Source organism: Brachyistius frenatus, unplaced genomic scaffold, assembly GCF_029030835.1.
Source record: "Brachyistius frenatus isolate BFR_SWC_R1_liver_20210118 unplaced genomic scaffold, ASM2903083v1 Contig_17, whole genome shotgun sequence".
In the NCBI taxonomy this organism is placed as follows: Eukaryota; Metazoa; Chordata; class Actinopteri; family Embiotocidae; genus Brachyistius; species Brachyistius frenatus.
In genome coordinates, this window is record NW_027210616.1 from 3,375,888 (window position 1) to 3,647,871 (window position 271,984).

At 40.9% G+C, this 271,984-nt stretch overlaps 13 protein-coding genes across 33 annotated transcripts; 8 read left to right on the forward strand and 5 right to left on the reverse strand.

Annotated features, from left to right (window-relative positions):
* Positions 1-5,476: 5,476 nt before the first annotated feature.
* Positions 5,477-9,275, reverse strand: LOC138618551 (P2Y purinoceptor 4-like). Its single transcript, XM_069694357.1, has 2 exons — positions 8,987-9,275; positions 5,477-8,104 (listed from the first exon to the last, which is right to left on the reverse strand). The coding sequence occupies exon 2, from the start codon at positions 8,054-8,056 to the stop codon at positions 6,962-6,964; it is 1,095 nt and encodes a 364-aa protein (XP_069550458.1). The 5' UTR covers positions 8,057-8,104; positions 8,987-9,275; the 3' UTR covers positions 5,477-6,961.
* Positions 9,276-11,913: 2,638 nt separating this feature from the next.
* inppl1b (inositol polyphosphate phosphatase-like 1b) lies at positions 11,914-43,867 on the reverse strand. 4 transcript variants are annotated; one of them, XM_069694336.1, is made up of 31 exons: positions 43,508-43,867; positions 41,649-41,742; positions 38,091-38,212; positions 34,140-34,171; positions 29,294-30,458; positions 27,964-28,027; positions 25,764-25,902; positions 24,247-24,367; positions 23,632-23,772; positions 23,324-23,411; positions 23,091-23,168; positions 22,566-22,703; positions 22,320-22,434; positions 22,118-22,218; positions 21,937-22,039; positions 21,615-21,811; positions 20,408-20,525; positions 20,147-20,243; positions 19,905-20,043; positions 19,675-19,774; positions 19,401-19,489; positions 18,668-18,749; positions 18,138-18,227; positions 17,928-18,041; positions 17,757-17,845; positions 17,574-17,661; positions 16,912-17,064; positions 16,431-16,512; positions 14,256-15,039; positions 14,056-14,171; positions 11,914-12,688 (listed from the first exon to the last, which is right to left on the reverse strand). In XM_069694336.1, exons 5-31 carry the CDS (start codon positions 29,428-29,430, stop codon positions 12,595-12,597), a joined length of 3,657 nt encoding a protein of 1,218 aa, XP_069550437.1. In that variant the 5' UTR covers positions 29,431-30,458; positions 34,140-34,171; positions 38,091-38,212; positions 41,649-41,742; positions 43,508-43,867; the 3' UTR covers positions 11,914-12,594. The 4 variants fall into 4 exon arrangements, with proteins under 4 accessions (XP_069550437.1, XP_069550436.1, XP_069550438.1 ...); XM_069694335.1 differs by lacking the exon at positions 34,140-34,171; XM_069694337.1 differs by lacking the exons at positions 34,140-34,171; positions 38,091-38,212.
* Positions 30,377-40,951, forward strand: arr3b (arrestin 3b, retinal (X-arrestin)). Its single transcript, XM_069694600.1, has 13 exons — positions 30,377-30,577; positions 38,620-38,680; positions 38,776-38,820; positions 38,912-39,105; positions 39,251-39,310; positions 39,386-39,459; positions 39,581-39,716; positions 39,808-39,892; positions 39,993-40,065; positions 40,306-40,443; positions 40,602-40,679; positions 40,777-40,800; positions 40,897-40,951. The coding sequence occupies exons 1-13, from the start codon at positions 30,377-30,379 to the stop codon at positions 40,949-40,951; spliced, it is 1,224 nt and encodes a 407-aa protein (XP_069550701.1).
* rab41 (RAB41, member RAS oncogene family) lies at positions 43,050-51,782 on the forward strand. 7 transcript variants are annotated; one of them, XM_069694370.1, is made up of 8 exons: positions 43,050-43,237; positions 44,694-44,752; positions 45,282-45,335; positions 45,639-45,744; positions 46,679-46,790; positions 47,248-47,341; positions 48,603-48,669; positions 49,855-51,782. In XM_069694370.1, exons 1-8 carry the CDS (start codon positions 43,159-43,161, stop codon positions 49,917-49,919), a joined length of 636 nt encoding a protein of 211 aa, XP_069550471.1. In that variant the 5' UTR covers positions 43,050-43,158; the 3' UTR covers positions 49,920-51,782. The 7 variants fall into 7 exon arrangements, with proteins under 7 accessions (XP_069550471.1, XP_069550467.1, XP_069550465.1 ...); XM_069694366.1 differs by lacking the exon at positions 45,639-45,744 and adding an exon at positions 46,254-46,359 and having other exon boundaries at positions 43,055-43,237; positions 45,282-45,344; XM_069694364.1 differs by lacking the exon at positions 47,248-47,341 and adding an exon at positions 47,756-47,849 and having other exon boundaries at positions 43,056-43,237; positions 45,282-45,344.
* A 744-nt stretch (positions 51,783-52,526) lies between these two features.
* Positions 52,527-57,091, forward strand: stard14 (START domain containing 14). Its single transcript, XM_069694371.1, has 6 exons — positions 52,527-52,926; positions 53,040-53,187; positions 53,915-54,018; positions 54,280-54,397; positions 54,499-54,551; positions 55,805-57,091. The coding sequence occupies exons 1-6, from the start codon at positions 52,753-52,755 to the stop codon at positions 56,009-56,011; spliced, it is 804 nt and encodes a 267-aa protein (XP_069550472.1). The 5' UTR covers positions 52,527-52,752; the 3' UTR covers positions 56,012-57,091.
* Positions 57,092-57,670: 579 nt separating this feature from the next.
* On the reverse strand, positions 57,671-62,443 carry pdzd11 (PDZ domain containing 11). Of its 3 annotated transcripts, none has more exons than XM_069694373.1 (6): positions 62,392-62,443; positions 61,791-61,885; positions 60,987-61,127; positions 60,764-60,862; positions 59,221-59,281; positions 57,671-58,910 (listed from the first exon to the last, which is right to left on the reverse strand). In XM_069694373.1, the coding sequence occupies exons 2-6, from the start codon at positions 61,881-61,883 to the stop codon at positions 58,876-58,878; spliced, it is 429 nt and encodes a 142-aa protein (XP_069550474.1). In that variant the 5' UTR covers positions 61,884-61,885; positions 62,392-62,443; the 3' UTR covers positions 57,671-58,875. The 3 variants fall into 3 exon arrangements, with proteins under 3 accessions (XP_069550474.1, XP_069550475.1, XP_069550473.1); XM_069694374.1 differs by having other exon boundaries at positions 61,791-61,888; positions 62,392-62,438; XM_069694372.1 differs by lacking the exon at positions 62,392-62,443 and having other exon boundaries at positions 61,791-62,371.
* Positions 62,444-64,377: 1,934 nt separating this feature from the next.
* On the forward strand, positions 64,378-74,104 carry gdpd2 (glycerophosphodiester phosphodiesterase domain containing 2). 4 transcript variants are annotated; one of them, XM_069694377.1, is made up of 17 exons: positions 64,378-64,505; positions 65,430-65,578; positions 67,002-67,244; positions 68,044-68,147; positions 68,294-68,387; positions 68,629-68,688; positions 68,789-68,887; positions 69,005-69,095; positions 69,642-69,787; positions 70,490-70,572; positions 71,045-71,204; positions 71,300-71,506; positions 71,593-71,741; positions 72,539-72,686; positions 72,870-72,952; positions 73,053-73,081; positions 73,581-74,104. In XM_069694377.1, exons 3-17 carry the CDS (start codon positions 67,158-67,160, stop codon positions 73,646-73,648), a joined length of 1,608 nt encoding a protein of 535 aa, XP_069550478.1. In that variant the 5' UTR covers positions 64,378-64,505; positions 65,430-65,578; positions 67,002-67,157; the 3' UTR covers positions 73,649-74,104. The 4 variants fall into 4 exon arrangements, with proteins under 4 accessions (XP_069550478.1, XP_069550476.1, XP_069550479.1 ...); XM_069694375.1 differs by having other exon boundaries at positions 65,448-65,578; XM_069694378.1 differs by lacking the exon at positions 64,378-64,505 and adding an exon at positions 64,529-64,728.
* Positions 74,105-75,398: 1,294 nt separating this feature from the next.
* On the forward strand, positions 75,399-157,712 carry dlg3 (discs, large homolog 3 (Drosophila)). Of its 6 annotated transcripts, XM_069694382.1 has the most exons (24): positions 75,399-75,429; positions 76,739-76,870; positions 84,825-84,910; positions 90,176-90,286; positions 127,316-127,369; positions 127,985-128,035; positions 129,343-129,467; positions 129,900-130,069; positions 130,225-130,361; positions 131,793-131,937; positions 133,579-133,723; positions 140,551-140,707; positions 141,497-141,599; positions 149,702-149,816; positions 151,645-151,821; positions 151,958-152,033; positions 153,509-153,554; positions 154,446-154,487; positions 154,710-154,760; positions 154,887-154,988; positions 155,084-155,256; positions 155,936-156,045; positions 156,145-156,236; positions 157,555-157,712. In XM_069694382.1, exons 1-24 carry the CDS (start codon positions 75,414-75,416, stop codon positions 157,659-157,661), a joined length of 2,523 nt encoding a protein of 840 aa, XP_069550483.1. In that variant the 5' UTR covers positions 75,399-75,413; the 3' UTR covers positions 157,662-157,712. The 6 variants fall into 6 exon arrangements, with proteins under 6 accessions (XP_069550483.1, XP_069550481.1, XP_069550484.1 ...); XM_069694380.1 differs by lacking the exons at positions 75,399-75,429; positions 76,739-76,870; positions 84,825-84,910; positions 90,176-90,286; positions 153,509-153,554 and adding exons at positions 96,696-97,839; positions 152,740-152,839; XM_069694383.1 differs by lacking the exons at positions 75,399-75,429; positions 76,739-76,870; positions 84,825-84,910; positions 90,176-90,286 and adding an exon at positions 96,696-97,839.
* A 3,131-nt stretch (positions 157,713-160,843) lies between these two features.
* Positions 160,844-171,678, reverse strand: tex11 (testis expressed 11). The gene is made up of 29 exons (XM_069694387.1): positions 171,651-171,678; positions 170,244-170,356; positions 169,948-170,032; positions 169,710-169,789; positions 169,551-169,626; positions 169,314-169,438; positions 169,015-169,095; positions 168,810-168,895; positions 168,681-168,738; positions 168,493-168,588; positions 168,331-168,412; positions 167,938-168,016; positions 167,640-167,791; positions 167,462-167,547; positions 166,973-167,110; positions 166,685-166,787; positions 166,439-166,563; positions 165,825-165,910; positions 165,288-165,341; positions 165,161-165,201; positions 164,996-165,073; positions 164,737-164,807; positions 164,132-164,245; positions 163,824-163,896; positions 163,111-163,260; positions 162,872-162,980; positions 162,609-162,729; positions 161,823-161,990; positions 160,844-161,479 (listed from the first exon to the last, which is right to left on the reverse strand). The coding sequence occupies exons 1-29, from the start codon at positions 171,676-171,678 to the stop codon at positions 161,408-161,410; spliced, it is 2,730 nt and encodes a 909-aa protein (XP_069550488.1). The 3' UTR covers positions 160,844-161,407.
* Positions 171,679-175,371: 3,693 nt separating this feature from the next.
* Positions 175,372-220,012, forward strand: kdrl (kinase insert domain receptor like). Its single transcript, XM_069694388.1, has 30 exons — positions 175,372-175,881; positions 182,313-182,403; positions 183,457-183,662; positions 185,351-185,478; positions 186,497-186,656; positions 186,770-186,906; positions 187,000-187,174; positions 187,369-187,495; positions 187,650-187,819; positions 189,276-189,432; positions 191,514-191,628; positions 194,261-194,369; positions 195,533-195,817; positions 196,107-196,253; positions 196,754-196,882; positions 197,843-197,949; positions 198,601-198,730; positions 199,450-199,554; positions 201,421-201,534; positions 201,748-201,836; positions 202,152-202,305; positions 203,081-203,178; positions 203,807-203,929; positions 204,252-204,363; positions 207,734-207,833; positions 210,324-210,429; positions 212,151-212,275; positions 213,571-213,649; positions 214,180-214,280; positions 218,345-220,012. The coding sequence occupies exons 1-30, from the start codon at positions 175,818-175,820 to the stop codon at positions 218,526-218,528; spliced, it is 3,927 nt and encodes a 1,308-aa protein (XP_069550489.1). The 5' UTR covers positions 175,372-175,817; the 3' UTR covers positions 218,529-220,012.
* An 11,691-nt stretch (positions 220,013-231,703) lies between these two features.
* Positions 231,704-234,895, forward strand: cdx4 (caudal type homeobox 4). The gene is made up of 3 exons (XM_069694163.1): positions 231,704-232,139; positions 233,463-233,608; positions 234,660-234,895. The coding sequence occupies exons 1-3, from the start codon at positions 231,704-231,706 to the stop codon at positions 234,891-234,893; spliced, it is 816 nt and encodes a 271-aa protein (XP_069550264.1). The 3' UTR covers positions 234,894-234,895.
* Positions 234,896-236,388: 1,493 nt separating this feature from the next.
* On the forward strand, positions 236,389-242,221 carry chic1 (cysteine-rich hydrophobic domain 1). Its single transcript, XM_069694389.1, has 6 exons — positions 236,389-236,534; positions 238,174-238,228; positions 239,200-239,355; positions 239,711-239,767; positions 240,297-240,356; positions 240,771-242,221. Exons 1-6 carry the CDS (start codon positions 236,389-236,391, stop codon positions 240,819-240,821), a joined length of 525 nt encoding a protein of 174 aa, XP_069550490.1. The 3' UTR covers positions 240,822-242,221.
* Positions 242,222-244,093: 1,872 nt separating this feature from the next.
* On the reverse strand, positions 244,094-262,926 carry lnx2b (ligand of numb-protein X 2b). 2 transcript variants are annotated; one of them, XM_069694391.1, is made up of 10 exons: positions 262,790-262,926; positions 254,774-255,347; positions 253,047-253,240; positions 251,200-251,399; positions 249,493-249,918; positions 248,354-248,500; positions 247,214-247,388; positions 246,300-246,543; positions 246,040-246,198; positions 244,094-245,948 (listed from the first exon to the last, which is right to left on the reverse strand). In XM_069694391.1, the coding sequence occupies exons 2-10, from the start codon at positions 255,175-255,177 to the stop codon at positions 245,813-245,815; spliced, it is 2,085 nt and encodes a 694-aa protein (XP_069550492.1). In that variant the 5' UTR covers positions 255,178-255,347; positions 262,790-262,926; the 3' UTR covers positions 244,094-245,812. The 2 variants fall into 2 exon arrangements, with proteins under 2 accessions (XP_069550492.1, XP_069550493.1); XM_069694392.1 differs by lacking the exon at positions 262,790-262,926 and adding an exon at positions 256,209-256,386.
* Positions 262,927-271,984: the final 9,058 nt, after the last annotated feature.

A 271,984-nucleotide genomic window follows, 5' to 3' on the forward strand; every position in this document is an offset into this window, starting at 1 on the left:
TAATGGTGGTGCATTAGATTAACTTTCAGTCCTTAAATGCAACACATTTAGGCAATCTTGTCCCCCAAAAACATGTCAGTGTCTGAAAGGCCTCCCTCTCGCTATCAGGAGCCTCTGGTCCCCCACACTGATGCAGCTGGCAAGGCGCTACCGTCGACTGTCAAAACGCAGCGCCAGATCTAGTTATAAAATAATTGAATTTTCATATCAGAGGGGACCAGAGTCCCAGCAGACAATAGGACTGCTGAGTCCTCTCTGATATTGGCTCAGGCCCTTTGCCATGCGCATGAAATCAGTATGTTAATGTTCCGGGGTTTTCTTTTTTTAAGGGCACTTGTGCTCTCGCAATGTACTACCGATGCGGTTTCAAAAAAATTGCAACTATTGATAAGTAGGCAGCCAGCTACCCCCTCGACCCCTCCTCCCACCCATGATGCCCACCCCCGCCTCCCCCCAACCCACCGAGGCTCTAGACGTTCTCGCACCCCCATCCTCCCCCATTATTAAAATTGTAATTTATTTTTCTAAATCAGAATGACAGCTTGCTTTCTTTTCTCTGCAGCAGGCAGTGAATCACCAAGCTTTAATTACTTTCGTAACTTCGCTGACCCTGTGAGCGTGCTGCTCTGCCAGAGAAAATGGGACCTCCAACAAAGGCCCTCCACAGCCTCAACCGCCTTCGGTTCATTCAAAACGCGAAAATTTATCAAACTACGGATTTTATAAGATTTTGTTAACATTTTGTTAACATTTCACCTCCTATCTTTTTCACACTCCCTCAAAACACCTCCGCTTGGAAGAGTTCTGCACTTCCAATCTCATGGCCCACCTCCTGAAGAAACTCGGTGCACTCAATAACTAAACAATCTAATTCCAACTCTCCCTCTTCACTTCTCTCTCTCTCTTCTGTGTGTGTGTGTGTGTGTGTGTGTGTGTGTGTGTGTGTGTGTGTGTGTGTGTGTGTGTGTGTGTGTGTGTGCGCCTGTGTTGACTCAACAAGGTCTCTCCAGGTCAAAAAAAGCCAGAGGTCACACTGTTATCAGTAACCCCCCTCATATCCTTGCCGTGGCCTCGGCAGCACACAGACAGAAAGCTCAAGGTCCCGAGGCCACAAAGCACAGATCAACAGGGATGAACACTAATTTTGATCACTTCACAGATCTTTGGCCTGCAGACTTCAGGGTCAAGCTTTATTTGGCAGAGCTGTCAGAGTCTATCAAACAGCTATTAAAGGCGGGTCATTGCCACGAAAGAGTAGCTTCTGTGTTTAAAAGCACGAAACGCTCTCTGAAACCATCATGATCGTGGCCATGACACTGATGATTGAGTGTGACTTTTAAGTTGAGCAGGAAGAAGGTTTAAGATACGGCCCTCATCTGCTTTGCTGCCACAAAGTTCAGGCATGTTTCTTGTTCGCCAGCAAGATCCCCATTCGCTTCACATTCTTCCTGCTGACTGACTTCTTAAAGTAGCTAATACGTTGTAATCCCTGCTATCGCTCTCACCTTCTCTCTAGCACACCTCTGTTTTGGGCTGTGCCACTGTGTGAACCAGGGGTGTACAGGCACGGTTGGTCTTTTGCTGACTGCCTGATAATTGAATGAGCGATTATCCCTCCCATTAATAGACAATGATACAGAAAGCACTGCCATATGTACAGAATATTAATGAGTGGCTGCAGCGGCCTAGATAAGAGAAGCGCCGTGCAGTTGCCGTAATAGGGGTTAAAACAATTTGCCCCCCACCACCCTATCCCTCCTCGCACACGAGCTCCCATGCTATCCACTATGCTAATCCTCCATCCTCTCACCAACTGAGCAGGCAGCCACCGACAAACCACCCCCGTGGCCTGGTCTTATGCTTGGTGCTGACCTCACTGCTGCAAAGGCCAACCCGTCATTGTGTTAGAAAGCGAGCAGGGTCACTTGACAACAGAATGACATGCTAATGATGCGAAGCAGCGGGTGTTTAGTGTTTATGTTATGAGACATTTTGCAGTACGAGAGCTGGAAAAAAAAAACATGCAGGCTTTCAGAGTTTTTCCTGACCGAAAAAATAATAATCAGAATTGCCTTTTTTCTCTCAATTTTCTCACTTTATCTCACTGTTTTAAAGTTAATCTGTCTTCATCCTCTGGCTGCCATGAGCAAAGTGTTTTTTTTTTTTTCTTATGTTCTCTTCAAGTAAGGATGCAGCTGAAGCCCACCGAGCCACAAAGGCCTGCAGCCTCAGCTCCATCAAATTTCATCAAAGGTTGCAGAGAGTCAGGCAGGTGAAACAGTTGGGGCACACTTCTATATGAATCGCCACGCCAATCAATATCTAACATCTATTAGCATTGGAAAGCAATATTTCCCCTTTTACCTTGCAATAATTGTGCTTAATGCTGTGAAGTACCTTATCATAGGTCTGGCGGCAAAAGAAAGGCCAGTTACCATGGCGACTATGAAAGCCATTGGTTTCCTTTTCATCGGAATAATGAACTTCTCTCCTCTGTGTGTCACTCTTCCACTCCACTCGCAGCCTCTTCGCTTAAATTGAAGTCCACGCGTCCTTGAAATCCCTCGTCTCTGCCTTATAATTTGACAAACAAGAGGAAATACACACAAAAAAAAATGTTCAAGGCTCAACAAATGCATCACTTTAGGCCGAGGCGTAGGTGTAGGCTATCTCACAATCAATACACAGTGCATTTAAAAAAAAAATTTTACTAACAGGACCAAATCCTCTTAATTAAAAGATGTTCTATACTTACTGCTTTATTGTATTTTTTTATTTTTTTTATGTAGGAATGGTCTAAGAATTTTCCTTGACTTTGCTTCAGCAGAAATATACAGTATCAAATGATTGAGATGCCAATCATTAAATCTGTCTTCGAAAACTTGTATTCATGCTCTCAGATTATGAAATGGAGGTTATCAACAGGCCAAAATGGGTGTCAAGTCCATTATAACTACATTATGGTTATTTTTGGCATTTTTGGTGGCATTTTAAATTTAAAAATATCTCAGCTCTGCACTCCTAAATCACAAATATCAACAGCCGTTTGCGCTTATCAGCTTGAAATCATTTTTGCTGCAGGAAGGGGACTTTTTAAGATAATTGAAAGCTTGTAAAAAGTATTTAAAGCCAAAGGGAAAACTTGGACTCAAAGCAGTCGTGAAGGTGATCAACTTTCAGCTTATTTTTCTTATACACTTTAAAAAATTAAAAAAATTGAATTAAAAAATAAAATAGTTACTCTTTTCTAAATGTCTTGAATCCAATCATTGATTGCACTCAGTGTCCTTGAGCACAGACATCCTCACTGCCTATAGTGTTTTATTCAGTGGTGTTGTCTGCATGATGGTCGATTAAAGGAAAAAAGACCTGAAACCAATTCAAACAAACCTTGAGAATCGAGGCACACACAGATCCAAACAAACCCACCGAACAATGAGGTCAATTAAACAGCACAGGAGGCCAATTAAATTTTCCTGGGTCATTCAGTTGAAGTTAAATTCAAGAATTTTTGTCTGTAAAAGTCTTCAAATGTTTTAGTTTTTTTTACTTGGCATAAACATTTGTTATTCTTAGGCTTATTTGTGAATAATGACGCCACGAGTAAAAAAAAAAAAAGGCTTCTTAAAATTGTTTTTTTTTTCTTTTTCTTTTACAACACAAGATCTAACATGTGATGTACATGTTGGTTTACATTTGTGTCGTTTTTGATCGACTTTTTGTAACTCTTTGTTACAATGGAAGTGACAATCACAAAAGATCTAATATAACGTGGTATAATTGGTCACTTCTGCTTTTTTCATAAAGGCTCAGTCTCCATGCAAATGGCAGACTTGGTCACTGCTTCATATGCGTTTTTCGTACATCAAAATAATTTCTATTGGGGTTTGAAAGTACCCGCGTTTGTGTATTGCAGGCGTGGGGTGGCGCCCTGCAAACATTAAACCAAAAGAAAAAAAAAAACATCAGGCAGCTAATTATCCATTTATCTTTAAATTTCTAGAGGACAACCCCAAATCATAGCCAATAAGTTATTTACTTTGAATTGCATCGCTACTCAAATAAACAAAATGTACTTTAGTTGAATTTTTTTTAAGTCATTGTGTGCTATAATAATTCCAAGGCAACAACGTCTTCAGATCCAAAAAGGAGTATCTAAACAGACCATATCTTGCATTACTCCGCGCACAAATGTGCCTGCACACACAGAGGTTGAAAGTCACCAACAGCCTTTCAACATGACGGCAGAACTGAAATTATTAAGAAAAATATCTGGGTCGACTTTATTTCAATGTGTGAGCCTGTAGCATGGGATGGAGATGCCAAACAATGCTGGTATGGCTGCCGGGGACAACTGTCAAATACAGTCATTAAAGGCTATAATAAGCTACACATCAGTCAGGCGAAAAAAAATAACTCCGAAATATCGGATCAACTTAATGCAAATTAATTAAATCTGCATTTTGTGCTCGATGGTCAATATCGTCAGCAGTTCGGCACTCAGAAAGTGGATCGTTATTCAGTGAGACAAAACATGAAAATCATAAATAGACGTAGTTAAACTGCTGTTATTTTTAATCCATATATCAAGATAAAAAAAAGGAGAATTGAGGAAAGAAATTTTACAAAGTTTTCAAAGTTTAAAAGCATATTATATGGGGTATGAGGTGGGTGGGCAATGTATCAATGCATGCAGGGGGGGGGGGGGATTCATTCAGTGACAGTCATCTGCTGTGCAATTGGCGCTGGGAAGATCACAGGACCTGTACTGTAATCAATTTAAAATTGACTCGGTTACTGTGGCATTGAAATTTCACCTAGCCTACTTTTATAGAGTCTTTGTTCGGTTTTTCTTACTCCACAGTGTGACACCTGCTCTACAAGTGGCATCCTGTGGAAACGCAGCCGTGAAGACTCAGAACCGCCTTCAAATATGATCAATACTCACTTGACTAACTAAAACATATTTCCTGAATAACACCGAGGTGAAATACACGTCTTTAGTTTGAAGGTTTGCTTCTGCTGGAGAGGTTCCTAATCCAATTCAGGTTCTGCAACGCTGTCTTTTAGGTTCAAGGTTCACGTGTGAAATACTTTATACCATCTTACCGAGTTTCTGGGGCTGCCTTCCTCTCATCTCGTCCTTTGTCTTTTAGACAGCGCCAAGGGACAACTTGGGCAGACAGTATGCTGCAGTGAGACAATTTCACAACAAGAAAAAAACTAAATGTAGATTACCATTTTTTTGTGCATTAAGCTATCTGGGTTATCTATTGAAAACACACAACTTAGTAGATCAGCCCTCCTGACCTGCGCCTGAGCACAGCTTGGTAGACGAATTTATACCACGGGGAGGCGCTAGTAAGCTGACATGACAGGAGTTATCAAGATTCAAGGGGTTCATCAATGTGCATTCCTCCTTAGCTTAATCACATAAAACTGTTCAATCATGTATAAAACGCTTATTTATTCAGGGTCTTTCTTCAAACAAGAGATGAATAAGTTTCTTTTAAATAAATGCGATACAGAGATGAAAACATGAAAGAGCCGAACTTCTATTTCTCTTTAATTCTACATGGTTGGTGGTAGATTTCCAACGAAAACAATTTTGTCATTGTTTTGAGTAACATTTTGTGCTTTCACTTCCCCAAACATCGCATTTGTTGTATTCAGGTAATTAAGAGGGTTAGTTTCAGTTTGGCTAAACAAAAGTATCATGTAGGTTTAATTTGGTAGGTCCTTCAACATTACTCTGCTGACCCGACAAAGACGTGAGACCTCAATTTTCCACTGAACAGACAGGAATGATTCACTGCATAATCATGATGCGTGGCATACAGTTTATGACACCACTGCGGTAACTCATGCAGTTATGACACATGTCAAACTGTTATTACAAAAACATCTTCAAAGGCAGTGACAATACTTCAGATCACGAGAGCACCATGTGACACAGTGGCGTGTGAATACATCTGCTCCAGCATACATTCAGGAGGTCTGGAGCCTTTTTGTGTGGAGTTTGCATGTTCTCCCTGTGTCTGTGTGGCTTCTTCCCACCATCCAAAGACATGTGTGTGTCAGGTTAATTGGTGATTCTGGACAAAATTGCCCTTAGGTGTGAATGAAGAGCGTGAATGGTCTTTGTTTCTGTCCGTCTATATGTGTCGGCCCTGTGATGGACTGGCGATCTGTCCAGGGTGTACCCTGCCTTCACCCAAAGTGAGCTGGAATAGGCCCCTCCGTGACCCTGTTCAAGATAAGCGGGTATATAATGGCTGGATGGAAATCTATCAAGGAGTTAAATCTAGATTACTGAAAGAAAAAGACCTTTAAATTCCATGTATCAATCACCAAGGTAAGAAAGAAAATCCCTTCTCCCTCTACGGAGGTGTGGGTGTTTTAAAGCAGAGAGACTATCCGGAGCCGTCTCTGTTTTTCACCAGAAGTTGAGAAAAAGACATCTGTGAAAGCTGAAGGACAAAAACAGCTGGTATCCGGAGCTGCACTGGGCCCAGCTGCAGTTCCTGGGTAACACAAACACTGGTGACAAAACAGAAAGGATTGTCTCACAACTCCCTCATTTCGAAGATAACATCCAGGCTATCCGCCACATTTCAGTCAGATATAAAAAGTGTGTTCAATTAAACTTAGTTTTCTATACCCACGGTGATAAGAACTCACAGACTGAATCCTCTATCTGTTTACTTTAAGACATCTACGACCACTTGTGGCAGACGTTCTCACCCAAGTGCTTCCGTTTCCTATAAAACCACCATTTTCTTCAAAAGAAGAACTAGTATGTGCAACAGCTTGTTCACATGTTAAGTTTTGCATAATAATCGCTTTGTAATGGTACATTGTACACAAAGAAAAAAGAACAGACTCTTTCATAAAAAACAACATTAACTTGTAAAATCTCACAAAAACAGTGATCACATGTTTAAATACTTTGTTCTTCCCACTATCTCTCAAACTCTCTGCTGGCTTTAAGAGCTGAGTCCTTGTAAACAAGAGCCAGACCGCAGTTGTTGTTTGGCTGTGTTTGTAGCTGTTCAGGTGTTTGGCTGCTTGTCATCTGTCTTTTTCCTGTCAGAACAGACATCATTTTGGAACGGTAGTGGTCTCCTGCCAGGAAATACAGAATGGGATCAATGCAGCTGTTGATGCTCGCCAGCGGCCGGGTGATCTTGTAAGTGAAGTTTACAATGTTGAGGAATTCACAGTTGAGATCCAGCACCCGGGAGGTGTAGTAGAGTGTCCGTGTGATGTGAAATGGGACGAAGCTCACCGCAAACACCACCAGCACCACGATGATGAGCTTGATGGACTTCTGACGTGCCGCAGCACCCTGTCGGTTGGCAGGTAATCCCTGTCTGGGCCGGCACAGTGCCCGCGCCATCAGGCAGTAACACACCACAATGACCATGAACGGGATGACAAAGAGCAGCACCATGACAACAGAGCTGTAGTCCACATACTCATGGAAGGCCTCCTGGCTGGTTGTGTCGTGGCACAGGGTGTCGTTGTCCCTCCTGGAGGTGGTGACAAATATGAGGTTGGGCACCAGGCACACGGTCACCACACCCCACACCATGCCACACACAAAGTGGGCATGCCGAGACTTCACCAGGGTCAGCGCCTTGATGGGGTGGCAGATGCCGAGATAACGGTGCACGCTGATGCAGGTGAGGAACAGGATGCTGCAGTAGAGGTTGGCATAGAAGAGGAAGCGCACGATTTTGCACACAGCCACACCAAAGGGCCAGTGGCTGCGGTTGGCATAGTAATAGATGAGGGTGGGCAGGGAGAGTACGTACAGGAAGTCAGAGAGGCCGAGGTGGAACATGTACACTGTACTGGGTTTCCACGGACGCATCTTGAGGAACAACCATAAAGCTGTAGCATTGAGCACAAAGCCAAAAACAAACACCAGACTGTAAGACACCGGCAACAGGATGTATTTGAACTCCTCGTTAAAGCGACAGCTGGAGTTGAAGATCGAGGTGAACACTGTTGACTGGTTGTGTGTGTCTGGGTTACTGATAACCGTTTCCATAACGATGGGATTTCTGAGTGTAGCTTCAGAGCCAGCAGATGCCAAAACCTGCAAAGGAATATAAGGAATTTTATATTGTGCAAAAAAAAAAAAAAAAAAAAAAAAGCACAGGCATATATGATGATTTTCAACTAGAAAGGTTAATTAATTGATTAGTTGATTGACAGCAAAAATAACCTTCCCAGTTGTTAAAATGTGCTGCTTTTCTCAGTCTGTACACTGAATCTCAAGTGTTGGTTGGATATTTAAATAAAATGAAAAGAAAATATTTTTTTGTTTCATTAGTAATGACAATTAACAGTTGGTTGCACACAGTTAGTTGTTTTAATCTCACTCGGGGATGGTACAAGCTCTCATATCCTTCATTTAATAAAACATGTAAAATAGTCAAATAGTCCAAAAATACTATTAACATTTTTACTTAAGCAAAGTATTATCACTTGGTAGCAGAAAGTCTCTTTTCAAAGTGATATATATACTATATTATATTGTACATTACACTACTGAATTCCTATTATAGGTGCATGCAAGACGCAATTAAAGTTGACAGTGATCGCAGCGTTGCTACCTTAACTGTTTAAGGTAAAAAAAAATTAAAAAAAACTCCTAACTATAGCAAATAGCGGAGAAAATAGTTGAGTACATTGTTAAGTATGAAATGTCGTGAAAAAGAAGTGTAAAAATGGCACTAGCAGAGACCAAAAATTGAGTGATCGGTGTGAACCTGAACTTTCGATCTCAGCAGGTTAATAGTTTAAATGTTATTTAATGAAAACGAACGAGCAATGTATTAAGATCCATTTGGTTCACCAAAGTTCTCAACTTGAAGTTCTGCACACGCAGAACAGCATCGGCTCTTATCGTTGGTCGATATTTCTCTGCAACGCAAATACTTAAACTACCGAGTTATGGCAGCTCTCCTGTACTCACCCCAGCAGGACACTGGAAGGGTCGGTGTCGGGCTGGTCGGGATCCCGGTCGTCAGGTTTCAATTTTCAGCTGAGATCCAGTAGCTGCTCCTTCTCACTCCTTTCGTCTAGTTTGCTGCCTTTGTTGTCCAGCCGGCGCACATTAGACACGCACCTCAAGTTTTTTTCCCGTTGAAAGTCATGTTGGAGATCCGTGGCAGTCAACACGGAGTTGGAGGATGCATGAGCGAGTGGTCCTACACGCTGTACGGCTGAAATGGGAAGTCACGCTGCTGAGTCGATAAAACTGCCGCCCATGAAAGTATTCAGACCAAGACACTTTCTGTTTAGTGAACCACATGAAACCAGAACGTATTTACATAAGAATAAGAATGTATACTTCAGATTCATGTTTTTAATTTTGTTTTTACAGCAGCAGACTGTTTGACTGGCTGGAAATACAACCCTATAAAAATATATATATATATAGATGGAGAGGTGAACAGTAACTATATTTACTCTGATGCACTTATTTTAGTGGGCTATTTTCAATGTGTGCTACTATTTCTATGGAAAATCTGAGTAGGAAACATTACATCTATTCCTATTATTTATGGTCTAGTAAGTGAGAAGCTCATTCCATTGATTTTAAATTACATTAATGAACAGCACATCCTGTAAAGTAGTTGTCACTTATGGAGCCACAACAATAAAGTAACCTACAGCTAATTTAAAAATGGCATGACAATGATCAAGCACTTTAAACACTGATTACTTTTATACCGTATTTGATAGTTGTGTTCATTTTGCCACTGATTTTCGAGACTGCATCTTGCAGAACTTTTATCTGTACTGATGTCTTCCGCTGTGATGCCACCACTTTTACTTACGTAAAAGAGTTTAATAATTCCTCCACCATTGGTATTATTTGTCTTTGTGATGAAAATCATTCCCATGACAACACTTAATAGTGCTGAAATGTTATAGAAGTTCATATTTGCACAGCTGTACAGTGACCTGTATAGCAGTTATATAAAGGCAACATTTGTTCTCAGGAGTTATGAGGGATTAACTGGTTCATCTCCTCAGTGATCTTCGTCATCTGGGGCTCTTCCAAAGATTCACATGACAAGGTGTGGAATTATAAAGTCTGATCGTAAAGAAATAAAAACAAGTGGGATGTGCAGCGCTGTTGTTGGAGACAGACAATAAACCCGAGATGAGGCTTTACTTAATAAGTTACTAAGAAAATAAGTTTGAGTGACTCACAGTCGCAAACATCATCATAACCAGTCCAATAAACTAAAGTCAATGAGCACCTTTGGTTTGAATCACCCCTCTGTGATCTACGATGAGATGAACAAAATATGACTCTGTCGGTATGCAAAGAGTACATGTCCTTGTGAAGTTCAGTGTGAAACTGCTGCCAACTGTCCTGCTTTGGTAAAAGACAACCAAGCAGAGCCAAGAAGGCTTCACTGCAGATAAATCTTTGTTGTCAAGTTAATTGAAGATATATTTTTAGAACCCATAACATAAAATGGTCCTGAAACGGTTAATACAAGTCCCTTACATATGAAACTGACCCCTTCACCTCATTTAAAGATGCAGTCATGATTTTTTTTGTGCTGTGCTTGTGGTAATGTGTGTTTCTGTGTGAATGGGCCAGGTTGTTGTTAGCAGTGTGAGGTTTTGTGTTTGTGTACTGTTTGGGTTTCTGTCGGTTAGATGTCTGGAATGTGAGTGGGACACTGACAAAGCATGTTCTTCTTCCTCTCTCAATGTGGAGGGTGGAGGGATTTACAGTAACACTGACAGACTGCACGTTCACATACACACGAACCTTTATCAGATTATTAACAAATTTGTGGATTTTTAAAAGCACATTCTGACATTTTAAGAAGTACACGTAGTCACTTTCTAAAATTGATGTGTTTACCTAGTCCTTTGATATATTTTTGTTCCTGAAACATGCTGCTGCATGAGGGACCGTCTATTATGTCAAAATATACACCTGTTCAATGAAACATGTCGCTTTTAAAATAAAACTCAATACTTTCCTTCAATTTGTATGTAGCTGAAACTTCCTAGCACCCCGACAGCTGATGACATCACTACAGTCAGTAAGGCCTTGACTCAGCGGTCAGTGACACATACCTGCTCTCAATCGATGTGTTTGGCCGTGTCCTAAAACTAACTACCTCAACTGAATGCTATAAGCAGAAAAACAGACAGACACTCACACAGGAGTTGTTTAGGATCAGACTCACAGTTGTTTCATCTCTTTCTTCTGCATTCTATTATTATAATATATAGGTGAGCTGACACATACAACTCACAGGATTTAGACCCGACGATCTATTTCAGGTGTCCTGTATGGACAAAAGTAACTGATGCAGTTATATGTATTTTGTAGGGCATCTAGACTAAATAAATATTTTTCTTGAAAGTTTTTAAGAATAACTTCAGTATTCTACAGTAGCTTCACCAAAAATGTAAAATACAAACAGTTAAAAAAAAAAAAAAAAAACTAGTGCAAAAATAGAAAAGAGACATCAACTTTCTGTAACTTGTTAGAAATGAAGACCACAATGCTTGGCTTATCCTAGCCGGTAATTTTCAGTATGTGCTTCCACATATAGAGAAGCATCATCTATCCAGCATGGATTGCTTTAAAGTTCTGTATTAAGACAATACATGTAAAGACAAAGTGGAAGATCTGACAACCGATTAAAAAAAAGAATTGTCTCAAAATGTAATATTTTCCTCTGATAAAGATAAAAATTCTGTACTCATAGTAGAGACTTGCATTGCCTCTCACAACAAATCCCCCTTGTATGTACAGGACCGTGTGAATATGTGAACTATGCTCCAAAATGGAAGCAAGAGACGAGACTTCTCTTTTTTGCCATAGTTTGACAGCATGAAACGACACTTGCGATTGCTCGGTGACAGTCAAGAGTTGCTTTATGCACCTTATAAACGTTGCATAAAACATGCACAGTGGACACAGGTGCTGATTAAGTGACATGATAGTAACCGTTATGAGAAAGTAAACAAGATGACATATGGCGGGTATTTGTATACCAGCTTTGCAGACAATCTTCCAGTAGATATGGATGGATTTATGCTCTGTGGGTTTAATAGAGGGCTTTTAGGTCCAGGTTCAACAATAGCCGTGTAATGGAGGCACACAGTAGAAAGGATGAAGGTGGATGGTAAATAGTAGCCTGGAGTGAACACTTGAAATTGAAGGACTATATTTTTATAGTTATTTAAAAATCACTGAAAACAATAGCAATAAGAGCTCAAAATCATTAACAGTATTTGTGTGTGTCATTAACTGGAGATGCACATCAAGGCTTTTCATTCATGTCACCTTTTGATTATCTATCAATATATATAGATGAATAAGGCAGACTACTGTGCAATGTGTACTTCCTGCATTATGTTCTCTGTGCTGCGGTTGACACAGACAAACCTATTGTGACAGTACTGATCATATAAAAGTCCAAGTGATGTGACTGAAAATCCAATCAGCCTCTCCTTCATACAGTTCTAATAGTTCTTCCAGTTCTAATTGAGAAGATGACAAGGATTTGTACCATCAATGTTTCTCATCTCTCCATGTCAGTTCCAATTCCTGGGTAGGTTCTCGAGGATCCTGCGTCGGTGTGAAGGGTTTGTTATTCCCGCAGCACATAGATCCTCCTCAGTGATGCCACTGTGGAGGACAAATAGTGTTGAATCTCACGTGATTGGAAATCCACAGTTATGAGTCAGTTTGATTTACTGTAACTGTGCATTCTATAATCTGGTACGTTTTTGTAAATGCATGTGGAGTCAGCATCCCTATACACATACCAGAAGTTACATATATCAGGGAGAAATATAGTATTTTTCATTTATACTTTGACTTTAAAAAAATGTGAAATATTTTTTTAAGGTAGCCATAAAACAATATTCACATACCCATATGTACATTGACGTAGTTTTTTCCTTGCTGGAAACATTCTTTCTTTTCAAGTGGCCATGAAAAGATTTGTTTCTAAATGTGCCTCCACGGGAAGATTACATTCCATCAATTCTGAAACTTTATTCCAAAGTTCATATCAAACTGTTGAGTCAGGGTTATCAAAAGTATCTCTCTTTTTGTGATGTTATCCTTCCATTGCAGCTCAAAAAGGAAGGAAACATTCTGGGGTAACACTGAGTGGATTTATTTTAGCCCTTTTGTAGGAGGTTCGAGCTGCTAACCTGACAGCAATGCTCATCTCACACTGATGACTATCGCATGCACGGTTGTAATTTGATTTGACCCTCAGCTGGTTACTGCAACTGTCTTGTGAACACCAAGTTTATCTCTACCAGCAACTATACACTAAGAATCATGTGAGACTGTGACCCATCTTACAGAGGTGGGGTTATTCATCCATATTTCTGAGGAACCTGTATCATGTTTTCATATTTTTAACTCGGAAAGCAAGTTGTGTTTTGAAAAAACAAACAAAACAAAAACAAGTAGGGAAGTCAGTGATGGACAAATAACACTTTTGGTGGTAACATCTTTCATGTTACATTTATCACTGCAAATTATAGTGTTTGCATTAAGTGGGTAAATCATGTCTTTTCAGCAGCCTCAATGTCGCAATGATTATATTTATGCATACTGTAAATGCTCCCAGTTCCTCTTACTGATTGCTTCTTGTTGGCTCTCAGAAAATTCAAAATGTATTGAAATTTTCATCTTTTCACTTGTATTAGCTTTTTCCCACTTCATCTAATTTCTATTTTGGTTTAGATTTTGTTTTATATATATATTTAAATGCTGGAAGAGCAGCATGTTTGGGGGCATTTTGAGAGACTGGTGTTTGCATTAGCACTGCAAAAGCTGTCACACTCAGCTGTGGGATGTTTAAAACCAGGTCCACACCAGCTCCTTTTCCTTTGTTCAAATTTGGATACTGGTTATTTTTGGCCGTTAGTATAGCCAGAAAATCTGTGTCGTAACTGTAATCACATTATTTCTGTGTGTCTATGAAATGACAGGCACTATAATAATGAGCCTATGTATGTCTCAATTCATTCTACCTGAAATAATCCAGATCATCCCAGCCATTGAGGCTGAGTCCCAGGGTGTATTTTTGGAGACCAAGGGTGCTGAGAAGCTCCCGCACCGTCTCTGGTGCACCTTGGAGGACAGACACCTGGATCGAGAGAAGTAGACATAATATTTACAAAGAACCTGGAGTAACAACCTTTAACATGTGTTGCTGAGAGCAAGGTCATACCTCTTTCTCCCAGCAGCAGCCCCTCTCTCCATGCACGGAGGGGCCATTTCTAAAATTTGGCCTCTTGTTGGGTTGGAATGGGCCTCTCTGATCTGAGGGGAAGAAGTCAACTTCGCTGAGGGACTTGGCGATTTGCAATGCAGTGAGTGAGTTGTCTCCTGTCGGCCCAGGTGGCTGCTGATCCACCATCCAAGAAGCGGTGGCCTTACAGCGAGCAATGTGAGTGGTGGTGTAAGGTAAAGCTGACGGTGCTTTGGCTGCTTGGATAGGATTGGTCCTTTCTGGAAGAAGCTGGTGTTTATTCCCTCTGCCTTTTTCCCTGATGATTGCCGAGTGATTCATATACAAGTTCCTTACGTTGCTTTCGGGCTGGATGGAGTCCTGAACAATGTTTTTACCTCGGTATTTCTCTCTGGGTTGTGCAGTCTGTGAGATGACAGTACTTGAGGGTGGAGGGATGGGAGAGGGGTTTTGGGCTGGGAAAAGCTGATAAGACGAGTTGGTTTGGGACGTCTGCAGGTCACTGCCTGGAATGTATTGGGGGAGGATGGCTGGAATTTCAATCTCTGTAAAATCTGATCTGCGACAGGGTCTCCTGTCAAAACCCTGACGCCCTGAGACTTTTGGGAGCTGCAAGGCCTCATTACCAGACCAGATCACCTGAGGGTCCCTTCGCTGGGGGAGAGCCTCCTCCACCCGGCGTGCCACTGACACACCCTCAAAGATGAAGTAGGCAGGGTTGGTGTAGCTGCTCGGAGTCAGTTTGAGAGGGACCGCAGAGGACCTGCAATAAATAAAAAAAATCTTGAATTTTGCCAACTAAAAACATACAAATTTTAATACATCCTGAAATCTCACTCACTTTCTTCACAATACTCTGAAATGTGTTCCCTTGCACTAGCTGATAACTATACAAGCATTCAGACCAACGTGGCCTTGAGCTAAAGTACATGTCTGCACTGATTCGGGCATGCGGCTACAAGTGCTAATGATCAAATAAAATGTAATCTAACAGACTAGTTTGACTAATACATCCAGTTTGACGCCTTATAAGACACCAAAACACGGCGTAGCACTTTGTTATAGTTTGACACAGAACTTTAAAGGTTCAGTGGGCAAGATTGAGGAGAGTCTATTAGCAGAAATTTAATATATTATTCCTAATTATGTCTTCATTAGTGTATAATCACCTTTCAGTAAGAATCATTGTGTTGTAATTATCTTAAAATGAGCCCTTAATATCAACATATGGAGCGGGTCATCTTCCACAGAGGGTGCAATGTTTCTACAGTAGTCCAGAAGGGACCAAACCAAACGCAGACTTTACAGAGGGCCTTTCACGCCAGTTTCACGACCACCACAGATTGTCTGACACGCTTGAAAGAGGAAGGTGAGGGCTAGTCAGTTGCAATCTGGAACCTCACCACTAGATGCCACTAAATCCTACTAATTTCTCCTTCAAAGCTCTTAGATTATCTTGGTGGCAAAGCATTTAATATCTGTTTCAATCCCACTCAACAATCCCAAGGAAAACTGCAGATATATCACATTCATCTCACATTGCATTCCACGAGGAAAGCGTACCTGCACATATTAGATTGACCAGTGTAGTTGCCTAATGATGTAGCATTGCAGTGTCCCAACATTTTTGCCAGACTGAGGAAATTTGAGCCATGTTTGTTGCCTACTGGCCAAAAAATATCAGTGATTGTGAAAAATTCTATTTATAAAATATTTACTTCACATTCTCAGTGGTTTAACCTTAAAAATAAAAAAACAAAGTAATTGCATAAAAAGGTATTTTTTCAAAAATAATTTAGATCTCGATATTTCCCCTGCTCTTGAGCGAAACAATTGAGAACAAATTTCTGAAGAAAGTGTAATTTCTTGCAAAATAATCGTACGCAGTGGTACATGAATCTATGAATCTAATGATATGCTTGATAAAATGGAGAAATATATATATATATATATATATATATATATATATATATAAAAATATAGGAAAAATGTGCTCACAACCACAAAACAATTCATGAACCTCAAAAACTAAATGTTGCTCTTGGAAAAGAGGGTATGTGACACTGCTGAGAACTGGAAGAATTTTTCATTGAACCCCAACCTTTCCTTTCTGCTGCTTTACACTGACGCTCTCAAACATGAAGAGGTCCTCACCTGGTTATTGGGGTCTGTGTCAATGCAAGAGACATGTTTCCCCTCCCAGGACCTTTATCATCTTTCTCAAAACAGAACCACTCTGAAAAAGTCAAATCACAGGAAAGAAACAACTCATTTTGTGATACTTCTTCAAAGTGTGTGTGGTGCATGTAAGCCAAAGGCTAGTGCCAGTTTGCAACCACACAGCATAGAGCTGATTGTGTGTGTCGTGCCTGACCTGGTGGCATAATACCCATCTGTCCTGTTTCAGGAAGCATCTGGTCAGGGTCAGGGTCAGGAGCCAAAAGAGGAAGCGGTCGGTAGATACCAGCAAGTGTAAAGCCAAGCCAGGGATCATTGAGGAACCAAATAGAGGAAGCAATGTAAGACTCACAGGAGAGTCAAAGAACACAAGTGACAGTGGAGATGAAAGTTTAGTAGGAAGTGATAGTGCAAAGCAAAGCAGAGATTTGGAAAAGACTATTTGTTGCTGACCCACCATAGATCTTTTCACGCGTCTCTCGCCTATCTTTGGGCACATGGACTCGGACCCGTCCTCGTATGGAGCCCATCTCCTCACCTCGGTGACTCAAGAATGTCTCAAACTGCTCTGATGCACCAGTAAGTGAGCGTAGAGCCACACAGCATTCACCTAAAACAAATTGTTTTAAATTATTGATTACTTGAATGGGACAGGTACAGCTGATGTAGGCAACTTACAATTACATTTACCACAATTGATCAAAATACAGTGATCTTTGCTTATTTTCTTTAATATGTTGTTCTTTCTGTAAAAAGAGTTGAAAAGTTGAAAAAACTTTCGCAATAACTTTCTCATTAAACTTTCTCAATAAAACTATTCAAAAGCACATAATACCCTAAATTAGTTTTTCAAATTTAAAATTTCAGCATTATGAGCTCCATAAATTGAATACTGTTTTGTACATTGCTCTATGCTGCAGAAAAGTAAAACTGAAATCTGCCAATCTTACAAAAGAAACATAATGGAGTTATCTGTACTGACAGATATTAATAGGGAAAATTCAATAAACAACTACATTGCATTTTCTTTAAGGGCACTCATAAGCAGCATTATCAAAATGGAGGGAAATTCTAAATGTAATATTTAATTAGAGAAAATACATTTTCCCTGAGACCAACCGTATGACTCAAACCCATCACATGACTTCACAGACAACAGCAGGTGTTGTTCCCGAAGATACTCCATGTCAGACATAATTGGAAGTAGCTACGAAAAAAATATAAAGAAACCGCAAGTTAACAAAAAGACTTCAATAACAAACAGTATGTTCAGTCATTTCCAAATGGGCTTGAGCCTCTGACCTTTGGCAGTTGTTTGAAGGACCAGGCCAGTTTGAGGAACCTGGGAACATCACAGCTCTGTGAGTCATTCTCGCTGGAGCGTCGTGTGTCTGCCAAGAAACACATGAATTAATTTCCTCTTCGGTGGTGCAGAATACTTTCTAAAAATGTCTTTATGACATGTCACCATACCTTCGAGGCACGAGGAGTGAAATTCAATAAAGAACTTTGCTTTGCTCGCTGTTTTCACGATGGCCTCAATGCCTTCCAGCTCAATCCAGGCCCTCTCCACGCTGGAATTTGAATCTGTTTTAAATTGAAGGGACAATAATGCTCACTTAATGATAGGATCCAATCATATTCCATCTGTTTGTGTCCAAAGTGCCACAACAATGACAGCACCTGTTTTGGAGCTGGACTGTGATGTCACTCCCACTTGGAAGGTGGCAAAAACAGGTGAGTGATCACTTGTGAAGATGTCATCTGTACAACCTGGTAAGAGACCAACAATTATATTGCTTCATTATTATAATTGCAAAAACAACACTGTAGCTAAAATTATGCAACAACAGGGACAAGAGCTGTCAGCAAAAGGTCATTTACAAAACATAAAAATGTTACAACACATGTGCTACAACACAGTGATTGCTATGTTTTGCTGGGGTTAGATAGAAACAGCATTTCAGGCTGACAGAGGAAATGACTCTGTTTCTTTGAGGACCACAGAAATGGATGCATGGTTTGATAGTTATCTGCTCTCAGAGTTGCTCTCATTTTACAGTGCTATGCATTCGACTGAAATCCTTTATCTTTGTCAAGCCCTAACCACTGCTCAGTCTTCACTTTTACACATTATGCGTATGCTTTATTGAATAATTTCCTTTTCCGGTTAAAGCTTTATGAAATTTTATTTTCTAGTCTCCATATCTTACCATATGCAGTGCAGATGATGTGCATCTCTGGGTAGGACTTCCACAGAATCCTATCACACCATGATGGAACGTTGACTCGCACCTACAGAGACAAAATTAGCTAAAATATAATCTGCAATAAATTGCATGTTTGTCAGGTCTACAAGTGAAATGACCACATATATAAACAGTGCGTGCAGTGGAGGGTGCCTTCATTCCTGTTATGCCAGACATTCCTGTTTTAGACAGGAGGTTAATTCTTCCCCTACTATTTTTAGTGGTCAGAGCAGGTGCTGTCACAGTCACCTATCCCAACAGACCCCTTAAATAGGATTAAGTTACAAATAAATCTTAAGTTGTGTATAATTAGAATGCTTCTAAGGTCGTTTCTTTGTAGGTGTACTCAGTTGAACTGCATGTATTATAGTGAACAGTCACAAAGACAATAAACCTACAGGCTTAAAGTATGACAGCTACAGACCAGAAAAATGTTACTTAGAAAATAAACAAACAAAAATGTATGTAAAGGATATTAGATTTCAGAGTCACCTTGTTAAACCTTGACATCCGTAGAGCCATGTAACCAGTGTGGATAAAAACCTCAATGTAGGTAAAGTTATTCTACAAGCCACTTGAATGTAGATATTGTTTTTATTGTAGGTATACAATGTCTGTCTTTTGGCTGACAGATTTTGTTTTTTTATATATTATTCTGTTTTTCTGACGTGCTTTTGCATTACAAGAAATGTCTCACCCCTGAGGTCTTGTACTTTTGCCATAGGTAGCAGTCTCTAGAGCCCCGTTCATACCGATAGGTGGGTGGAAATGCAATCTTGTCTTCCTCTTGACCATGATGAACAGAGGAAAAAAGCAGAGTAAGACACGCAAATGTAGAGCCCAGTAAAAAGAAAAAAGTACTGTTGGTATTTAGCATTTCATTCATGATTAGAAAATAGTATTTTAGTGCTTATATAATAACTGCCACATGTAGTATCTAGAGCCTCCAATATAGAACAACTGAAACCCACTGAAATTGAGAAAGGCCTTCCTCTTGTGTCTCTCTCGGGTCAGCTGGTCTGCACACATCAGCTCTTCAAACTCCCTCTTAGAGACATGTTTCAGGATGTCCTGGAGTTAGTGAGGTCCAGAAAGAAGCAGTGACATCAATGTCTGGGATTTCCCAATTAACTCTCCACACATACTATTAAGTCAAAAAGAGAAAAATGCATCACACAGAAATGAAAAGAGTCAGTCTGACCTGCACGTCCAGGTCAAGCCTGTAGTTGAGGTCTCCACACCAGAAGAGATGGGTGAAGCGCAGGCTGATGTCAAAGGCACCGAGCTGTTTGTCACCCAGAGAAAGCAGCCTGAGGATGTCCACAAAGTTCTGGTTCCTCCTGGACATTTGATACGTTGCAAGACAGAAATAACTTTTCATATACGACATAGAAATGACACAGGAGCACTCATATATTTCTTGTACTTAAACACAAAATGTACCTCAGGACTTTCTCACTTCCAGAGGTCAGGTGGCAGTTAACAAACCCAAATGATGTTCCATTGAAGAGGAAGGAGATCCCGACAGCTCCCTTGTTTCCTGAAACAACAGAAATAGTCAACCTTAAACCTCCAGGTTGAAAAAAACATACTTTGTTCTTGCTAATCAAACATGATTAATTTTACTGTCTTCCGTGATATTGTACATTTTCAATATTTGCTCCATGTATATTTGGGATGGTGTAACCAGGCAGGGCAGCCTACCCAGTGTGTTCCCCAAGCCAGTCTTCACACTGGCTGTGCTCACATGGCTGATGCGACTCTCATGTTCCGACTTTACAAACACAGCCAGCCTCATATTCCAGAGGGACTGCACTGCCACCTACAGGACATTGTTCCACATTACAATTAATTACAACAGCTTCCAACAAGTCAACACACAATTACAGTTTTCTCAGCAGATTTTGAATGGTTCTTAAAGTCAGACTAAAACGCATCCAGATCACATCTTTGTAAAAACATGATCCTGCTGGAAATTTTTCCAACCAACTGAAAAATATGAGTTTCCTCATACTTGACATACGGCCATTTGTAGGACAGCTTTACATAAATGTGGGTGTATACCACGAATGCAAATGCTGACCACAGTGAGTCCCTGATTGATTCTCAGCCGAACAAACTTTACTGCATATCATTCTCCTCTTTATTTTCCCTGAGCCAAAACATATTCAGTAGATATTCACCTAACTCGTCTAAAAAAAATTACACATATATTATAAATTGTTCCAAAATATAAGCCTAATGTTTTGTTTTCTGTCAGACCAGAGGCATTACTGTAGAAGTTTTGTATTTTATGTTACAATAAAGAACAGTCACATTAGATTACATAATATTAGACCATGAAAAGGTAATCTTTGTATTGTAGAGGTGCAACTCTGTTTCGAGAACTAAGTTACATTTCAGTGAGGCGCATTTGGGAGGTGAGATTTGTTTTGAAAACTCATATTTTTAAAAATCATAAGAGTTGATGGTTACAGGAATTCTTATGACAACACACATGTTGGTTAACATACATGTTATGTATGTTAATAGTTTTTGCAAGTTTTTAGTTTGTATATTTATGGTGTATAAAACAAAAAGTAATACATCAATAAGAACAATAAAAAATGTTCGTAAAACAGTTATTTAGTAATCAGTGTGCAAAACAAGTGCTGTTTGATACAAATGCAAAATTACTGATTTTGAAATACATTTCCTCAGACAGTACAATTTATCCTATCAGCAAACCTTTAATTATTCTAATAATTGATTGTTGCAGCTGTTTTAGCAGAGAAGCCCTTTATCTATTCTTGGCATGTAAATGAGGGAATCTTTTTTCTATTGAAAATGTTAGATTAATGGATAATACTCCACATTTAGGCATGAGGATCACTAAATTAAGTTGAAAAAAAGTTGGTAAAATGAGAATTACCTGTTTGAAGTCAATATGAGTGTAGCTGCGAAGTGTTGCTTTGATGTGCTCGGTCCACTCTCTTTCCCCCTGAGGGTTTTCCTGAGTCCCCAAAGCGTAGATATCATGTGGAAGAAAGGCGGTTGAATCATCAGGTGTGTGTCCCAAACCACAGCAGGTCACCCACGACTGCAGGCTTCGAGGAGGAGGGGAGCCACCTGCAGACACAAAACAACACAGTATATTAGTAAAATCAAAATACTCCCCCCTACTCTAACGCTGAGCATCAATGTGTTTTCTGTTGCCTGACAGTGAAAAATACTGTCATCACATTAATGGTTACCCATATTCCAGGTGCCAACAAACACAGAGAGCACGTCAGGTTCACTCCGCTGAGAGTGCCTGGATTTCATCAGCTGGAGCAGTTGGCAGAAGGAGTCACATTTCTGAAAGACATGACAGTGAATTACGTTAAGGGAAACAGGAAATACAGGAAATAATGAAACCTCATCATCTTGCCTTACCCGTGCACTCTCAAACGTCATCTCCCGCGGTGTGTTATGGTGACTGTCAACCACCATTCGTACCTTGGCTGGACTGCTCTGAAACTTGACAATCTGTAGGACTGAGAGACAGGGACCATGCCAAAAGGCAATTATAGATATTAAATACAGTATATAATTATAAAATATGTTTTCAAGTAAGACAATGTAAATATGTTCTTACTTCTGTCAAGCGAGACCCTCTCTATACCAAATGAACCAGCCTTCCTGTCAAAAAGCAGCACTCCTGTGTCCACATCCACAGACACAGTTTGTCTGCCATACCTCACCATCTTCACCTGCACAAACATTTACAGAGTCAGAGATCACATGATTTTTCTCGCTTTGTGTTTTCAAATGTAACCCAATAATGGACAATTTGACAATATTTTGGGTTGTATGATAAAGTGCCTTTTTCACACTGATTTACCTGGAAAGAGTGGACTGGCAGCTGTCTGACATTGTTCTTCACAGGTGTTACACTGGTTGGTGTCGGTTCAGGATGGGGCGGGCTAGGTTGCACTGCCAGGTTGTGATTGGTCACTGCATCTTGTAACGCTTTTAATACCTTTATAGCAGAGAATAATGCAGCGTTACACTCCAACTAGTATTCTCTATCACAAACAAGATTTGCGTTTTTCATTTTAATTATGAAAACCTCATCAGCACTCAATAACTAACTACTGTTTACCTTTGGTGATACAGGTAAAGATATGTAATAATAGAAATGTAGAAGCAGTGCTGTTGTAGATATGAAAACATGTTTCTGGCTAATAGAGCTTTCTGGAGTTCAGTTATTGGCTTAAATCTTGACAACAGCAGTTGTTTCTTTATGGCCCATGTACTGACCATACAAGCATTACCAAGAGAAGCCATCATTATATATCTTGTGTAATTTTTCTAGTGTTTGAGTTTCTCAGCTGCTCAGCAGCAGTTTTACTTAACATAAACAAACCTTTTTCTCCAACGAAGAAAGTAGGCTGACCAGAGCTGAAATCTTACACAACAGGCTGTCTATCTCCATCTCTGGACCCTTGTTCCCAAAACAGAAGACAGAATGCACAATGAGTTTCTGTAAATGAGTTTATACAAAAGTTTTATTCCATAAAGTTCTGGGTAACCATTTTAGAAATACTACAGCTCATTGTTGTTCAAGTAAAAGTATATGTCACAGTTTGTATATAGTACCTGTGCCTTGGTGGGTGTTAAAGAGCAGCTTGGATGGTCGAAGACCTTGGCCAGGGTTTCCAGACTTGAGAGAGTCAGATCAATCTCACTGCAGAACCGATCCATGGACAATTTTTGTTTAATCATCATAAATCAATAGACAAATTAAAACCATAGCCCAAATCACCTAACATATGCTATATACTGCAGGTAGTGAACAATGAAGATGTTCAGCAGTAGTTCATAACATTTACAGTCCATACTTTAGAAACTGCAACTACTGGTCACTTGAAGTTCATCATTAAAATAAAGTGCAGAATGCTGCTAACCTGTTCAGGCCTTGGCAGGCAGCACTCAGAGTCCGCTTGAGGTGACATAGTGTTGTTGCTCCTTTATGCACATTCTCAATGTCGAGAGGCAGCTCACTGAAGAGGTAGTCATTGAGCAGGCCAATCACCTCACCTGCAGTACTGTTAATGAACAAAACAGGCAGAATTCATACCATAATATGGGATATGAATAAAAGCTATTTCTGTTGTGAGTTTAAATTTGATTCGCGAGCAAAAAAACTCTTTAAAACTTGTGAGAAACAGAGCAGATGAAGAGCAGTAGTTCAGCACACTGCAGATATGACTGAAAATCAGTGTTGTTCATTAACAGGACAAAAAAGTCAAAAGTGGGAACAGTGCTTCAGAAGCAGTTGCTGTGCTTGATTGTAGTTGCATGTCAGTAAAAAATAATTTGCAGTGAATATTAATGTGACACTATAAATCAATTCACAATTCAGTTCAATAAAAAGTCCCAAGCTGACCAGCAATCACACGTATGAGTTTATCCATTACTATTATACAAAAATGCAGACCTCAATTGCTGATTGCATGCTGATAGGAACTATGGAGAGAACAACTAATTACTTTAAAAAAAAAATTGCTGAACAATAATACCTGGATGTGTTCAGCTCTTGCAGTTTATCCAGGAATGGGGTATGAGGAGCTGGTTTTGCTGGGGGTCCTGTAAGAGGGGCTGTGTTGACAGAGGCTGGAACAGGAGGTGGCTTCTCATCATCTGTGCGAACACCAAAAATAAGGAATGAATATTGCAGCTCTAAGACAAAGATCTTAGAGCATTCATTAAATTTAAAATTCATTGTATATTATTTTTTTTCCACTTTTTATTTGTATTGTTTTCTTTATGAGAAAAAAAGAATAAGCCATGCAACTAAAAGAAAACCACATCAAAACAACAGTGCGACACATCAACAGGGTTGCCAGACACTTATGTCAACCATAATTTTAGTCCAACAAACAGATATTAAGGAATATATACAAAGCAGTCTGTACACAGCATTATTTAAACTTGAATCTAAATATACACAAATGGTATAGCATCCTGCATGAGGAGAGTAATTGACATTTTAAGAGACACGAAAAAACAAAACAACATCAAAAAAGAAAAAACATGCATGAGGTTAGGGAGGTCAAGTCACCAGTCGATTTCCTTATTTTGATAAATATTTGATCCATTTTGTCCATCTTGCTAAGTATGTGTCTTTTCTTAATCTCAGAGGAAGAGTCAGCCTTTCCATATCATGAATTTCTTTGATGATTTCAGCCCAGTTTTCTACTGAAGGTGGGTCGGTTTGTAACCATTTACAAGTAATTGCTTTTTTTTTGCTGCAACAGTTAATATTTTCAGGAGGTATCTGTCATTTCCTGTTATTCCTTCAGGTAGATTGCCCAAATAAAGTGACTTACATGTTAACAAGATCTGCTGCCCAAGAATATGCTGCATAATTCTCCAAATGTTTTCCCAAAATATTTGTATCATGGGGCAGGTGCAAAAAAAATACGGTAGTGGTTTGCACTTCCATCCCCACAATTTCTCCAGCATGTATGGTTTGTTGTAGTTAAATATGTTTTCATTTTAGGAGTAACAAAGAAACAAACAAGATTCTTCCAACCAAATTCACGCCAATACATTGCGATGTCACAGCATCAAGATATAGAAAAAACGGTTTCACACATGTTCTCCCATTGCTGACTGGGTATTTTATCTTCTAATTTTTTTCTCCCATCTCTCCTTAATATAGGTTGTGGTAGTTCCCCTGTCCTTTGTAATTCCCTGGTAAAGTTTTGAGACTACTGATTTGGAGCAACCAGTGTATGCCCGTACTATTAATTGTATTATATAATTAGGTTCTTAATTAGAAAGCAGTAATAACTTGGCTTTTCCAATTCCTGAATCTGGAATCTATACAATTTGTAGCTGAATGGAAATATTTTAGTTTTTTGCATATTTTGTTTGTATCCTGAATATGTACCGAATATGTTAAGGAGATCTAAAAGGTTAGGAAGGCAGGCATCTGGGTCACGAATGTATAGTAATACATCATCGTCATTGTATATTTAATTGTAGGAACAAAACCTATTTAACATTTTGGTGGTAACAGCTGTTGGCCCACCTGAGCTCTCATCTCCTGTGTCTGTATCACGGGGAACAGCGTAGAGCAGAGGAGTGACCAGGCCTTTGTGGGGATGCTGGTACCCCAACACCAAGTCCTCCAGCGTCCGGAAACAATTCACCTGCACCCCCTGTGTTGTCTGTGAAACACACATGCATGACAGCAGCACATTCATTGTATGACCTCCACATATGAATGTTTATGCATGTTCATAATAAACGGGTAAGGCCACAGAAACAGTTAATAAATGTAATGTAGATCGTAAGAGACAAACACTGTAAAAAGCGGTGTAAAAAATATTTCACTTTTGAAAGAGGGTGCTTCAAGTACAGGCAGCAGTAATAACAAATACATAGCTAAAAGGTTATGTGTGTGTTCACACACGATATAGAGGTCTATAGTACTAACAACTTATTCAACTCTACAAAGACTGAAATAAAAACTACTGCTACTTCCTTATATTATCCTTATAATCCTCTTCCATCTTAAACCTTTTATGAAACAAAGGTGATAATAACTATAAAACATTAGACCTTTTAATTAATGCCTATAAATTGTCCTATATCGGACTTCAAATAATATAACTGACCAGTTTTAACGTATATACTTTATCTGCTTGTTAGTGGATGTTTCACACAGGACCCCCCCCTCTGAAATCTTGCTTGGTAGAACAAAGCAGAAGTATATGTATTTGCATGACAGAAAAAGTCACATAGGGCGTCCCAGAGGGATTCAGAAAGCTGTGCTCTGTGGCCCAAAGGAGAGGTGACAGCACTGACAGCTACTTCCTAGGTCTAGGAGCTCTTTTCTGTTATGTTTCACTGCACCCTAACATTCCCAGTTCATCTAAAAAGGCCCCACAAAAACAAATGTCTTTTGGCAAGGAAGTTTTATACATGCATATGTTCACACATTTAAGTAGAAGACAAGCTTCCTCTCAAACTTTCCACAAAACCATGCACGGCTACACTTCAGTGGAACTAAAAGCAGTACAGGCAAAACTGAAGATGAAATGAAGGTGCTGGTATACGCACTCATAGTGCTACCATTCACAAAATCAACATGGTGCACATTAGACCACAATACTGAGCGAGCTCTTTTCCTGTGCCCTCTTTTTAGAAGATTTTTGTTTTCATTTCGCGGTGAAAGAAACCGATTTTTGGCTTGAGCTACCTGGTCTGCTCTGCCAGGAACTCTTCAAATAGTATTTTTTTCTACCACAAGGATCTCTTGAAAAGCAATTAAAAAGAAATGAAAATGAATAAGAGACAGTGAAAGACAAAATTGGCCCCAAAATATCTCCATGGCCCTCTTGGAAAAACAAAAAGGCAAGCATGCAACTACTGAGTAAGTGGAGCAGATCCAGAAAGGGAAAATACGTACTGGAGGTTTATACTGATGGCAGTGGAAAAACAACTGAAATAGCAACAGAGTTTAAGGTCTTCATTGGACAGCAGAGGATTTTTCCAAGTCAAAGGCTTAAAAACGACTGCCAGACAATCGTTATTAAACGAGTTATTGGACTTTAGTATGCAGACACAGTTAAAAAAAAAAAAAGTCTGAGATGATTTGTGGTTTAGGCACCGAAAACGTTTATTTCTCTCACTTTTTTTCACCTACTGAATGTGTACATGTGTACTTTTGTGGTTGCAATCTTTTCTGTTGTGTGTTTTTTATGGTATAGTAACTAGGTCATCTGCTGACTACATGGTCCAGGTGCTCAAAGTATCAAAAACAGACGTATACCATCTCCGGCTCAGACTCTGCCACATCCAACACACTCATGATGTTTAATACAAACAGCCCCATATATACACATAACAAAATAAGCACACCCATTGGTCAATGACCCAGTGTGTGGGTTGAGTAGGAATCTCTGGGACATAAAAACAATTTTTCCTCTGTGCTGCTGAGCTCATGCAGCAAGCATGCAGCCACATGGCAGAGATGCCATTCAAACAACAAAGTCACTGCAGTTGTAATATACTCTGTGCAGAGAGAAAACACAAACATGTTCCTGTTTTCCTTACAGAAAGCAGTAACAAAACATTCTTTCATACTTCTGACTCCCTCTGACTGTCCGTTTTCTCCTTGTGTGTACAGTTTGTGCCAAAGTTTCATGCATCTATTGTGTTGTTCTTTACACTGGTTTTCCTTTTCCAGGCAGAGCATTCAGTGTCGTGTCGTGAAGAAGGCTCACCTGAACTGCTAGAAGACCATCTGTATCAGGAAGAATACGATAGGTGTGGACATGACGTTGAAACCTTTAGAAAACAAAAATAAGAGCCTTTATTGGCATTGGACATTTTTACAATGCAAACAATCAGAGGGAAAAATATATTTGAATTTATTGTTTAAATAGGGGCCATAAAGTTTCATGGTCCTTTAGCTGGAGTTCCAGCCGCTGTAACTTTCTTCACAAGGCACCAGTTGTTTTACAGATCATTAATGGTGCGTCTTGTTTTAGTTATACATGCGTAAACGACACTTAGATCATCATCAACATCAGTCACCTCAGAGGAATTTGTTTCAGGCAACACATAAAGATGAATGATCCTTTTAATCGATCAGCATGAACAAAGTGGATCCATGATAGAAGGATGACTAAATACAAATCAAAGCTGTAGAGAAAGTTAATGAAATAAGGAATGAGATACTGTAAAAAGAATGAAGAGAAAGAAGGAGCACTTGGAGGGGCCAGGCTCAGCTTTCAGGAATGTTTCTGGCTTGGGCTGATGAGCAGTCAGCGTAGTGCGGTTGCTGGAGCTCCCGCCCACTTTCAGAGGCCCCAGGGAAGAAAGAGGGGTAAGTGGGGAAACAGGGAGTCATAAGTTAAGGTCTGATAGGCTGAGATGGACTTTATTTGGACAGAACACTGACTAATCTGGAGAGAATGGATATGTGAAGTGGGGCCATGCTGTGCGCGCCACTTTCAGCTATAGTAGCACCTTTGCTGCCTGCTGGCAGATGATTGTGAAAGTGATGGATAAGACAGGGTGAGAGAAGCTGCTGAGTCAATTATCAAATGGGGACATTCTGTTGAAATTAATTTATGAACAGTCAACCAAATGTCAAAATCTAAATGTTTCACAAAAGTAGGTAGTTAGGTAGGCTGTACATACAGAAGTGGTTTATGTTTCTTCTCAGAAAGCGCAGTATTTACTACTTCAATGAATGACTGAAAAATTCACTTGATATTTTCAAAGGAGTGAAACACTAATAATTAGACATATCGAGTAATATTCAACAACTTCGCAAAAGTGACTTAATGTGAGGGCAGAGGGTCACATTTTCTAAACTTTTTCTTTGCTACCAAAGATTTACAATTATTGCAAACAAGAGATTCACATTTACAAATCCCCATAAGTACTCATGCAGAATATACTGTCTACAATATCATAATAGCTCGACAAAAAAAATTACATTTCATAGGCAAATGTGGTTGATTGTGAAAGCTAAGACAGCTGCCCATCCTCTAAGTAGGTGAATGTGTGTGTGTGTGTGTGTGCATGTGATGTGTGTGTACTCACAGCAGGCACAGTGCATAGGCTCCTGGCACAGATTCACTGTCTCTCACTAGGTAGCTGCCATCCCTCCCTGCCCGTGCCAACAAGTCCTCTGCGTGCACACGGCTGATGTCATGATGATACCATGCTGCCGTAGCCATGGCAATCAATACTGAGCGATATGTTCATAAAAATAATCCACATGAGGTGATGAACGTGAACTAACACAAGTTTTAATGAAAGTTTACTTAGATTTGCTAAATTGGCATCCCGCCGGAGGTCTGTCAATCAAGTCATCAGCAACAGAGAGTGTTGGTGTTTAAAACTTCTCCATGATCCTTTTCTTCATTAGCCAAGTGTCAAACAGGCAGCCCTATCAGCTAGCACTTCCTGGATCCCTGTGAGTTCCTTCTGGGTCACACATCCTGTTGCATTGAAGGAAGAAAGAAGAAACATCCAGCTGATTGTGAGGTTAGTCCACTCCAATAACGACCTGCTCTTCAGCAGAAGATGCAGTCCACTTTTGTGGTAATATCCTTGTGTAGAGAGAGACTCGGTTTCAGTTTTTGGTTGCAAGCTGTTGCATCCAGGTGGGTGTGTTGCTCCAACAAACACAGACCCTCACAGCAGTGCCAGGGAGGGAGGGCGGAGGTGGTAGAGGGAAAAAATAGTGAACGAGAGGTGCAGAGTCTGAATGAAGCAGCCACCCCTGAGGCAATGAAGGTGCCTCTAGCTTAACCACAAACACAAGTCCTCCTCTGGTCCCAAAACAAAAGCCCCACATGCAAACAACAGGGAAAGAAGAACCAAGAAAGGCAAAACAAACTCGAGCTGCACACAGGGCGCCCACACACTCATGCACGCACAGGGCAGAGACAGAAACATACCAGATGGAACTCAGTCAGCACTAAAACCAGACAGGCATGCAACAGAAACCAGACTAATTCAAATGATTTCCCAGCTCTGTTGCCATATAAGGGAAAAGCAACACCCTCCAAAAAGTTCAGCTGATGACTAGAGTTGTCTTTGCTTCTTCCGAGCCCAGATTCCATTTAGAGTATGTCTGGTTGGATGTAGGCTACTCCGGGGGTCTTACTTTCATGCTGGATGTTTTGTGTGCTGGCGTGGGTGTCTTGTCAGAAGCGTCCCCGTCAGCCCCTGGCGTGGTCTCCAGCGGTTCTTCAGAATGCTGTCAGAGCAGAGGGAGGGAGCGGAGAGGCAGAGGACAACCCCGTTAGAGAGCAGGGCAGACAGAGCAGAGGAAGTGACTCGACATTCCAGATGGCGGACATAGCCAGGAGAATTCTTGTGAGGGGCTCAACTTCACCACCCGTGTGTGAAACAGCAGACTACTTCCTTTTTTCTCTCTCTCTCTCTCTCTCTCTCTCTCTCTCTCCCTCCTCCTGTCTATTTTCTTCTTCCTATTTTCTCTCTGCCCCTGCACAGTGTCTTTCCTTAAATTCCAAACAGAAGACAGAGTTTTCCACTCACAGGTGACCTGTTTGGTTAATCCTTTCTTACTTATTTTTTTTTACACATCCTAAGACATTTCCTCTGCTGGCTTTTACTTTCACCCTTTCTTTCTCCCGTCCCAACCTTTTTCTCTCTGTCACCCTCCCTTTACTGTTCTTACTCTTATGCTCACTCCTTCCCTCTCAGCAAAACACAGTCTCCATATGGTTATGATCATTCCTAAATTTCTTATTTTGCCCTCCTAGAACATCATCCATTAGTCAGCCCTCCTACATCCCTCCCACTCCATTAGCTGGAGCGTAGAACTCTGTGGGAAGCTGTTTGGTCCCACATTTACTGTTCTGCCTCTCACTACTCAGCAGAAATGTGCCGACCACCAACCGCAGACCCCATAAAACAAATTGACGCAACTCCATCCCAATCTGATGATGCATCTCCTTAACCCTCAATCTGTAATCAATTCTTCTTAGTATTGCTACAGCACATAATTGAAAGACATTTAAATCATGCCACTGAAGCTGTCCGGCAGTACTTTGAGCTTAATGCCAACATTGACATACTAACATGCCCACAATGACACTGAAAACATGCTGAATTATTAGTTAATGCTTTTACATGTAAATGAGTTTACACAATCCAAAAAAAACATGCACCTCAGGTCAGGTTACCTGGCGCCGGCTAGTGGCAGCCTGTTGCAGCAGCTCCCCCCTGAGAGCCCCCCCTGCTGTAGCGAAGAAATTTCCCCTCGGGGATTAATAAAGAGAAATAAAAAAAAAAATTTAAAATCCTGATTAAACCCATTAGCCAGATAAATCTCTCTGTCTGCTGAATGCAAAGAGGTCATATTATATGGGCGCAGCATGTGCATCAGTAATTTCAGCCAGCTGAAGCGGCTAACTTTCCCTTTGGCTCTATGCTTACTTGAATGGGGATTTTTATTTATTTATTTTTTTAAAATATATATATATATATAATAAATGCCATCATGAGGCCCTTCTAGACTATCCAAGTGTTGTCATACCGATTTGATCACATTCCTAAAGTAAAACATTTCATATACAGTTTATTCACCGTTTTAAAGCCACAACAGTGGGAGCGGGCTGGCTATGGTAGAGCCTTTTACTTAAGCATATATCGGCAGTGTTTTTGTAATTACACTCACTGGCAGCAGGGGGTGACAAAAGTTACAAATGACCAAAATGTCAACCTCATGGTGATGCCAGAGAAAAACTGTGAGATCACCAATTTCAGAGGGATTCAGTGTCTTGGGACCATGAACATCTGTATAAAAATTTAAAAGGCAAGCAATCCAGCTACTGCTGAGATTTTAGTCTGAACTAAAGTGGTATACCAACCAGCCATCAGAGCCACGACACTAGTGTAGCAGAAGACTTGGAAGATAATTTTATACCGGCAACATGAGGATTTATGAACCCTGAAGAACACACAAACATAAAATGTCCTGTGTTTTTAACTATAGGTTTTGAAAAAGCGACTGGAGATGGATTCACTGACATCTCGTGAGAGAAGCTGAAAAATATATTTGACAAGCTCTTCATCAGAATATAAACTGTGATGAAGACACATCTCTGATGATAGCCGGATATACTTATAAAAATCACAGAATTTCACCGTCATTATGAGAATAATCCCCTGGTTCCCAGATAGCTGTCCATTTATCACAGTCATCATTCTCAGAAACAAAAGTTGTGTGATGTTGATTTGGTTCCTGTAGTGTCTGTTACTCAATCCAGCTCTATCAAAGGCTGTGCTTATGCAAGCAATAGCTTGGACAAGGTGTACTCCAAGAATCGCCCGCTCGCTTTTATTTTCCACACTGACGGTGAGATCAGCTTTTGAATTTAATTAACATCATTTCATTTAACTTGAGTCAAAGCCCCATATCTGGATGCCAGGGATGCTTTAAGAGCTGTGGCTCTGCTAATCATGGAAATCCATTACTCTATTATAAAATCAAGGCCAGGCAGTAAGGCAGGTCTCGACTTTATATAAGAGACAAAATCCAGAATATCCTAAAGAGAAATACAAATCCATTTCGTAAAGAATTTAACAAATTCAGTGTTACCAAAAGCAGCTCGATTAGAGGATAAACTGGCTTTACAAAAAATATATTTACTATAAAACATCAAGAACAGTTAATTAAAGTTGTCAGATTGTGTTTTTTAGAATAACAATACACTCTTCAAAGTAAACCTGAATTAGAAATCATTGGTAAGTAAGGGCTCAGGTTGTGGATGACCTGTCTTAATAACAGCTACCTTTCCCACTGATGGAAGTAACAACCATTTAAAATTTCAGCATGAGTTCAGTTGAGTTAGTGAGTAGCAGCTACTAAAAATACATCTGGTTTAAGGTAACATGGGAGCTGCAGAACATAAGCGAGAGACGGCTAGTGTCTGTACCTGCTTGACATTAAGGCTGAGGTCATAGTGCATGTTTCAAGTGCATGAATATCTTAAAGCAGTAATGTTGTCTAAACTACTGTACACCTACAAATCTTTGTTGAAGGTTTCGCTGACAGCCCTCGGCACTGCTCACCATTAGTTAGAGGTTGTACTAATTGCCTCTGCGTCTGCAGTAATGGTGTCCCAAATTCACAACACACTGAAGACCATGGCGTTAAGAAGTGGTAATACCATTGTGGAGTAATGCACTGGGACAAGTCAGTAGTCTATTCGAGGGACAATGTTGACTGTCTTTATAAACTCTTTGCCAAAAATGGCACCAGCTTAACTGTAAGGGGCTTATGTGACAGTATGTAGCCTCGCAAAGCCAAAACTGGAAGAAGAAAACTTAAGAGAGACAGTTCATCATGAAAAGGTCAGCTCAAGATTAATCAAGGTTTTTTTTAAAGTGAATTTATCCCAGACAGTATTAAATGGGATACAAAAATACAGGAAAAGTCACCAATTATTAGATAATGTATCTCTATTTCTAAGCCTTTAACATTACCTATTTAAGACAAGATACGACTAAAATCTCAGAAACATTACAAACCCGTACACAAACAACATTTACACATTTGCCATACAGATATTTCTAGTTATACCAGCAATGCGGGATTGTTGTTTATCCGTCTGCTAGTTAGAGTAATTAAAACCCTGTGGACAAGTGCGTACATCATGGGTTCCACGATAGCCTCCTCTGTCGCTGTTGTTGTGGTTGTAAAATTGTGGATAAATTGTTTTGAACATTATCACCTCCACGAAATGATTCACAATCAGAATTTGATCAATTCAGCCCGAAAACATTTGAAAAGTCTAAAGCTGCATGCTTGAATTATTTCATCCACATTAGACTTCGCATAGGGCTAAACCTGAAGTGTCTCATGCACATGCTTTGCCCACAGAGCATGCCCAATATGCATTTCTCTGACCAGTGTGGGAAAGTGAAACCGGATACCAGATTCTGTAAAACACAAAATTTACCAGGCATTGATAGGCTTAACCAGCAGTCTGGGATCTGGTTTGGGAAGTGTTGTTGAATGTAACAGATGTTCATGTTTGTAAAAGTTCTGCACTGCAGGTTTTAAAGGGCTTTTAAGACAGCAATTGTTTCTTTTAAAATTTCTTGTGAAAAGTGTGGTAAGAGGAGTGGAGAGATCTATTGGCATCGACAATTATCACGTGTTACATAAAATCCCCATGTTCCACATAAAGACGTCACTGTTCCCACACACCTCCATTCTTCCAGAAGTAATTGTTTGCTTCAACTTCTTACAATGACTTATTGTATAATGGAGCAGTCTCTGGCCTGTTTTACACAACTCCTTAGCTGTTCAGGATTTTGTTGCACTGACATTAACAATAGAGACATGCACTTAACAGTGAAGCTAGATGTTTGATGTAGAACACTAATGGGGAATGATTGGGAGAGCTTTAACCTATTAAAGAGTTGTAACTCCTAACTGATGATCCAGCAGTGTGATTCACAGCAGTGCTGTCCAATGTAGGCAGCTTTAAAGAGATCTCAAACATCGTCCCCAAATGATAGGTGAAGGGAGGCCAACACAGACATCTACAAATCTCATTTGTTATCCATGACTGCCAGGGTGTGACAATCCAGCCATAAAACCAATCATCCAGCTACCTCGCTGATCACTCAATTACTCGTGGTAAAGGAAGTGTGAAGATCCAATGCAAACCCCAGTGCATGCCAATTCACAAGATGGATCCTTCAGAGGTCACTGCCAATAAATGTGGTGCTCAGACGGACGTGAAAGCCAAGTCGAACCTGCGGCTCCCTCCCTAATGAAGGAGTTCAGCTTCAGAGACACACATTGAGGTCTATGTGTCTGATATAGTTGAATCTATACCAACTCATCAAATCAAATATACCACACTTTATATAGCCAATTAATCTGGAATGGGTGGAAATTAAGTTATATATTTCTCTCAAATACACAATAAATGACCACTAATTCACTTCCGCTTTTATATCCCCAATAGGACGATAAAATACATACTCTGATTAAATTACTAAACCAACCTTGTTCAAGACCATTAACAGTGGAACCAACTGCAGAATGATTTTCGAATCAGATTGATGCTTATTGTAAAGCCTTGTTGCTCGCACAGCAGCAGCAGGCCACTTAGCTTCCTGTAAAACCTTCCATGAGAACAGATTGTAGAAGGCTTGATAGAGGAGACATCTGCTGTCCTGGCTACCAAAACAACTACAATCCAACTAATACCTCTCTAGTCCAGTCTAAGCTATAAGAAAGGAAGTCCTTGAACATTCACACAGTTCAAGACGATCCTAACTGTAACTTTAGCAAGGTTGTAATTTTAAAACTCTGAAGCAGGATGTCATACAAATACTTTACAAAAGAATAGTTGAACCACTAAAATCAGTATTTTAAGCAGGTTATTATAGTCTAAGACTTATAAAAATCTAATATCAGTGGACAGGTTGCAATTTTTCTTGATGCTATATTTAAATTAGGCATTTGGGGGACATTTTTAACATTACTATTGATATTGATAATAATTTGTAGTGGTAGTATTTTTAGTAATATAGAAAACTATACCCAGTGTTTTGATCAGTCAGGATATTCAGTTTAAATAGGTGAAATTACACATGCATTTCTTGACTGCTGCTATTCATGATTATATTTGTGTTCCTGTACTATAAAAAAAATAAGGAGGCATGTATGTGAAAAGTGCACAATATTATTTATGTACACATTAACTGTCATTTTTTGATCAAAGTCAGATATTGTACAAAGTGGCCAACATAGTTTGACAACAAAGTCACATATGTAACATTATTTTTACCCGTGCTGTGGACCAAAAAAGTAGTGATATAATGAATTAATCAGATTTTCTCTGAAATAGGCCCTCCTTCGGGCTGGGTAAGCTGAAGGGAGGGCTCAAAGGTTGGGAGGTCAAGGTATAAAAGCAAGCGGGAAACGGTGATTGGCACACGCACACCATCAACAGTGACAGATTAGAGAGGACAGCGGAGAAGGACTCATTGACAGAACTGAGAGCACAGTAAGTAAGCTGCTTCTCTTATTGACCCACAGCATTGGAAACAAATTAAGATGTGTCCCGGTTTTTACTTTATAGGAATATAAAACACTTTTGTTATCATTTATCATTACTAACAAGAAGGACAAATTTAAGATTATGCCAAATTTGAGGAGTATTTTCGTGATTATTTTCCTTAAATTGTAAAATCAGAAAGATACTCTTAATACCAGGATGTTATTCAGTCATGAGTCACTGACTATAAATCTTTTGGATTGGACTGCCACAATTTTTTTTATTTCCAACTAACCAGTGCACCTAATAGTCATCGATTTTGTTAGTCACCTTTTGCATGTTTTGATAACGCAGTCATTTAATCTTTTTTCATTTGCAGACTGGATCTATAACTTTTCCATCAACATGTCAAAGTGAGTATTTTAGCTTTTCCACAAACTTCAGCAACAATGCTGACATAGTAGCTGGTTTAGATCAGAGATGTTAAAATCAATTGTTCTTGCTAGGTGAGGCGATATAATACCATAAAAGAAAAATTAAACACACCTACTTAAAACACTGTGTAACAGTAACAGTTTCTGCTGTCCCAAAATAAAAAAAAAAAGTTCCCTTATTTGTAAAAATACCTAATGCTAATGATATGGGATGATATGATCTTGCAACAGTACATTTAAAAATACTACTCTGACGTCGTCTTTCAATAAATTGTTGTTTCTTTGTTCATTTGATGGAAACAAGAGTAGCTCGTTCAGGGATAAAAGTGATAATTAACAAAAGTAAAAGTAACAATCTGACACCTTGGCAGAAGAACGTAGTGTCTATGTCAGGGGTGTCAAACTCATTTTAGTTAAGGGGCCACATACTGCCCACTTTGATCTCAAGTGGGCCAGACCAGTAAAATCATAGCATAATAACGCATACATAAAGACAATATTTCTCTTTGTTTAAATCATTGGTGAAGGTTTTTGGATGATAAACCCTGTTTTAAGGTCTTTCTACAATAAACTAGAAACATAAAGACCAAAAACTCAGACATCAGCCCACTGTTATCTGCCCCGGCTCTCCTCTGCAGATTCCCTCGCTTTGTGAGGCGTTTGACGTCAAACGCCTCACAAAGCGAGCAGCCAACGCGGCTGCCTGTGGCACCGAGCGCTTCTTTCTCCGGAGCAGACGTCGCATTTACGCTGTTTTTGAAGCAATTACTGGATCGATTAAAACAAAAATAACAAAACGTTTGTACTCATAAACCTCCATATTCTCATAGAAATGCAATTTATGTCTTTCTGTAATTTTCACACTTAGCAAAGTCATCCGGCGGGCTGAGCTGGACCCCCGCGGGCCGTATGCTTGACACCCCTGGTCTATGTTCCCCCAAAACCTGTAATTATTTTATACATATGTATATAATTTATCCAGGAAATGGATAAAATCTTATTAAGATGGATTGTGTGGCTCTTGGAGGAAAGATTTACAAGACAAAAAGAAAAGCTTTAACAAGATTATTTGGCAAACACCCAAAAGAGGCAAAAACCAGCCAGAATTACTTGTTTGTGTTTGGTATATGTACAGAGCAAAGGAATTGCACTCACAGGGGAGCCATCTCTGGGACGTTTTTCTATATTGATACAAAATTCATGCAAGAATACATATTTAACATGCAATGGATCTACTCGCTTCTGAGTTTTACAAGAATAGATCATTGCTGTTTGTCTTGTTGTCAGATAAGATCAGTTATTAATGACTAATACTGGACATGAAATAGCTTGGCTGAGCCAATATTGAGCAAAACAGGATATTTCAAAATATTATACAGTGTTGCTGATTAACATATATGGATTTACCAGGTCCCACTAATGTCCAGATTAGACACTTGTACCCGCAGGTTCTTTTCCATTCTCAGCACTAATCCAGCCTCACAGTAGAGGGGCGAGGTGGTGGGAGGAGAGTAGAGGAGGGGGAGATCCTGTAATTAGAAATGACAATCATGGTTGATTGTAGATGTACAAAAATAATGACATAGGACAACTTTGGAAATAGATTAAAAAATAAATGCTTGCTATGAAATTAAGGAGAAACAATGACATTACGGGGAAAGGCACATTTGGACGCATTCAAAAATGTTTAGTAAGTTTAAAATACGAAATCGTACTCTGGTTTATTTTTTCTCCTTTCTCAGGGTATTTAAGAAGACCAGCGGGAATGGAAATGTAAGTGGCCTCTACAATATAGTCATTACAGGGCAACCCTCGGGCAAAGGGAGGAGTGCAATTTGTATGTTGCTCTTCCAGCTCCCAGAAATAGCTTCCAAACTCTTGTAAACTCGGTGGAGGACTAATTGTTTTCCTCTTTGCTGTCCTCTGTGTTTCTCAGATTTCCCTGTACTTGGGAAAGAGAGACTTTGTGGACAATGTGGATTCAGTGGAAATAGTTGGTGCGTGACACAACTGCAGCCTAATAACCTTTATGTAAATATACATTTACATGTGTATATATTAGGCTGTGGATTGATTCTTGTCCTCTTTGCAGATGGAGTTGTTAAAGTGGACCCTTCTGGTCTGAACGGCAAACAAGGTACTTTTTATACACTGTCAGTGATTCAAGTTATGAGCCCTGAATTTAACCAACACAGACTAATATGCATCCATATCCTTTTCCATTGTAGTATATGTCTACCTCGCTTGTGCCTTCCGCTATGGAAGTGAGGACTTGGATGTCATTGGGCTGTCCTTCAGGAGAGACATCTGGATACAGCGTGTTCAGGTGTATCCACCCTCAGATGCAAACTTAAGTAAATCACCAATGCAGGAAGCCCTGCTGACGAAAGTTGGAGAGCAAGGATGTCCCTTTTTCTTCCAGGTGAGGAAGCACAATCTCACTCTTTACAAAACATCAAATTAGTCCTGTTCTTACTCAGTCCAATGTTATTTTCATCACCCACGGATCATAATTCCCCCTATACTTTCAATTTCTAAGTTTAATGATCATGAATTTATTGTTTCAGATGCCAACAAATCTCCCATGCTCAGTCGCCCTCCAGCCTGGCCCAAATGATGCTGGCAAGGTACAGTTGCAGTCCATTTGATCATACCCTTTCTTTCACTCTTCTACGTTAAGCTAAATGTGTGTTCTGTTACAGGCTTGTGGTGTGGACTTTGAGATTAAAGCATATGTCGCCGACAAACCAGACAGTGCAGATGAAATTGAAAAGAAGTACGTCTGCCCAAAGTGAAAACGTACAGTCAGTCCAGTCCTTGTAGTCTTATTTTGCACCCTTAATATATAAAGAATCAAGGAGATGCACTAATTATCCATGTCTTCTTTCTGGTCTTAGGGACACTTGCCGTCTGATGATTCGTAAAATACAGTTTGCACCATCCAGCAACAAGGCTGGAGCCAAAGCTGATATCTCCAAGCAGTTCATGATGACTGACAAACCAGTCCACTTGGAGGGCTCTCTTGAAAAAGAGGTACTTGGAAGTTTACAAACTGCATTCTTGGCTTTTAATAATATTATATACTGTTGCTAAATTATTCACAATAAATTATTCTTATTTTTAGATTTATTACCATGGAGATCCAATCACTGTCAAAGTAAACATCAACAATGAAACAACCAAGACTGTAAAGAAAATCAAAGTCTCAGGTAAGATGGAAGAAAAGGGTTAAAACAGATAAAGATATTCAAGAGTCACACATTTTCGCTGCTACTTGTGTGTCATTAACTTTTTTTTTTTTTTTTTTAGTTGAGCAGGTGACAAATGTGGCCCTCTACTCATCTGACACTTACACCAAGGATGTCTGCTCAGAGGAGTTTGCGTAAGGCTTTAATTGCATGAAATAAGGCTTATAAACAAGATTCCATTTCATTAATTTAAAAAGTGCATTTTCTGCCAATTTAAAAATCAGGTAATGCAAATATCATGGTATCTTTACCCAGCTACAAATGAGGAAAAAAGCTTTAATAATGCTCCATTTCATTTTAAATTTTAAGCATGGATTAAGATCGTGAAGTGAAACTCATTTTTTATCATTTCTGTATCTCACTACTGCACACAGAGAGACAGTGAACGCCAACACTACATTTGAGAAGTCCTTCCAGATAATCCCCCTGCTGTCCAACAACAAAGAGAAGCGAGGTCTTGCTGTGGACGGACGGCTAAAAGATGAGGACACCCACCTAGCATCCACAACACTGTAAGGCATTCATGGTCTCTCACCAAAGGGCTTACAGTGAGACCAAGACAGGGTTTCATCTTATTGAGTGGCAGTGATGCAGCTATACATTGTGTCATCCACTTATGGAGTCTTACACCAAATCCTCTGAAAAGTAAACTATTCCTGTCTCCTCACAGGAGTCAAGGTGAAAAGGAGATGCAAGGAATCCTGGTCTCTTACAAATTGAAGGTCACTCTATCTGTGTCCAGTGGAGGGTAAGACTGAACTGAATAGAAAATATAAATTACCTTTATATTTTGTGACTAACTCTGCAGACTAATGGTTCCTTTTATTGTTTCCCCATTACCAAAGCCTGCTGGGTGGCCTGACAGGAAGGTAAATATTGCATTTCCATCATTTGTTTGTCATGTGCGAAAAATTAAAAAAAATACTATTGAATACAATTTATATAATAAATCTTTTATTTTTCAGTGATGTCACTTTGGAGCTTCCTCTGATTCTGATGTCCCCAAAACCTGCCGGTTAGTGTAATGTTTTGCATATAATTGACATTCAAATACTTCCGAAGACAATTCACTTAAACAAGCAAGATAGCAGTAAAATTTTCTGTAACTGATCTGATCATCTTTCATGTCATGCCCTCCCCTTTTGTCCAATTATTTCATGTCATTGCTGTGGCCTGAGCAGAAGTGTAAGTATAAGTAACAGATAAAATAGTGTAAATAGTAGTAGTGGAAAATATGTATTCACTTGTGGCTGTGATGTTTGTGACATGATGCCAATATTTTTCTCATGTGCAATTGTGTTTTTTTTTAACCACAGTACACTGGAATAAATGCCCATTTAGTTCAGGTGAGGTCAACTTAGATTCAGTAAATTTGACAGTGTTCATTTCTTCAAGGGTTACCGTGCTTTCTATAACATCTCAATGCTAAAAACATTCGATCAAGTTCATAAAAAAAAATATATATATTCTAATTCAATGACTTTCATTTGTAAAACAAGCAGTTGGATAATTAAGGTTATAAGGTCTTCGGAAAGAAGCAGAGATGTAATGGCCCTTGAATGAGTGCACTCTTTCACCCTTTAACCCTGTTGCAGTTGTGTGTAATATTAAATTTGACCCATCCTGCTCCACTCCCCAGACAAAAATCACAATTGCACGTTACCCATTTTATTCGTGGCTGTATACAAAATTTGATAACATCCATTCCATAAATTACCTTGGTGTGATGTTGCCTGTCCATTTCACACACAGGGCAGACATAACAATTGAGTCCACGGAAGGATGAGACAACCAGCGAAGGAAAATCATCTCTGAAAGAGAACAGAACCACAAACGAACTCAATACCAAATAAGAACAGCTCAGCATGCAATGTTCTTATTTCCTCTGTACATACCCATTTCTATTATGAATTACTGCAACAGCTCTATCACTGTGTAACATTCATATGAATACCATCATTTTATTTTGTAGAATTAAACATGTACTGCAAATCTGTTGAAGAAAATGTCCTTTAGTAAAGAGAGTAGACCTTTTACATGTTATAATTCCTGAATATGTAGCGCTTAATTCATCCTTAATCTTTATGTCATTTGAGCAGGGAAAAATGATGAATGAATATGCAGCTGTGGGATGAATAAATCCTACTCTTACTTGTATCATTCTTTATAGACAAGAGAAATAAATAAACACAGTTCACCCCCCAAATACTCTTATCTTTGTTCATTTTGCTCAGTATTTTCATGTCAACAATTTCATTTTATATTTAATGCCGAGAGCTGAATTATCAACAAAGTGCTACACTACCAAAAATGCCACATTAAAAATGTGTATTAATCATTTTACAAACAAGTTTAAGCCAAATTTGAATTAATTTCTTACAAAGACTTTGATATACTTTTATATCTATATTAGAAGCAATTTAATAGTGAGCCCCATTTAACATAAAAAACTGTGCATTTCATTGTTGTTCCATCTTACAGCTGTCCGTCATAAAATTAGCTCTTTTAGGTTAGGTTAGGTAGTTACTTTATTAATCCACAAGGGGACATTTTTTTTCGCTACAGCAGCATACAGGAAGCAATAAGATAATAATAGAATAATAAAAAGCAATAAAATAGCAGTCAAAAAAAATTAAATATTAAATATAAAATGCACAGTATATACAGTATAGTATATATCTACATATATTATATACAAACAACCAAGAAACACATACAACAGTGTCAGTTTCTTCACTAACAAAGTGAATCGCTCTTCATCTGCCTCTTCCAGTTTTTTTTTAATGTTTTCTTAAATGAGCCTCAAAAACACCAGCCACGTTAAAAGGTCTGCAAATATATCAGAATAAATTGCATTATAACGTAATTTGAGCAACAATCCAGGAGGTCTTTGTGTAAATATTTATTCTTCTTATACCCAAAATCTCATTTTAAAAAAAAAAAAAAAAAAAAATTTTTTTTTAACCTTTTTGCACCAACATCAAATGGCGAAAGGTTTTTATAAAATAATGGAATATAATATGTCTTTTTTTGTTGTTTTTGTGTTAAATTGCACTTGTTACGGTCTGTCAGTGGTTTTTGCCTCTTGGTTGCGCTATTTCGCTGCAGCATGCAGAAGAAAACAACAACGCTGCCGAGTGCAGGATAAAGATCCACTGTTGGTCCTCTCCGGTCTAGACAGCACATCATTAGCCGAGTCAGCTAGTTAGCGGCTTATTTTGGACAAAATGTCAACCACGACCGGCGGCGGAGAGTTTGGCAATCCTCTACGAAAGTTCAAGCTCGTCTTTCTGGGTGAACAGAGCGGTAAGTCGGGCACTACGTGCTTAAATAAAAAATAAATAAACCGAGTGTTAATTTGGGTCGGACGAAAAGGAAATGTTTTAAGAAGTGGCGAGATTTTTTTTTTTTTTTTTTTAGCTCACTTAGCTTCTCGAGGTAGCTTTGCGACTGGAGGGTAAAGTTATCCAACGAGGAGTAATAATAATAATAACACGTGTCGGCGAGTTAAGTCTTTCCGTGTCGGTGAAGCGTTTAAAAGAAAGAAAGAAAGAAACGAAAGATAATGAAACCTACCGACTTTCGCACCGGTGATGATGTCATTGGGTAGCTGTCGTTAGCTCGACGGTAGCTCGCCGCGCTAACCGCTCGTCCCGGTGACCCACGCCGAGGACGTGCGACATAAACTCCCCTTTCTAGTTACGTGCTCGAGTTATCTCCGCATTTATATTTGCTGCCAAAATTACAGAAAACGGACGCTTGTCGTCGTTGTGTAGTCGTGGCCATTAGTCTTGTGAGGCTGCAGCATCATCTCGCTTAAGCGTAGCTTAACTTTGAGCTACCGGATAAAGACAGCTGCGCTTTTTTTTTTTTTTTTTTTTTACTGAAATGAACACTTGATGTTTACTGCTTACTAGAAAGAAAAAAAACAAAACAAAAACCCCGAGCTAGTTGTCAAAACTTTAACACGGACACCATCTTCATTTCTCAGTGCAGCGTTGCACTTTAACTCTTTTTTTTTTTTTTTTTTTTTAGCCGCTTAGCTTCCTGCGAGAGCCACGTCGGCTGAGTGAGTCCGGCCAGCTCGGCCTTTTCCACGCATTTTATCTTCCGCCGCAGGGACCGACCCTGAAGTTTAATTCACCCTGCCGTCATTTTTCTATTTATTTTTTTTTAATTTTTTTTAGGGGACGTTTATAGTTAAAGTGTTGCATCACGAAATTTATAAAAAAAAAAAAAAAAAAAAAACTCAGGAGCCTGGTAGTAGTAGTATTTTTTTTATTTTTTTCAATTATTGTACATTTCCATACGTCGTGGCTCCACCCAGACTGCCAGCTCAGCGTGTGGGTTCAGCAGTCCTCGCTGCATCACTGATAATAGCAGTTCACTCACCATGTGATGTCACTGACTCACATTGATTTATTTATTTTTTCTTCTTCTTCTTCGCATAATCCTAGAATTTATATAATCTTGTGTATTTAATTTTACCAGGATCACATCTTGCGTTGTTAATAACACTTGACTGTGTTTCTTGGTTGTTTGTATATAATATAGATATATACTGTACTGTATATACTGTGCATTTTATATTTTATATTTTTACTGCTATTTTATTGCTTTTCTATTATTATCTTATTGCTTCCTGTATGCTGCCGTAGCGGAAAAAAAATTCCCCTCGGGGATTAATAAAGTAACTACCTAACCTAACCTACCTAACCTACTAAACAAGTGCTGAGCTGTTCCTGTGTTTTTGTCTGTACAGTTGGGAAGACCTCACTCATCACCAGGTTTATGTATGACAGCTTCGACAACACTTACCAGGTAAAAAAAAAAAAAAAAAAGAGATCCCAGCGCTGAACTAGTGTGCCAAGAAACAGATTTTAGTGTACTCTAATCCTTATAAAGTGTATTGTGGACATTTTGACTTTTTCAGCACAGACGTAATCAATAACATGAATTAACTGTAGCTGTTTCATGATCTTCCAGTAGCTAAGGTAGTGTGCATGACGACTTGACGATTTGGCATGAGTGGACTTGTAAATGGAACAGAGCTATCAAGAGTGCCGGGATAACCAGGATAAGACCTCAACCAGGTTTATGAAACCAGAATAATATGTCCACATGCGCAACTCATAATCACAATATTACAAAAATGTGATCATAATCAGGATATTGGTGCACATGTAAACACAATCATCGATGATGAACCCCACGTGTGCCGGTCTTATCATGACATGTCAAAATGTTGGGGAAAAGATGAATAGAAGAGGTTGAACATGTTATCTGTTTTTAAAAATGTTGTCAGTTAATGTGCTGATAATAATGTTTAATTGCATTTATTGTCTTACAGGCAACAATTGGAATTGACTTTTTGTCAAAAACCATGTACCTAGAAGATCGCACGGTAAGCCCTGTATGTTTTACATCATTTTCATCATTACCATCGGTGAAGTTTTAAAACTGCTAGAAACGCATGCATCTGCTTTTTACGTAGTAGCCACCATGTGTTTCCCTCTCACTATTTCACAGTGTTTTTTTGTTTTTTTTTACATTATACTAGATTTTGCTATTCATTTTGTTTAACTTGTGATCATGTCTTTAGTTCCCATCATTTTTTCAAAATTTTGTTTCCCTTCCATCCCCTGGCTGGATCATGAAATGCTCCCCCCCTCACCCATTCCCACATTTGTTTCACGGCTGGCCACAGATTCGGCTGCAGCTTTGGGATACAGCCGGACAGGAACGTTTCCGCAGCCTCATCCCCAGTTACATCCGCGACTCAGCCGCCGCTGTGGTGGTTTATGACATAGCCAGTAGGTATCATGGCCTTGCCTCTCCTCCTTGTCCTTCACTTAGTGTGTGTTACGGACAAAAAAACAAGAGCATTTACTAGCCTAGCAAACCCAACATGGACAGCATGATCAGGGTATATTCCAGACTGTTTGCATCAGCTGTAGTGATACTGAAGCATTTCTCCAGCATTGTGCAAGGGGGTCTGCACTCCCTAAATGCTGTTACATATGAGGCTGATGAAAGGAATAACAGCAAATGTCTACCGATGTCGCCTCATGCGCTGAGAACTGCCTAAATAATGATTCAGCAGGGTTTCCTTTTAAATGCCTTATTTGCATAGCACTCTTCATCTCTGAGCCTTTTGCATTTGAATTATTCTTCCCATTCCTCCATCAAAAAAACATTTTCATCTTGCTGCTTGGCTTGCCATTCTTTTATGTCTGTCCTATTCTCCTCTCTCTTGTTCTTCCTTTGCCTCCCTTTATCTCGACCGTTTTGTCTGTGTCTTCTCCTACATTCCAATCCTCAGGTCCGACTGCAGCTTTGGGACACTGCTGGACAGGAGCGCTTTCGTAGCCTAATTCCCAGCTACATCCGTGACTCTACCATTGCTGTGGTTGTTTATGACATCACCAGTGAGTCAGGGCTGTACTCCAACCTTTTCTATAGGGGTCTAAAGCAACAGGAGGGAAACTGTCTCGGGCGTACTTCCTACTTTATTTCTTGTTTTTAACCCGAACTAATTAAGTATATTTGCCTTCTTCAATTTTCTGAATACTTCTGCTTACTAACGCATGACTATAAGCTTTTCTTACATAAGATGATCTACCTCTTTAATGCCGAGTAATACCCACCTTGGCACAATTTTAGCTGTAGCTAACATAACAAATGTTTTATATTTTTGGGGCTACACTTGGCTGATGTGAACAATATATATATTTTTTTAATTTGCAGATCTAAATTCATTCCAGCAAACCTCAAAGTGGATTGATGATGTCAGAACAGAGAGAGGAAGTGATGTCATTATCATGCTTGTTGGGAACAAAACAGACTTGGCGGATAAAAGGTACATGGTTGTGTGATACGTGTGGGCGATTAAGATAATGTTTTATTTTATCTTTACAAAGATTGATAAATAGATTGTCATTTTATTATAATACTACAATTAGAAATGAAAAATTGAGTAGTATCAAGTATGGTAGTATATAAACTCTGCCAAAGCCTGGAATCCCACTTTTCTTCCCTTCATCCAATTTTGACTTTAACCATTCCTTGATATGTTGCATACTCCACTACTTAGTGAATTAAGCACTTTCATTTTTGTATTTTTATTTCTTATGATTTGATCATACTTCTGTTCTGCCTTTTGTTTCCTTAGCCTTACTTTTTGTTGTTGTTCCCCTGCCTGTTATTTTTCTCTCCATGTCATTTTGAATTTTTGTTGTTGTTGTTGTTGCGTTTCCCTCGACACCACCCTCCATGCCACTCCCTCCCACCCCTCCCCTTTCCCGGGACCATGGCAGGCAAGTTTCTGTTGAGGCGGCAGAGAGGAAAGCTCGTGAGCTCAATGTGATGTACATAGAGACCAGTGCCAAGGCTGGCTATAACGTCAAACAGGTTGGTGTTCAGTGACAGCAGGTCTAATACTGACAAATAGTCCTATTTCTAGCACAGGTCACAGTGTCCTTTAGGTCAGGGAGGCCCACCTGGGAGATGTAGGATGTGGAGCTCCTTTATGTATTCATTCATTATATGGATTAGAGTGTGTCTGTTGAATGAATGGTTGACATCTGGAGTCGATTTCCTGCTGCTTCATCTTTACTCAGCACAGCAGCCTCTCCTTTTGTCTACTTCTCTGTCCGTCTCGAGTTATGAACTAACTTCTCTTTTTCACCCAAAACAAGTCTGTGTTGAGCTCTCTTTGTTTCTCTCTCCATTTCTTCCCGCCCTTTTGGCCCGTCCTCTTTGCGATCTTTCTTTCCATATCTGTCTGTTCGTCCATCTGCACCCCTTCTGCTTTTATCGGAGCAGACAGATCACCACGGAGGAGGGCGAGCAGAGAGCTAAGGAACTGAATGTCATGTTCATTGAAACCAGCGCAAAGACTGGCTACAATGTCAAACAGGTAGCGATTCTGTTTTCTCAGGGTAGTTGAGCTTTTTCTACTCCTAAACTCTACGCTTCACTCCCTCTGCCTCCCTTTCCCCTCTCATGGCTCATACTGACTTGTGTTTTTCTCTTGTAGAGGTGTCAGTATGGTGATCTGCACAGTTTTACGACTGTTGTGTTTATTTCTGCTCGAGTACTTTTTGTCTGATTCACTCAAACTTTCACTGCAGCTTTCGAAACATTTCCGTGAAGATAATAGATCTGCTCAGTGGAGGAGGGTTAGCATGGCAACCTCTACTTTTAAGCCATTCTGTCAACCAGCAATGAAAATCACATTTTGTATCGCTGCTTAAACTTCTTCTTATGTTTGCCATTATTCAATTAGATGTTTTATTTAGGGGTGACTAGTCATGACTTGTTCACTTCTTGGACAGTAGAGCTGGGTGATAGGATGATATATACCATTCAAAATCAAATTGCCTACAGCCAATACTTTCTATTCCAAGTTAACCCATAACATTTCACTGAATGACAAAATACAATTAAGAGTTTGGAAACTGAAGTACACAAAAACAAACGTTCCTGTTTCTCAGTTAAATTTCAAGGAAATGTTCCATGTCATGATATTTCAGTACTGAGACAAGGGCATTTTATTTACCATAACAGACGACTGTATCTATATCATCCATCTCTGTTGGACACCATTTTAATTTATATCCCATTCTAGTTGGAACAGCTTCAAATGTGTTCGTCTTTCTTCTCACTTCAGCTGTTCCGACGTGTTGCTGCTGCATTGCCCGGGATGGATAGCACTCCAGAGAAAAGCAAAGAGGACAGTATCCTTTTCAAGTTGCTCTCAAAAGAAGTTGTTGTCATACTATTGTCGAGTGATTATCACCAGAGCTCTGATGCTTAAATTTGTAGAAAATTTGGCAAACTGGGAATAAGTGCTTCTTAGTTTACGGGGCAGAAACGGGAAAATAGGCGCTTTCCCACCAAAGAGATACTTTTTCATAGTTCTAAGAACTGTCGGAGGAAGAACACCCTCTGTTCGTGTCCACACTGCAGGAACGAAGAACCATTATAGTTCTTAAACATTGTACGGTGATAGGTTCACCACTTTACCGTGCTGTCAGACAGCCCTTACCCACAGCGGAACACCGCCATTATATTGCCCTCTTCAAAGCCACCAGACTCCCTTGGCAAAAACAGTAATTTAACCTCACAGACATGGGAGTTGCTGGTTTACATCTGCCTTGATCAGTTTTCCTAGTTTGTGTTATTATATGACTTTGGTTTTGTTTTAGCATGCTAATTTGGATCCAAACTAACAACAAAGTCACAATGACACCAACAAATAAACCGAATAAGACATCAGTAAACCAGCAGCTCCCGTGTTCTACAAGGTAAAATGACTGATTTTGATAAGGGAAACCGGTGGCTTTGAAGAGGGCAATATTATGGCGCAGTTCCCTGTCAGAAAGGGCTTTCTGAAGGTAAGGCAATGCTGTGAAAATACTTTAAATATAGTGTACACATGTACAAATTTTGCTTCTTAGATGGGCCTTTTTTAAGTGGCCAAAATAAGTACATTATTTAACCTCTGTGCAGCTGTGGCTCCCTGCTTCTCCAAAGTGGGAACGTGCCGACCCCTATATTCTCTAGGTAATACTCTAACTATAGACAAGTACCTCATACAATCCAAACTCTCTATCATTAGCCTTCAAAATTGGAACAAAACACAGATGTATGATTATTGTAGTTAAATGTCAGACAGAAGATTTGTTGCCAACTGCTGGTCGGCTCCTATTTACGGTGCCTATGTAAACAGAAAAAAAGCACTTTAAGGTATGTAGTTCTCAGGGTAGCTCCCGAGTGGTTAAGTTCCTCTCAGGGAGTCCCCTGAAGTGGTCGCTGCAAAACCACTAAATGTCAGTGATGAGACGACAGATAGCACTGCAGAAAATATTGAAGTAAAATCTGCAATTCATGGACAATGTTGCTTAACCAACTTCTCTCAGTGATCGACATCAAATTGGAGAAACAGCCAGAGATGACTGTAACCGAGAGCAGCTGCTCATGCTAGTAGACCTCACCCCCACCCAGCCAGTCTCCTCCCCACCAACAGCTTGTCTCTCAGTGGCTACTCTCTCCACCCTTGGCTCACTGCCTCTGGGATGGAGGACCTATCTTTTTTTTTTTCCCCTTTTCAAACTCAGTGACTTTTCAGAGTAACCGTGTGGATGTGCATTACTGTATTGAAACAGATTATCTGGGGAGAAAAATGGTTCAAAAATAAACATTAAAAATAAGGAATAAGTTAAATGATATGTTCAGATTTTCATCCAGTTGCATGGCATTATATAGGATTGCAGACTGACATAGCTAACCGCTGTTGAGTTATTGCACAGTTCAGATTCTTAGTGCTGTTACTCTTGTCGTTGTAAAGTAAAACTGCTTGGGATTATTTCAATGCGAGGTTGAGTTCTCTGCCCTTTGTTTTTTACTTTTTTATTTCAAATGCCTTTGCCTGAAATGATTCTATTTCTCGGACAACTGATAATTCCTTGACTTTGTCTTATTTTGAGGAAGTATAGGCAGGATCTTACACCAGTGAATTTACATCATTGCAAACCATTAAATTACCACATCAGGCTCAAATTAACCCTTTTCATTAGGTCAGTGGAACCATTTATTTATACCCAACACATCTGTAGACTGAAACAGTGTGTTGGAAGACCACACTAACATAATGTCAGACCATATTTAAAAGAGTGCTGCAAAAGAATGCTTAGCGAGGAAATATCCATTATCATTTAAGGGAAGCCAGCCTGAATTCATGAAAGCGGCTACTAACCTGAAACTTTGTCTGCATTAAAACTATAGCAACTGTCTTTCCAATGTTGTTAAATTAGCTGCACGCCTACTAACACGTCTGAGAAGGAGTCTGCGGTTATTAGATCACCCCAATGTATGAAATTTAACACACACAAAAAGCCAGCGTTTAGTTTTTCCACATTGATGGAGAGTTGTACCCACCATCTCATCGACAATTTGTGTTGTGTTGATTACACTATTGCAAGAACATGCAGCATGCTCACCATGCAGGATTTATATGGATAAGAACACAGATGCCTTGCTTGTTTGTTCACCAACGTTGTGCACTGAATCAAGCCACAATATTGTAAAATATCAAAGAAGCCTGCTGACTGGTTCATGGCTTCACTAGTCGTTTTGTAGAGCTGGTAGATAGACGTCCTCAGACACAGCGAATGCTTACTAACACCCTTGCTGTAAAAAAAAAGTGCAGAGAAGTTAGTTGCAATATCCTTTGCTGTATTGCTTATTGCCTGTGTAGGACTGTTGGGGTTTTATGCGTTTATTTATTTTGTAACTTGGACATACAGATAACATTGTACGCTTGACCAAAAGTACAGAAGCTGACACGCATGCTGAAAGTTTATTTTATTTATTGTTTGCGTGTCCGCTGGGGCTCCACCTAAAGGCAACATTCAGGCCTGGTGATGTTATTTTTCTCCCGTATAGTCAGCAGCTTGGTTTACAGTCCCATGTTAAGGCTGCACCGTCTCAGTGTAACACAAACCGACTATTAGCCATAGCACAACAAAAGACACTGGTCATTTGCTGTCGCTCGTTTTTGAAATGTCAGCTTTTTAATAATGGATTTGAAAGTTTTAAGTATTTAATTACATCATGAACAACCATTTTAACATGAGCAGCTCTTCTATTACTTGTCACTGACTAAATACTCAGCTTTGTGCTATTCTAAATTGTGTCTGTCCATTTGAAATATGATGTCTACTCGTGTTTAGCAACGTTTGTGTGAATAATGTACTATTACTATCTTATGTATAAAAAGGAGAGTTAAAGAAACACAAGTGTAGGCCTATCACATGGAATAAAATAAAGATATTTCACCAAAATGTAACATCTGCTGTCCTTTTCTTTGTGAAGCCTAGTGTCCGGAAAAGCTCCATTACACACAGTTGACAAGTCTTTTGTTCCGATCGTCAGTACAGTTTCTAATCTACAGCACACAGAACTTGAAGTGAACGTGAAAAGCCCGTCAGATGTGTGTGTGTGTGTGTGTGTGTGTGCGTGAGTGTGTGTCAGTCACACGTCACCAAGGTGGACTGAAACTACTCATTGGGCAATACATCACATTCATGAAATGTTACAACATGTGTGTGGCCAATGTTGCTTTACACTTCAGACAAAAAATAAAATAAAAATGGTTTGATGTATTTCTGGACAAAGCTATTGAAAGTGTGTGATTAAAATAATGAATTAATACAAGCCATGCATCAGTCCAAGCATCGACATCCCAGCGACCTAATTTTCCTAATATTTGACTCACAGTTTACTGTTCTTTTATATTTATAGTGGTGATGATACTCTGGATGCATCAACACTGAGCAATTCTCACCTACCCACTCCCCCGAGCTGCCCACACTGTTCAGCCCACTAGGTGCTCCTTTAACACTTTCTGATTATAACGACAACAAGAGTGCGCTTCTCTGAACTCCTTATTTCATACATCAGTTTCGACGTTTAGTATGTGTTAAATTGCTGCGGTGTTCACCAGAATTGAACCTCTCTTGTCCTTTCTGCGGGGGCGGGGCAAAGCTTTGGTTTTCTTTTTCTTTCCGCACACCTGGATTCAGGAAGTGCTGTGACGTCAGCAGGAGAGGTGTTTGAAGGAATGGCTCAAGAATTTAGCACAAAAATCCTGCTCGACTTGATTTGTGATCAGCGCACATATATTCGTGTCGGCACAGCCAAACAAATACAGAAGCCTTAAGTCTCCTCAGTCGGAAAGGTCAGACACACGTTGCACTGGACCGGACTTGTGAACTGGAGATTTTTTTTTTCTTTCTGCTTTTAAAAATAAAACAAATATGTCTCAGCAGTCGAGTATTTTACCAGGTGAGGCGGCCTTTGCTGAATTCAGAAAGCAGTGTTTATCCACCGACAACTGGCTGAACAAGTACGACAACTATGGGATGCAAGTGTGGGTCGAAGTTAACCCTACAAATAAAGGAAATCACGTCCCTAAAATCCACAAGATCAAGGTATGTTAATTTGAACACTAACTTGACGATATCTATTTGAAATGATCGACTTGACCACGCGTGTCTTTGGATCTATTTTGAACTTGAGCATTGTGTGTCTGTGTGTGTTTCAGTGTAAAATGACAATCAAAGATGTGTCAGCTGCGACCATGTACGACGTCCTTCATGACGGCCAGTACCGGAAGAAATGGGACCCCACCATGCTGGAGAGTTTTGACATCGCCCGCCTCTCTGATAACGCTGATATAGGCTACTACTCATGTGAGGACTCCTGTCCTATGTATTCCTCTGTGTGTTTGTGTCCCATCTGGAACTTGTTGATCTACAGAGTAGGCAGTTAAACCTGCCACACAAAAGAAATAGAAACACTGAAAAGGGAAAGTGCATATATTGATATTCAGGGTTTTGAATATCTACCTTCTTTTTTTTTTTAAATGGATTAAAAATACTATTTCAAGATGGTAAATTATTGAAAAATCTGAACAGATTTTAGTTTTGAAGAAACTTTTAGCATAATCTTGGCAATATTTTTATAAGCAATAGCTATGTTCTTTTTTTTTTTTTAAAGTACTGTACACTGTAGATAACAGAATAGAATTTACTTTTTTTTTTTTTTAGTCACACAACATAAACAATGGCATCATTATATAACCATTGGGAAGAAATTCTGACTACTTCTGTAAACATGTTTTGTTTTTTGTTTTTTATCCATTTGTAATGCACCTAAGTGTCGTTGCTCCGAACTTCCATTCCTACTAAATGAAAACCTGTAACTTGTGTTGATACTTTTTGTAAGCTGACGCAGCCCTCAGGTATGGAGACCGCCTGGTTTCTTGTTACATGTGTGTATTTATTACCATAGCAAAGGTGAACTTGAATGGATTCGGTTGGACAGTGAAAAACTCGACTAACAGAGGAAGTGTGCTACAATAACACCACATTTGAGTCTTTTTTTTTTTCTGTTTTTTTTTTTTTTTTATCTCTGCAGGGCTTTGTCCGAAGCCAATAAAGAGCAGAGATGTTGTGACTCTGCGTTCATGGCAGGTGAATGATGATGAGTACATTATCATTAACTTCTCCGTCAAACACCCGGTACGTCAGCTCCTCTACAAACTCCAATCCACACAGCAACCACTGCCTTGAAAACTTACCGTTTCTACGTCTCCTTGGAAGCCTATTGTCTGTTTTGTGTCCACAGATTTTTTTTTTTTTTAAAAGCTACTTTACGTACAAATGCATCTTCTCTACTGTGACAGTCTGCAAAAAATGTCTAAATTGCATAAAGTTTTTATGTAAAACTATTCAATTGCAGTTTTTCTTACAATTCTGCCAACTGTTTTGGTTCAATCACAGAAATACCCTCCTCGCAAAGACCTTGTGAGAGCCATCTCCATCCTGACTGGCTACTTCATCAAGCCCACCGGACCAAACAGCTGTACTTTCATATACCTTTCACAAGCTGACCCCAAAGGTAAAAACTATATCCACCGATTGATGTTCAAACTGAGGATTATTGCTGATCGTTTTTAGAGCTGGTTTTAAAAGTGTATTTGTATTTTATTTTTTTTCGAGGCTCTCTTCCAAAGTGGGTGGTAAACAAAGCATCGCAAGTTCTCGCTCCTCGGGTATGTAAAGCATTACACAACTACTGTCACAAACCCGTTCAGTGAACATTTTTTTACTTCTAGTAAACAGCCGAGTTGAAAGTGATGAGGATAAATACATGAGCTGACTGTGTGCTTGTCCACGAGGTGATTTTGCGACTTGTTTAAGAGGTGTGTCCACATGAGGGAGTGCGGGTTTCATGTGTCTTAAAGGACAATGGTTGCCGTAGAAACATGATTTAATTGCCTGTCCTGGTAAGGCTGATGTGGCAGAACTCGTTCCCCAAGTTTCATATCTTCAACAGATTAAAACTATTCAGACCAAAGTGCATCAACGCATGTGTTCGTGAGAAACTGCCATTGAGAAACTCATGCCTAAAGCACTGAGCTTGTTTACTTCTGTATCCTAACAAATAAAAAAAAGAATCCTAAAAGGGTAAAAATATCAAAAAAATCTAAGACAAGAAATAACTCCAAGTCTGTAAGTAATTTTAAAAAATAAAACCAGGTCATTTTTTTTTTTTTTTTTTTTTTTTGGAGCGGTAAACAAAGCACATCTAACATGAGATAATTATTCGTTTAAAAATGTTTTTAAAAAGTAAACAGTCCAGGTGTCTGCTTGCTTAAATGGCTGGAGTAGAGTTGCAGCAAACGATTCTTTTCATTTGAAGTTAATGTGCCACTTATTTTATCCACTCTTCATTTTGTCTAAAAGTACAGCTGTATTTACATTTGAAAAGGTGGAACCATTGGTTTAAATGATTGAATTATTTGTCATTTAACTGATTAGTCAAATATTTATGGCAGAAAACTGATATACAGTACATCTACCTACAATGTCTTGAACATCCTAAAATCAGGCTGACAGAGCAGCTCATAGTTAACAGTTACGTGCATAAATTTAAAACCATTCCACAGCAGACGACTGCCTCATTTTTACTTCTCTCGATACAATCAGTATGTGTAAATCATAACTGATGCGGAGAGTTTTGTTTGATGAATAAGATTCTGCGCACGATCTAGAAGTCAAAAATTTATGTTCCATCTCTGATGACATAGTATTACATTCAGCTTTTACGTAAACCAGGTCAGCGAGCTGTAAAAAGTTCTTCACAATCAGTAAAACTCATGTAGCAGCTTGTCATGTAATCTGTCACTCAGTGATTTGTCACCGGCTTTACCGTCACCCTTGTTGACTGAGACTGAAGGTGTGGTGTAATCCTCATTGTCCAACTGCACCTCACTGATTATTGTATAATTTATTTTCCTTCCAGGTGATGAAGAGCATACACAAGGCGGGACAGAACTACCCAGAGTGGAAACGGCAGAACTCTCCCGACCAGAAGCCCTGGCTCTACACAGAGCAGAACACCCTGCCCGTGATGGACCCCGGCAAACTGTCAATACAGAGATCAGACGAGCTGGAAAATGTGGACGAAAGTTTCACGATGGATGTTCAGGACAGTGAGGACAGCAGCTAAATCACATCAAAGTGATGGGAGGAAGGGTGGCTGAGAGGGAGATAGACTGGAAGAAGGACTGTATTTACTCACAAAAAACAGTAGCACTCGAGACCTGCAGCTTTCTAACCAGATAGAAATGAGCACAGATTAAGTTGCCATTCACTGAAGTACTTGTTGAAGTAAGCTAAACAATTCCTCGGTGTTCACTGCCACGGTGTCACAGTGCACAGGGTTGGAAGTGTTGGGGTTTTCAATGTGACCTAGTTGCAGCACTGCATTCACAATGTGTCATCTGTCGGGCCAGTTATAGTCACAGCTACGTAAAATACTCGCGAACAAAGTGAAGGGAAATGAAGCCTAGTCGTATATTAAATGACTGTGAATGGAAATAAGATTAGGTCACTCTGACTTTTTATGAATTAATTACTTGTTAAGACTAACTGGAAACTGTTTTAACTAGCCCTTTTTTCTTCAGAGCCTGTATTTGGCAGACAAATAGAAGCAGTCTCTTTTATTTTGTTCACTCATTAATATGGTTTCATGGTAACAGTTTAACATGAATCCTGTTTGGGTGAAAAAGGTTTTGGGTTGATGATATCAAAAATAGTTTTTAAGCTTTATTCCACCGATATTGTTTTTGAATGTGAACGTTTTATTGGTAACTGCAAGTTCACTTTTTTTTAGTTGTGTAGAGAGCAAATGTGCTCTATTTTCTGTTTTCTATGTGTAATGATGAAGACTGTTTGAAGCTTTGTTGCAGATACTCAGATGATGTGCAATAAAAATGTAAGTCAAACAGATGTTAGACTTGCTTTGGCTTGCAAGGAGGGGATCAGAATGAACATCAAGTTTGGTTGTATTAACATGTAAAATGTACAGAGCAAATTTAGCTGAAGGATTAGCTCAACCTTAAAAGGTATCTTTTTACATTTATTTATTTGAAGTGATTAAATTCAGATGGAGAACAGACTCTGTTATGAAACACTGCAGGCTGACACCAATCGTTTTTTTCGTCTTAAGATATCTAATGTAAAGAATGCTGCACAGCTGTGACTTTTCTTAATAAACCTCACGAGGTTAACATGCTTCAGTACTCACTGTCCTTGTCTGCATTCCTCATTTGTGACTATCAACTCTCAAGAGAAACTAGCATATGAAGTGGAACAAGTTTTGCTACTTGAGCCAAGTTCATCTCCAGCTCTGCTGCAGGTTCTTCAAAAACACAAAGACAAGGGTTACAAGAGTTCAAAACTGTTTATTCGTCCTCTCAATCTCATGTTCACTTTATATATATATATATATATATAAATATATATATATATATATATATATATAAAGTGTTAATATATATATATATATTTAACACTTTTACGTCATTAAAATAAAAGTTAAGCAAAAGGAGAATCAGAAGTTGTTTCATTTTGCAAAAAGGCGTATGGTACAGAAGACGGTGTTGAGATGCAACAGGTGGACATTTACACACTTTTAAGATACATGAAGGTACTTTATATTATCATGATGCAGAGACATCTTGCGGCATTCAACAGTTTTCTATGATTGTTCCAATAGATGCAGGTTTCCTTCCCACCCAAAGGTCGTATCTGCTGATTTAGCACATCAAAATTATGAAAGCACAAGACAATGGCTGGGCAATATATCCATATGATATTGATATTTTGGATATCATGATATGGCATCCTGGTTTTAAAGGCCGCATCTGAACTTAGCAGACTGCTCGAGCTGTTTTGTTATTTGCCTTTACCCACTTGGTCATTATATCCACAGTGCTGATAATGAAAAAGTGTTGTGTTAATATTTTGTGAAAGCACCAATATTAATCCCTATAATATTATCACAATATAAATAGTCAAGGTATATATTCAAAAACCTTACGGTATTTGATTTTGTCAGTATCGCCCAGCCCTACACCAAACAGTCTTTGATTGGAATGAAAGCCTGCAAATCTCAGAGCTTCAATAGATAAATACCACATTACAAGCTTTACCAGGGATACATGGTATGCATTTTAATAGCGTATAACAAGTCATACTTGTCAACAGTTTGGCACCTCAAATATACAGTTCATACATCCCGGTATCATTCAGCCCAGGAGCATATGTAAAACTTGTCATGTATGAAACATAAAAACCACTAGTAGTCCTGAGGGGGAGGTCATTGAAATGTATTTGTAAACAACTTATTATTTTGCATACAATTACAAGTATTTGTTAAAATTTTTTTTTTTTTTTTTTTTTTAAATGTACAATATATTCAATAATTTATAGATCATTTAAAATTTACCAGAAGTTGTGCACTTACTCTAACAGTGTAAGGCTATGCTGTTTTAGTACCACATGTGTTAGTGGGTGCTGAAATATATGTTTCTATTTCATATCATTATTACATTTGTTGTTTACACGTGCTCATTTGAATTTTAACCTTTTTGCAGAATCATCCAATTAAAGCTTGAGGTAAAATGAAAAAAAAAAAAACGAAAAAAAACCCGCAATTCTTAATTAAGAATACAGATGTTAGAAATGCTATGCCGGACTATCAGCTGTGTATTATGTAAAATGTCTACCAACTTTCTGCTTATATGTTTCAGAATGCCGAGAAACTATAAAAGTCACTTCCTGTGAATACACCCTGGCGGAGTAGTAGTATCATCGATCCCAGTAGATCACAGGCAGCGCGCGTAACTATCTTTGAACCCGAGCCATTAACGGTACAGAGATCTTCCTTACATGGAGGACTTTGAATGAGACTGTTATTCATGTCAGTAATCTTGAAGCTGAGACAGAATGGAGGCCAGGGTCTGTGGGAGGAAGGGAATGACGTGCAGTGAAGTGTCTGTCCACCTCCTTCACTCTCTCTGCTGCCACCTAGTGTACCGTCCTCTCCTTCTGCCTCTGGTAGTCTAATAGAAGAAGACACAGAGGACATCATTACAGTACTGAAAGGGGCGTCATTATATAATCTCTTACTGATATGATACAATTCAGTGACTCCAAAAACAGTTTCTGTTGTTTCTTGTTGAGGACATGCAGTGAGATCAGGAATTTGTAGCCATTGTACTAAATACTATAAATTCTTCATGAAAACAAGACAATATCTTTTGTATTTCTCCAACTCTCCTAAAACATTTTCACAGTGGTCAAACCAAAAGATATGACTACAAAAATGTTCGTCATCATGCTCTTGATATTATTTAGTAGACCAACACTTACTGTAAGGAAAGAAGCGAACCCTCATCAGAATTTCTCGTGCAGTCTTCAAAATCTCTACAGCCTAAACAGGAAGACAAACGTTATTCATGATGAAAATGATTTCCATGGGGTGTGTTAGTAGTACCTCCACAACCAGCAAGAATTCTGGCTCCCACAGACCGGTGAGATTAGTCCTCTCGCTTTAAGAAAGTACTCAAAATCTCAACTCATTACCTGGATAAAAGACACCTGTCTCAACTCTGTCTCTACTACTGTATAAAAGATACCTGTCCACAGAGTCAATCAATCATATTCCAACCTCTCCACATGGGCAAGACCAAAGAGCTGTCTCAGGACGTCAGGGATGAGATTGTAGACCTGCCCAAGGCTGGAATGGGCTACAAGACCATCGACAAGCAGCTCGGTGAGAAGGAGACAACTGTTGGTGTGATTATTCGGAAATGGAAGAAACACAAAATGACCATCAATCCTCCTCGGTCTGGGGCTCCACGCAAGATCTCGCCTCGTGGGGTATCGATGATCATGAGAAAGGTGAGGGATCAGAACTACACGGGAGGAACTTGTTAAGGATCTCAAGACAGCCGGGACCACAGTCACCAAGAAAACCATCGGTAACACACTACGCCACCATGGATTAAAATCCTGCAGCACTGCAAGGTGGCCGCCCTGTTCAAGAAGGCACATGTACAGACCCGTCTGAAGTTTGCCAATGAACACACACATGAATCATTGAAGGCATGGGAGAAGGTGATGTGGTCAGATCGAGCTCTTTGGCATCAACTCAACTCGCCGTGTTTGGAGGAAGAGAAATGCTGACTATAACCCCAAGAACACCGTCAAGCATGGAGGTGGAAACATTATGCTTTGGGGGTGTTTCTCTATTAAGGGGACAGAGCGACTTCACCGCATCGAGGGGAGGATGGACGGGGCCATGTACCGTGAAATCTTGGGCGACAACCTCCTTCCCTCAGCCAGGACACTGAAAATGGGCCGTGGATGGGTCTTCCAGCATGACAACATACGGCCAAGGCTCAAGAAGAAGCACATTAAGGTCATGGAGTGGCCGAGCCAGTCTCCGGTCCTTAATCCCATAGAAAATCTGTGGAGGGAGCTGAAGCTTGGAGTTGCCAAGCGACAGCCTCGAAACCTTAAGGATTTGGAGAGGATCAGCAAAGAGGAGTGGACCAAAATCCCTCCTGAGATGTGCGCAAACCTTAATAAGGCATTATTTTCAAGCAGGAATGTTTCAAAGTAAAAGCTCATTTTACACAGATAACTGCATGCATTACTGCATTATGACACATCCAGTCTTAGCCAATATCATAAAAGGGCAGAGAAGATGTTCTGACTGCTGCAAAGATGAAGGAGCGGCATATGTGAGGTCGTTTGATATTCTTAGACATATGCAAAGAGCAGCCAGGTAATGTGAATGGAAATATTCGGCATTAACACTATACTCTACCATATAGATGGATACGGTAAAAAATAATGTGTTGATGAGAGTCAGGATGGTTCTCAGCGTGAACTTTCCTCTCCAACTTACTCTTGAGTGCTCTATGTCCTGGAAATCAACCTCATTCACAGACAGGACCTGGTCTCCCTCCTGTAAACCTGCTCTGTGGGCGTCCGAGTCTGGCACCACCTGCCAACACATAATACACACACAGAAATTAAAAGTCAAAATATGGAATTTTCTGAAAAGAAAAAACAACTAGCAGCACAACAAGTATATAAACGCCACACCGAAACAGCAGCGCTGGACACACCTTGGATATAAAGATCCCCAGTTGTGATGCCTTGCCCCCGCGAATGTTGAAACCTAGTTGTGCTCCTGGAGGTTTCTTCAACACAATGGTGCGAGGTAAGAACTGGGTCAGCTCATTGTTGTAGTCGAGGTGATGAACCCGCTAAAGAAAAGAAGAACAGCTGATGACGTGCTCCCAGTAAAATATACCTGAACACCTGTCGAACTGTGAATTTCCCACTAGGTAAGAGGAAGGTGTTTGAGAGGTCAGAGAAGTAGGTTTGATGTGACAGCATCTGCGGTGAAAAGTAAGAAACGTACTTGTGAGATAGTTTGCTAGCTGTGATAAACGTTAAAAACGGCAATACATCAAAAAAATGTGTGGCAATACAGCATAAAAATAACATTGACTTCCTGAGTTCCATTTTGTCGCAATATTGGTTCCCATGGATGATGACGAGGTTGTTTGTCACTTCTACTGTATTGTGAGAGCAGAAATACAGCACATGTTATGGGGGCTGCGGTGTTTCCTGTTTGTAAACGCTCTGAGCTCAGAAGTGGGATATTCCCAAATGGGAACATTCCCAATTCCCAGCTGGCTGAATGCACAAGCGGGTCCTGCGATGACGTCAACCTCATCTCGAACCCTCCGTCCCCTGATGAAGACCTTCACATGCGGTTTAAACATTAGGACAATTTAAACAGCTTACGGACCTCTGTGGACTTGAATAGATTTTTTTTTTTTTTTGGTGACATTTCAAGTTATATATATATATATATATATATATATATAAGCACAGTGTGGTTGGATCGAGATGTGACGTACCTCCTGTGGCGGTATCCATGTTGGTGGGTTCTCGTAAGAAGGTAAAAAAACCACCGGAAGCTGGTAGTCATCGTAAGGAATTTTTTGATCCATTGCTACTGAAAACACCCACAGAAAGAGCAGTTCATTTTTTTTTTTTTTAATGAAAAGTCAGTCTGTTCGCTATACAAAGGCAATAACTACCTCCTTAATAAAGCCACGTTATTGAAAACGTGCGGTTGTTCTGTATACAAATGACCTAAACATGTCACCGTGTCACTGCTGCCTCCAGATATCGATCCTAAATTACAGCTTCTAAAAAAGTGAATGTGGTGACACAATGCAGATCCTGAAATGAAAGTGCATTTTTCGATGTACGTTTTGGATTAAATGACAGATGTCAAATTAAGTGAAACAGTAAACTACATTTCCTGCCGAAATAATAAACAAACGAAACGCCTCGATTAGCTTCATAGCTGACTTCGAAACGACCTCGCTTTGCTCTCTTAGTCGAGGATCAATCACAACCATCATCACATCAACTACGAAATGAAGACACTGCGCAACTTTGGGTAGGAAACGCGAAGAGCGACTGCTTTAAAACAGCGAAACTGTATCTCACCTGCAAGTCTGGACGCGAGCAATCTGCAATTCACTTCTTGTGTTGAGCTGGTATTCTGCCTCATTACCGCCACCTGCTGTCGCGGAGTAACGACGCCACCGTGCAGGACAACAAGTGCTTCGCTGATGGGGACAATCGTGCACTGTTAGATGCAGGACATTTTTCCAAAGACTGTGTCCAGGAAATGTTGCTTCAACAAAGTTTGTTCGGTTTTTTTTTTAGTTTTTTTTAAATTTATGTAACCCTTTGTGACGGTGGTCGTACAAAATGTGACACCATGACAAATAGTCAATGAAGCAGTGTTTATTTTCATAGCAACACATCTTTCAATCTTGCCAAAAAAGATTGTTGTAGTATTTATAATTATCTGTAATTCCTGATACAATCAAGAAGTTTCTGTTTCTGTTTGTAAACAAGTAGGTACTACCCTGTCAACACTAATGTTTCTTCCCAAGCATGAAAAAACAAATACCATAGATTGTGATTATAAGGAGAGAAACTATTGAACAGGATTGTAGATTGTTTTTATTCTACTTCTCCTTGATTTGATTTAAAGAAGAAACATTAAAACAAAAATTGACAAAGATATTATACCAACAAAGATTGATATATTAGCAATCCCAATTTATCTCAGAAATAATTTACACAATCAACTTGATTTATATCTTGGTAAAATATAATAAACTGATATGGTTTAAATGATTAGCCACACTTTTAATCTGTTAAAGATACTAATTTATTTGACCTTAAAATCAAAAATATATATATATTTTTTTATTTAGCCTACTGCACTTGCTTGGTAGAAGCAAACGTTCTTTTGTTTTAGTTTTTCTTCTCTCTTTCTCCACATTTTGTTGTTGTACAATTTAATTATTATTGTTTTTAATTTAGCCTACTTTGAAGTATACTACTAAGAGCAACTTTTGTATTGAAAAACTGGAACATATAGGCCTACTTCATGTATTGAATTAACTAAATTTACTCACACACTGGGGACGGAGAAGCCTATATTTTACTGTTCCCACTCTACATGCTGCCACTGGGGAACATCATCAGAGAGCACAAAGTCTGTTTTCATAGTTATGCAGATGATACATAACTGTACATCGCCGCGGAACCAAACGATGATGCCGCTATGCGATCCATCACCGAATGTCTTTTAGCAATAAATAAATGGATGAGCAATAATTTCCTAAAATTAAACGAGGATAAAACAGAAATCCTGCTCGTCGGCCCCAAAAACAAAAGTTACATCTCTAACTCTCTGGTGAACTATGAGCCTTCAAGAACATTGAGATCATCTGCTGCTGGTTTATTGGAGGTTCCCAGCAACAGCCGAAAGAAAATTGGGGATTCAGCTTTTGTCAGCTACGCTCCAAAGCTGTGGAACAAACCACCTGTAGATATCAGGGAAGCTAGCTCAGTTAATACTTTCAAAAGAAAGCTCAAAATATATCTCTTTACATCAGCTTTTAACTAGCTACTCTTGAAGCTCTCTTACACCTGCAATGCACTTGAATTACCGCGCCTTGAAATGCATATTGCTCAATTTTATATTTTCCACTTGTATTACTTTTTATGCGTTTTATCTGTTTCTTATGCATTTTACCTGTTTTATCTAATTTCTTTTCTATATTTTGAATTGTTCCTTTATATCTGTTTTTATGTGAACACTATGTTATTATTTTGATGTGAAGCACTTTGAGCTGCATTTCTTGTATGAAAAGTGCTATACAAATAAAGTGTATTATTATTATTATTATTATTATTATTATTATTATTATTATTATTTGTATATCTTTTCACACGACAGTCTCCCACTAGGTAATCTGTGAAACTATCATAGACTATCCACCCACCCTTGCGGCTAATTTCACTTCTGTCGCTTACCTGAGCGGAACTCAATGTTTCCTCCCTCAGTATTTGGGCCACGCCCCCATACCCCCATCAGTTCGCCTGCATTCACATGGAGATATTTCCATTCGGTCCACGTACTCGCAGCAAGTGAAAGGGATGCGAGAAAAGGAGTTAAAGCAAACGGTGCTTTTCCCCAAGAAGAGTGCGTCAGTGTACTTTCCCAGCCAGTGGAACATTTAATGATCCAGTTTTATTTGGTGAGTTTTGGCTTGATAGACAGACAGACAGACAGACAGACGGACGGACGGACGGACCGACCGACAGACAGACAGACAGACAGATAGATAGATAGATAGATAGATAGATAGATAGATAGATAGATAGATAGATAGATAGATAGATGGATAGATAGATGGATAGATGGATAGATGGATAGATAGATGTTTTAACAACATGGACCTCATACTCCAGGAAACGCTGGTAAGTAATTAATTGTTTTTGTTCCCTTGATGCAAGGAATTAAAGGATTAATGAAGAAATCCCTGTTGAGGTGGACATTACATCTTATGCTTGGACATTTGGGTTAAAGCTGTCAGGCTGTGGTTAAATGGTTTTGTTTCAGTCTATTCACATGACAATCTCACTACAGCAGTCAATTCAACATCTCTGCAACCTGTTGTTGTTTCTAATGTAACTCTTGATATACATTATTATGCCAAAACAGTAAGGCTTTTTGATTCAAGCATTAAAGATTATGACTCTGACAAAGAGGGAGAGAAAAAATGAGCATCTGTCTAATTCCATTCCCAAATCTGTAAAGGATATATGCAGGAAAAAGGAAAAAAACTGGGGGAAATCAGGGACACATCAAAACACATTTATCTGTAAAAAAAGAAAAGAAAAAAAGAAGCCTTTTACACCACTACTCCTGTTGTTTCGGAAATAAAGATAAATCTCAGGAAAATATTTAGAAACAAATTAATAAATCAGGAATTGGCAACACAGACACAACGCACAGAATGCACAACACTGGCTAACATTTTGTTTTAGGTACTAAATTTAGGGGTCCTAAATTTCAAATTTCTGCTAAAGCATGGATAAAAGGATATTATGATTGCATGGTGAGCTTGTGAAACTGACCTTGAAAAGCTTAATGTATTTATTTTGTTGTTGTGGTGAAGTTTTTCTCTCATTTGTAGATTAAAAAAATAGAAGGAAGGAGTTGTTGGATGGAGAAAGCTTGACGGGACAACAGGTCGGACAGAAAGTCGCAACAGATCAGCGCATTTCTGTGTCTAAAAGGACACTGAACTTCTTTGGCTGCATGATGGTACGCATCAGAAACAGCATGTGTGAGAGTGTGGTTTGTTTTTGCACTTTCCTCCATTCAAATATCACAGCATGAACATCAACTACTTAAGATTTGATTGGATATTTTATCCTTCATCAGTTTCTATTAGATGAGTACACCCACTTCCTTTTTGTGCCTAATTAGAGTTTACATTGCCAACTAGCATCACGTGATAAAGGCCATGTGCGTAAAACAAATTGGAAAGGTGTGTCATTTAATCTGCTGAAGAATACAGATACCATTGTGCACAATGCATTTATTTTATGAGGGCTTATACACGGCATGAAATGATATGCTTCTGCTGTTTATGGTGGTGGTTTGTATGAAGTGGAGAGCAGTGATCAGAATATCATTAATGTCAGCAGTGATGTTTTCCTGCTACTCTGTTGACATAAAAATGTCACTGTTGTCAGGCACTCAACCATGAAGAAGTATGCAGTTGTTATTTGATTGTAACAAAGACATCTTTTGTGTTTTTGTCACCAGTTGATTATGCGGTTATTACCGAGATTACGCAACATTCAGCTCATGATTAGAACTTCCCAGTAAATGTTTAGTTTCACATCTAAACATAAGTCGACCTGTCCTCACATGCTGCGATAAGCCATCATCTCCTGACTCCTTTTGGAAATATGTTACTTGATGATAAGATATCATTTTCTTTGACAGAATCATTTTGAATGATAAGTTAAGTTAAGTTTCCTCTTAACTTGTTTGATCTACTCACAATTTATGCCCTCACCTGAAACTTGCTTTGGAGTTCTACGGGCTGTGATTAAGGAAATAAAATGAACAATCCAGGCACTGTCATGTGCCAGGTCAGATCAAGTCTAACGAGAAACAGCTGATCGTAAAGATACCGCTTCACAACGGAAATCTGTATTACCCAACGTGTCTCTGTGGGTGACAAATAATCGGTGTAATTTCCCATGTTTATTCTAGTACGGGGGAGCGAAACCTGGCACATCTAACGAATGATGTGCACTGACATGTTGACTAAATCTTGCTGTGAACCGTTCTCGGACGACGTTGACATGTCTTGCGGTCTAACCCCCTTCAAAGTTCTCTCTTGTTTAATGCCTGGAGTTTTCCTGTCACTGTTTAGTATGTAAACTGTTTGCTCTTATTCTCAGTTTATTTGCTGCACCTCCTCTGTGTGCATGGCCGTGCCTGTCACTGTTTGTGCTGCAAAGGCTTGAATAGTGTGACTTCACTCTCAGGCCGGTCTGTGCACCACTCTCAATACCCCATGGTGGTGGCCATTGTCAATGCTGCCAGCAGCCCCTTTGCACACAGGCTCTATTGAGGGGGCTATTGAGCAGGGATTGCCTTAAAATCCAAAGAAACTCTCCTCCCCTCATTTGCTTTCTGTCACAGTCATCTTTTTTTTTTTTCCTCTTAGGGTTTAGGGAGGTGAATGAGATCAGGCCTCTCCTCAGTATCCAGAGACAGCATTATCTGGGCTCCTTTGGTCCTTCTTCAGGCTGCATGTATCAGGTGTCCGCACAGCACAGAGCAGAATCGTCCTTTCCTACGCTGTGAATGAGGAGGAGAAGCAATGTCTGGAGGCAACAGCTGCTGCAGAGTTTGCAGTAGGGGCTTGTACAGCTGCCACTGGAAGGACTCAAGTAAAAGTAAGAGAAAAGTGAGTATTTTTAGCCACAGTTGTGTGTATATGTAATAGAGATATATCTTTATCTGATCGTTAAGGGGTTAAGATAAGTGCCAGATGTTCCGATTTTTTTTCAGCTCTGTGCAGAAATGTGTATTCTTGCATAAATAGTCTCAAATATTTTTTGTTATCAGGTGCTTTGTACTTCCACTGAATTTGACCTTTACAAATCCCTGTAATCAGGGATTAACATTCCATCAGATTGAATTAAGAACTATAAAACATATATCGTGAACTATTTTGCTGTGGATTGTGTGCTTTAAAAATGAATATGGATGCTTTTGTTAAGCTACAGGCTACATATTGTCAGCAAATAAAAACACAGTAAATGAAGTGATGATAAAAAATGCTGAAAAATAATTTGTGTGCCAATAAAACCAAATAAACTCAGGCCCTAACAGGCCTGTTCAGGAATTATCTGGAACAGGATTATAAAAGAGGCGGGAGGGGGAATGGGGGTTTATAATTTTGTGCAGAAATAAGAGTGGTGGAAAGTGAAGGTGTGTTTTTGAAAGAGAATAAAGGGGCTGTTTGTGTTGAGTCGTCACGGCACAATGCAGGGCGCCAAACCAACTATAAAGAAATGTTGGATTTGTTCCACTGTCTTAGATTCACTTGGGTATCTATAAACCCACCAACGCACACATACCTTCACTTACCCGCACACATAGCGCACGCAAATTATTCTTATTATTGTACTCCGAAACTAAAATTTTAAAAAGCTTGGAAAACTTCCAGATCAATAATAATGCAATCATTCTTTGTGTTTTAGTGTGCATGCTGGTGGTTCTCAGTTGTCACTTTGGTGTCTCTGCTCTCCCTGTGCTGGATGTACATTTGTCTTGTTACTTTTAATGACCGAGAGGATGTTAACTGGTGAGTGATCACACACACATGACTGAATGTCGCACAAAAGCCCAGAATCCTCTCTTTTCTTTTGTTTTCTTTTCTTTTCCTGTCTGTCTTTATTGGTGACCTTTATTTTGCTAACCCTGTGCGACCCCCTATTGTTCCATTATCAGGCAGGGGTTCACACAGCTGAAGCGATGGGTGAACTGGTTCATGGTGCTGATCATCATTTCTGCAGTGTTAACCAGCTACTGCGTTCTACTGCTGGTGAGAATATTGTGTTGAAATAGAGCAGTGATGGTAGAATGACTGAAGGATATCATAACCTGCCTATATTGCCACAGTAATTATTAATTAAGACTGAATGTATAGAGTAATTGCAATTTTTTTTTCAAAAAGTCATTGTTTAGTTTAATCAAATTCAATGGAACCAAATATTATGACTAATTAAATCAACCAGTTGTTATTTCCTTTTTTTTTTTCTTTTATATATAATTTTCACTTACAGCTCTTTGCACTGTTCCAAGTGGCCTTAGGAGAACACCTCGACTTACATTGGCTGCACAAGGTATTGAGAACTTTTAGCTGTGCGACTGTTTTCTAAATATACATAATTTACTGAGTTTGTTAAATTTCTGGAATGTCATATTTGCTTTTCCTCTGCACAGATCTTTTTATTTTTTGGTGTGATATTCCTCGCCTTCGGGGTCACGGGAATTAGCCTCAAGTGGAAACAAGAATGGCCAACGGTTCTTCTTTCACTCCAGGTACAGTGAGAGTACCAGTACAGATAATGAAGTGTAAATGTTTGGATTTTCTTACATGGCTCTAGGGTGTATGAGAATAACAGTTTTTTATATGTGTCTATGTTGACCTTTTGGCAGGCCATGGCTCCTTTCTTACAGTTTGGTGCAGTCGGAGCTTTGACCCTGCTGAGCTCGTTTGTCTTTCAGGGCTTTCACATGGCCAAAAAAGGTATGTGTCAGACATCATTAAGGATGATTCACCATGACTCAAAGGCAATTACTGCACTGTGTACAGATACAGCATTTTACCAGACATAAACATAATCACTGCTTTGCAAAAACATCGCACTCGTCAATTTTAAAATTTAAGATACTCCTGGCTTTGACCAGGAAACCGTTTCTACTACATTTGTTAATGATGTTTTGCTCAAGGTTAAATTGTATCTTTTACAAAACTCAGCATGTAAAACACATGCATAGTATACTGTATATTTTAAGAATTACTTGACTAAGTTGTGTGTTGCACAAAACTGTACAGAAATATTCATGTCAATAGCTGCAATGGAAAAAAGAGATTAAAGGATGGATACAAGTAAGGAGTCAGGCACAAGATTTAAAAAAGTACTAATGATTGTATGACTCCCCACAGTAGAATACTGTGAATAAAATAATACTCTTTAATTTTCTTTTAAAGGGACTTCTATACATGTCCTTTTTTCAGACTCAAAATGGTGAAACTAGATAAAGATTATTGTTTGACTTTTGTTTTCTCCAGGTTCTAGGTTCCTGATTGCAGTTGTATTTCTGACGGTGTCAGCAGGCATCTTCCTGTGTCCCCTGATCATCTACTCTCCTTGTCTGATACACCCGGGGGAATTACCTCAAAAACCAAAACTCATTGGCCACAGAGGCGCACCGATGGTGAGCATTCTGTTTTACTTGTCAACGCCCTAAAGATAAAAAGGATGCATCTCACAGTGTTGTCAATAGTACACCTTTGAAAAAGAGCTTCCAGGGCTGAGACAGCAGCTATAATTAATGTTTGTAGATCCTTTATTTAACAAAGGGTAGTTTCATGCTCATTTAAAGGGATAGTTCAACATTTGAGAACTATTTGTTTTCTTGCTCAGAGTTAGATAAGAAGACTAACACTGTGGTGGTATTATATATGTAGGAATGGATAGATGGATGGATGTGGAGAAGATATAGGGAGAGGAAAAACAATAGAAAGCAAAATAAAGTCGCATTAAGGCTACACAAGTGTCTCCTGTTCAAATGCTTGCAAATATGTTTACCATCCAGCCTCTCAAAAAAAAACCAATGTATACAATATACTATCTTTTGCTTACAAGAAAATTCTGTTTACTAATGTAAAATATAAAATCACTTTGCATTTAAATATATTCACATTTTTGCATATTCTCTACCCTTGGCTCAGGTGTGAGCAAATATCCATTCATGTGAGAGCCCCATATGCCGTGCTGCTCTTGTTATTTTGTTTTGCTCCTGGGTCAACAATAAGCTCCATTTAACACCGTGTACGGGGATGTGTGTGTTCACACAGCTTTAGGGTAGCTGGGGCACTTAAGCACATGTGTGTGTCTCACCCATATGTCCTCACAGCTGGCCCCAGAGAACACCATGATGTCGTTCAACAGGAGCATCACGTGCGGCGTGACAGCCTTCGAGACAGACGTGCAGCTCAGGTACGGTGAAGCACTCGAATACTGCTTCATGGTTGAAGGAGGACAGCATTTGAATTAAATTTAGCAGCACTGTTTTTAAAACTGGTTCCCAGTTTTGTGACTATTTAGTGCATGTAAATAATGGCACAAATACCTTACTTTTGGTAATGTGATTTACAGTGGTTTCTTGCTATTTCACCAATCAACACTTGGTGGCAGTAACATGCCAAGAAATGCTGCAAAGATCCAATTTAGGTAGTGAGGAAGAAAACTGAGCAAACACAGAGATCGAAACAATCAAAACCTTGATAGCCTATACTTCCTAAATTCAAATGTTGTATGAGAAAAGAAATAATCTCAGCATGTTGTTTTAGGCCTCGAGGATACATTTGTTGAGTTTTTGTGAAGAAATGTAAACATAAATAAGATAAACTAGGTAGGGATTATTTTGTCTACACAGATGCTAATAATTTTCACTGTTGTTTGTATTTAGTAAAGACAGAATTCCCTTCTTGATGCATGACAATGAGTCAGAGTTCTTGCTGAGAACGACAAATGTTAAAGAGAAGTTCCCCCACAAAAACTTCAGTCACAGCACTGATCTGACCTTGGAGGAGTTACAGAGTCTGAATGCAGGACAATGGTTCCTGAAGGTGAGGGCTCGACACATGCTTGTCCTCACACTTGTAGAAGTTTGTGTCATCATGCAGCGTGCTACAGATAGATAAAATACTTTCTGACTTTCCAGACAGATCCTTTCCGCTCAGTGTCCCTGCTCTCAGAAGAGGAGAAGGAAACAGCCAAGAATCAGACGATACCCTCTTTAATTCAGCTCCTGAATCTCGCCAAACAGCACAACATCTCAGTTCTTTTTGACCTATATAGTCCCAACCAGGAAAATGACACAGTGGACACAGTGGACACCATCTTAAAGTCTGGCATTGACCCAAGTCTGGTAAATCGAATTGCTCTTGATGATTTTGATTTTGATCTTTCACGATGTGGCCGATTATTTTTTTAAAACACTTTCTCCCGTCATAGGTTCTCTGGCTTCCTCCAGCAGAAAGAGAATATGTAAACATGACTGCTCCAGACTTCATCCAGATCTATAGCAGCAAAAGTGATATGCTTGATAAAGGGGGAAGCCACCTGAATGTGAAATACAACACGTTGAGTCTGGATGAAATCAGGTAACACAGTACACCCAATATTATCCATGTGTTGGTTGTGCCAGGGGGCATGCACAGTAGCGTGTCAATTAAAAGTGCTGCATGCTGAGACACAGAGTTGGCGCCTAATATAGAGGCGAAGGATCAGCCTTTAGGGAACGAGATTCAAATAATGTCCCAACCCTGCAGTGTTGTTAACAAAAGCAACCATTAAAATATTTAAAGAATGAAATGTGATGTAGCAACTTGTTCTGAGAAGTCTCTGAAGTGCTGCATTGACTGTAAATAAACACACTGTATATGGACTGTTGGTTCTGTTTTGTTCTATTCCACAGATTGTCTACATGTCTCAAATTAGCACATTAACATTTTTTTACATGTGTATGTGTAACTAGTAAGGAGTTATGAAGCTTGTAATGTGGAGGGTAATTGTACACTATACATGTATGTTTGTATCCTTGTATCCCTGTCTAACCATGTGTGCATGCACACAAACCTTTATTTTCAGTATGGTTTATATTTGATTGATTTTGGTTAAACAAATGCAAAAAGGATCTGACAAGAACATCATAAAAATCAATATACAAACAAAAAAAGGACAAAAAGACCCACAGGAGAGGAATATGCACATATACATAGAGCCACTTACATACTGTATATTTACACATGGCTGCGAACATTCACATGTACATACACATTCTCACAAATATTTTTAGCCCTGCTTTCCATAAATTCTCGTTTTACATCTTTGTTCTAATACCAAGTAAAGTCTTACTTGAGCTATGTTCCATTTCAAACAATGTTCTTGTATTTGACAGGGAACTGCGAAGGGACAATGTCACAGTGAACCTATGGGTGGTCAATGAGCGCTGGCTGTTCTCTCTGCTGTGGTGTGCAGGGGCCAGCTCTGTTACTACCAACTCCTGCCACCTCCTAAGAGACGTGGATCAGCCTGACTGGGTCATGGTGAGCAATATCCACAGCTGCACGTACGGTAGCTGGCCCTTTACTTTCCTGTCTGTTCATTTCATTAAGCCATAATTCAATTCCATCATTTCTAAATTTTGTTTTGGAGCTGTCAAATTTGTACCAGTGTTTTCCAAAATGTGTTACTCGCTCTGACCCAGTGGACATGTTTGTGTGTTTCAGACACATTGTAAATACAAAATAACATGGATTTTAGTGGATATTGCATCTGTTGTGATCATGATTGGACTCTACATCTTTCAGTGGTAAGTTGAGCAGAAGTTTGCTGTACAAATATGTGTCTGTTGTATGAAAATGTGGATGAAAGTCATCAGACTGACTTATTCACTTCTCTGTTTCTTCCAGTAAAACTCACTGTTTCTGTCACAGAAAAGGTACGGTAAGCTTTCATTTTAATATGTTGACAACCAACCTGCAACTGACAAATGTTTTAGTTATTGAGTATTTGCAAGCTATTTTCACAACTAATCGATTGATTGGTTAAGTCTATAGAATACTTATCAATATTATTATACCTTAAGGCCCAAAAGACATCTTTAAATTTACAGTTTGAGAGCTAAATATTTTCAGTTCACTACCATATAAAATAAAATATTAAGCTGCAAATCTGAAACAATCATATGGGCCTTCTCACCCCAGAAATGACTTAAGCGATTAACTGGTCAATATAACCTTTGCAGATTAACTGCACATTTATTGACTAACCTATTAACCAGTTGTATCATCTCGAGTTAACATATTGACATGATGATACAAAAAAAAAAACCAGCTAGCATGATTAACGGTTTTTGACATTTGGGTTTGACATGATGTTAAAAATTGTAAGGTAAATTAAATGCATCATTATTAATGCCTTTTCTTAACTTGTGACAGATGTACAAGGAGAAAATACTTCTGCCTGGAATGAGAAAGAACTGGCTCCCTTCTTAGCCACGGGGTAGTTCGACAGCAGATGTTTCAGCCCTGAAACCGACATTCTTCCTTTTCTGCACTGACGGAGTGGTTTGGATCTGAATAAGGAAGAAAGCAAGTTAATGTGAACTGCCATACACTATATTATGAAGCCATGAAAATACAAATAGTCGTTTTTTTCCAGAGGTGATAAAACGTGAAACAAATATCAGTATGATGCCACTGGATGGCAGTTTCTATATTTTTAAGTCTAGCTGGTTAACTTGGTTTATGTTTGATTATTCTTCTGTTGCTACTGAAAATACATTGCTTTTGATACTTTGATTGTATAATGTGCTCTGTAGATCTGCATTGCTCTCCTTTTGGCACTTTATTTTTTTAATTTTTTTATTTACCTTAAAAGATAATAATAATGATGATATTGTATTGTTACTGCAGGAAAAACATGTCTGTAACCTGAGCCAGAATCACTAAAACTATTTTTTACACTATCTTGTGTCCGTATATTTAACCCTCTACTGCACACTACTCTGCTCGGGTGCTTCATTTTCTTCATTTTCAGACCCAAACTCGATTGTTAAGTATAAATAGACAGCAGATTGACAAATGTTAGACTCAAAGTTTCAGAGCACTCTTGGTTTTTATTCACTTCATTATGTTGTATATATATATATTTTTTTTTTTTGCACGTCATTTCTTTTATATACAGTCAATGGTTGCCTTAGGCCAGCCATATTCAGTTGCTGGTTAAGTGTTAAAAGCCTATTTTCACTGATTAGTTACATTGCAAGGCAGCTACATTCCTAAAATCACGCGAGATTACCAGATCAACAAACCATCTGGGCGTCAGGTACTGCTAAAACATCATATTGAAGTCACTATGGGTAGTTTTAAAGGCGATCAAAATTCATGCCTCAAAACCAGATATCGAAGTTTTTATTCCATATTTGTGGTCTTTCATGTTAAAATTTGGCGCTCATATGACTCACAACGCAACTAAAGCGCCGATAGCTGGGTTATGCTGGTAACCCAGCATAACTTATTTCAAACACCGGCACACTTTTTTTTTTTTATCATTATTTTAAAATTGTAGTCTTAAGCCCATAATTGTGGTAGTCTCAATTAAGTCAGTTATCGGTAAACTTTTTTTAAAATTATTATTATTTTATTTTTTTTTATCCCAAAAGCAAACCAGTTGTTTTGTAACATTGGTGGCGTTGCCCTTTAAACTGTTTTCCTAGCACTACCTGAACACACCACAAGATGGCGCACAATACATAGAAATGGAAAATTCAAACCTCAGTGCCGATCAGACGAAAATATAACCCTGAACAACACAGAGCTTCACTAACATAGATCACCACTGATAATGTCACGCAGTAGAAAGGCTACTCTGAGTTATCAGCAGGTGGCATTGTTTAAATGCGTCAAAACTGCTGAGTTGCCCGATAAGGCTGGGCCACTGGGCCCTTTCCACGGAGGCGAGGCATGTGTGTGAGGGGAGGAGAAACATGTCACGCTCTGGATCCGTTTTGCCCCCCAAAAAAACTTCTGGAAAGTTGACGTGAAGTAAACAATGTCTTCTTGTCACACTTTAAACTCGGTGTGTGGGTGTGGATCCCACCGCTGACCGCTGCAGCAACACTTCAAACTAGGAGTGGCCAGCGAGTGGATTTAAAACTCAAGTTGTGAAGAAGGAGCGACAGTTCTGGTTGTATAATTAAATCAGTTTTTATTTTCTTCTAAAACTTGCCCTAAATTGTAATTTTGATGACTTTTCGAGAGGGCCACACCATGGTTCATAAATATGGTAAGTACCGTTAACCTAACGTAATGTCTTCATCTCACTCCTATATCCAAAGTTTTGAGCTAAATTTCGTTCAAAGTTTTTAGGTTAATGCCAGCTCACTACTCTATCAAAGTCATTGCACGGCCTTTCACTCACCCACCCGATTTGTTTTAGTTCTTAGGGAATGAAAAAAAGTTAAAAGACGGTAACTGGAAATGACATGTAGATTGTTTTTGAGATTTTCTCCATCAAAATGTTCAGCATCAGGTAGGAAACAGTGAAGAAGTAGTAGGTTTACCTTGGTGATGTAGTGCATCATCATGTGCTGTGTTCCTCACCACCCACAGGGTTCAACAACAACCAGCTGTACAGTCCTGTTGGAAGAGAAAAAAATACCTTTTAATGTGCTCTGCAGCAGAATATAACAGGCAGCAGTGCTGCATTTGGTTAAAAGACAAACATAAATCTTCATTATTCTCTGACATGTTTTATAAAAATCCCTTATTTTGTTCTTAACAGTGTGTCCATGATACAAAATTGATGTTGCAGTGTCCTACCTGCTCCATACGCCTTATTTTCATAAATGCTGCATTAAATGGTTGCTTGTATTTAGTTTTTTTTTTCTATAGCTTTTAATGGACTGGCTAAAAATCTGCAACATTGTGTGAATTGATCATTTCTCTGCTTTTTAAGCAACATTGTGTTCCAGCTCCTTAAATGTGATTTCTTTGTATCTTACCGTTGGGTTTTAAAATGTTGAGTGGACAAAACAAAACATTTAAAGATGACATGAGATTATTAGCCACAAATATAAATTGATAATAAAATAATTTCTAGATGCAGCCTAAGCAGATGTATTTTTTTTTCATAGAGAGCTGCAAAGATTCGTCGATTCATTGTTTCAGTCATTTTATATTTAAAGGAGAAAATGCTGAAACTCTCTGATTCCAATATCAATATAAATATTTTGTGGTTAATTTAGTTCTCCATGATAATAAACTGAAAATCTTTTGGTTATGTCGGTAGGGACAAACCAAAACATTAGAGGCTGCACATTGGGCTTTGGTAAACACATAGACAAATTTTCACCATTTTACAACCTCTTACAGACCACACACATAATCAAATTAAGAAAATAATCACCACATTATTCAATAATGAAAATAATTGTTAGTTTCTGCCCTCTTTGCATATTTTCTGCTCCCTGATTAGGTGGGCTATGGCAGCAATGCAGACATGATATATACACTTTAACCCCAATTAAAATCTGCCTAGACGTATGGATTCCCTGCTGTTGTTGTTCTGAGATGTGTTTTTTTTTGTGATGCAGACACGGAGCGGGCAGTGGGGCTGCTCAGACGATACCAGGCCAACCTGACCAGTCCGGAGGAGCAGCCCTTGAAGACCAGCGTGGGCAAAGTGTCTACCATCTTGGGCAGCCACCTGTTCCAAGCCCTTCTTGGTAAGAAAGACACCAGAGATCTGCTTGTTTTTGAAGAATGGAGTCTTTTTCAAAACTCTGCCCTCTAGTTTAAATTACATCAGACTTCTCTCAGGGTAGACTTCTTACGTAACGTTTACTGTTTGCATGCCTGTCTTTTTAAGTAAGGGAGATGTTTTTGGTTGGCCACACTCTGCTGTCACACTATACAAGTCTGTTATTGAGTCTAGCCTATAGAGTTTAATTTGTGTTGTTGTGTGATTGACTGCAGGCAGACACAGGACGTAGCAGCGTCAGGTTGTATTAATTTGTATGGGAAGTTAACTGAGTCTAAATGTTTCTTAATTAAGTCTTATGAAAGAGGCCTTTCAGTTTGCCTCACAAAGGTTTGTTGTACATTCCCCCTCTGTAGCATACTCGGACTGTAATGAAACCCCATTAAAGCCACACACACAACCAGTCTATCTATAGACAGAGCTCATATAAGCTCCGACTTGCCACATTGTTAAGGTACAATTCTTCCCTTGACTTTGACAAAATGGCTTCTTTTGTACCGTACATTTTATGAACTTAATATGTCAATATGATGTAGATCATTGCTCAGACAACTTGCCTCACCAATCCCAGAAAGCAGCCGTAATCTACTGATGTTGCTGCTGACTAAACTGATTTTACGAATCCTGAATGAATCCAGAAGAAGTGTAAATATTTTCTGCTGCAACTCATCTGAAGAGCCACCATTATTAGTTTTAACCAGCTACACCTTCATGACAAGTTGGATGTTTTGAAAAAAGCTGAGGGGAAGCCAAAGTGAACCTTGTTTCCTTTTAGAGCAGATAAAGCACATTACTTCACTTTAACCAATGGTTGAGTGGTCCTTCTAATTACCACAGCTGTGTTATAATGATGTTCGCCCTTGGGTCTGCTATTACTTCTGCTGACCCACTGCTGCTTCTTTGCAGGGGATCTGAGGGGGGGAAGGGCTGCTATGACTCAGGCAGCATTTAACAGAAATGTACTATGGCAGTTTTTACTGGTGATGTATACTGAAGGGAGATTAAGTATAGTTTTCAGAGCAAGGTTGATGCAATTGTTTGAGGTATAAACACAAGATTTATGACACTTTTTGCTTCTTGTCTGAGGTCAGGAAGTCGTGGTAGGGACTAATTTGCTGTATGCCATCGTTCAAAGTCCATATTTCAGGACCAAATATTTATTTAAGTTTCATTTAAAAGGCTTTTCTGAATGCATGCAAGATATGCAGCTTAATATTGATCAAAGAACACACAACTGCTGTGGCCTTTAATTGTAACAGTTGGTTTAGAGGATCCTTGTCAATGTACAAAGTCAAGTATTATATGTGACCATGTGCTATTTGCATGTAGGAGATCATCATCTACCAGTAAATACATCAAACAAGATAGATGAAGAAAAAAAAAATACCGCTGCAGGGAGTAAATAAAAGAAAAGAAAAATGTTCCCTTTTTAGGAAGATGTTGCAGATCCGATAGACATATTTATCTTTTAATCTGATACACTAATCAAAATTTAAAGCTTAAAAGTTTGGGAACCCTTCAGAATTTTCTATATTTCTGCATAAATATCACCTAAAACGATACCTTATGTTTGGAGATAGGGAAACACTGCATTCCACCACAAGAACCTCCTCCCATCTGTGAAATGGTGGTGGTAGTATCGTGGTTTGGGCCTGTTTTGCTGTATCTGGACCAGGACAGGTTGTCATCATTGATGGAACTCTGAATTATACCATAAAATTTTAAAGGAAAATGTCAGGACATCTCAGTGACCTGAAACTCAAGAAAAAGTGAGTCACGCTGCGAGACAAATATCCAAAGCACAACCCAAAGTCGTACTGCCAAAGAATGGTTTAAGAAAAATAATGTTGTTTTGGAATGGCCAAGTCCCCCCCTGACCTCAGTCCTATAGAAATGTAGTGGAAGAACAAGAAACAAGCGGTTTATTTGATGAAGCCCTCCAACATCCCAGAGTCAAAGCTGCTCTTCGAGGAGGAAAAGGCTAAAATTCCTCCAAACCAATGTGCATGACTGATCGATAGTTACCACTACCATTTAGTTGCAGTTATTACTGCTCAAGAGGCTCGCAACCGACACTGAAAGTACTCACAGAAATGTGATATTGGATCATTTTGCTCCGTAAGTCAAATATTTTGGTCTCATTTGTGTCATTTAAAAAAAAAAATTTAAAAAAAAATTAATCTACATTTAGGACGTTGGTGATATTTGTGCAGAAATGTAAAAAAATTCTGAAGAGTTCAGAAACTTTCAAGCACCACGGCAGCAAGAGGCCCATCATACGTTACAATTAAATGGTCTTTCAATGTGAACACGTACACATTTCTCACTGGCAACAGTTCAAATGCACCACTACAACAACCTGTGGTTTTGGCGTGCTCAGCCCTCTAACTTTCATTGTAGGACGCAGGCTCTGGTTCAGGAAATGCTGTTGTTACTGCGGTGACAAGGACAGATGGTTTTGATTAGTCTTTAATTTGGGCCTTCAGGTTGAAACAGGGTCTTGGTACTCATTTCCCTCTCATGCTGCTACCCCAAATCATAAATACTAGAAGGTGTGAAGGCTTCATTACACATACAACAAATATGACTATGACTTCTGAAATGTATGTTTTTATCTATCCATCTATGTCCTTTTTTTTTTTAGGAATTTATGGGCCATGCTAGTAACATTCAGAACTCAAGGGATGGAGAGGTGGGATGCTCCACTGAATTATGCCAACAACTTTTAGATAGATGGATCACAGTCCTGCAAGAATGAAAACATTCTAAATTAAGATGAAGAACATGGTAAACATTATACCTGCTAACCTGTCATTGTTAGCATGTTAGCCTTTAGCTCCTGTCGATTCATATTTTTAAGCTGAATGCAGCAGTATCTGTTTGCATCTCTACTGCGCCTACATTTTTAGAGTTTTTACCTACTTAATCAGTGTTTTCTCTGCCATCCAGGCTTCATCCCCGGGGCGATTAGGAGTTGCCCATGCTTAAGTGTCCTTGAGCAGGACACTGGCTACCTTCTTGCTCCATGCAGGGGATTTTATTTTTTCTTTATCTCTGAAGGGGACAAGGCAACTAAAGACACCGTCAAGTTCTAACCATTTCTCCAGACCTTAAGGGCACTGATGTGATATACTGAGACAACGTTTTTACGAAACATTGGGCTATTGACATCAGATGTAATATACCTTATTATTTGTTGAAGCGAGGGAGACTCGGAGAGGATTAGCTTTCCAAATTAGGATTCCAAACATTCCTCACAAAGAATGTTCAATCAGGGCCGTGCCTGAGGTGGACAGGAAAATAAATTGCTCTTAGCTGCCATGCACAAACCTCTTCCCCAACTCTCTTGGCTCTTGGATCATAGTGTGTGAGGGTCGAAGAAGAAGAGGCCCGTGGTCGTGTGTGTCTCAGGTGCAGGGCTGATGAGGCATTGCCCCTTATTCAACATGTGGTTCTCATCAGGAAAGTCAGAGCAGCCGGTTCAAAGCACCGACAGTGCAGTATAAACATTACTCATCCTCTTATCCTCTCCTGTTGTGTTTGCCTTCACATGCTCAGGGCTGTGTGAACTGGTTCTTTTTGGACCATTTTGTACTGTGATTATCATTGTGGAAGTGGGCTGAAAAGTGGAGAGCTTTCTAAGCAGAGCAGATGACTAAACGTTTTGTGTTCGGATGACAAAACAAAATTAGAGAGTTTGGTGATGGAAAAAGCTGAAGTTTTCACAATCTGAAGACATTGATCAACATTACAGAGCAGTTATTTGTCTTTAAGAGATCCCTTTGACTTTGAAACACTGTGGGAAGTTGAGAGGTGTTGGATGCAGTGTGGGAAGGTTCAGTACTGGCCACTTGATTGGATGTCTGCATGGTTGCACAGTCACGAACAAAGGTTGCCTTAACTGTGCATCCATCCTTTTGTTCCAACATGCTGTGGGGCAGCATGGGGGGCTGCTCGCTGGGAGTTGGGGCACACATACAGGCAGACACATGTTAGATTACAGAGGACCCTAAATGTCTTTGGGAGTATTTTATTGAGGCAGTGACAAGGGGGCGGGGGAGGGGGGGTGAATTGTTTGCCCTGCTTTGAAATCGTGACCTAGTTTTCCATCAATGTGTTGTTCCAGCAAGCCATGGGTTGCTCATCATCATGTAAAGAACAAAGGGCACATTATTTTTTGTGTGATTCACCCGTCCAGGAAATAGAGATGACTTCAGTCCAATTGAATAGGTACACGAAAAAGAGAAGAGGCTTATAACGCACCAATCCTGCATGCAGAGTTTCTGTAGGCACGGGAGAAGGTGCAGGAAAACCCCTATGACTGTGACAAAAAGGCTCAGAGCTGAGACCAGGCCATCCCAAAATAGTCCTGACATCAAAAAGAGATCGGGCATAAATCTTATGAAAGAGACTTCTGGCATGGATTATGTATTTTGTTTCATGGCCAGGAATTTATGTGGTATGTTAGGGTTGGAGCAGTTCAGAGATTTTGTTTTGTTTTTGGAAGGTCACAGATGTTAAAAAAAAACCAAAAAAACCCTCTCTGTACTTTGTGTGACTGTGAATACTGATCTCTGAACACTTCAAGATGTGATTGAGCACCTTTGTCTGTCTTGCTACCTCTGCCAGGAATAGACGAACAACATAATTAGAAGTGTTAGTTGTGTGAAAGCAAGCCAGGTGTCCGAGAAGCAGCTGAAGAGCAAATCTGGCAAAACTTAACCGATGCACTGTTTTCAAGACTTATTCAAAGCTGAAGTCACCAGTAATTTCACATGAACAATGGGTCAGTGACTAAGGGTCTCGGTTTTTTTGGAGCCAGAAGTGACCATATTTAAACCAGCCACGCCCCCAAACATACTCCTTTTTGAGGTCTAATATCAAATTAACTGTGGACTTATTTATTCGATAGACCACCAGAACACTGATCAGAAGGAGGGAATTTAGCTTTTGACACCATAATGACTTGTGGGGGAAAAAGTATTGACCATAGACAGTATATAAAAGTGGTCGTAGCTAAGTGCTTTAAACTGTAATACCACCGAGTGCCGCTAGAGGATTCCTCCAAAAAGTCTTCAGCTCCATAGACTCCCATTCAATTAGTCTCGTGAAATTCAAAGTCAATCATTTTTTTCCACAAGTTATTTCGCTGTTGCTAGCTAAAGTTGCTCCTTCTTATTGGTTTTTGGTGGCTCATCTGAAAATAACCCTGGCGTTAATTAGAAAATAAGCCTCAAAAAGTTGTGTTAATGGTGGCAAGTCTGTTTGATTGACAGGCCTGGGATGCAACCAGGTTACGGCTATCAGTGGGCGGGACGTAGTATTGCTGGGTTTCCAATCAGATCAAGTCAGATCTACTGCTTGCTCCCCCCACCCTCCCAGCTCATCCGAATATGGTCACTTCTGGCTCCAAACCGTTCTGAACTAGCAAGATGGCGTCGGCCAAAATCCAAACTCAAAGCCTCATAACAGCCCCTAACAAACCAACGGGTGATGTCACTTTTGGTTGTTGCTTGGTGTTGACATAATATTCCATGAGAGTTGAGGTGACTGGGAGACTATTATTTGGTCCAGCGGGTTTTTTGGTGGCAGCCCCTACTGGCCCTTAACGGTATTGCACTTTGAGGCACTTTCACAGTGGCTTCACTTTCCATACCCTGAGACTATGTCCATTTTTATATACAGTCCATAGTTACATTTTGACAACATCCATCTCGGCGTGATGAATTGAGGATGCCTTTTTTTTTTTTTTTAGGTATTTTTTGTTGGCAGTTTGTCTTGATTGGACAGTTATAAGTGGGTTAGTGTATTGTGTGTCTGAAATAGCGAGGTACATTGGCAGTAAGGAGGCGTACTTGTGTGATATTGGTGTGTATGTCTATGGCTATATGCAAGTGGGTAAATCGAGCTCGGCCTACAGTATGTGCGTGTGTGTGTCTGCATGTATATAAGAGTTTGTGTAAGTGAGGCTGCTCTTTATTCAGCTGGTCAACAAACTCCTCTGCCCACACATGGCTTCACTCCTCCACATTCAGACACAGTGATGAGTCACATGCTCCATTCTTACGCTTTTGTTCTCACGGTGTCTTGTTGAGACATACTGACTCTTATCTCTCTGTCTCTCACACATAGAAGGCAGAACTTTCCATGTTTCAACAAAAGATACACATTATTAATAATTTTTTTTAAAAGGACAAGATGTATCAAGCTTCCCTAGATGTCCTTCATAGACTGTTGTCTATGGCCCATCTTGCCCTGACATTGAACTTTGGGAATTTGATGAACTCTCCAGCAACCTCTTTATGTCAACACTGCAGGCCGGCGCTTGACATCAGCAAAATTGTCGCAGTGCATTTTCATCACATGGCTGCCACTCAATAGGCGACCACAAGACGTCATGGGCCAAGAGGTGACAAGTTGGAGAAGAGAAGACTTTAAAAGAAAAGGAGGGGCAACTTAGGAATACACTGAGATGTCAATACTTACAATTACTTACTATCATAGTTTGTTGTGGTACTTAAGAAAGAGTGACATGTTTGATTCCCCTGTACTCATACATTACTTTTCTAGAACTGCATGGACAGAATACTGTTTTCCCTGTTATCTTTGTTTTTTTTTGGAAGAACCTGGTTTACTTTGAACGTTGAGAATTAGATATTATTATTGTGTAGCCCGAGTGATGATAAGGTATGCGAGCCACTTTGGCAAAGACTGAAATTGGGTAGGTTGCCAGGGAAACTTGGTACAGACATTCGTGGTCCCAAAAGAATGACTCCTGGCGATCCCAAAACTTCTCCAGTGGCACCATTAGGTTGATGTTTGTGGTTTTGAGTGAAAGTACTGAATGAATTGACATGAAATTCCAGTACGGAGATTGGTCTTCCACTCAGGATGAGTTATAATAACTTTGGAAATCCTCTTAACCTTTTTATCTATTATCAATTTAAATGTAGGTTTGTCCAGTACTTTGGTTTGTGATGAATAACTTTGGAACTAATGTGTTCCCACCATTTTTGGCCATTAACATGTTAGCACACAATGAGGTGGTGACCATGGTAAACATCATACCTGATAAATAAACATGTTCGCTTTGTCTTTTTGAGCACATATGCATGCTAACATAAGCAGTTAGCTAAAAGCACCACTATGCCTAAAAGTAGTGTCTCACGGAGGAGCTAGCACGGCTCTTAGTCTGGATTTCTTGTTTATTTTCTGATTTATATCCAATACATTCATGTTATTGAATATGTATTCCTTACTTGCTTGAAAATCACTCTTACGTAACTGTTTAAGCAATGACTTCTGGAAAACCAGCTTCCATTTTTGGAAGCACCTAAAATCTTTTCATGTAACAGAGGGACAGGATTGCCCTTTATTCAACTGGGGGGCAGTGTCCACATTCATTCAACATGTGTAGGAGTCTCACCCTAAGATGGAGTTCTAAAGCAACACGACTGACAATGACGTACTGTGTAAATGATCTGATGAAGACGGAAAAAAAAAAAAAAAAAAAAGTAGACAAAACGTTTTCATACTGTTCAGGTAGTATGAAATATTATAAATGTGGTCCTCTTAGACACTGAAATGATGATTTACTCAGTCAGTGCCTGAGTCATATTGTTCAGCAAGAAGATAAGAGCGCCTGCAAATGTGGAGATGGATTTCCTTGTAAACAGCTGACTCCCACCCACATATTTTTTACCCGCTGAACCACTGAGGGATACAAGATATCTCCCAATGTGCCCATGATTGATCAGCAGATTCTTTTACACACCAAAAGCGGCGTACGTTAGAAGCTGAGAAGTTCCGAACAACAAATAATGATGACTAAGTAAAAAAGTGCCCACATGTAATACTTGTAATGTTCCAAGGGGAAGAAAAAAAAAAAACTCATTATAGTTTGTTGTTTTTTCACACAGATATTCAAGAGTGTTACGAGGTGACCTTGCAACTGAACACAGAACAAACTGTTGTGAAAGAAGACAGCAGGCTGGATGCGTGGGAGGTAATTTTCCTGCTTCACATTATAGATTGGAAGAAATATGCTTCATGTTTACATTGCATCTGGTGTCACACGTGGTGCCGTGTGCTGTGCTTTTACTGGGGAGGATGTCATCACCCGTGTCCCTCACACTCCTACGCGGATAACATGTTAGCATGAGTCACGACTGCTATGACTTCAACCTGGTGAGAGTGAGTGTCAGACGGAGGGGGAAAGTTGTGAGGGAGGCACACATGGGTGGAGGGAGAAGTGGAAATTAGACGGAATCAAAAGAGCGCTGATTACCATTTGCTCATCAGTGGGTTGCTCTCATGAAGTCAGTCAGTCTTTTCATTATAACAAGTGTGTGTAGTCACACGGTTATTTTGAATATTTTTAGAGTAGGACACAGAAAGAAAACTGGAGGGAGAAAATCTGCATTTTGCACAGGCCTAAATGTTGAATCACTGTTTAAGAAGGACCAGAGCTCAAACTACATGTTTAAAGCAAGTAAAACATTAAGAAATCCATACACTTGTTTTGAAACCTCGCATCTAGCATTTTGGCCGTAGCTGTCTTGACCTTGGCCAGAAGTGACCTTATTTTGACAAGTTGGGGAGGATCTGACTGAGAACCTGAGGATTGTATGCTCGCCTACCTATAAAGGAAACCTGCTTGCACCCCAGACATTTCAATTGAACCAACTACGCCCTCAAGAATACTTCCACTTGAGACCTAATATCTAATTAATTGTAGAATTATTTTCATAAGGACCACCAGGACACTGATCAGAAGGAGAGAATTTAGCTAATAACATCATAAGGACTTGTGGAAAAAAATATATTAACTTTGTATTTCATGGGAGAAGTGGACACTTTTTGAATAGGAATCTATTTTTTGCACACACAGTTGTCCAACCACAGTCTCCATGGCAGCACAAACAAAACACGAGATTTCATTTTAAGCACAACATTTTTTTTATGTTACTTTAAATATTGAGTTTGAGGCACAATGGTCAACTTTGAATCCTTCAAACAAAGGAACTAGATTCATCCACTGAAACATCTGACTATTAAAAGTATACGGGCCTGAAAGATAGCTCAAAGAATATCATTCCATGAAAGGAAAAGCAGTGAGTAATTTTCTAAAGCTTTGTGTTCTCATTTATCATCTAGAGGGAAACAAGTGTAATGCGACTGGTTAACATACTCAGTAGAGCCCAGTGTTCAGGTCTATATTGAAATTATTTAAAGGTGTGCACATATGATATGTGATACGATATTAGGATTTTCCATCAAATCCACTGTAACTGCACAGAAACTGGAATGGCTACTTATTTGCCTTTAGAGTCTCGGTGTCTTGGGAGTATTGAAAGATAGCAATCAAAGTATTTTGAAAAATACTTCAGAGGTGAAAAAAGCTCACAACAAATCAGCTTTAAAGCTTTTCTCAGTTTAAATGTGTCACAAAAGAATGCTGAACATGCTGATCAGGGTCCAACAGAAGGGGCCAACTGAAGACACATTGGGTGTCGTCAATGTTTTCTTCCAGCTTGTTTTGATTGAGACCAAAGACAACCAGTAATTTACCTACTGGTCTATTTATTAAGGTCATCCTCAGCAGATACCTTTATTTTCTTCTTTTGCTTTTATGTAATGTTCACAAAGATCTCAAGTTGTTTGACTGTAACATGGATTCCTTACTTTTTCTCACTACTCATTTTATCCCAGGAAATGTTATCTCGTACAATTTATGAAATGATAGCTTTGAGAAATTCACAGTGCTTTTTTTCTAGTATTCAATGGATTGGTTCACAGGTTTTCTAGCTTATGGTAATACAATTATTCTAACATGCATATACTAGATTGATATCTATTTTTTGCTGTCCATACTGGCCAAGTATGTAAGAAATTTGTGTAAAGGTCTAGACAAATTAAGTGGGTGTGTTCCAAACACAGCGCCTTTGTAGTATGAAATCCCTTCCTTTGTCTTGCCTCATCTGTCATCAGACAGCATTTTCTTGCTGAGCCATAGCAGGGGGTATAGTACCGAAAGAGACAGCGCTCTGTACAAAAAGAGACTGTAAGCTGCATAATAATGCACCTCTGTAATACAGCTAGCCGGGTTTGACATCTGCCCACTGTCCTACTGTACCTCCTGTATGACCTGTATGTCTCGGATTAGAATTGTGGCCCAGATGTCATTTGGGACCATCTGATTGGTCACTAACTGGCACAGTTGAGGTGAGATTGTCAGGACTTTGCTGCAGCTGCCCTGCATGTCTGCTGTGATGGGATCTATGCTAGATTTTATACATAACCCACTAAATAAATGTGCACATATGTTTGAAGTGATGTAGTGCAAATCTTTTTTTGTCTTATAAAGGTGATGAGTCAATCCTCACACGAGATGAAAACTGTAATCTTGCATTATCCCTTTATGGTTATCAACCCCCCTCTGCAGTCAATCACTTAATGTCAATGTGTTTTTGAAAGTCTGTAGCAGATTGTGTTCGGTCAGTTGAACAGGACAACTGATGTGTATTAAATAGATGCTGCAGTCCAGTTTTTGATTCCTTAATACATAAAGCTTAAGCAAGTGACTATTTTCAACAGAGAGGTTTCTCAGAGATTTGTGTTAAAGACACATTAGGGGAGATATTAATATTGTGCTTTCTGATGATGCAAGGTTTAAACAGTTTATGGTACTTGCAAAAGAACCCTCATAGCCCAATCAGATCAAGTAACCCTTCATTGGCAGCGCCAGTCAAATTCCAAATGTGTTCATTTGAATTTATTTGAATTTGGATGTTATTTAAAACTTTTAATTATACATGGCGTTTTAAAATGTATTGCTTTAAAAAAATAATAATTTTAGATTAAATTTTACAGATCATTTCCACCATTTATGTAGTTATTATAACCATTTTAACTGTCTATCCATGAATTTTAGCTACATGTTTCAACAATCTAATATAATATTTCAACAAACAATCTGTTTGGAAATCGAACTGTGCTACTCTGCAATCTTTCCACATTCCCCCAGGCAATTAAAACAAGTCGCCACTGGTTGGAAATGATTGGATTACGTGATCATGAGTTGCCGCATGTTGCAGTGCCATGTGTGTCACTACTGTGGTCGAGGACCAAAACCATGAATTATGACTTTGGCTTGAACTTTATTCCGCCCTCCGAAGCGCCTCTCGGTGCATCTGTGATCCACCCCGTTTAGCCTCTAATTCAGTGCAGCGCTTCTCCTGGTCCTTCCCCTATCCTCCACTCTGTGGATCCCAGCTGCTCGGAGGGGCCCATGCAGTCACAATCCTGGAGCGGCAGAAGCTGATGGAAGGATGCAGCAGTCATAGTGGGAAGTTTGAGAGAGAGGGAGAGAGAGAGAGAGAGAGAGCTGCTTAATGGACACCCAGTGAGGTGCTCATCAGTATTCTAGCCATGGTGTCACCTGAGTGGAGGATGAGAGGGAAACTAAATGAGTCTGCAAATTCCCTGATTTGCTGCAGAGTAGCAGGTGAGAGTGGAGAATAGCTCCTTTGGTAAAGAAATGAAAGGATCAGTAAGAGAAGAAGCTGTTTTTGTAGTTTAATTGAATTCGTGCTTATTTTAATGGTAATTATTTGTGGTTGCAAGAAAATTGATGGTTATTACTCAGTAAAATCAAATCAAATAACTAAATAATTTCATACATTTTAGATATTGTACGAGTTTAAATGATTAATTGATGAAGTCTTTTCAAATACATCTGCACAATTTGATATACGCACACGTGAGTGTGTGCGCACAGTGCAAAGGGCACATGCTTAGCTGCCACGATATTAAACCGAGCAGGCAGCTGGGAGGGGCAGCTCTGGCTCTGCCACCGTAAGCCGACCTGCCTGTCAGCTCTGCCATGTGGGAACGAGGCTGTCAAAGAGAAACTCACTTAGCGGTCTCTGAAATGACACATGGTTAACTTATCTGCACTGCTACTGCACAGACAAAGGAAATGTTGTGAGAATCCTGCTATACTTGACATTAATGTAATAATAAAGGTTGATTTTTGCCTTCCAACTCTCTTAGTTGATGCCAGCCTGCATGCTTATGGGTGTGGGTGTATTTATATAAACACTTGTCTTTTCAACTTGAGCACAAGAGCAGCTTTCATTTTAACGTGGAAGAACCGGGTGAGAGTTATGGCATCAATTACGTGGAAAATCATTGGGCTTGTTCTGTGGTAATACTTTTTGCAACTTCGTACCAGTGATGGCCTGCTCTGAAGGCTGCCCTCTGCTGTCTGTTAAGGGTCTGTGTGGTCTAAACTGGCAATGATCCCTGTGAATTTCAGGTACTGTAGATTCTGTGTAGCGCTGTAGAAGGGACTCTATGTTCAAGTTCATTTATTTTGATGATTTGATTAGTTTGTAGTTTGCAGCTCTTTTACCGTCCGTTGCCTGAGTTTCATTTGTCAGCCATCTAGTTCTGCTCTGTGCTCCTCTGACCGTTTCCACAACAAATAGTACTGAGCTGTGTGATATTCTTAACTTTTTCAAATACTTTCTTTTCATTGCAAAGTTTTGCTAGACAGGTCCTCAAACTTTGATCATGCTCCTGACTCTTCTTTAGCTATAAAATGTGCTGGTTATTAAAAACATTCAAGTATCTCTTAAATAATAATGAAAGCATTTTTTTTTTACATGAGCAAACTTGACAAAAGATGAGAGGACTGATTGGACTGTAATTTCTGTTTTTTAATAAGAAGCTATAGACAGCTGCTGGTTATCTTAGATTAGCACAAAGCCTAATTCCAGTATGTCGAAAAACAAATGATAATTTGTACTATTTATTTTTGTACAGTTTAATAAAACAGGGTATAATGGGTTAAGTTTAATGGTGCTGGTCAGTGGATATTTATACCTTTAAATGAGCCAGGCTATCTTTTTTCCTCTTCCTTTCACACTACGCCAAGCTAACCACCTGCTGGTTATAGTGTCATATTAAATGTACAGATGAACCAGTACCATTTCGTTCAAGTCACAGAGCTGCTCATTTGATCTTACACTTACTGCTCCTCTGAGAGTATTCCCAGAATCCTTTTAAGACTCTGAATATATTCTGTCGTATTAAATATGTTTTTAAGCTGTTTCTCTGTCCTACAGGTGTTGACATGTTATTTTTAAAGATGTGATGATGATTATCATCTTTGGTATGCAAATGTATGTCCTGATCATTGCAGGAGTAGTTTGTTTTAACGGGATTTCATTTGTCTAAGAGAATTCATCCATTCTGTGTGCCGCAGGATCAGGAGGATGAGGGTGTGTCTCGGGTGCGAGTGACCAGCAGGAGGAGCCCTCACAAAGTAGAGCGGGTATCTGGCCTGGTGGCTCACTCCTGTGTCGACATGCCAAAGGTGAGTGAAGCAGAGCAACAAGGTGTTTTTCAGGGGTCCCCTGAACACATCTTTTTCACAATGATTGAATTGAAGCTGCAGAAATGGCAGCTGCTGCAAAGCAGTGATCATGATGTGACAATCACGCATTTTCCACAACATCTTCTGAGGTTTCACAAAAATGGCTGAACATCATGAAACATCTGTTACTGATCATAAAGACCTCTGGAACATTTTATTAATGTCTGGACTGCTAATAATCCGTATTTGTTATTAGGATGCTGATATTTTAATGACAGAAACAAATTTATTTTCTTTTGAGCCTTTCAATACCTACAATGATAAATGACATTTATTACGCATTATTTTTTATTTGCATTGGTTATTTGCTCATACAAAGCATAATAAACAAAGTGTTGACCTCCAGCCATAAAACACATCCTAAACTATTAGTTCCTGCATTTCACTATGGGGCTATGACTGTTTCTATGTACTAATATAAAAAGATTTAAAGGGTTTAAATCAGTATTTTGGTAAATGTTGCTGAGTGTTAGATGAGAAGCTCAACACGTTTTTAATGTCACAGCGAGCAGACAGTTAGTTTATTTTAGCACAGAGAATGCAAACAGGGGGGAAAGACTAGTTTGACTGTGTCTGAAGGGAACAAAATTCATATTGTCAGCACCTCCAAAGTTCATTTATTAACCCAAACATCTATTTGTTTAATCTATATTTAAAATGGAACTACTATGTGTAGATTATGAGGGATTTTATGATCCTTTTTATTTTTTACATGTTGTTTTTTTTATACAGATTAAATAAACCACATGGAATGTGTTTTGCTTCTGTCCGCCAGTCGTTATGCTAAATGAAGAATCGCCTCTGGCTTTATGTGTAGTAACTTTAAGCGAGAAAGCAGATAAATACACTTCCCAAAATGTCAGACTATATTTCTTTTAAGAGATTGTGTGTGGCCAATCTGCAGTTTACATGAGCAACAAGCTCAGTCTGCGTCTTTCATGACAGAGATACTTCTCAGTGGGCTGCCATGTTCCTCAGTATTGTTGAAGGCCCTCCCATGCATTCCCCATTACAACAGGGCCAGTGGCACATGGCAGCACAGTGGCCGCAGGCATTGGCTTTTCAGCTGAGCCCAGAACTAGTGCAGTGGGTGGAGGGTGGGGTGGAGGGGTGAGGATCAGGGGACTTGGAAGGGGTAAAAGAGAGGGTGATGCACATGGATTCACTTTGCCTGTATGATAATGTCAGTATAAGAATACAGTGACAGTACAGGTTGACTCCGTGTGGATGATATGGAGCTGTGTGTGTGTGTGTGTGTGTGTGTGTGTGTGTGTGTGTGTGTGTGTGTGTGTGTGTGTGTGTGTGTGTGTGTGTGTGTGTGTGTGTGTGTGTGTGTGTGACTCCCTCTATTACATGAAGGAGGGAGGTGAGGGAGCTGAGGAGGTGCAGGGAATGGAAGGGAGGGAGTGAAAGGGAGAGAAGGGGGGTGTAGAGAAAAAGATATAGTGGGGGAGGCTGGAGAGAGAGAGAGAGAGAGAGAGAGAGAGAGAGAGAGAGAGAGAGAGAGAGCGAGCAAGCGAGCGAGCGAGCAAGGCGGCTGAGAGGCGAGGGCCGGTGCAGTGCAGAGCTGGAACGGACACCCAGAGCTCAGCCTTCCTCGGGTTGCCATGGAAACCACATTCCTCCCCCGCCTGCATCCCTACAGACTGCTCTGACTCTCTTCCTCTCTCTATCTCTCTCTCTCCTGGCTTCTCTGTTTTTCATCCTGTCTTTTTCATTCCTCTTTTAATTCATGTCTTTGTTTTTCTCTCTCTCTCTCTCTCTCTCTCTCTCTCTCTCTCTCTCTCTCTCTCTCTCTCTGTTCTGCTTTTCCACCATACAAGCATTGGTGATGATGCAAACTCAGCAAGCACACTGATTTCAGATGCATTGCACTCTGTGGCAAGGTGAATGGGTAATTACACAGTTTATTTTACATTCCCATGCACTCATGGATGCACAAGCACTTTGTTGTTTTCTCAGCATCTCTCTATTTCCTTCTCTCTATTTTTACTTCCCCTTCTGTTCAGCACCATGCTTCAGTAATGCCCCCTCTAGTCATGGCATTTCTGCCCACACACAGGGCACCTTAGCTCAGTTTCTTCTCTGTTAGGCATCTGTCGTGGACCTGCAGCACCTTCATCATATTTTATCAACTGCATTCACCTTCCTGTCAGTTTCCAGCTAATCTCTTAACCTCCTACTTGCGCCCCTTTTCATAGCTCCTTTTCTCCTCTTGTCTTTTTATGCGTGTTCAAAATCTACGCAAATATTGTTCCTTATATCCGTGTAGCTCTGATACAATCTTCCAATCCCCTCTTTTCCTGTCTTCCTCATTTCCGCTATCCTAGCTCTCGTTTTTCCTTCATGTGTATGCTTCCCTCTCATTATTCCATCAGTTGGAGGTGCTGTGTTTGGTGTGTGTGTGGAGCAGCTGTTCTTTGCCACTGAGGCCTATTAATAGGAGTCTTAGCCGAGTAGCCTTTGTTTTTCTGAGTCTGTATTGAGCATCTTGCCTCTTCTAGGCAGTTTACTTTGTTTTTCAGTGCAGAATTGATGAGTATCTCCTATTTTTCTAGGTCTGACTGTTTCTCTGTCATGCAGTCTATCACCCTTTGCCACTCACATTCCCCACCTGCACATTCACACGTAACAAGGCGAGAGTCATTGAAAAGTGCAAGCATTAACTGTAAAGATGTATCCTCCTGTAGTTTGGTAGTTGGTCCTTTCAGTAGCTACTATTTGTGAAAGAAACAAATAAACCTAATGATGCCTGAGAGAGACTTATAAAACTTGCTTCCTCATCCCATCGTGCAGTTAGTTAAAGCTACAGTAGAGAAACTTAGTGTGTGTTTGAAATGGAGCTGCCTCTTTAAGGCTGCCTCACTACCGACTGTCCTTTTATGGTTGCTGCATCCGGTCAGGTGACGAAGGAACAGTCACATAGCTTCTCGGAGAAATGCCTAGAAATGACTGAAAAGCTCAATACATGGTCTGTGCAGTGGTTGGGGGTTGTAATGCTCATTATGATAGCGCGTGTGTGAGTGTGTATGTGTGCGTTTGTCACAGGGTGTCCAGGTGGGTTTATGTAATAACGGCTCTGCAGGCTGATGCTGAGCTGATAATGTTGGGGGAGCTGCAAGGTGGGATGCAGAAAAGCATCTCTCTTCAAAAGCTCTGGATGATTTCCTCATTTATGCCGTAAGAGGTCACAGCCTTCATTCCTGTCATAAATCGCTGAACGCTCCGCTCCAGTCCAAGCTGTTTATTTGGGCACAATATTAACAAGGATTTTGCGCACACACACACACACACACACACACACACACACACACACACACACACACACACACACACACACACACACACACACCACTTACTCCTGCATGTTCGCATACACATTTGTACATGGATGTGTATTACATGAATGTTTGTTTTTAATATTCTTCATGTTGCCGTGACTACTACAACATCGCAGTTCTTTTAGGATGACTAAAACCTCCAGCATTGTTCTCCAGCATAGGGCTACTTTAGACAAGATATGGAAAGAGTCGGAGCATTAATACCAAACAGCAACTTCATTTTTTTTTTTTACAGTTTTGAGATTAAAACTGTATATTATTTTTATCATGATCACATTTAACTGGCATTTATTTGTAGCCACTAAAGAAATAACCAGGAACTGAATATTGCTTTTTCTGCTTGGCTCTGTGTCACAACTGGGAAAATAATCTTGTATACTTGACAGTTTTATTACATTATAGATCACAGATTACGTTTGACAGTGTCATGTAATCTAATACAAGGACACTGTAAATGACAACCTTAAAAAATAAGTGTGTAATAGAGTTCAACCAAAACTGCTAAGGCTACACGGTGTCAACTGAAATTGCACGTATACATATTTATTGCAGGACTATGATATCTGATTGCAGAATATGGTACTAGTGTGGGCTGTGTGACTCCTGTGTCCTTACACAGTTGCTTAGATTTCACATGATCAGCACATTATTGAGATGTTTCTTAAAGAAGGAAGAAGGAAATGAAGAAGAAATACATTTATTTAGAGACTCAAACAAAATGGAAAAGTCAAACAGAAACTCTAGATGTTTTTATTTACGAAATTATGTCATCTTTAAGACACCTACACTGCATTAACCTTCAAGGCATTTTCTGTCCCCTGTAATAGCTCTAATTTGATTAGTGCATAGTAGCGTCTCGTATTTCTTCCTGGCCTTATTCGGATATAGAAAATCAGCAACTGATTGTCTCTAACAATATTTTATATATTTAGCATTATGTAATATTTAAATGGAGACATTCCTTTTCCCTTGAGGCACTAAATATTGCCTATATACACATGAACTGTTCACATATGTGTTTGTATGTGCACTCTCACACTTCTGTGTTCATTCAGCCCAGGGGGTCTTTCTCTGTCCTTCTCTCCTTTCTTTATCATGTATATCCAGCTGGCTATTTCCTCATTTTTTTATGTTGCACAGTATGTTTTTTTTATATATATAAATACTGCTAAGGCTCTGACTGTACTGATTGGTAAATACGATGTGGACAGTTTATAAGAGAGACGGCGTGAGGCTGGGGAGGGATGGTTGCAACATGTGCTCGGTCATGTGTGCTGTGATCGATATGCTTACATCGGTCTTTCAAGCCAGTGCTTCAAAGCCCCGCCTCGCTGCTTTGATTGGCTTCAGCGGGGATTGTGGCTGCATTCTGCAATGAAACTTGAGGCACTCAGTGGTTTCTAGCCCCTGTTCAAAAATGCCAAAGTTTCTCCTCTTTCTGCTGAGAAGTGTTGAGAAGCTCTGCAGGTTAGAGTGAAAGAATATCATTACAATGAAGTGAGTTACTGTTGCATGTAATTAAGTGTGGCTGAACCTGCTGTGTGCACCTCCTGGTAGGGCTGCAACACAATGCAGTGTGCCCTCGCCCTGAGATCCTGTTCAGTGTAACAGGAAGGTTGCAAACATATAATATATGTCAAATTTAAAGGCACTATGTCTAAGGTGTTAATCAAAACACTGAAGAGGTGCGAGCAGTCATGTATGAGCACTGTAACATGCAGACTATGTATAAATACACTCTCTCCCACATGCAGACACACCCAGCTCCGTTCCCCGTCACATTTCATTAATAATGCATATATGCAGTGCTTTAATGGCGACACTGTAACATTCCCGCTCAGTTCTCTAAAAAAAAAAAATAAACCTTCACCCTCAGTGTCAGGATGTTTTATATCTAGCTGTGATCAACCCACAAATTCTTAAGAATGCAAAATGGCTCACAGGCAGTCCTATCACATTACTGAAAATATAACTGCCACAGATACATGAAAGCCATATAGTCTCTCCTTCCCCCCCCCCCCTCACACATTCTCACTCTCAATCTATTCCTCCACCCACTCGAAAGCCCAAGCGTGTAATCTTGTTGGTTTCGTACACATGTGTTGATGTCATCATTGTGAGCATAAAATAATTCCCCTATGGTTCTTAAATGAGGCTTCAGGAGTGCAGCCTCCCCTCGCTGTGCTTATTTTGACCCAGTCCTGCACCTGGGCAGGACTTAGAAATGAAATAACCCAACAGAGATGGTGCTTTGCCAGCACAAAAAAAGAAGAAGAAAAAAAGGAAGAGGGATAAAGAATGATGCAAAGTAATGCAGTGTGATTCAAAGGCATCCTCCATTGAGAGGCAGGTTGAGTGATACCCAGGAGGAAAAAGGATTTTCATCTGCTGCACCTACTTCCACTGTGAGATTATTTACAGATGTGTGCTGTGACACAGAGCCTGAGGTTGACAATTACTAGCACAAGAAAGCTGTTAAGACTGCAGCTGAACTAGAGATGACTGTGGAGGTGACCAGGGATCAGTCGGAGGGACAGGGGTGCTCATTGTAAGTTGGATTTTGGCTGCATTGGTCTGATGAAAAACATGGATTAGACTCACAATTAGTGGATCAGAGTTTTGAGGGTTGGCTTTGTGAGATGGCAGACTGACCTTCTGAGCTTTTCCCTTTAAAATATCGAGAAAATAGACAAATACAGCGTTTTTGTCGTGGCTGGATTTGTGAAGAAGTATCTTTTCACCCAAGGCAGGCAGCAGTGGGGTTTAGGTGTTGTGGCCCCTTTAAGAGCAGCCAGTGAAGCGCTCAGTCCTGTTGGTGCTGCTGCTGCTGCTGATGGCAGCGCTGCAAGTTGATTGGCTGTGGCTGTCAGGGCTGAGGTGCTAGAGGGATGCTGCTACGTATCTCTCTCCCGCGCCCTCCCTCCCTGCCTCTCTCTCTCTCTCTCTCCCTCTCTCTCTCTCTCTCTCACCATCTCCCTCTTGCTTGCTCACATCCCTCTGAATAATCCACATCTAGGGCAAGCTGGCTGAGAGGCGATCCTGTGCTCAGCTCCTCTCTGCAGGCTGAGAAAAGAGACAGAGAGCGAAAGACAACGATTTTCAACGCAGGAGGAAAAACGTGAGATTTTGACAGAACGGGAAGATACCAAGAATTAACAGAGGAAGATTTTCATCTGCGGATATCATTTATTTATATATATTGTTTATATATCTATATATATATTTGTACACACGCATATAGATATTTATATATATATACATTTATCCTTGTACATAACTGTATTTGTGCTTGTCTGTTTATATTAATATTTTTATATGTATTTGTGTGTGTAAATATATATATGATATATAAACAAAAGAATATATATATATATCTCTATGAATTTATATGCGTATCACTGTGAACCAAGAGAAGCAAGAGGAAATTTCTATCATCAGGGCTGGTCTCTGATTGTGTGGTGGTATACAATATTTTAAATATTTCCTTTGATCTTCTACGTCAAGAGGACAAAGACTACGTGCCCATTTTGTATTTTTGTTTTCCTGTTGCTGCTTCCCATCCCTCTCAATCTCTTTTTTTTTTCTACGTCCGAGAGGAATAAAGCGGAGAGTGACAGGATTTGACGAAAAAGGGAAAATCTGTAGAAATTCCTGTGATTAGTGTTATTTCCATCGGCATTAGCACTCTGTGAGCCGATCACAGCGTGCTGTGTGAGATCTGAGGAGGAAGCAGAGACAGAGTGCCACGCCGCTCATCTCAGCGTCAGCTCAGCCAGCACAGCCAGCATGCACAAACACCACCACTGCTGCAAGTGCCCAGAATGTTATGAGGTGACCCGTATGGCTGCCCTGCGTAGGATGGACGCCCCGTCGTATGGAGGAGACTGGCAGGCCGAGCCCTATGGATACCCGCCTGGGTATGGGGGAGGCCAGACCTTACCCCCTCCTGCCTCAGGGGGAGGTGGAAGCATGGCAGGAGGAGGGGGCACTTTGGGGAGAAGTAAGGGCAAGATTATGTCTGGTGGGGGCCCTGGAGGCCCCAACCCAAAGGGCCAGTCCAAGAGTGGCCCCAAAGTAAATGGCAACAACTCCAGTGGACAAGCAGGATGGTGGCCCGAGTGCACCTGTACCAACCGGGAGTGGTATGACCAGGTAATTCATCTTCCTCACTCTGTTAGATAGTTCAGGCCTGTGGGGCCTGACAGGAGAAACTGGGATCAGATGGGCTGTAGTTCTAGTCAAACACAAACCGTCATGTATCAGCTGAAGCTGACGGTTTATGGAAGAGAATTCTTATTAAGTATTCATCTCAAGCCCTTTGCTTCCCATTTGTTGACTGTGGTTTCTCTATAGGAGGCAGAGTAAGGAGAACAGAACAGGACTGATCTAATTCCACTGCACACACATGTACATGATCTTCATGTTTGGATATGATGCAGATGACTAATGCTTATAGATTTAACACACCTAGAGTGTGTCGTCAAAGCCTTATGCTGATGCAGTTACCATAGGCCAAAAAATGGTGCATTTTCATTCATTGAAGCTGCACTGAGATGCACTTTGTAATTATTGGATGTTATCAATCAAGCTGGCAACTCATTACAACATTGTCACCCTGTAATCAACATTACAGGCTGACTTTGTAAGAAATTACACGCGAGAAATATATTTCTCAGACATCTGCTAAACGTAGGATTGTGTCTCATGAGTTCAGAGTAGAGGAAGAGATGATGACATCGATCTCTGATAGTTCTATTTTTATTTCTCAGGTCGTTTTTTTTTCTCATAACATAATATTTGTGTTGTATAATACAAATAGAGAATCAGAGGCAATCTGTGTCTATATGCTCCCTGTCTTACATGCTACACTGTGAATAGAGCTGCCTCTCTACATGTGCCCCATTTTGTGTCTATTATCTCCGTTTATTTACATGTATTTATGAATTACAGTTGATAAAAGGTCAGAACAGCTTCAGAAGCACAGTCTTTAATTAAGCAAGGTGCATGTATGTGAGCATGAGAGTGAGCTCGGGTGGGGGAAGGGAAGCTTGGTGAGCATGAGATTCAAGGAATGGTTCTTGCTGTGCATGAGTATGTGTCTATGCAGTCTGGTATTTGCGGCAAGTGAAGCCACTGCATCGTTTGTTTCCTCCGTTCATGTCTGATGGTGTTTTTTTTGGGATGAAGAATGGAAAGAAGGAAGGTGAGAAGAAAATGGAGGCTAGAATTTCAGTAGCAGAATGGGAAGAGATCCTCCTGAGCTGAGCCCTCATACGAGCCGCAACCTGGCTGATATTCGCAGATTACTACAACCAAGGAGAGAATTTGGCTTTGAGGAGGCAGAAAGAAATGGATGTTTCCTCTCGCATCATGTTGCATTACAATATATTGCATTGCAGCTGCATCCAGTCCAATCAGGCGTGTTTCATGTTTCACACATTTGAAAGCTCACAGCAGATGTGATTATGTAAGCATTTATTGCTTACATGGAGATTTTATTCTCCATCGGTATTACACCACCAACCCCCCCCCCCTGTTTATTCTACTGCTCATTTCCAGCATATTTATTCAATACTCAACTTCCAATGGAGAAAATGTGCTTGATGAAATGTGTCTTTCGACTGCATGGTGATTCATGTATGGATCTTATGTTGTCGAAACAGATAGATAAATCCTGTTTTGTGCTATTCTGTCAAAGGATCTTTACTGCCTTGCTGTATCATGCGAACATACACCTCATAATAAGCTCGTAGAGAAAATGTCCATGCAGCCAGCTTAACTGCAGGAGCATCTACATTTCTTACATCTGAATAAAATTGAGTCAGGGACGGAAAGGGGCTGGGGAGAAGAGGGGGGGGGGGCGTTCAGTGGGGTAAAAATGTAAAGGTTGAAAAAGAGAGAAATAAGCCAATAAAGGCAGTCAGCGGCCCTTAAGAGGGGGAGGGGGTTATGTAAGAGGAGGCAGTTGGTGGTGCTGTCAGAGAGAAGCAAGAGAGGTACTGACACTGTGGACAAGCATCTGTCCCTCCGTCTCTTCAAACAGGGCATGTGAATAGCCAGTATGTGCTCCCCATTCCTGTGAACGGTGCATGGACGGTAACGAAACCCACCATCATCCCACACCCCCACTCCCACCCCCCCAGTTCTCCTCAGTCACCGTTGCTCATCCTCGTTGGGAAATGTGGATGTTACCCCTCCCCCCACTACCTATACGACACAGCCGGAGAACACGGCAGTGATCACACACGCCCAACCACACATCATCTTATAGCTTTCATAACAACTCGTGTTTTTTGGATGCCTGCGTGATGAAAAGCAATAACCTTGCACAGTCATTCAGAATTATCCTAGCTGCCTTTTTAATAGCTGGATCATTGACATTTTTAAATGGCTTCTGTAGCCATGGACATTTCATGTATGTGTGAGGAAATTATTAGACACCCCAAGACATAATGATGCCATATTATTTGTTTGTCTCTCCCAGTCATCTATTTACAAAACAATTGTGCCGCTTTTGTCTGGAGCTTGCTAGGTTAATTATGGATGATTTCAGCTTGGATTATACGGAGCATTCTTTAAAACAAGAGCTTTTGAATTTAAATCTGAGAAAAGTAGAGACCTCAGTCTCCTGGGAGCATCAGTCAGAAAGCTCCCCCCCACCCCGCGGGCTCCAATCTGTCTTTGTGTGTTCTCCAACTCTGTGGCTATGATTAGCTTTAAATATTAATTGGATTTTACTTTATTTATTAGCATCAAGATTTAGTCCAAACTGCTTTGCCAGACCTATTGTTTATTACAGGCCTCTGTAGTGTGCAGCAGTGTTTTAAATTAACGCACAGACACGGTGGGCGTTCCATGTCGAACACCTCCCCCAGGTGATTACGACTTGAAAGCCTTCAGGCCTTGATCAGAAATGTTTGTGTGTGTGTCTTTTACAGTCACATTGATTTATCGGTGTCATCTGTCTGATGAGATTTTGTTCGGTTGGATTTGATTTGCCGTTCCTGTAACAGCAACGCAGAGGGTATTAACAGGTTGGGATTTACATGTGCTCCATGTCCAGATGTCTTGAGCTGGATCCCCTACTGTGATCTTGAAAGGCTCCATCTAAAACCTGGAATATTCTCATCAGATCAAGAGCGATTTATCTAAGAATTTGTCTTAGAAAAAAAAAAAAAAAGGCAAGAAGTGTGATCTGAATCAAAGTGCACTCAGCGTATCCATCCTGGATGGTCCCGCCAAGATGGATGACATTTTCATTAGTCCTGCAGGTGAAGTTCCTGTCCATACAGTCAGTGCTGTGTGACACATAATTACTGCACGGCTGTTTTTAAGTGTCAAATAAGAGATTTCCGTCATCGATAAGTCAGAAAGGCAGCAGATTCCCAACTTGCCCTTGCTCTTATGACAATAAGTAAAGTAAGAATAGGGGATAGTACAGAAACCTGTAAACCTTCGTTTACAGGTGTTAGAATGGAAAAAAAAAAAAAAAAATCTAAAAGCCGCAGTGGAAGTTGTGGATGATGCTGAGCTGGAGGTCCAATAAAAAAAAATGTCAAGAGAGCCTCCATCTTCCCTGGCTCCTCATGAGGCCGGGCAAACCTTAACCTCAAGAATTGAGGACATCAGGAGAGCAGGAATTTGATGTAAGCTTATTCTTCTGAACAGACACGCAACATTTGCTTGTTTACCTACACAATTTTGGCTGTAGATCTCCTTCACGTCACAGGTGGTGCAGTGACGCGGGGCTGCCATTTGGTCATAATGTATTTCCGTCCTGTCAAAAGGGTCAAGATGATGATTTGTGTTGGTGCCCGGCAGATTGGGATAACATCGTTTTGTATTTAGTTTATATATTGCGCAATAGCGTTGAACAATTGTCTCGAGGTGTGAGAGAATTGGTAGATCTCTTCGCTGCAGATTATTGTGTACCAGGTGCATTCTTTTGCCTCTTTAATGGAGCAGTGGTGATGGTTGCTGTTAGATGTGACACTTGACTGGCTTGTTTGTTGTTTCTTTTAAGCACTCCAAATTTTTTTCGATCTTCTCTCTTTTTGGATTAGTCAGTTATATACTAGTCAGTATTTACTGATTTGAATAGTTGACATTAATATAGGTGTTTTTGTTATGTAAGCACCAAGTGGAAGCTGGACATTTACTAAATTAAATAGAAGTGATGAGCCGACTCTAATAGCTTTGCATGTCATTTTTTTTTTAGCCTTCTGTGTAATGGTGCAATTTATTTTATGCCAATAATTTGAATGATTCTGACAAAATATTATACATCATAAAAATATAAAACCCTAATTATTTTGTTGTCCGACAAGTTCCCCTCCAACACTATTTTGTGAAGGGACCGTTGCTGCATGACTGTGATATGTTTAAAGAAATATAAAGAAGCCAGAGCATCTGACTTATACCAGAATGCTATATGGATGCAACCAGACCATTCTCTAACACTGGCACAGCGTGGTGAAGACAGGTCTGACTACACTCTCACCAACCAACATTTTTCAAATTTAGCAATTCAAAAACAGGCAGAAACAGTTTTACTCCTCCATAATCTGTCTATACTTTACCTCAAGCTCTGTATTCAAACCTGTAACAGACAAGTGCTCCAATTTTCTCATGATTTGCCATCTCCCTCACCCTTTCAAAAGGGAGAAACTCCGCTAAACTGGATCTTATTGCTTGAATCTTTTCTTTGCAGAAAGTTCCGGTCTCACAGGAGCAAAGGTTGTAAACTCATTTGTGACAAATTCCACTTCCTCTGACTACTGTAACAGTTCTACACTCTGACTGAAACAACTTAAGTTCATAAATCTACCGTAGCGCTCTTCATGTTCTTACTATCGCTACTCACTGTGGTACAGTATATTAGAACTGCTGCACACAGTGTGAAATACTTACCAGAAATGACACAAATCTATCATTATATCTCACACTAGGTTTAAGGAAAGAGCTGCGTTTAAAGCTAAACCTGTTGGCCAAAATAGTACAGAAGAAGATCATCTCCTACTACTTAAGTAAGGGTTGCCTTGTTTGTCCAAAATAAAATGATGGTATTGGTTGAGAACCTTTTTCTGCCAACTAGTGACAAATTGACAGCTCGTATCATGAGAACCACTGTGTTTCCAAAACTGTCACAGTTAAACAGCAGTGAGGATCCTGAGACAGATTAGATCTTTTACATCTCACGATGATTTAATATCATTTGGTTTGCAGCAATCAAAGTTTGTGACATCATGACATCAACATGGTGGTTTATTCAGATAAGATGTGCTCTGACCATGTTTAAGTATGCAAGCGCTCCCAAGTTTTGTACAATGAAACCATATAATGAATGAGTGTGAATGAAAAGGAAATTTGTAGATATAGATGTTTGGTTCAGTCTAGAAAATAACTGTTGTCCTTACACTTATAGCTGTGGTAGATGTACACACAGTAAAACACCACATTTTAACCATTTTTCATTGCCTAAGTCGATTTTTGAAAGACTGCTATAGACAGGAGGGTTCAGATGCCAACAGCCCATTTCACTGATCTCATACAAATTCAGAGCACGTCAATTAATTTCACCTGTCTGATACCCTACCTCATACCCAACTACCCCCCTCTCACACACACTCACACACACACACACACACACACACACGCACGCACGCACGCACGCACGCACGCACGCACGCACGCACGCACGCACGCACGCACGCACACGCACGCACGCACAGTACAAGCACACTCACTCCTACCTTACCCAGACCTTTACCCAAAAACAAAGTGTTCTTTACCTCTGAGAATTCGGGGCTAAGGAGAGGATGGTGAATCATGGGAAACGCACTACAAAGCAAGGGAGACAAGGTGCACTGCACTCCACTTTGACAGAAGTTCGCTTTTTATACGCTGTAAAAGGGGGCAGGGACGAAGCGCCTGAAAAAAGGCCAGTCAGACGTTGACGTCAGCGCGCTGTGGAGACTTTGACAGCCCGGCCACCATTATGGGAGCTGAAGAGCTTGATCCATGACAGCGAGCTGCTATAGCTGTGACCCAGAACCTGAAATGTGTTGAATCCCACCTCCTACATGTCCCTTAAAAGCCTCCGCTCAGCGGCTCTGTTGTTCTTTACCTTTGTGTTGCGTTCACAGGCTGAATCTGTTCATATTGTTTCAACATGGAGGTTCTCTTTGAAATGCTGGATTCAGAGGAATTTGTTGTCTTCTGCCAACGCAGATTTATGCTCATCAACTGGTTTTCTCATTACTGCGGTTCGGCTGCAGCAATGTGATGTATATAGAGGCTTTTGTACAGTGTTACAGGTGCGATAGCCTGAAGCTGCAGATCTTGTGTGAGGAGGTGTGTGTCCTGCTGGAAGCCGAGGCTGCCATGCCCCTGTGATCCATATGGTCATTGTCAGAGGCCCTGCCAGGGCTCAGCCCCATATCAGCTCGCCTGTTCCCCTCACTGGCTCTCGCTGCCAGCCAGGGGAGGAGAGAAGAGAAGAAAGGAGAAGGGAGGGGAACGCTGTTTGTTTGTTTGCTTGCCTGCTTTGTTTTATTTAGGGGTTTTTGCTGATCACAGTAGGGACCGGTCTAGAAATGTGGCTTTGCTGTGCAGGGCAGACTGGACTCCTGAATCAGCGATGGAAGCTTTCAGATTTTCTGTTAGAGTGAGAAGCGAGGGACACGGGTCCTTTGATGGAATGAGATGGCAGTGTTAAATGCTGTACCTTGCTGTTGCTTCTAATTAAAGCGATCGCAGATTGTGACAGGCTGTATGTACAGATATAAAAGCTTTTTTCTTCCTGCTATGCTTGACTCCTTTTAGCAAGAATGTGTTAGCATCCTCAGCGAAGTACACCAGTTCCATCACCCACATGCTGCCATGGAATATGTGTATATCCAATCAATAAGAGTGAAGAGCTAGTCCTTAAGCCTTCTGACTCCTCTTCATTTTTGTGGGGGTGTGTGGGTGCTTTCAACAGTGCTTGTGCTTTTATTCAACCATCATATCAGCTGTTATTTTGGTAACACTTTACAATAAGGTACACAAAACCCTGAGCAGTCAGTCCCAAAGAAACAGGAGTAAACAGGTGAATTACGAACTAATAATTCCCAATAATTTAAAATCAATGACTGTATAAAACATACTGCTACAGTAGATATTATGTTAGTGAGCAGTATCTACTGCTTATTTAGATGTTAGGTATTTGTGATAATCTGAATTGTAAATAGTCAAATATTGGCTATACGGTCAGGGTTTATCCCAACTGCAGAGAACACCAGGCCTTACAACAAATTCAACAGTACAGCAATGTAATTATGTTATACTCACCTGGTTTCTCTAAAAGAATTGCTGTTTTCATTGCCTATTTATTTCTATTTGCTTCTCTTTTTTTTTTTTTAAATGCTTTTGAGATGCTGTCAATGACGCTTCCTGCTTAAATGTTTCATGTTAAGAGCCTTCCTGTGGCTCAAAAGGCGTAATCTTTCCCATTCTAAGGCGGCTTTTAATTTAAAACATCTGCAGGAAGTGTTGAGGTAAATTTACAGTAATTTGATATTGATTGATAAAATGTGACAGAATGAAATGATCGTAATTAGTAACCGAGAAGAGCATTTCTAAGTGTGACGCTGTTGTGGTACAGATGGAGTAAGCGTTATGGAAATGTAGCCTACATTATGCGGAATCGAAACCTCATATGTTTATGAAAGTGAAGGTCATTCTCAATATTTCCTTTTACCCGGCCTTTATTACTTCATGCCATTTCTAAAGACTTGGCTAGTATTTGAATGTCAGCTCTGATTTATAAAGTTAAAGGTATATTAAAAGCCTACGGTTCGCTATTGCCGGCGTGATACTTGAGTTTGAGATACATTTCTTTCTGTAGCAAAAACAGAACTTAGTTTCGACACTGAGCTTCATAACAGGTACTCCTCCTGGTCAATTATAAGAAAATTCCCAGACAGTTAATCACAGTGGAAAATTCTAAATCGAACACTATCACATTCGCTCTCATATATTTCTTTAAAGATTCCCTTAAAAGGGTTATATTTCAGTTTTCAGGAAGTACTTAATAGCTATTGCTTAAAGAGAAAATGTCTGCCATAGTGTTACAATGTCAAATTTGATCAACTTATTAAATGTGTCCAAAGTTTCAAATCATGATAATGACGTAAACATATGTAATATAAATTGCTTTGAGGAAAAAAAATTCAGGCTTCAGACTGCACTAAACACTCAATTCAATGAACTGACATTGTCTTGTCACAGATTTTTATATATTGTCATCTGTTCCAGGAACAGCACACCATGAAGTACAGGGACATGCCCATCCATACTCAGTCTGTCTTTAATAACAAAAACAGTTATGCCTAAACTCATGTGTGCACCTAATATATTGAAAAAAAAAAATACAACTTATGATTGAAAGATTAAATCCAGGAGTATTACCCACAATGAGCAGGTAATGAACGTGATATTTACCAAACATCCTGCTCGGATCTTTGCTGCTGTCCATTCTAATATTCCGGATCAGATTCAGGCTTAAATTTGTCTGGATGTATTTGTGAAGTTTTCACTTCAAGTCAAGAAAAAGAAATGATCTCAGTTTACAGTTTTCTTGTCCACACTGGCTTGATGCTGAGGCGGGGGGGTCACAAGTACAGGGTGCTGCTGCTCTGCAGGCTTCCTGGAAGTTGGCCAATCAGAAGAAAGTGGGTGGTTAGGTAGGAGGGCCTTAAAGAGACAGAAGCTTCAAATGATTGTTTCAACGAGAGGATGAACTGAGCGGCTGCGTAAAGCGCCAGAATAAGATAAATAAGGATTTATTTATTTTTTATAATGTGTATCATGCAACGCTACTCTAATGGAGTCCCAGAATAAGAATAAAAAACCTGTAATTGAGCATAACAGGTTCCCTTTTGTTCCTGGCTCATTCATTGCTAAGTATTCAGAAATCTTTGTACCTTGACACTCAATTTTACTGTGTTGTCTTTGCCTTCATGCATATGTGATATAAAGGACACATCATTCAGTATTGCACTGATGGTCAGTGGCCATCCTGCTTTAAAGGAAATCTTCTGCACTCTAATTAATGACGAGCATTAAATGTTTTGGGGGTAAATTATCGTACACAAAACCAAATATTTGTTGTTCTGTCTTCCATTTTCTGTGTGTGTATGTGTGTTGTGTGTGTGTGTGTGTGTGTGTGTGTGTGTGTGTGTGTGTGTGTGTGTGTGTGTGTGTGTGTGTGTGTGTGTGTGTGTGTGTGTGTGTGTGTGTGTGTGTGTGTGTGTGTGTGTGTGGAGGACATTTGGCAAAGCAGTGCGTTTCTTACCATGTGTAGCTGCTCTGAGTGCCATCTCTGTCTAATGCATAATCCAAGCAGCCCTTCAGCCATTTGGTCTGGCCTCTCATTTTTATGTGTGTGTTTGTGTGTGTGTGTGTGTGTGTGTTTTTCAGTGTTCTTCATTTCTATCATCCCCCTCCTTTCTTCCACTGGCCTGCTCCTCCTCCACTCTTTCTTTTTTCATACATAGTACAAATCAAAGGTTTCGTTTTGGGTGCAGAGCAGTATTTGGATGCAGCAGCATCAAACAACACTACTGTGCAACAGTGTGATTACTGCATGTATTTACATGTATGACATGAAGTGCTTCACAAAAATTGCCTTTTTGTGAAAAGCTGTTTACCTACATTACTTAAATCTGGCTATATCTTGTCTGGTTGCATGCTTTAATACAACAGGAAGATCATTGGTAATAGTTATAATTTCGATATAATGTAGATAATGTCTAATAAATTGTTACATTATATCCATCTGCGATTCTGTCACAGTCTGGTTCACCATCTAGTCATGATAACATTTTACTTACAGTACAGATTATGAGGTTGTGGGGACTTTGCTTGTCACACAATACCTCTGAGTCTACAATAGCTGTGCGATATCATATCACGCATGATAATATTGTCATGATTTTTAATATGATGAACAATATTTCATTTTGTGATCATTTCAAAGTCATATTTTGACTTGTTGATGTAATGATCTCATACTGTGACACAGTGTAATGGCATGACGTACGCTAGCAACAACAAGCATGGCTGAAAGCAGCTTCCCAGTGGAGGAGTTGGTTAAAAAAAGAGGATTGACTTCAGTAGCGTCAAGTAGTTTTATCACAAAAGATCAGATGTACAACAAACCAGTGTTAGTTGTTACTGAATATTTGAAGGCAAAGTGTTTGCGTTTATGCTGACATACAAAACCATAACACTTATTTTGTTAAAAATGTACATTCTTGAAATCAGTAATGGAATAGTATTTATTCCCATCATGATTGCATAAATAGTGTATAGTAATTTTATTTTAGGGCCATATCACCCAGCCCTACTCAACAGTGCAAACAAGCCTGGGTGATCCCATAGTTTATACATTTTCTTTCCTATTCTTTTATACACTTTTTTTTTTGTATGAATTGAAAACAAAAATAATCACAAAGATAATGCCTTTTAATTGTGGCCCACTTTTTCTTTTTTTTTTTTAGCAATTATGTTTGTCATTAATATGTAATCTTAACCAATGGGAACTATGGCCAGAAAAAAGAACCAGGTCATAAAAAAAGGCTAAATTTGTTTTGTTTTTTATGCAGATTTAGTTTTCCTCCAATGTGACTACATCTGGGAAAATATTAATCCATCATTACTCACAACCCCGATAAATTTGTCAAATTCTACACTGATTTAGTTGTACAGAAAACTGGAGTGAGGGCTTTCATGGTGGCTTGTTTTAAAACAAACTGAATATTGCAGTAGATTACGTTTATGTAATTATCTTTAACCTTCCATTGGCATATTCTTTGTTAGACTTAGAAACTGAAGTCATCAATCAGCTGCTTATTCCTGCCTCTTTGCACTGGGGTTACAGCATTGAATTAGTGCATATAACAATATATTTTGAAGAAACAGTCATCTATTTTGAGTTCTTAGTAGTTAAAAAAAAAAAAGTATGAGCAGCTTCTTGTTGTGAGAACAGTATAGAGACATACAGTACAGTACAGTACATGGGGGCAGCATATGTTTGGCTCATAATGACTTCCTGTTTTCCTCCTACTGAGCTGACAGCTAACATTATCCAGACCTATGTCTATTGTATGGACACCGAACCACAGATGATCTTTGAACCAGTTCCTCCTTCTATTATCAGTCATTTCTATCAGTGGAACTCGACTCCATCGACCCGCTGAGTTTGAAAAAAACAGAAACACACATCTCGATCTCGGAGACAGCGAAAGATAAAGGAAGAGCATGCCCTCAGCCTATCACAGATATAAGCAATATAAGCCATCCCAGCCTAATATCATACAGTTTATTACACTGTTGGTAGAACATCTCTGCCTTGGAATTGTTTTTTATGGATTTATTACTTTTTGTTTTCCTCCTTGTGTCTGTGCATTTTTGTTGTTAATTCTTCAAAGTGTCACACAGTGTTTTCCTGTACAAGCCAAACCCAAAGTCTCCTTCATATCTTTACTTGTGTAGGTAAAGTGTTGAGCAATATGGACATTGCTTGAATGTTGTCACCTATACATTCCTGGATAGATGTTTTTAGGGCTGGAGTTTAGGTTTATGGGCTGCTGCCATCTTGCCACTGGTTTAGAGAGAAGAAACAGATAGGCAATCAAATAAACACACATGGCATGATGGATTTCTTTTTGGAAAAAAACGTTTACCCATTTTTGCAGAAAATCTTTTGTCCTGTCACTTATAGTGGTTGTTTCTTGATGTGAATTTATGTGGAACATATTTGTTTTTGCTCATTCAGACTTGAGGCAAAACTGTCCTACTTACTTCTATAGACTCACAAAAAGGAAAGGCTGAACAGACCTATTTTAAATTTTTAACATCTGCGACAATCCTGCTCAACAAAATTGGTACATTATTTCCATGTCAGTCAGACCAGTAAGGTTCAGGTTCAAACCAGATTCTCAGATTTACAGTGAAAACGATAAACGATGTGAACCATAAATACCAGTACAGAGGGTCACATTAAATGAAGTCTAGTGAGAAAAGATGCCAGATTTTCATAGTGTATTGAAGGTTTCAGCTGTTCGTACATCTGTATAATGATAATAACTCAATTCATGGCCGACGTTGTTTTTATGTTGTTGTGTTTCTGGCTTTTATGATCGTTTTGGCTTCCAGTCAAAAAGGTTTTGTATAACTGAGTTTATGTTTGACTGACAAGCAGGGTGACTATAACATGCTCACCTACCAGACCCAGTTGTACATTACTAAGGAAGTCCTCTTAACCATATAACCATATAGGTTATTTTTTTCCGACCCACAGCAATGTTTCTGAAATTAGTGCCTCTGGTTAGAGTCTAAGTACAAAAACCACTTGGTTAGGGAAAGATAAAGATTTGGGATGAAATGATTACTTGAAACATGTTGTGTGTTATGCAATCTTTATCGTCATAGCAACAGCAAACTAGTTTTTTTAAAAACTGGAACCTGAAACACTTGCACCCAAGTCTATTTTTTATTGAACCGTCCACCCAACACGTTCCTCCAAAGAAATAAACGCTTCAATCATATAGACTTCATATGAACTCCGTCCCTTCTTCTGGACACCAGACTGTCATTATTTATGCAACCGCTGGAGGTTGCTTAACTTTAAAAAATGTAACTGCGGGTCGTACTATGCTGCTTTTACGACAGACCTTTGTGGTCGTGTTTTGGAGGACTGTCTTAAAATGAAGGATGATGCTGTGAAGTTGTCCTCAACTCTTCATTAAAAGGTTATATTTAAACAAATACCTGAGAACAAGACATATGTGCTAACGGTGAATGTTAAACATATTTTGTAGTAAATACATAATTAGAAATAATGATTTTGATTTACAAAGTGAATAACGCATTAAATGTATGGATAACTGATATATTACAGCTCTGAGGAAAATGTCCATCCCCCAGTTGATTAAAAAGTCTTGAAAGACCCTTATAGCAGAAGTTAGGTACAGTAAAGCCAGAAAACCTTTCAGCACAATGTAACTTAAAAGATATTCAATTCACACTTTTTCAGAGTTCACTGCCACTACAAGTATGACACAAGCGATCATACCAGTGTTTGCAAATCTGTTGAACCTGCTCAGCTCTGGTTAGCACCGATGAGTATTTGCTGTGAAAGCTAAGTTGTGTTCCATTCTTTATATATTTAAGCCTGTGTTTGTTTTATTGTCACGTCAGGAATGCCTCTGAGAGGTGAGGCATTTAACAACATTTGATATTAATACTTGATCCTATAGTTTACTTTATACTCCATATACGCCATGCTTTACTTCACAAACATATTCTTCAGGGAAACTTCTCTCCATTCCCTCCCAGTGCTGTGAAACTTGCAAAAATAATTGCATAAGTCTTCATTAAGGAAAAGGTAGAACCTTGACACATATGCTTTAGGCTACCAAGACTTTTGTTCTGTTTTTGTAATTTTTGTTGTTTTTAATCTGAAGTCACGCAAGCCGACACGTGTTGAAAAAAAAAACCCCGGAGTTTTGTGTTTTAATGTGTTTTACACACTGGAAATACATAAGAACATATTATTATGAAATAGCAGTGTCATGTCTGCTGCAGAATGTGTGGAAGTACTTGCTCTCTCGTTGACACATTTAAAGCAGCAAGAAGCCCTTTTTTCTTCGCTGTGCTCTTTCTGGTGTAACAAGGCTAGATGACCTGGACTTGATTGGATGTAGCTGTTATCTGTAACCGTTAACATACAGACATGAAAAAAGAACATCAGATTGACGTGTTTCCCCATGATGAAAGAGATGTTAAGGTCATGCCTTTGAGAAATATTCCAGCATGTTTGCAACTTTCCAACAACATTCTCCACAGTGTGATGACCTGATGCTGCACTCAAGTCAAGGGATGCTGAGGAGGAAGGTTGTGGCACAAAACACAGGACTTTGACACAGAAACCAGGTTTCTGCACCCTTTGTCCCACTTCCTATTAGAATTAGGGTGCTAATTTCAAGTTTAGGTTATAAAAAAGTTTTGATCAAATAACTGTTCTTGTAATAAAACATGCAGAAATGTTGTTCCCCCATCCTGCCAGGGAAAGACATTAGAAAATGTAAGCTCCGTGGTAGTCTACTCCGTCGCTACTGTTTACTGCAGCTGTAAAACGGTCGATGAATTGTGGATAAATCAAATCAAATTAAAGGTGTCACAACCTTGGAAATTTGTAAAAAAAAAAATTAATCACCATTCCAGTTAGCAGCCTCGGTCAGCAGAAGTGTCACATGCACAGACCCACGATCTGCTATTAGAGCATGCCCAGTATTTATTCATCTGGCCAATTACGAAAAGTCACACCAGACATTCGATTTAAAACCTCTTTATTGTAAAATACAGAGAGATTTATCTGGGGAACTATTGTAGGCTTAATCAGCATTGTGCGAACATGCTTATCAGCTGCTTGAATGTAACAGAGGTTCATTCATACGTGACAATCCTGCACTATAAAGTGCTTCAAGTTGTCCAAACATAGCCACAAAAATGTCAAAGCAATACATTTCTAGGAAATAGGCGTATTTGCTGTCTTGTCAAGAGTTAAATGAGAGGTTACCTTAGCATAAGAATGAACGCAGCAGGAAAGATCTAACAAGAGTCCCTGCAGAGGTTGAAAATGACCACTCATTCGCCTTCACTTTAATCCTGCATCTAGCTTCATTTTGAGCATACAGATCTGATGATGGACTATCTCTTTAATTATGCTTTTGTTGCCAGGGAGTGAATGTTGTAGGGAACACAATAAGGAATACAGCGTCTTGACAGTGAATTTTTTTCAAATTGTTCATTTGCATTGGCTTTGAGCAACTTGCCAATACATTAAATACAGACATTAAAATGCCCACTGCATGCATCGAGGAACATCAAATTGAGAGGACACAGACATCCTACTGATTGCCATATGCCGTAAAAACGCTCAGTCCTGTGTTGAGAATGTCGAAGAAAGCATCAACGCCGAGCCCTCCCTGAATGTGAGCCAGCGAGTGTCTTTTATGTTTGTGTCAGTTTGGGCTGTGATGATGCAAGAGAGGATGGGATGCACGGGAGGGAGATTTGGAGAGGAGAAGGGCAGAAACGAAGGGATGCGAAGCAGGGAGAAAAGAGGGGAAGAAATGAGAGGTGTGGCGTGAAGAAAGGGATGAGCCAGTAAAGAAGAGGAACGGCAAGGGAGAGAGAAAGGGGGAGGAGAGGAGCCTGTGCTCAGACACAGCCCTGTGTGTTGCCATGGTGCAGGCTCAGTCAGAGCTGCACAGTAGCTTTGCTGCTCAGCTCGCTAATTACCAGAGACTGCGATGTTGATACGCAGGCGACCAAAGCCTTCTGGTTTTCCAAGAGCTTTTTTGGCGATGACACAACATTCAAGGAACAAATCATTTTTTTATATGTAGAAAAATATGTCTGTGGTGATGTAGGAGCACCAACTAAAAATGCAACAGAGACATGTGCCATGCACCATGTGCACCTTGTGCACATACCATGGTATGTGGTGGACAGCATTATTAGACATTTTAGTGGTGCTCTGCTGTGTCAGCCACGCCACTTGTGTAATATAAAGAGCTCTTCTAGCCCAGAGCGTCATTGTCCATCGACTGCCGCTGCTTACTAAGAGCCTGCAGATCCTGATCAGCCTGCTTATAAAACCCAATATGGGCCATTGTGGATTAATATTCACCATTAAAATTTCCAATTATGTAATCAGCCAAATCCAAGCCCTGCGTATGTTCACTAGGATATCTGAGCAGGCGGGAACGAGGCAGGGGCGGTCTGAATGACAGGAATGATGCAATACACCAATCCATGCGCCCAGAATTCAAGAAAATGGGTGTTGCTGCTTGAACAATATCTTGGTGTGTTACAGAAATTCAGCCTGGCATTTATAATGTATTAATGTTTAGTTTAACACCTAAAAGTCGTGGATTGGTCTTTTTAGAGGTTCTTTTCAAATATTTGTATTGTGAAGCAAGTGCAACACTGTAATACAGCTTTCTGTTGGGTGGGCGTCATGCTTCTTTTCCAACACGCACAAATATAAAGGACAATAGATGGTAATTTAAAGCTTCTTAAGATGAGAAAATTACGTGTGTGTTGTTCTGTTGATGAAACAAACTTGTCGGTGAGATCAAATGTTTTGTTCTGTTTTTACTCATTGTTGTGATTTATATTGTGCACAAACACTGACTGTGATTATGTGAGATAGATAGATAGATAGATAGATAGATAGATAGATAGATAGATAGATAGATAGATAGATAGATAGATAGATAGATAGATAGATAGATAGATAGATAGATAGATAGATAGATAGATAGATAGATAGATAGATAGATAGATAGATAGATAGATAGATAGATAGATAGATAGATAGATAGATAGATAGATAGATAGATGATCGATCGATCGATCGATCAAATGTTGTCGTTACAGCAGTGGCATGTACAGGGCAAAGCAATAAATTACAGAATATAAAATAGAGGTTGTAAAAATATTAAATATAAAAAATGATATCTGTTTTCATAAATTTCACAAATTCACCAAAAATATTGTTTTGTTATAGAGCTGCTCATTTCCAAATATTAACAAATGGGCCTTCTACTGCTGCAGCTAATGGTTTGTCATATTTCTGTTCTGTTTTACAGAATGTTAGAAAAACAAACAGAACAATTTCCTTCACACTCTTCCAGTCCAGTTATGTCTTCAAATCACTTCTTCTGTCTGACCAACAGTCCAAAGCTCAGAGATTTATTTTTACAATGATAAAAAAAAAGAAGTCAGGATCGACTAATAGTTGCCATTTAAAAAGAAAAACGATAATCTTATTGAATTAGATCGATAACACTTTCTCATCCGTATGCTAAATAGGAAGTTCCAGCGAAGAGACAATTAGCTCAGCTTTGCACAAAAACTGAAAAAAAAACAAAAAAAAAACCTCTCTAATTAACGCATTGTATATCATTTGTTTAAAAAACAAAGTGTAAAACAACAGCTAGTGGTTTTATGGAGAAAGTCTGTGCTGTGCTTTTTCTTGAATGGATGTGGTGACTTCTTGTCATTACTGGTTGCCTGGCAACTAGCCAGGAGTTATAATGGGCTTTTTGTTCAAAACATAAACCTTCGTATATCCGCAACTGTTGTTTTTACACCTCATTTTTTTGAGCAGATGAAACAAAGAAGATATCATCTATTTGCTCTCTTTTTCCAGTCTTGAGGCTGAGCCTCTTGGACGTAGCTTCATATTTGAAAGACGAACATTTAGTTAACTGTCAGCAGCTGGGAAAATATTTTCCCAACATATCAAGCAATTAATTTAAGCTCTATTTCAAAAGGATGGTTTTCATTTTTAAGCACTCATTAATTTTCTTATCAACACATCCTGAACTCAAAACTACTGTTTATCTTGCAGCATTCATTTTGTATTCCGGTGGCTGCGGTCCATTTTGTCTTCATATCCTGTCCAACAAAACAGGTTTGTTGTGTTTTGACAGCCAGCTGGTTTACAGTGTTTTATCACAGGAACCCCTGTTGGAGCATTAAAGGTTTCAGTGTTTTCAGATCAGTGTGTCATCTCTCCAGTCATGTAAGATGGCCACTCTGATCTTGGCCGAGATGCATTCTTTAGGGGACAGTGTGTTTTGCCGGAATACAACCCAAGGTGGGCAGAGAAAAATGGCAAATCTGGACCCTCGACAGGAGGCAGATTGATTTGGCAATCACCAAAGTGCTACAAACGTTTAAAACAATGCCCTGTTTTTCCCTCTGCTGTTTGGCGCTAAATACATAAGCATATGGATAAATGTGCTCATGTATTCATAACTATCAGAGGGAAAATAGAGGCACGGCACTTGTTTTTGTTGCCTCGCTCGTTGTCCTACTTACTGTAATTCTTCATCACTTTCAACACCTACACTTATTGTGAGCCAAAACTCAAGCAAGGGTAGTGAATGGAGATATGCGAGCGTGTGGGTGTTCCCGAGCGGAGCTTATAGAAGTGCACGAAGCCTCAGCCATGACAGGAGGATCTCTGCTGCTGTATGTAACGGCAGGCTGAGCCCCATGGGAGGCGGCTACGAACTGGTTTTCTTTGGCCTTTAGGTCAAAGTTAGCCTTGTTGTTTTCACTATATTATTTTTTACAGTGGATCTCCAAGTAATCTGTATTTGCTCTCCATAGTTTTATCACTGTCTCGTGATTTTAATTTGTGCACCAGCACAGTCACATTTTTTTTTAAAAAGCGCAAAACACATGACTGTGTGAGTGAAGTCTTGTTGAGTTAGAGGTAGGTAAAGGAAAGAGAAAAACAAATCCTTTATTTATTTTATTTTTTTTGCAATAAAGTGCATTCGAGGGGTTTGAGGATCATCGTGGCCCTGGGGGAAAACTGCTCGCAACGTCATTGGGACCATGAAGCAAATTCATCGTCCAATGTTCTCAATTAAAAGGAAGAAAAAAGTCTAAAATTGGACAGATCTAAATGCAGCTCAGAAGATTGTGTTCTGGGGTGCTCAGGAAAGGACTGAGGAAAATGAAGGCGACAAAAGTGAATCAGAGCAAAGTGCGCCAGCAAAGCAGAGTGCTCTCATTGAAAAGGGACAGAGCATTGTGGACCATCGGCTGTGTTGGGTGAGAAATAGTTACAGATTGTTAACTTTTATGTGAATCCCTTTAACTGCAATGAGTTACTTTTCTCGGTTAGTAAGTTTGGGATGTAAGTAGAAAGTTAGGACTGATAGAAGGCAGCTTAAGAACATTTTAATGTCGTAGTTGGTTGGCTCTCATTTTTGCACAGTAAATATGAAGCTACAGCCAGCAGCCAGTTAGCTTAGCTCATCTGAAAGACTAGAAACAGCTGGCTTAGCTTTATTCATGAACAAAAGTCCACCTGCGAGCGCCTTTGAAGCTCACTCATTAAAAGATTTAAAATCATTTGTTTAGGCTAACTATTTGCTGTGCTCTTTAAGGATTCTCAAGAAAATATGTGGATTTCCCATGATGTCAAACTATTGCGTTAGTACAGTAAGGTTTCCTTTCAGATAACAGGTTGGGATGTGATATTTTACAGAGCTTCAAGAGATGAGATGTAAAGTGTTACGCAGTTATACCAATAGTTTTAAAAACTGTTAAATCTCAGTCAATGCAGATCAAGTCAAGTCCATTTTATTACCCAAATCTATAAAACCTAGAGCCCTTTATAATCTGAATAGTATTTGATATGCTCTATCCTTGGACAGTCAACTGAAATATATTGTGCATATTTAACTTCTAACATGTTCATCTAATCGTGAACACCTACATTTGATGTCTCCTGTAGTTGCTCCTTGCCATCTCCAGAATTCACTCTTGCGTCAGTGAAGAGACTGATTATGAATTATGAGATTAATTTCTGGATGTTCGCTAAACTGTTAGTGGATGTTTTTGAAGTGTCATACCTTGTCACGTCCAACTAAGACTGTTACCTCAGTAACATCATCAGCATCTTCATAGATTCACACAAACAAACCAGCAAACACATCCAAATCAAAATAAACCCCAAACTGAATGTATTAAAACAGATTAAGATGTTCTCATTACAGCAGCAGATTAATACACTCCTGTTGACTGAGGAAGTAACATTACAGCGGTAAAAGCATCAAAATGGCAGTTGTGTGTGGTTGTGCATTGTCACCGATACTTACAGTAGCTGATGATCCAAAACACCAGAGAGGACGGGGTTCAGCAGCTCCTTCAGCCTGGCAACAAAGGGCAGCAACTAGTCGAGAGCGCTGAGCTAACGTGCTGCAGTGACCTCTGATGTCGAGGAAGAGGTGGGGGCGGGAATATGTGAAGCATACTGATGACACTCACACATGACAGGCTTCCTTTTGTATGGAGCCTCACCACGGGACATGTGGTGACTTTCACTGGAGCTGTTACTTTGTGACTGAGCCTCCTGGTGCCGGCTGTGTGATGGCGAGATCAGGGACTGATGAAATTAGCAGTACAGTAATGCAGCAACAATGAATGTATCTGGTTAAAAAATCAATAAGGATTATCGACTGGTTTTATTTTTTACAGTTGCCATGTTTAGCACAACAGTTGGCTGTTGCCATGAGGGGGAGCACCTGCAATTCTGTTACAAGCAGCAGCATTTGAAAAGCAGTCAGAGAAATAACACTGAGACATCACTTGTAATGCTGCTTTATATAAATGTACAGTACTTCATAGAAAAGAATAATGCTTTAGATTTATAGTTTTTATAAATCAATTAAAAGATTAATCTGCAGCAATTTTGAATGTCAGTCGGTTGAAACCATTTATCAAACTAAAATTCTCTGGTTTCTGCTCATCAGGTGGACATGTTGTCTCCTTTCTTTGGTTTTAGTGAATTTATATTAAATATTTTGGGGTTTGGGGACATAATAAGCAATCTGAAAAATCACTTCTGGAAACTTGTGATGGGATTTTTTTTTTTTTTTTTTACCAAGTTAGATTGCTTAGACAAAGAGAGCAATTAGTTGCAGCCCTGGGTAAAAACATAAATACTGTTTTCTATTGTTCAGTAAACCTGCTTTTCTTAAGATGAACATTATTTTGTTGAAAGCTACAGGCCACACCATTTTTTTCCCCACTTGAAATTGCACCGCTGAAGTAAGTGTGATGGAAATCATGAAGCTGTTCTACTCCACTGGGAGAAGCCTCAGGAGGCCGACTTGATGACTTAAACAGCGATATTTAATGACAGACTCGATTGAGTAGAGACAGAGTGACAAGTGTAAAGGTGTCTTGTCAATCCATATCTGACGTACTTTCTCCTGGATCCCCATTATTATTCTCTATCAAGAGTTTCTATATTGCCTGATAAGAAAACACGAGTCTCAGCCTTGAAACTTGGTTTAATCCAGGAATGCCAGACTGTCTCCTGAACATAATATATACTTTATATATATGATATATACCTAAATAAAATCCTGTCATGTTTTTGTTTATAACCTAATCACACAAGAGGCTTTACATTCTGCACAGCATATAACACCCGCTGTCCTGAGACCCTCCTTTCAGAAAAAACACCTGGAACATTCTACTTTGTTGCTCAAGCAAATCACTATTAAAATAGAATATGCATCCTAATAATTTTTTAAAGAATAATTCTAGTATAAAATCTTATTAATGGCACTATACATAGTAACCATAGTGTTATCAACATAGCAATGAGCAAAAATGGCTGAAATCCTTATCACGATATTCATAAGGTTATTTTATGATGTCAATTTATATTACTCTATGCTAAATGCATGAAAAATAATCAAATTGATCTTTAAATGAATGAACTGTGCTCCAGTTTCAGTGTTATGCATACATGAAAACAATTCAACTCAGACTTTTTAGTTTTTTGTTTCAAAATGTTCAAAATGTATGTGTTTGAATGGCAGACATTTTCAGAATGGTAGCATGATAAGATCATGTAGTTTAAAAAGTGATAATACTGAACTATCACCCATTTCAAACAGAGTCCTCATTTACAGCAGACATTTTGTCTTGTCATAGACAAAAAAACAAACAGACGTTAACTACTGTAACAACATTAACAATGGTTCACTTCTGTTCAAGGGTCCCAGTGGGCCAGCATGAGAAATATCAGCCATCGTTATTGTCAGTATTCACAGCCTGTGCTATCCCCACAATGGTATGTAAAAATTGCACACCCTCTACACGCTGCATATATGTTAAAGACACACAAACACACACACACACACACCGTCAGGTTCGACGAACAATACAATCAGCAAACCTGTAGATGGCCTTCCCGAACAGCACTGTTATGAATATTCGTTACACTAAGTACTTTTCCCTCTGTGGCTGCACTTGTGAAGGTCAAACTAGCCAGCTCTCATTTGGAGCTGCTCAGCATGACAGAGAGGTAAGCCAGAGCACGCTTTTGTAATATTACATAAAGATGAGGAGGGAGCGCTGCTGACAGCTGTGACGGGCTATTAATTATAGTTTCATAGATGTGCGTCCATGGTGTGTGTTGGGAGGGTTTGGAGAGGTGGGGGAGGCAACACAGTCAAAATGCTCAATCATAGCCATCAAATCACAAAACTTTGAGCTTTAATGGGGCCGTTTTATGGGTGAACTAATTATTTCCTCATTGAAATGAATGCCTGAATTCAGATGGCACTGTAGAAGGAGAGAAGGAGCAGTTGACCTTTACCGCTGTGGGATTTTCTTTATTACATCTCGTTATTCCGCCTTTGTCCCTGACATTGAGTTTTAACCGTGTCTGTGAGTAAAACAGCTCTCGCTGTCATGTGTTCATCCATCTGTCACTTCTCCTCTCACCTTGCTTCTCGCCTTCCCTCTGGCACAGGGGATACAGGGTGAATGAGATGTTGGGTGCATGGTAATTGAGTCGGTATTGATTGGACTGCAGCGTGGCCTACGAGAAGCCAATGAAAGCCAGAGGATCAGAGCAGCACCACTGACTGCGTCTCTCATCCCACATTCTGCTAGAAAACATAAACCCAGTACCGCTAGAGGCATCTACATTTTCAGATAACACAAAGCACGTTATAGCATGTTTTCCTTGTTCTCCTGTCTGCTATAAGCGCTGACTTTAGGCCCAGGAAGAGCTTCCTTCAGCACCAGCTGCATCATTTGAGTGACTGGGCGCACCATCTGAGCGGGTTGACTGTCATATTTCACTGCGACTGAGCTCCCATGTCACTGTACCTCGGTGAGGGAGGAACAGATATGGAAATGTTTGCTAAGGAGGAAGGGGTTATTGCACTGTCAGCACACAGTCGCTGTGCACAGAGTCCACCCTCTTATTCTTCCTCTCCGCTCCACCAATGACGGGGGTGACCCAAGTTGAACGTATCGCTGACGGTCAAAGAAGAAAGCCAGGGTTTATTTTTGCAAAGGTGTAACAGTACTGTCATCGGCAGGGATGCAGAGGCATCCACCTCTGCACATATGATGCAGGACACGCCAACATTTCTGAAATATTAGATTACTTGTTTGTTTTGGTTTGATGGCCAACTGTAAGATACTGGTAATACATCTAGAGAGACAGTGGGCTGCCATATTTCCACCTATAAGTTGCATAAAACATTTTGGGAAATATCCTGATTTAGCTTCTTCCTGAGAGTAAGATGAGATCATTTGCACCACTCACATCTACACAGGACACCATGAAGCTACTCCCCAACAACCAGCTAATTTAGTAATGCTGGCTCGTTAAAACAGCAGATTGATGTTTCTATGTTTTTGCACATATACAACATACTGTATATTATGTTAAATAGCTTTAGAGATGCTGGTAGGCCGATTTGTTTTCATTAAAGTTATCCTCTCATCTAACTGTAGACTAGGAAGCAATTCATCGTATTCCTCCAAACATTGAACCTTTTCCTTTAATGTAGATAAGGAACAGTATATGTGCCTGACAAACCAGGTGATATTAAACTTGGCATAATCAGATGAAAAAGACTTGTCAGCTGATGCATTTGTGCATTAAATGGTCAAACATAATATAGATGATGGATATTCACTTAAATTGGTCATCCTGACTCCATTGCACCTACAGTGTCAAATCTTTAATATCCATTTGTCATGACAAATGACACAGACCCTTTTTCTCATGATCGTAGAAATTGTGTGTGCGTGTGTGTCTGTCTGTCTGTCTGTCTGTCTGTCTGTGTGTGTCTGTCTGTGTGTGTGGTGCGGCGGGGCAGCACTGAAGGCAGTTCAGGCCTATTGCCCTGCATGTGTAGAGCACAGAGCCGCATAAACTGCAGTGAGGTAACAGTGAGAAATGAAGCAAGGGGAGGTGGCTAGGCAGGCTTGTCTGCCAATGCAGTGCAAGCTCCGGTTACCATGGGAACACATTGATTATTTAACAATTTGGATGAACACTGTGCCCTGCACTTGCCAAGGTTCACTGGGAGTCTTTGTAGCTTTACAGTCCCGAGGGTCTGTGACCAAGTGAGCACTGTGTGGTGCAATGCCACCAAGACATGATACACACCCTCTGTGATGCTGAGAGACAGGAGTCAGACACAACCTCAACTGGCAGAAGAGCAAGACGGTAGATTGATGAATTAAAACCAGATGAACAGATGGGTGAATGGATCTGGAGAGGGAGAGAAAAAAAAGAAAGCACAGTAGCGAGTGAGTTTCCGTCTTTTCTTGTGCTCTGTGGGGACTTGTTGTAATGATCTCATGCTGGGGAAGCAGTCTGGACTTATTGTCACTGTATGTACATGAGGTCTTTGTGTCCAGTATGCTCAGTTGCCTCCATATCTCAGCCTGTTTGTTTGGGCGTCCCTACAGTATTCTACCACAGCTACTGTAACTTTGTACTTACAGTGACATTGCAGGTGGGCAGAAGTAAAGAACAACAACTGTCTGTGTAAACAGTCTTTAATAATTCATGTTATGAATTAGAAAGAAATATCTGTCAGTCCCACACACACACACACACACACACACACACACACACACACACACACACACACACACACACACACACACACACACACACACACACACACACACACACACACACACACACAGTATGCCTGTTGTTAAATCTTTTGAGGCAGCTGTCAGTTAACGCGTGACCAGGATCTGGATATCTTATGAACAAAAATGATAAATGACTGTGGATTGCATTATGATCCAATGAGATGGCTTAAATTGTGGTTGAATCGGATTCATCTGTAAATTCCACCCATCCACCATGGCCATATTATTAAAATATAAAACCTTGAGATAGAATTGAGATAACAAAAAGGCTTATCACCAGGGGATAAATGCAGAAGCACCTGTGCTGGATGTCATTGTCCAGGTAATTAATCTAGGCCCAGATCACATGTACAAATGAGGTTGTCATATCATATTCTCAAAGTCTTTGAGGGCCAGTGCCAGGCAGGTGGTGTGTATTCTTGGGCAAATGGCGAGTCTTTCAAGTCTCTTAATGCTGATTGTTGCTGCATTTGAATATTTACTTTTACTTTTTCCTTTAATTAGCAAACACTTTGCCTTTTCAATATAGAGACTTAACAATTAATTAATGCTATAAAATGTGCTGCTTTCTTATTTGTCTTTAGTTGTTCCAAGTCTCAGAGTAAGTTAAAGTTCAAATCAAGTCTCAAGTCCTCGTTTGTGAAACTTAAGTGTGATTGAAGTCCAGGTCTCCGGGCTCACGTCTGCAGCTCTGGCACGGTACCACATCTGTAATCTTTCACTTCGTCACCAGTTGAATCTCTTGGTGCTGTCTGACCCACATTCACATGCAACACACTGACAGACATTCCCATCCCCTTCTGGGCTTACGTCAGTCTGTAAGAGACTTGTTATTGTCTTCACCCTCCGTGACCCTCAACCTACCTCCTGTGGTAGGAAAATCCAGATACTGTAAATCAATGTTTGTCCACTGTTCGTCCTTTAAGGGACCATTATACTGTAGCACAGACGGCATCTTATGTTACCTTCAGTATGTGTTATTAATTTAAGATCTCACGGCCTTTAATCAGCTGTCTTATTTCCAGTGCATGTGGTGAGAGCAGGGTACCCACAGTCCCAAGAAGGGAGGGGTAATCCAATCTAATCCAAGTTACCTGAGCAAATTGCTAAATGTTTAACAAACTCATGTTGAGATTACTCGCGTTCAGATTATCTTCCATTATTCCTTTTTGTTTGCTTGTTATGTGAGATTCAGATGGAGGGATTACGCAGCAATCCCAGGTCAGGATAATACTGCTGGTTTTACGACTGATGGGTTTATTGTCTTTCAGCTGGACTTGTAGGTTCACTGATCCCATTGGGTTGCATAGGTCCACTATGATACTTATGATAAGCACTTCAGGCATTATACCATAACAGGTGTGTTTTTTCACATGTGGTCTGAGTAGTGGATTCAGTAGTTTCGTCTGTCACCAGGGGGACAACAGTAGCCAGTGTTTTCCCCTGTGCTGCCCTCAGGCTGCGTTTCATCACTTCTTGCTGTATCGACTTTGGTTTCATGGTTTTCATTCACAAGAGGCTGACGCTATCATGGCTGCCGTGGTTTTTCACACCCAAATCAAAGACGCTTTCACCATTAAAGTCTCTACTGGATTTTGGGCATGTGCAATGAGTCGGGGTCTAAGATGAAGGGAGGGAAGAGTGCAAAGCTTTCATGAAAAATGTGCAAACACAAGCACAGACGTGAGCATCTGTTAGTCCATATGCAGATTACAACGAAGGCCCGTTTGTGCTGACGGTGTGTGTGTGTGTGTGTGTGTGTGTGTGTGTGTGTGTGTGTGTGTGTGTGTGTGTGTGTGTGTGTGTGTGTGTGTGTGTGTGTGTGTGTGTGTGTGTGTGTGTGTGTGTGTGTGTGTGTGTGTGTGTGTGTGTGTTATTGTAGAGGGGGTGCTGGAGCCACAGCTGTCCAGAATCATCGCACATCACAACTGAGTGGAGCAGGTCAAATCTACAGCTCCTATTTTTCTGGAGAACCTTCACTACCGTGCAACTCAACACTGAGAAGTGTGAGGGTTTACGAGAAGCAAAGAGCTTGTGAGGTGCTTTTGATCAAACCTTTTTCGGGGGACTGTGTGTCAAGCAGCTGTTTTGTAGACGCAGAGGTGTTGCAGCCACATGCAGCTTGATTGAAAACCCTTAAAGGGAGGCTTTTTATACCGCTCAAGTAGCTTAGTATTACAGTAAATGTCTTTAATGACGTATATCCAAGGAGTTGTTGGAAAATGTACAGTGCATAGAACAGCTGAGTATTTGAGTAATAGGTTTTTATTGTCTGAGATATGGCGATACAAACAAACATAAACGTATGTAACCCATCATTTATTTTCTTCTAGATTTCATGCTCTGATGTCTATCCCTTTGGTGAGCAGGGGAGGGAAGTGTGGGTCATTTTTAGTTCATTGCGCAGAACTACTTTACATGTCGAGGTTTTTTTTCTTTAAGATTTATTTTTGGGAATAATTGCCTTTATTTGACAGGGAAATTGAAGTGAAAGAGAATAGGCGAATAACATTCAGTCGAACTAGGAAACTAAGGAGAGAATATGAGCTTGTGTGTTATTCTCTGGAACCACTCGGCTGTTGGGTCGCTCCCACATCTAGATTTTTATTTCATTTTAACCAAAAAACATCCTCAGTTTTTCAGAAAATATATATAATAATATTGCAGCATGAAATTCATCTTATAGAGAATTTTGTCTGCACTGCTCATTATATATAGTTGTCAATTTGATCTATAAATAATATAAATAACAAAATTGAATGCAGGGTGATACTGGTAAACTCAGTTATGATATTTTAAAACTAATACCTCAATATCAATATACTGTATAGCAGTATAAATTGAGGCAGACTGTGGGAGCTTTTGAAACACTTTCAAAATAATGTCCAATGTGAATATAATGGACATATTAAGTAAGATAATTCCCTCACTAATTGTATTGGGCCTGAACACTCATAGAAATTCAACCACTAAACTTTAAAGTAGCTTTAAGGCCTGAAAAAATGAGATATATTCTGACATTACTGTAACCAAATTCCAGATAATCCTGCATCTCGTATCACTGGATGTTATCATATTATTTAATTGACAAGTCCTACATCTGTGTGCATGTAATAGCAGAGCAGTGTCACTGCAAAGTGGTATTTAATGTGTGATTCAGCAGGACGATCAGAGACGGCGAGCATCTACTGCTTGAACACGGGTAGTCTGTACATATATCAGTAAGACGGAGGTGAGGGTGAGGCGGGGGAGGGTAGAGGTAAGATAGACAGCTAGTGATTTTTCTCCTCAGTGTTGGACCTCAGGAAGTAAAAGGTCCCAGAGCAGCGCTGTCAGCATCCCCTCACCCACACAACTCGATCAGATCAATAAAAAGTAGACAGTGCTGTACTAAAGGACGGCCGTCAAGATGCTCCTAAACCAACCAGCGTGTCTCCTCCTTCTGCTGCTCTGTGCTTCCACTCCGGCCTTCTGCGGGCCTGAAGTGGGGGGAGAAACAGCAGGTGGCACAATAGAGCTGATCTGAAAACTTCATTGAAGTGTGAAACTTAATATGCAGCACTTGATGTTGGATTACTTCTGAATGCTGCTACTGTTAAAGTTGATACTGAGAGTTAATATGTATTTTATATTCGACCATTTTCATGCCCTTAACAAAAACAAAACTATGACGAGTACTCAATGTTTCCTCTAAAAAGTATTTGACAGAGAGGGAAGAATTTTATATAGAAAGATACATTTATATAAAGTATATTTTTTTAGTTGATCAGACCTACAATTATTAACATTAAATGGCATATTACTGTAGAAATTCAGAGGTCTTGGAGAACATTAATCAATCAAACATTTTATTGGGCTGCAATTAATAGTTTAATTATTGACTGATCTGCTGATCATTGTTACAGTAAATCTGATTCATTGTTTCATCGTTTAGTCTTATCGCATCATGGTGACGTCTTCAGATGCTTTTCTCTGACGAAAATATCAGTTTGTTTGTTTTTCTTGATAAATGACTAAAACAATCAAATGATTATTAAAATTCTTGACAGTAAATTTTCTCTTTACTAAACAATGATATTAAACAGACATTTTACGTTTCCATGGGTTCACATAAGAAATATATTTCTTATTTATATGAACTAGTTAGCCTGTAAAATATCATAAAATAATTTTGAGATTACCATCAGAATGTACACTTTGACGGTGTCTTACAAATGGTTTGTTTTATTACCAGGCAAACAATCTAAAGATATCAACATATTCAATTATATTAATCAGAGACAAGCAGAGACCTTTATATTTGAAAACAGGAACTTGTACAGGAATTAATTAATTTTCAACATTATTGTAAATTCATTTTCTGTCAGTAATCTAATTGGCCCAATATAACAAATACATCAAGTTGTGGGTTTTGTCATTTGATATTGATGTAAAATAAAAGGCTGGGTTTTTCCTAAATTAAAGAATAAAACGGACATATTTGGACGTTTCACCTTATTTTGTTCTGAATTTGTATCATTCTGAAAAACATATAAACCAACTACTAAACCATCAAATCCTGAGATTTCTGTGATCCTCCACGCTGCTGTTTCTCCAGTGTGTTATATGACACTAGATGTGGGATGAAAGCGTGTTGTCCCAACAGCTGGAACACAATCCGGTTTGTTTTATGATGTGACCGCAGGATGTCTGGCGGTGGCAGTGGCGGTTAATAAGCGGCAGTCTCTCTGCCCCAGTCCTCATTCTCAGTCCTCGCACCTTTCAACCCCCCTCCATCCCCACCCCCAACACACACACACACACACACACACACACACACACACACACACACACACACACACACACACACACACACACACACACACACACACACACACACACACACACACACACACACACACCTCCCCACTCGTCCCTCCCCACAGTCTCAGTCCCAAGGAGACTCGCTGACTGTTCCATCCCTTCACTCTGCTCCCAAGTGGTAGTGTGTGTACCGCATTACGTCTGTGTGCTGCCAGCCTCACACACTGAGATAATGTGTATCTCTTCATATTCACAGGCCAACCCTCCCCCCATCATTGTCAACGCAGACTCACTAGATGCAGGCCCTTATGTAAGTATCTGTTCTCGCTGTCTGTACAGTATATATCCCTCCTCATTCACACTTGCTCTGTGTCAGTGCATGAACATGTTGTGTGTGTGTGTGTGTGTGTGTGTGTGTGTGTGTGTGTGTGTGTGTGTGTGTGTGTGTGTGTGTGTGTGTGTGTGTGTGTGTGTGTGTGTGTGTGTGTGTGTGTGTGTGTGTGTGTGAAAAGGCCTCCTCCTCGTAGCAACATGCTGTTTGCCATGAGGACCGACATCCATTATCCTATTGACCCTGCCTGTTTGTGGGGAATGTGCATTCTGACATTGCACATGTAGTGTGTCACAGCGTACATGCATTTCAAGATAGAACGACACCTTTCATTTCAACAGATCAGAAAATTCGTGGTGGTATTTTTAGTCAGTAGAACAATGTGGCGCATGTATGTTCTCTTATATTTCGTCAATAATCCTGTTCTCCTCGGTTCTCTGTGTTCAGTCTGCACATAGACCTACTCTGTATATATGGTGAAGGATTTAGCTGAAACATTTACACGCTTCTCATTCTTTCTGACTATATTTTTAGAAAATGACATCCTTTGTGCTCAGTGATGTAACTAACCATTATGTTTCTTTATTTTGACAGGTAAATGGCAGTGATGGGATGTATAAATATGAAGAGATCATTTTAGAGCGGGTGAGTTTTACCATTTGCTTATTTCACAATTTTCCACAATTTCCACATTCTCTTTCATTTCTGCATGATGGATAGATTTCTCTCCACTAGGTGGTAGTAAGCGGCTCGTTCTTTACTCATTGAACTTAAGTACATTAACACTTAAGACTAACGTTAATCCCTGTAAATTTATGAGTGTCATGTATTAAATGTTATAGTGAAGTTATATCTTTTACATCACTGCAATAAGAGTGTCCTATGTGTGATGTCTCTTGTGAGTATTTACACAGAATAACGCCAGTGAGGCATGGCTCTTTACATAATGCTGATGCACATGTCATCAGCAGACGCCAGAAATGTAAAGTGCTCTCCTGTTCAATTGTTCAGCAGGCACCACTGCACTTGTCAGTGGAGGTTCAGCCTGTAGTGGCACAGCTATATGTTTCTGCTCTCATTATTCCACCCACATATACTATAGATGCACCTTCGAACCCACGATGGATGCACAGTATCTCTCCAGCCCTTCCGCTCTAAGTGGCATTTCTGCATGCAGAAACTTAAATAAACTATGCGAAATCACACTTTAAAAGGTCTGTGGGTGTGTAACATTTATTGGTAAGGCCCAGTGTACTCCCGGTTCCAGAGCAGCACACTGGGAGGCCTCAGCCTCCCTCTGTCCTAATTTGTTGCGACTGTTTCTCATTAATTATAGAAAATAATAAAGTGAAGTCTTTTCTCAGCTGTCTTGTTTGCTGCCTGTCCCTGTGGCCACGGCTGTCAGATGCAGCCGTGCGCCTGGACCCACTGGATCCAAATGGGTCCTCTGTCATCTCAGGGACAGGAGTGGCAGGACGTGGCAGTGTCCATCTCCAGCAGAGAGTGAGAAGCATTGTATCATGCAATAGAAATGATGCTCCTGAACTCATCTTCCCTTTGGAACATAAATCTACTTCTCTGTGGACAACCGGGCATTTGTAACATAACAATGCCTGGAGAAAGCCCTGGAGCAGTTTGCATCAATCCAGGCATTTCAGATGTTTTTGTGGAAACACGTGTGTCCTCACACATGACAAATGGTAATACTGTGAATTGCATTAGAAGAGGGCACTTCATTCAAAATGTCACACATATTCAATCAGCCCACAGAGGCAGTTGTGTTACAAATGGTCAGTACAACATGGCTCTTAAGTATATTGGCATCACCTGGACAACAGAGCCATGTTGTACTGACCTTGAGCCCACATTGAGTCTATTACTTACATCTGAGTGCATGCATGTGTGCTGTTTATTGTACCATACTGAAAATGCCAATCATAACCTGTGCTCAGGGGAACTCTGGCCTGGGCTTTAGCATCGCTGGAGGAATAGACAATCCCCACATTCCTGATGATCCGGGGATCTTCATAACCAAGATTATCCCTGGAGGAGCAGCTGCTATGGATGGACGGCTGGGGTAAGTTCCCCCTCTTCACCACGTTACCCTCCTCCTCGTCCTCCTCCTCCTCCTCTTCCTCTTTACCTTGTACATTCCTTCTACTCCTTCCAAGCTCCACTGCACCCTCCGTCCTCTCTCTACTCTAACCTCTCTTCTCTCATCTTTAACGCTCACCAACACCGTGTCCCGCCAGGCAGTGCTGTGTGGGAGGCAGAGTTTCTACAGCCCTCTGTCCCCAGGCTCTGTGTGCTTCCTCAAAGTTATGATTCACTGGAAAACCAAAGCCTGAAACATGCAAAAATTATGATATGGAGTGCTTTTTTCTGTGCTTTAGAGGTTTCTGATTATCCTGGCCTTGCTTGGGCCTCCCTGCCTTTGTGCAGTGAATTAACTCCATTGCACTACACACCGTGGTGTATGTGAAATACATTCAGACTTTTCTCTTCGCAGGGTTAATGACTGCGTGCTGCGTGTTAACGACGTAGATGTGTCGGAGGTGGTGCACAGCCGGGCGGTGGAAGCTCTGAAGGAGGCGGGGCCTGTGGTGCGGCTACTGGTCCGACGGAGGCAGGCCCCGCCTGAGACGATTCTGGAGGTCAACCTGCTGAAAGGGCCAAAAGGTCGGATGCATGTAGAGATATGAATATATAGCTTCATTGTTTTTAGGATTATTAAAAATACATTTGTAGACGTGGAATACAGCTAAAAATGTATACAACCGGCGGGGATTCTTCGTATATGTATTGACTTATCTGCCTGTGTGTGACTAAACCAGGGCTGGGATTCAGTATCGCTGGAGGGATCGGAAACCAGCATATCCCAGGAGACAACAGCATCTATATTACCAAGATCATAGAAGGAGGAGCTGCCCAAAAAGATGGACGGCTGCAGACCGGAGACCGCCTGCTAGCTGTATGAGCCTGCACTACAGCTGACTCACTCACATATCCACTGCTCTGATCAAAATGAACTCATCTTAGGTGTTAGTGTGGCTCACTGTCAAGTTTAACAAAAATCCAGCCATTTCTTAGTTCTTAGTATTACCAAAACCCATTTCTATGTCTGGGCAGGTAGATGAGCTCCATATAGATGACTGTTTTGAGGACATGTTAAGTACACAACATTATCTAGCGGGTTGCTCCATCCTATCATTTAGAGCTAAGTGAAACAACGCACATCAGCATTTCTTACTTTGTACATGATTAACAATCTATCATTTGGGCCATGAGCTGGGACAATAAAAGGCCCATCAGCTGGAAATGGGAGTAAGAGTTATTAAACCAAGAAGAAATCATTAATCACAACAGTCTTTGTGAAACATTTGCAAGTAATTGTAGTTACCCTCATTACTGATCGCTGATTAATAAGCTTTTATAGATATGTTGCTAAATTGATCATTTTACACTGTTAAGATACAAACACACTACATTTTAGGACATTTTTGTACATCTTTGAGATATTTCTGACTTTTTATTTTAGTGGAAATAACATCGATCAGAGTTGGAAAACCTTGCATTTTGATCACTACGATTATGCAGCTGCAGCAAGAACACTGTATTGTGTTTTTCACTGTATATAAGATTGCCTATTCTAGTTTACGTGAGTGTAGTAAAGCGCAAATTAATTTAGTCACAAAGCCATCTTTGTCTAATTGACAGTTCAAATGAATAAGATCGCTGTCATTGTGGAAACATGCTGTTACTCTTGTCTTGGAAATATTTGCCAAGAAAATGCATTTGGTAGTTTATCAAAAGACATCGATATAGTTAAAAGACCTCTGTTTAAGAAAACATTGAGGCTACATGATTTTCAGCACAGGTACAGAGTATAGAGTGTCATCTACAGCAAGTGTCTTATTAGACTTATTAAAAGTCCATGTCACTTATATATCGACATATCTCAGGTTGACATAAGGCGTGCTGAGCCGTTTCCTTTCCTGTTCTCTATTGCATTATTGACAGAAGGCACATTGCTTTAATCTAAGCAAAACTTCTAAAAAATGACAAGTTTCAAAAAAACTTTTGATAGACAGTTTATTTACAGGCAATCGAATCTTTAAAGGAGAAACTGAAGAAATTCAAAGCGTCCTTAAAACCTCTACCTACTGCTTGTGACCTCTGTTCACGCTGCACAACACACCAACCTTTCACTCCGCTGCTGAAATGTGCTGAAATCTCATAATACCTTCAAGCTATGATTCATTATTGTGTTGGCTGGTGTGGTGACTGCTGTGATGCACGATGTTGTCACAGCCCAGCAAAGACACAAGGCCTTCAGGTGTTGATACAGGGATTTTTTTTTTTTTTTTACCTCCTCTCATTTCTTGACAATCGTCACACTCAGGTGAACAACATCGTGCTGCAGGACGTGCGTCATGAGGAGGCAGTGGCAGCACTAAAGAACACCTCCGACATGGTTTACCTCAAGGTGGCCAAGCCAGGACCCGTGCATCTGAACGACATGTATGCCCCTCCAGACTATTCCAGCAGTACGTATCAACCTCTTCTTGTTGCTCTAGTCCTCCTGTTCATAGTTCAAACACTGTTTACACACTGTCCGAGTCCGAATCTACTTTTCATATTCACTAATCCATACTAGAGCATGTTCATTTATATAAAATGTTTGATGTAAGGTAAAGGGTGATTTGTTTGTCAGGGTCCATTTTTTCATCTTTACCAGAGATGTTTGCAGAATTTTTGTGTTGGATCACTGCTCTCTCCCCAAAACTGCTCTGCCCAGACACCCACATAGTGAATGTAGTGAATGCTTGTATGCGCGCGGGCACAGACGCACGCACACGCACGCACGCACGCACACACACACACACACACACACACACACACACACACACACACACACACACACACACACACACACACACACACACACACACACACACACACACACACACAATCCTTCCCACAGCAACAACAGGCGCAGTTCTCTGCCTCCCACTGAGTGTGGATGGTTTCTCACATCCCACCTGCTCATGAGAGCCCACGATCTTGAGCTGCAGCATCTCAAATTTCCACAGAACAGTGATTTAGTATTAGAGGGGGCTATCGAGGGCTTTTCGTACGTTCTATATGTTTGTAGTTGTTGGGGTTTGAGTGAGCCTTTAATGCAGACTTAACCCCGATCTGACTTTATAACCCGTGGTCAGATGATCCGGATTTGAAAAGCTTGTTTTATCATGTTCAGCTGCCTCCATCAAGAATGTAAATTCAGAAGAAAGAGGGTGTTTTTTTATGCCTGGTATTTTGACTTTTGCATGTATGCACAAGGACTACATCAATGTTTTAGAAAAGTGTAGCCAGTTTTTCCTTTTATGTCAAAAGATGACTGACAGACTTGAAACAGGTCTAGATTACTGAAACATCTTTGTTCACATATTAGTCCGTGCTAGTTGCTTATTGTGTAATAATCAGCACAGACATAAAACAGAGACACGAGACTGTTCTATGTGTTCTGGCTTGGCTAAATTATTATGTTATTATGTTATGTTATTATGATTCTTTGTTTTAGCCACCATTCCTCATACCAATAATGTCATTATTCTCAACTATTACATTTCTAACCTCTGGGAATGCGGAGACATTGCTAGATGTGGCAAGAAACACATGCTGTCAGGTGATCAGATAAGTTTAAAAAACCCACAGCTTCTTCTGGAAAAGTAAATGAAGGCAAATGCTAAAATTATTATGCACACTGGCCATTTGACAGACAGTTAATTCCAGTTTACATCTTACAGGCCGACTTTTCTGGTTCTACTTTGACGTACTGTACTCGTCATAGATGTGTGTGTGTGCATAGTTTTCTTTTGCAATGAGGGATTATTACGAAGAATTTTGGGTGTGCTCATTTTGGGTTTTACTTTACGTCCACTACCTGTACCTCTATGATCACTTGATTTCCAGTTTCTTTTTTAATGGTGTCATTGTGTTCCCACATATCAGCACCTACTTTGTTGAATTTTACTGCAATAATTTGCTACAATAACAACAATGAAACAAAAAAAAAGGTTGGGACTTTTGTTGTGGTAATATCGAAGTGTTTTGTGCCGTATTCTTATTGCGCCTGTGTTGTAATCATTCTTTCTTTCCCCCTATTGGCCTGGCCCTTCCTCCAGCCTTCCCCGCCATGGTGGACAACCACGTCAGCCACAACTACATGGGAGCGATGGAGCCCAAGCCGGTGTACCCGCCCCCCCAGGTCACCCCGTCCAGGTACTCGCCGGTTCCCCGCCACATGCTGGGGGAGGAAGACTTCACAAGGTAGGTTACAGACCATTTCCTCCATTACATTTATATGGCTTTATGGTTGTAGATTTGACTAAATCATAGCTCAGTTTGCTACAAGAGATCAGCTAATGGCCCTTTTTTGGTATTTGCTGGTGTAGTTAAAAGAAAAAACATGGCTTTGGAGCGAGCTTGAATGGGGCTAAATGACATTTTTTAAACAAGTATTCTGATTTTGCATGGGTCTCATTTTGTTTCCAACAGCCTCCATTTTGTTGCTGTTCCATAGGCGTTGTCAGGGTGTCTTTGATGATACGTGTACCTACAGTAGTTTAAAGTACCCATATGACGTGTTTGATGAAGGAAAAGAAAAAGCCGATTGGGGCCCCGGTGGTCCATACTACTTTACAGCCGGACAGTGGCTGGTGGCTGTGTGCTGAGAGAGACCTCTTGTCACTTGTACTTGTTATGACTGTGTTTTAACCTTTGACCTCCTATCCAAGTACTGGATCCGTAGTAACATTCATAGGGGCTTGATTGGAGTGTCCCACAAGGCCTTGAGTCAGCTTAACCCACAGCTCTGGGGAGGAGGCAGTATTCCCCCTGTGTGTATGCATGTGGCTGCATGCAAGTGTGTGTGTGTGTGTGTGTGTGTGTGTGTGTGTGTGTGTGTGTGTGTGTGTGTGTGTGTGTGTGTGTGTGTGTGTGTGTGTGTGTGTCGTGGCGTGAATGTGTTACTGGATGGGTGTTTGTTATGTTGCCCTGTAATGTCCTTGTACAACCTGTCCACATGACTTGTATGTGCATTTGTCGCATCTTTGTTGGTATGTGTGCTTTATTTGTGTCCTACACTTGTCCCGTTCACTGTGATTCCTGTACCCCACAGCAGGGCTGAACCTATTTACAGTGTCATCCACAAACCTGGGGACAGCAAGGTGCCCCAGGCCCTCTACAGAGGCTTCTGTCCTTCCCCTGCTCCCTTCTGCCAAGGTCCACTCCCCTTCTCTGGCAGGTACTAACCTAGTCCATCACGCCTTGCTTAGCTAACCCTCCTTTCTGTAGCTCAGCATCTGGAGCTGGCCTCGGACAGGAGAAGGGCCAGAGGATAGAGGCCACCTAGTATGTTGTGCCGCATCTGTGCACATATAATATTAAAAGCAGAGATGGATCAACAGAGAGAGGTGTAGGGGGTGGCAGGGTGATATTTGTGAGTTTTTGTCTCGACTTCTTTTGGCTTTCTGTCTCTATGTTTGCATGTAACTGTGCATACACCTCGTGTATAATTTAGTGCGTTATATGCGTGCACTAAGTGTAAGTGTGTTTGCTTTTTATGTTTGTATGACAGTATTCGACTCGTATGCAGCTACTACTTAATCTTTCATGGCCTCACATAAAACGTGTTAAAGAACAAAAATCTGTAACAATAACAAATTTAGTTTAGAGGAAAATAATGAGAGAATTTACCTTATTTTTTCTTGGCCTATTTGTATATGTTTGTTTATTGGTTTTTTTTTTTTTTTTTTTTTTTGCCCTGCTTTTTATATTTTAAGAGACCTACCTCCCCCCTGTTCCGTTATTATTTGCCCATCAATTTTCTACTAATCTGCTCACTTCTATGGGATCTCAAACAACAGACCCTGTTCGCAGCAGTTTAAAATGGAGTCATACCTGCTCTTTTACAAACACATCACCACAGGAGTGCAGCTGAAAGGGCTTCACGCTCCCACAAGCTGCTCAATTCCATCTGTCAGGAGGCATTGATGAAACTAAGCCTATATATCGGGCCAAGCCACTTTCACTAGTGGTTACTGCTGAATACAATAATGCACATTAGATTAATGGCAAAGGCTTGTGTGTTTTTTTTTCTTCTGTTTGGCATTACCAAACGTGCTTTTTTATTTTATTCTCCTTATGTGTTTACATCCTGTCCACAGTGTTGTCCATTGTGCATCGCTTCGTGTGTGTGTGTGTGTGTGTGTGTGTGTGTGTGTGTGTGTGTGTGTGTGTGTGTGTGTGTGTGTGTGTGTGTGTGTGTGTGTGTGTGTGTGTGTGTGTGTGTGTGTGAACCATTGCTCTTATTTAATGTGCTTGTGTTAAATGTAACCTATATTGTGTAACATATACTGTATGCCATGCAGCATGTGTGTGTGTGTGTAAGAAAGACAGACCCTGGTCCTGGGGTTTGGCTGTAACTAAAGGCAGGTTGTGGTGTTTGAAAAGAAAGTAAAGAACAGAGAGAAAAGGCCAACACAAGCCGACCAACACAGATTCTTCCCCTGGAATGTTTTGCCTGCTGCTCTATGTATGTAAATATAAACACTGAGCGTTGCTGTTACCATAAATGCAACAGGGAGGACGAGCCTGATCCGGTACAGGCCAGCAGACCGGCAGCAGACAGTCCTACAGCTGTCATGATTCATCTGCACACTGGGAAAACCAGGCCACGCACTCGGGTCTTACCCCTCTCATCACCCGTGCTGCCAGCACCAATCACGCATGCATACTGTACACTGACACATTTGCTGACACGCACGACCACACACGCAGACACACGCTTCATGTGCAGTACCCAATCATGATGCCAACACATACCTGTGCGTCTCCATCCTGCACACCTTGCTTAAATCAATTGTGCAAATGAGAGCTCTCCACATGCAGTGTGGTCTCCATGCCGGGTGTTCAGTATGATCAAAAAAAGAGCGGCATCGTCTCCGAAGACACCGCGGCTGACAACCGAGTTGATCCCAATCGCAGCAGATAGGCATCCAGCTCCATCAGACTAACAGGCCGATAGCAGCCACCTCCCTCCAAACCCAGGAGCTTCCCCATTGGCTCCAACCAGGAAGGGTTATTTTAGATGAATGCTATAGTAAGCTCAGGCTTCGGCAGAAGTGGAGCAGGCTGGTCGTGAGGAATGAATCAGAGCTCGTATCGGCCCTCTGCCCATCTGCACAACCCCCTCAGTGGTGTCATCGCAGACACATCCCCTGACACCCCTCCCCCTTCTCCATCTGATATTACCCCCTTTCTGGAGATATGTCAGTATTGTAATCAGTAGCTTCTTTGAATGCTTGTTTCTGTCCACGCTGGACTCGATAAGAGGTAAAAACCTGTGTTTATTATGCAGGTTTGGTGTAGACGTACACCTGCGGTCGGTTACTAAACAAGCACTGAACTCAGGCTCTGTGGTGGCTATACAGTACAGTGCAAACATTTGAAACATTTTAGATGTTAACATTTTTATCCATAATGCCGTAGCATCAGGGCGGCAGCTTCTGATTGATTTCCAAATTAATTCTGCACCATGATATCGACCCCAAACTTAAAAGCCGGAATCACAAAACTTAAAGCCGGAATCACAAAAGAATGACTTTCAGTGACAAAAAGAACGAGGAGTCCTGCACCAGATGGTATGGCCCCCACAGAGCCCTGATCTCAATATCACTGAGTCAGTGCGGGATTACACCAAGAGACAGTAGACACCGACACAGGCTAAATACACAGAACTGTAAGAATTTTCCAAGATGCTGATTTTCGAAAGCTTCCTTGCTTTACTTTTAGTTAAATCTTTGCATTTTTGCAGGATTGTACACAACGATGCTTCTAGTTTATCTGCATTGTTTAGGAACAGCTTGTGTAAATACAGAAGCCTGGGTGTTGCAGAAGCAGGTAATCAGTAACTTTTTGTGTCTGACACAGACACACTCAAACACAACACCTTTGACTGCTCAGTGCAAGAATTCAGTCATCAATAACACTTTGACCTTTGGCTGGCACTTTTCGGAGCTGCAACAGTACAAAGGCGAGTTTAATATAAAACTAATCAGCAGACTCAGCTGCGTAAACATTTTAGGCGTTAATCATTCATCGCTCTGATTTTAGTCTTAGTCACAGCAAGAGGCATGAAGTATGAACTGTCTATCACCTTAGCAGGTAACACATATTTCCCTGTCAAATTAGAGGAAAAGAACAGGTGGAGGCAGCCACGGAAAATCTAGGGGTGAAATTTAGACAGTGAAAAGGAAGACAGAAGACCATATACGCCTCTATACACGAGCTGATGTGATCTATTTGGGGAAAGGCAGAGATGAAGTCCAGCGAGAGGTAGTGTCTGTCTGTGGAAAATGGCGTCCATCTGCAGTGTCCACCATTAATCAGCCGAGCAGAGCCAATTACTGGACTGAGTCCAGGGCAGCGCGACCTGCTGAACCCTATAGCCCAGCTATCCATTCACAGCTCTAGGATTGAGGTACGACCGCCTCAACCACAACACTGAAGCACAGAGGGAAAATACAGTGGGGGGGGGGAGAGGGTCCTGAATTACAGAAATGGCTGCGCGGAGAGAAAAAGGTTTTAACCGCTCTATAACTGTTTACATTCCTGACATGGATGAAAAGGCGAAGGAGGGGGAAGGAAGGGGAAGTAGGTCTTGTGATGGAGAGGGAGGACTTGATCCCTGCATTTAAAACTGTAGAAATTCACTCCTGTTTTCCATGAAGATGGCTAGGCAGTTCACCTCTTATGGACAAACGGAGCAGAAACACACACATGCGTGCTGCTTCTTTGGAGAGCAGCACCAATTGTAAGACGCAGCAGACATTGTGTGTTTCACAGGAGCCTGCGTGTTATTTTCCTGTCAACAAACCTAGTACGCTGCCCAGCGTGGAGACAGGTTATAGACTGCAAAGACGTCAAATCAAAGGCCTGGAAGTCCTAAAAACGAGGTCCACACGCTCCTCGGTTTGTTTACACTCTTGACAAATTAGCAAGAAGCTTCTGAGAATCTATCTGCCTAGTCTCCAGAGGGCCAGGCTGACAGATAGGAATGCTGGTGTGCTGTGCTGGAGGGGGGCCAAGCTCACAGCAGCATCGCAGCAGAGACGAGGGCACAGCGTGGTGCGAAAGGGGATCAAACTTGGATAACCTTCGGTCCAACACGTCTGAGGACCGATTATTCCAGATGTGAGTGAGAGGTGATTTTTTTTTTTTTTTTTGCTTCTTGCTGTAGAATGGAGAGGAAATAGTTCGCATGGGAGCGCCAGGGTTAAGTGTCTTGCTGGTGATAGGGAGAGAGCGTTTGTCACAGCCCGAAGAGGAGCGGTTTCCCATCACAGCACACAAGGATGAGATAGGGAGCACAGGAGTTTCTAAAATTATAGCCCACCTCTCTTTGGAAGGCCAGATAGGAAGCGGGGTCGAGGAGTACTGCTGCTGAGCTGAGCGATGTGCCATAGCCAACATGTTCACAGTCAACATCTCATCCTCCATGTCGCTGGTGAGGAGCCTGCCTGAACACACAGTTAGGAAATGCTCTTTCAGAAGCAAGCACCGGATCCAGATCCTGAGGTAACCATGGAGACCTGTGTGCCTCGTCAAGCTGAGATGAAAAGCTAAAGATGGAAATCGAGGTTATTTTAAGCTTGACTTGTTTGAAGGCAAGTCAGCTGTTTTAGCATATTTTAAAAGCAATTACCGCTTACCATTTTTATTTATTTTTGTATCTCTGGTACTAAAAAAATTGTCAAAGGCTGTGCTGTGGTGTAAAGGAAGAATATAATGTAATGCAAATGTTTTTGCCGCAGTCGTATATAATCTGTTTTTGAATCTCCCATGTTGAAACAAGACCAAGAGTCCCCACATGGCGGTTGACGATGCATCTCTGCTCAGTTCAGTTAATTTTAAAATAAACACTATGACTATTCAGGAGTTTCCATACTCTTCCACTCTTCTTTAGTGGAGTAGCCTACGCTTTTTCCAGCCAGTCATGGGTATGATTGTGAAAGTGTGGAATGCTGCCTCGGTGGCCGTCGATGGGAAAATGGTCTTAACAGCAACTTTGAGCGCAGCCATTAGGGATTGTGTAGGAATTGTTCCTGTAGACCGCAGGCTGAGTACTGCAAGTGAAGACCACTAATGGGAACCATGCAGTGTTTTCTATTGAGAAAGGAAACTGTGTGTGTGTGTATGTGTGCGCATGCATGTATGTTTATGCGTTCATTTGTACAGAAAGTCTGAGTGTATGTGTTTGTGAGTCAACTGTTGCTTCCTAGAGAGAGTATGTGATGTGTGTGTGTGTGTGTGTGTGTGTGTGTGTGTGTGTGTGTGTGTGTGTGTGTGTGTGTGTGTGTGTGTGTGTGTGTGTGTGTGTGTGTGTGTGTGTGTGTGTGTGTTTGCATTTGTGTGAAGTGTGTTCTCAGAGGGCTTTTGCTGGACTGTAGCAGCGGTTTGGCCTCTCTACCATCTTATAACTGAGGCAGTCTGAATATCCTGACGGAGGATGAGTCATAGTGGCGAAAGCTAAAGCAGAGCTTCAGCTGGTCTGTCGAGCAGGGGGTGGCTCGTTGTAGATTAGCATGAGTGGGTGTTTAAGTGAAGTGTGTACACTTCCATGAGATGTCCATGCATAGGCAGAAAGAGCTATGGTTTCGTAGATAATAGGCATTGGGACCGAATCATGTTGGTGCTTGAGATATATTGTAATGAGTGAACAGTGTTATCCAAGTGGTTATCAGCAATTGTCTTTTGTTAGCAATATGATTATTACTGCATGGTTAATCATTGTTCTCCACTAGTAAGTGATTGTCTGTACATATATCAGTACTCTGTTTCCAATACATACACCGTGACTGTACAGTAAAAGATCTGCAGGCCTGCTGCTTATAGTTGTCTAAATTGGATGCACTTGACATTTTGGGATCATACAGTGTAAACCAATAGAAGATCGCTGTTGTTTGAAACAGCCTCTGTGTACCCCTCTGCTTATGCTTTTTCTATTGCAGCTGTGGTCATATCTCTCTCCTGTGGTCTCTTTTGTGTGCTCTTTGTCCCGCCCTTCACCCTCACGCTGTCGCTCTGTTTGGCAGGGAGCCGAGGAAGGTGTTGCTGCACAAGGGCTCCACAGGTCTGGGCTTCAACATCGTCGGCGGGGAAGATGGAGAAGGGATCTTCGTCTCCTTCATCCTGGCGGGAGGGCCGGCCGACCTGAGCGGCGAGCTGAGGAGGGGCGACCGAATTCTCTCAGTCAGTATTTCAACTTCAAGTTCTCGGTTTGCCCGCACCAACAACTTTGAGGGAGTGAGATCCTCAGCCAACTCCTGCTGTCAGAATAATGATGCCTAGAATAATGGTGGCCTGGTGTTTAGAAAGCCAGCAAACATCTGCCCTGCTGAAATGTCCTTGAGCAAGTCATTAAATCCATAACAACTCTGAGGGAGCTTAGCTGTGCTCTGCCCAAAACCCAGTGCTACTTACAACATACAGTACGTCTGTTTCATGTCAATGCTGTTTGTTGTCTGAAACTACATTGCCACATATTATATGAAAAAGTTAAGCGATTCAATCTATGGGTGAATACATGTCTATATTACAACAAGTGTGTTAACATTGACAGCTAATAATGTACAGTAACAAAACTACACTAAGTCAAAAACCTACTTTATGGGTCGACAGTGCATTAAACTCTAGAGGTATTTTATTTTGTCACGTGGGCTTTTAATTTTAAACACAGGAAGTCAGCATGCATCGCCCTGCTGTTGCAGTGCAGCCAGAAGTAGCAATCTTACCTTTCAGGAAAACCACAGTTTTCTTACATACTTCTAATTCAGTCATAGTTAATGTGAGGTCTTCACACGATGAGGGCAGATCTTACCTCAATGATATGAAACATCAAGCATTTAGAGCAGCCTTTGCTCCATGCACCTAAACCTGCTTTCTGTGTAGATATAAAAAAAATTACATGGGTAAATTGCTTTTGTAATCTCATCTGGCGTTTTTTCCTCACAAAATTTTACACCATCTGCATCTTTGCAGGTGAATGGCGTGAACCTAAGGAATGCCACACATGAGCAGGCGGCTGCAGCACTGAAGAGAGCCGGCCAGACTGTCACCATCATTGCTCAGTATAGGCCTGAAGGTAAGGCCCTGTTACCTCACAGCATGTATGAATATGATACTGTGCCATAAATGGGTACTGAAGTCACAGTTTTATCAAGCCATATTAGAAACATCAAACATCATCTAACTAAGACTTTTTATGCCAGATAAACTTATTTGGTATTTTTTTTGCGATACGGCCTTTACTGACCCCTGACTATTTTGGTCTGAGCAGTGTCAACTTAAAGTTCCCAGTAAGTCTGGTGCAATTAATAATACTTAATTGGTTTCATAATAATGACTCAGTAGAGCGCTTAAAAATTTTGACGACCTTCATGAGATGACCACAACATTTACAAATAGTGCAGGACCCTGCTTAATCTACATGATACATTAGTGGCACAAATTCCCTGTCAAATTTACAATTAATCAAATCAGATGATTTGATCAGAGTTGTCCTCTTAGCATTGTTAGTAATCCTGTCACGTTTTTGATGCATAGTAAACAGAACACTGCATTTTTGTACATAGCCTATTAAAATCAGTACACATTTTGGAGGAAACTTTCTGGTCTTGGAAAATGACTAAATAATGTCATCAGGGTTATAAATAACTTATAGATTATAAATTATAACAGAATACCTGCATTGTAAACTAAATGTAGTCGGCTTCAAGGTTAAAGGAAGAGTGTGATATTTTGGGAACATGTTCAATTGCTTAGAGTTAGATGACAACTGTTGAGAGAGTTAGATTATAACATTTATATTTATTCTCCTACTTATGCCTGTATGGTAAATATGAAGGCACCACTAGTTGACAGGTAGCTTGACTCTTGTCAAATGTGACAAAATCCACCCACCAGCACCTTTAAAGCTTACTAATTCAGGTGTTATTATCTTAGTTGTATAATCTGTAAATTGTCAGCTGGTGTAAAAACAACACATTGAGGTTTTTCAGCGGGGTTTACCTACCAGATTAATTCTTGGCCAAACGCAGTCACCTAGTGGAGGCTGTGCTAGTTGCCTGGCAACCTCACATTGACAACAAAACTCCAGAAAATAGTCCAACACGTGACCCCCTGTTAAACCACAACACGTGGGTTTATAGACTCGAGTTTTTGTATAGATTAAACAAATGACACACCATTTGTTGATTCAATTCAATTTTATTTATATAGCGCCAAATCACAACACAGGTTATTTCATGGCACTTAACACATTAAAGTCCTCACAGCGAGACTTTACAATATTATACAGAGAAACCCAACAATTCATCAATTCCCACATAAGCTAGGAGGAGAGAGAAAAAAAAAACCCCAACAACTCCTCTTTAAGGGAGAAAAACCTCCAACAGAGGGAAGGAAAAAAAAAAAACCTCCCTCTTTAACTGGAAGAAACCTCCGACAGATCCAGGCGGCCATCCGCGTCGACCGGTGAGGGGAGAGCAGAGAGAGAAAAGAACAGCATAGAGATACAAGAAGAAGAAGAAGAAGAAGAAGAACTGTTCTAAATCGCTTAATGACTTATCCATTTAACGGCGCGGTCAGGTCCACCTAGCACGGCGGTGGACGCGCGATCAGCCCCGGGGGCTGCGAACGGGGACAGCGCTTTCGGATAGGCTGGCTGCAGGAAGTATTCAGGTTCAGGGGCGGCTCTTGTGTTTGGTTAAAGCAGCAGCCCTTGAAGTGTCGAGCCCGACTGCGAGGCGGGCAAACGAACCGCTCTTCCCCGTTCAAACTCCCGAGCCCGCAGCGAGGCGGCCGCTGTTTCGCGGACTCGTACACCCGGACGGCCACGGAAAACGGGGAGACCCGAGTGCGAGCTGCGTTTCCCTCCGTAAAGGGGGAAGCTTTACGCGCGCTCGCGGCGAAGGTTGGAAAGCGACAAAAAAAAAAAAAAAAAAAACTTTTATCTGCGGATGGGGGATGGGCTCGGATACAACAGCAGCAGAGCAGAAGCCGCATGAACTCCCTAATGGCTGGGTGAAGAAACAACCAGGCTGCGACGGAGAAATAATAGCCGCAGTTTCATTGAACTGAGGTGAGGCGGGGAGGGAAGGCGTGTGAACGCGTCGGCACCTTAAAACAGGAACAAACTTGCGCGAGTTACATGGTAAAACGTGTGTGTAATCATTGCTACTTAACCGAGGTAGTTTGTACCTTCTTCTTCTTCTTCTTTTTAAAGCAGTAACCTGTCGTTTGACTTCTGTAGCACAAAGTGGAAAAACAACAACTTTGTCTTACGTCTGAGCGAATGAAAAGCTATTATTAGCCTCGGCGAGACTTGACAGCGGATTTAAACGTGCTGTCTTTTATATCGGCCTTGAAATTAATGATAAGTCACCGTGGCAGACATGGGAGCCTCACCCCTGCTGGAGTTATGACAGGCACCTCTGCGTTTGTGGTAAAAGTCCTGCCACTACCCGCAATCCTTTTTCGTTTTTGGCGGCTTGTTTTTCGTCGTTTCTCCGTTTGGTACTCACTTAAAAAGTTGTACTTGCGACCGGGTGTAGTCATTTGAATGGAGCCGTTTTCATTCAACAGTTGCTTTACTGTTCTTATGTAACCCAAAGCTTTTAGGTGGAGACACAGAGGTGTGGTCAAACAGGTGTGTCGGCTTGCTGCTTTAAACGCTGACCTGTGAACTCTCAACGTCTTTTATATTTACAATTGTTTGTCACTTCCTCACCAGACTTTGCAAAATACACAGCTCTCTGACCACAGGGTCCCTTTGGTTTATTTTTATTTTTTTTTTGCTTCATGCTGACTAAAGCAGAATTCATGGTTATTTAACAAAATGGAACCACCGTTTCCTTGTATTGGTGTACTGCGGCTTGGCCGTGTCTTCCGGCCGCCCTGGCAGTTGCATGTGTCTTGGCGCTTCAGTCATTCTTTGCGTGTTTTATCTGAACATGCTGCAGTAATGCTGTAATAACACTGGAAAGGATATTGGGAGCTTTAAGTCGAGGCTGAGTTCTGACAGGAATGTGCCGGGGCATAAGTTGTAGCATGCTCTCACTCCAGGTTTCTTTCAATAAGACACGAGCCTCAAATGGCCAATATAACCCTCCCAAGGTCGTTGAACTTGAAGTTGAACAGGATCTGCGAGTTGGGATGGGACTGAGCTAAAGAAAGACGCGGGCTGGGATCAAAGCCGACAAAATTCAGATTGTAAATCTTCATACTCTGCCGTGTGAGTTCATGTCTCTCATGCCAGATCATTCAGGCAGCATCTTGAATAATGATGTGCTTAGTTGAAGGGAAGCTTTGTTTTCCATACCAACTCATGCTTTCAGCTCTGTGCCCCCTTTGTAACTCAGTTGAAGGACACTTATCTGTTTGTGTACAGTTCTTAGCGACTCCGAACCTACGAGTCGAGTGCCGGCAAATGATTGACTTCCTGCATCTCCTCTGGTGACCTGAGATCTGTCGCCAGTAATTCTGCTGGCATCCTAAAGCGGTGTGTGACATGTCGTTGGTTTGAGTTTGGAGCAGGAGGAACCCCCAGTGAGCTGTACAAGGACGGTCAGTCAGGGTGGGGGTGGGTGGGTGGAGGGGGGGGGAGTGGAGGGTTGGGTGCTAGTTCATGGCAGGCAAACTGCCCGGAGAGTATTCTCGGGGGCCGGGGCCCGGGCATCCATGGAGCTCTGATCGAAGGCCAACTCCGAAAACTACAAGAAGCCACAATAGAGCACACAGGCTGCAGCGGGAGCACCCCCCCCGCCGCCCCCACCCCACCCGACGCTAAGCGGCTGACTGCAGCTCCACCGGGTCTTTAGCTGACATTCGGGCAGGGAAGTGAGGGGTGTATATCCACACTCTGGCCTGCTCCACCATATCAACGAGTGTAATTACACAAAAATCTTTGCATGTAGGAAATGGGAGGAGGACCACGAAGGAAATGTTACACTCCGTGCGCCCTCATTAAACTCACAACAGTGTGCCTTACAGACCTCTGTACAAACGTTCAAACCACACATGCACCTCCCGTGCTTTATTACCGGGGAACGTGTGCGCGCGCATTCACTTGCGCGACTATTCCTGACGACATAACGCGCTCTCGCATTACAAGCGCATGTCTACCGTGTTGCATAACTGGATCAAAAGAGAAGCGACCGACCCCCAAAATAAAAAAGCTGTACCAACTAATGAGGACACGCAGTGGGAGTGAGAGGTACAGAATAGTCCCAGTTTCTATTCGCTGTCTTGTCTTCCTGTGGGTCATTCCTAAAAATATATGCGCGCTCTAGAGTATTAATGGCTTTAAGGAACCGGGATTTAAGATTCATAACCGTAGGCTCCCACTTCCCCGGCACTCCAAAGGTGTGCTTGTGAGCAGGGATGATCATAAATGATTTACGTTGGATTAATCACTGTTGGACCGGTCGCGCGTCAATCGACGTTGCACTCGGGACTTTTTCTCAAACGGGTAGAAATAGTTGATGACAAAATGTATTCTCAGATAATTGGGGTACCCAAGCCTGTTCCTACTTTTATGTTGCCTGCTTTCATTGATACTGTATCTGTATCTGTGCATCTGTTTTTGCAAGTGACAGAATTCTGTCATATCTTTTAAAAAAAAAAAAAAAAAATTTTTGTTTGTTTTTGGCTGCGTGTTCAATAACGGGAGGCCGATTGAGAGCGGGAGGAACTGTTTCCAGTGATGGTATTATCTTTACCTCCACCAAGCAGGTTGTGTTTCTGGTGCAGCTTCTGTGTTCGTCAGCAGGATTGTGGGGGAGAAAAAAAAAAAAAAAAAATCCTTCTGATTTTCATGAAACATGGGCCAAGGAAGAACCCATTACATTTTTTTAAGTGGATCTAAATCACGGGGAAGATCCGCAAAGTATTTTTCACTTTCGATAGCACTGCAAGATCGGGCATCTGGCCTGTTAAATGCCATACGTCTTAAAAGTACAGTCAAATAGTGACGAAACACATGTCATTGTAGAAATACCACGGACTCCTTTTCAGAATCCAAATTCACGGGTACCGGTAACCCTCTTGAGATACACGTGTATTCGCTCAAACTTCGTACAGCAGGCGGTCGCGGCGGACGTGGTGTTTTCATGAGAGAACTGGAAGCAGCGTAGCAGCTGAGATTTTAGGCTTCGGGTCGGCACAAATGTATTTTTGACATCATTCTAATACTTTTGGAAAATATACCCAGACATATATACTGTATAATGGTTGCAGGTGAAGATTTGTATATAATAGAAGAGTGGACTATTGGCCTTGATGGATTGCCTGCGGTGTCCAAGGAACCTTCACATTTGCTGTTATCATTATTTTTGGACTCGTATACTTTCAGTTTACAATTTACAGGTGTTTATTTCCTCATGAAAATACTCACTGATATGAGTACTGAACGCTTCTGTACTAGTTGACTTGCTCATTTGAATGATCTGATTTCCTCGATCAAGGCGCACGTGAGAGATTTTGTTTGCGTTATTGTGGCTCTGCGTGCTCGACATTTGTGGCGGGACGGGCGGTCAATACAGAGCTGACGTTTCAGTGTCCTTGTCCTGCAGTGCTGCTGTGAGATGTTTCGTGGTTCTCATTCAGCCGGTACCACGGTGGTTTAAATACTGGGAGTCCCCCTCCTTTTCCTTTGTAACAGGTGTATGCTTCGCTCACTGTTTCACGTCACCTGACTGTAAACTTACAGGAAATCACTTCCTTGTAAATGAGGACAGTCCTTGTGGCTTTTGAAAGATGGATTATTGTGTTTTCCAACTCGGCTGCACAGGTATTCTGATGTTTTATACACGGGTTGCGTCAGAGAAATGCCTTTTATTATCAACAAGGTGCGGCAGCAATCTGTGGTTATCTTGTGATTCCCGCCCCAATGTCCCACAGCAGCTTGAAACCGATCTCTGCTCCTCCTGAATGTCCACAGTGTTTAGATGAATCATTTGGACGTCAGGAATGTGAACGAGCGAAGCCTTTAGCTCCCCCCCCCTATCCCCCGTGCTACTGATAGCACTAGTAGTATCTCACTGGCCCAGCTCTCATGTGGCCCTTTAGGTTGCCGGTATGAAGAAGGGTATTAAGACTGTTCTCTCCATTTAGCAACTCTTTGTCTCGTCCCTCAGCCCCTCCTCTCCTGAAGCCGCCGCTTCTTGTGCTCCTTTCCCTCGTGTCTCTTGTGCCTGAAAGCCAAGTGGACTCGTGTGAATGGCCGTTTCCGCGTGCGCTGTTCCTCGTCTGGGAGTTCGAGAAGGTTGCTCTTGGTTACAAGGCAGTCAGGCGGGTGTCTGGTTACCTCACCTTGCCGCGTCACTCGGTTGTATTGTTAACCCTTTGAGCAGGGCGGAGAGCCGCTACCCGGCCCGGGCCGGGTCCCTGTTTGCTTTGAATCCCCCCTCAAGTTTCACAGGAGGGGTCACAGCTCGGGCGACCCGGAGCTTGTTTTCGCACCTGCTCCGAATTTTTCCGGGAGCCTGGACAAACTTCAGCTAAATCATCTCCGTAGGCATCGGTGTTTGTTTTTCAAGGCTACTTCTCGGCCGGTTTGACAGAATGTGGACTTTGATCTCCTTGTTGTTCACATTACAGGAAGCGTTCCCAGCCATGAATGATTAAGCGGTGAGGTAGGAGTGAACCCCCTACAGGCAGAGCAGTCGAAGAGATATGTGGAATGAATTTGGACGATGTTCTCTCTCGCTGGTTCTTTTACAGACTCATTATGATCGAGACGGAGATATGTTGCCTCATTACAGCAGCACTGTGCATTATCACATGCCATTGATGGGTTTTGTTCTGCCTTACGCAGCTAAATGCCAGCTGTGCATCGTGGACCATTAACACTTCCAACTTGATTTACTTTCTTCCCATCAGCAATGTGGAGTAAATAAATTGCCAGTCGGCCTGTCACCGTTATTACGCAATCACCTGGTCGTGATTATTGAAGCAGACCGTTGGCATTTTTGCATAATCGTCAGGATCGTTTCCTTTCATCTGTTAAAAAAAAAAACAGCTGGATGAAAGAAAAGTAACACGGCCATGTCTCCGTCACTATTTCCACATCATTTTCCCCGTTTGAAGTATGACTGCTTCTGTCTTTATGATGTCATCTTGCTACACCTCCTTCTGTTGTGGTCTAATGGCACGAGTGGAGAATTACCACCGCCATAGCATATTGTTTATTTTGATTATTGGTCATTGTCAGTCTTCTTCTTTTTTTTTTGGTTCATTCAAGGTTTTCTTTGTCATAGGAGCTGCCTGCAATTTTTGTTTACAAAGCCAAATTTTGGCAATTTTTTTTCTTTTTTTTTTTTTTTTTCTTTTCGATGTTACAGTATTCAAAGACAATGAATGTCTCTCATTCCTCAAAAGGTGTACGCGTATTATTAAAATATGAACAGGCCCGTACTATCATAGTGGCTTATAACAATTACATGTTACAGTTTCCCGATCGTGACGGCCCCACTCGCCAATTGACAAAAAAAAACAACAACACCGATTGCAGTTGTATCGCAGCTCCTTTGTGTGATCACATGAGCGCCCTCGTCTACTCGTGTTTCCAGCTGCATCTGCCGGTGTGTTTGTCGAGCCGGTGTGTTTGTCGAGCCGTGTGGTGTGCGGCGGCCTTGCTCGTTGCAGCAGCCCGGGCACGGAGCACGCTGTTCACAGCGGGCTAATGAGAGCTTTCTTAATGAGGCGGTCCAGGTGGATTCATACATCATCATCCCCGTGCTCCTCAGCTGCAACTGGATTTACACACCTATGACAAATGGTCGCGCATTTGAAATTGTCGGAGGCCTTTTTTCTTTTTTTTCTTTTTTTTTTTTAAACCACCCTAAAGAGCCCGTGTTGAACTTAATTAATCACCTGACACGAGACATTACTGGATGTGTAAGGCAGATCTGTGATAAACCGCCTGTTTCCGGGGGTCATTAATCAGCCTAAGGATTTGCCGAACCGTTCCCTCTGTTCGCTGCAGCTCGCCGCGGCGCTCACCGACGCGCACGTCGCCAAACGAAACGGGAGAGAGCCGTCCGCTCTCTCCCGTTTTAAGATGTCCCGTCACCTTCCCGGACCTCGGCCGCGTCAGCCTTAGAAGCCCGCGGAGCTGTTTCTGAGCTGCTGTTGACACCTTGTTTTTTTTTTTTTTTTGTGCTGCGCGTGTCTCTCCCGACGCAGAGTACAGTCGCTTCGAGTCCAAGATCCACGACCTGAGGGAGCAGATGATGAACAGCAGCATGAGCTCAGGATCAGGCTCCCTGCGCACCAGTGAGAAACGCTCCCTCTACGTCAGGTAAAGTTTGCACACACACACGCACACACACACACACACACACACACACACACAGTCATGCCTGCACTCACGATATCAAACTCCTAAGATCTGTTGTCAAAATAAGCACTCTTGCATAATGAACCTGTCTGTGGGGGGGGGGGGGGGAATAAAGCCGCAACGCACGTGTTGTCAAAAGCACCGACGCTGTCGGGAGTGCGGCGGCGGGTCGTACGATGAAACGTGACATCGTTCACGCCGTGCTATTCGTCGGACGACGTTTGATTCGGCGGCGTTGGGTGGATGTCGTTCATCGCCTGACGTGACCGGCACATTCCCTGCCGTCGGTTTCCACGCGACATCGACTCCGCCGGGTTTAACGCGGACGGGCGGCCGGCGGCGCGTCGCGTCGCCGAAACCGGGCGGAAGCTCATTTGGGAATTAAAGCGGGCGGCGTGCTCCCGCTCGCAGTAAACGCAGCCTCGCCACAAAGGAGCGGCGCGGGTCAAGGTGAAAGGACTGCGTGATGCAACTCCAAAGTCCAAGCGCTTCCCCACGTTTCTGCCGCGAGGCACTGATGCGCTTCACTTAGCCGAAGCCCGATAGCTGCATTACCATAATGATTTACCAGATAAAAGTTCAGCGGACTTTAGTCGGGTGTCTCAAGAGTACACAGGTGTTATCTCATCGCAGGCCCCCTATAGTCAGAGGAGTGTTAACCAGTCGGACTCACGCCTCTCTTCTAGACGGACTCCTGCGAGGCATGCGGAGCCGAACCTGCCCGCTCCTGCGCGGGTGACTAAGCCCACAGTTACGTTTGAAAAGCTGTCTAGTTTTTCCGGCTGACGCGGGAGCCGCCGTGTCCTCCCAGCCCGGCCTGAGGAACGCGGAGGCGTTCGGCCTCTTAGGAGCACTTAAAATTTTTTTTTAAATAAATAAAATAAAACAATAGTGTTACATGTGCTCACGCAAGTATGTCGAGGTGCAGTATCATGCCTAAGGAAAGGAATTTGATTATTACTCGTCAGCCCGGGTTGAAAGTGCACTCGCTTCCTTGTTCGCCACGCAAACCGATAAGCTTCCTCTCATTACTGTTTACGTATTTCTAGATACAGTCTCAGTATTCAGGAATAGGGTGGCTGAAATATGAAAACAGAGGAGAGAGAAGGAAAAAAACAAACAAAAAAAACCTTTGTCCACCGGACTGTGATGTGTGAGCTGTAGATATAGACTTGTAGGTCAAGGGAAGTCTGAACCTGTAAAGCAGGTATGATGCCTTCAGTAATGGCAGCGGGTTCACCTGTTCGACAAGATGGTGACGCACGCAGACAGACAATAAACAGCGCACGTTTGCGGTGGATAGTATGTGGCAACAGTATTTAGAAATGTCAAATGGAAGATTATGAAGGCCATGCTTTTTAATGTGTCATCGCCTGAAGTAATTCACGACATTACATGCTTATTGTTATTTATTATTATTATTATTATTATATGATTGACTGATGAATTAGTGGCTTTAATTGGTCTGTTCTCTGCAGTCAAATGCAATAGGTGACATGTCTGATTGTGTCAAAGATAACTTTAAAGGTTCACATATTTTAAGTGCAGTTCAATCCCAGCCAACATGCGAGCAATGTGAAGTAACTAACCCCCCCAAAACCCCAAAGCAAGTACATAGCACTGGCGTGCGTAGCTGCCATTTTGTGCCAATGTTTGCACACATGTTGCAGTAATTTGACCTTGTTGCATGTGAAGTACCTTCACAGAAATTAAAGATAAAGAAAGGAGTGTAACTAAAGCTCTCTCCTCCCATCCCCCCTTTTTTTTTTTTTTTTTTTTTTTGTTGCAGAGCTTTGTTTGACTACGATCGAACGAGGGACAGCTGCCTGCCCAGCCAAGGCCTGAGCTTCTCTTACGGGGACATCCTTCATGTCATTAATGCTTCTGACGACGAGTGGTGGCAGGCGAGGCTCGTCACACCTCATGGGGAGAGTGAGCAGATTGGGGTCATTCCGAGCAAGAAAAGGTACCGTCCCGCTTCGTCTGCAGCAGCGGCGTAACGCCACGCACGGCTAGAATGTGACAACTCCTATTCGTGCCCAGCCTCAACTTGACGTATTTCCTCTTCCTCCTCACCCCCCACCTCTTCTCCCCCCCTCTAGAGTGGAGAAGAAGGAGCGGGCCAGGTTAAAAACAGTCAAGTTCCACGCCAGGACAGGCATGATTGAGTCTAACAGGGTAAGTGTAGAGGGCCAGCTGCTCCCCGCTCCGGTGCCAGAGCGGCTGTCTCATGAGCTGCCGCTGGGCTCCCGGGGAGACGGCCTACTTTACCCCCCCCCCCCTCCTCCTCCCCCTCCTCCTCCCCTCCCCTACCCTCCTCCCCCGAGTGTGGGAAAAGGGACCAGCACCTGCTCACTGGAGCAAGCACAAAAAGGCGCTCGTATTACTGTATAGATTACACAGGAGCCCGGTGGGGACGAGAGGTCTCCGGGAACCTCCGCGGCTCGAGCGCCCGGTGATGCCAAGCAACGCGCCACTGACAAAATGTCTGCACGTTCGTCAGAGGCCGGTCTGTCCGGTTTTAATTTGGAGGAGTATAAGTCGGCTGTAATGTTTTGCCTGTATTATCTATTATGCAAGGGGATTAAAATTCACTTCAAATGGTACATGGTGGTTAACTTTGGTCAACAGACACCTGGTTCCTTCACATTGATGTGCCGTTCATTTTCACCCATTACCTGCCTCTCATTTTCATTATTTGACGTGTTCTTATTCGCTTGGGTTTCTTTTGTTTCGTTTTGTTTTTGCATGGATGTCGAGTACCTTCATTGAAACCCATTCTGTTTTTGTTTTCACGCTCTCATCGCCCCCCTCCTCCTCCCCCTACCCCCCTCCTCCTCCTCCTCCTCCTCCTCCTCCGGCTCACCCGCACGTCGACAAGCAGCCAGTCAAAGTAAAGCGCAAAAAAAGCTTCAACCTCTCGCGCAAGTTCCCGTTTTACAAGAGCAAGGAGAATATTGTGCAGGAGTTGGTGGAGTCTGAACGTGAGTACCAGCTTGTGTGATGGAGTGGGGTGGGGGGGGAGGGGAAGGGAGGGTGGTGGTGTTTTTTTTTTTTTTTTTTTTTCTCACCCTATCCCCTTCATGCTTCAGTTCTGTCTCTCAACTTTCATCCTTTCCGCTCACCTCCAGGGATGGTTTGCGTGACGGCACCACTCTCATCCCTTTCTCACTGTCCCAGAGAGATGCCCCACCCGCCCCGGCCGCAGACGTGCGGCTCTCTCTGGCGCGCTCCGTGCGTCCGTCCACGGGCTCCGGCGGAGGAGCGCCGGGCCGCGCGCGCGTTTTGCCGCATTAACACACGCAGGCCTCCCAACGCCGTGTTGCCACCCCTTGAATAAGTCCCGATCAATTCTCCAGTCAGTCACTGACCCACGACGAGAAGAATCTCATTAACCGGACCGAAGCGTTAACGCTTTTTAACAGGTCAAAATCCCATTTTAATGGGATTGGGCCGGCGTAATTGAAAGGCCGTGGCTTACCATGAACAAAGTGGAGCTCAGGCTTAATGAGTACGGCAGCACCATGTGTCAGCGGGCCTGGTGAGCACGACGCGGCACTCCTCTCCCTCTCTGCCCCGACTCTCACTAACCTCTTCTTCTTCCTGTCTGCTTTCTTCTCTTGGTTTCTGCTCTCACCTGTCGGGACACCTAGGACTTCCCAGGGTTAAGCGATGACTTTTATGGATCAAAGAGTTTGAGTAAGTGTGTGGTTGTACTGTGTCAAGCAGCTGTCCCACCCCCCTCCACCCCCGAGTTCACACACAGAGAGAGAGAAAATATATATATATGCTTTGTCACTACAGACCCAGCTGGGAATGCAAAAAAAAAAAAACACACACACACACACACACACACACACACACACACACACACACACACACACACACACACACACACACACACACACACACCTATGTGTGTTCACACACACACACACCTGCTCAGATTTACAGTACATATATTCCTAAGGGTGGGTGAGTGAACGTTGCACTTATTCTGAATGTCTCACAGGGTTCCTCACAATACATGTTTAGCCGAGTTTTGTCCTACGAGGTCACACAGAGCTCCAATCCATCCGTCACCAGGGCGGGGGGTGGGGGATAGGGAGGGGGGGGGGGGGGTGTTGCTACGTCTGGTTGGAAACCCTTTTCCCTCCGGTTCCCCTGAGTCAGCCAGCTCCCGCCTCCCTCCCATGTTTCCTTTTTCTTTACCCTGATATAGATCTGCTGCCACGGGCACGGATCTCGCAATTGGAAACGTTGGGCAGGGAACTGTGGCTCATTTGGGACATTGTCACAGGAAACACTTCACTTCCTATTGCTCGCACCTAAAACCACTTCCCTAATATTTCGAGAGCATGGCTGCTGGAACCAAACAAGATTTCTCCTTTCTTTTAATTCCCTTTTGGTTTTTTTGGTTTTTTTTAATTTTTTTTATTTCCCAGTTGCTTCCCCCCCTCCCCCCCAAGGTTGTTGAGGCAGGTGAAAATAATTTTCACCCATAAGACGATACATTTCAGTTGAGTGCCACTTTGGTTCTATGTTTTTTTTGTCAGATGATGTGAAACTTTCTCTCTTTTGCGTTTGCAGAATGCCTGACATCCAACACGAGCGACAGCGAAAGTAGTTCGAGTGAGTCACCTTCATTCCCCCCTCTCCCCTCCCCAAGGTCTTTCTGGTTTGTTTTACACTGCCCACATAGATGAATGACACACTAGATGTCCTTCAGTTTACTTGTGAAATGATATCTGTAGCTTAATATTTGATTTGGACTGAAATCGGCCGTCACGGTTTCATTCTATTTCTTCAAATGAGATGTAAAGTTTCTGACGAGTTTGTATTGTTTTATTCCAGAGGGTCAGGAGGACACGATTCTTTCCTACGAGCCAGTCATTCGACAGGAAAGTGAGTGAAGTGATTCTTCTCCGCATTTTGAATGAAGGAAAAAAAAAAAAGAAAAAGGTAGATTACATGTTTTGTTTTTGTTTTTTTTCACGGCTCCTCACCGGCCTTCTGTGTCTCCAAATGCAGTTCACTACACGAGGCCTGTGATCATCCTGGGCCCGATGAAGGACAGAATAAACGACGACCTCATCTCCGAGTTCCCCCACAAGTTTGGCTCGTGTGTCCCCCGTGAGTCGACAGCACGCGACACCTCCACGCGGCACGCAAAACACAACAACGGCGGTGACAAAAATAAACTTGTTCCATTCGCCCCTCCCCGACAGATACGACTCGTCCCAGGCGAGAGAACGAGATGGACGGTCAGGATTACCACTTCGTGGGCTCAAGAGAGCAAATGGAGAAAGATATTCAGGATAATAAATTCATTGAGGCCGGCCAGTTCAATGAGAACCTCTACGGGACGAGCATCTTGTCTGTGAGGACTGTGGCCGAGAGGGTAGGCATCAACACTCTGCAGGATTGTTTTTGTTTTTTTTTACCAGATTTAGGTGGCCCGCTGAATCACAAAGCAGACGTACGTCACTAAAGGTCCCATATTTGACACTTTTCCGGTGTTTGTATTTGCAGTCACGATAAACATTGAGAAGATATTTGTGTGGCTTTTAAGTACCAAAAAAAAACAACAACCCCGTCTCGATATAGTTTTGCGTCTCGTCTACGGAGCTTTTCCCCCGGAGCTCCACCAAAAACGGGCCCGTTTGTGTCTGCGTCTTTTAAGGCGTGCTGACGTCAGCAATGTTCCCTTCTGATTGGCCCGACTCCTTTCTGAGTGACGCACTCTCGGGCCAATCTCGGGGGGGTTTCCTCTAGATTTGTAGCTCGCTATCCCCTCGACGGAATCGGTGCTCTGCGGGAGTTCGCGACGTCGCAAACTTTTGGAAGTCAAAAGACTCGCGCAAACAACAGTTGCGGAGTTTGTGGTGTGCACCGAGCGTTTTGATACGCATCAACTCAACCCGTTTTATAATACTTTTTTTTCTTTTAATGTTTCGGCACCGGCTTTCCCAAAAATGATTAAGTTTGCTGTATGACGTTTTGCAGCATTACAAGAAGCTGTGTGACGGAAATCTGCACTGGAAGCATGTTTAACAAAGCGCACTCTTACCTCCCTGCAGGGGAAACACTGCATTCTGGATGTGTCTGGGAATGCCATAAAACGACTGCAGCAAGCACAACTTTACCCGATTGCCATCTTTATTAAACCAAAATCCATTGAAGCCCTAATGTAAGTCAGCGATTTTTTTTACACGTGTCATTATGTAGATATCAACAGGTGTGTGTGTGTGTGTGTGTTATATTAACCAAAACCTTCTGTCGTTTCCAGGGAAATGAACAAGAGGCAGACGTACGAGCAGGCCAATAAAGTCTTTGACAAGGCAGTTAAGCTGGAGCAGGACTTTGGAGAGTATTTCACAGGTGGGTCACTCGTGATTTATTTATTGTTCTGATTTTAGTCGTCAATTGTTTTGATAATGATTTTTTTAAACGATTGTTAAAAATATGCATCACCAAAGCCCAAAGGGACGGTTTCAAACTGCTTTTTTTTTTTTTTTTTTCGTCTGACCGACAGCCCAAAAACCCCAAATATATTCGGTTTGATATTGTGTGGCTGTCGCCATAAGAGACGACTGTAAGAAAAAAAAAAAACATTGAATTTGGAAAAAAGATGAAGTGCAGATCAATTTGGCTGATTGATAGATTTGCTTATGCTCAATTGAAGTCATTATTTGATTTCTCAATGAATTGTTTATTATATGGAAGAAAGAAAAAAAAAAGCAAAATTATCCACGTTTTATCTGAACAGTTTGGAATCTAAAGATATTCAAATTTTAAATAATAGAAATTTGGCAGATTATTACATTTGAGAGTCAAATATTCAACATTTTGGGTCGATTAAACAACTGAAATAATTGACTGATCAACAAAAGTGTCCCGACTAATTTTCTGGCCATAAACTTATTGATTAGTCGACTTAAGCAGATTTCAGACCAAAGATTTTTGACAAGATGATTTTAACTTGTAACTCCTTGTAAATTCTTCCGGTCTGTAACATCCTGAAACATTCCAGTTTCTACCGGCGCAATAAGACGAGATGACGTAACATCTCCACGGCAGCGACGCTTCTGTTTTAACCTGCTGGGTTTTCCGGGTTTTTTTTCCCCTCTCATCGCTGGTAATAAATTGTAGTATCTTAAAACCTTAATGAGGTCAGTGAAAGTGAGTTCATTAAAATAGTTGCGTTTTCAGCTGTGATGAAACGGTGGAAAACATTTATAAAAAAAGAAAAACGACAAGGTCAAGCGTTCGCAGCTGCCTCATCAAAAGGCTTGTGTCATACGGACGCGGATGCTCCTCAAACGGTTTGATGAGCTGATCCTCTCTCACTTCCACATCCGTCACCTGACCCGTTTGTAACCTCGACCGGCTGACTTTGCCGCAAGCCGATTGGCTGCGAAAGGAGCCGACGCCCCTCGTGTCGTTAAACTGCCGTCTGGCGACTCGACGCGCAGAGTCGTCGTCGTCGTCGTCGACGGCGACACTCTAAAACACTTTTCCCCGTGATCACGCATCCTTGGTCTGAACTGGGCTTTAGTGATTCAACTCCAGTTCCGATGCAGCCGACAAATATCTCTTGCCTGTGTGTGTGTGTGTGTGTGTGTGTGTGTGTGTGTGTGTGTGTGTGTGTGTGTGTGTGTGTGTGTGTGTGTGTGTGTGTGTGTGTGTTTGCCTCCAGCTATTGTACAGGGTGACTCACTAGAGGAGATCTACAACAAAATCAAGCTAATCATCGAGGAGCAGTCCGGGCCCTACATCTGGATCCCCTCCTCAGAGAAGCTCTGAGCTCCCTGCCGTCCCCCCTCTGCGTTCGGTGCAGAGACCCCCTCCCCTCACCTCCCCTCCCGCCTCCCAGAGACCCCACCCCAGGCCCAAATAGCCCCACCCCCACCCCCCGGCCCCACCCTCCCTCCTCCTCCTCCTCTCCTCCTTTTTGCAGATATGTTTCATATCAAGTTTTAGTGTCATCATTATGTTACTCTCTAAATGAAAAAGAAGTCTTATCACCATTACTGTGACTGTGCACACCCCTGCATGAGTTTCTCAACAAATCCATTCAAAGACTGGAAATGCCATTCCAAAGGAATTTGTCATATGAAAACAAAAGGGAAAAGGAATTTAAAAAAAAAAATCCTTTTGTGAACCGGGACTGACTGAAGATCAGAAAGTTTTGCAGAAATCCAGAGAGAGGAGTTGGGATTCAAGAAGAAGCTGCAGGGGAACAGAGACAAATCATACCAAGTTGGAACACTTTGTAAATCTTCATCCAATCACATTTAAAAAGACACGCAAGATGAGAAGTTGAAGACCAATTAATTATTTTATTTTTTTTCTAAAAAAAAAAAAAAGACTGGATAAAATCAAGCCCTGCTGATGGTACTGTTCACGGAGGCATCTCTCTTGTTTATAGTGACTGAGGAAATTAGTGGAGGAGCCTACAAACTGGTGATCTATTTATCACAAACCAGCTTGCTGTTTGGTCGTCTGCCAGTTGTCTGTGCTGCAGCCCATAAAGACATCTTGGGAGGCAGATCAAGAGGAGGAAATGCGTCGTGAATCTCTACATTTATATTATGAAATCACAAGATTAAATGATAAAATCCTACTGAGATTTTACTACATATTAAAAACTACACATTTTACACTTCACTAGAATTGTCAATTTGGAGGGCTGTTAGATTTCCCTTTTTTTTTTTCTTTCTCTCTTTCTTGTGGGATTTTTTTTTGTTTTGTTGTTGTTTTGTTTTTTGTTTTTTTTGCTTGTGGTTTTTAGCTGCTCTGTGTAAAGGAATGGGGGTAGAGACGTGTAACTGGGCTCTCTGCAAAACACCAAACTGCCTTACATCAAATACAAATTCTGTTTTGTGACTACCTGTTGTCTGTGAGGGAGGCTGCACACAATCCACGAGGAAAAGACAGGAAAATGTTCTCGTCTTTCCTTACTTTTTTTTTTTTTTTTTTTTTTTTTTTTTTGTGTCCTCCAGCTGTCAGGAGGCCTGACTTTTGAGTGCAATAGATGAAAAAAAAAAAAAACAACAACAACAACAACAAAGGCTCGCCTGTGTGGGCCTTTTCTCCCCTGTATTTCAGCCTTTTTCTTTTCTTTTTTTCCCCCCCTCTCCTTGCTTAATTAAAGAAGAATTTGGCCATTGGATTACAATTTGGACAGCCAGAGCCTCCTAACTCATGTTGAGCAGCAGACCACCCTATTACACTCTCTGCCTTCCCAGAGGATCTTCTTCTGATTGGTCACATGGTACTGTCCTATCTGCCGCCCATGACGGTGGCCTTAAAACGGGTAGAGCAGGACAATAATTGTATTGGATGTCCTAACGATTAAAGAGTCAATATAACCTGTTTTGGATTGTCCCCCTGTCCCCCTTACCAAAAACAAACACTAAAGTTGGGTTTGAGTAAACCTAAACGCTTTGTGTATCTATAAACGTATGAATTCTTGATGAATCTGCCGCCGGCAGGTGCTTGAACCGCTGTGTTGAGCTCTCGGTGTGTCGGAAGTGAGCTGGACCAGCTCGGGAATCTTAACGTACAGATACCATCCATCCCCCACCCTCCCCGTGACCGAAAGGCCGCGTCTGGGCGATGACACTAGAGTTCGTAGTCGTCAAACGTGAACAAACAAAACACACAAAAAAAAAAAATGCTGAAGTCGCCGAGTTGCAGGCGTTGTCAACCGGACGGCGTAATCGGGTCGAATCATGCGTCTTCTCTTTTTCGCAAGGCTGGGAGTTTGTTCTCGGCCATCGGTTCGTTCGGTAACCCTTTGAGGTGGCTGTGTGGCATCACCGGGATCGAAATGACCCGCTCCATCCTTCCATGCAGCTCTGTATGTTAACGCGTGCATGCGAGAGGGATCGTCTGAAGAAGGATCGTCTGAAGAAGGATCGCCGTGGCCCCCGATCCTGTGAACGCTTTCATCCTCAGCTTCTTTTCTTTTTCTTTTTTTCCTTCTTTCTTTTTTTTTTCTTTTTAAAGAGTGCAAAGGAATTTCTTTTTCTGTCTTTTTTTGTTTTGTTTTGTTTGTTTCTCCTCAGAGAGCCAGACCCAACAAAAAAGTGTTAACCTTTGACCTCTGGGTCCCCTGCTCTCTCCCACCCACAGAGCACCTGTACCTGCAGGCATTTTCTGAACAGGTGTGCCCACCTGCCAGGCACCACTGCTAAACCAGCTGTCATTACCTGTGTCAAAACCAGAGTTCAGGGAATAACCGAAGGGAACAGAGCCATTTATATACTGCTTGCAGACTGTTTCAAAAGGGTGTGGTAGCTGTACAATGTAAATAAGCCCCCAGCAGATCCCCCTCACCTGTGCTTCATGCATGTGTGAATCAAACTGGGACAAACATGTTTTATAGACCACAAATGTCAGGTAAGTAAAGTTTGAGCTACTCGAGATATAATTTCCATACAGATGTGCTGTATTGTTGGTATTTCTCTTCAAATGCCTATTGGAACACTTAACTAGTCAGTTCGGGGAATCCAGTTCCCTCGAGTAGGGCCTGTCTACATGTGATTTCTTGTGGAACGTGTCTGGGTGTATAGATTTAAAAAAACAAAAAAAAAAAAAAAAAACAAAAACAACAACAACAACATATATTGTAAAATAAAGTGACGCAGGCAGAAACCTACACAATATCACAGAGACCAGGAGCATCGATCAATACAATATTAGAAGTTTAGAATTGGTCCTCTCTGGTGTTTAGTTGAAATACAGCTGACTGTTAACAATGTGTGTGGTACTCATACCTCAGTCAGCCATGTCAAAGCCCAAAGAACTTGATTTCATTTTACTCTTTCCATTGAGGTTGTGGTAACAAGATGGAACCTGAATGCCTCTGTGTGTGTATAATTGATGAGGGTCTTCGTTCTGATGAGAGAAATGACGACATATATGCTTTTTAAGTTGTTTTTTTTTGTTTTTGTTTTTGTTTATTTGGTTTTTTGGGGGGGGGGGGTTCAGGGTTCTTGTTTGTACTTTTGGGGTGATGATATGTTTAAGTTATAGCACATCTGTGCAGTAAGTGCTTGCAAACATGAACCCTTTGATTGTACAGTAGTTTCCTTCCTGTCACTGCAGGTGGTACAGCCTATCAGGACACTTGGCCTCATGGTCTTCCCTGTCCTAGTCATGAGGGAACACAGTCCTGCAACTTTTGTTTGGGTTTTATTTTGGGACTTGACAAGAGTTTATTTGTTTGAAAATAAAATATGTGACTCAGTTATGATTTGGATGTGCTTGTTTGCTGCTTTTAGCGACTCGTTGGCTTTTAAAATAATTGGAAGTATTGCGAGATTTGAGCTTTTATTGACCAGTAGAGAGACGGTTGACTTGGAACAAAACAAAAAAATCAAACCGGAACAAAATGTGGTCGTCGGGACGCCCGAAGTTACACAGACTGAAAGCAATATATCGAACTGAATGTTGTTGTTTTTTTCACAACATGAACGTTTCCCTGCAACAAAGCGATGAAACTGAATTTTAGTTCGCCTTCAGAACAGGCGTACAACTGCTGTCTATTCCTCCATGATGAGGTTTTTCTTTGCTTTGTCCAGCCTGTCCAGGATTTCACTGTAGAGACCCGACATCTGTGGGTACACGACAAACAAAGCTTTTTAGATCATGGAGCCGTTTATCTATTACCGGGACCCCGTTTTGTTAACCTTGGGTGACGCAATACGAAGGGCTACCGGTGGTGCAACTCTTATCCCACCCGGCTGAATTTTGAATACTTAAATACTCTTTTGCAAATGTTTTGCAAGGAAGGAAATGCAATCGACAAATCTGACTTTAAAAGGCGCGCACTGTTTTGGTGAGTAACACTAATGCTCGTATACATAATTCATCTTAAATGTGTGTGTTCCTTTTGCCTAGATGTATTCAAGCTGTCTCCATCATGCTACACCCTCCACCCCCCCACCCCCCAACTACCTGTGTCTCGTAGCTCCCCCGCAGAGATCCCAGGTGGCGGATGAAGCTCATGGCCAGGCCACACCACTTCTCGGCTTCGGGGAATTGAGCCAAGCTGTACAGCAATATCCCCGTGTTCCAAGCCCGAGTCAGCAGCCACAGGGTCTCCATCTCTGGGAAGTCGTCCGGCTGCGGCGAAGAGCAGGAAGATGTTCAAAAGGCCATTTAACGGAGGCCACCTGGCTGATTTCACTTGACGGAATCGTTCTAGAGGTTTGAGGCAGCAAGTGCCGAGTAAACTTTCCTCAAATCCTGTCCGTTTGTGCGTTATCCTTTTCTAACGCTGGGAAGTCTTAAAAACAGGCAGTGAACAAACTCTTTTTAAATGTTTCATTCATATTTCACGACACTTTAATCTTTTCCCTTTACTTTGATCCAAAGAATTCCACAGCTTTCAAGTAATAACTCAATATGAAAGGGGGAAATATGCACTGCCTCTACAGCAGCGTAATGTCTCAATAATTTCATGTCTCTTTCAGAGCTGGAGCTCACCGGCAGTATGATGACTTGTGCAGCTCATTAACATTCAAATTGGCAGGAAGGGGGTGGTGAATGGAAGCATCTGCTAATTGAAGTGCTGCTGAAAGCCCATTGATAAAAAAAAAAAAAAAAAGAAGAGGCTTCCAGAACAGCAGGCAGGCATGGAGTGGAAGAGAGGGGGTTAATTATATAGCAGGGAGCCGGTCTGTTGGAGGGAACAGGAGGTGGGAGCCGAGGGAAGTCGGCGTGTGATTGGCGCTGACTCACTGCGGTTGCGATGATGGACAGGGCCTCCTCGTAGTAGCCCCTCACCTCCTCCAGCACATGGGCCTCCACCTCTGACACACCGCTCGGGAGGGACAGCTTAATCAGGCCGTGGACGCACTTGCTGAGACGGGGGAGGGGGGACACACACACACACAAAACGGCCACAAAATCAGAAACGATCTCATCCCGACAACATTTCGGTGCAAATGCAGTGCTCACGACCCGTGGAGGGTATTTTCATGCAGAGCAGTGGTGAGTTTTGCCTGCAGCGGGCCAGGTCAGCCTGTGGTTGTTTCTTGTGCAGAGAGAGCGCAACCCTCAGGGCCTTCTTACACAGACGAGGGAAGTGGGCTGGAGACTCCATAGCTAAGGCTGAGAAAAAAAGATGATGCAATAAATACCACAAACGCTAACATGTCTGTTTCTTGTCCGTTTCACGGTATTTCAGCAGAGATCATTTTAACAATACAGCTGGGTGTTTTTTTAGTGTTTTTTTTTTTACCTGCCATGGTCTCAAGTACTTTGGTTTCAACGTTTTCAAGCTCCAGGATGGACTCCAGGACTGTTTCAACCTTGGGATCATTCAGTTTGGCGCGAGCTTCAAATTCATACAGCAGCAGTAGAGTGTCAGTCGGGTCCATGGGGAAGCTTCCTGTAAGTACATGTTGAAAATGCATTTAACTTTGCTCAGTTTTGATTCATGAAGACCCTTAAAAAAAAATATATATATATATAACGTTAAAACCTATGACGGCTGAAGCGTTAAATATAATACAGCAGCCCAGCATTACATCCTCCCTTCAAAAGGATTTATCGTGTCCAGCTGTTATTCAGTCTGATTGAGAGGCGTTGACTCATTTTAATGGTCATCGTGGAGACTATAATTTGTGGTGTTGTTGAACTGTACTGGGTTATACTGAGAGGTGTTCCTGACATTTTGTCCCTCCCATTTAAATGCATTGGCTTGACAAAATATTAGGAACACCTCTTAGTGTAACTCTACAGTTCAACAGCACCACAAACTGCAGCCTCCAAACTGACCATTAATCAGACTAAAGAACAACGGAACATTTATAATCCTTAGGAAAGGAGGATGAACTGCAACGTTATGGTCGTTAGGTGTATAACTTCTGTACTATGTGCATTTTTTTCCCCCTTTGTTTTAAGTAGTTAATATGTGCAACAACAACAACAAAAAAGAGCTATTTTATATACCTGATGCTTTCAGTGTTTTCCAGATCTCCCAACAGGTCTGCATGTGTAACAGAGCTTGAGTGAGCTCCTCCGTCTGTGAACCCGACAGAAACACAAAACAAGCAACTCAGGATTCATCATCGCCACCTAGTGTTCGGCTCCTCTTCAAAGGCAGGAGGGGATTCAAATGAAAAACACCTACGCCGAACCAGTACTGTTGTTAGTCACCTCTCCTCTCCTCTCCTCTCCTCTCCACCGGTCTTGGTACATTTCCATCCATGTGGACGGAGAGCACGTTAAATGTGGGAGATAGGTGGTGAGTGGCACACCTTATTGGAGTGAGGAGACTTCCTGCAGAGCTCCAAAGAAGCTGCCGCCGCCATCAGCAAACAGGTCTTCTGGCCCATGAGGAGTGTGCGATCGGGAGGGCAAAGCTGGGAGAGCTGTGGGTTCATGCAGACGTACACACACGCGTATGACGGAGGAACTGAGGCAGGATAGCGTTAGCTCTTTCGAAAAATATGTTTGACTGATCGATGAGAAAAAGAAACAAGAGGGGAGATTCTGATCTGGAAGATTGTGGTTTTAAGCACGAGATCAATTTGGGCTCGAAGTAGCTCACGCCAGTTTCTCTGAAACGGCAACTCAACATCCAACAGCAGAGGCTTTTCACTGTGGAGTCGATGGGTACGGACGCATGTACACGAATCAGGCATGTAGACTCACTCGGCGTCACAAAAAGGAAATGAAGGTGGAGGAATAAAAGCGATGCAACGCGCGACAACACATATTCTGACGAACGTCAGAGGACTGAGGTTACCGTGATCACAAATTGATGTTCCTCTCTGCAGCGGCGTTCGGGTGCTTCCTGATTTGCGCCCACTTACTGTAGACATTGATTCATTCACCTGACAAAGCTAATAAAGGCACTTGCCTGGTAAGAGAGCACAAAGAAATCCCTCATTCTGTCAGGGCTGCTCTCACACTGCAGAGCCGAGTTCCAAGCTGCAACAAGGAGACACACACACACACACACACACACACACACACACACACACACACACACACACACACACACACACACACACGCGCGCGCGCGCGCACGCACACAAAATATGAAGCTGCTGCAAGATTTTTGGTGATGGCAAACCGGGTGAGATTGAAGTGTCGAGGAAAGAAAGAGTCTTAAGTACCAATCTTTCTGAACCAGTTCGCTTCCTCAGTGCGTTGCTCAACAGTCATGTGAGGCTGGTGTGAAACTGTCTGCAGAGCTGCAATGACCGCAAACAAAACGTTACAGGGTTATGACGCACAGCAGACACACAATGCAATTTAACCCCGACTGCACGTGTACTCACCCAGTTTAAGATATGGCAGCAGGACATCCAGATTCACGTCCCTGCATGGAGGGATTTTTTTTTTTTTTTTAACAAAACCAGCTTCGAAAATACTACGTGATGATTTGGTACCTTCTCTTTCCCTCACCTCATCTCATCACTCGATTTTTCTACTGTGGAGAGCGCAAGCCGAACCAAACACCTGGAAAAAAAAAAAAAAAATATGAATGAAGAAACTGGTGCTGACCTCCTTTCTTTCACCTACTAACTGTATTATACAGAGACACACTTTCAGAGGAGAAGTGAGGGAATATAGGTCAGTGGATCAGAGGTGTGTGGAAAACGAACAGACTCACTCCAGTCTGTATGCCACCTTTACTAAATGTGGTCACTTAATATGTAAATATTTCTGCTCTCGAACAATAAACTCTAACCCTATAAGCGAGCTTAGAGGTTAGCATCGGGGTTATTCAGATCTTATACTAGTGGTTCTCAACTGGTGTTGTGGTATGTCCATCTATTCATTTACCATCGATGATAACTTAAGTGTGTACGATAACCTTCCTACTCTCACTTAATATTTTTCACGTGAGAGAATATTTGAGTTAAACTGAGGTAAATTGTTTCTCTTGGTGTGAACGTCTTCATTTGTACATTGGAAGTTGATGTTTCAGTTGTCACAGACCTCAGAGCCGTCAGCACCTGAGCTCCATCTCTGGAGTTGTCACACAGACTCTCCAGTGCTTTCATGGCAGTTTCTTGATGTTCATTCTGTCACATAGGGACCAAACATCCTCATCATTAATACCACCACCCACCAGTGTTATTCATCACAGTGGCACAGTACACTAAAGAAAATATTTGCTAATAACTGTCTGCTGCTATGTGTGTTTGCTGATTGTAGCCTGGGAAATGGAATATAGGGCCCGTGTCACACTTATTCATAACTATTTTTTTTTTTTTTTTAATAGAATTTGTACTTATTTATACTTCCATGTGCAACAGGTCTGAGGAGGAGGCAGACAATGACCACCACTGAATCTTTTTACCCGGCAGTGAGGAGCTTTTTCTTCCTGCAAAGAAAGCCTTCACCAACCAGTATGAGGTCAGTGACAAGGACACGATCCCTCATCAGCTTCCCACTCACAAACACTGCCAACTGTGTTAAAGTGACAAGTGCCGCCGGTGGCGCTATTTCATCATAATAATACCGTAAGACTGAGCAACGTGATAATAATTCCATCAGACCTCAATCATACGACGGGTGTACAGAAACGAGCGGTGAGTGATTAATTCTACCTCCAAAGCAATCTGAGCAGCCAGACTGAGGAGATCGGAGGCAGCATTCTCAGACACCAGCAGTCTGTCCTCACTGGCAACAGGACTCTTGGACAGGCGTCCCATCGCGTTCACTGCCTCCGCAGCTGGTGCAAAGAAGCCGACTCATCAGCGCACAAGACAAGCTTAACGGTAGTGAAACTACAACACTAGTAGCGTGCATGCTTTCGCTGCACATGCATCACGCGACTCATGTTTTGTAGGTACCTTTTTCCACATTTTTCTCCTGAATAGCAATCTTGTAAACACTGAACTGAGTGAAAATGCTGTCAGGATCACATCTCTCTGCTTCTTTGATCGCTTCTTTGGCCTGAAAACAACAAGTGTTAAAACAAAAGCAAACATAACTCATGCATTTGCAATAGCAGTTTGACAAGATGCGCTTACCATTGCAAATAGTGACAGAAAAACTACCTGGTGGGTTCTGACATACAGCACCCACAGGGACCAACACGTTTCTTTCACTGATTGCTGTAGTGGCTCAGGTTGTCTTACCTTCTCCAGTTGCTTGAGTTGCAGGAAACAAGAAGCTCTGTTCCTTTGCAGTTTGGCTAAGTTGGGCTCCATTTGACCTGCTTTAAAGAAACTCAGGGAGTAGTTGTACCACTGAAGAGCCTCTGAATAGTTTCCAGCCTGGAAAGAAACACAAACATTCAGTTGAACTTTATTTGTCCTTATGGAAATTGATCTGCATTGAGCCTGACGACACAGTTCAGGAGCAGTGGGATTTTTCCTCGTTGAGGCCAGCACCTTGTTGGAAGGCACTATCGGAGTGTTCCTGACATGCATGTCTTCGTGTTTAAAGGAAACCACAGCACTAAAAGCAAACATACACAAATAATGACAAAACGTACAAACGCCACACCTGCCATCTTGCCATGAAGCAACAGCGCGGATCACTGAGAAAACATGATGATGATATGTGTCTACATCATAAAATACCAAGTGTGTGAATTAGGGATGAAGAAGCTGGGTTTGGCATACCTCAAAGTGTTTGGATGCTTTGTCCCACAGGATGACATGCAGACTGGTGAGGGTCTGTGGAGTCAGCTGTTTACCTGTGTAGTGCCCTGTGTGGGTTTAAAAAAAAAAAAAAAGATTATACTTACTAAAACAGTGGCACACTTACAGTGCATTATTATAAAAATGTGTCATGTTATACCAGTAATAACATCTTCTATCTTCTGTTTGCCCAGCAGCTCCTTGCCTCTCTGCAGCAGGAGCTCAATGTGCAAGACAAGAGCAGTTCCCAGGTCAGGGGACGACTGAAAGTGCTGACACACACGCTTCAAATACTCAAATGCCAGGACTTCTCTGGAGAAACCAAAAACAGATATTATTCAGAGTTATGTGTGTGGGCATTCCTACATAAAACACATGTATATATGCACATGTCCATGTAAGGCTGTGTGTGGGTGTGTTGTGCCTTTCTACAACGTACAAAGAGCTAAGATGCTTACCTGTCTTCAGATACGAGCAGCTTCACCGTGCTGAGACACACTTCGAGAGAAACCTCAGGGTCCAGCATCTCATCAAACCCTGAAAACATGTTTTTATGATGTTGTTTTAAATGTTCATGTTTAACTTTGCTTTCGTCGCCCGAGGAGACACATTAACAACACTTCCCCGGGTCCCCGTACAAGCAAAGTCTTCTACTGGTGAACCCTGAGCAGGTCCTCGAGAGGAGTTACATCACTGTCGAGACTCCTGGTGGTTTCAGAGGATCAGACTCGGAGCAACATTGTATTTTTCAATCCACTTCCTCCAACTTCTCAGCCGATGACACGCCACTGCTGCCGATGTTTAGCAAATTTGGCATAAATAATTCACGGAGGACTCTGGTATTAACTAACCTGCTCTGACATGATTGTCTGAAGCGCCACATCTCAGGAGTATTCTGATCTTCAAGTACAGTCCAGATGCGCTCACACATTCCTGCACGGCAAAATCAGATACAGAGCTAGTTCGTCGGTTCAAAATGCATGTCAGTGTGGAAATGATTTCACCTGTCCCACCTTGTTGGCTAAGTTCACAGCATTAAGCGCCTTCTCCTGAAACCTCTGACTGTCCCACTCTAAATAAACAGTGGCTAGGAGCCGCAAAGCCTTGGCCTATTGTGAGAGAAATTAAAAGCATTTTAAAAGAATATTCACAATTTCAACTGTAAATTTGCAGCCACTGCTTCGACTGAACTTTGTCTTACCTGGACTGCAGATCCAGGGGCATATTTCACATTCATTTTCCCAATGTCATAGCTTTGGCTGAAAAAAAAGAAGAAGTCCATTTCGCACTGTTTCTCAACACTCATGTAGAAACTAAACATTATGCTTACCTCAACCAAAACACACTGTCTTCAAACTTCCTCAGATTATAAGTTTCTACTCCAAAGTTGTAGCACATGAGGGAGAGATATGCCGTCTGTGTTGAGAAAGGATATTCACAGTTAACATCCCCCACACTTTCAATAACAATATGTACTGTAAATGTGAAACATCAATGTATAGTGTTGTTATAGTGAAAACAGAGGGTTAGCTTACGTCTTTTGGTAGCCGCAGCAACATGTCTTTACAGCGCTGCATGTAGACCGCAGCCTCTTGGTTATTCCCTTGAGTTATGGCCTGCAAAGAAGAACCTCCAACTAAATGTCAGCAAACAATATTATATTCCCTATTTGCTATTAAGACATTTCCCCCTCTCATTGTTTCTCAGTTCACATTTTAGCTGTCTCACACTTCACACTGCAAGTCTGTCAAAATAGCACTTCCTAAGCTGCCAAATATCACAAGAACAAATATTCACATTGAAGGTGTTGAACATCACATGTGACACAGCTCACCGATTCTGCCTGGCATGAGAGAATTCGAAGCAGATCCTTCTCCACATCCCCCTTGGACGAGGTGATGTCAGCTGCTCCGTCACCTCTGGACGTCAGCTGGCTGTAGAGGGTTTCCAGGCTCTGGGGATATCGTGCGTTGAGAAATTTGTAAAGGCTCCATATTTCTGTTTGCTCCCATCTTAAATGGATTTAAGCTCTCTATCATTTTGAGTGTTCATTTTTTTTCTTCACCTTGACCAGCAAGCCTCAAGAATTCATCTGCCATCTGGGGATTCTTGCAGTCCAGCCAGGTTCTCCCTGTTTTGCTGGCCATCTGTAAAGATTAGACACTGAGAAATGGGCCTTGTCCTGCTGTAATGTTGAGCACTCACCAAGCGTGGCTGTGGCATTGCTTACCAGTATCTGCCTGCGGATGACGCCCTCTGTTGGATTCTCAGGCTCACAGCAGTACAGCAGACCGCACGCAACATGACGCACTGTGAGGATGGTGAAAACATTTGAATGTGACGTAATATTCCTCTGACTACCTCTGCTTACGAACCCCTTTTTTCAGATAATATTTCTGAGTATTATCATGATAATCAGTAAAATAATCGTTCAAATATATAAATATACACAGCAGGTGGAAGTGTACCTTTGGCTTTTTGAATTTTACTGATGGTGGCACCAACATTCTTCGTAACGGCCCAGTTCCACAGCTGAATGGCACACTCCTCAAGCTGTGAGAAAGAAAGAGAAAAATGCATGCGGCTTACAAATTATGCCAGCGTCTTGGTCACATTGAGCTGGCATAATGCTGAATCAAAAAAACACAACTTAGACGTAATGCTAGATTAATAAATCGCATGTAAACCTACAACTAAGTTTCTGTAGTTATAAGAGTACTTTACTTTTCTGACCAGGACTGTGGGATGGGACTCTCTTACCTACCTGTGGATGTGGTATTTTGGGGAAAGCCTCCAAGCCAGAGACTTCAGAGAAGAGTTTGTCGATCACCTCATCATAGTCCGTCAGCTGTTTCTGCAGCAGCTTCTCTGTGAGACCTGAATATGAACAAGAGCAGTTGAAGACATGTTGACACGAGAGGGCAACAGCAGACACGTCATCTTCACAAGTGGGGTGTGACGTACGACATGGTATGAAATATTGTTTTGCCCACTGACGGCAACCTTCACATTACCTCGGAAGATGAACAGAGAAATCTACTAGATCATCATTACCTACTGGTTGCATTAAAAAAAAAAAAAAAATTAAAAAATTAAAAAAATTAAAAAAAAATGCCATCAGCAATACCCTTTAACAATATTGTCCAAAAAGCAACAACAAGCACATTCCTGCAACGTATCGGAGGAGCACCAGTAAGTGAGTAGGACTCAACTTTTTTTCACTTTTGTGTTTGAGGAAGTGAAATGTTTTTCCCAAAAAGCTCATTACTCAATAGCCGGTTTCACACCTAATGTGTTTTGTTTTTAAGAAGCATTACTGCTGGGCTAACAAACATTTGAATATTACCCCTGAGCAATGATTGTTCAAGTAGTATTTCAGTCTAAAAATCCCAAATGAATAATACATCCCAAAGTTAAAAGTTTATATTACAGAAGATAAATTCAAGAAATGTGTTTCTTGACCCAGTGAGATTTCACACTTTACTGTTACTTTGAGTACTGTATTTAGGTATTAGTGTCCGGAAATATTGTTAGGTTGCTCAAAATTACATTACATTACATTACACTATGTACTGCTGTAGCCCAATATAAAGATAATCCGATGTGAAGTTCATTTCCAGTATAAATTCAGGTCAAAGGGGAAACCTAGTTTCTCTAACATGTCTGGGATGTTTGAAGCATACGGTTTAATGGCACTTACTGCTGGCATGAATGCGTTACCAGAATCTCCAACTACCTCTTTAACCATCGGGATTAAACAATAATCAGTGTGTGCTGAGTGATTAAAAAGGTTTTTGACTTCTTACCTGTCCACGTTGCACCACCGCATCCGATTTAAAACAAACATGGCTGCGAACAATAGTTTTTCTAACCAGAGTCTTGAATTACCTACCGGGTTTTTTTTTTGTTTTGTTTTGTTTATTTTTTTGTAACACTGCTGGTTAGTTTATCAGCTTTATGTTAAAAGAGAAACCAATGGTAACTTCTGTTAACATACATAATCAAGCTTAACCTAGCTAGTTAGCCTTAGCTATCCGCGAGCCCTTTGGTAGCTATGGTAACCTGGTTAAATGGTCAGCAAAGTTTAAATCACGTCTTCGTCAAAACTCTTCTTACACTAATACTTGGTTTTTAAACTTGGTTTGACCGCGGGAACAAGACGGTTACTCACATTTCATGGCTGAAACAAGCTGCTCCATGTTAAAGGTGTTTCTCCATGAAGGAGTCCTGTAGTTGCTCACCACGTCACATCTGGTTTGCCGGCTTTTTCAAATACCCGCGAAAAAGCGCTTTAAGACAAAAGTTTTAATTTGTTAATGAATCAGATTTTTTTTTTAATTAATTAATTTATGTATTTATTTTATTACTCAGCATTTTAAAATACTGTTAGTTGACATTAAGTGACATATAACATTTAACTACCATGATGGTTGCCATGGTATATCAACTTTCTTTTTAAAATTGACCTTGTGTGTAAATACGTATATTTCAGATTTTATACATTGTGGGTCAACAAAGCTGCATAAAATAGTATGGCTGCATTAGTTTCCCATTTAACAGTAGTAGGCTACTTGCAGTAGGCTTATTCTGTCAACAGTAGCACAATATTATCTGATCCTGATATATCATCATTGAGATATTTGACCCTCTTCAGTATAGTAAGTTTGTTTGTTTGTTTTTCGCAAAAAAATGAAGGTACTCTTTCTCTTCACATATTTCATGCAATGTCAAACAAACAAAAGCTGAAGGTCTAAGTGTTCATTTCTACATCACATCTCTGGCAGGGGGAATATAGTGAACAGAGCCTCACTACTGCCGGTCTGCATCTGCAACATTTATGATACTCTCCACTGCTTTTGGAAACCAATAACCTATTTTTATTTAGCCATAATAAGCCAATTTACAAAAGTTGATTTATGTCTAAGTAATAAAAACAGCACATTGTATTGTTCTGAAACAGCATCATCAGTCCAGATGGTCGGTCATTACAAACTTATCCTGTAAACCCAAACCATGACCAAATCCACAAAGATAAAAAAAAAAAAGTTATAAATTCTAGTGCAGATCCCAAAGCTTCCAAAGATACCAAATATATCAGGCTCAATAGTAGCAAAATGTGCATTGATGTATGACGTCTAGAATTCGAACACAGACTTTGAACTGAGTGTTTGTTGCTCCCGAGGTTAGTGGGAGACAAACTATAAATCCGTTATTAAAAATAAATTTTAATGAAGGGTTGGAACAAACTGATAGACATTGAGCAATTAGGTATTTACAATTTTAAAGAGGGAATTCAAATGGAAATGCATGTTTGACGGTTTACCATTTGATTTCCAAATGTTAACTTTTACCAGAATTAATTTTTAATTGATGATATTTTATTCCATATTACCTGTTTCCACTTACTTTTCTATCCAATCCAACAATAGGGATGTCGAACACTAAATATTTAATGTGAATCTTTTGCAAAGAGACCAATCTCGAGCTGTTTGCTGGCAACATGCCTGTCAAATTTGACGTGTGATGGATGTCAAGAAATCTTTTAAGTTTTCCAATCAGTGCAGAATTGCGTCCATGACCCTGACTTGACAATGGACAATTTACAACACACTTAGAATTTGTTTTGTTAAAATTGCAGCCTTTAAATCTTATTTTCCCACCAAGATTTTCTCCAAAGCCGCCGTATGAATGGGTTCTGGAGACCATGACACTATTTCCACATGAGACTGAGTACAGTCATTTGAGCAACAGGACAGGCAGTCCTTTCTTCCCTAATAAGGCCAAAGGAAGAAGACATGCTGTGTGTGTAGAACCAGTCGGTCCCCCATAGTGTGTTTTTAACCGCAGCTTCTAAAATATATCACCTTAAGTCCACCCCTCTCAGCTAGCAACTTCCAGCAATTGTTCATCTGAAGACTTTATCTGTTGCCCTCTTTACCCAATGGGAATGTTTCCTTTACTGAAGTCTACACACTAAGACAATTGTCAAAATGCTGTTTCTGACTAAAGTCAACTCTTTCTGAGGCATTTTATAGCCTATTTGTGTTCTCCTTAAATGTTTATGCTGATAATTTGTCATCCAGTATGTCACATTTGTTCATTCACAAATCTGCAAAGTGCAAGGGGTGAATTTACTGTTGCTTCACCACCAGACTGTAACAGTGAATGTCCACAGTCTCGAGTATATACACACAGCAAAAGTTATTCAACACGCTAGCCTACAATGTCCCCCTTTGCGGATTGAACCAAGCAGAACAGCTAAGTTTTTTGTGTAGTGTCTTTCAAGCCACCCAAATATGGATGGGGGTTTTTGCGAGTGGCTTCATGAGACGATGTATAAAAACAGTGAACTCAACTACTGATAGTGTAAAGGAAATATCGGAATTCTTCAGTTGTGAAAGTATAGTCTTAAAAAACAGAAAACCAAAAGGCTCCTACTGCGAATTGTCTCCAACATATCCATTGTTCTCACGTGGCATATCTCTGAGGTGTTGTTTAGGTCACATGTCAATAATGCTTACACATACACCACTTTAACCTTCCACTTACTTTACTTTTGCTCGGACATGCACATACAAATCACACTCATACACCTCCAGCCCTTGCAGACACACACAACTTTTTTTTCATTCACATCTAAAGCTTGGGAGAAAAAGTTGTGTATGTGTGAGGATAAAGCAGCGTATGCACTGATGTTTTATTTTATATGTTACGTGGGCTGAAAGTGTAGTTTATCTGCAAGTTAAAGGTAGTGCGACCTTTTTTTCCTTATGTGCAAGAAAAAGTGGTGTATCTGCAAGCTTTATACAGTATATGTGAGTAAAAAGTGCTGTATATGCTAAGGAAAAGTGGCGTATGTGCATGTGCAAGAGAAAATGATGTTTGTGCAAACAAAAGCGATGCATATGTGAGGTTGTTTTTTGTTTTTTTTGTACGTGCAAGAAAAAGTCCTGTATTTGCAAGCTTTCTTGATATATGGCCTAAACGGCACCTCATACATATTATTTTCCTGCTGCAGGGATGGAAGAGTGGCACTCGTCACATTTCACTCGTGCCGTGCCTCATTTATAGCGTGCACCACCAGATCCAGTCCCCAATACAGTCGCTGTTGAGTCCACGATGTGGGCGGAAAGGTGAGGGCAGGATGTTCCTATTTACAGGCCTGCTATATGACCTGCAGCAGCAAATTAATTGTTGTGATTGATAAAAGAAAACAGTGTGTCCATAAACTGCAGGGTACGGCAGGAAAAAGGACGATTATTTACATTGATATAAAAAACAGTGTATCCTGTTTCCGAGGTTAAAAATAAATCCAGCAAATGTTTATTCTAAACACTTGGGCAGATAGATCCAATCTGATATCACAGTGATTGTTTGTGTTTTATTGTTTTTCCTCTTGAGACAAGACAACCTCTGTTACCTTTAACCTCAGTTACAAAGTATAGATTGATTCAATCAAAGACAGTGTTACACACAAAAGTCAGTTAAGTACTTTGTTGATCTACTTTATAATTTAACCTAAATTTGGCACCTAGGAATGTGTTCACTGTCCACAGATCATAAAGGTAATTATAATTAGACTTTTATATGTTATTATTACATGATCGAAACACCGTTTCAGTTCATTTGAGTTACTTTTAGATTTTTACATGTTTATTACTATCCCTGCAGATTCTATTGGTTGCTCATTGTGATGGTTTGAGGAAATATGGACGTGCCTTGTCATTATTTTTCATTATTTTTCATTAAGTGATATCCTCCACAGCAGCCTCAAGAGTCCCCCTTCTCACCTCCCACCCCTCCCTCACAACAATGTGACGTTGCGTCCATTCCTCCGTGTCTCTATAAAACGTGTGTCACGCATGGACTGGAAGTGTTGCACAGAGGCGACAGGGAGGAGATATTGTCAAGGGCGCGCATGCAGGGCAGGAGCTGATTGATCCTTTCTTTTGTGAGCGTTACTAGCCACCGTCTTGAAACTTTAACATTATACCATCTATTAAATATAATTTATTCCACTTTTTTGTTGCACCTGCCCCGAGGATACAGCGGTACATCCGTCTCCTCATAGCGGGATCGGGAGCTGGACTACCAAGCTGCCCAGGAGAGCTCCCCCGCGAAACGCGTCATGGCACGCGGGTGAAGTTCGGCTTCTCTCTCCGTGCACACCTGAGGGTTTCGTGGATTTATAATACGCCTTTTAAAAGACCAATACGACTCTTAGATTTACTCGGTTGAAGAAGAAACTTTTGTCAGTCATCCGGAATTATAAACCTCTTCCAGGGACTCTTTATTACTTCATTTTTAACACAGTTTGGTTTTAGGGGAAGTTGGCAGGATGGCTTCATCAGAGTGCCTCAGACTCGTCGTTGTCATCTTGTGTTGTTCATCACTCACAAATGGTAAGAAGTCATTCATGCCAATACACAGACTTGTTATTTACGCGTAGATAAGTTTTATGCATGAAAGCACAGAAATTCAACATCGCACAGATTGATGTTTTGATTCTTTTCAATGAATAACTGAATGCATGATGTTTTTAACAATCAGTTATCAGGAGAAGTATGAGAACGGGATCTTTTATTCTCTTAATACTAATCTTATTCCTCACTTGAGTTGCGACCAATAGTTAATTTATTTACCAGTTTTTTGGAGATCTCAACTTGTGTTGTAATGTCCCTGTGTATTGATATGACAGTAGAATATACTGGGTGTATTGAAGGTTTAAAGAAAAGCATGCGTCAAAATATGACAGAAAATACGGAAAAGCAGAACGTGTCCACTCAGATTGTTATTGTGTCTGCAGTTCTCTTGTGCCACTGGAGGCAGTCTTACCCCGCTGTAATTGGGAAGTTGTTAATAAACTGGGGAAATCTGTTGACTGACAGGTAATTAGGCAGACTTTATGTTTTAATAAAGACTCGTTAAAGACTGACTTTTACTAATGTAAATTTCATTGGTTGATTTGGATTTAATTTCTTAGATATTCTGAACATTTTGCAAATCAGCACTTTGTTATTTATTATGGGGGAAAAAAAAGTTGATTCCAGCCATTGTTATCTGTGAGTGAACAGGAGTAAACATTTTGGGAAGAGAAAGCATGTTTCTCCTGACTGTCCAATCAGCTTCATTGTCATTCCACAAAAACAACTTGGAGTATGAAGCATGGATGTTCCTCCACCTTGTGCCAGGTTGAGTGTGCCACTGAGATACACAGTAAGGCTTCCTCACCGTTACTAAATAAACACCCCATCCAAACAAAGGAAATACTATTCAGATCCAACACCCTCCCCCCACCACACACACACACACACACACACACACTCTTGTACACACTTTCAGCGTATGAAGCTTTGTCTACAATGTTTTTAACTAGATTTCCTTCACTGTCCACACAAAGCGTGGGAAAGACGCAAGGAGGAAGCGGATGTAGGGACAAGAGGCAGCCTGGAATTGTTCTGGCTAGTAAAGGTCACGGAAATGTGACATGCTACCTGAGCAGAGATTTCTTCCTGGAGCTCCTTGTGCTCATATTCAGCTATGTCAAAACTTCACCCACAAGACAATGGCAGAGAGGAAAGGGGGTCATTGTTCCACTGACTGGTACATTCATTAGCTAGTAATAGTCATCAGGCTGTCTCTATTTATGCTGAGGTGTGTAACAGGTTTACTTTGGTAAAAGAAAATTTTAAAAAAATTTAAAAAAGGAACAAAGCTGTACAAATATGATAATGTCATGATTGGCCATACTACCCTACCCAAATTAAGATTCCTGTTGCCTTCTTTCAGCGATGCCAAAACGTCACAAGCTTAAATTTAGTCAGCGCTACAGAGAGGCATTAACAGAGGATTTTTACTGGAGGCATATGTTAACATTATTCTACTTTTACATTCACACTCCCACCATTTTTTTTACTGTAATTATACAAGTGACTGAGATGAAAAAGCTAATAGAAACCTTGGCTAGTGGGTAATTTGTTAATATTTAACTTGTAGCTGCTTTTTATTGAAAAATGAGCACAGGCCAACTGTGTTGTTTCATGACTTTTTGACACCAATTTAAATGAAGCTTACCAGCTCAGACTGAGACTCAGACTTTCTGCAATGTGTAATGGTGAATGACTCTAAGTCTTCTGCATCACTGGGGATGCAATGTGAGAAAAAATACTGACTTAGTGAAGTGTGTCTATGGATTTCAAAGATAGGTAGTTTACTAAAACATATTATTTTGTTGGGCTTGTTAGTCTGTCTTAGAATGTAGAGACAAAACCAAAGGAGACAGGGGTCTTTTGTTCTGGGTGTAGAGTTACATTGGAGTCGGTGGTGTTTGAGGGCACAAGTCAAATTCTGCAAAAAAAAAAACAGCAAAACAAATGGATGATTGAAACAAATAATGATTTAGGGGATGAGTAGAATTTAAACTACAAGCTGCCTTGATATTATTTTATTTTTTAATTTTACTTATAATGGTAAAATGTCCTCTTTTAGTTCAAAGTATCTGTCAATTATTTTATTTTCCTACAATCGAGACAGTTTTTCTATCCGAGGTGGTTGATGTGTCTAATTTGTATTGGACTCATTTCTCTTTTCCTGCTTGGACACTTGAGAAGGGCTGTAAAATGTTAGTGATGAGAGGTCAGCCAAGTGCAATGCGGTTCTCATTGCTCACCAGCGGTTTGTCTGGGTCCGTGCAGGCAGCGCAAGAAAAACATATCCATGCACACACACACACACACACACACACACACACACACACACACACACACACACACACACACACACACACACACACACACACACACACACACACACACACACACACACACACACACACACTCACCTGGATTGGAAGACTTAACAGCTCAAAAAAGAAGTCCTTCTCTTAGACAGGGTTATTCAACTTTACAAATTGCTCTGTGTAGCTGTTCTTATGGGATTATTGCAACATCTGTTCTATACGAGGCATATCCATCTTCAGCTAGCAATATTTTTTTTTAATCCTGCATGAGATTTTAATTTCAAGGAGCTTCTGTCTGCCTACTAGTCTTAATCATACATTATGGAACAGGAATCCTCTGGGTTTACTATTTAGGAGTCACATGCTGGAGATTGGAGGCTTGTTGGCTCAACGCAGCTTTATGTAACCTCGAATGGCCACCCATCATGGCCAGATGTTCCTTTATTTTGCTTTTTTAAGTGGAGTCTGGGGCATCTTGCCTCCAAATCTCCAAAGGCTAATATACGGCTAATAAGAAAGGCACTCTCCGTAACTGTTGTCTTAACCTATCAGTTGGCAAAGTGAAGGGTTTTCAGAAGGACTCTGTGTGAGAGAATACTTTAGGATTACATGTTGCACAGCCAGAGCAGTGGTAGCGACTTCTTACTGTGGCAGGTGGCCCCAGGTCTTCTCAAAGGTTAAGTGTTGTGTTTAGTATTGAGCCTTTAGTAAATTTGTCAATCTCAACTCTACCTAAAATCAACGTGCAGCAGGATACCGTGACACTGTGAGCCGGTGCCATGCTTAAACTTGTACATCTGCGGATATGAATCAAGCCAAAGTTCATTAAAAGGTAATTGAGTTGTACCAAATTCCCTTTGAAGTAATAACCTGGAACTACCCACTGAGAGATCATATTGAAAAAAGTTCAACATGATAATGTTAATGTATTGTGTGTTGCATTGGTTTACAATTATTAGAGTATAAACAGGACAAACATATTGCACACGTCCCCTGGAACCTTCAAAGGAAACCTATGTCTGTGACTGCTGCAGATTGGCAACTGTTGCGCTCCTGTCACCATGGTCACACTATGGTGAATATGACTCACCGAGGACGACCGTACTCTACTCTTTTGTTAAATTCACTCTCCACCTTCTTTCTGTCCTTTGTTTTCACAAACGTGCAAGGGACAAAGGATCATCATGCTGTATTGTTAATTTTACCTTGTAAAATACCATAAAAAGACCCTCCACCCTCCACCCACCCACCCTCCCACCGACTCCCAAGACAGTCGCGTTGTTTCATGATGGGAGGAAGTACAGGGAGATGAAGAGTATTTTCTGTAAAAGAGAAGGGAATTCCGCACATTATTCTGTGCACTTGAAGGGCCGTGACTTGGGGTTTCCTGTTCAATTCAATGACAGTACAGTCATTTCATACAGTAATAGTGTTTTTTATTACGCAACCATGAGTTACTGGCAGTGTGCCGCAACAACAGGGCTGGTGACATCTTGCCAACAGTTAGGCCAACCTTTCCTTTCACATTTTCCCTCAACGCCTCTATAGTTGCTCTTATTACTGGTCTCTGTAACAGTTTGTTGTATCTTCAATCTTTAGTTTTATAATGTTGTTGTAAAGTGGTAACCATGCTGTAGTTATTGGATTCAAATACCAATAGACATGGCTGCAAATCAGTCTAGAAATATGAGACAATAATTCAAATAACAATAATACAAATATAATAACTAAGCAGAGAAGTTTATTTTTAAATGCTTTTTTATCACAATTCAAAGCATCACAGTTCAAATATCTCAAAATATGTCTTTGCCATGTCATAACACATCAAACCAATGCTCTTTTTCTGATTGTATGATTATAAATCAGTTACATGTTATGCATAATCCTTTAAATTTGATGTAAGGAAAGTGTGTCATTATTTTCAGCTGCACTGCTGAACCTTTGGCTTGAAGAACTCAGCCTTTGTCATTGTTTGTCTGTTCTTTCAGACTAAATATTTTAGCATTGTCTCTGCTGCCAACATTTCAGAATAGTGTAGAGTAGATCCTGGAAACCAAACGTTTGAAATATTTGTCTTTATTTTCTGACTTGTCGTGAACCTACCACAAATGTTTTTCCAAACACCATGTCCTGTTCCACTTCCTTTAATCAGTGCCAAGTGAGGACAAGGACATACAAATGGGATCCTGGTCTAATCTTAGTTAACTTGGCCCTGTGTCAATCATCAGTTTGATGCTGTGTGACTTGCTGAAGACCCCATCGTGAGTTGACTGAATCAGAAGTCACTCCAGCCTCTCTCTCTCTCTCTCTCTCTCTCTCTCACTCTCACTCCTTCACTCTTTTTGTTGCATGCCTGCCCTCTTTTTAATGGCTCTTAATGAGAACCAGCTTTAGGCCTCTTTGAACCAACACAATAAGCACAATTTCTAGCATTTTTCAGGCAATATCCTGGAGGAATGCAGCACACAGCTGTTGCGGGGGGTTAGGGTTGTCGGGATGCTTGCTGAGGTCAGCGCTGGGCAGTCACTCAGGCAGGTGGGAGTTTTTGAGGGTTTGGGTGTAGAGAGACAACAACGGGATAGTTTTTTCTCTCTTTCTTTTCTTCCGCAGTATTTTTTTCAGGGGGCTGCTGGAGGCCCCTGCTGATTTATCCATCTGTAGTGCATTACTGGGGAGAATAGGGCAAAAAAAATGGCTAGTTATAAAAGATGAGCATGCTGTCTGTGCAATTCAAGGTCAAGATGATGTTTTTGGTTACGTTGGATACCAGCATTTATATACAAATCAGAACTTTAGTCAAAAACAAGGCAATTTGAACATGCAGAAATTAGTCTGGCAGACAGCAACATAATACAAGTCATGTCGAGTTTTGTTTAAGTCACTATTCTTGTTTCCAGTAATTAATTTACGTAAACTTGCGCCAGTTTGCAAATGTGAAGCAAGAACACTGCAGATTAGAAAGCTTCTAAGGAAATTAGTTTGACAGCTGCAAATAGACCAACTACAGCTATTAACTTAAAAAAGTGCATATTATGTGATTGTCTATTAAGCATATGGTATCGCAACATGAAAGAGTGCAAGCCCCAACCCTTCCCCTCAGCTTAACCTTGGATAATAAAACAATGATGTTATAATAGCTTGTGAGGAAGTGGATATTGAGTACCACTGCCAACACTGGCAGTATCAGCTCATTCTTAGCTCGACAGCTGTTCTGAATAATACACAAATACTAGGTGGATGTGTGTGAGTGAGTGCTTTTCTATGCGTGAATGCATGGGTTTGTAAACGCAGGTGTGCTGGTGTGGGTTTCCAGGTGCATGTGAACTCATATGTGAACATACATGTGTCACTTTTACATTGTGTAACTGTCATGAAAAAAAAAGTGCTACAAATGAACGTTTCCCTGAAGACTTTCATTTTTGGAGGATAGACTTCATAAACTTGACCACAATGACAAGCTTTCCTGGGACCTTAATATAAAGAAGGAAATCACATGTCGGACTGACACCTGGATAGCAGAGGGAATCAGTGTTTCCCTATGTTGATCGCTGTTGGAGAGACCTCTCAACAGATTCAGCTGGCTGCACAAGTGGCCACCTTTGAGTCAGACAAATTGTTGTCCCGCATGCTACTGTAAGAACAGCATTCAGAGTGCGGGGTCAATATTAGATGAAAGATGGCTTTTCCAAAAAGAGGAAAAACGTAAGAGATGGGGTCTGCCTCAGTTCTTGCTGATTCTGACTGCTCCGACCTTTCTGGTGAAGTGGCACAGCTGCTCTCCATATCATCTCCTTCGATTCCACCTTTACTCTGCCTTTCCTTTGTGCTCATCCCAGACCATCCATTCAGCAACCTGCCCTCCAGCGCCGGAAACACCCCCAGTGCGCTCACAGTATACAACCACTTGCATGGGAGGCTGAAGCAGTACTGCACAAAGTGAAACCACATTGCCAGCACTAAAGTGATTCGTGGGAATTTCCAACTTCCATCATGCTTAGTGCAATAATGACAGATACAAACCATATGAGAGATGCTGTGAATGTGCAGGTTTGTTGAGCTTTCTCCCTAAATTCACTGTATGTGTGTGTTCAACAGGACACTCGGAGAGTGAGCCCTCCCCTAACATTCTGCCCGCTGACAATCCACTCATTCTTCAAAAGGATGATCTGTTAATCCTCACATGCAGGTATGTATCTTAACACACCCACCGGTGTCAATGCCAGTCAGTTCTAAATGTAACATTTCACCAGTAAATCCACTCAAGTACTGTACTAAACTGTGACTTCAGTCTGTTTTTGTGATAATTAAACAAGATTATGGCTCCATGTTTTTCTTGCCTCTTTCTGGTCAGTTATCAGGGGTCAGTCAGGAGTTTCTGAACAGTCACCGCAGCTAAAAAGTTCAGACTTGGGGTCTCATTACATGACAGAAAGGCCAGAGGCAAAATAAACGCTTCATGCTTCGGTCTCAGTACACTTGCTGGCTACAAAGAAGCTGAGACAATCCTTGACAAGAACCAGTGATGGTGGTCCACATTTATCAGCCATTCCTTGACGGGGTGGTGGGACCCAACTGTGCTGCATTCACGTTTGTGAAGAATTTAGGGTATTGCATCATTTTGTAGGCCTGCGAAGAATGTTCAGTAATTCACATCTATCTAATGTGATGCTTCCCTACAAGGCCGTATACCGAGACGCCTGACCCATACAGTGCTGTCTTGTTTTCTGTCATTGGATGAGAACTGGAGCTTGTTTGACCCAAAATTCTGCAGGCACAGGCAGTGGTATGCAAGACATGTTTGATGTTCCTCTGGGATCTCTTTAATGAGAGTTTTAAAATTGATTCTGTGTGGAAAGAATGTGTTAGCTGAGCACATCATTCAAGAAAAACATGTTCCCATGTGAAAGTTCAAGTTGTTGGATAACTCAAGATTAACTCAAAATATACTTACAATGAACATCAAGCCAGAAAGTCCCAAGGGCAGAAGCAGCCGCTGCCATCCTGAACTGAAAAGGCTTGTAAGGCCTTTGCCAGCTGTGACACTTCTCCTCAAAATAGATCCTAGTTATACAGTGTTTTATTTTTTTACAGAGAACAAATCAACAGTAAAGTAATATTAATGTGTCATATCAAATAGTCACCTCAATCAAGTAGTCTCAATCATCAAACCTTTAGTCAACTCGACTGATTTAAGAGACATTGTCTTGATCTAATCCTGTCCCTTCTTGTCTTCTGTCAGTGGACATGGCGCCTTGCACTGGGCACTTGCCGATGGCGAACGATCAATCCCATCAGAGGGGGTGAAGGTGGAGCAGTGCAATTCGAGTCATCACTGCAGCAAACTGACCGTCACACACCTGAGTGCCAATGACACGGGAAGATACACCTGCAAATATTTCAAAGCTGGTTCAGTCCACATCACATCAACCTATGTCTTTTTCCAAGGTGAGACCTGCAAAGCATTTTTCACATGGGGTATTGGTCGTGACCTGCACAGATCAGAGAGCAGAAACTTATGCCGTCTTCTCAGATTTGTGATTATAAAATTATCCCCTCCAGTCCAGAATGTAAGTTTGCAGAATGCATGAGAAAAACTGAATGTAATGTTGTTTAGAAATTCAATGAACTTCTCTATAAACTACAGTATAACACTGATAAGGTCTCTCTTGATCTCAATGGGACTAAGTTTTCTCTTTTTAATTTTTTTTTTTTTTAAAATATAAATACACAATTTTGCTATGTTTGTTTTTGTGAAATTCATGGAAAACTAGGGATAACAAAACAAAAAAAAGATTTTCACAGGATGATTGCCATCTGCTGATGCCAGTTGAGGGGTGAACTGAAGTGAACCCACAAATAGCAGCATTTAATGAACACAATGAAATGGGAATTGAGCAATCTGATATTTCCTGCAAGGTAAAAGAGTTCAAAATCATCAACTGCAGCAAGATTAGAAGAGTCCACTAGTCAAGTAGATGACAAGAAGAAATATCAAAAGAAAGAAACAAGGAAGTTAGGAAGAAGTTACTGAATCTCGCCGTTGTGTGCACGAGGTGTTTCTGCAGTTATTGCTTACGTGCAGGATGCTGACTTTAATCTACTGGCAGTCAGCCTGAGGTGCCACAGGTCTCCTTCTCAGAGCGAGAGAGAGGTCGAAAGGAAGTAGTTTCAGTGGTACTGTGGTTTCTTCTGGAGGTGAAAGGGTGAGCATGATTGCACGGGAAGCCCTGGTCATTGACTGTGGTTTCCTGCTTCAGCTACTGTTTTCCCAAGTCTTCACGAAAGCGTCACATGGCACTGGTTACAGTTTCAGTATCATTGAAGTGGAGATTCTGTTGGGCAGCAGAAAGAAAGCAGATTTGAATGTCAGCCTCAACCCATTTGACCTAGATGTTTTTTTTTTTTATAATTTAAAACAGTTGGTACAAAGATAAAGTTATTAACTATTGGCCCACACAATAAGCTATTATGTAAAGCTAGATGTGCATGTGGTTTGCCTTGTCTACTGTGCCTGTGTTTAGTCTACCACTTACTAATTTAGCGACACCCTCCTTTCAAGTCCCCTCAGTTCTTTATGAGATTATTTTCAACTAATTGTTCCTTTATCACACTATTAATGCTTGACCTCACACCAGTCACAAATTGTTTGTGTTGCTGTAAATTTCCCACCGTTGTGGTGTGATGCTTGGCTCCCCGGTAGGAACGCACCACTAGCCTAAGAGCTCTTTCTGTCCTCTGCTGGCTTGAAATAACTAATGCTACAACCGCATATCCCAAAAAGGCAGACAACCATTCACACTCACATTCGCACCAGTTATCCTAACTTCCATGTGTTTGGACTTTGGGGGAAAACTCAAACACACTTCTAAACCCACTTAGGCACAGGGGCAGAATATGCAGAACTCATAGACAAGTCTCAGCCTGTCAGCAGGTTTGGACTCATAACCCTCCTACTGTTAGGCAATAGTGCTAATCACTGAATTTTTTTTTATGTTTTCCAGAATAAAAGCTGTAAATTCTTCTGCAAAACAAGTTTATCCAAATGTATGCTTTGGTATGCTTTGAGGTGCAGTTTCTGTCTGACCTGTATTGAAGATGTCACTTATTTTGGAGACTTCATTTTCGTTCCTTAGATCCCGAGCAACCATTGGTGGAGTCCCGTTATTCTACACCTTATGTTCTGGGCATCTACAGGCATGAGACGAGCCTCGTGGTCCCCTGCCGGACATCCTCTCCTGATATTGCTGTGTCACTGACAGGGGTAAGGCCTCACAAAGACAGTAATGTCACACCTTCTGCACATGCCTTCCATTTGTGGGGTGAATTGTTATATTGTACTGGATATATATTGTAATACACAATGCTCCATAGACGTTGCTGGACATGGACTTTGAAGAAAATCACAAGATTGCTATAAATACCGCAGCAGGGTATCCTCGTTTGTCATCTCTATGCTTAGGGCGTGTCAATGGTTCTCACACCCTGTGTGTGTTAAGTCACTCTGTTGCACAGAAACAAACCGGGGACAGTGGCGCAGCGAAGGGAGTCATCCTGTCTACTTCCTGTAAGAGCAGGAAGGTGCTCCAAGAGTGTTTTTCTCAGAATAGAATCTCAGACTAAATTTAATCCCTCCTCGCTTACAAACATCAGGAAATGCAGTAGAAAAACAGAACAGACTGTGTCCAGTCACAGGAAACAACAGGTAACTTAGCATGAGGATTGTAATTTTTGATCCCAGAAGAAGTGCTTATACTTGTCTTCAGCAACATTAGACCATGCAAAAGTTGCCATGCCAACCACAAAGGTGTGTGCTTTTTTGTCCTATCCGTGACTGATATACAACTGATTGCCATAGTGCCTATTGTGGACAAACATCTCTGACTCTGATGGCACAGATAGCGGTTTGTGTGACCTTCCTGCTATCAGTAAATCTACGGCACTCCTCCTTCCTGCTCTCTTTCCTTCCTACTCTCCCTCGCCTCCTCTCCCAGCCCAACTCCTGACATGAGAACAAACAGCAGCAGGCACGTACATCCTTTTCCGAGTCCGCAGTGGTATGAGCATAAATGATTGCAGAGGTTACACACCACAGAACAATAAAACCTAATTAGAGCCTCACTCTAACAGATGTCTGTCCCCAGCTGAGCCCAGTAGAGCATGACTTCCATGTTAAATGAAGTTGAGCGCCTCACTCTTTGTTCTATCTGGCTCACTGATCTTTAATGGACATCCCTAGTGTCATCAAATATTGTGGTTTTGTCTTTTTTTTTTTATTGTAGGTCCCAGAAATATCAGAGAAGATTGTTAAGGAAACGGTATGGGACCCAAAGGTGGGGTTCAAGATTCCCTATGGTCCCTACACGACGTACACTTTTCTCACCTGCAGCACCGTGGTCAACGGTCAAGAGTTCAAGACAATGTACATCCCTCAGAGACAAAGTGAGTGTGCTGCTTTTCTGGAGAAATTTTCTTATTGGAATATATAGACTACTGTTGATTTCTCCGGCTGTTCAGCATCTCACAGTCTACTTGTATTTGTCTCCGTTTTACAGCTCTTGTTCTCAAAAATGTGAGGATCACCCCAGAGCGTGTCAAAGTGTTGGTCGGAGACACCCTCATCCTCAACTGCAGTGGGGAGACCACCTATAACGGAAGAATCAACTTCAGCTGGGATTTTCCAGGGAAAAAAGTAAGTCCAGGTTTTACTGTTTACACTACTGTATGTAAAACGGACTATCACACCATGTAGCAGCAGTGGTAACGGTACTTCCTTTGCCTTCAGGAAAATCGATATTATACCAAACAGCCTCCTAAACCCAAGCCCGCCATGGTTCTTGGAATGAGCAAGGTTTTAGTGTTGCCAAACATTACCATGGAGGACAGGGGAGTGTATCGCTGTAAAGCTGAGCTTGAACCCACCAAACACAGGAATGCTTCAGCAAAAGTCACTGTCTATGGTGAGTATACTTTCTATGGTTTATAACAAGTTTTTTACAAATGATCAAAATACAACTAAGTAAGAATTTTAACATGTAAGTTATTGTGAGCAGTATGGGGTAATCCTATAATAATATGATGATAACTTTACCTTTATGCCCTTTTTTTCTCTGGCATTGATTCATTTGTTTTTGTCATAAATCTTCCTTTGCAGAACATCCATTCCTCAACATCTCCTATAAGTATGAGCGGCCCAGTACAGTCATTGTCAATGAGGGTAGAAAGAGGCTTGTGTTTGAGCCAAAGGTCAACGCTCTACCACCGCCAGACATAACAGCATGGTATGTAACAGTTTAGAAGTAAAATAAATAAAGCTTGTGTAGTGATTGTGAGTGGAATCTTAAATTTATAACCTCATAAGTCAATCATTTTCTTTTGATTTATTATGATAGTTTACGCATCACAAACAAACCTTTCCGTGGCTCATGTTTTCAGGTATAAGGATGGGGTCGCTATCCAAAAGAATTCCACTTGTTACAAGATGTCTGGTTTCAACTTGGTCATCACTGACGTGCAGCAGAAGCACGCCGGCGTCTTCACCATAAGCCTGGCCAACAAAGTGAAGGGCCTGTATAGGAATCTGAGCTACACTCTGGTAGTCGACGGTAAGACATTACCATGAACTTGATAACGATTTCTGATCCTGAGGAAAGGAAGCAGTGCCTCGGCTGTGGACTGAGGCTGCCCCAGCGCTCCTGCTGCTTTCAGTCTAGTTCACAGGACGGCAGGTAGCAGCTCTAGTATGAAAGGAATTTGGGGGCTTGTTGATTCCAGGGCTGGATTGACGTAGCAGGGGCAGCTGTTGTTGATTATTGGGGCTCTTTTGAAGGGGCTTGGTGTAGTATGTAAATGGCCCGAGCTCTATTCAGCACACAGACTCCAGCCGCTCCAGCCCCCCCCCCCCCCCCCCCCTATGGTCTCCAGCATTTATTTGCATCCTCACCATGTGTGTATACAGTGCAGCTCATACAAACAACATGTTCTATACACTATGTATACAGCTTGAGAGACACAAGGAGTGAGCATGTAATTCATTATTATGATGACTCTGTAAATAATGCTGAGAGCTGTTAACACTAGCGGCTATAAATGTTGTAGCTGGTTAATGGCTACTATAGAGAACAGAGAAGTGTATATCCATTACTTCAAGCTCACCATGGGGGAAGGAGTGGGCAGAGCTATTTTAATTGCATTCTTTAAACATTTTCGTGGAATCCCAATAGCGTGCCTAAAAGTGGAAAAATCGGACCCCTTCTGGCTTGCATAAACTTTATTTATGGTCCTTGACTGTCCCGCTTCACGAAAACTTTATTTATTGGAATAACAAAAAATACAACACAGATGCAAATAAACAAAGTGAGGGGAGATTTCTGGTATCAATTAGAGAACTATTTTAAACTTTGTTCATCAATTGTTTAGAGTTGTCACAGTGCTTCAGATTATGAATTTATTCGATGTGACAGGCGTGCGTGCCTGCGTGCCCGCCTGTGCCCGCCTGCGTGCCCGCCTGCGTGCCTGCCTGCTTGCCTGCGTGCCTGCGCGCCTGTGTGCCTGTGTGCCTGCCTGCCTGCCTGCGTGCGTGGTGGAATGCAAGTTTTTGCGGTTCGCCAAACTATGTCACTGTGTGTAGCTGAACTGTTTCAGCTGTTCAGAATGCAGAGAATGGCCCGGTGATGTGGACTGCCTCCTGAGGTGGCACAAGTATCTCTGTCTGTTGTTCATTATAGCGCACATGGTTGAATCACTGACTGAGGCATGGGCCACGGCAGGGTCGTTCTTTGACCTACAGCCCCGGGCCAGCCAATCATCCCGCCATTCTTCTCTTACACAGTATCTAAAGGACAACTGGTGTCAATGGCACGTTTTTTTTCATGGCTATCCATCATGATTGTCGTCCCTCATTATAAAGACATTATGAGATCCCACAGGACAGTGGATGGTGGATGGTTGATGGTTGATCTAACCTGTTGTCTCTCTCTTTCTCTTTCACTCTCACTCTCCCGCCCCCCTGTTTTTGTATGCCTGTCTGTGTACTTGCTTTTGTCTGCTTGTCTGTCTCAGTGAAGCCAACTATTTCAGAGGCGGAGCTTGCCACTGTGGACGTGCAACCCTATATGTCTGGCAAACAGCACCAGCTTACCTGCACTGCCTATGGGCTGCCTTTGCCAACCATCACTTGGCTCTGGCAACCGTGTCACTCAGACCCAACATTTAAAAAGTGAGTCACATTCTTGTTATGTTCTGAGCATCAAAATGTTATGTAGACCTGCATTCATGGTGGGAAAACATCCACAGGGTTCCCACGGGTCAGGGGATTTCAGGGAATTTTTGAAACTCTTTTGTGAAAGTCAGTTTGCATGTTTTAATTTTAGTTGCCATTTATCAAAATTTTTGTCAGTGAAAGTCAAGGAATTTGGCATTTGCATTAGAGTTCGAACCCTGCATCAACCAATCTTATTAATTATTATTAATTAAAAGCATCTCAGAAGGTTGTTTTTCCATATTTTAAGCACAGATTTAACATTAGAAATGGTTTATAAACAAGCCACTGATGTTTAGTCTTTATAAATCTGTTCCTTGCTTTAATTATGATATAAAAGGACCACATCATGAAATCTCAACATAATCTGATTCAAAATCAATTATATGTTACTAGCTGCCATTTACTCTGCACTGACTGTGGTGTTTCACTCAGTTACCTGTATGTTACATTTTAGCTGCAAGTTCACAGAAGAGTAAAAGATTTGATTCAAGTTAGTCTTCCCTCCTGAAGTTGTTCTCCCCAGAAAACTGTTTTTAAGTTTATCTGTCTGACTGAACAACATCTTTTAAAACTGGACAGTTACATTTGAACCTTAAATAGTGCCACAGTACTGGATCAAAATTACAAACACAGAGACAAACTGCCTCACAGATGTAAGAGATGCTATAGAAGGATACAGAACCACCAGTCCAGGCTTGGGACCCTACTATAAAACAGATCTACAGTAACTTAATTGACTCTGTCCCAGAACATGACACATTAATCAGGGGTTGGCAGCCCTCGAGAGCTGCCCTCTCATTTGTGGTCAGCACTTCTGTCGGCTGAAGGGGAAACAGGGGAGAAATATATTAATCTCGTATTCCCCGAGCTATTAACAGAGCTGAACAGAATGTGTATGAGTGACTGTGCATGAATACCAGCCTGGAAGTGAACCCGCAAACAAAATTTTAACATTCGCTGAGATCCTGGCTTGTCAATCACAGCAGGCCACATGTGTTCCGTAAGATCTGGAAAACAATGGGCCATTACCCTCAGGTTATCAGGCTCCTGACAAAAACAACACTGTGGACTGAAGGAGACTAAATTATGTTCCATGCTAGATGGTGTTAATCCAACAGTGTCTCCACTATTTTATTCTTTAGATTCTCTCACAACCACTTGTACTTGCCAGATTTATGATAAATAGTAGCAGAGCATTTGTAAGGTCAAAGCAACTCTTTCTGCAGGCACAAAGATAATCAGTGCTGGCACCAGGAACAGTGGCGGAGCTGTGGCAGGCAGCTAATGAGACAGAGGAACAGCTATAGCCTGGTGGGAGGCCAATTGTGCAAAATGTTTGTTTTATTCTGCCCTGACCCTGCAAAGTACCTGTCACTGTAAATCCAATTTGCAGCCCTTCAAGATCAAATCTCATCTTAATCTTTGGGAGTTGGGAGAGGGGCAAATGCTGGGTCTGCAGAGAGTTTAGAGGGGAGGGCAGTGTGCTATGTTGAATGTGGAATAAGGCTGATAGAGAAGGGGGCAGAAATATGGGGATGTCTTTTTCACCAGGTTGAGAAGTTATCAGCTGTCCCTTGCTGACCACCAAGGTCTCAGGATCAACCTTATCTCCTCTGGCCAGAACGTATGGGGGGGTGTTCCTGTATGAGGTGACGCATAGAACAGCCCATCCTGTCGCTGTTGCTGTTTCCTTCTCTGCCTCTCCACTCATCAGGCTGATTGTTCACCGCCACGGGCGGTGAAGGGTTTTCTGGTGGGGGTGTAAAATCAAGGCTTTCTCAAGGTTTTATAACCCAGACAGCTTGGTCTCGACCGGGACTCTACCCAGATTTGTCTCCTAGTTGAGTTAGATAGCAAGTTTTACATTATGAACATGTAATCTGGAAAAGATGTGTTTTAATGTAACACTAATGCTCCCAATTATAAAATAACATTAAAAGACTGATATAAAAAAAATATATATATATATATATATGTCTCTAGTGTTGTTCAAGGTCCAGCATGGTCAGTTTTGTTGCATGTTTTCTGTTCTGCAGCTGCTTTGCTCACACCGAGCCAATCCAGGTCAACATTGATGACAGAGGGAATAATTCACACAACTGGATTAAGAGCATAAACGTCAAACCCGAACTGGTTAAAGGAAAAAATAAGGTAGGTAGTTCAACTTTATATGTAGTGGTTCCATATTTTATAAACAATGGATGCACCTATGGCATACATTTTCACCATGAAATGAGCCTAACAAATACAGTGACTAACTCAATAAAAGGGTTTACATGACACCTGAATCAAGAAGAGATCTAGTGATCGACAGAACAGCTAATAAGTCTTTATGAAAGTTAGATTCAACATCTCAGATCCAAAAATTCACAAAATTTTTCCTCCTTTTGGCAGTGTTGCAGTAGTTTTGTTCACTGAAAATGATTCATTTTGTTTTTCCTTAGTGCTGACTTGCGCAACTGTGAACAAACCCCATGAAAAGGCCCTCAGCAGTCCCGTTTGAAAAATGTGTTTTTCTATTCATTGGTGAACATAAAAAGACATGACTTATAGTTGGAATAAGTAACCAGGAAAATATGTGAAAATCAATTACGCGCATAATGTTCTACATCTGAAAAGGAAGATCTAATATTGATAAACGCTGTAAATTTACAACATAAATTCAAAAGCTAACACATTAGTTTAACTGCACTTGTTTTCCTTTGGTACAAAGGCCTTACTACAGGGGGAAAAGTCTTAGCCAGAGCATTCTTGCCCTTTGAGGCCCACACTTCTCAAATGGTGCACCCATAACTGACATTGTTTATTTCCATCTACTTAATTTCAGTTTTCTTAGATGAAGAAGGCCAGTAAATTCAAAAGCCACACACCCTCCTCCTGGGCCTCTTTAAAGACACATCTTTTATTCCGACATCATTTTCTATTTTCGGCTGTTGAGATTTATAAGAGTAAAGCCTTTTAATCATTGGAAAAGCTGTATGACCATGCACATGCCACAAGCTGAGAACAAAGTTTTAACAATTGTACCCGTGTGTGCCCCTGTGAGGACCAACCACTTGTATTGTGATTTTGTTTTATAACTGTAGACTGTGGTTCCACATAATGTAATCATAGAAGATCTGACATAGAAAATGGTGCATTCAAGCAGGCAGAAATAGTCTATTATTTTAAGCAGATTTTATTTGACAAGTATGGTCAATAATATTATTATTATGTCTCAGAATATTGTTTTCTGCTAAATTTGCACGAAGGCATCAATATGGAATTATTTTTTCTTATAAAACATGCATAACATATTGCCCATATTGCTATAAAAAAAAACCGAAAATATAACACGCAATGGGGTAAACTGCAGACTGCAAATGTTCTGAGGAAGCCTCTAACCAAAACTGTTTACCCCAAACATAATTAGGACCCGGCCTCCTTTGCCTTTCCTCAGTCTTTCTGAAGTTTTGGCTTAAAGAAACCCATCACAGCAGGCTGGGTCAAATTAGGGCACAAACTGACTGGCGAGAGAAAGCATCAGTAATCAATCCCACGTTTTTTGGTCACTGTTTTGAACTGTATTTCTGGTGCACAAGTTGGAAATTTATTGACAACTGCTGTTTCAGAATGACATCTAATTCTTTTCACACCAAACAATTATTTTTACAGGTCATCCGTTCTAATACAATTATGACATAAATAGAGAGGTACTACTTATTTACAACTACTTGTGGCCAGTTGCTGGTTTTTTATGAGGGTTAGGACTAAGGGTCAATGATAACAAGCAGCAGTTTAAAAGAAGAGGGATTTGTTGGAAGCAAATTCCTCTCTGTCACCCCACATAAATCGTGTTGGCCCATGAATAAGAACATAGTCGGGGCTGGGCCTCTGAGCTGCCTCCCCAGAAGGCCCGCTATAGAGGGAGACTGGCCCAGGTCATAACATAAGGAAAACACAGGGGGAGGACGTGGGCACAGAGGTCACAGTGTGTCTCGTCAGGTCACCTCTTCAGGACTGTGCGCAATCGTTTAAATGATCGTTTTCAATCTCAGGTTACATTGTGATGAATAATAACCGTAATGCAATACCATAAGGCCATGCCATCATTGTTTTGACAAATGTCATATCAGCATGGAGTGGACAATATGACAGAGCACTTTTCCTTTTACTGCCTGAATGTTTAAATGGTGTAAGTAGGAATGCTGAAAGGGTTTCATGGCTGCAGCTGGGTCTCTGAGGGTCAACACAATAGTTCCTACTAGCCCAGGAAGTTTAGGCCAGCACACCCCAGACAATACACCCACATCAGTCACCTCCTTTGATGTAGTTGACTGCCCCCAAAAAACAGATGTCACCATGAACACTAAACAGAACCCCACACAGTCTGGCTCGCACCCAAGTTTCACTTATTATTTTGTCTATTAAAGCCATTAAAACGTTTTACTAGCATTAAAATTGAGAATGGCATTAGAGGTGCTTTCCAGGGAATGGACACGGAGGCCCGGCACGAGATGTATAGCACAGGTCTGAAGGAGACTTAGTTGGCTTTAAAACTCCAGATGTATCCTTTCATTAATGTCGAGCACTGGAGAGTATAAAACACACCAGGCTTGGTCCTGACCTCTCACTTTGTTTGTTAACTGCTCTGATGGTGATCGAATCCACAGGGTTAAATCACAGAGACAGTCCAAGTCACAATGGAAAGTCGATTTTTGATATGAATCTGTTTTTGTTTATGTTTTTATATTTTGTTCTGCTTTGAAGAATTGATAATGATTTCCTTATTGATCCCAATCAGACTGTGAGTACCCTGGTGATCGGAGAGGCTCGAGGGTCGGGAAATTACACCTGTGTGGCCAAAAATGAAGACGGCAAGAGCACAATGACGATGCCTTTCTACGTTGATGGTAAGCGGGTCACCAGAAGACACCAGCTGAAATAACAACATTTAAATCTTAACCGCTCAACTGAAAGCAGAAATAGTTCTCTGAGTTATACTGTAATTGCAAAGCGCACTGTACCATTGGCTGAATGCTTTCAAATAATCTATGGTGCTCGCTGTAATGAACTGCAAGAACAGGGAAGGAATGTGCAGATTGTATTGTGCAATAAAGAGATCAGAGGGGGACATTAATTGAAAACATCTTCCACTGTAGCTGAACGGCTTCAGGGTGGGAGCGAGGCAAACATGTCCTGAGCCATATGGAGTGCTATAGTGGCACGTGTTTAAAAGCAGTTATGAATAACTGGATTCCTGCTCCTGTGCCAGCAGGTCATTCCTCTTTCTCCGCAAGCCGCTGTGTGCAATGAGAATTTATTTTTGTTATGTGTCTGACTATTTCCAAATGTTCCCAAAATGAATATATATTGAGACAGTTATGTAATAACAGCGGGGATGAGGTGTTGCCGCACACAAGACACACAACACAGCTTTGCAACAGAGTGAATCACATTTCCATAAAAGTTGTCTGAATCACATCCTCTGAATAGTTGAAGGAGATGGTGTGATGTAGATGAATAGATAGAATAGAAGGGATGCCAAGTACCAGAAATTATTCTCCCAGAGAGAGAGAGAATTCCTTAGAGGACTCCTGCTCTCCTCCAGAGGTGAGGAAGACGGAAAATGATGGTATGCTGCTTAAAAAGAGGACAGAATTGTAATAGCAGCTGTCTCCTCTTACGGAACAGAGAACGCTTTCCAGCAAACTGAATAAACAAGCACAATCTGCTTCCCTTGGGGCGCATACTCAGCCTCACTCCAACTGGACGAGTGCAGAAAAGCCAGCAGCAACGTTGTCCGCTGGCAACGTGCTTCCAATTAACAGTGATGAAACAGGAAATGACTGCAAATTTGACATTCTTGGCCTTGTGATGAGCAGATTTGTGTCCAAATTAGGATCTCCGGCCAGCAGGATACATGCATGCATGGAAAACACATGTAAAATGCCATTTACCGTATTCATTATCACTAACTAGTTCACCGCAACTCACCGCTGAATATATCTGTAACTGAGGATATTGTACCTCAACGTAACCTAATTTACCACATTCTTCTTATTTGTCGCATCAGAGCACCCTGAGGAAATTAGCATTGAACCTCGGACAGCCATTGAGGGCGATGACGTCGCCCTGACCTGTCGGGCAACCCGTTACCTCTACACAGACCTACAGTGGTTGGATTCCAGGAATGAAACGATCTCTTACAACGTGTCCAGTCTCCAGCTCGACCGCTACTCCATTTCCCTTTCTCTGTATCTGCATAATGTGTCCCAAAACAGCACTGCAGGCTACAAATGCCAAGCATTCAAGCTCCACAAGAGGGTTGAAGTCAAAGCTGCTGCACTTTTTGTTGATGGTAAGTGAGAGGAGGATGTGAAAAGCCGATTACATTCCTATTGTAAGTAGTTGTTACTAATTGCAACATCATTTCTATAAATTGTATATATTGTCAAACAGTCAGCTGATGTACCTTGAAAAGATTATTTGTTCTGTAGAAGTGTAGTCATGTGTGGGCATGCTACTGTACATTAGCACACAGGAACACGGGACACAACCTTACAACACCTGATAAGTCTAAACAAGACAGTAGTAGAGCAACAGCACTTCTAAATCTTTCTCTCTCTTTTTTTTTTTTTTTTTTGCAGCTAGAATACGGCCATGGCTGAGTCAGAATCTGACCAATCAAGATGTGAACAGTAGCAGCACTTTGGTGCTGGCTTGCTACGCTTGGGGAGTTCCTCGTCCGTACATCATGTGGTACAAAAATGGTGTTCCGGTGGAAGAAAGTCCAGGTACCTCTCAGAATAGTATTCAATGTGCTATGACTATGCATTATTTTTCTGATTTGTAGAATTTAGGCGACCAGTGGCACAAAAACAAACCTGACACAGCAAAGCACAAACTGGATGAAGGTCTAGAAGAAACTAAATACTATTATCAGGACGACATATTCAGCAGTCACATTCAGTTGCATTCTTGTACTTTTATGTAATTTCTTGCCCTGAGTTTCCACAGAAAATATTACTTTTGGCTTATTGTGGTTTTTGCTCAAAGAATAAACATCTCGAGTAAAACCATAATTGCATCAATTCACTGTCCCCCCTACTCTGCATCAAGGCCAGTGTAATCCTCAATTTTTAAAAGTGCCTGAAAAAAAAAAAAGCATTTCATCTCCCTCTGTACTACTGCCAGCCTGCACTTGCACAGAGTCCTAAGTGTTTAATGCCACACTTTTTTTTTTAACTTTATGGTATCATCAACTGAAAATTAACTGAAGGTTTGTGTGTTTCAGGTGTCACGCTGGGAGACGACGGAGCTCTGACCATCGAAAGAGTGAAGAAAGATGACGAGGGGCTGTACGAGTGCATAGCCAGCAATGTCAAGGGTATCGCGAAAACAAGTGCTGTTGTTACTGTGCTCGGTGAGTCACTCTGGGACATTAACTACCTATACATCAAAAAATATCAATACTCCAACCTCCTGCATTTACAATACTGGTTCCTCAGTGTGAAGCAATGTATACTTGCTGCAGATCAAATACACTAATTATTTGGCGAAGTCGTTGAGTCATTGCATTTTCTGCATGCCCCATTAAAGCATGTCAGAGGCCCTCTTGGCCTCATGTTTTCTTGTCATCACTACAAATGGCTCTGGTCTGACTTCAGTGAGAAAGTCCCCTCTGACAGAAAATGTGTGGCTGCCAGGAATGCCAAGTGAATTCCTTCTTGGGTTTTATTATCATGGCTTTGGCTGTGGACCCTTACCAAGAGGACACAACCTCTGTGAAGTGTTAAGAGGTCCACTAATGAGTCCAAAAAGATTGACTGCTAGAACCACCAAGGGACTGCAAACACACCGTAGATAATTGGAGTAGAAGGCCTGGCTCTTAAAGTGTGAGTGCTTGTGTGCCTTGACATGGAAAATGAATTACAGATTCACATGTGAAGGTGAGATATCATGCAACCATCATCTTCAATAAAATATTCTTCCAACAACACGCTGTGTGCATGTTCTGTGGTGGCTTATTAGTCAAGGACTGCTGAAAATAAGAGCCAGATCAACATTTAAAAAAAAAGTGTGGTATGCATGTTCCAAACAAACCAGAAAGAAACACCAAAGTGTGTTTCTGCTTCCTTTTTATATACAATCTCTCAGAAAAATTAAGGAAACAAATAAACAATAATGAGAAAGAATGACATAAAATAAAAGTCTCAGACTATTCAGTCAAAAACCGCACATTTATAACAGACTGTTTTCTTTTGATATCAATTCACCACAAATCTCTTCCAATATAATATGACAGCTTATGAGATCACAAAAAATGCTCAGGAATTTTGTGCCAAAAAGGGCTGGAAGTTGACGATATCTTTTCTCTTTCCAGGAGATGAAGGAAAGCCAAATGTTGAGGTCATCATTTTGGTGTGTACAGGAGCTGCAGCCACATTCCTCTGGCTCATGCTTATCCTCTTCATTCGGAAGCTCAGGAAGGTAAGGCCTTGTATTCCTTTTTTTCCTCAGAAACCACGTGAGTTTATCATTTGCCAACACGTGAGAAGTGACATTAGGCGTTTTCAAATCAAACAGTTCTGTGGACTTGTTGAGAGGCACTACCCACTGGGCCGTTCCCCTTGAACTTTGTACCTTCAAGAGCTTTTTTCTGTTTCACTCCACCATTAAGAATGTTGAAATGTTGTAAGCCGGCCAATGGTTGACAACGTTTCTTCAACCCAGGGTATTTTGGATTGTTGGAGGTGGGCTTGCGTGAGTCAGTGTATTACAGTGTTACCATAGTTCGTATTGTACTGAGAAAGTACCTACCCTGAAGAAGGAGCTAAATAAGCCTCCTAAAACAGAGTCCTAACAACTAAAAGGATTCTCAGTTCCCAAAAAAGGGTGCATTTCCTCCTACAGTTCTTCGAACTATGAAAGGGTACTGTGTAAGCACCTGCTGAGAAACCCTAATGTGCTCATCCAAACAAAGTGTAGAAACATCTTTGTGTCTTTAGCTTACTCATGTGTGACGAGGAAGAATCTCAATGTTACCATAAACATTTCCTTTACTTACTTCCCACTTAACATCAAGTGCAAAACTTGGTTGTCATAGTCAAAAACATAATGATAATCCTCTAAATACTTCAGCAACCAGCAAACTACAAAATGGGTCCATCTATCATCATCGATCCTGACGAGTATCCGCTCGACGAGCAGAATGACCTTCTTCAGTATGACAGCAGCAAATGGGAGTTTCCCCGTGACCGCCTGCGACTAGGTGAGCACTATGCCATCATATCTATGTGTACAAAAAGGTTTGATATTAAAAGACTTCATATAGAACAGGCAATGATAATGTATCAAATGTAGGTCCTGTTAGCCACCTCTGAATTTTTCTGCAGTTGTTAAACAATAACAAAGCATGTTATGTCTTTGATAATTTCATATTTGTGGTGATGAATTGAATGACACAGATTTTTTTTAAATGACAAAAAATTTACTCATTGTGTGTGTGTGTGTGTGTGTGTGTGTGTGTGTGTGTGTGTGTGTGTGTGTGTGTGTGTGTGTGTGTGTGTGTGTGTGTGTGTGTGTGTGAGAGAGAGAGAGAGAGAGAGAGAGAGTGACATTTCCGGTTTGAGGTTGTTTTTTTTTAACCTCAACTGCGAATATCGACCCAAAGACCAGAAGTCCAACCACACTTTACGGGTTGCACATGACAAATGATTTTTTTTAATATGAGGCTAAAAGTTTTTAACGTAAAGTAAAAGTGTTTCACAGTAAGGATATACACAGCCAGATTAAGACACAGGAAACAGGTGTCTCCCCTCTCAGCAGCTGGGGTGTAGGGTCATTTTTCTCTAAAAACTGCCAGGTGATCAGAAGTCCAGCGGTTCGCTCTAATTACAGAGTGACTGACTGACTGAACCCAGTCTGATTTCTTTTTTTTAGGAATTCCTAACGTTGTCCCACTTATCAAATACCTTCTTCCTTTCCCAGGAAAAACTCTTGGCCACGGAGCTTTTGGAAAAGTGGTTGAGGCTTCCGCCTTTGGGATTGACAAGCTCTCAACCTGCAAGACTGTTGCGGTCAAAATGCTGAAAGGTAGGACATTAAAAACTGTGACGAACATAATTGGATAGGTGATGATACTGACGCATTTCTGGGTCGGTTGTTGTTGTTGTTGTTGTTGTTGTTGTTGTTGTTTTTTGTTTTTTTATAACAGCATGAACTACACAGCATTTACTGTTTTATGTGTACAGATGACTTTAAGATATCATGTCATTTCTGCAAAATATTTATCACAGACTGAAAGCTACAGCCCCACGTGTGCAACTAATGTTTGAGAGGCATATTAGTTCAAAGCAAAGAACTCAATGTCTGTTTCCTGCAAAGTGCAGGTAGAGGTAAAGGCTAAGACCTATAACCCTGTCCCTGATGAAGAGATTGAGTTTCTGCACATCTGACAGCTTTGATTAGAACGTCCAAGATGTGCAGGTGAAGAAGAGTTCAAAAGTGTAAGAGATGAGTACAAAATGACGATTAAAAACATGTTTATATTTGCCACGTTTTAGAGACTCACATTTGGAAACAATTCGGTCTCGGGTCTTGATTTCTACAAGGAATTATTTACAATCTCATTCCAATGTCTTTCCAAATATTCACACAGACCTACAAATGCTGGCTCAAAATGAAAACAGGAAAACCAAGAAGCTAAATAGATCTTTGGCTTGATTTGCATAGCTTTTTTTATTCATCACAGATTTATGTGTAAATGATGATTTTAAAGCTTTTTTTTTTTTTTTCACCACTAGAGAACCAAAACGCAGACTTATCAGTGATATGGGGATGATGTATCAGTAGGGATCAAAATGATGGCTGTTGGGTAGATGTATTGCTCACTGTCTTATCATTTATCATGTCTCGGCATAAATCACAGGCTCTGACAGGAACAGCCTCTCTGGCTGTTAGTCGTAGGTCAAACTTAATGGAAAGCAGCAGGTCTCCTCAAATTGACCGTGGTTTAGCCAGAGACTCCCTGGCTGCTTTCACTTCAAGCTCATAAATATGTGGTTGTTCAAAGCAACATAAAACAACCACTAAATCTTGATTTTCATAATTCAACATGAAGACATGATACAATTGTCCAAACTTAATGAAATTAAGTATGTAATGTGAGCACTCCCCCTTTTATTTCTTCACTTATGTTGTTTTTTATCATTGAGTATGTCCTCCATCAAAAGCTGCTTCATATCACTGGGCTTAAAGCATTATTATTTCTCCACCATATTTCATTAATTTAAATTAAATTATCCCCAGTTATCCACCATCCATTTCCCCCCCATTTTATCTCTCCACTTTTAAACTGCAAATAATTTCTTAAAGTAAAGTAAAAAAAATACTAACAAAAGATGTGTTTATTGTATATGTACATATTTTAGAATAGACATTTCAATACATATTATTGTCATTCTGTATGAGATATGAGACTTCAGAGTTCAACTAATTGAGGCTAAGACTTCTCTGATATTACTGATTTCTACAAAAGCAGTTTTAGATGTCCAGTAGCTTTTTAAGTTCTTTTGATTTCAAGTTTTCTGCTCCAAAAGGACCCGTTTATAAAGAACGTGATTGACGAGTCTCTCAGAAAAAAATAGTAAATGGTTTAAACACTGGGTGTTTCACTGCAAATGATATATTCACATGATAGTCAGATTTGTAAAGGGTGTTTTGTACTATTACTTACTTACTATATAAAGTTTGTGTCCCAAAGCATATGAAAATACTTTTCAATACTAAAATCTGGGTGGACCTGTTTCTTTTTCTTGATATTGCACCTGAACATAATATTGCTGGAGAGATTAAAAGGCTTACAGGAAAATGTAACATGCTTATTTCCTTTTCATCAGAATATTTAATGACATAACAACCAATGCTGGACAAAGTCTGTACATGTTTATATTATCACAGGAGGTGCTACGTCGAATGAGCGGAAAGCTCTGATGTCAGAGTTAAAGATCCTGATCCACATTGGCCATCACCTGAATGTGGTCAACCTGCTGGGAGCCTGCACAAAACCTGGAGGTAAGCATTAATACTGACCACATAAACATAAAGCTCATAATATAAAATGTAAAGAAGAAGAAAGAAAGAATAACAAAACGGACACTGAGTCATCATTAGGTTGTTGAAGTTTCAGTTTAGGTTTAAATTGGCATCTCTGTCTTTCTGGTGTTTATCCATTGTGAGTTTTTGCATGCTGTTATAATATTCATGAGAAATCTGCCATCTGAACAGGACCACTGATGATGATAGTGGAGTTCTGCAAATACGGCAACTTGTCCAACTACTTGAGAAGCAAGAGAGATGACTTCATCGTGTACAAGGTGAGTCATCGCCTGCATGATTTAAACTTTCCAGCGCTCTTATTTTCTTATCATTGTAGCTACAAGTTCAGCACTGCGAGCAGGGAGTGACTGTTTTGAAAATCACAGTGGAAATTCTTATGTTTGACAATTAAAGACTCATTGTGATGAATCAGATCCATTTTAACTGCATGCATCGAGGGGGTTTCCCACCAAGCTCCTAATGCATGTCAGCAAGAAGTACAACAATTTCCCAGTTTGAGATCAATAAAATACATCTATCTGTCTATCTCGAGAGTTTAACCTCATTTAACATGATATATGTGTGCCGGTCAGAGCCAGGACGGTAAGGTGGTGTCATCAGGGTCGGGTTGTGAGCTGAGCGAGCTGATGAAGCGCCGCCTGGAGAGTGTGGCCAGCACCGGAAGCTCAGCCAGCTCTGGCTTCATCGAAGATAAGAGCTACTGCGACTCAGAGGAAGAGGAAGACGGTAAAGGCCAAGCACGTCTTGCTTCCCCTTCAACCCCCGCAATCCTCCCCCCTCCCTCCCTGTTTGTCCCTCCTGCTGTCTCCCTGCCCCCCTACCCTCCTACTCTCACCTCTGCTCCACCCCTCTTGCCTAAGAATCAAAGCTCCCCTCAGATTTTATTTTAGTCGGAGTCTGATGGGACGTTTCCTCCTCCTGTTCAGCAGTACAATCACTGCAGCAGGAGCCACTGTCACCCCACAGAGTCTGGGGAGGCGTCTGTTTATTTCCTGTCCTGACCCGAGTATTTCTCTGCTCTCTGGCTTTGGCTCGGCACGTCAGCCATGTTGTTTCTGATGTGTTATTTCTGGTTTGATTAGCTGTTTACTCAGGTGGGCCAGTGGAAGGACTCCTTGTGAGTTCCACACTGAGACCGCCGACCAGCACAGTGCGACAACAAGCACACGTTTCACCCGACATCTAAAAAATAGAAGGAATTGTAATTTGTTTTCATCATTCTTTTGTAAAGGATGTTTGAAAGACAGAGTGTGTGGGAGGAGACAAGTACGTGACAGGGGGAATTGTTAAGATGATGTTGTAGTTCGGGACTTTAAATTTGCAGTTTCCCCCTGAGAATCAATAGTGTTTCATCTTTGCTGGTTTATGTGACAGAACTGCAAATCACTCTGACTGTATTTAAACAACATGCCTAGATGAGCACAATTACTGTCCTAAACTTAAAGGCCAGAATGAAAAATGTTTCTCACTGGGAAAACTTTATGTTCTTTTTGTTTCACAGAATCTGAGGATTTATATAAGCGAGTCCTGACATTGGAAGATTTAATTTGCTACAGTTTCCAAGTCGCAAAAGGCATGGAGTTCTTGGCTTCACGCAAGGTATTCCCCCTTAACCATAGAGCAGTCTGTACATTTGATTTGTGTTGTACGTTTTTTTATGTTCTTCATTTGATTGTTACATAACATAGTGAAGGATCCCCATGTTCACGCTTACTTAAATTTATCTCAGCAAAGTGTCCGAGTAGAAGCAAACTGGTTCACACTCAAAGAAATTTTATATTTTGAAGTTGTTGGATTATACATTAATAAGTATAATTAAAAAGATGCCGATATGCTTCTACTATGACCCACTTTACTTTTATTTTTGTGAAGGCCTGTTGGTTTTTAGAGGATGTCGGTCTACAACTAATTTATTTTTCAAGCCATTCATAGTTTTTGTGACACTGGATGAGACTGATGAGAGAATGAAGCCGTTGTTCTAAATAACTTGCAACAGACTATTTCTTAGCCTGGATAAGGAAAAAAAATATATTTCCTTTTGTAATATATCACTGATGACTTGACCGTGTGTTTCTCTGTACCGTTGTGAAGTCAGCGATATAAAAAAATGTCCCCTCGGGGATTAATAAAGTAAATGCCTACCTACCTACCTATATGCAGAAAACCTGAAGTTATGTGTGACTGTCTCTTTAAATCTGATTTTCTTTTTTTTCTTTTTCTTCATTAGTGCATTCATCGTGATTTGGCTGCACGAAATATCCTGCTGTCTGAGAATAATGTTGTAAAGATCTGTGATTTTGGACTTGCCAGAGACATCTACAAAGACCCGGATTATGTCCGCAAAGGAGATGTAAGTTTATTTGTTTACTTTTTAACTGTCAGTCATTTACTGTATTAATAGATGCCAGGCAGAAATAAGCTACCACTAACTCTGCAGAAAGAAAGGAGGATTAAATCAAATTCAGCAGTTTTTGGAAATGTGACACAAAATAGTGTGTACAGTATGTGTGCTTAAGAGACTGAATTAGGCTCAGCCAGATGAAAACCATGATCACACAGTTTAAACCGGGAAGTTTTCCACTGATGTAATCATGTAATTAGTGTTAATAAGTGAGATGTCCACAGGTGAGATAAGGCAGTAGATGATTTGTTATCTCAATACTCGTACACAGGCCAGACTGCCGCTCAAGTGGATGGCACCTGAGGCCATCTTTGACAAGATCTACACGACTCAGAGTGATGTTTGGTCCTTTGGTGTTCTCATGTGGGAGATCTTCTCTCTGGGTAAGTGTCCCGGGTCAGTATTGACCACTGGATTTATAGTATATGCATACTTTTTAACACATCTGGGAGCCAAGGAACCTTACTCATAGAGAAATTAACAAAGTCATGCAGACTTAAAAATATCTATTTGTAAAATGAATCACATATCTTTAATTAACTGAATACACAAGTGACACACAAGCAACAATTTTAACACAATGGTGGTCTTATTGGGTTGAATGCCAAGCAGCTTTTATTAAATCAGCTTTTACGCAACAGGAGTCACATAATGGTAATGGCATAACTGTACTTGTTTCATTAAAAAATGCTAAATTATTTAAAGGTGAACAGCAACAACTTTTCAAAGACAACCTTCAATGCAGAGGCAAATACCAGCCTAAAGCTTAAACCAGCATATAGTCATAATACAATGTACTATATTCGAGCATTTGCAGTGTTTACAGCTGTGATTAATTTTCCTTTCATGAAATGTTTAAATGAGATTTAAAATGCTCTCTAATTAAAGTACTCTGTTAAATCCCAAGTGAGATTGAAATATTGACATTCACTTCAGATTTACTGGTTCTTTGTGTTTATTCCTAACACCTATACATAAGTCTGGTATCTCAGTTAAACTCTGGGTTCTGTTATCATATACGTTGAGAGTAAAGAAAGCTGTAACTTGCTGGACTCGTATGGTGCCCCCAGCCATACAGCCTCACCAGATGCACCGGGTAATAACTGTCATTTTACACTGTATAATTGTGCTTTTGGGACAAAGGCCCCGCACTTGCATTGTCAGTCTGAGAGAGCCATTTTCCTGCCACTCGTGCAAAAAACATTAGTGCCTGTGGAAGCCCGTGAATATTAGTACAGGCACGGGACAAAAAAACGAGGGAACACCTCCTATTTAAGCTATGCGTTTCTTCTCAGCTGGCAATATATACTCACAGTAACCAAGCAGCCAGATCACTGTAAAAGTGTGCTCCTGCTGCGAGACCACTGCAGCCTTTAAGGCAGCATTGTGTGTCGGCCCATGATTGCCTGTGAACCGTGGCACAGAGCTCACCACACGTTCCTGTAGCAAGACTGACCATGAAATATTGTATGTTCAAACGTCACCATGGGAAGCAGGGAAAACATACGAGTAGCTGTAAAAAAGCAGAGAACCAAAGCTGGATGTATTGCTATAGCATACTTTTTGATTGTGCAGCTTTTGAATCAGAGCCATTTGGTGTTGTCACACACTGCTGCTGAAAGTGTGTGAAATTGCATATTCTTTTCGATAGAAAGAACAATGACGTCATGATTTCTACCTTCTTTTTTTCCCTCCTCTTCTTCACTCGACAGATTCGCACCACATTTTCCATTAAAACAACACTTACACATCTGGGTAGTGTTAGCCGGGCCTCAAATATATAAATCAGGAAATAAGGATACAAAATGACCAAGAAAAATGGGAAAAGACTGAGTCTTGCAACCCGATCATGTTTGGAGGTCAAACTATTGCTAACCCACGCGTGTTTTTCAGATCACTTTGTGAACCAAAAGTGTGTCAGTTCTGTTTTGTGAGCTCAGATATCCAGCTTGTTATTATACTGTTGATGTCAAAAAGTGCACAAGATCTTCATGGTGTTTGTCCATAACCCTGCCACATACACCAACAGTGATGCAAATGGTGAAAAATATAAGATAACTATGAGAGAATATTCTGTCTCACAATTAAAACAAGGTAAAATATTTTATAACACGATATAACAGTATACAATATGGTAAAATGACATACCAAAGTTATGTTGAATGCAGTTTTGAAAGTTCCCTTTGCTGCACCATAGGATACATATAAAACATACATTAAATGTTATGTAGATTTATATTTAGACATTTTTTCTTTAAAAACTGTATGTTTAAATGTTTAAGCAAAAGGTAGGTATCAATACGCTGTGATAAATTTAAAGGTCCCATAATATATATATAAAAAAATAAAGCAGGTCTAGGTGTTGTATAAATACTATAAAAGTGTCAAAACACTCAATCCATGGAGAAATACACAGCTTGTCCTCAGCAACTTGCTGTTGGGACTTCTTTAAGTTTGTGATGTCACAAATGCACGCTCAAGTCATCTCTTCCTGGATGGCCCACTGTCCAAACTTTTCTATGGAAGAAAACACTGAGCAGTTTTTTAGTTGCAGAGCTAGCAAGGTACAAGACTGGAAAAAAACCTTCGGTTGGCTTGGGTGTGCATCAATCAGAAAAGAGTCAGCCAATCACAAGAGAGGATTATTGATATTGATGCATCTTAAAGACACAGACAAAAAACAGCCTGTTCTTGGTAGTGTGCCAGAGAGAAACTTCAGAGCAGTTGTAAAACTATATTCAGACCGTTTTTGGTAACCACAAAAATATGTTCTTATGATTATCAAGACTGTAAATAAAACACAGGAGGACTGTAAAATATGGGACCTTTAAGATAGACTTTTAACCTTAATAGTACAGAGGTCATTGTTATGTAATGGAAGGTAGTGGACAAGAACGATCATGTAACTCCCAGATCACTTCTTACTGTGTCTTTACACACCAACCCTCATATTGCAGAACACGGAGTCCACATGGGCTGCAGCAGGAAATATGGACCATGTGAGCAGAATCAGATGGGACTCAAATGTTTTCTCTGCACAAGTCATAGACTGTGACTTTTACTTAAGCAGTACACTCTGCCACGCTGAATCTGTGGTTCACTATAAATTTGGACAGCCACACAGATGATATATTATATTGTGCATACAGGCAAACAATAATATAATTTAACGAGTCAGAAAATTGTATTGATTACATTACTAGAATACAATAGTTCCCAAAATCAACAAAACGGGAAATTGGATACGATTCATGTTATGTTTTCAAGGGGAGCTGAGCATGAAGTAGTCTTCGACTCTACATTAAAATTTTATTCTCAGGGTTATGGTTCAAAAGTAAATAAGATTAGTAGGGGCTCCCTTTTGGGTGGTAACTGATGCATTTGACAGATTCATTTGACACAGCAGCATATGTATTACAGCATTGTGCTTTTACTGAACATCCCGAGTGGACCATAGTTAAATAATCCAACCATTTCTAATCAAAAGGCCTTTGTATTTCATTTTTTTTCTGTTTAATTGGTGGTTAATTTTGTCATAAATAGCTGTTGTAGAATTTACAATAGTTTCCAAACAAATATTAGATATTTTTGTGACCGAGCACAGACAGAAAACTACATTTCTATTTTGAAGTCAACCTACATAAAACAACATCACATTAGGATACATGTATTCATTCAATGGACTGTGCGTGGTATTTTTGTGCACAACAGTTCAAATATATCCTGAACCTCTCCCCCTCCCTCCTCACCCAGGTGCCTCCCCGTATCCTGGCGTCCACATTGATGAGGAATTTTGCTGCAGACTGAAAGAGGGGACCAGGATGAGAGCACCAGAATACTCTTCCTCTGAAATGTGAGAATTACTCTTAACTACGCTTTAGTAAACAACAAATAAAAGTAACAGGGAAGTGAACTGCGTTTGTGAGCAATACATCACTGAAGGTCCTCATTACCAGTCCAATCCCTTAAATCTGACTTTCAAAAATTCAGGGCTGCGAAACCTTTTTTGTTTGTACGTCATTAAAAACAAACTGTCGGGTGGTTAAACTATGAAAAAACACTGATATGCCACTCTCAACTATTATTCTAATTATGTTTTTTTGTTTTTTTACTTTTTTACTATATCTCTATTTCCTAAAGCTCCAAACCGCTGGCTTTTTTTTTTCTCTTCTGTGAGGAGAAGAAAATAAAGGCAGCAGGTAAAAGCCTCCCATATCAATATGCAACTAAGGGGAGGCATTGTTTGTGTCTCCCTCTTTGCACCAGCAGGTCAGGGGTGCTTGATAAGAATCATGGGTAATCCTGCTCTCAATGTTTCAGGAGGAAACGTTAGCCACTGATTAGCTCTGCTGCGGCGCGCTTGAAGCTCTGAACCTGTTTCTGACTGACAGTGGCGCAGATGTAACAGAGCACCACATTTAAAGGCCATGTCTGGAGCCCAAGTTGCTCCTTTGAGGAGGTTGGAGGATTCTGCTATACATAAATATCTGTGGGAGAACACAGAGTCCTCTTCTTTGGTGTCATTGCTGTCTGTCAGTGATGCAGCTCTTCAAACTTTTCTGTAATAGGACTCCTCTGTTCAATGTGAAACTGATCCAGACCCAGATATCACAGTCTGAGCTCAATGTATGTGCATACGTTGTGTCTGGTTTTAATTTAAAATGACGCACATTGTTAAACTTCAGAAATCGTATTTGTTTTGAGAGCATAATGCTCCACTTCTGCTTAATAACACTGAAGTCTCTAAAGGTCTATAATTTTGAAGGATTTTGTGCCAAGTAAAGCTAACTGAATGAATTTATCATCTTCACAAAGCGTGATTGGAAATGATACCCAAAATCTAACCCAGACTCCAGGTTTCACTAAGAGCCAAGAATCTCTTGTACTTTCCATCGCAGTTCAGGCTGTCCATTGATGAAAATAGACCTGCCAGATTACATATTTTGCATTCTTACGGCTGTGAGGCCTGCCGCTAATTTAAAACCCAGATAAAACCCACCGATATCAGTTCAAATGGGATCCACAGCAATGCACTCAGACTCATTGGGGTGAATTGTCCTGATCCCCTCCAGAGCTCTGCAGTTGATCACAGGTGTTGTTAAACCCAGGTTATGACACCATGACCCTTATCCTAAACTCAGAATATAAGAATGATGAAAGGTTACTGGCGCCTTCATTCAGTTTGTGCCATTGCTGACCTCTATTCAACAGGAATGTTGTCTCCTGCCTGTTAATAAGACCACCCACCCTCCTCCTCCTCTTCTGATACATAGCAGAGGAATTTAGCGGATGCTGTGCAGAAAGTGGGAGTACAATAAATCGGATGCTCATTTCCATCCTGACACACTCGTTCGACCGGACGGAGTATCTCTGTTCTACAGACTCATTCCCCCTCAGACACACTACACTCTCTTAAGACCCCAAAACATGTTGGGCCATGCTATTTATTCTCATTATGGAGCCGGCAGGAAATGTGGTTTAAATTGTGCATTCATACAATTTGTCTACTTCCTCCTCAATGATATGCATAAGGGCTGTGATAATGCTCTCCACATCCTGTCACTGTTTGGAGGGCTACCACCTGGACGAGTATACTCTCCATTCATTAAGGTGGGAATCACAGCCGCTCTGCTGCTGTCAGCCCGGCCTGACATCACTGAGGAGCAGACACATGCACACACACAGATGGAGAGGAGGTGGATACAGCAGGAAGAGACAACAGCTTCTCCACGTCCTCAAAACATGAGATGACTAAATATGATGCCAAAAGGGAATTATAATGGCTGTATTTACATAAAATGTAAGCTTTCTGTGTGGAGTGGAGTGGTTGCTGCAACAGAAACAGGATCAGGTTACATCACTGATGGATGTCAATCAGTAGCACGCTGTGAACGTTATTTAAACAGCAGTAGTGGTGCTCTGTTTCTTAATTCCCCCATGAAATGAGGCAGGCCACCGCAATGGAAACTCACATAAAGGCCCTGAATTTTCCCACATGGTCAGAGACACTGACAGACTGTCAGAGACCTGACCGAAGCTGTCTTCACACCCAACACCAGGAGTGAGTCAGATACAGTCCGGGGGGCGGAGGATTACCTCAAAATAGAGAACAGTGTACGTCTAGATGACAGTTGATTTAGAGGAGAACCAGATGTGGTTCCTCACTGCAAAGACGTTGGTTTATTGAAGATGAAAAGACAAAGGACCACCAGTCCTGACGTTTTTGTTTTTCTTCCTGAAGGTGCTACGTATTACCATCCATCAACCCAAATATACTGCGATAAGAGTGTCCCTGCATTGTGTTGAAGGCGTGTGTGTTCACTGGTGTATTCTTTACTTATAGATATCAGACCATGCTGGACTGCTGGCAGGGTGAGCCGCAGGAGCGACCGACCTTCACCGAGCTGGTGGAAAGACTGGGAGACCTGCTTCAGGCCAGCGTGCAACAGGTAGGATAGATGGAGTTCAAGCTTCATTATGTGAAAACTGAGTTTATTATCATTAGTTGTATATGTTGATGGTGATGATGTTTTCTCACTAACTGACAAATACTGAAACAATATACAGTATTTGAAGTTGAAATCCCCAACATTTTTGTGCAGTGTTTTGGCTTCTCAGACTTATTTTAGCAATATTAGCCCCTAGTTCCGCAGAATGAGTCAAAAACCTGCAGATATTCAGGAAGAGTCATTGCTGATCAGAGCCCTTCAGCCCAAATAAGTTTGAGTGTTTCACTCGGGAGGACGCTCAGTGTAACTGAGAAGGGAAGTAACATACAACACAAACACGTGGTTCTCTTTGAAATGGTGCTATCCGCCTCGTAAGAGTAACCACACTTGAAAACACATGGAAAAACATTGTGATAATATGTGTGACGCAAAATAACATCGTCTGGTATGAATGTCACCAACAGTTTGTAGATTTTATACGGCTGTCAGAGGGCTTAACAGCTGTTTGTTATTATGAAATTAATTAAATGTACCAATAAGGCTTTTTCACAACAGACATTTTTACTTGTCAAAGCAGGAGAAGCACGGGTGTTACTAACACCAATAAAATTCTGATCAAGTGTCCCATTTAATCATGAAAATATGAAATTACTAGGACCCTGAAACTGAAGCAGCTAAATGGAACTCAGCCACTATTAATCGTCTTGTTTACACCTGTGTAGCTGTACCGTAAAAAAAAAAATCCCTCAGAGGCCGAATGACAGTCTGCCATTAGTGTCACTTTCTACAGCTGCATGTCTCATGTCAAGATTTTTAAATACAAAAGTGGATCCAAGCAGACTGGCTCTGAGATTAGAACACATTAATGCTTTGTAACCACTGAGATGGAGAATTTGAAATGTAAAAAATGACACATGATGCTTTTCATACGTGGTGGCGTATCTCACTGCTGCCAGGGAGTGAGCTCTCTGTCTACTTTAAGGGGACCCTTGAAGCCCGTTCGTCCTATTCTCCATTCAAATTAATATGAAAAAATACTGTTACCTCCATAAAGCAGTGTAACTTACACGAGGCCCTGAAAGTTAGAACAAAAGAAAACATTTTTTGGTGAATGAATAGCAAGATGTTACCGAAACAGATGAATGGAAATAAAAAGAGGAGCACTTTGCATCGACAATCACTGATGATAGAAAATGAGTTTGAACCTGAAGAAAACCAGATCATTTTTACTCATCAGGATGAGCAAGGCCTCTTCCTTTCACAGAGGAGAACAGGCTTCTTGTCCACATTGTGCATTAGTGCAGACGGATACAAAGGGCTCGCAAAGAAAAGGAATTATATTTTACTTCTGATGCATAGACTGCACAAAACTGTAGAGTATGCAGTCAAGTAATAAGAGATAAAGACAACCACACATCCCATCACATGAAAACTACAGCATGCTGCATTACAAATGAGTCCTTGAAAGCAATCTTCATGAGAAACAGTTCAGACTGACAAGTACGAGCAGGGAAAAGGTTTGACTCTCATTAATAAAGCTTTTGTTGCAGCGTAGGAAGGCCGGCCATGAACTGTGCCGCCTACTCCAACTTCATGATCGTGGTTATGGATTTATTAGGCATGACCTTGGTTTCTTTGGCTGCTCACGCCGACCTGTGCATGTATGTGTTTGTGTATCGCACACAGCATCAACCATAAATCTACTTGTTTTGTTGATTTAGGAGGGAAAGCACTACATACCCATCAACACAGCCTTGCTGGCCAAAGTGGGAGACCAGACTGCCACAGCGCAGTCAGAGGAGACACCCACTCGGCCCCTCTCCCATTGCGACTCAGGAGGCAACTGGTGAGAACATGGATCATTGTTCAGTGGCTAGTTAACATCCAACAGAGAAACTCCGATCTATTTGGACAGATGTCAGTATTTCATCTGTTCCTCCAAGTATGCTAACGATGTATCACAAGGGATGGCAGTGTTGGTTTGTCGGTTCAGACCGACAAGTTTCCACGATTGGAGGGATTGTTCAGACATTATTGGACGAATATTGACTTTGGAGATCCTGACTTTTTTTTTCAAGCGCCACCAGCAGGTTAAATAAAATTTCACACAGTAAATTATTTGAACAGCTACTAAAAGGTTTGGAACAAAATTTAACAAAGACATACAATAGTCTAATATTGTTGGTCTGAACTTCTCCGTTAGCGCCACTATGAGTTTGACATCTGTTGTTTTAAGGGTGTTGAAATTTGGCCCACATTCATTGCTCTCTCTGGATGAACTGTAATAACTTAACTTAACTTTTAATCTAGAACTATAAACAGGTTGAAATTATGTTTGTCCAGTATTTGGTTTTATGACTAAATTCCTTCAGAGCTAATAAACACAGCTGCACCACAGCACAGTCGCACAGAGCTGCTAGCTTGGCTGTAGACTTTTGGTCTTGTCTCAAATCTGTTGCGCTCTCCTTGTGAACTTGTTAAGATATTCAAAGGGAATCAGTCACCTTGTCTTACATACATGTAAACCAATCCTTTGACTGTTGCAGGCAAACAGCGCAGAGTCTGTTTTGCAAAGGAAATGCCTACATTTGTACTGAAAAACATCCAAACTAAGTATTGTTCCTGTGGCGCTCAGACTAAACGCAACCAGTAGAACATTAAGGTCTGACCTGAGGACAATGAGAACCCTGATTGGCAGGTGATAAGAAACATACACACGTCAGCTCGACGGTCGCAGAGCTTTCAGTATTGTGGCTCCTGTGAGGAATTTCCCCCAAAACTAGAGCCAGCTTTGAGATTTATGCCCACTTAAAATAATATTTGTTGAGCTCTTGGATTTTCACAGGTCCTCCAAGGGTGTTTATTGAGGAAGTGCTGAAAAGCAGTAATGACAGCTACCCCTTAAGTTAAATTAAGCTGCCGTTTTAGCCTCTGAGTGTTGAAATGCAAAGCAAACAACGTGTATTTTCAAAGTACAATGTCATAGATGCACCACAGTGTTGATCTAAGTGATTAAGTTCCTGTGGTTTTGTTGCTGAACTTTGCCTTCTCTGCTCCAGTGTAATCAACGGATTATCTTAACAGTAACAGAACGTTTTGGGGTATTCTGGAGTCTTAACTTGGAAATGTTTTTTTTCCCAGGAACATCAAGATCCGTCCCGCTAGTGTAAAAACCTTCGACGAGGTTACCATGGAGAACGGGACAAATGAGAACCACGGGGTGAGTTATAGAGCCTGAAACTAAACCAGAAACAGACACACAATGTGCACAATAACTTGTCTCAAACAATGCAGGAACAATTGAACTATATGAGAGGGTGTAGTTCCAATTTATGATTTATCTCTGTTGACTTGGTTCCATTATATATTTCTCATTATTAATTGCTCCGAGATCTCAAACACAACAACCTTTGTCCTGCCATTTTCAGCAGCAGCTTTAACAAACTTCCTCTCAGTTTAAAATCAGCTGAGTTTGTGCCACATTTACTACAGTGGTTTTATGTTCTTTTTAATTCATTTTTCTGTGTTGATGATTCACTGGAATAATTGTAATAAAATATTTGCACTCCTGGATTTTTTTTTTTTTGTGTGCACCTATAAAGTACTTTGTAACTTAGGTTTTGAAATTTTAAAATAAAGTTTCACGAACTTTGATTTCTTTGTTACCTTTTGATATATTTAAAATAGGATCAAAAAGCAAATTGGTGGTTTTAATTATTCACCTTCTGTTTGTCTGTCCGTCCTCATCAGGATCAGTCGGATAGCGGGATGGGCCTTTCGTCTGACAACATAAAGACACTGATGCGCCTCGAGTCTTTGGCAGGCCGACCTCTGAGCATCATGGCTCTGGCGTACGTACACCTCACCACAAACCCCCCCTACAACATGCCCTAAGTGACAAATGAACACGCACAAACACACAGAAAGGGAAAGTACCTGCTTGGAAACCTCCATGCTGTGCTGGAATGTAGACACTATAACTGTCATACAACACAAACACAGAGTTTCTTCTGGCTTAAAAAGAAGCCAGCGGCTAGTTTTCCCTTTTGTCTGAGGAAACCATGTGTGAGGGACAGCGGCACAAAGGAGAAGTGGGAGGGAAAAAGCTTGAAGGTGACAAACTAAAGGACTGACCACAAAAGCAGTGAGGTTTGGCTGTTTTAAGAGAAAACTCTAAAAACTCTTTGTTTTCACCGAGAGAGGCCTGAATGAGATACCTCCCAGACGGATTTAACTCGTGAGTCATGGCTGTCTGTTATAATGCAATGCTAAGCAACAAATATTCTCACAAGAGTGATGTGGACTGTACTCTAAAATCCTGTGGCGCATTTGATGACTTTAAGATGTGGATCTTGAAAGTATATGAAACTGTAGTAGGGAGAAACAAAATTCTCACTTTAGTGGAAAAAGTCAAATTTGAGTGAGATTTCTGTAAATCTTTTTCATTATGAGGGTCTCTGTAGGTGTCTTACAGCTTGCATGTTCGGTTTATCGCAGCTCAGTGGCAGGGTTAATTTACAGGGTCATACCCCTGAACTCAATAATTACACTTTAAACCTTCTCTCATTATTCTGCCACTCCCTGCACAGTAGCAACTATGAATACTCTTTCAAAGTATCGTGGCTCACACTCAGAGGATTTAAAGGAAGTGCAGCAATAAAGTAAATTGTCCCAAAGCGAATCTTCCAAAAATCCCTGTGAAGTCAAAAAGGAAAAGGAGTCAAAACTCATGAAAAAAAGACATGAAAGTGCTTATAAATTATTAAATGAGCGAACATGTAAACAACTGCTGGGAAAATATCTTCTGAGATACACTTAGTTAATGAAGCTCTCTGAAGTGCAGTAATTAATTTACAGCTCACCAGCCTCACACCCGCCCACTCATAGTGTCTTTTAGATCTCTAAGCTTCATCATTACTCTCATCAGAGCTGCTCTGTTGGAGAAAGAAGCAGTTCAAGCATCTAGGGAATGCGCTATATTTCAAGGGGAGGACTTCCTTGCTGGGAAGCCGCTCGATCACTGCCACCTTTCAACCTGCTGCTGTAGTTCTTTTGTATAGCAGTCCACCTGATGCTGGCCCAGACATCTCCACTCCTCCACCCTCACTGCTCTGCCAGAACATTTGATCAGCACTGATTAAACAATATTGCAAAGGAAGTTTTTCAGCATGATGTAGTAGATTTTAGGAGAAAGAAAATGTTGTACAATAGCTAATATCGACACTTGAAGCTGGACTCACTGACTGATATGAACCCTCAGGGCGTGATTTTCCAAATCTTAAATAAAGGGTACAAAATTGCGTGTTTATTCCAAAGGTTTTCACATATATTTGCACCCGTTTTGCAGGTGATTTACTAAAAGTAATTACGTCTTTGGTATCAGGTGCAAACCGCTCTATTTAAATGAAGTATTTGCGCGAGTTAAAGTGATTCCAGCCGTTTAACAGAACGACCGCAAAAGCAAAAGGAAATCTGATCCCATTGAAATGAATAAATAGCCTATAAATAAAACAAGAACAAAACGTTATGTAGGAGATCATCAGCAGATGAAATTATAAGAAGATGGCAAGATATTAGGCGGAAAAAAAAAATGCCATATACTAAAACTTCGGCAAATGAACAAACACTGATCAGCAGGTCCAGCTCTTTCTGTGATGAGCAGGTGACTTTTCATTCAGTGCCTCGCGAGTGCTCGGGAATCTTATGAAGCTACCTGTGAATTCTGCGGGACACATTCAGGACCTGTGACAGCACACCTGAATAACAGGACTGGGTGGGATATGCAAGCAGCGATACCCTGGAACAACCCGGAGGGAGGACAATGCTGAGTCGCAAGAAGTTTTTTAATTGCCGGTATTTCGTGGCTCCTCCTGGTTGTTGGCTGTCAATCATCATTCAGTTCATTCAATAACTCTGAAATGTCATCGCTGGACAAACAATATGTCTGAATATTTTTTTCCTCTGGTATCTCAGAAATGTTTACACAGGTGTAAAACCACATTCCCTACATATTCTTTTGGTTTCCCCTGCGTCTCCTTCTCACCATAATAAGAGCAGCCGTCTCTCCTGATGTGGTCACCTGATTAATACGTTCCTTTCAGTCATACTAAAATACACGCAATCACTTCTCCTATTTCTACTTTCAAGCTTAGTAAATATTGTTGCAGGTGCTAAATTGATCTATTTGCTTTTCCCCTCCCGGTATTTTGCACCTTCAAGTAGAAATGCCCAATATTACATATTTGTTCAGGCGAACACGCAAAATGGACAACGTGTGTTAAATTGCACATTTGAAAGACGCAATCCTCACTGCACGTCGTTAGTAGATCAGCGTCGACATTTCTTTGCAGGTGGTGGGAAGTTTTGCAAGTGATTTTACACACGCGAACCTTTAGAAAACCAGGCCCTTATTCTACTAACTGCTACAGTTCAGTGTAAAGTGATCCGACTCATTTGGGTCCTTGTGGTTCAATCGTACCGCCACCCTGCTGTCAGCATCAGCAGAAGAACACTTTTGTTAGTTTGTTTTGATGCCAGGTAGTTTACTCATCAGGACAACATTCCAGTAAAGCGTCACTTCCCCCCGGCGGGCACTGACCCTTTAGCCTCGACACCCCTAGCAACGTCCAAGACAATGAGGCGATTACTCATATTCTGGGAGTCAAATGAAGCAGAAAAGCTCAGGATGATTGATTACATCACACATTAATGTGGGAAGGTTTGTGTGATCGTTCAGCTTCACAAGGGGCATTTCTTAAATCAAAGGAAATTAAAGCAGCCCTCTATTGTGAGAGCGATCAAGTCAAGTTGTCCTGAAGAAAAACCCTTTATATTCCGCACAATACATTAGAGTGTGCAGCTTGTTGCACTGAGAGCACCAGTTTTCACCCTGATTCTCTAATTTTCTACAGTAAAAAGTTATTCTACCAAAATAATTTCAACAGTATGAAAAGTCTTTGCATAGGCGCTTAAAATATTTTGTAGAAAAGCCCTGAGGCAAATTTGGGTCCTGTGTCTTATTTTGTTCAGGATGTCAACTGATCATCATGTCACAACACACTGATTTGATGTGTCTGTTGTTTGTTTCTCAGTGTTTTTGCGATTAGGATTTTGTGTTGATTCATCTGTTATCCATTGACATGTCCGCATCTCTGTTTTCATGGGGAAATTATGATCAGGGCTGATGGATATTAGAACTCCAGCTAGTGATTGTTTTCTTTTGTTGCTTAATAAATGAGTCTTTCGTCTGTAAGATGTCAAAAATGGTGAAAATGTCTGACTGAATTTCTCCGAGCCTTAATGTGACATCTTGCTTTGTCCAACCAACCAAACAATATTCAATTTATAAAGCTATAAAACACATTTGAGAAGCTGAAACCAGAAAGTATTTGGCATTTTTACTATTAAAAAGGGAAAAGTTTATTCCATCCATTATCTATACCCGCTTTATCCTGAACAGGGTTAAAGAAAGAAAGACCAGTCACGCTCTCATTCACACCTCAGGGCAATTTGTAGAATCACTAATTAACCTGAGATGCATGTTTTTTGGATGGTGGGAAGAAGCCAGATTATCCGGAGAGAACCCACACAGGGACAGGGAGAACATGCAAACTCCACACAGAAAAGCCCGGATTTGAACCCAGAACCTTTTTGCTGTGAGGCAATAAATGATTGATCTACTTTTTGCTTCAAGTGTAACTGATGTGGTTCAAATTTGCCATCATAACAGATGAAATAGGCACTTTTGTTTGAAATTTGAATCTGATTTTTGTTGTTTCAGTGACAAATTATTATTTATTGTTTGGTTGCCTTGAGTTGCCTGTTTAAAGAACTATGTATTTTGACATAAATTGTGTGGAAGTTAAGTTGGTGATATTAATCTGCCATATTAAAATTGCACGTCTTTGTGTTTCAGGATGAAGGCAGTGAGTAAAAGTAAAGAGTCTGTGCTGAGTGACGCGGAGAAAGAGAAGTTCCCGCCTACAGTTCAGCCTCTAGACTTCAGTCTGGATGACTCGGCCCTGGACGCCGGCCTGGAGTGTCACAGCCCGCCGCCTGACTACAACTACGTGGTGCGCTACTCCACCCCCCCTGTTTAACCTCCTGTTTTTGCCCTCGGAGGATCCAAGACTGTTAGCCTCAAGGCCTTTTGCTTTGTTTTCCTCTGTTTTTGACTCTTATCTCCAGACTGTTCTGTAGCAACGTTTGAGAGGAAAACACGAGATTCCTTCTCCAATTAATCAACTTTTCATCTTCTAGCTTCCAGAGCGTCAACTGTGCAACAAAAGGAAACCTGTAGACTTTTGATTCCTTTCCAGGTTTCAGACGTAGGTGTTAATGCTGCTGGTCCGTTCCACATTCACTGTAATATGTCAAACAGCTGAAAACAGCCTCAGGTATTTCTTTGATCTACTGTGAAACAAATGAGTCTTTACCACAGATCTGAACAAACTACAACATTTGATGATTAAGAGTAATAGCTAGAACAGAAAAGAGAAGATTGCCAAAGGTGTTCAAAAGGTTTTTATATGTTTGAATATTATTTTTTTTTAAAGTGAAAACCGGAAAGTAAAAAAGTTAAGAAGAATCTGATTTTGTAATGTGGCTGCATAGGTCCATGTGAAGATTCTGTTTTGCTCAATGCAAAAAGCAGATGAGACAAAAATTAATTATAAAAACTCTCTTATTTGAGGTCACTGCTTCTTTAATTTCATAAAAGTTTCAGCTCAACTAACTCAGGTTGACCTAGAGTGGCAGAGGAGAGGAGCACTCTGAACTGATCAGAGGTTTTTTTTAAGGTCTCTTTAGGTTTTGGAAAATCACAGGTTAATGGAGGTTAATGGAGGAAACAGGGTAGAGCCGAGAGTAAGACAGCTTCACATTTAACGTCACAGCTCCACCATGAAAGCATTTGAATGAGGAGTTACTGTATTTGTAGACTCCTTCTCTTGTCCCAGTCTGACATTGAAGAAACGCTGTGTTGGTTTTGTCGGTCAAACTAAAAAGAAATTGCTCCAGATTTGTGGGTTTTCTTGTGTTCAACTTTAGCTCGAAACACGAACAAGACTTCCTAGAAACAGTTTATTCAAAAAGCACTCGTAAAATTAATTTATATAGATTGTAAACACTGTCACTTAGTAATCTGTTGCTCATTTAGTTAACCAAAGGATTTTTCAGCTCAGTCTTCCTGATGTCAACATGTAATATCTGAGTGTTTCATTCCAGACTTATATGCTGTTTGTGCTGCTGTATTCACTGATAGTAAAGCTGAGGGAGCGACAGGAATGAGGGATATTCTTTTGCCAGTAAAGCTTGCCGGGCAGGCTACGGAAACCCTAGTTGTGTGTGGAGGTGGCATCAGTACATCATTTGTTAACATGTGAACCCTCCATGTTGTTACCATTTTTTTGTTTTTGTAATACAAGTCAAACTGAAAGTGCTGTGGATCAAATCCTTCAGTCACACTTGTATTAGCACACACACACAGACACAGACACACACACACACACACACACACACACACACACACACACACACACACACACACACACACACACACACACACACACACACACACACACACACACACACACACACACACACACACACACACACACACACACACACACACACACACACACACACACACACACACACACACACACACACACACACACACACACACACACACACACACACACACACACACACACACACACACACACACACACACACACACACACACACACACACACTCCCTGTAGAGTTGCAGCTAGCTTGTGTTCGTTGACCACTAAAGAAAACAGTAATAGCCAGTGAGTGAACTAGTGTAAATGTTGAGCCCTTTCTAAATGATGTTTTGTTTGTGACCACATTTTTTTGTCGGAGAGGAAGTGATGCACTGATACTTTATATCAAGTATAATTTTTTTGTATCTTGAAGGTATATTATTATGAAACAGTGTTGAGGGTCACATGTTACACAGATTTCTGATTTTATTTTTGTTTTTTATTTAACTCCTCTGTAGTATATAGTAGGACATTAACATTTGCAGTATTTGTTGTATTATATTTTCTGCCAGCCTGCTTCCAGTTCTTCATATAAATGGTTCAGTTAATTCAGTTTCTGCTCTTGCAGTAATGTTCAAAGATTTCAAGCTGATTACAAATAGAAATGTGGATGTTGGATTTTATTGGATTTGTTTTTTTATATATGAATAACCATGACTAATGATTCCTGCAGCAGCTCAAACCTTCCTCCTGTTATACATGTAGCATAACAAGTTAGTTTGAACGAAAGTAATGTTCCCCAACACTGTTAACTGAGTGTATGAAGTAAATAAAAGAATAAAGATCTATATATTTATACATTACTTGCGGCCTCCACTTGTATTTGCTTTAAATACTCATAGAAGGATTTCATTCTTTCTTGTCAGGCACCACACTGCAGAGTGGCTGTAGGAATTTTGCTGAGACATTTATGATTCTCAAAGGATGAACCGTAATGACTTTTGTTGATCCTCTGAGTTTTCCTTTTGCGCCACCTTAAGGCTGACCTTTGTGGTTCAGAGTGGAATTCTTTCCAACTATTGGATGGATTACGTTGCAGTTTGGTGCAGAGATTTGGGGTCTTTGTGAACTTTGGCGCTTTCCTGACTTTCCATCTCGTGCCTTCATCTGGTCAAAATTGAAACCTGTCCAATACTTTGATTTAACTTGCTCAAAGTTTGGTTTTTACAGCCTCATAAAGCTTCTCTCATGGCTACAGTCTCTTAATATCATTAGGATATGATTATGCTTAATTAAATTAAAACTAATCTGCAGGAAAACAACTTCAACTCGGCTTAAAGCCTCACTGAGCTGTGCACATTTCTGTAGTTCTTTATTCTGTACTGTACTAAAATTTGACTTCATGGTTTTAAAAAAAAACAAAATTATAATTGTTGTTCTTGATTTTCTTTCGTCCAGTGCACATCCTTCTTGGGGATTTTCTGTGTCAAGCACAAAGAACTTATATCCATCCATTATCTATACCCGCTTCTATCCTGAACAAGGTCACGGGGGGGGCTGGAGCCTATCCCAGCTCACATTGGGCGAAGGCAGGGTACACCCTGGACAGTTTGCCAGTTCATCACAGGGCCACATAGAGACAGACGGAAACAAAGACCATTCGCGCTCTCATTCACACCTCAGGGCAATTTGTAGAACCACCAATTAACCTGAGACGCATGTCTTTGGATGGTGGGAGGAAGCCGGAGTACCCGGAGAGAACCCACGCTGTCACAGGGAGAACATGCAAACTCTGCACAGAAAGGCCCAGGCCCGGATTCAAACCCAGAACCTTTTTAAGAACTTATATAATACATATATAAACTCCCCAGAATGAGGTTTTAAAAGGCTATTTTCTGCTAAAGAAGACCCACGGTACAACTGATGATATTCAAGTTAGCTGTATGAGAAGCCAGCAGTTCCTTTAAAAGGGTCCTGTGACAAATAAAATGGTCACAAGTTCATCATATATTCTCTGTTAAGGTTTTAGATGTTAAATGAATGACGCCAGATTCTGAGGAGTCACAGCTCAAAAAGATTGTGAGTATTTTACAATAAAAATCTGAAATAAAAAAAGTACAAAGAATTTGTGTAACAGAAAGATGTCAGTGCTCCCTGTTTATCATCTCATGGCCCCTCAGATTTTTCTATCAACCTCTGGGGATGGTCCCGGCCTCCATGTTGGGTGGAGGCTTCAGTTTATTCTTAACTCTAACCAAGTTGAGTCACAGAGTCAAATGCTTCCTGATTATTCCCATTTGGGAGCTCAAACTTGAATGAAAAGGTATGTTTCAATTGGACTCTGCCATCAGAGTTCGGCCCCTCTCCTGCTCCTTGACTGAGAGACTCACTTCCTTGCTGGGACAAGGTGTCGTCAGCCTGTCTGTTCACTGGGACAATACCCCCCCAGAGCGGGAAAGGAAGGAACTCTTAATCATCCTGGCCACGACCGGAGGACTGGGCTTCCTATGGGAGCTCCTTGTTACCGGCACTGGGTGTGTCTGAGGGAACCACACACTACAGGACCAGGTCCTAGACGGTCTCTGCTTGTCCTCACAGGATTTACTATGTTTACGGTGAGGTGAGCACCCAACATTACAATCCCAAATGCATGTCAACAACCTGCGATGTGGACTATTTCCAGAGAATGAGATACAAACAAACAAGGGAAGGATGTTGGAGGGGGAGCGGGTATTCTGGACTGTCATGTTTTTTTTCTGTCTATTCACAGTGTTTTTCCATAAAGGCAGAATTATGAGGATCCTTTGCTGATGGGCCGCTGTGCCTGGGAGCATCCCTGTGTCTCAAATCTGCAGAGTTTATCAAACTACTTCATTAATATAAAAAATATTGATCAGCTCAAGAAGCTATAGTGATGATCAAATATTATTGCAGTTTTCTTCACATTTAAGGTGGCACTACAGTCCGCGCTCTGTTTATATCAGTGATGAAAAGAGACATGTGATTAAGAAGGACACACAGCGATTACACAGTAATTAACTCAGTAATTTTCTTATGGTCTAAAACTGTCAAAGTGGCCTGATGGAGTGGTTCAGGTCAATAGCATTTTTGATCTTTTATATTTCTTACGGAAATTTGGCAGTGTAAAAAATGAGAAACCAGGGAATGAAAACAAGCACAGCTTGTATTTATTACTATTTTTATACTTGAAAAGTCTTTCTTTAAACCAGCTAAATGTTTCACCAAAATCAGATGTTTGTCTGAGTTTTTCTACCTAAATGTACAAAAACCTTGCACACTGAAATGTATTTCCCCAAAACCTGCTGATAAAATTGGCAGCCGTAGTACATTTTCAAGAAGATTGCCATGAGGGTAAAATAGTAAAAGAAAATTATTCAGCTGGCACTTAAAAAAAATGGTATGTCACCAGGTAGGAAATGCACAGTTTGGTATCATACTATAAATTGTAATACCATGTTCTAGCTATCCAGTTACTGTTCTGTGATAAGAAGTATTACTAATGAAACACAAGAGCATAAATCTCTCATCAGAAAAGCAGAGCAGGATATGAGTCAAGAGGGAATGTGAAAAATGTTGTTAAGTGTTTTGGTTTCTAGACTGCAATAAGGCTAGAGTGAAGTCTGTCTTTAATTATATCATTTAAACTATAAGCAAAAAATCAGTTTTACAATCTGGACAACATATGACACCCTCAATGCGTCGACCTGCAAGTTGCAAGGCAGAGACAAACAGAGCAAACAGGATCTGCCCTGTATCTGCCTTTTACAACTAAAGACGGTATATTCATTAATATCCACTTTATGTCACACCCACTGTGCTGCCTGTTCTTGTTTCCCTCATTTAACAACGGCATTGATAAAAACTTCCCCTTTCTTCAACCAATTCAACCACCACCAGCACTTCCTCTTCCCAAAGCAAACACAGAGCTTCAAAACACTCCATTAATCACTGAAAAAGAGTTGTTAATGAACCTCTGAAACTGTGCCAACAAACATCACTGATGCAGCTTGAAATCCTATCATACACTGATTTGAGGCCATTGAATGAACAGTACAAACGAAACCCAAAAAAGCTCATATGAACGCCCACACAAATGTTATTCCCTGACCCCTGCCCACAGAGGTGAATGATGGGGAGGCCACATTCACGCCTCTCACCTAAATGCAGAACAATGAGCCGGATACTGTCCACTTAAGACAGCCGACTTTAGTCCTCCTTCAACAAACGGAGTAAAGGGCCGAGCCAACAACACGTAGAGCTAAATAAAGACTTCAGAACCGCTGTGGTTCAAAGAGCAAAGGGAAAAAACAAACACCAGATCAACAGCAGGTTCATTTATTGTCATGTGTAGCAGGTATGGGGATGTAAAGATGGTGGAGGTGGTGCATTGAAGGGAACGTGTGACTGAACTTATTGGAGCTGAAATGTTTCCTGTGACGACCTCTGACCTTCCCTGCATGTATCTCTTACAGGGCGGAGGACTGTTTGCTTTGGCTGCTACTAACAGTCTCTCTGGCAGCAACAGGTTCAACCTGATTGTTTGGTCCCTCCCTTTAAATAAATCATCATTTATTTCACCTGTATGAGAGCATATATGAGCCTGTTTGCCTCCAAGACTCTTGTTCTGCTGTGGGGCTTCCCTGCCCTCTGAGGCTGATGCCTGCTGAATGTCCGTTTAGGTCAAGTTGCTGTTTTATTTCCTCTTTACAGTTCATTTTCAATCATTTTGTTTTAAAGTTTCAAATGGTGTGTATCCCACTTTTGTCATGCCTTACAAGACAGGACAAAACGATAAATATGGACGCAATGATAGTAGACATCTCTGGGTGTGACTGGAAGGCTGTTTGCTTTTTGCCCTCTGTTTCCTCAACATCATCATGATTAAACAAAGGAAAATTCTGAAACCTCTGTGTGCCAGTCCATCAAGTATATTCAGATATTTTGGAGGATGAGAGAACATTTTTGATGCTCTGGTGGTAATTTTGGAAAATATCAAAGGATCACTTAAATCATTAAAGCTGATCTTCAGGGGGATATATATGTTTGTAAGAAATTTCATGGCAATACATCGAATGGTTGTTGAGATATTTTAGTCCGCACCAAGACTGCCATCTTAAAAGATTGTTGTTGGAACAAAACAAAAGTTTTTGTCAAAAGATAAAAACAACCAACAACCAATTCTGGCTAACGCAGTAGGAAAAAACAATTTGAGATTTTATTTCATGAAAGATTTATGATATTTTAAGCCACATCATTTCACTGCAAATGAATGCAGTGCAGCGTAGATAGATGGACAAACATTTACAAAATGATCTGATGTTTCACATTTGGGCTCAACGAACAATAAGTTGACCGAAACCCACCTCAGAGCTGCAGGTTGGCTGACAGAAGCATCACAACGGCACGGAAATTTCACAGAAAAAGGGATCAAAACCACAAACATGCATCTGAACTCCAAAATAACACCACCTTGTTCACATTAATGATGCCACTGTGGTTGCAGCATTTTTCCCAGGCCCTCCTGGTGGAGGACGACTCTGTACAGCCCTCACCTGGAAGTAAACAAAGAGGGCAAGTGAGCGAGCTGGTTTCTCTTCCCTTTGAGGGCGGAGGGCTCTAAAGAATAAGTTGAAGTAAATTCACTATCAGACATGAGAAGTCTGTGTTTCTCTGAACCACACGGAAGCAGGAGAAGATCTGAAGTTTTGCACTTGTCTGATTTAAATGTTTTCTGCTACCATTCAGCATGAAAACTGAAATGAAACAGGAAGACATGCAATGAACAAAGCAAAAAAAAATGCGTAGTTCTTTTTTCGTCCACTGCTGGCATGCAAACCGCGAACAATTCAAATTAAACCCAACAATACAACTTTCTGATGTTTTCAAAGAAAATGTCTTTAAGAGATCCTGTAAAATGCTATTTTCGAACTTGACTTTTCATTGATCTCGCTAATGTGGAAAACATGAATTGCTCAACAATAATTAAATGGCACTTTTTTTTTAATTTCCTGATGTGATTGTTGAAACTTACTGTCACAGATCCTCATAAAACATCTCCAAGAGGTTACAAAGATGATAACAGGTGGCAAAACTACCTGTTTTCTTAATAGATAAGTAACTAACCACTAACAGGTGTTGTGGTGATAAAGTTTATTCCATCAGTGAGCCACACAGTTGTACCTCCTTTATTCAATAAATATCATGGAGGCTGTAGTTTATTTCAAGTCTAAATGCTGTCCTGCTGCTCTAAACAAACACTAATGCAATAATCTGCACATAACAGCTCCAAACAAACAAATTATTTAATCCAGTGCGTGTTACATTAAAAAATCATTACTGAAATTTATTGGCTTCCAGTAAAATCAAGAATATAATCTAAACTCTTTTTCCTCACATATGAAGCACTTAATGACCATGCTTCACTATATATTTTTAAAGACCTTATCATCATATTAACCTAATAGAGCATATCCTTCTCAGAGTGCAGGCTGACTTGTGGTTCCTAAAGTTTCCAAAAGTAGAAAAGGAAGCGGAGCCTTCAACTTTTAGGTCCCTTTCTTGAGTGTCTTTAATGATTAAGCTTAAAGTTAATGTTGGCTCAGGCGACCCTGAACCATCCTTCAGTTATACTGCTATAGGCCGATAGGCAGCTGGGGAACCTACCATGATGCACTGAGCTCTTCCCTCTTTCAGTCTCCATGTGTTTATATGCCATCATGCCTGTCATTAACTTTGTCTTCTCTCTCCCCCTTGCACTTTCTGCAGGTATATCTGGCTCCAGATCTGCATGTTTTAAATCTGCTGGCCTCAGCAACCTGCCCAGTGTTTATTGGTTGTTGTCTCTCTATGCTGTTCTTTTCTCTCTCTCTGCTCTCCCATTACCCTAACTGGTCAGGGACAAAGCACTCAGTCTCCGACCTCTTTTCAGATGTAGGCTTCTTCAAGTTCATGGGGAGTTTTTCCTCCCCACTGTTGCCTGCTTGCTTGAGGGAGAATTGTTGGGTTTATCTCAATAACATTGTAAAGCATTGAGCTAAAGTGGCGCTGAATAAATAAAATTCCAATTTGCTCCACCTAAGCCAGCTACAAACACCTAAAAGAGGCTTAAAGGTTAATGCATCAGTATGAATTCTCCACTGATGTAATCTGAAACTGGCCATTATATTCACTAAAAGCTTTGACTTTTGATAGGCTACTTAAAGTACATTTCTATGTATACTTGCTGACATACATCTTTTTCTTATTTCTTATTTTACAACAACTGTTTGCTGTATTACAATACAGCACATTTTTCAGTCCTGCCAACATCTATTTCTGTCGTATCCTGAACAAATTAACCAACATACTTGAACATGACTTGTGTGTGTGGTGTCCTGCTGCTACAGATGTTTCACATCACAAATGACAAACTCAGGGTGGGTCCCTGTGTGTTAGCATTTTCTCTAAAAATAGGAGCAGATGGTCCCGCTTTACCCCCTACCCCGCATTGAAGACACTTCACTGACATCAATGAATTCCTTTGGGTGCTTCACGGCTGTTATTCACGGTGTGGACGCTGGATGTCGCTGTACTCCTGTGTAGAGCTCAGATAGAGACAGGTAGGAAGGTCACTGCTGTTGTCAGGTGTTTGACCCCGGAAGGACAACGAATTTTTGACCGCTGTGGCGCTCAATGTTTGTTGTGTTTTAAGTTGCGTGTGGATGTACCGCTGGAAAACTGGACATTTATTCACAGTGGAAACAATTAAAAAAAAAAAAAAAAAAAAAAAAAAAAAAAGGGATTTTCACTATGCAGCTGAAGCAACAGTCTGCAGGTTCCCTCAATAACGTACTGTAACATCAAACAGTCTTTCAGGTAAATCCTGCCTCACATTTCTGCAGCTCGGCGTTATAGACTCAGCTCCTGTGAAACTGACCAACAGCTCGTCATGTTTTATCTTCATACGCACACGAAGACTAGAAACAGCATAAATAACTCAACTGCTCCATCTAGTGAGAACACAGCTATTTACAGTGCTTCAGTCAGTGGCACCAAACATCTGGTTATAAACCCCTGAATTAAACTGCAAGAAACTGTGCTGACCTTTTGTCAGTAAATACTATCATTATTTATATATTGAGTGGCTATAGTTTGCTATAGAAAACATGTTTTAGGAGCTTGTATTGTTACTGCTGAAATATCAGGGAGTATACAAACTAAACCTTAGACTTGAGACATAAGGGTGACATGCAGCTTTAAATATAGTTCAGTTTCATTCTTGCTACAGCAGGAATTTAAGAAAAACAACACACGGTCTCTTTTAATTTGTAACTGCCCCTGTTCATCAATGATTATCTCATGATGTCATCCAGATATATTGAATAAAGCTGCTCTGAGCCTGAGCAGATTTTCTGAGCTATGTACGGCCTGACATCCAGACTTTTTGCAATATTTCAAACGATTAATACTTGAAGTACTCGCTTCCTCTCAAGATGTTACTCAGAGTTGCAAGGAACATGAGATGAACCATGTGAGGCGAAGATGCTGAGACAAAAACGTGAGAATTGTTTGGTCTTAATCACAAAGTATGAATATGAACAGAAAGAATTGTCCAGTTTGAAGCAACAAATGTGTTAAGAAAAGATGGAGAAGATAAAGTATTATATTTGTCTGTGCAAATTACTCGTCTGCACACAGTTTCACTATTTTCAATGAAACAAATATCATGAAGATATCTCCATGTTTATGTTTAGGTTTCAATTATTTTTGCAGAGTTCAGTCGAGTTACGTCTTTGTCTTTCTCACTCGCTGTCACAGGCCTGCTTTCTCTGTGCTTTCTTCTCCCTTAGCTGAACTTTATTTGGTTGTCAGTTGAGCTTTCTATAAACCTCCAGAACATAGTGCTTCTAGCCTTTTATCCGCTGAGTTGTGTTGAGCTGGCAGTGTTGTTGTTTTAGCTTGATGCCATTATTGAAGACTCTGTGGTACAACTCTATTCTGGGCACCCTTGGTTTGGACTGAATTGTGGATAGAAGTGCTCTTTTCAAGTCTTGGTAACTTTAAGCAAGCCTTTTTGGGACAGTTACTAGTGCCCACTTTTTTCTCTCCTGTTTTGTGGTGAGTAAGTATGCTTAGTCTGTTTTTTGATCTGTTTCTATGGGGTATTTACATTTTTTATTTTCAATTTAGTATAGGATGTTTCTTATTTTTGCCTTGATGACTCTGATGTATATTCGCTTCCATTTCTTCACTTTTAGTTGATTTGTTGTTGTTAAACACCCTCCGTAAAGAGAACATTTTCATTGTTACTTTTAAGTGTTTCAGCAGACTTTTCCCAGAAGTTTGATTTCCTTAGATGCAAAGGTTTTTGGGTCAACTAGTCATTTTGCTTTCTTGTGTTCCCAGATGTTAAATTGGGGTCATAACCAGTGCCTCAAAAATCACCTGGAGACAAAACAGCACTTATATTGTGATGTTTTTGAACCCCTGTACACAAGGATCAGGCTGTATCTATTATAAAAATGTAACCTGCACCATTTTTGTAAGGCTGCCAAGCGCAGCACATTTACAGAGGAGTCTGCCAGGTGTTGCATTAACTAAAATGAATGAAGCATTTGTTTGCCTCATTTCTGTTGCATCACATTTGCTCAAACTGCAGTGGAGAATTGTGAGCACAGATTCAGTAACATCAGTGTTTAATACGGTTTTGATTAGGTTGAAGTAAACACAGTTATTTGAATCTCCCTCTGTCCTGGTGATAAGAAGACGTATTGTATTTCAAACTTCTCCCATGTGTTTCTGATCCATAGAGCCCAATGTTGTTCATTTTGACCTCGTAGTTTTGCAACAGTTACTGGTTGAATATGAATATTGGGGATATTTTTAGGTGGAAGTTTAAAAAATAACTCAGTGCGTAAGGGGTTAGGCTAATGACAGGACTTAACACATGTGCTACTAATTGTTGTTCAATTAGAATTTAAAAGCCCACTAAAAAAAAAAAAATTTTATAGACAAATGACTCACCAAAATCAGTTGCAAGCACAGTGTAAACTTCAAAATGAATTTTCCCCTTTAGTCAGATACAGGCACATATTAGCCTGAATAATGCACATTAAATGATCTGCTATTGATCATTTAATGCTGTTTGTTGGTGGAAGCTGCCCTCTTGAGGTCAATATTGTCAGGGCCAAACAGATTTCACCAGCCGCCTTGTGTATTTACAGTAGCTGTAGTTCTGCTCAAGTCCATAAGAGGGCGGTAGAAGGTGTGAATAGTCCGTCTACGCCCTTTGAAACTACGGGACTGACCAAAGTAACCTCAATGCAAACACAGCACAATTCAGTGATGTAATAAAGGGGATAACTGACAAATAGGCCTGTAAAAGATAACGGGTTTAGTTACTGGAGGTAGTTTTGGATTAATGAAATAGCATACACAATGACCAGGTCAGAGTCAGAAGCTTCTTAATATAGGCTACATTATCTCTCAAAAGGCCTGAACCTGCTTTTTGAAGTTTCTATGTCTAAATAGAAAAATCTAAATGATATGATGTACATGTTTACTATCAGAATATCTCACTGAGTAAAAGTCGTGGATTCGAAGCCACATATATTTGTTTATTTATTCCTTTAATCTATCGTGAAAGCCGAGATATCCTCTCTAACTGGCAGTGGACTCCGTCAGACTCTCATGAATGGAATGACTGTGGTCATTAAACAGATGCTTTCTTCATCCATTCTATCTATAATGAAAATGGAGAAATTATCCCAGTGTGTTTTTAAAATGTTAACACTTTTGATACTCATGACTCATTAATTGAACAGAGCTGCACATGAGCATCTAGTAGAGTCACAGAAAAACAAAATAATCAGTGTGTGACTGCTGTGTTACAGGCCACTGTTTGTCTCTGAGGGGGTTGTTAGAGATTCCTTGTAACCGGAATTAGCTGTGAAGTGCGACCTTGAGGTGTGAACACGGAATACGAAAGGTCCGGCTTGCTTCAAGCAAAAGTCTCCCGTACTTTGCACCTCGTTTGCAAGTGAATACCTTAACAAATAAATAAATTGGGATTAAGGCGTGAAGCGTGGTTGGAAACCGCTGAATTCCCACATTAACAATTTTTAAATCCAAGGTCATTTTAAACGTGTTGGATCTTTGGAATTTTATTTGGAAAAATGAAACTCCACAAAGAATGACTGGAAGCCTTTGCATTAATTATTTCGTAATATGAGGTATAATTGTCACTAGAAAGTGAATTACTGCGAACAAGTCCTATAATATAAACGACTTCTGTGCGCAATTATACACATGCCTTTTTACTTGATCCGTTGGTGGACGTGTTGCCTTGGTTTATTGCTACAGTTCGTGCTGTATGTACAGCTAAAAGGCCCTTGGTGTTAATTTATTCATGAAGGAGAGAGCTCACGTTCAGGATAGGCCCACTGTCAGGTGATGACGCGCTACAGGACAGCCGCAAGGGGACAGCTGGGCCGGCAGCACCAGTCACTCCCAACAACAGTTGAGGAGTTGGCTGACGTCAGGCAGGCCTTCGTATACCTTTAGCCTCTTGTCAACAGAGGCACACCATGTGAGACTGGAGACAGACTGGAACTACGCCGCATTTCACTTTGGGTGCCCATTTGGACTATAAACAGCAGAAGGATTGTTTTTAACACGAGCAGGGCAACAATGTCGCCTTAATATAGGCAACATCACCGCTTTGCTGCTTTAAACACATTTCAATACTTTTTTTTTTTTTACAAATCATGTATGTTGGATACCTACTGGATAAAGAAACCGGCATGTATCACCAAGGGCCAGTAAGAAGATCGAGCATCAACCTACCTCCACAGAATTTTGTTTCTACACCACAGTACCCCGACTTTACAGGATACCATCATGTGCCAAACATGGATACGCACGCACAGTCTGCGGGGAGTTGGGGACCTTCATATGGCGCCCCACGAGAGGACTGGGGTGCATATAGTCTGGGACCTCCTAATACCATTCCTACGCCCATGAACAACTCCTCTCCTGGACAAGTTCCTTACTGTTCATCTGAGTACAGTCATATGCATCCTCCGGGATCTGCGGTGTTACAGCCGCCACCGGACAACGTTACTGTTGCACAACTGTCTCCGGAGAGAGAGAGACGCAATTCGTACCAGTGGATGAGTAAAACTGCGCAGTCATCTTCTACAGGTGAGATAGAATTTGTGTGCCAAAATTATTTTTAGTTGATGTACTGAAGGACATGCGCGAGTCTTGCAACAAAAACGGTGTTTCTGCGCGCGGGTTCAGTTTGATTCAGGGTTTTACGCACACAGTGAAGGTACATTGCATTTAGAATAAATGCTGCTATCAAATTTATTTAAATTAAAATACTCCAGATTTACTGTTGCAATAAAATGGCAAACGCAGAAAGTGCATAAACTCGACAGAAGTTTGAAAAAGTCTGGCGCTGACACTTGCATTATACGGGTTGTTTATTCAGACTAATGTGGGTATATAATCTTCTCAGAATGATTCATGGTGTAGTTGACATGGGCTCTATAAAATAATAATAATAATAATAATAATAATAACAAATCACCAAACGTAGAATCAGTCACGTGTCCATAAATCGTTTCCATAACTCATAATGTTGCTAGTTAAGATGGACTGAACGCCAGCAGCTCAGTCTATTGTATTCTCTCCTGTGGTAGAAATTTGAAGGAAAAAAGTGCGAGGAATCGGCGCCAGGCCCAGTTGTGATGTTAATGTCATTATTCTTGGAGATGTGAGGCCGACTTCCCTGTTACATTGTTTGTTGTTTTGAGTGTTATCCGTCATATACAAGGAGTGGCCTTTGCTTTCAACACCTCTTTACTTTGATATGCGCCAACCTCCCTTCCTTTCCGAGAGTTATATTACCGGAAACAGTCACGTTTTTCACAGCTAATAACTCTAACACGGAGTACTGCATACTCTGTCTTTACAGTAGCGAAATATGATTTAATTAATTTGACCTGCCCCGCTATTTTACGTCCATGAACTGCATATAGCCGAATTTAAAGTCGGATTATTTTCTTTTCATTCTGATAGGACTTCTCATCAAACGTTTCAAGCGTTCAAATATAAACAGTGGTTATGCACATTTACAACAGGCCTGTGTATTTGCAAAACTAATATAAATATTTAAAAAGTAACCTGCATGCTTCAAGTATTTGCGCAGAGAAATTCGTTTTCTACAGATGTGTTCTGGACTTCTGTGTTGTTTGTTTCAATCGAACTGGTCAGTGGTGGATCTGACTCGTGGCTGTTTGAAATTCACTGCACTAATGTTGTCGTCAAAGAAAGATCAAAGGCTCAAATTAGGTATCTGTAGAAAAGATTTGGATTTAAGACGCAGCGAGTAAAGATGCTGTGTGCAGATAGGCCGGTCCTGGCATGCAAATCTTCCAGTTCAACCAGCTGGCTGTTTACCAGATGATCCTGAAGACGCACAAGCGAAATCTTCATGCTGTTTATTTCTCAATTTCACAGGTAAAACAAGAACGAAGGAGAAATACAGGGTAGTGTACACAGACCATCAGAGACTGGAGCTGGAGAAGGAGTTTCATTTCAACAGATACATCACCATCAGGAGGAAATCTGAACTGGCTGTCAACCTCGGGCTGTCGGAAAGACAGGTGGGTCTATATCAAAACTAAATACGTTTTTATTTTCTGTTATTATCGCAGCAAAAGGCACTAAATTCAAAATATACAAACAGAGCCGATATAAGATGCATTAACGAAGCCACATTAGGCGGCACATACAAAATACGCTTTCCCCTTGTATGTGTCATAACCGGTCATACCAAAAGAAATGTGGCAGTATTTACATTCATGCAACAGCAAACCATTTTCTTACCCAGGGATTTATTTTACTATTGTATAGTATTTTCAATACATACCTACTACTTCTAGTTATTCTGAGAAATGAATTACGCGATTTAAAGTATTTTGTTGGCAATAGGCTTTATAACATTTCGGAAAACATGTCAGGTTATTCTGTTGATTTACATTTTTAAATGGCTGTAAATATGACTCATTACGTAATTTAAAAATCTGCTTTCATCGACTTAATTAATAAAAAAATGTTATTTTCAATTCATATCCACGTGTTTAAAGTTATTTAATTCATTACTATTTTATTTTATCAAGCCAATGGAATTAAATATTGAACGAAGTATCACAGCATTCTCACTCAATACAGGCCTATTGCATATAATGTATTAGTTATTTAGTTAGTTATTTCACGTATTTATTAATTTAATCTATTTCATTTATTTAAATTATTTTACTTAATTTGGTTTCTTTTCTTTTGGACTATGGAAAATAATGGAGAACATTTCCTATACCCATTTATAGACTCTATTGGGTAGACTAATTGAATACTGACACTTTTTATTCATCCCAAACTGTATTTATTTATTTTATTTTTGTTTTATTTGCTTTTGCGTATATAATTTGTGTGTGCGTGTATTTATTCATTGCTCTTTTTTTTTTTAATCTATCTTATTTTATGTATACGTATTTGTAAATGTTTTCTTATCGTGTGTACCTTTTGGTGTTTCTATGCTGCTGTGACGACTAAATTCCCCCCACTGTGGGATTAATAAAGTCTAAGTCTATGGACGTTACACGAGGTGCTAGGAAAATGACTTCTATACTTTTAATGTATTTCTCCGTTTTTCAGGTGAAAATATGGTTTCAGAACCGCAGAGCAAAGGAGAGGAAGCTGATCAAGAAGAAGATGGGTCAGTCGGACGGCAGCAGCGGGTCTGTGCACAGTGACCCGGGTTCGGTGAGCCCTCTGCCCGTGCCGGGCTCTCTCAGTCCCTCAGACATCCACGGCTCTCTGTACCCTCCTCAGGGGATGAACACCTTGCCATCTATCAGGAATATACAGCAAGTGACTGTGACTCAGTAGAACAGCTCATATTCTGGACCATCTCTCAAAACGGAGCACTCCGACGACTCACTGACAGGACACTTGATAGGCAGCCAGAGGATCTAAACTCACGTTGGAGCTCGAAGCTGCGGACAAACATTTGATTTATAGCAACGAAAATGCTGGAGGGTCTTGAAATATTGCTTTTTTTTTTTATATATAGAATAGTTCTAATAACGTGGGGAAAACGAAAAAAAAAATTAAAAAAAAAAAATCGACGTGTTTCAAACTTAAAAGCTTTAATTGTTTGTGAGTTAATAAGATATAAATATGCTTTTTTTTTGTATGTGTTGAAGTGTTTGTGAATATAATGAGAATCTCAGGGACAGGCCGGTGAAGTTTTAAACGGGACTGTGTGGAGCACAGTCACACTGGACAAACTGCTAAAACTTGACAAATCATATTTTCCTGCACAATTTGGTGCAAAGAGCAGTTGTTTCTGGTTGGAAGGTCGTTTGATGACGACTTTCAAAATGTAAATAAAATGCTTTTTTTTCAGTACACCTGTCATTTTTCTTATTTCTAAGTTTTTGTTTTTGGGTGAGATTTGTCTTTTCTTAAAGTGTTTTGTTAGCCATGCATTTACGGGATATTACGCCAATATTTTTCACAGTATTGGCTGATACTAATTAGAGATTGCTGAAAGTCACAAATTAAGATTGGCAACTCGGAAGCCTATAAGCTTTTCAGAAAATTGCCATCCGGAGCTTTGTTTTGATGTATGGTGTTTGATTTGTTTTGTTTTGTTTTTCTTTTGAGCAAATTTTGTGTTAAATACTCCTTTAAAAATGCGTCATACCCCCAGTACGATCATCAGTGAAAAAGATAATGTGATAGCCTTTCTTGCTTCCCCAGGTTCGTAAGAACATATTCTGTGTCGGTTCAATGGATCTACTTTTAATTTGGACTTTTCAGAGATTTGACGAGCCTGAACTCGCGAAGACCCAATAATCTTTCTGTAAATTAACCAGACTTTGAGTGGCGGGTTTTAGCCTACATTTAAGCCTGGTTTCATGTCAGTTAGATAAAAACGTGCTTCATTATTTGTGACTTAAGAACGAACCTGTATAATTGTCCACAGATGAATATAGAAATTAAATGTTTGGAGCATAATATTTTCTGATTTCGTGTTACATTTTGGTCATTTAATAAATATTGAATAGACTACTGTATCATCCATAGGTGCACTTTAATTTGATGGTTTCTTCGGAGTGTATGGATCATGCGTAATTAGTAGAAGTGCCATGTTAACTATCTGTCTTGTCTCTTCCTGACGTTGACCTGTTTGTCTGAACTGGAGATTCATTATCGGCTGCCACGGTTCTAATAGGTCCTTTCCGTCTGCGTCCCGGCTCGGTGAACTCGTCCATCTCTGGTCCATCTCGACGCGGCGGGGCGACGGTCGCGCTTTTTCAGCAAACTAACCCCGCGACCGCGCGCGCGTCCGTGCGCAGCCCCGCCCGCAGCAGACGTCATGAGCGTCTTACTACCCAACATGGCGGACTTTGATACCATTTATGAGTTAGAAGACGAGGAGGATGAGCACGTAGTGAGCGAGGAGCACTTGCCCAGATACTGTCCGGAGCCCGTGGTTATGCGCGGGGCTGGCCACATCACAGTGTAAGCAGAGCCGAGTTTGTAGCTCCTTTCTGTCCCGGTGTTGCAATTGTTGTGCTTTTTAGCCTGCTTAGCTGGTGCTAGCCTGCCAGCTAACGCAAATCACAACAACGAGCCGTATGTTTGGTCAGAGGTTAGTTGGTGTCCACACGAGAGGGACAACAATAAGACATAAACCTACACTTTTATGTCCCCATGGCAACCGTGAATGATGTAGACTAGGCAGCCGATATTTATGGTAGTTAAGGTTACATGTGATGTACCGTCTTATCACCATCATCATCATCATCATCATCATCCTCGTGTTTTTAACAGACATTATTACAGTAACTTCTGAACGTCACCATCTTCATGACAGTCTACTTTATTTATGTAAATGTAATCGTTGTTTACACGCTGACGTCAGCCCCTCAACTGCGCACATTTGTTGGAAGCAGATCTACAAAATCAGGTGATCAATAGTGCACAAAGATCAGACCCCCCCCCCCCAGCATGACGTAATGTCACTATCGTCTTCATCAGATCCTCCTTCATCTTTATCCAAAACCTGAGTCCCCGCTGGCAACTTTCTTCAACTTGAATGCTAAATAGAAAATAAAATAACATTTGAAACTCGGTCATATTTTACTGTTCACATTAGATATTAATATTATTAGATCAGCATTGTGAAAGCTGACCAAAGACACTCAAAATTACACAGCTGCAGTGCTTTCTGGTTCCTAATTCAATGCACTTTTAAACCACAAGCGGTCTTCCTCAGGCAAAACAAGGGACAAGGGACCTATGTGGATAAATTGTGATTATACACCACACATCATCTATGAATTTGTTAATTATGAATGCAAATGCTGGGATATAATCCCAATTATTTGATTAGTGCGAGTGAGATGTGACGTTATTGTGCTGGTTTGCTGGTAATTTAGTCATCTGGACTCCCATCTTTACTCTGATTACAGCAAGAACTCCAGTGCTTTTGATATTTATATTGAATTATTTCTCCATTAATCATTTGGTAATTTGGTCTATAGAGTGGTCAGAAAATAGTGAAAGATGTCGACCAGTTTTTCCCAAAGATGAACGTGCACCCTAAAATGTCTTGTTTTGTGCCAAACAACTCTCCACTACCAAAAGATATTCAGTTTATTATCATGGAGGACTAAAGGAAGCAGAAAATATTCACATTTAAGAAGCTGCAATCAGAGAATTTTAGTATTAAAAAAAAAAAAGGATTTAAAATGATTAATCAACTTTCTAAATGGCGACCAATTTTCTGCCAAACAAATAATAGACTAACAGCAGCTGCATGTAGATAAGTTGTGATGGCATGCCACACATTATCTAAATAATCATATAAACGCAAGGATAATGTCCAATTATTTAATTACGTAAAAACATCCACATGAATGTTGACAGAAATATACAGAAACAGAAATACGTCTTTATGTTGCTGTGTTGTGTTTGATTTAATGTCCTTGTTCTCATGATGTCAATGATACAAAATGTTATTTTTGTGAATAAGCATCAAACAATATATTTCTCCTCTTCATTTTATTTCTAACTGTGTTAATTATAATATCAGATTATTTTTAGGTAAATTTTTATTTGCACATCCAATGCTCTCTCTCTCTTTTTATTTTGGCAGTTTTGGACTGAGCAACCGATTCGACACAGAATTTCCCTCTGTTCTCACGGGAAAGGTACAGTTGCTTCTTGGTTTTCTTGCACTTCAGTCTTGCAGGCTGCTTTCTGTTCAAATCCAAGTGGGGAGAATTAAGCAATTAAAGCCGCAGTGAATCTTTTGTCCTTTTGGGTCTTTTAACAGCCCCAACTTCCCCAAACTGCCCCATTCAAACTTCCCAGAGTGGTGTTGATCTGACGGAGATGCATTATAAGTAACGCAACCACACTGCATAGAAAAGAGGCTGAATGTGCTGCTGTCCAGCTCTGTCAATGAGTAAGCCGTCTATGGGCCTCGGATGGTGGGGACCCCAGTGTTTTGGAGGGTCCAGCTCCAGGTGATAAAATAATGAAATGGAGACTCTGCCGTAGACAAGAAAGGAAAGCTTCCTGGGTCGGACGCAGAAACACAAAAAGGCTGCAGGGGTAAGAGCAGGCCGAGGGAAGTGTGGGGTAATAAAAAGTACCTTCAGTATTGTGACCCAGGGTGACATGTGATGGATGAGGTCACAATTATGATGATTGAAGGGTGCAGATCAGGCCCTGCTGGGCTTTATTCTGAGGTCTTTGGCTGTTTGCAAAGAGACCTTTGCATCCTGTCATAAAAGATTACGACCCCTGTTTTATGGCGTACAGACTCGGCGAGGAATGAGCATCCATTCAAGTTGTTTGGCCGACGCTGCCACAGGCACTGAGCTTATCTCTCCTTTGAGTCCCTCCTTGCCTTGAACAGTCTGGAGCTTGGTTAGCAAGTCAGGGGCATAGCATTTAGAGATCTCATCTCGTGACAACATCTGCAAATATCTACCTGTTGGTTTTCTGAAGCGCTTTGATCTTCGCGCGCAGGCTTCTTTCAAGTCGACACCACTAAGAAACCCTTGAATTCTCTCACTCCCTCTTGCCTTTCACTATTCGGTTGAGATTTCTGATAATTCCCCCCCCCCCTCCTGACTGTAAAGGAAATGTTCACATCCTTTCTGTCTATTTTTAGGTAGCACCAGAGGAATTCAAAACCAGCATCAGCAGGGTGAATGCTTGTCTGAAGAAGAACTTGCCAGTGAATGTGAAGTGGCTTCTCTGCGGCTGCCTGTGCTGCTGCTGTACAGTAGGCTGCAGTCTATGGCCCGTCATCTGCCTCAACAAGAGAGTAAGTCTCAGACCTCCTGCGACACCAGTTTAACTCTCCCTGACATCAGCGCTGATTACTCCGGGGCTGTTATAGCAATTCAGCTGCACCTCTCTGAGCGTACAGGGTAATAACAAGTCGAGTTCAATTAGTGGCTCTGTGTAGCAATGATGCATTGTGCAGTGCAGCTTCTCTCCTCTGTTACCACTCAGAATTACTGACAACAAAGTGGAGATTACTAGCTGGTAAATTGGGAGTTCAGTCCATAAATCGTAACACTGTAGCTGTTTACTGTTACCTGTTAAAATGTTCAATTGAGTAATGAGTATTTTCCTGCTCGCGTTAACGTACACAAATCTGTTTTCTGTTCCTAAAGACAAGGCGGTCCATTCAGAAGTTGTTAGAGTGGGAAAATAACCGATTATACCACAAGGTAAGAAAGAGTTGCACGTGAAAGTGTTTCAATGTACGTGTCAGTTGAGCATCATTGGAATGGATAATGACCATTGATATGGTTAACCAGCCACATATGTAAGCCCCTGTTTGAGTCAGATCTGGTGCACGAGGTCTGAGAGGACCGTGAGGTCAACAGTCAAACGGCCATGTTAATTTTGTTTTGTCTCGCAGCAACAAATTACTGCGAGTAGCTGAGCAAAGGTATAAAGGAAGCTCTTCAGGGTGTCTGGCCACAGTTTGACCCCAGAGAGACCAGACAGTCCTACTCTAAAATTCCCCTGACAGTGACGGGGAGATTTCAGACAGATTTTTCTTTGTGTGTGTGTGTGTGTGTGTGTGTGTGTGTGTGTGTGTGTGTGTGCGTGCGTGCGTGCGTGCGTGTGTGTGTGTGTGTGTCTGTCTTTGTGTCTTTGTGTCTTTGTGTGTGTGTCTTTGTGTCTTTGTTTCTGTTCAAGAGGGAAAGAGATGTTCATTCATTGTGTCTATATCTTTTCTTCTCTCATCAGCTGGGACTGCATTGGAAACTCAGTAAAAGAAAATGTGAAAGCAGTAATATGATGGAATATGTAAGTAGGCTGTCACAGCATTAATTATTAACATGCAGATTGTTTTGACCATGAAATAGTCATCATTTCCCAAGAGGACGGCCTTTAAATGTCTTCTTTTGTTTGACCGACGGTCCAAAACACAAAGAATTTTAGGTCAGTCTCAGAAATGGCAAAGAGAAAGAACAGATTCTCACATTAAGGAAGCTGGAGTCAGCACATTTTTGGCATTTTTGCCTAAAAAAAAAAAAAAATTATGAAAACTGTTGTACTTTATTTTATGTTTGACATATTTTCCTACAGTTTTCTAGAGAAGCGCTGATATTTAACTAACTTAATTCACTTGCTTAGTTTCAGCTCTAGTGAACACAGTTAGGTTTGAATGTTGAGCATTCGTCCTGAAAGATGATCCGTTTGGTGTGTTTCTCTCTGCAGGTGATTCTTATAGAATTCTTACCCAAATATCCGATATTCCGGCCGGACTGAAGAGGCTGTTAACAGACTGGATGTGTGGCCCTTGAATCTTATCCTTAGTGCCTTGTATATACAGTATGTTGGAAGAAGAGTCTGCACCGGCCTCTCCCGTGACGACCCTGTACATCTCCCCGTACCTTGTACATTAGAATTCGCAACAGTCACTTTGCTTTAGAGCAGATTTTGCACATTTTCCCTACAGAACCCACCATGTCCCCCTTTCTTGCACTCCCAACTCGTGTTTTGGTTACATGTGAAAAACAAGTGAATCTCTCGAAAAGTGCATTTACCCCAAAGAACCATCAGCCTGTGTCCCAACAATTATATCAGTAATCCCTTGCAAAGAATGTGATGCCTCCACCTTCCGTAATGATCCTTGCCTTATGTATGATTTAAAAAAAAAAAAGAAGATAACTCTACGTGGAAGAGGAGGAGGAAGGCTCCGGGTAATTCAACGAGCCTGTAGGTTCAGATGCTGTTTGTTGGGTTTCCTCTCTTTGAATCCACGTCTTTGCAGGTAGATGGGATGGTTGAAATTGCCTAACGTACACTGTACGTCATCAGCCCGTGTTTCGTCTTTACATGAACCCTCTGTACATGGGAACTAGCTAGTACAAGAACTTGACCTGTAAATATCATGTTAGAATAAGCTGTACAGTGGTATACCATTGTTTACATAACTTAGTTCTTTAGGGTTGTTTTTTTTTGCCAATATATTGCTGTACCATAGTTTTGATTAATGAAAGATGTCTATGTACCTTTCTAGTTTATATGGACCTGTTTACCTTGTAAGCCATATAGTGACAATGTACCTGATGCCAGAGTTTGGACTGATTTATTGCACTTGAGCCCAGAGGAAAGTCAGGATTTCAGATCATTAGTGCATCCTGAATATTCCCCCAGTGACAACAGCAGTGCATGTTACCATGTGGTTTTTGCCAATGAAGATGACTCGTCATCCGTGAAAGCTGAAGATGGTTCGAAGATTCTAATTTGAACTTTGCACTTCTGCTCATTTTTTTTTGTGTGTGTTTTTTTTTATTTTATTTGATCCCAACTTCATTTTGTAGTTTTGTACTTTTCCCTGTGCTGTTTGGTCCTACTGACGTGTTGGGAAGCACATGTATCTCCAGTACAGGACGTATCGAGCAGATGGTTCCTTTGTTTCCGTCATCCTCTCGAGTGTGAGTGTTACTTTCCTGAATCTCAGTCAATCCGTTGCTGCGTTGCGTTGTATTAGAGTGCCTCTGGAGTAGTTGAAGAACCACAGAGAAATACAGGTTGAAATCAGTTCTCCTGTACTAAAGAGACTTTAAATCCTCCTCCCAGTATTGTCCCTGTTACAACTCTTGTAAATGTTTGTTATGATGACCTAATCCCTATGGAGAGAGAAAATAAATTGTTGATTTAGATTTTTCTTCACTGCTGCTTCCTTCATTTGAAATATTTACTGTCACTCTTGAATTGTGTGTCACTTCAGTCAAAATAACAGATCACAACTGACCTCTGCTAGTGCACTTTGACCACAGCCTGCCAGCCTACTGCCAGAAACGTGGCTATTTCTCATGTTTAACAAGGTGTTGAATCGTTAACTTTTAACAAGACAGCCAGCAATTACTCGACACATTTGTAAAACTGAGGAATGCTGTTACCATAACCTGCTGCTGCTTCCCAATGCTACAGGCCAGTGGTCACAGAGTAGAAAATACTACACCGTGTTTCTACTGTATCTCACCACAACCCCCAAGGACTGAAGTGCTGGGCTTCACTTCAGGGTGGTTGGTTTTATGGTCCTTTGTTTTTTTGTTTTCACATTCACAGTCTCTTTCCTGTTTAGACTTCAGTCACATTTTACTGCTGCAATAGTTTAAATTCAAGTTTTAGTTCCAGTTAATTTAGAGTAGAATTATTTATTGTAGTGCAGTATTAATGTTCAGCCGGGATATATATATATTTTTTAAAAACAACACCTCCATTTGAAAACTATTATATTCAATTTGATAAATTGTGCACTACATCTCGCTAGAATCTACAGTCTGACCTTTAACTTGCTAAATTTGATTAATTGAGCCTTTACTTCCTAAAACAAATATTGTAATGAAATATAGTTTAAGATGCAAGAAAGGATATCTGCAATATGAACATATTCTGTATTTAAATTATCATTTGTGTATAACATGTAAAGTGCATTTATGCGAGTCCAACTAAATCCTACTTTGTGTTTTGCCACTTGTCTTTAAGCATTGCTACATTATGGCTGGCTGCTGTTTACAGTGGTAGAAAAGAACTATAAACATTTACTTAATTACTGTGCTGAAGTACAATTTTAGGTACTTGTGTTTTACTTGAATATTTTCAATTTGTCAGGTGTATTCCACTACATTTCGTGAGTGCCAATTGATGTGAAATATGAAATATTATAGATGAATGGCTCTGAATAATGTTTTCAGTCATGTGGCTGAATAGATGTGCAAAGCTATGCTGATATTTACACGAGTTCACTGGTAAGAATGATGCAACAAAACTATTAAGAGGAACCTCTGAGCTGCTAAAAAGATATTTTTTTTGTGCACATAAATGTAAAATATCAGGTTCTAAAACCTTGATTTTATACTGATGTGAGCCATCCAGCACCATTAGTACTTTTACTTTCAATACATTTTGACAGTGCTACTTATCCGCTGAGATATTTTTTGAATGCAGGACTTTGTCTTGTAGACGAGCAGTGTTACTTTATGGTAGAATTGGAGTACTTTTTCCAACAGGTGCTATTCTTACTGTGTGTGTGTGGGTGTGTGGGGGTGGGTGTGTGTATGTGTGTGGGTGTGTGGGGGTGGGGGTGTGTGTGGGTGTGTGGGGGTGTGGGTGGGGGTGTGTGTGTGGGTGTGGGGTTGTGGGTGTGAGACAGAGTGGTAGAGGCTTTAAATTAGTGAGAATGTTAAAAAAAAATCCGTGTGCATGCATGTTGGTATGTTTTCATATGCAAATCCTCTCAAACATGAACATTATTCTCTGTATACACCTTCTGCAGTATTCTCAATAATTCCTCTGAACCACCTGCATTTCATTTAATCTAAAACAGTTTCTTCGGTGTACAGACTTTATAAAAATGTAACTTTGGCCATCTTTAATTTTGTGTCATGCCTGCAGAGCAAAGGTTTTACACACACACACACACACACACACACACACACACACACACACACACACACACACACACACACACACACACACACACACACACACACACACACACACACACACACACAAATGTATAAGGGGTTCAAAGCATCTGAGAGCACGTCTTTATTCTTTCTGTCCACTAGAGGTCAGACTGAACCGGCTGCTCAACTGTACAGCTGCAGTTTGTTGGACAAACATGACCACAGTAAATAATTTCCAACCTTCTGCACCTATTCTCTGGTTTATTGTAAATTATTCTATGAGGCATTACTGTACATTTATAATCCCCTCTGACCTATCTGGTCTTCTTGAAGTATGATTGAAGGGCAGCTTGTAACTGCAGTAACATGCAAGTTGCAGTGATCCCTGCCCAGACAATTCAGATTTACAGGATAAAATATTTGAGAGTCACTTTTTGCTCTTCACTGCACTGTTTAAATTCACCCTCAAAACTGCTCCGTCTTCAAACCGCTTTAGGTAACATCTCTACAATGCATTTAGAGGTCAGACAACAGAAGAGCTACATTTTTTGATGTAATTTTATTGAACGTAAAGAAACAGCGGATGGGCTAATACACACATTACCTGCTGTATATTTCACAGCCACTCTAAATTGTTCAATAAGTCTCGCATCCGTTAAGATACAAGCAAGGCCACTGGGAATGTGTTGACACAAAGTTATCTGAACAAGGCTGTTCTCCTTTGAATTCCTATGAACAGAATGTAACAAGAAGAAACAATGAGGGAAAACACATTTTTGGTACAGTGGCAATTTAAGGCAAGTATACATTATGTTTTGTTCTTCACTATCTACAAGGCACCCACTTATTAAAGTCATTCAATATGGGCCATTTTATCATTTAAAAATAAATACAGAGTGCTGATACGTCTATTATTCAGTTAGTGAATCAAAAGCTGCTAAATGCCTCAATTATGGATTAACAACACGTCCGATTAAGACCAAACATTCGTCACAGGGTTTGTTAGTGTCTTTAGACCAGCTCAGATAACAGTATACAATTTATTTCCTGTAAGCAACGGGAATTAAACATTAACTCAATTGGTTTTGTATCAATAAAATCCTTGTAAAATAGTCTAAGCAGGTTTGTTAAATTTAGAAGTGTTTTAGCTGTTTCCTTTTAAGGCTCACAGAGGGCTGGACCTCAAATATTTGATTCTTTAATCCCCTTTAAAGTGAACATTCCTGTCTCCACAAAACCTCACTGTGGCTGTAGCTGTTGATTTTACCTTCAAATATCATTTTGATTAAATTTTTCTTGACTTTTCATGAGGGCTTGTCATTAATCAATTTATACTTTTGAGTGGATTAAATCATTTTAGTGGTCCAACAGGTGCAGGACAGGAGGGTTGTCTTTGGCATCAGTCTGTAGAGTCAGCAGCCACTTTGTCATCAATAATTCCTCATTACAACTGCCTACATATATTCACTATAGTTCATCTTTGTACACCGTTAATGTCAATCACTTGACTCTCTTGAGTCATGACTACCAATTTATACAATATTGAACAAGTAAGCAAAAAATATACATATAGCTTCAAAACAAGATCAAGATGTTCCAAAAATAACAATCCTTCCAGTTTGTCTAGCATATAATTCACTGATTGTCACCATTTTTGCACCCTGATGCCGCAATCTACTGCCCTGTGGGTGCACCACACACTGAAACAAACACGTGCCTGGTGATTATACCTGTTGAACATGGAATGATGTGACAAGTTACACATGGAAATGACAGCGAGTGTCCAACAGGACGTGTGATAACTAAAAGGGTGAGACAAGGAAAAAATAGTGTGCTTTGCTACACTAGGCTCCCCGGCCAGGACACCACCGTCAGCGTGACTTTATTCTTCTGTAGCTTGAGCATGGGGATGAGAGACGAGTTGTTCATTCCCACTGTTGTGGCTCCGTTCACCGCCACAATCTCATCACCGCACCTGTAGAGGGCATCAGATTGTTAACGTGGAGTCTGGCGAGTAACAGCGATGTAAGGATGGATGAGCCGATTATAAGGGAGTCAAAGCTTACTTGAGCCGTCCGTCGAAGTGAGCAGGTGTACCAGGCACGATGGTTTTAATGAAGAAGGGCTGCTGCCCGTGGCTCTCCTCGTAGCCCCCGACGATACTGAAGCCCCAGCTCTCGTTGTTGGTCTTCTGCAGGACAATGTCCCGACACCAGTGCATGTGACTGAGGAGACAAGTTTAGAGTCATCTCTCTCACATAAAAACAAACAGACTGGAGCTGAGAAACCGATATCAGGTAACTGGTGGCGATGAAGGCGGCTCTACCTCGGTAATCCCAGCCAGCGAGTCCACAGCGGTGTCCAGTTGAGGGTGTCGTCTCGTGAGTCGTCCATGGGGTCGAGTTCGTCCTTGTTGGCAGCCTCGGGGTCCTCCTCCGAGTCCTCAGAGAGGGTCTGGATGACACGGAGCACCACCTGGGACTGAGCTGTCTGAGCCTTCAGCACAGAGACGGCCTCATTGTAGGTCAGCTGGGTCAAATCGACACCGTTGATGCTCAGCAGAACGTCTCCTGTGGAAATACAGATGGGGTTATTAGCATGGACAGAGACATATCAGTTAAAAATATCTTTGTGTTCAACATCAGCAACAGATTAACACTTCAGGGGTGAACTGAAGCTTCTGTCAGTTCAACCAGATGGATAAAAACAGGGGAGGCCACAATGTTTAGAGACAGCAGCTCTCTAGGAGAAGACTCTGGCTGTTTTTCAGACTTAAGGATGCATCCTTGGTAGACTTCATTTCAATGATGCTGCGTCATGAAATCCCGCTCACTGCTCCAGTGTCTAGGATCCTCCGAAATTCCGTAAGAGAATTTTCAAGGGTGCATAAGTTGTAGCCTTGCCGTTCTTAGACCACAACGGTGGGACCTTTTTAATGCGGAACGCCTAGAATATCCGTTCTCTATAACCCTGCTGTACGTGGCGATAATGTTCTGCCTGGGTGCAATAGGTCAAGACAATGACGCACATCTGCACACAAACTAAACTGTTTCATTAGGTGTTCTCCGAATGTTAGGGAGGAGTCTTGCTTAGTCTGTGAAGGACCTGACTTGGACATCCTTCAGTCATTTTTTTTAAGCAAACTGCCACTTTCTCAAATTTGGGAATTTAATAGAAATACCATTACAAAGACGAGAAGAAATTCCTTAACGCCACAGATGACCAGATGCTGTGTTGTACCTCTTTTGATGGTGCCATCTCGGTGCAGACAGCCGACAGGCTGCACACTCGTGATGTAAACGGGCAGGCGGCTTCGACAATCCCTCCCTCCGGCAATGGTGATGCCCAGAGAAAGCCGAGGCTCCTTCTTCAGGCTCACGGTCTTCTCCTGACTAGAGAACCCACCTGGAGGATCCTATTTGAAGAATGAGAAATATTAATATCAAGCAACCACAAATTGGTTGCTTGGTGGGTTGCTTGGTTGGTTACTGTCCAAGACAGTTTGGATTTCTAAAATTATACTGGCTTCATTCAGCACGCCGTGTTTCACAAATTATCCTCAAGAATCCGCGTTTTATCTTCTTTAACATAACGTGCATTACCGTCAGTAATGCCAATTAATCTGAGCGTCTCCAGGATCTAATTGATCCCTCTCAGAAAACCACTTGCAGAAACAAATGTGAAACATTTGAGATGGAGCTGAGAGGTAAGGGTAGAGGCAACGTGTGAGGATCAACACTAAGCCCTCGTAGTGGAAAAGATGTGTGGAAAATGACAACTTCAACCAGCCTCCTTGTTGCTCTATGGAGTCTGTAAACCGTCAGAAGGGAAGCTCGGGGGTTCTTCCTTCCCACAGCAGGGAGCCCATCCCCCCCAACAAGACGAAAAGGCACGACTCTGCAGGCGAAAGCTAACTGTTACCAGCTTTGATCCTCTGCCTCCCAAAGAAACAACCAAAAAACAACAAGACAGTGGCCCCGTAGCGGCAGAGTGAGCAGCACCCCAGGCCTTTTGATCAGGACAGAGGGAGGCCCCGGAGAAGGGCTTTCATCTCCGCTCACCAACGCAGGTGTCTGCTCTCAAATCTTCTCACCCTCAACTGGGGGGGGGGGTTGCTGTTCTTTCTACCGACGGTGTATGGTACAGCTGAGTGTGAGACACAGGAGCAACCATTACAGTCACACTGTGTAAACAGACACGTGGAAAGTTTATAAGCCACTGTGACCAACACTGTGGTTAGTGGTGTAAAAGGATAACAGCTGGATAGGGCCCGAATAAATGTGGATAGAAAATATGGTCATTTAAAAAGGAGGCGTGCAGCAGTTAGTTTATTTCATTTGAGTTTGACTGTTTGGCTTGTGAAGAAATGTTCCATGTTACCTTCATGTAGGTGGAGCTGCGCCTGAAGTACTGCGGCTCCGCAGGCCTCCTGCTTGCTCGGGTGTGTTGTCCCTCTCTGCTGCTTCCTCCTTCCTCCTGAGTCTCTGCTGGTCTCATCACCACAAAGTTCACTCGCACCTCACTAGCCTGCACACAAATAACAAGAAAACAATCAATGTGCTGTACTGTGACTGTCAATCCTGTGACCTCTGCCTGCTGTTCTGATGTTCATGCTGTTTTACATGTGACACTCATCGATGTTCCTGCTGACCATTTACCACGATTAGCTGCTTTTGGTTCATATAAATTTCAGGATGGAATTCAATTTGCAGAGACTTAAAACCTGCTTGACAGATACAATCCATCACATTTAACGCATTTTAAAAAAAATTTTTTTACCTTGCTTACAGTTGGGCCAGTGGCAGTATGTTTCCCTCTTTCACATCCTTAAACAAGCTATCTGAGAAGCTGTGACATTTTGTATCATGTATGTTAATGAACCCCACAGGGTTCATTTGGTAAATTAGTTGACCCCTTGACCTTTTTCATTACTGTCACTTTCTTTCAGGCTACAAATACAATTTGCATTTTGACCAGGTCAGATTGCCATTGTATTTCTATTAAGGCCAAGGTATTTTCTATTGTGCTGAATTTGCATTCAATCATTACAAAGTAACCAAACTACATGTAAGACTTCATCATTAGCATCGTGTTTGCTCTTATTAATTTGTGGTATAATAACCATCAACCAAGAAGAACTTTTTTAACTCCATAATTCTCATTATCTTTTTTTTTTTTTTTTTTTTTTTTTTTACAAAAGCTGTTTCCATGTTGTTTATTTTCTTCCTTTTTTCTGCCTTAGTTTTTTAAATGCTTTATGACAACCACCTTCAAAACCTAAAATGCCTGTAATTCTATAAATGTAACAACATGTACGAGTTCAAACTAGCTGATAGTCACTACCACATTATTATAATAACATAATTCTGAGAACAAAAATACATTGGTCAAACCAATAGCAGCTTGGAAATAAGGAAATCAAATTATACACTTAAGAGTGTGCTTTAAAAAAAACATCAGTGCTGATGTTGAGCATGTGTCATTTGTAGTATAATCATGTCTCTGGTGCTTTCATATACCTGTATGATCTGTGCAGCGCTCTCAGGTGTACCGTGCCTCAGGTCGTGTCCATTGATGGCCAACACTTTGTCATTGTTCCTCAGTTTTCCATCTTTGGCTGCCAAACCACCAGACAGCAGGTCCAGGATAAAAACTCCGCTCTCGTCTGATTTGCGGATGAGTTTGATGCCGAGCGGTTCTGTGCGCTGGCTCTTCATTAGCGTCACCTGCAGGACTGTGCCGGGGTTGTGATTGGAAGTAGTGTTGCCATGGGGACTGTGAGAGAGCTGGGAGGCGTTGGGAGTGGTGGAGGGGTGATGATCAGACCGTTGATCCCTTAATTTGAAACCTTTCTCCTGCATTACAGTGAGCCTGAGGAGTGAAGGCTGCCGTAGCACCGCGATGGCCCGGGTGTGAGGAACTGAAGCCAAACTGATGTCATTCACCTGGAAACACGACACCACGGAGAGAAGAAACAACACTCTCAGTGGTAAAGCAGCCAAACACAAACATGGCACAACATACTGTACACATATGTTCACCGCCACTGTGGGAAGTTTTTGTTCAGCACAAAAAGGAGATTAAGTTACTTTTCCTGAAAGATAATTGTGTTAACAAAGTGAGAGCGCAACTTAAAGCTCTGTTTCAATTTGTGATATCTGACTTTCTGATCTTTATCCAACCTCCTCCTGCATTAAAATAATCAGAGCTTTAACAAATATTAACTACAAGCCTCTTCTGTTTTAAATAAGAGTCCGTCAAAGTAATTTTTTGCTCGAGAATCTAATGTACCAGACGGCCCACACAAAAATCAATGTGTCGATTCAGGGGGAAGAGAAAGATTGAGTTTCAAGATTTTAATGATGTTATCTTCCCTCATCTTCACCATATCTCTTTACATTCACAAACTCTCCACACAAAAAAAAAACCTGCAGCTATTGTTTCACATCCTGAGAGTGGCCTCTTGGCTAGCTGTTTTTTGTTTTCGTTTCTAGGTTTGGGATTGGTTGGCTTTAGAGGAAAAGGTATATTTCAAAGGACACACTGAAGCTGAAATAGTCTGTCAGCTCAGTTTACAGCCGCACCACACGCCCGGACAACCGGAGGGTAGAAATCCAAGGAGGAGGATATTACAGGAATAGTGGAGCTCACTACTTATTGAAGTCTCCAGTTAATCACCCTGCCGTCTATTCTTTTGTGTGAAAACCAAAAGTGTTACTGCAAATTAAACTAAACATACTCAATGTATAATTCAGATGATCAAATTATTACCACTGGCATTAAACTCATCACATTTTTTGATAATAGCTCTAATAATAATCTTTCAAAAAGAAACAGAACAGTAAAAAGAACAGATTGAATTTTAGTCCCTGCTTTGTGTTTGAAGAATGACTCTCTCAATGCAAAAAGGTGGTAAATCAGCCAGTGACAGCCACCAGGTAAAGGTTGTTTACACTCACGCGACATGTTTTCGCCTGGTGATATTAACCACACCTTGTTACTATGAAGCTAAAACGTGTTTATCTTGAATAGCCACTTTCCCATTCCCTACTGAAGAGCACAGTGTTTACAATACCATGAGAATGCAGCCACAAGATGTTGGATTAAACTGACACGCTACACCACCAGACTATTTCTGAATCCCCACGCTGAAGGAGATATGAATGCTCAACATTATGGAGGACATAATCCCGCCACTCTTCTCATTTAGTCTGAGCCTCTCTCACCTCTAAGATATGGTCCCCGGGCGCCAGCCTGCCGTCGCGAGCTGCTAACGAGTCCCGGACGATCTCCTGGATGACTATGTTTCCCAGCGGTGTGTCTTTCCCCCCCACAATACGAAGGCCCAGCTCCTCCTCCGGTTCCTCTCTGAACAGCTCCACCACATTGGCCTCGGCCACCAGACTGGACCGCAGGGGCGTGTTGTCTGGAGGAAAGAGGAGCAGAGAACCAAGCAGAATAAACATGGCTGAATTTCCTGTTAATGAAGCAAAAATCTCCCCGTCCTGCCGTCACGTTATACCTGATGAACACGTGATAATATAGTTTAAACATTAATGTGCTGGCCAAAACCATCCCGTATGAATCATTATTCCAAACAGCAATTATACCATTGTACACTCCAGGCTGATGAGCAAATGCCTGGAAATGTGATGACGTCTCCGAAAACAAGTCATTTTTTTAGCACCTGCTAAACTGCTCTTACGTCACATGCATGGTAACTAAACTATAAGATGGACTGTTCCCGATGTAATGAAATAGAAAGTTGCCGGGATTCAAATATACAAGAAAAATGACAAAGGTGCCTATAGAAATCTGCAAAACTTACTTACACTACTAATGATCCAAATATTATTTTAGGTTGGAACAAAACAAATCTTGTTTCATTATTTATACACACAAACAGCAAATATAACCCTAGTATGCAAAACATTTTAATTGCTTTAATCTGTCATTTCCTGTGGCTTGTGTAAATAAAAAGTTAAGTTTTCAAAATAAAAAATAAAAACATGGTCAGTGTGAATATAGACTCCAGAAACTATTTAGAAGAGAAAGCTAAGGCACACGGTAAAATGATCACTCATTTTGTCATTCGTAAAAATCCTGATTCAGCTTGATTGTATCGCACTTACTGTTACGCACCTACTCTCACTTTCTATTTTCACCTCCAACTAAAAGGGTTCAGATAATCAGGATAAACAGATATGACCTTCTCATCTAACTCTCAGCAAAACAGCAAAAAACTTTCTTCAAAAAAAGTTGGGGCATACACCTTTACCAGGAGAGTCATGCATGAAATTACACAGCGCTGCGTCAACCAGTGACCTGTTCTTGGACCATAGGTGACGTGTGTTTTTCCAGCGCACAGTGAAGCAGAGACAATTCTCGCACACTGCACCACGCAGACTATCTGAACTGTGGAAGCGACCCGTGCGTACACACAGACCGTTCAAGTAATTACATGCTGCGGTACCGATCTATTTAGTACAATGAGCATTACAAAGGCTGACAGCACAGCTGGTGTGACCTGGATGAGTCAACATGCTGATATTGTTATGCAGAAATAATGATCTAAATATATATCTTTAGGTCTACTGTGATTCCTTTTTGAGACTTTAAGAGCATACAAACACAATTTGATCAAAACAGAGATCACCATGGATCAAGTACAAAGTTCTTTGTGGGAACTGATCACCAGTTGCCTGGCAACTGTGTTTTAGTGGACTTTGGTCCACGGTACAAGCTTGCAGGCTGCTTTAAGGGCTTTTCCCATGATGAGACTGTCTGGTTAAAACATCTGTGAGCTGGTGCGTGTTGCTATGGCTCGGCTGATGATTCACCTGTGACAGACAGAATCAAACCCCCGAGGCTACGAGCAGCAATTCTTGTGTGTCTTGACAATTACCTCAGCAGGGAAACTATTTCTCTTAAACCTGGAAGCCCCTATAAACATTATTCATTTTCATTGCCACACACGAACCTCGTATTGCTAAAAACTTCAAAGTGTCATGTTTAGACATGAAACCCACTTGTGGGACTCGGTCACTGTTATGATGATAAAATGACTTCATACCATCCTCACTCTCTTCATAGGCAGGATTAATTAGACCGGGCTCAGGCAGATCCCGGGTGGGATTTCGAGACAATGTTGCAGACTGTTTAGCATCTCCAGACGACTCCCCTTCGCCCTTACGTCCCTTTAATTCATTCCACGAGGGCCTCTTCCTCCTCTCTGCTTCCTCTCTGAGTCTTTTAAAAACAGGGCATCTGAGGAAAGACAAGGGACACAGAGGAAATAATGACTGACCAGTGATTTTCCTCTGAGAAACACATGTGAATATGAGTCTTTTTTTTTTAACAAAATAGAAAGATTTTCTTAAATGTTTCATGTTCCAGGAATAGATTGACAAGAACGGAGAGATCAAAAATGGATATTAACCGTGTTTTGAGAAGGCAAAGAGATAAGAAGAGAAGCACTATGCAGATGAGTAGATCATTTCACTGCATTGCAGTGTGTCTGTTGAGACAGTTTGAGTCTGATTAAGTTAGTCAGTGTGATGGGACTGCTGCTTGTCCCTCATACCCGAACTTTGCCTCCTCGTTGTTTGCACAGAGAAGCTACAGCGGGACGACCTGCCTCCCACAACTGACTGCGTCACGGCGGCCCGGGGGGGGGGGGGGGGGGTAAGCACCACACTGGACAAAACAACACGACTGACCTGCAACCCGCTTAGAGCTCAATAATTACAAGGCTGTGTGTTCATAGAGGAACTGTGCTAGTGGCACAGCTTCAAAGGTGGGGAAACATTCCTCGAAAGGACACAAAGAAGAAAAACTTTAAATATATTTTTTTTAATTCATGCAAAGTAGTCAGAATTCTTTTGTCATGACTTAACAAACATCATTTGATGTTTACCTTCAAATGCAGATATGTTTGACGTTTTGGGAAATTCAATGATTTGGTTTGTTTTAACGAGAGTCTTTAATGTAAATATGAAGCTATAAGCAGCAGCCAGGTAGCTTAGTTTAGCACATAGACTGGAAATGGGGAAGTAGCAGGACTGACTCAGTCCAGAGATTTATTGGACGAGTTCAATACCAGAGAGAATCAGTGTGACCAGGAGTGAACTGCTATTAGTTTTATACGGGAGGGAACCTGTGACATGCAATGAATAATTATTTACTTTCTATTTCATGAGAAAGTTTGAATGGGAGTCTACGGAGCCAGATTATTTTTGAAGCCAACCTCTAGTGGCCATCGGTGGTGTTGTAGTTTATGGCACTTCCACATTATAAAATAGTCAATGGTCACAGCAGATTCTTGCATATGTCTCACAATAAAATCCTTGTTAAGAAATGTTTTCTGTCTACTGAAACACTAGAGAGCTTTAAATTTGAAACAAATACAGGAAGTATTGAGTTTGTATTGACAGTCCAAGGCAGTAGCTTTAACAGGGCACACAGGCTCAAATCAAGATGATTGAGAACAGTTTATTTTCTCACTTGAAAAAACAAGCAGCAGAGCGTCGTTCTCGTTCACTCCTGCAGCACTAGTATGACAAAACTACACCAGCTATAGCGATTACCGGAATTGACAGAGGGTTCAAAACATTTTAAAACTAGAAGAACTATTGCACATGATTGTATTATATATTTACTATTTACAGTAAAGACAAGGAAAAGATATTTGTGCTTTTCCATCTAAAACAACACACCACTCGTAGTTTCCGATGTTAGAACTGTGAGGTGAAGGTCGAACAACATCCACTGAAACTGCTGTCATGAACTGTCGGGTCTTACCTGTTGTGCAGGTGTGGCTGCAGTTCACAGCGCTGCATCTGCTGCTGGCACTCTGTGTAGTGGGGACACGTCACAGTCAGCTTGTCCAGCAGGTTCCTGACCAGCAGGCTGGAGGGACGGCACTGATGTAGCTGCAGCCGCTGGCGATCCACGGGGCAGAAGTCCTGCTCTTTCAAGAAGTTGCTCAGACAGTGGAAGCAGTAAGTGTGACCACACGGTGTATCCATAGGTTTGAGTAGGGGTTGCAGACAGATGTGGCACACCAGTTCATCATCCACCTCGTCCTGGTACTCGTACAGGTGGCTGTCGTGGCCCTCGTGCTGCTGGCCGCACTCCTTACAGACGCGTGCCCACGACAGACCTGCGGAGCTGCTGCCGACAACTTTGGTTTCTGTTGTAGCCATTGTCTGAGGAGGCTCAGTCCAAACTGGAAAAGATCAGCGTCCCCTCTTATCTCCTCACAAACTCTGTCAGGTATATTTCTCAAAGTTTAGGTCTGCATCTCCAAAGCTGATTCAGCTCAAATGATGTTGCAGAGTCAACGATGTTATCTGCGGGTCTTCATCTGGATTTTCTGTTGAGATTGAGAAGCACAGTAAGGTCTACGGCAGAAGTCGGACTATTCCCACTCATACTGGCCAGCTCCACAGGAAATGAGAATTCCACAAAGCAGCAGCAATATGGCAGCAAGCTACAGCTGCTTCCTCTCAGCGAGTTTCCTGAGGGACAAAAGGAATTCTCATCTCAGCCAAAAGTCACCGTGCTTCTCACTGAAGGCTCTAAAAACTCTGTGAAATGAGGCAGAAGAAAACGGACTAAGTCAAACCGCTGCTAATGGGAGGGAACAAAGGCATGGCACTACACGAGAGTACAAATTCTGAATGAACTGGGCAGAAATGCAATCCCCTTCACTAATGACCTCTCGCTCCCAATTGGCAGTGGTCTCCACCCCTTTGTGCAGCTCCTAATCTCCTTCTAATTCCTTCTCATAAGGAGAGAACTGATTAGGAACGCATTCTTTTGAGAAACTTTTGCACACCTACTCCACATATGAACAAATGCAGCATAAGTTTCACCAAATACACTCATAAAAATCGACCTTATAAAATTAATTGTATCAACTAAAATCGGTGTGGAGGGATAAAAAAAAAAAAAAAAAAAAAAAAGGATTAAAGGACTTCCAAATGGACCATAGCAACTTTTGAATGGAAAAAAATGCAAACAGTGAAAAAAAAATTAAATCATAGTTAGGAACAAAAAGTGTCACTGAGTTACAGTAAAGGTGTACCATCATTTCAGAAAACTTCATGTCAGAAAACAAATGCACAAAACACCACCACACATACCAGCTTCCTACCTCTGTCCTGAACATACAAAGCTACAAATTAGCCACAAATGAAAAAGTGAAAATGAGCCACCAGAGTAAAGTCACTACCTTCAGCGTCCTCTTCTTTGTGACCCCGGTCCACATTTCAGGCGCAAAAAGGCTGCTTTATCTCCGGTGTTATTGGAGCGACTCACCCGAGATGATATTTCTGTTGTCAAGCGCCCGGTAGCCACTGCACGAAAACACGAGACTCTAGCAGTTGCCTGAAGCCTGAACGAAACCAGAGCCCCACCTCCCTAGCAGCAGACCATCAGAATAATGACTGTGTATGTGTGTTGCTGTGTGTGTGCACATATTTGTGTGCATCAGTGTGGATGTGTATGAGCTCCGACTGCACCGGTGTGAGGAATGCAGAGGAGGAATTGGTATAACTCGGCAGCATAAGAGGAAAGAAGGAATGTTCCTTCTGGATCTGTCATCAGTTCCAGTGTGTGTGTGTGTGTGTGTGTGTGTGTGTGTGTGTGTGTGTGTGTGTGTGTGTGTGTGTGTGTGTGTGTGTGTGTGTGTGTGTGTGTGTGTGTGTGTGTGTGTGTGTGTGTGTGTGTGTGTGTGTTTGTGTGTGTTTGTGGGTTGGGGGATCAGAATGCTGACATTGCACTACTACAGGTAAAGTACTCTCAGTAGCTCAATGACTGATTGCAAACAGAAAAGGCTGGTTACAAATATGTTTGCACACGTCTTCCCATGTATGCACACAGGCCTTCTCACTGTCTTTGTCTTTACTTTGTACAGGCGATACCTATTCCTGTAATGGATAGGGGTCACAGATCCTGTGGCGCTGAGAGAGAAGCACAGTAGAAACCAGGCTGCGCTCCATTTATTTTGAGACTGCTTGACCTGGTGCAAGAACCCCCCCCCCCCCCCCCCCCCCCCCCCCCCCCCCCCCCCCCCCCCCCCCCCCCCCCCCCCCCCCCCCCCCCCCCCCCCCCCCCCCCCCCCCCCCCCCCCCCCCCCCCCCCCCCCCCCCCCCCCCCCCCCCCCCCCCCCCCCCCCCCCCCCCCCCCCCCCCCCCCCCCCCCCCCCCCCCCCCCCCCCCCCCCCCCCCCCCCCCCCCCCCCCCCCCCCCCCCCCCCCCCCCCCCCCCCCCCCCCCCCCCCGTGAAGTAAGAGATAACCAACACACTACACTTACATTAAATACACTATAGTTTCCCTTCTTTCAATTCCTCTTCTATCCTTGTATATCTGGTGTATTATTTGATTTGTGGTCAGGTGGCATGCAAAAGACGGTCACAGAGAGCTCCCGAAAGGTTTCACTGCAGGTGTAACACGTCTTAATCGAAGCGGCTTCACAGGAGGACATTCAGCAGCAATGGTGAGGATTGATACCCTCCTGCTTACTGTGTCTGAAGCTATCCAATCATATATATATATAGATATTTATCAATATTTCCAAACTAACACAGCAGTGTTTCACAAGGTTTCTCAGTAAAGGTGCTCATCTTTCATGGGATCCTCCATGTGAAGTGAAGATTCTTTGAAATGGTAGTGAGGAATCAACTAATTCATTTTCTATTGACAGCTAATTGCAAATTTCTCTGTTTTATATGATTGTAAACTGAGGTTTTGACTGCTGGTCAGAGCAAAGAGGCCATCTGATGACATCACGTTAAGGTAAAGTGTACCTTTACATTAATTTACATTATTTTTAGACATTGCACCTTGAATATTGTCTAAATCTTAAAAAATAATCAATCATTTTTTATCATGTTTTTCAGGCCAAAATGCAAACATTTGTAAATCCAGATTGCGAGGATTAACGCAAGCTTTTAAATGTTTTATATGATTGAAAACTGAATATTTGGGGGTTTTGGCAAGTTTGTCACACAAACCAAGCAATTTGAAAATGTCGATTTGGACATTTGAATTTCTGTGGGCACTATTTTCTTACATTTATTAGGCCAATCAATTAACTGATTAATATAGAAAAGTAATTTGACAGTGAAAAGAAATTGTTGCAGCTCTAAACTGAATGTTTTCTTTGTTTTAAATGGCTGGACAGAGAAAAAAACAATCTGATGAAATTTGTCATTCTTTTCTAACCCAATGATTTACTAATTAATCAAAAAAACAATAATGGAAATAATCATAATCAACTACTCAACCCCCAAATAACAATTAACCCTTTAGTTTCTTTTACTTTAACCATTGGATGAAGCCTAATCCTAATCCTAATCCTACAGTACAGCAAAAAAAGGTTATAAAGCTCCCACTTATACAAGATCTTGAAGAAAACTTGCAACAGCTGGGGTAAAATATGCTGTGCCGGTTTAGAGTCAACCAAAGCGTACCATGCAGACTACAAACAGCCTCAACAAGGCAGCGCCTTAGCCATATCAAACGCCTTGTAATCATGTGCGAGCATAGGTTTCCGAGGAAAACCTGTGTGGCCCTGCAGTGTCCTCCGCTCTACCGCAGGATTACCCAAGGTGGCATTTCTTCAAAGCGTAGCAGAATCACTTGCTTCGATGGTTGATATGAGTCACATGTGCTGCCACACCCTCAGTGAACACAGGTGAGGCCTTGTTGGATAATCGTTGCCCCCGTCCATGAGACAGGAGGTGTGTCATGTCTGCTTCTATAACACCAATGTCTGGTATTACTAATAGAAATTACACAAAATGAAATGGAAAATTAATCAAATCATAACCCAGAGGTGAACAACTCTTAATCATCAGGGTTTGAGTGACACATAATCGAATGGAAAGCTTGAACATGAGTGAAAGAATTAAAGACCATCTTTCCTTAAAGCTTGAATATGTATGGAAACTTTTGATTCATGCATTATTTTACTGTCTGCTTCGCTTTTCCTCGGTACAGACAACAGATTGTTCCAGTGGTCAAGGTAACATTAGATAAGTAGATGTTGCACCCTGTGAAAAGATGTGGAGCCGCAATGTCTTATCATGCAGAGCTGAAGTTTGACAGATTAACACGACATGTGTGTGTCTGTTATTTGTTTATAATTACAAAATCCATGTAACTTCTGTCTTCGAGAGACACTTTGAGCTCTATTTTAACTATCTAAGCGTACAGCCTAAAACCTCATGGTGCACGGCATTTAAGGTGTGCACAAATCCACTTTCACTAGTTTAACAGTGTAAGTAAGACACCTGGTTCAAAGGGGTGGTCTTGAGTCTATTATTAATCATAGATGTGTTTTGGGTGTAACATAAAATAAACCAATCAGAGTGTAATTTCCCATTCCCTTTAAGGACCATATTATTATGTGGCTTTTAAATGGCGGATTTGTCAAGTAGCTTCTGTCCTGAGGACAGAGGATCTGCTAGTGTGCAGATTAAGTAGACTGATAAACACATGATAGTCTTTAATCTTTTGCCTGCTTGTGCGCTGCTGCATGGCCCCGTGTGTGTAAACAGCGGAGTATTTGTGTGTTGTGCACCCCAAGCTGCAACCTCGAATGGCCACTTGAAGCTGGCTCCTAAAGCGAGTCAGTCCCCGCAGGCCCCGTGTTAAAATACCAAACTTCACAGCAGAATCACCAACGTTTACAGCCTGGTACAAAACACGGTTTTGGTCTCTTAAAATAGCAGTAAAATACTGCATCACTGACTTAAGACCAGATTTTTGTCCGTAAATCGCTGACTGATGATAGCAATGCACCAACATTGCGTCTCATTTAAAGACCAACACAGCCAAAGGTGCTCAGATGACTCCGTTTACATTTTGCATTTTCTATTAAAAAAAAGCAGACGGGAAAATGACAACTACAATGGTCTGAAACTGGCAAATATACTTGTGTTGTGTTGGGGGCCGCCTTGTGTTGGGTTTAAGACGGAGCCCTTTGAACTATTGGGGTCACTTTGTCTCTCCTGTTTGTATGTATGATACAAATTTACTTTGACAGTGTGTCACACTGTTTATTATGACAGTCAGTGGTGTTGTTAAAGGTCTTTTACGGCTGCATTAGTTACACATTACTTATCAGCAGTTCTAATTTAATTTCCTTCACAACCAAAATGAAATGCCATCTATTTTGAGCACTGTCTGAATATTATGTAACTGCTATAGCAACAACATGCAAAGTCCCCTGCTTGAAATATAACCACCAATATTTGCATTGAATACCCATCTGTAGGAAATAATCAACTCCAGCAACACAAACCATGTGAGGAACCCTTGGTGCCACTAGCTTCTCCACGGCTCAAACATTCACGCAACCAAACCTGCTTCATTCTCGGCCTCACAGCAGACTCACACGTGGTGCGGTGCCAGTGTCTCCACCGCAAATCACACATGAAGGTTAAGCTGATATTCACAGGGCATGTGAGCCTCGCACTGTACAGCAGCCCGTACCAAACAAACACCACCCACCGCTTTAACTTAGGATGTCGCCATTGTGTTCAGCATAAATGGCAGATGAGAGTTGAGAACAAAAAGCCCTTCAGGCACAAATGACCGTAGGTGAAGAAATTATGGAAATAACTCAGCTGACCCAGAAAAAGATCTGGATTTGCTTGTCAACATGTCAACTTTAAATACTCTCACTTTTTTGTTTGGACACTTGCAACATCTACTGCAGAAGTGGCAAAAATATCAGAAGAGTATGGTCAAATAGACGTATTGTTATTTGACTAAAATAGAACATCAATTAAATAGCATCTATTTTGAGCACTGTCTATAAAGGTTTCTATTTTCTGTCTACTTTCACAGAAAACTACTGAAGTCCAAAAGTAGCTCCATTGAAGACAAGTGTTTGAGGTAACTTCACTGATCAATAAAATCACACTAAATGAGAACAAAGTTAGCATTTGGTCCACTTTTGCATCCGTGCTGACATAAGTAAATGGTCTGCACTTATATATCACCTTTCTATGTCAGCAGTCTACAAAACACTGTACAGTTTTTGACACCCATTCACCCATTTACACACATACTCACTCACACAACAGTGGTTTAAATGGAGCAGTGCCACCATTTAAGGTGCCAGCAGGAGCAACATGGGGTTCGGACACTTCGGCATGTGCACAGAATGAACCAGGGATTGAACCACCAACCGTAAGATTAGTGGCCAAACATCTGAGCTAGTATCAAGTCCTTCAATTTAGTAAAAGTACTGCGTATGCAGAAGTACATTTACTCATGTACTTTGGTACAATTTTTAAGTACTTGTACTTACTTGAGTATTTCCATTGATGCTACTTCCATCCTCCCACTCCACTTCAGAAGGAAATATTGAACTTTGTACTCCACTGCATTTGACAGCTTTAGTTACTTTTAAGGTAAAGATTTAACACAATTCATTACATGACAAGTTTTTAAAATACAACACATTGTTAAATATTAAACTTAAGTGGTGATATTAAGTGGTTCACCAGCATGTTTGTCTTCTGATGTCTTTGAAAAAAACGATGTGTAGTCGGGGTCACATCTCGGATGTCTCCGAGTTGTTAGCAGCTCCACCAAACAGTTTTTGTTTTCCCTTGAAACTTCTCACATGGTTTCATTTCAATAAATGTTCAACTAATGCAAAATCTCACCAAAAAAAAAAAAAAAAAAAAATCTAGATTTGAGAAAAAGGTCCACTTCTTTCCAATCCCAGTAATCATCTCACGACCTCTAATATTTATCTGTTGTACCCATCGGGGGAGAAAATCCCCAAAGGCCCCACAATACAATACTAAAGTCACAATATATTATTGCGATTTTGGTTATGCTGGGTATTCCAAGAACATATATTGTATTGTAATTTATTATCTTTCTTCTTCTGCATGTCCCCAAAGAAAAACGTTGTCAATAGCTTTTTAACTAATAATACAGTGTTCAGTATGTTCATTTCACTTTTGCCACTGTTATTGCAGAAAAATGAGATTATCAAGCAGACTGACCCTCACTGTCATGAAAATCTGTCACAAATGTTGATAGATAGATAGATAGATAGATAGATAGATAGATAGATAGATAGATAGATAGATAGATAGATAGATAGATAGATAGATAGATAGATAGATAGATAGATAGATAGATACTTTATTAATCCCTCAGAGGGACATTTTTACATTTGCATGCTCCTGACAAGTTATTTACATTAAAATTGTAATACTTAGTGTCCATGTATTGATACAATACGGCCAAAAAAAAAACTAAAGTGTAATGAAGTATATCTACCCAGCTGTAAATGTACTATTACTTCAGTAAAGGATCTGTATACTTCTACCACCACTGCCTCATGGATGTGTGTGTTGTCACTGCCACCATAAATAACTCCCATGTCCCCCTGTGACAAGCCGTGGTGCTGTTGGTGTGGTCCTAATCACCACACCGCTGTGACACATCCAGATGACAGAGGAGGCAATAAAAGTCCACAGGTATGAGGGGGGAAGGGGGGGGAGAGAGATCCTGCTCGATACCCCCGGTTAAAGTGGGAGCAGGACGACGTGGCTTCACCTTCAGCTCACTGTAACCGCCGGGGACGCGCTAACAGCTACACACACCTTGAGCCCGGAAACTCACTTCTGTGTCAGCGGGTGAATATGTGCTCTAACACGAACACATTTTACCGCTGACCTCGGGCTTGTTTCGCCCCCCAAACTCCGCAGCACCTTAAAATGACGTTTGATTGCAGAAGCGAACAGCATTAGCTCGGGTCGATTACGAAACTCGTCTTACCTGTGTGAAGGTTGTTTTCCGGAAGCGGCTAACGTGTCGCGAGCTAAAACAAAGAGATCCCTGTAAAGTCGGTTTTAAAACACCCCGGAGAGTGTTCGTGGCCAGCGTCTATCCCGCCGTGGTTTTCATCCAGGATCTTTTTTTTTTTTCTTTTTTTTTTTTTAGTTTTACCGCAGAGCTATCGGTTGAGTTATCGCAGCCCGATGTCCCAGGTGGAGTTCAACCTGCAGGCGAAGACTGGGCGACTTTCCCAGTTTCGAGCAAACATACTTGGAAACCAAGAGTCTCGGCAGGAAGTCCATGCAGGTATACACAGAGCCGAACACGCTGTCCCCCCTTTCACTGATCTGTAACGGAGCTGCTGCAGCCTATAACTGCATAACTACCAGCAAACATCATGTTGACAAAACAGTCATTTAAAACCATAAATCCACAAAAAAATCCTGTCGTATATTTGAACAAAAACTCAACATATAAGTCTTAGTTTTTGTGATCTAGCAAAATAGGCTATATATATATTTCCCTTTTTATATAATATATAAAGGGAAATATTTCCTCCCCTTGACAAATTATTATTCATTTATGCAAAACAAAACATTCTATAACCTTGTTCACATGTGCACTAGTATCCTGGTTTTGTTTTGCATCTTATTTTAGTTTTAGAAACCTGGATATATAGCCTACCTGGACTTCTCCAATAGAAACCAGAAGCCTGTGAGGACCTTATTCAGGTTTGTGGACATTTTCTGCCGGTAGAGAACATAAAGGCTAAGATGGAGAAAAATTAAGACAACGGTTCACAGTTGATCAGAAACATGGATCATGTTTACAGAAAATCCAGGTTTCTAATGCTGTATGTAAACATAATATCCTGTATATGAAAAAGTGGGGTACTATTGCATGTAATTGCAGTCACTGTATCCTCACTGTGTGTAGTTGGTGTAATGGGGCTAAGAAAGTAAGCTACATAAGTAGGCTACTTAATTTACTTGAGTATTTCATTTTCAAACCACTTCACACTCTCACTGGACGACATCTTATTGGAAAATATTGTACATTTTACGCCACTATATTTATTTCACAGCCCTAAACTTGACAAGACATGTTCAGTGCTTCTAAAATTTGATGCTCTGTTATAAATTAAACTTCACAGCAGTTTATACAATCACATATGCAGCTGACAGAAAATTGATTAGCATTTTAAATGGTTATTTTTCATGCAAAATGTCCCAAATTTCATATTTCCAGCTTCTCAAATGTGAATATTTCTCGCTTTTTAAAAATTATTTAAATTATACATCAAAAAACTGTATTATTCCCCTGGTGGTTGATTCAATCATCAGAGACATGAAATGTGTCTGTTTAGGATCTGGATGTACCTAGCTTAACTAAATGTCCGAAGTTCGAAAGTATAGTCTGTTTTAAAATCAGATTTACCAACTTTTCAACATCAAAACACAACCAGTGACTTGCTAAGTAGTACTCTCCAAAAGATTGCTTTTTATAAATAGGAAGGCTGCATCTACAGTGACTAGAACTTTTGTAATCACTTTGTATTTAATTTTGTAATTTACATGTCATATATATGTGTGCATGCATATACGCATACATTTTTTTTTAATAAAAACTGGGCACAAACTTAAAAATTAAAAACAACATCATCTGTTCATTGATTACACACTATATTAAGGCTGGATTTTTTTTTTCCACATTAGTGATTCTGATATTATAACTCTGGGTATGTTGTATTTCCTTTGTTTCTCTCAATGTGTAACTGAAAAACTCTGCAGTGTCACCGTGATCAAATTAAATGTTTTAAATAGTTACATTTTTAGTGCTTAAACCCTTATTTTCATCACCAATCAATCAATTATTTATTTTAACAACTAACTAACAAGTCTAGAAATGTGAGAAAATAGCCATCACAGTTTTTCAGAGTCAAAGGTAACATAATAAAAATGGCCTTACTTACATTCTAAAACATAAAGACATTTACAGCGAGTTTACACTGCAGCAAATGTTTATATTTGGGAAACTGGAACCATTAAATGCAGTCATTTTCCTTGATGAATTACTGACTAATAGATTATTAGAACTTTAGTATTTCACTTTATGCCCAAAGGAACACATAAAGTCAACATCTGCAGATAGAAAACTACTATAGTTTTGGGACTGTACCAGTTAAAAGGGCTGTGACACATGAACGGTGTAAAGCACCATACCCCCTGCAGTATGGAAGGGAAGTGTCTGTGCCATAAAACCTTTCTGTGAAAGCCTGTTTCCCCCACAATTTATTGCTGTGGTAGGAAACTTCAATTCCAAAGTGACATTTGCTGATACAAGCTCAGAGAATGAGACACTCCACGCTGGCAATACAGACATCAATTGGCCTTTAGTTCATGAGACAGCCAGGGGAGTGAGGCTTCTCGTCTTTCTAATGTTATATATAACATATAACAGAAATCTGGGGTTAAGTGGGAAGTGTCCTGAGTTCTATGATAAAGGGTGTTTAAAGCACATTATTGCCTTGCGTACAGCCTAAATTAAAAGGTAGTAGACATATTTGTGAGCTCTAAATAAATGTCAATAAATGTGCAAAATAAATAAAGACTTCCCAAACATAATACATACAACATACAACACACCTGATTTGGACAAGGAAAAATGTCTGTTTCTGACTTAACCATTTTTTTTTTTTTTTTTTTACAAACCATAGATCCAGAACTGAAACTTTAAAATACTTCAGACATATCACATAAAGTACCTATAATTCACAGTGACACCTTTGGCTGTCTGAGTAATATACATATTAAGACAACAATAACAAGCTGACAACATGATGGTTTGTGATAAATGTGAAACAGGGAACAAATAGTTTGAGGGCTGATTGCAGAGATGAGAAAGAGTGACCCCGTGTGCTGAGATGAGGTGTCACAACTTGGTTTCTTTAAGAAATTATAGGATGCATATGAATGTAGGTATCTTAAGAGTTTAATGATGGCTTTCATGTTGATTGACAACACATGGCAACAAATCTATTTATTGTACCATAAGGAGAAATTCTAATGACAACATGCCGATTTGAGCTGTGGTTGCACAAATCATGTCTTTCTTTGGTAAATTGTTTTCACAGCATTGAATTTGGCGATGGGAAACTTGGAAGTGGGTTGAAAAGACAAGACAAACAATGGCCCAACAATGCAATACATCCTGCAGCTCTGTCTCGCTCTCTAGCTTTCTCTCACACGGAACACACGCGCGCTCACACACACACACAGACTAGGCCCACAGCCACTGTGTTTGAGCTGCACTACCTACAAACAAGAAACAGGCTGTTTGTCTTTCCTGGGATCAGTAAACATCCTCAACACAAACAAGTTCCTCTGGAGTGAGAGAGGAGAAACTCACACCGTCAGGGCAGCTGCACTCTCACTCCGGCGCAGCCTTTGATGTCCTTCAGAGAGAGCTGATAATGAAGGCTCCTTACATCTTAATTCTTTTAATTGGAGTGTGGATGTAACAGGTTACTGATACCTCGCTGTCATTGTTTTGGCTTGATGTGGACGAAGGACATTTTTAAAGAAAATCATAATTGTTATTCTTCAGGTTGTGAGGCAACAGTTGGTGCAATTTGTCTAAAAAAAGACAAAGACACCTACCTCATCAGCTTGCTCTCAGTGAAAGTAAAATACAGATTTTAGTCACTTTGTTGCAGTGTCATCTGATTATCTGAGCATTATAGGACAAGGCTGGCAAAATTTTGTATTTATACTCTCAAAAAAATCCCATGAAAGGACCAAAACCAGCAGTATGTTAGTCCATCTCTCAACACTTATATCTCTCTGCAGCACTCGGCCCCAAGAACATTTGTTTCTACTGAAGATGTGTGTCTTTTAAAACAGGTCACAAATTTACTCTTTACTTTTCTTTTAACACCAGTTAAACACTTCCCTAACATAGCCCGACACAACAGTTTTCGCAAACATGACTTCAACTAGAGTAAAGAAGTGTGTTTGATTGGGACTATTTTTATTTGCAGATTAATATACACAAGTATATTGAATCCGCTCAAATTAACTACAGTGTCAATATTTATTGTGATGAAGGAACACGTGATGGTGTGGCTCATTTGTGTGTTTTAGTGGCTTTTGATCACCAATGCACAGTCAAATATTTTATATTAGCATGGCAGTGGTTGTTAGATTTAGTCTTTTTATAGAATTTGTTGACATTTAAAAAAACACGTATATACACATGTATAAACCTCATTTAGTCATGCTTTGCAAAAGAGAGAGAGGCTTACTGCATGTGCATCTGCTCTTTTGTTTTTAACTGTTGCTAAGGGACACTTTAACTCTGCAGCAGCTTGCTAAACCCCCCCCCCCTCTGGCCACTCCAGGCAAAAAGAATCTCACCCTGGGCGAGGCAGCGAGGCATTTGGTTCAGGCCGCAGCTTGTACTGCAGCCCCAGGTCCTGTCTGGCCTCCACATGACAGCTTTTAATCAGTGACTTATGAGACAAAACACACCAGACTATTCTGCGACATTCAAACTTCTCTGCAGGGGTCTCAGAGTCATTTACGAAGTTTGAATTTATTTCCTGATTATGGCTTCGATTGGTAAAGATCTACTGTGTCATGAAACACATGTGTCTTTCTTTATTATATTTTTAGCCAGAAATTGTCTGGTCACTTACATTTATTTATGCTTTTTCATTTAAGAAAATCATAATCAAGATTTATTTGAAATACTACAAAAGCATGAACAAGCTTGTATGTTTGTGTGTGTGAGTCAGAAGTTTTCCCTGTGTAAATATGCTTTAGCAGAGGGTGATCTTCAAGGGGTTGCTTGTTTGTACCTGCTGTGTCATTCTGCTCGTCCACTCAGCATGACACCCTGTAGCGCAGGATCAGCCCCTCTGAGATCAAAAGACTCCTGGGATTCTTATCAGATAATATTCCTGTCCGCCTTGCCTCCCCTTTGAGTCCAGTCTCCTCACTCTCTTGACCTGGATCGTGCACACTGTTCGTTACGGCCCCTTGGCCTTTCCTCTTCTTATCACTGTGATGGGCAGGCCGTGATAAGGCAGGTCCGGCCTCAAGACGGAGGGAGGGAGCTGTCCACTCTTTTAAACAGTTACATAACTTCAAGGCAGTAAAGAGGTTATCTCTGCCCTGTGTATGTGCTTTCCACACTCGGAAAAGGCACGAGTGACACATTTCTCACCATGCAGCTCATATCGATCATTAATGAGTTCTGACCGACGTGTGTACGAGAACCACGTCACTTATTTTTAATGTTGTGGCTATTATTGTGATTTCAGGGTCACATGAATTGAATTTAAGATTCCACCTGATCTAGTTATATTCCACATTTCAACACTGACATGTGACATCAGCAACATCTGTCGAAGTGTTTCATACATTTATGAGTATGCCAGCCAGGCAGACAGGCAAGACTGGTGTCCAAAGTCATGACCCTGCCCTGACCTGAATGAAGGAAATGGTCACGCTGCTCGGGACAAAGCAGGGCAAAGGAGAGTCTGAGGGGCTGGCTGGTCAACCTTAAACAATGGGTCCGTGCTCTAAGACCACGGGCCACACAAAGGCCAGAGAAACCCCCTCCTTTTCACTTGCACATTGCAATAGAGCTGGCATTTCACACTGCTCTGTGAACAGCCATTCAATCAAACTACTGTTTAACGTGACCCCTGGCCTAGACAGAAATCAAGATGAGTCTGGTGGGATGTATTTTAGGTAACTGACCTTACCAACCTTACTTCAAACCAGGAGCTAGTCACTCAACAAACCTCTCCATATTCAGTTCATATTAGAATCATTTCGATCTCAAAATACGAGACTTGTCCTATTTTGTCATTACTGCTCCACATTCCTGGGAATATTCCTTAAAAGCATGTAATCAATAGACCACCCAATAAATAATGTGTCTCGTGATGGTTGCAAGGAGCAATAGCACCCTGGGGAACAAGAGACACGACCAGACCCTTCGTCTGGGTCAACTACCCTCGAGCCAGGGCTGAGAGGCAACCACATAACCCTCTCTCTTCTCAATGGACTGCTCCTCCTCTCTACCTGTACACGGCTCGGATCAAGGTGTGGTGCTGCATATCAAACAGACTGAGGCCTTTGATGTGGATGGAAACACAAACACTGATTTGAGCAGAGTCGTAACAGCTTATTTGTTCCCTTTAGTCATTCATTGAGCTGCTTGTTGAATGTGTATGTCTTCAAAGGACTGCTGCATGCACCGGTGGTACAGTAGCCGAGGAGGCCCTGAGAGATGCCTGGCCTGGAGAGGTTGCGGGAAGGCCATCTGGCTTCCTGTTCCTTAGATTTGATATTGATTTATTGACTGTACATGGGAAGATAAGGGGACAACAGCTGCCAGAAGTTCTTCTCTGCATCCTCACAGACAATGGGCCTCCTGCTCATCTGCATCCTGACTAAATAGGTAATGCATCAGTCATTGTTAGGACTTTAAAAGGGAGATAGAATCATACACCAAAAAAAACGATTGTATTACTAGTTTAAACGTGCTTTAAAACTCCACTAAAAATTTATAATTTTAATCCCATATTACCATCATAATTTTTGCATTAGTGCATTTACAACTTTGACACAAATTAAGCCCTTAGTCCTACATATTTATTGTTGATTCTACAGTTTATGGATTGTGTTTAAGCTCGTTTACTGTTCCGCAGAGCTGAGATAACAGTGGTTTCAGCACCTGTTGTAATAAGACTGTTCCCAGTAATGAGGTGCAACGCTGCATTTATTATTCTTAACAAACCCTGACAACCTTTCACAGTTTACACCATCACAGAAACCATTATTCAAAATTAGGCTGCTATGAATAACAAGTCTCCCATTCCTGTTAAGTGAGCCGGGAGCAGTTTGGCCTGAGCCTTGTTGCATAGGTGTTAACATGGTGCCACAGTGAATTGTACTTAAAGCCTGATTTTCCTCACTGAAGCACCCCTGCAGTTAACAAAAAAAAAAAAGACACTCAGACTGACAGACTCTAGTATCAGTTACCCAAGCCTGTTCCTCTTTCCCACCCCCAACCTTTCTTCCCTTTCCCCTCCCCTGCCAACACAAGCCTGTGATGTGACTGTCTGAGATAATGAGGTGAGAATTTTATTGCAGCAGTCTGTGAGCCTGGCACCAGTCTGTGAGGACAGACAGCCACTCTGGTCTCTGTGCAGGCTCTCTGGTATTGGGCGCCCTCTGTTGACTGGTGCAGGCTCATACTGCATGCACGGTCTGCTCTCCCAGGTCCTGCAACAATGCACTTCAAAGTGGGAGATCAAGGGTTGACTTGTGCATGACACCCAAAGAATGACAATGCCTCAGCCAGCCTACACCTACTGCAAGGTGCCAGTCTCCAAGACACAAAGGCATGCAGGCAGCTCCCGCACTCCTTTCCTTCATGAAGGATGTGCTCATTCAGGAGAGGGAACATGCATACAGGAAGAAGGCAGTGCTCTATCTGTATTCTATACAAATACTGGTGGGCAGAGGCAATGTTAGGGGCAGAGGAAGGACAGCAGAGGAGACAGACTGGCAACAAATTCTTGGTGGTGTTGTGTTTGATTGCTGAGGCATTAATTGATAAGATACCGTGTGAGTCAACGTCACTCCACCTATCTTTAAAGATATCTTTTTATCTTGTGTATTAGAGGACACACATATGACAGTGAGATCAAAGAAATTTCAGTTTTCAACGTGAGCTCTTTAGGCTACTTTGATGTTGCAGCACAGATATGAAGTACATTACTGTAGCTCCTCTTACCAGTCTGTGATCCTGCATCTCAAAATTTTACTGATTTGCCAGTAATACAGTAATACCATTCAGTTGTTGCATGAATACCTAATATGAACTATAACTAGTTCGGGTATGCTCTGCACATCACTGCAGTTACATCCACTGCATCAAAATTGGTTCTTAAGTTTGCAGCAGTGAAAGCCACTATCCCATTCACACCCGCGCACACACACACAGACAAACACGGACATACCCTTTTCCACCCCCAGTAAGGCAGCCAGAGGGGGAGTGAGGGGTACCTCTTGTGATGAGGCTGTCATTTCCTCTGGTTGGCTCTGTTATTCCAGAAAGCCTTTGTGAAAGAGCCAAGTGGCCCAGGTCCAGACAGAAGGTGGGCTCCTCGCATGCATCTGAGGCTGTTGGCCCGGCAGGGGAGGGAGGTGCTTCTGGCAGGCCAAAACAAGGAGAAAACAAACACAGGGCTGAAACAAGTCAGTGTCACCAAATCCCTGCTGGTCAGTACACTTTTACAATAAATCATACCTGATTTAAATAGTCGGTGCAATAAATAAAATATGATGAAGAATTAACCTGGCAGGTCCAAAAACATGGAAGACAATGTCACTGCAGATGTTGAGAAGAAAAGGAGGATATTACGTATATGTTTGCTTTGAACCAACGTAGTGCCTTTCTAAATTCTTGTAGTTTCATGCAATTTTGACTAAGACATGCCTGAAAAAGAGTCGCTCAAAGGCCATTCAAAAAAAAAATTCATGAAAGTAAAAAAGAACTAGAGGGACACTCACAAAGTAAAGACCACCACCAAGGCTAATATTCACTCTTCTATGGTATGTAAATCTGCAACTGTAACCATTATATGTCTGGATATATTTAGGTAGGTAGGTAGGTATATACTTTATTAATCCCCGAGGGGAACATTTTTTTTTACAAGAATATTAGAATGATGTCAAAATTTGCTGGTGTGAGTTGAAGCCTCAAATCTCAGGTGTTGTTCCAGTTCTGGTTTTCCCAATGAAACCAGAGTCCCTGAGTGCTCCATGATGACTGATTACTGTATTAGGTTTAAGCAAGTACAGGTGTATCCCAGATGATTACTGGTACCTGTGAATATGGATTGTGATGTGGACTCTTTCTAGAATGGCCTATGTTTTCTATTATTGAACTTTACTGCCATCTATTGGAATTTAATATGTATGGCATTTAGCAGGCCAGATGCCCTTTCTTGCAATGTTTATGAAAGTGAAAAAAAATCCTTTGTGGATCTGCCCTGTGATTCATTTTCTCTCCAAAATCTAATGGGTTCTTCCTTGACCCATGCTACACCAGGAGCTGAAAGTTTTTCCTTAATCCATCTGACAAACAGACAAACAAACAATGCTGAAAACACAA

What these genes read in the sequence shown, in the direction of transcription:
- LOC138618551 (XM_069694357.1), bottom strand. Translation starts at nt 8,056, where the DNA reads ATGGAAACGGTTATCAGTAACCCAGACACACACAACCAGTCAACAGTG.
- inppl1b (XM_069694337.1), bottom strand. Translation starts at nt 29,430, where the DNA reads ATGGCTACGGCAGCATGGTATCATCATGACATCAGCCGTGTGCACGCA. An exon ending in TTTCTTCGTTGGAGAAAAAG is followed by an intron (nt 22,704 to 23,090) that starts GTTTGTTTATGT and finishes TCTGCTATAAAG; the next exon opens with GTATTAAAAGCGTTACAAGA. An exon ending in TGACGTTTGAGAGTGCACGG is followed by an intron (nt 22,040 to 22,117) that starts GTAAGGCAAGAT and finishes CATGTCTTTCAG; the next exon opens with AAATGTGACTCCTTCTGCCA.
- arr3b (XM_069694600.1), top strand. Translation starts at nt 30,377, where the DNA reads ATGTTTTGTGTGCTGGCGTGGGTGTCTTGTCAGAAGCGTCCCCGTCAG. An exon ending in ACATAGCCAGGAGAATTCTT is followed by an intron (nt 30,578 to 38,619) that starts GTGAGGGGCTCA and finishes TGTGTTTCTCAG; the next exon opens with ATTTCCCTGTACTTGGGAAA. An exon ending in AGGGCTCTCTTGAAAAAGAG is followed by an intron (nt 39,717 to 39,807) that starts GTACTTGGAAGT and finishes TCTTATTTTTAG; the next exon opens with ATTTATTACCATGGAGATCC.
- rab41 (XM_069694366.1), top strand. Translation starts at nt 43,159, where the DNA reads ATGTCAACCACGACCGGCGGCGGAGAGTTTGGCAATCCTCTACGAAAG. An exon ending in CTTTCTGGGTGAACAGAGCG is followed by an intron (nt 43,238 to 44,693) that starts GTAAGTCGGGCA and finishes TTGTCTGTACAG; the next exon opens with TTGGGAAGACCTCACTCATC. An exon ending in ACAGACTTGGCGGATAAAAG is followed by an intron (nt 46,791 to 47,247) that starts GTACATGGTTGT and finishes GGACCATGGCAG; the next exon opens with GCAAGTTTCTGTTGAGGCGG.
- stard14 (XM_069694371.1), top strand. Translation starts at nt 52,753, where the DNA reads ATGTCTCAGCAGTCGAGTATTTTACCAGGTGAGGCGGCCTTTGCTGAA. An exon ending in TGATATAGGCTACTACTCAT is followed by an intron (nt 53,188 to 53,914) that starts GTGAGGACTCCT and finishes TTATCTCTGCAG; the next exon opens with GGCTTTGTCCGAAGCCAATA. An exon ending in TTCACAAGCTGACCCCAAAG is followed by an intron (nt 54,398 to 54,498) that starts GTAAAAACTATA and finishes TTTTTTTTCGAG; the next exon opens with GCTCTCTTCCAAAGTGGGTG.
- pdzd11 (XM_069694373.1), bottom strand. Translation starts at nt 61,883, where the DNA reads ATGGATCAAAAAATTCCTTACGATGACTACCAGCTTCCGGTGGTTTTT. An exon ending in CATGGATACCGCCACAGGAG is followed by an intron (nt 61,128 to 61,790) that starts GTACGTCACATC and finishes TCTTTTCTTTAG; the next exon opens with CGGGTTCATCACCTCGACTA. An exon ending in TGGGGATCTTTATATCCAAG is followed by an intron (nt 60,863 to 60,986) that starts GTGTGTCCAGCG and finishes ATGTGTTGGCAG; the next exon opens with GTGGTGCCAGACTCGGACGC.
- gdpd2 (XM_069694377.1), top strand. Translation starts at nt 67,158, where the DNA reads ATGTCTGGAGGCAACAGCTGCTGCAGAGTTTGCAGTAGGGGCTTGTAC. An exon ending in TTGAGTCTGGATGAAATCAG is followed by an intron (nt 71,742 to 72,538) that starts GTAACACAGTAC and finishes TGTATTTGACAG; the next exon opens with GGAACTGCGAAGGGACAATG. An exon ending in ATCAGCCTGACTGGGTCATG is followed by an intron (nt 72,687 to 72,869) that starts GTGAGCAATATC and finishes TGTGTGTTTCAG; the next exon opens with ACACATTGTAAATACAAAAT.
- dlg3 (XM_069694380.1), top strand. Translation starts at nt 97,474, where the DNA reads ATGCACAAACACCACCACTGCTGCAAGTGCCCAGAATGTTATGAGGTG. An exon ending in CCGGAGACCGCCTGCTAGCT is followed by an intron (nt 130,362 to 131,792) that starts GTATGAGCCTGC and finishes CGTCACACTCAG; the next exon opens with GTGAACAACATCGTGCTGCA. An exon ending in AAACGCTCCCTCTACGTCAG is followed by an intron (nt 149,817 to 151,644) that starts GTAAAGTTTGCA and finishes TTTTTGTTGCAG; the next exon opens with AGCTTTGTTTGACTACGATC.
- tex11 (XM_069694387.1), bottom strand. Translation starts at nt 171,678, where the DNA reads ATGGAGCAGCTTGTTTCAGCCATGAAAT. An exon ending in TGCTGCGGCTACCAAAAGAC is followed by an intron (nt 168,896 to 169,014) that starts GTAAGCTAACCC and finishes TTCTCAACACAG; the next exon opens with ACGGCATATCTCTCCCTCAT. An exon ending in GAAAACACTGAAAGCATCAG is followed by an intron (nt 163,261 to 163,823) that starts GTATATAAAATA and finishes ATGTACTTACAG; the next exon opens with GAAGCTTCCCCATGGACCCG.
- kdrl (XM_069694388.1), top strand. Translation starts at nt 175,818, where the DNA reads ATGGCTTCATCAGAGTGCCTCAGACTCGTCGTTGTCATCTTGTGTTGT. An exon ending in AACCTATGTCTTTTTCCAAG is followed by an intron (nt 183,663 to 185,350) that starts GTGAGACCTGCA and finishes TTCGTTCCTTAG; the next exon opens with ATCCCGAGCAACCATTGGTG. An exon ending in GTACATCCCTCAGAGACAAA is followed by an intron (nt 186,657 to 186,769) that starts GTGAGTGTGCTG and finishes TCCGTTTTACAG; the next exon opens with CTCTTGTTCTCAAAAATGTG.
- cdx4 (XM_069694163.1), top strand. Translation starts at nt 231,704, where the DNA reads ATGTATGTTGGATACCTACTGGATAAAGAAACCGGCATGTATCACCAA. An exon ending in TGCGCAGTCATCTTCTACAG is followed by an intron (nt 232,140 to 233,462) that starts GTGAGATAGAAT and finishes TCAATTTCACAG; the next exon opens with GTAAAACAAGAACGAAGGAG. An exon ending in TCGGGCTGTCGGAAAGACAG is followed by an intron (nt 233,609 to 234,659) that starts GTGGGTCTATAT and finishes TCCGTTTTTCAG; the next exon opens with GTGAAAATATGGTTTCAGAA.
- chic1 (XM_069694389.1), top strand. Translation starts at nt 236,389, where the DNA reads ATGAGCGTCTTACTACCCAACATGGCGGACTTTGATACCATTTATGAG. An exon ending in ATAACCGATTATACCACAAG is followed by an intron (nt 239,768 to 240,296) that starts GTAAGAAAGAGT and finishes TTCTCTCATCAG; the next exon opens with CTGGGACTGCATTGGAAACT. An exon ending in GCAGTAATATGATGGAATAT is followed by an intron (nt 240,357 to 240,770) that starts GTAAGTAGGCTG and finishes TTCTCTCTGCAG; the next exon opens with GTGATTCTTATAGAATTCTT.
- lnx2b (XM_069694391.1), bottom strand. Translation starts at nt 255,177, where the DNA reads ATGGCTACAACAGAAACCAAAGTTGTCGGCAGCAGCTCCGCAGGTCTG. An exon ending in CTATGAAGAGAGTGAGGATG is followed by an intron (nt 251,400 to 253,046) that starts GTATGAAGTCAT and finishes TCTTTCCTCCAG; the next exon opens with ACAACACGCCCCTGCGGTCC. An exon ending in GCAGCTCCACCTACATGAAG is followed by an intron (nt 247,389 to 248,353) that starts GTAACATGGAAC and finishes TTCTTCAAATAG; the next exon opens with GATCCTCCAGGTGGGTTCTC.